At 52.6% G+C, this 281,247-nt stretch overlaps 9 protein-coding genes across 13 annotated transcripts; 4 read left to right on the top strand and 5 right to left on the bottom strand.

Annotated features, from left to right (window-relative positions):
- Nucleotides 1-2,643: 2,643 nt before the first annotated feature.
- On the bottom strand, nucleotides 2,644-5,792 carry LOC310915975 (perilipin-3-like; the record flags this gene model as incomplete). Its single annotated transcript, XM_083873198.1, is given in 8 exon segments — nucleotides 2,644-2,841; nucleotides 2,845-3,102; nucleotides 3,203-3,331; nucleotides 3,434-3,633; nucleotides 4,019-4,262; nucleotides 4,488-4,570; nucleotides 4,851-5,046; nucleotides 5,711-5,792. Coding segments are annotated over 8 exon segments (1,368 nt in total). The 5' UTR covers nucleotides 5,771-5,792.
- Nucleotides 5,793-67,896: 62,104 nt separating this feature from the next.
- On the bottom strand, nucleotides 67,897-89,016 carry CHMP4B (charged multivesicular body protein 4B). The gene is made up of 5 exons (XM_083873163.1): nucleotides 88,726-89,016; nucleotides 72,958-73,135; nucleotides 72,134-72,248; nucleotides 71,475-71,601; nucleotides 67,897-68,724 (listed from the first exon to the last, which is right to left on the bottom strand). The coding sequence occupies exons 1-5, from the start codon at nucleotides 88,919-88,921 to the stop codon at nucleotides 68,657-68,659; spliced, it is 684 nt and encodes a 227-aa protein (XP_083729289.1). The 5' UTR covers nucleotides 88,922-89,016; the 3' UTR covers nucleotides 67,897-68,656.
- A 4,237-nt stretch (nucleotides 89,017-93,253) lies between these two features.
- Nucleotides 93,254-112,697, bottom strand: ZNF341 (zinc finger protein 341). The gene is made up of 15 exons (XM_083873383.1): nucleotides 112,566-112,697; nucleotides 108,700-108,810; nucleotides 107,454-107,641; nucleotides 106,252-106,404; nucleotides 105,132-105,359; nucleotides 103,741-103,933; nucleotides 102,999-103,083; nucleotides 101,813-102,003; nucleotides 100,757-100,944; nucleotides 99,586-99,794; nucleotides 98,233-98,329; nucleotides 97,271-97,403; nucleotides 96,366-96,477; nucleotides 95,535-95,605; nucleotides 93,254-94,341 (listed from the first exon to the last, which is right to left on the bottom strand). The coding sequence occupies exons 1-15, from the start codon at nucleotides 112,594-112,596 to the stop codon at nucleotides 93,830-93,832; spliced, it is 2,502 nt and encodes an 833-aa protein (XP_083729509.1). The 5' UTR covers nucleotides 112,597-112,697; the 3' UTR covers nucleotides 93,254-93,829.
- Nucleotides 112,698-113,050: 353 nt separating this feature from the next.
- On the top strand, nucleotides 113,051-120,208 carry PXMP4 (peroxisomal membrane protein 4; the record flags this gene model as incomplete). The annotated part of the gene is made up of 4 exons (XM_083873314.1): nucleotides 113,051-113,181; nucleotides 113,516-113,578; nucleotides 114,147-114,345; nucleotides 115,252-120,208. The coding sequence occupies 4 exons, from the start codon at nucleotides 113,051-113,053 to the stop codon at nucleotides 115,513-115,515; spliced, it is 657 nt and encodes a 218-aa protein (XP_083729440.1). The 3' UTR covers nucleotides 115,516-120,208.
- A 4,513-nt stretch (nucleotides 120,209-124,721) lies between these two features.
- Nucleotides 124,722-129,006, top strand: E2F1 (E2F transcription factor 1; the record flags this gene model as incomplete). Its single annotated transcript, XM_083873456.1, has 7 exons — nucleotides 124,722-124,916; nucleotides 125,671-125,761; nucleotides 126,330-126,549; nucleotides 126,931-127,083; nucleotides 127,200-127,314; nucleotides 127,408-127,612; nucleotides 127,818-129,006. The coding sequence occupies 7 exons, from the start codon at nucleotides 124,722-124,724 to the stop codon at nucleotides 128,063-128,065; spliced, it is 1,227 nt and encodes a 408-aa protein (XP_083729582.1). The 3' UTR covers nucleotides 128,066-129,006.
- Nucleotides 129,007-134,344: 5,338 nt separating this feature from the next.
- NECAB3 (N-terminal EF-hand calcium binding protein 3) lies at nucleotides 134,345-162,113 on the top strand (the record flags this gene model as incomplete). Its single annotated transcript, XM_083873073.1, has 13 exons — nucleotides 134,345-134,437; nucleotides 139,205-139,229; nucleotides 140,038-140,146; nucleotides 145,627-145,652; nucleotides 145,932-146,029; nucleotides 154,761-154,897; nucleotides 155,053-155,174; nucleotides 155,661-155,740; nucleotides 156,109-156,162; nucleotides 156,624-156,736; nucleotides 158,486-158,563; nucleotides 158,811-158,902; nucleotides 159,699-162,113. The coding sequence occupies 13 exons, from the start codon at nucleotides 134,345-134,347 to the stop codon at nucleotides 159,725-159,727; spliced, it is 1,056 nt and encodes a 351-aa protein (XP_083729199.1). The 3' UTR covers nucleotides 159,728-162,113.
- ACTL10 (actin like 10) lies at nucleotides 151,948-153,030 on the bottom strand (the record flags this gene model as incomplete). The annotated part of the gene is made up of 1 exon (XM_083873072.1): nucleotides 151,948-153,030. One exon carries the CDS (start codon nucleotides 153,028-153,030, stop codon nucleotides 151,948-151,950), a length of 1,083 nt encoding a protein of 360 aa, XP_083729198.1.
- Nucleotides 162,114-162,229: 116 nt separating the features above from the next.
- Nucleotides 162,230-219,601, bottom strand: CBFA2T2 (CBFA2/RUNX1 partner transcriptional co-repressor 2). 5 transcript variants are annotated; one of them, XM_083873069.1, is made up of 12 exons: nucleotides 219,532-219,601; nucleotides 216,518-216,754; nucleotides 177,405-177,548; nucleotides 174,022-174,263; nucleotides 172,307-172,396; nucleotides 171,395-171,576; nucleotides 170,517-170,770; nucleotides 169,766-169,851; nucleotides 168,653-168,848; nucleotides 167,329-167,400; nucleotides 166,814-167,004; nucleotides 162,230-164,478 (listed from the first exon to the last, which is right to left on the bottom strand). In XM_083873069.1, exons 3-12 carry the CDS (start codon nucleotides 177,520-177,522, stop codon nucleotides 164,191-164,193), a joined length of 1,719 nt encoding a protein of 572 aa, XP_083729195.1. In that variant the 5' UTR covers nucleotides 177,523-177,548; nucleotides 216,518-216,754; nucleotides 219,532-219,601; the 3' UTR covers nucleotides 162,230-164,190. The 5 variants fall into 5 exon arrangements, with proteins under 5 accessions (XP_083729195.1, XP_083729193.1, XP_083729194.1 ...); XM_083873067.1 differs by lacking the exon at nucleotides 216,518-216,754 and having other exon boundaries at nucleotides 219,532-219,594; XM_083873068.1 differs by lacking the exon at nucleotides 216,518-216,754 and having other exon boundaries at nucleotides 167,329-167,397; nucleotides 219,532-219,594.
- Nucleotides 219,602-243,515: 23,914 nt separating this feature from the next.
- On the top strand, nucleotides 243,516-256,576 carry SNTA1 (syntrophin alpha 1; the record flags this gene model as incomplete). The annotated part of the gene is made up of 8 exons (XM_083873226.1): nucleotides 243,516-243,780; nucleotides 246,049-246,234; nucleotides 253,170-253,368; nucleotides 253,454-253,661; nucleotides 253,730-253,860; nucleotides 254,872-255,068; nucleotides 255,151-255,338; nucleotides 255,610-256,576. 8 exons carry the CDS (start codon nucleotides 243,516-243,518, stop codon nucleotides 255,700-255,702), a joined length of 1,467 nt encoding a protein of 488 aa, XP_083729352.1. The 3' UTR covers nucleotides 255,703-256,576.
- Nucleotides 256,577-281,247: the final 24,671 nt, after the last annotated feature.

The raw sequence follows: 281,247 nt of genomic DNA, 5'->3' as shown, positions 1-281,247 counted from the left end.
AAGCAACTACAGAGTTTTTGCCTTGAGCACTTGCTGAGAGCTTCACTTTCCCAATCTATTGCCTTAACAAAGCTGCTCAGGAAACTCTCCTAAAGCCATTCCCTCTGCCAGGTAGGAAAACATGGAAACAGGTTGGTTAATGCCTCCTAATTTCATTCATAAGAAGTGTCAGCCTGCTGGAGTGAGGCCCGAGGAGGCACCACCCAACACCAGCACAGTCAGTCCCTGACCTACAGGTCAGGGATTTGAGCAGAGAACAGCAGCACATGAACCTGAGGATAAAATAATTAAAATCAGAAAACTGGCAGAGGAATGTGGCGGCATCCACCAAAAGTGGAACAAGAAGCAAGTGCCCCTGGGAGTGTATTTAAAGTTTAAATTGGCCCAGAAGTGAGCTGGTACAGGGGCTCAGCAGCAGCAGGGGAGGGTGAGACAATCACCAGGGCAATAATTAGCAGAATCAAGGAACACTGCATCATTCCCCAGGGTGCAGAGAGCCAGAGGAGATGCCTCAAGGCACGTCCTCCCTGCCAAGGTGTTTGCTCAGGGTTGTCACATTACCAACACATTTCACATTTCCAGCCAAAACAGTTCAGAATAAGCCTGGATAATCAGACAAGCTTGGAGACAATGAAGAACAACCTGGATACTTTCCCAGAGCTCAGAGGAGCTTCAGCCTTAAACGCTGCAGGAAAGCCAGTCCATTCATCATTCCCAGCTTCTTCCCACCTTTATCTCCTGCTGTTCCTGCAGCATGGATGAGAACAGATCAGACTAAAACTCCAACTATTCCCATGTGCAGCTACTCCAAGTTTTCCCTTCTTGTTTGATGTAAGAAGTCTCCATGGCTTCCTGAGTCTTTGGGTGTTAAACAGTAAAATGGAGAGGTTTCCACTCCTCACACTCTGTTTGAGAAGTCTCCTCTTTTCAAGCAGGGCTTTAGGAGCTGCCACAGGAAGGTCATTTCAGCCTGTGGTAGCTCTTCTGCTGCAGACTCTGCCTTTTTTAGTTTCACAGGTACTGGGCTGTTCATCACCAGCTCCAGCACAGGGAGATTGTGGCCACACACAGCACTGGAGGTCCCAGGGGGTCCCACAAGCTGTGGGCTCAGACAGCCAGGAATGTTCACAGTAAATGGATTTAAAGGCCATGCAAGAACACATCCCACTGATCCATGGGCAGGAGCAGCAGGATTTGCTGGGCTAAGCACTATGTTAACATAGCTCAGATGTGCTGCACTGACAGATCAATACCAAGTGCAGGAATGCCCTGCTATTCCTTAAAATTCACTTTTATAATCAGGCAAGTTTCAATTTCTAGGCATTCCTAGGTGGTAAAGTACAGCTTTGCTATTAGGAAGACAACACAATTCATTTCCCACCAAGCAGCAGGACTGGCTCCAATATCCTCAATTCCCACTGCCCAAGTTCAGCAGGAGTTCCAGGAGGCAGAACTGCTGAGCTTCTTTCCAGAGAAAATTCCCTGTGCAGCTGAGGGCACAGTGCAGGGATGGCCCCTGCAATTTCTCTCTCACATCTCAGCAATGCCTTGGCCTGACAACTTAAACTGCCTGATTATTTTTGCTTTCAATACAAACTGGTTGCTACAGGAACATCCTTGTCTGGTGCATGCTGAGCTCAGGGAATCAGGATTCAAACCTTTTCTCCATGAGAGAGTTGTGTAGCAGGAAGGAATAATTAGTGCCCAGACCCAGAGCCCACACTTTGTGCTGCTGCCTCAGCACAAAGCCTTTACACACAGGGGTGGAGGATGAGGAGGGCTGGTGGGAAAGTGAGAGGGAGGAAGTTCCACCTCTTGAAGCCTGCATTCACCATCCACAAAAAAAGCCCCAGTCCCTGTTTCTGACCCCCATGAAACGATTTTAATTATCTTTAAATAAAAAAAAACTCTGGAAGAAGCAGTACTCACATGGGAGCAGATTCCACCTCTGGTCTTGAAGACAGAAAGGTGAGAAGGCAGGAGCAGAGCTTTTCTCTCAAAGTCCCACAGGCACCTCCTCCATCAGCCAGCCCAGAGCATTTCCTGGGAATTGCTGTGAGAATTGGGCTCCCAGGCCTCTTCGAAAAGGAGCTGGACACAGCCCTGGAAGAGCTCTGAGCTCCCCAGACAGCCTGGTCAGGAGAGGGCAGTGCTGGCAGCAAGTGTCTGTCACCCACACCTTCTACCCCACCAGCCTGAGAGCTGCTCCAGAGAGCAGCAGATAATCACAGGAGACTTTGGCCTTGGAGGAGCAATGCCAAGGGGTGCCAGGGCTCTGCCAGCTCTCCCAAGCACAGGACAGTGCCAGCAGGGCACATATTTGCCTCCAAGGTCAGGAGAGAGACAGAATTACAGCTTCCCAGGACAACAGGGGTGCTTTCCAGCTGTGATCCTTCCTGTGCCACTGCCTGCTCTTCCTGCAGCCCTGAGTGCACAGTGGAATTCCAGCGAGGAAGAGGTGGGGAGAGCCCAGCTCACACCCACTGAGCAACACTCCCAGTCTTTGTCCAAGAGACCACAGACAGGGTTTGTATGCAGCAGTTTTATTTTAAGCAGTAATGACCCAGTAGAAGCAACTTTTAGGAAGACAATTCTTTACACTTACTGAGGGTTTAATGCCAACAGCAATTATTGTTTTATCCTTTACAAATAGGTGCTGAAGGATTCCAGGTGCCCAACTCCTGCTGCCTCTGCCTCCTCCTTCTGGGAGGGTTGGTCTTTACCCTCCTCATCCTGGGAGGATTGATCCTCCTCCTCCTCGTCCACCTGGAAGGATTGTTCCCTGTCCTCCCTGGGGGAGAAGGGTCCCACCAGCCAGGACAGAGGAGTGTTGTTCTTCAGTTACTCCAGCAGCTCCTCCATGTGCTCCTGGATCACAGCCAGCTCCCTCTGGCTCTGGGTCAGGACACTGCTGGACAAATCCTGGAAGGAGCTGGCCACTGAGAAATCAGCATGCAGCTCCTGGATGGCAGTGAGAGCCTGCCTCAGCTTGTCCTGCAGGCTGCAGGGGAGGCCCTGGATGGCAGCCACCACCCCAGAGCAGGTGAGGTGCAGCTGCTGGGTGACCCTGCATGCCATCAGCAGGGTCAGATACTCCATCTCCTGGGGGGAGGCAGGAAGGACACGATCAGGAATGAGTCATATCAAAGATAAAAATCAAGGGGATGCCCAGAGCCCTCCTCCTCCCTCCCCAGGAGGGCACCTCTGGCTCGGCAGGGCTTTCATCTCCACTCTCTTTGAGATACTTCCTACTCCAGTCCAGCCACATCCGGTAGAGTTTCTCCTGCCCCTCCTGAAGCTTTTGATTAAATCCTTGCTTAAACGCCTCAATCTGTGGGGAGGAAGATCAGGACAGGCAGATCAGCTGGGGGACTGCAAAGCTCCTCAGCACAGCAATGAAGCCGAGACAAAACCAAGGCTGGGCTCTACCTACCAGCTCGAGGATGCAGTGGAGCTGTGCCAGGGCCCCCTGCATGCCCTGCCACACCTGCTGGATCCTGGCTGTGGAGTGCAGGTGGGCAAAGAGCCGCAGTTCCTCCGAGAGGGAGCCCAGGCGCACAAAGTACCTCCTGTGCTCCCGCTGCTGCTGCAGGGGCAGCACGTCCGTGCCCTCCTCACACTCTGCCAGCTGGGCTGGGGACACAGCAGGGAGTCAGAGGTGGCACTAAAATACCTCAGGAGATCCTACACCAGCAGCCAGGGACACTCCAGTGTGGCAGAGATTTGAAAATTCTTCCCTGTGAGGGTGGGGGGGCCCTGGCACAGGGTGCCCAGAGAAGCTGTGGCTGCCCCTGGATCCCTGGAAGTGTCCAAAGCCAGGTTGGATACTGGGGCTTGGAGCAGCCTGAGATGGAGGAAGGGGTCCCTGCCCATGGTGAGAAGCCCAAAATGAGCTTTAAGGTGCCTTCCAACCCAAACCATTCTGGGATTCTCTTCTTCCCATTATCCCCATTCCAGAGTAGTGGAAATCCCCAGTCCAACAGTTCCCACTCCCACAGCCACATCCACCTTTCCTTACCTAGCTCCTCATTTCCAATAGGGAGACAGTCACCTTCTGCTCCCTCCAGCACAGCCTCTGCTCCACAGACACCAGTCTGTCCCCCTGCAGGCTCAGGGGCACTGGGCACTGCAGGCCTGGCAGTCCCCACACTGCCCTGCAGAGTGTCCTTGGTGACATCCAGCACCTCCTGCACCCTGCTGCTCACAGCCTCCTTCACCTCAGCCACTCTGTGTGACACCAGCTCCTTTGTGTCAGAGAGAATCTGGGGAACAGGAGGAAGGGCAGATAATAGGGTGGGTTGTGTCTCACCCTGAAATCCTGAACTGCACCAAGAGCACAAACAGCACAGTGTCACTTGCGTGTTTGCTCTGGTAGGAACTTGCATCACACACTCAGATGTGTGAGCCTGCATCACTCCCTAGCTTAGAGATCCCACAAGAACCAGGCCCCTCTGCCTGCCAGGGACAGCCCAGCCTTTAATTCTTACCTGCTCCACGGGCTTTTGAAGAAGTGGCAGCTTCTCCCCCAGTTTATCCAAACCCTTGGAAGCATACTCACTTGCTGCAGCAACTGAAGAGAGAACGAAAAAAAGTGTCAAAACCTGGTTTTTTGCAATTTCACCTCAAGTTCAACCTTACAAAAATCAGTTTTAGGAAAGTCAGCATCAGAGTCAGTCCCTGACTCTCCATCACCCTGCTGGGATCAGGGCCCAGCTTTACCCTTATTTATAAACCAGGGGGTGTCCTTTAACTGTGGCAATGGAGAGGTGCATTTCCTCATGCCAGGACTGCTCCCAGGAGTGGAAGGAGCCAGAGTCCCCCCCAGTCCCTCCCCTTGCCCAGGAATTTACCGTGGGGCTCCAGGGTGGCCAGCACTGGCTGCACACAGCTGGCCGTGGCCTCAGTCACACTCTGCACTCCCTTCTCTGCAGCCTCACACACACATCTCAGGCAGGGGTGGCTCTCCTTGGTGGAGGCATAAGCTGCAGAAACCACATCACAGGCAGAGCCCACCAGGCTCAGGTTGGCCACTTCCTTCACTGCAGCCTAGAACAGCAAAGGAAAGTGCAGCCACGAAGCTCCAAACATGGCCCGGAGCAGTTCTGCCCTGAAATTCCATGTCTGGAAGGAATTGTCACCAAATTGCTGAGGGAGAAACTCCTGCCTTGCTCACACACTGAATTAAATCCATAACTCAGTTGAGGAGCTTTGACATTAATGATGGTGCCCCCCAGGAAAATTTTCCTCCAGCACAAAGAACAACCAAGTTTGGGGGTGACCTCAATTCTTCAGCCACACACCCATCTCCAGCTCACCTGGAAGGGTTACTTGACAAGCCAGTATCCCAAGAAAAGCTCCAGCAGCCAGGACTGAGTTGGTTTTAAGCTGACAGACTTCACCCTTGCCTGCTGGTCACAGGAGCAGAGCAAGAGCAGCAGGTCTCAGGGAGGCTGAAAAATTGGAGCCTTTCCATGGGAGCACTGCTTGCCAAGAGCCAGGATATTGAGTTAGAAAAATGTCTTTCTTAGCCAGGAACCAGCTGATTTTGCTGAGCCTAAGAGGCTACAGGGACTTTAGGCCCACATCTTTGTCTGTGTTGTCACCCAGAAGTTGCAGGGCACAGCCTGAGCAGAGGAAAGTCCCTTTTGGGGGCTCAGATGCCCTCAGCCACACCAAGGTCAGCTCCTCACATCCCCCAGAGAGCACTGACCTCCTGCTCCTGCTCTGGGGAGCTCTGGGCAACCTCCTCATCAGGCACAGCAGAGGCCATGGCAGCTGGAATGCAAGGAACACCAAGGCTTTAGGGAAAGCTCTCCCTCCCAAAGGGAAGTCCCTCTAGGGTCATAAAAGAGAGAAGTTCCTTTACTATCTGGTCAGGGGAAACAGCCTCATAGGAGGGGGTCTGTGCCACTTGCAAATCTACCTGGTTTCAAGTTTAAGTTCCAAGTGGTTTGTGATAATCAAAGGAACAAGGAGAACATTCTTTCCTTACCCTAGAAACCAAATATTATTAAAATATTTACAAGAGGCACAAGGTACTTCCTTCCTCTGATGCCTTAGGATTTCAGCTTTTACATTTTTCATCTATTTGTAATCCTGCAGTTCTTTAGTGTATAACTCTAAACCCCACACACACTGGGAGCTGCTGCTTTCCCATTTTGGTCAGACACAACAATGCCTCTCCAGGCCTGGGAATCAAGGACACCTCACTGCCTCAGGCCCTGAGAAATGTGAACAAAAGTGAGTTGGGGGGAACAAACTTGGGGTAAATGATTCATTACCTGAAGCTGGAATTGGAAGATGAACCCCCAATATGCAAATGGACCAAACCGATAAAAGTGTGCAAACCTGTGACCCGGGGTCCATTTTGGGTGCAGACCCTCGGGGGCTTTGTATGCCCTGGATGTACCTGAAGGCCCTTCAATAAATAAAACTGCTTTTTATTCCCTTAATTTTGCCCAGCCTCTGCTTTTCAGCAGTCCTGGAAAAGGCATCACCCTCTACTAAAGCATCAAGAAATTCTTGACTAAACAAAACAATAACAGCAGAACTGGGGAAAACTGAGTTCAAGGGCCTGCCCTGCTGCTATCACACCCCAATATCTGAATACCCCTCCTGCAAATTCCAGAACAGGACCTTTTCTCACCTGTTAGAGATGAGCAGAGCACCAACAAGGCAGAACCAGACACCCACCATGCTCCAAAAACCCCTCCTGCCTTTTTATAGTGTCAGGGATGGGGCAAGGCAGGGCCCTCAGGGACTGACAGCTCTGGGAAGGAGCCAGGACCTGTCCTGGCCAATTAGGGGGGAACAGGGCTGACATTAACTGGGCTCATTAATTAATCTGGAGTTAGGTGGGCACACCTGGCCCTGTGTAAAGCAGCTTCACCTGGGGGCCTCCAGTTCATCAGCAATGACTGTGGGTATGTGTGACAGCAGTTTCCTATTCCTGCATGAACGATATTTAATGATTGATCACATTCCTAGGTAAGGGATGAGCAATAGGAGTTTGGATTATTGTAGGGGAACCTAATTTCTAAGTTTGTCTGAGGTGCTACAATCCTTTGCCAACCAGGTTCAGTGCTCTCTGACTAGTTGTCTACAGTTCTCCTTTTGGATTCTGAATCTCCCTGGATTATGAGCATTTCAAGTAATTGAGTTTATTTTTTGTTTGTTTATTTAAATGGTTTTTCTGATGGCAGACACTAAGTACCAAAGATCATTGTTTTTACACTAAATATATGTGGCATTATCTGTGCTTTCTCAGGCACATCTAATGGTAAGCTCACTGTTAGAAAAAGGAAAAAAAACTACTTTGGAATGGCCCTGTCTGCACCAAGATCACAGTCCCATGCAATTTTCTGTGTGATAAGCCTGGCTGATGGTGAGGCTGCCAAACAAAGGTGTTTCAATGGCCATGCAGCTGCTGCAGGCTCACTCAGGAAATCTGGGGGTTCTGACACACTGGCTGTTCTCAGAGCTCACTGTGCCCATAACAGAGGCCAAGAGAGTGATCAGTGAAATGTCTCTGTGGGTTCCCTGGGGTCTGTGCTGCAAGAGAGGGAAAAACCCCTCCAAGCCCTCCCTGTGCTCCAGACAAGCCCTGGAGCTGGGCTGAGGTCCTGCAGGAGGATCCATCAGCCCAGGACACCTGGAGGGAGGATCAGGGGTTGAGCTTTGCCCCCAGGTTTGTCTGTCTGCTTTGGGCTGTGACAGCAGTCCTGGAATGTGTCCTCCCACTGCTCAACCTCACTGCTCCTGTAAGGCTGTCACCTCATACAGGGACAGAAAGGTCCTGGGTGGCCTGAGATGTCCAGGCAGTCCCCTCTCTGTTGCTTCGCGTATCTGTCTCTCAGGTCAGCTCAGCGTCAGCTGGGCCGCCCTGCTAGCTGTGATACACCCAACAGTACCTTCGCGTGGGTTTTTGGTTCCGCAGTCCTTTTGCCTTAACTGTCTCGGCCGTGGTTAGAAAGAGGGGACACTCCAGGCTCAGGGAGAAAAGGTTTTATTCGGGTAACTCAGGGGCAGCCCCTGGTTCCAGGCCTGTGCCTCTGGGGAGTGACCCCGGGCCTCGGTTACAGGGGGTTTTTGTTCCCCCAAAATCTCAGGGGTGGATACAGGTTACAAGACCAATCACACAAAGCCAGGTGGGTAAGGTCAAAATGCAATACACAACATTAACAAATCAGGTGGATTTGGGATGTGGCCCTGGGAGACTCACCAATCCCTGTCAGACACCTCTCCTGAAGGTCTGGGGTCTGGGGGATGGTGGACATGTGGGGGAGAAGTACAATGGGATGGGGGAAAACACAATAGGACGATCGAAACCCAGGGCAGAGGATTAGAGTTGTCTTGGCAACTCTTATCAACCTCTGATAAGCACATTCCAAGACAGAAACTTTACCTGGCTAGGGTTAAAGTCCAAATCACATCAAACCTACAACTAAGAAACTTATGATACTATTCCAGCACCCCCACACCTCCCCCTTTTTCTTTTATTTGTGTCACTGGTCTGGAGTGTACATATCTGAGTCACACTCGCTGCTGGAGTCAGAGTCTGGTGGGAATTCGATGGCAGGTGTCACTGAATGCGCTGAGGGGGCAGTAGTGGGGAAAATTGCATTCATGATCAGGCTTTTGACCAAACCAGAAGCAATGGCTACAATTAAGATGATGAACAGAAACAACAGTCCGGTTTTGATCCACGAGCTGGCGATGTTAGAGAGTCCAACACCTTTGAAGAGGTTGTCAAACCAGTCTCCTGTTTCTTGTTTGATGGACTCGACCATTCCTCGCAGCTGCTGGATTGATTTTTTGACGCTTTCAGCCTTAGATGACAGGTTGAAGCAACACAGTCCTTCAAACTCCTCACATGAATGTTGGTTCAGTAGAAGTAAATAATCAATCGCGGCGCGGTTCTGAAGGGTTGCCTGCCTGGTAATCTGTTCGTCTGATAGGAGGTCACTTATAGCTTGAGTTGTTAAATTTGCCTGTTTGGCCACCCAACATTCTAAACGGCCTAATTCTCCCATGGATTTTGCTATCGAGACCCAGGGTAAAAAAACTGTCAGGGCTGTGGCCTTTGCCCTGGACCAGTGGATGATTTCCGAATTACAATCTGGGTCGAGACCTGTTAGGTCTCTTTTCTGGATTGGTACATGGAGAGAGGAATTTTTTCTGTGCCAATTGAGGATTTGAGTCATGTTTGGAGTAAACAGGCTCAGCTTGCCTAAGGTGCATGGGCCTCCGATCAGCCGAGCAGGAATGCCTGTAAAAGCTCTGTCACCACAAATAAGGAAAAGACCTTTGGGTAGGGAACGGGGAAAGGGACTGTGAGCATCAGTGGAAGGAGTGGTAACATGTGCAATTTTTGTGCACCAGTTTTTTGCTATATAAGAATCCTTAATTTGCAACAAATGATAAAATGACCTGGTGTGTTCGTCTTGGGGGGTGTAACGAAAGTGAACACAAAAAGGAGCTTTTGAGGACCCAAGAAGGTCTAATTCTTGGGGCTCTTGGGGGGCACGCGGGAGTGTCTGCAACCACTCTTTCCAAAAAGCAAGGGGATTTATAACAAAGGCAGAAGGGGCATCACCAATTTCTGTAAAGTGGTTAGCTTCAACAGGTTTTCGGTTGTATTTTTGTTGTATCTGGAGGAGTGAGAATGGAAACTCCTTCTCTTTCACAGGGATTCCTACCAGGCAGGATGACATGGGATCTTGGGCTGCTGCTGAGGCTAGGCAGATGTGATCTTGACCTAGACTCTTTGCGAGCGTTTTCCATACATTGGTTTTGGGCTGTGGAACAATCCAGGGGGTGGCTATCGACAGGAAGCTGAGCAGCACTGCAAGGGCACAAACTGCTGTGCTGCGGACCTCCATGCTGATCATCTGGACTGCGGTTCTGTAACTTAGAAGAAAGGGGTCAGTTAAACAACCATCGAAAACACTCCTCTGGGGGAAACAGCTCTTCTGCTTCCACCTCATGACAGAAAACCCAGGAGGGAAGAGTAATTGGGCTGGGAGGACTTGCCTCTGGGCCCGCATCCTCCTCCTCCTTTTTCCTCCTTCTCCAGGAGGCCACAGTGACCTGGGGTACTTTCATTTCCGAAGCCTTTGGAACATAGGGTCTCACATTTCTGGAGGGGATCCACCGCAAACCGGTGGGAGTGGAGACGCAGGCGTATCCACGTCCCCAGGTTACTAAATCATGGGGACCCTGTATTCTCAGAGTTTCTGGATCCTTGACAAGGACCTTTGGCCTTTCCCGGGGCTCCAACTGTGAGCTCCCACGGAAATGCCTTGTCACCGGCGGGTTCATGGTTTCAAAGGAACAGTTAAGAAAATTCAACGTGAACAAGGCACGGGCTAATCTTACAGACGGTGGCTCAATCTTGAGAATCGGTTGCTGTTGGCTGAGGACTCTTTTGAGGTTCTGGTGAGTCCTTTCTACAATCGCCTGACCTGTCGGAGAGTGGGGGATCCCAGTTTTGTGTTCCACTCCCCATTGTTGCAGAAAACTGCAGAATTCTTTGGACCTGTATGCTGGACCATTGTCTGTTTTCAGGGACTTTGGGATGCCCAGGACAGAGAAAGCCTGGATGAGATGCTTGATAGCATCCCCAGCCTTCTCCCCTGTGTGGGCAGAAGCAAAAACAGCTCCTGAGAATGTGTCCACAGAGACGTGCATGTATTTCTGCCTCCCAAAGGGGGCAAAGTGCGTGACGTCTGTCTGCCACACTTCACAACTGGACAAACCACGGGGATTCACGCCTGTGGGCATGGATGGGATGGCATACCTGTGACATTGCGGACAGCCAGTCACAATCGCTTTGGCCTGGTCACGGGTTAAGTTGAACTGCCTGACCAGACCTGGCGCGTTTTGATGGTGAAGCTGATGACTGATTCTGGCTTGCTCAAAACGGTTTGGCAGAGGGGCTACCTCCACAGGGGCAGCGAGAGCATCGGCTCTCCTGTTTCCCTCTGCTATGAAACCTGGGAGCTCTGTGTGCAACCTGGTGTGCATCACATAAAAGGGTTGCTTCCTGTGGGAAATCAGTTTGACCAGCTTGGAAAGCAACTTAAATAGGGTGACATTGGAAACCTCCTGCAGCACAGAATGTTCTGCTCTAGAAACTATCCCTGCAACATAACTTGAATCTGTTACCAAATTGAAAGGTCCAGGGAACGTCTCAAATGCTCTAACGACTGCGGCCAGCTCGGCAACCTGAGGTGATCCTTCCACCTCAACCACCTCTGATTCCCACCTCTGGGTGAGGGGGTCCCGCCAAGTCATAACTGATTTGTGGGACTTTCCGGACGCGTCAGTGAAGACGGTTAGAGCCTTAAGAGGCTCCTTGCTTTGGACACTTTTTAATTCCAATCGAAATTGGGCATCCGAATTGAAAATTTTGTGGGCAGGCCGATGAATAGAAATTTGACCAGGGTAGTTATCTAGGGCAAACTGCAGCGCTTCGTTCTCTTGAAGCAGATGCTCTAGCATAGCTTTTGTAATTTGACCAGATTTCAATTTGATTGGCATGTGAATGCACCCAAAGTCACAACCAGCCAGTTCCCTAAGGCGCATTCTGGCTTTCCTAATCAGGTCAGCCATCAATTCTTGTGGCTTTGTCATTCTTTTGGTCCTGTGGTGGCTCAGAAAGACCCACTCTATAATAGAGAGAGGATCTTCTTTGCCTTGGACCTCCCTTGATTTTTTGAGGGTTTTGTTGTTCCACTGGAAAATCATCCCATGGAGATGTGGCAGCTTTCCTAAGATGATGAAACGAAAAGGCAGGTCAGGTTTGCATCTGTTGGCCTGTCTGGTGGACAATGCATGTTGAATGTTATCCAGTGCAATTTTTGCCTCTGGGGTGAGGGCCCTGGGTGAACTCAGTTCAGCTCCCCCTTTTAACAAATTGAAAAGGGGGGCCAGGTCTTCGGTAGAAAGACCTAGCCAAGGTCTCACCCAATTCAGAGCTCCACACAGCTGATGGACATCTGCAAGGGTCTGAATTTGGGTTTTGATTTCCAATTTTTGAGGAACAATAGTCCTCTTCCCAATTTCCAGCCCTAGGTATTTCCAGGGTGGCATCTTTTGAATTTTGGATTCCTGTAGTTCAAAACCTGCATCAACCAGTGCAGCCACGGTGAGGTCAAGGGCATGTGCCAACAGGTCATCTGTTGGTGTAGAAATCAACACATCGTCGAAATAATGCTGGATTATCACTTGGGGCACCGCTGCACGCACAGGTGCGAGCAGGGAAGCAACATACCTTTGACAGATCACTGGCGAAACTTTTAAACCCTGCGGAAGGACTCTCCACTGATACCTCTTTCGTGGAGCCTCTCGGTTCAAGGTGGGCACCGAGAATGCAAACCTTGGGGCATCATCAGGATGGAGGGGAATGTGAAAGAAACAGTCCTTTATGTCAATTACAGTCAAACTCCAGTTTTCGGGGAGCATGCTTGGGGCAGGCATCCCTGGTTGCAGGGATCCCATGTCCTCAATTACCTCATTAATTTTGCGGAGGTCATGGAGGAGCCTCCACCTGGTCTTATCTGCTTTCTGAATGACAAACACTGGAGAGTTCCACGGTGAAGTGGTCTCTTCAATGTGGCCCTTTTTCAGCTGTTCTTCCACAAGCTCATTGAGCGCCTTTAACTTCTGTTTAGAAAGTGGCCACTGCTCTATCCAGATTGGTTCATCTGACAGCCAATTCAGTTTCTGTATAGGGCGCTCCTCAGTGACCACTGCCTGAAAAACCTTTGGAGGGTCAGGAATGTTAATCGTGACTCCCCATTGGGACATCAAATCTCTTCCCCACAGAGGTTCATCAAAATCCAAGACAAATGGGCGTAGCGTGGCCACTTGCCCGTTTGGCCCTTCAATTGTCACTGCCTTTTTTGACTGCTTGGCTAGTTGCAAGCCTCCAATACCATTTACATGTTTGGCAATGTCCTGCAGTTCCCAATGTGATGGCCACATCCTTTCTGGGACGACCGTCACATCAGCAGCTGTGTCCCAAGCTCCTTTAAGGAGTTTGGATTCCCCACTCATAGAAAGCTTACAGAAATCTTTTGGCCTGTTTGAGCCTATCTTTTTTACCACAGCGACAGTGGTGTCTTTGTCGCTTTCTCCTTTGCCACTCTCTGTGGCACTTTCCTCTGGACTAGTCTTTACTACAAGTCCTTGCACTGCAGGGATGGCCTGGGCAATAATTTGCCCTTTTGGTAGGAAGGTGGGTGGGTTTTCACTGCGGAGCCACACAACAAATCGCTCTGGGTCAGTTGTGATTGTCCCAGGGGCGATCTGTATGTCTGAGGGGGTGAACTTACAGTCCCCAATGACCACAAATTTTGTCTCCACCATGTGCCACGTGCCGGGTTCCTTTGAGACCATGGCTGTTTGCCACTGACTGTCCCGCAGGTGAAGAGGCTCAGCCAACTGGAGCCTAAATGGCTCATACCTGTCCGCTGTTGTCAAGGATCCTGATGGCTCAGGCAATACTATGTGCCTCGGTTTCCTTTGTTTTGTCAGGTCCTGTGAAGAGAGAGACAAATCTGATTTAGGTGACCCTTTTTCTTTTTGGGTTGTTTGGGCTGCCCGATTGGGATCGTCACGCTGGGCAGTTCCGCGCTCTCGAATCAGTTTTTTGACACCCTGGTGTTCTTTTTGTTCTCCCTCCCCTCATGTTCCCTTTCCTGTTTTAAGAAATTGTCAAATTGTCCCTTCAATGGACACTGATTGATCCAGTGACCGCTTTTTCCACACAGAAAACACTGGCTGTTAGCACGTGCAGGAGCGTTCTTCTTGTGTGGTTCTGGTGTTTTAGGTGTTTCCACAGCCGCAGCGGTGATTTTATGGCGCGTTTTCCCCTCTCTAAGGGCTGGTTTCCTGCAGCGTGGGACGACGGCACTGACGGCTTGTAGCATCTCCTTGAGAGGAGGTGTCGAGCCTGGTTCTCTGGGTATCAGATTTATTGCAGCAGTGCACTCCTCGTTCGCATGAGAGAAAGCCAACTGCTGAATCACTTGTTTCTGTGCCTCCTCTCCATTAAATTGCTGTTCCACAGCTGAAGCAAGTCGCTCCACAAATTTGACATAGGGTTCTTGTGGTTCCTGAAAAATGTCTAAGTAATATTGTGAGGGGCCATCGGGCCGCATTTTCAGAAAGGCTTTGCATGCTTGATTAGCTACAAACTCAAGGACATTTTGGGGAATGTTGGTAGCCTGGTCTGAGGCTGCTTTCCAATCCCCTTCCCCTAACAGGTGGTTTAGGGTAATAGGATTGCCTGCATTATCAGTTGCTGTGGTTGGGTCCTCCAGCAAACCTGGCAATGCAGCTTTCAGCAGTTTTCTCCAAGTGACCTCCCATAGCTCAAATTCCATTTTGCTTGAGAGGCACTTGAAAATCTGCTTCAAATCAAAAGGTACAACTGTGATTCCACCAAAAGAAGTAAACAACAAGCCTTCGAAATAAGGGCTATGTCGCCCATATTCCTTTAATGCCTTCATGAGGTCTTTAACAAGCGTCTGTGACAACGCTTTCCAGGTGGCTACCGTGGTTCCCTGCCCCCTGCTCCTTCGGTATGTCACCGGAGTAACTGTGGGTACCCCATCTGTGTTTGCATCCCCGAGCTCCTGCTTCCCTCCCTCTTGGACCCCAGCTGCTGCCTCAGGTTCCCAGTGGTAAGCTGGGGGCTGCTCCCAGCCTGCCTGTGGCACGGGCGGCTGTGGCCGTTGAAAGCTTGGAAAAGCATTTCCCAAAAAAGGTGCAGTCGGGGACACCGTGTTCCCGAGTGGGGGGTAGGGCGGGGGCGGTGCCGGTGGGGCTCCCCCTGTGGGAGGTGGCTGCGGGGGGGCGGGCTGGGGCAGGGGCGGCGCCTCGCTCGCGCCGTGGGGGGGCGGCAGGAACGCGGGCTGGGGCAAGGGCGGCGCCTCGCTCGCGCCGTGGGGGGGAGGGAAGGGGCTCCACGGCGCTGTGGGGTGCTGCTGCGGCGGGGGGAGAAAGGGAGGGGGGGCCACGGAGTCCGGTCTTTTCAGCCACTGTCCCGGGAACCCGGCAAAAGCGGCTGCAGCGCCGGCATTCGGTGGGGGGAGGGGAGCGGGCGGCTGCGGTTCCGGGGGGGGGGAGGCAGCAGCCCAGGCAGTCCCAGCACTGGGCGGTCCCAGCACTGGGGGCGGCGCCGGCAGCCCGGGCAGGGGCGGGGCAGCCGGCAGCCTCGGCAGGGGAGGAGGGGCCGGCAGTGCCGGCGGGGGAGGGGCAGCCGACAGCCCCGGGGGCAGCGGCGAGCCCCACGCTGTTGGGGTTTTGCCCTGATCCCCTCCCGGTCCCAGGAGCAGGGGTGGGGAAGGTGGGGGGTGCGGGGTTTCCCCGGGCCCACATGGCTCGGCAAAGCTCGGATCCGGGAAACTTGGCTGGGGAAAAAGGGGGTGGGGTGGATAAGGAGTCTTCCCGGAGGAAGGAACCGCCCGCTCCGGGGGCGGGGCGGGCAGGGGGAAGGTTCTGGGCGGAGTTGGGGCGGTGCCCTCACAGTAGGAGTTGGGTAAACCCCACCCCTGGCTCTGCGGGGGCGTGGGAAGGGGCGGGGGAAGGGGCGGGGGAAGGGGCGGGGGAAGGCCTTGTGAGGGAAAAGGGGGCGGGTACAGGGAAGGGCCAGTAGGAGGGGGCTGAAAGGCATTCTGGGAACAAGAAGAAGGGGGAAGGGCACAAAGAGGTGATGGCTGCACCTCGTGGCTGCCGCCATTATGGAGGCATTTTCCTTTGTTCTCTGGGGAGGGGGGGGTCTCCGTGTCTCCCTTCGGGGGTTTCTCACAGCCGTTTTCGCTGCCGGACCCACCCGGGCTAGTTGGGGACTGGTGGTCTTCCTCGGCGAATGAGAAACGGACTCTGGGTTTGTTGGCTGGGGAAATCGGGGGGGTAGTGGGGGGGGTTTGGGCGTTCTGGCCAGCCAGACTGCCCCGGGAGCCTCTCGCAACCCGGCCGTGGCTGCGGGGAGCGGGGGACCCAGGAATTCTCAAAATGCTTGGCGAGGGGGAACCGTGGGGGGCCGGAGCATTTTTTAAAATACCTGGGGGGGTTTTGGGGGTTTTAGGGGATTTAGGGGGCTTGGGTGACCTGGAGGAAGGGAAAAGGGGAGACCTGGGGGGTTTGGGAGATTTCGGGGAGGCCGGGGGATGGGACCGGGGGGTTTGGGGGGACTTGGGAGAGGCAGGGGGAGGGGTATGGGGGGAAGGGACTGAGGGACGGCAGTGAGAGAATGCAACTTTGTTATCTTGCATTCCTGTGATCTCTTTTAAGGCAGCTTTTATTTGCCACGGCCAGAATGCAAATTTTGCAGCCAGGACGTCTCCTGACTTCCCTAATTTTTCCAACTTTTTAGAAGCATTTTCCCAGAACCAAATGCTGTTCACTTGGTCCGAATTAACATTCGGAAAATGCAAAAACAAATACCTAATAAACTTTTTCAGTTCCTTTTTTGAGTATTTAACTTTGGCAACAATTAAAACTCCAATTAAACTTTTAAAAACCTCTTTCTGGGTGGTGTTTAGTCCGTTTCCCATTCCGACTAGCTGTTATCCTTTTCCACCACCCCTTCCCAGCAAAACCACCCCCCAAATCCCTGTGGGCGTCCTTTCCTAGGGGTAAGGGCTTCCTTCGGGTGGACCCCCGGTCCCCCCCTGTCCCGTCCCTCCTAGGGTTCCCTGAGGCTTCCCAAGCCTCTGTGGTGAGTATCCTCCCCTCCCTTAGAGGAAATATACTCACCAAGCCCTCGGGACACTGGAGACGTTGCTGGGGCAACCACAAGCCTGAAGGGACTCCTCTGGGCAGGAGCTGTTCCCTTCTTCCACCAGGGGTGCTTTTTAGCAACCCCAGTGGCTCCGTGAAATGCTGAAGACCTCGGGACACGACAAGGCGACGTCCTCTCAGAAGGTCTCTGGGTCACAGGGTCCGAGTCTTCCTCAGGCCTCCGTGTCAGCTCCCACGGCACAGCGGGTCAAAAGGCGTCTGCAGGCCCCACGTTGGGCGCCAATCTGTTGCTTCGCGTATCTGTCTCTCAGGTCAGCTCAGCGTCAGCTGGGCTGCCCTACTAGCTGTGATACACCCAACAGTACCTTCGCGTGGGTTTTTGGTTCTGCAGTCCTTTTGCCTTAACTGTCTCGGCCGTGGTTAGAAAGAGGGGACACTCCAGGCTCAGGGAGAAAAGGTTTTATTCGGGTAACTCAGGGGCAGCCCCTGGTTCCAGGCCTGTGCCTCTGGGGAGTGACCCCGGGCCTCGGTTACAGGGGGTTTTTGTTCCCCCAAAATCTCAGGGGTGGATACAGGTTACAAGACCAATCACACAAAGCCAGGTGGGTAAGGTCAAAATGCAATACACAACATTAACAAATCAGGTGGATTTGGGATGTGGCCCTGGGAGACTCACCAATCCCTGTCAGACACCTCTCCTGAAGGTCTGGGGTCTGGGGGATGGTGGACATGTGGGGGAGAAGTACAATGGGATGGGGGAAAACACAATAGGACGATCGAAACCCAGGGCAGAGGATTAGAGTTGTCTTGGCAACTCTTATCAACCTCTGATAAGCACATTCCAAGACAGAAACTTTACCTGGCTAGGGTTAAAGTCCAAATCACATCAAACCTACAACTAAGAAACTTATGATACTATTCCAGCACCCCCACACCTCTCCCTGCAGCACTAACAGCCTTGAGTTTCATCAGAGGAGGTTTAGGTTGGATATTGGGAAAAATTTCCCCACCCAAAGGGTGGTCAGGCAGTAGAACAGCAGCCCAGGGCACTGGTGGCACCACCATCCCTGGAAGTGTTAAAAAATCCTTTGGGTGTGGGGCCTGGGGACATGGTGTGGTGCCAGAGCTGACGGTGCTGGGGGAATGGCTGGACTTCATGATCTTAAATGCCTTTTCCAACCTTAATAATTCCATGATCCCATGATTCTGATTCCATCTTCTGAAGATGTTTATATGGGAAATTGGATTTTGAACCTGTCGAAGTAGGAGCCACCATATTTCAGAGGATGAGGTTGATCTGGCCCAGCAGCACAGCACCAGCCACGGCCCCGAGGCTGCAGAGCTCCAGGAGTGTTTGGACAGCCCTGCCAGGGATGCACAGGGGTGTGGGCCTGGTATTTCTGGGGCTGAGAGATTTCAGCCTGCTAGCAGCTGCTGACTTTTCCCAAGGAAAAATTTCTCAAGAAAGCTTCTTCTCAAAACAATCTTGGCAAACAACTCTCCTTTCTCAGAACTATCTTTGTCCACCTGGGGTTTGCTGTTTCTCTGGTTTAACCAATGGGATCAGAGAGGTGTCATTCCTATTCACCAACCATGTTAAGTCTGTGTTTGAAATTATAAAAGGTAGTAAAAATTAGACAATAAAGCCTTTTCTCTATGCTTTTTGCCTTCTGAAATATTTGGAGTCTCTCATCTTTCTTTCGTGTCCTACAATGACACGGGGGATTGTTGGGGTGTCTGTGCAGGAGCTGGACTCCATGATCCTTGTGAGTCCCTTCCAGTGGAGGATATTCCACGATCCTATGAAAGAAAAAAGGGCATGGGAAGAGGCCAGAACAGCACTGGCTGCACCTTTTCCCCATAATCCACACAATTTCATCCAAGCTCTCAGCATTACAGGTTGGTTCTCACCTGGGTCTCTCTGCAGCCACAGCCTGCTCAGGGGACGTCTCTGTGTGTGTGCCTGGGGTGTCTCTCTCACTGCTGTTTGGAAGGAAAGACAGCACCCAAGGACACAGAGGTGCTGTGGGGCTGGGAAGGGCACAAAGTGTTTGTAAATCCTGGGCAGAACTGATGGGAGATGACTACAACAGGTCCTGGCAGCTGTTGGTGCTGGAGACATCGGAGACTCCACCAGCTCGGTCAGTCCCAGAGGTGCCAGTTCAGGCTGTGAGTTAATCACCCTTCCTGTGCTGGTGGCTGCACTGGTGTGGGAAGCCCACAGAGCTCCTGTGGAAGAGCAAGAGCACAGCCTGTGGATGCTGTATCCATGACAACAGCTCCTTCCATCCACCCTCAGCCAGCTGCCAGCAGTTAGAAGTGGCCAGCCCAGTGCTGATGATGGCAGTGGCAGGGCTGGAGCACTGGGCTGGGTCTGAGGGCTGTGGGTCTGAGTCTGCAGCCCTGCCAGCTGCCTGTGGGGTGGCTCTGTCTGAGACTGTTGGGTTTTGTGTCTCAGCTTTCCAATGGTGCCCATGATTTAGACCTTTTTCCACAAGAGGCTTTGGGATCTGCTGGTGCAAAGTGCCAGGTGAGGGCTGGGGTTAGTGATAATAAACTCCACAGTCACCACTAGGAAAGCACATCCTGCTCAAGTCCCAGCCCCCTCAGCCATGGAAACAGGAGTTTCCTAGAGCAGATATGGCCAGCACAAGTTGCCAAATCCTTGGATTTGCTCCCCTATGGGAGGAGGAGGCACAGGCGGTCTCTGATGTGGCGGAGTTCTTGTGCAGGATCTCTGCTCAAGGTGAGAGCAGAGCTGGCAGGAGCTCAGGCTGGGCTCTGCTCTTCAGCCCATCCTGCTCCTCCTCCAGATACCTGGAGGAAACACATCCAGCAAGGGCAGGGAACCTTCTAGAGTGGCTCCAGAGCAGGCACTGGGGTGATCAGAGGGATGGAGCAGCTCTGCTGGAAGGAAAGGCTGACAGAGCTGGGGCTGTTCAGCCTGGATAAGAGATGGCTCTGGGGTGACCTGATTGCAGCTCTCCAGCACCTGAAGGAGCCAACAGGAAAGATGGAGAGAAACTATTGACAAGGGCCTGGAGTGCCAGGACAAGGGGGAATGGCTTCAAACTGAAAGGGAGTAGGTTTGGATTGGATATTGGAAGGGAATTGTTCCCTGTGAGGGTGGGGAGGCCCTGGCACAGGGTGCCCAGAGCAGGTATGGCTGCTCCTGGATCCCTGGCAGTGCCCAAGGCCAGGCTGGACAGGGCTTGGAGCAGCCTGGAACAGCAGAAAGGTGTCCCTGCCCATGGCAGGGGTGGGATTGGATCGGCTTTAAGTCCTTCCAAACCATCCTGTAGGTGCCTGTCCCCCAGAAGGTGCCTTCCAGCAGCACCCCATGTGTCTGGACCAGCACTCCCAAGCAGGCTGGACAAGTTCTGGCTGCAGCAGGGAAAGTGGGATACCCATAAGAGACCATCCACAGCCCTCCAAGAGCATCCTTGAGAGTGATACTGGGCTAAGTGCTTGGGTTTGAGGGTTTGCATGGTTCACATCCACAGAGGGAGTCACAAAGCAGAAGAGGAGCTCTGGGTGCCCCTCTGCCCCACAACACACTTGCTTAGAGTGTCCTGGCCTCTTTCAGTCATCTCTATATCATGCCATCAGCAGGTGGCATATATTTGAAGAGGGTGACCAGCAAACTGTCATAAACACCCCTCAGAAATATTATTTGAAGTCCTTTCCATAAAAAGAAACTGGAGTTTGATATATGTGCAGAGCACAAAGAATGGGCTCCAGCAGCACATTTTGAAAATCACTGCTTTAGGCAATCTCCTTAGCAGCTTGTTAGATGTTTTATAAGTGTCCTTCCCAGCTCCAAAAGAAATAATACCACTAATGATTGTGTCAGATACAAAATAATTTCACAGCCTTTTTTTGTCTGCAAGCTTTCCAATTCCAATAAATCATGTGCCCTTCTGTGCAGCTGAAGGAATCCAAATCCCAAGGAGCAGCAGCTTGGCTGGGAAAGAAAATAAAAATAGGAAGGACACAGAGGCCATTTTTTTCCTGTATTTATTCCAGCAGTACTTTGTCTGCCTCAGCAAGCCAGGCCTTGCTGAGCTGAGATTCCTGCTCAGATTAGCAAGGCTGAGCCCTCCTGGGAAGGGCTGGGATTAAACATGAACAGGGATAACGAGGAATCTGCACAGCCCTGCATGTCTCACGGGTCTGCAGAGTGGGCTGGGGACCACCAGAGTGTCCTTGAGGGGGCTGGGGACATCCCAGCTTCCCAGGGAGGTGTGGGAGCCCTGCCCTGACAGATCTCCTGTCACATCCCAGGGCAGGATCTGCACGGCTGAGGAGCTTCCCCCAGGGATCTCTGGGGACCTGTAAACTCCCTGCAAATCCCCCAGTGCCCCAGGGATGGTCCTTGTGGACACAGTCACACCTGAGTGACAGCATCAATCCACCAGGAAAAGCTTTCCTGCCCCACAGCCTTGGGGACAGCAGGGATGAGGCAGGGCAGGAGGGACACCAGTGCCTTTGTGCTTTACCTCTTGGATTTAAAAATGGAATATTGTATAGGGGAAGTCAAAACTCATTTCACACCTCCCTTGAATCATAAAATCTCTGAATGGTTTGAGCTGGAAGGAAACCTTAAAATTCATTCCAGCTTCCCTAAAGGGGCACCTTCCACTGGACCAGGTTGCTCCAGACCCCATCCAGTCTGGCCTTGGACACTTCCAGGGATGGGGCAGTGCTGAGTTTCTTCCTCACAGAATAATTGCAGCTCAGATCAGAGTTATTTTTAATACCCAGAAACAATCACAACAATCACTAGAAATTCATATTTTTGGGAAATGTGCATTTCCAGTCTTTTGAGACTCCCTGTAGGTTTTTCACTGGCAGTTATGGGGGAAAGGGCCTAGAAAACAACTGTTTACAAACATAAATAAACGAGATGCAGTGAAAAGAGCAGAGGATGGTGACTCTCTAGGGCCCAATGCAGTTCCAGAACATGAATAAATAACATGCACTGCTAGACCACCCTTCCTGTGTTGATCGCATGCACCAACTCCTGCTCTGAATAACAGCAAAGATCTCTCCAGGCTCCTGCAGGAGGTGGGTTAAGGCCAGAAGTTCTCTGGCATCAAGGCCTGATGCTCCAGTGCCTGTGGAGCACTTGAGGAGAAGCACAAGTGTCCCTTGGCCCCACGCTGGGGCTGATGGAGCAGGTTTAATCTCATCACTAATTCCAGGTCCTGGCAGAGCTTCCCCTGGGATTTGCACTCTCCACCCAATCCTCTGGTGGCTGCAACATGCCCAGCTCACACAGTGATGTCTCTGTCACTTAGGATGCTTCCCCTGCCTGTCTCTTAGCCAGCTGCCTGTTTTTTAAAAACATTTTGTAAGAATTTAATTACCTTTGAAACCTTTTCCGTGCTCTGTAAGACCTGATTGAAATTTAGCAATGGATGCAGAAAGCACAACTTAAACACCCAGAGGAGACAGTTACTCTGCAATGTGAAATATCATCTGATCCAGCCAAGTTTCATTTATCCACAGCAATTACAGTTTTTTCCTTATTTGCTGACTGACAGAATTTTGAGAAATTTAATCCAGTCCTGTATGGCCCCTCATTTTCCACTGAAGTTCCTGGAGCTCCTGGCACCACCAGGGAGATGATCCCACTCAAGACCTGCAAAGGACTTCTCTCTGGGCAGAGCAAGGACCTCAGCTCATCATCTACAAAATAAAAAATAGAACTCCAATGAGAAGGGAAGATCACAAAGTGTGGATATTTAAGCTTTAAATTGTAAAGGCTGTCCCTGAACTCCTGGGCTTTGCCCCAGAGGTGAGTGGGTAACTCAGGTGTGATGATCTTCATCTCCCAGCCATGATGTTTCCAGTGCCCTGCTCTGCACTGGGGTCTTCTCTTCCTTATTCCCCTGGACAAGTCGTGCTAGACCCCCATAAAATCCCTGTTCCCTTCATCCATGGTCAGTGTCTCAGGGTCCCTCACTGATCCCTCATAGGCCATGGATACTATGGGACGCTTCTTCCAGGCAGAAAAGCCTCCCAGGAAGTGCAGGAGATGGATAACAATGGTTGGGGCATTTGGGTGGTGTTTTTTTGTTTGTTTTTTTTTTTTTTTTTTTTTTTTGTTTTTTTTTTTGATTGCCTGACCATTACAGTCCTTTGAATTGTGCCATTGGCTGATCCCAAAAAGAAGCCTCTTTTCCCCATGGCTTGAGGCTTTTGTGGGAGAATGATGATGAAATGTAGAGCCCTGGTGATGGCTTGGAAGGCTGACCTGGAACAAAAACTGGACAGAGCTGGAGAATAAAGTAAATAATTACTGAAAGGTCTTTAGGATCCACCTTGGGCAGGACAGGGCCTGACCAGGGCTACACCCAGGGTCCACTACCAATAGTCACCAAAATGGCTGACAGGTCACAAGGTCTCACATTTTTATAAGTTTTGGGCCATTTGCATATTGGGGTTTAATTGTCCAATTCCAGCTCCAGGCTGTGAGGTCTCATCCTTCTTGTTCCTCCCTTCAGCCACCCTTGTTTGTGCTGTTGGGCTGAAAGTTGTCCTTGGTGTGCAGCAGGAAAAGGATTTGTTTTGTGTCCCTGCTCTGTGCAGAGCTGAGTGACACTGACTGTGAGCTCAGAACTGCACCCCTGGGCAGTGCAGAACCTGAAAATATGAAAGGTAAAGCTTATGGAATCACTGGAGGTGTGGAAACATCACTCCATAGGGGACAATCTGTGCTGTGTACCTTGGCAGGGACACACAGGATGGAGCCATTATCTGTGTGGGTCCATAAATGTTGTCCAGTGGGATTCTGTTGTGGTGGGCAGTGGTGGTCAGAGTGCCACAACCTGCCTGGAGAAGTGTCCTTAGAAGGACATCCCAGAGGTATAGGTGCTTCTTCTGCTGCTGAGTGATTTCAGCTCTTCAGTGAAATCAGCTCTTCAGGGCAATGCTGAGGGAAGAGACAGAGCCTTTGTGTGGAGTTCCAGGAGGGTTTATTCAGCCTCTTCTTTAGAGGGATCCGGGGACGAAGACCCAGAGTCCCAGGGAACAGGGGTTTATATGGGAAAGGCAGGGGGCGGGGTAGAACATCAGGGCCAATCATCTGAGGGCTCAGGGGTGGAGCAAGGGGGAAGGGCCAATGGGATACAGTTGATTAACATAGGAACAGCAAAGCACACTGGGGGTAACACTTTTGCTCACCATAACTTGGAAACCCTCAGTGAGGGTCACTCCCTCCCGGAGAGGGTGGCATTTTTGAGTCCAGGGGCTGTTCTCTCTACAGGGGGGAGTTGTTAGCTCACAGTTTGGTTTATTGGCAGTCATAGAGTTCCACCTGCCCAACCCCAGCTCTGAAGCTCTAAACCTCCCCAGAACACCTGGAATGTGCTGCCACTATTTGAGTGCAGTTGGAGATTCATTTCTCTGTGGTTCAATTTGCAGTTTAATGGCATTAAGGTCAGGATGGATCACAGCCATTCCATTCCCTCTGCCTTCAGGCTGGAACTCCAGTGCCAGGCTCCTTGCTGGATTCCAGAAGTTGTTGGGAATATCAGAGCTATGGAAGCAGCAGCCTGTGCACCAGCTCAGCTATTTTGCATTTGAATTTCAGACCTGGTGGCCCAAGGGCTAAAACAGTTTTAATGCTTGGTGCTGCAAATAAACATCCAATCTTACACAGCTACACGATGCCAGGCAGCCAAGATAACTTATAAATGTAGGAATATTATGGGATAACCCCAATGCAATCAAAGGTGACTTCCCTGTAACACTCACATATTGCTTTTCCATGTCCCGGCAGCTTTTTCATTGCTTTTTTTAGTGGTTTGGATTTTTGAAGGCAGAAGTTAAAGATGTTACAGCTGACTTTAGAGTGATGCCTTTGGCTCCAAAGAGGGATTTTCTAGCAGCCCCATTTCCAAGCCAGTGTTGCTGTGGCTTCGTGGCCGTGGTGCCCCAGCATCCTGCAGGATGCTCTGGGAGGAGAAGGTGCATTTTCCTTGCTGTAAATCTCCTTTCTGAGTCCCTGGAGGTTCAGAGCTCCTGGCAGTGGTGAGCCATGGCCAGGGTCTCCTCTCCCTGTTCAGTGGGATTGCAGACTTTTCCAGAAATCCCAGTGTTCCAGGGAGCCATGCTGGGGCTCTGCCCACAGCCCACGAGGTGCTGGGGTTTTATCCCAGTGCTGCTCTCAAGGAGCCTTTGTTTGCATTATTATCCCGAGCAGTGGGGTAGGACTGCCCTACTTTGCCTCCCATAAAAATAGCCCTGAAATAAGGTTTGATCTTCTTCCAGCCACAGAAATAATTGTGAGCTGTTTGCTTCCATGCTCTTCCCAGTCAGTTTTTGGAGATATTCTAAAATGATTCTTTTGGTGCCTTTTTTTTCCTGATGGGGTCACTGAGATTGCTGGTAAATCTTGATACACCTGTCAAAACACCTTTTCTTTCCCATTAACAGAGCATTTTGTATTCGTTGTTGCAGCATTAGTGTATTTTAATATGTATCCCTTTCTTTTGCCATTCTCTAAAGTAGTTGGAAGATGCAATTTTCAAATCTTTTATTGTACAGCCTTTTATCAAACTGTCTCTATAGCTGCTGCTTTTTTTTTGAAATCAGATTTCTCTCTGATAGGATCACATCTGAAATCATTTGTTACATTCCGTGCATTTCTCATTTCTAAAGCCAGGCGTTGCTTTTTTACACAGTTTCTGTGGGGCTTTTTGAGCCTTTTGTACTTCTTTTCTCCCCTTTTAATATTGATTCTAATGTTTGTCAGACTATTTTATTTCTGCCTTCTTTGTTCTGTGCTTTTTTGATCTTTCCCATTGGTGCTTCCCTATGAGTTTTATAACTAAATTTCTTTAATTTCCACTTGATGTCCTTTCTTTAAGTACTGTTGAGACAGAAGAAAAGCAGAAGAAGCGTGATAGATTTTCTGCTGGTTTGACAATCTAATAAGAAATTGAACAAACCACAGGCTCCAGTTCCTCATAAATCCTCCTGGTTCCTCTACTGGGAAGAGAATGTGTCTGAAAAATATGAGTGACATCCAAGGACCATCAGCAAGGTGTGGATCCAGTCAAGCCAGATTGGGAACATAAATAAATTGCTTTGCAAAGTGGATCTCTGTTTTAGGAATCATAGGATTCATGGAATTCCCTGAGCTGGAAGGAACCCACAAAAAACTTCCAGTCTAAACCCTGGCCCTGCACAGACACCCCAATAGTCCCACCCTGTGCATCCCTGGGAGTGTGGTCCAAAAGGAGGAGGGTTGGAGTGACTTCCAGCAGGTTCTGATATGTGGAGTGTTTAGGTCTGGGTAGAGATGGATCTCTTCACTCCCTTCCCAGAAGAATTCAGGAAGAGGCATTTGTCACACAGCAGGCTGAAATTCCAGCTCCAATAATAGAGTTGCTGAAGAGTGATGTGAAAAATTAATGAGCAGTTTAGAAAAACTCAGCATCCAGCTGCTGAGGAGAGCTGGGCTGGCTCGGGCTCAGCTGCTGCTGCTTCTATTCCTCCTGCTCTGCTTGTTCCTTCCCCTCCTCACCACTCTCTTTGTTCTGGTTCTTTTATTCATGTTCCCGTGCAGCCCAGCTGGGCTGGGGTGGGCAGAGCCGCCCAGGATCATGGGGGAGCACTCCTAAACCTTTCCTCCTTCACTGCTGGATCCATGAAATCTGTATCTGCAGCACTGGTGTGGAGCTGAGAGTCTGGGCTGTGCTGTGCTCACACACACAAGATGAGGAGATGCAAAAAGTCCCCGGGCAGGGCAGGCAGCAAGCAGAGAAGTGTCAGGAAACCATGAGCTGTTGCTCATGAGTCCTGTGTGTGTGTTCTCAAAGTAGTGCAAATTTATTCTATTTTTTAGCCAATTAGGTACTTACACAAATTCTCTATAGTCTTGCTGGGCAAATCCTAATTTAAGATTGATGTCCAACAATTTCGTAATTATTACACAAAATCTACATATATAACTCTATCTGTTCTACCTAGCAAGGCTACATTATTTTTGTTATGACTAGAGTTTAACTAACTTTGCAAAAGGCAATGTTTCTGAACTATAAACTAGACCTTTGTGCCTCTCTTACTAGCTAATACAAGCACTTAAAATCCTCTATTTATTTAAAACTAAACTTACATTTCTACCTCATGTCCATGTGGATTTATGTATTTTAGTTTTTCTGAAGGTTCTAGTTCAAGGGAGAGGCAGTTCTTGGACATCAGCAGGTGAGGGGTGCAGGGAGAGCTGGCAGAGGAGGTGACAGCCTGGGAATGCCCTGGAAGGACCAGGAGGGCATGTGCACACTCTGGAGTAACAAAGCAAAAAGAGCTGCTCTCCTTGCAGTAATTTCAGCCAGGAAAGGCATGGAATATTCTTCTTTTTTTTCCTCAAAATGCTGAACTTCCCCATCCCTCAGCAGCATCTCCCCAGAGCCCCCTTGGCTCGAGAGCTGCTCATTTTAAACCACACTCTCCTCCGTGTTAAAGGGAAAGTCCCAGGGCTCCCAGAGGAAAAACTGAGTAGCAATAGAAGCTTTTAAAAGGGCTATTTTCTGTGTGAGGAAACCAAGGCAGCCACAGAGAAATTGTTCCCTGAGGAGCAGGAACATCCCGTGGCCTTCCCTCTGTGCTTCCAAGAATCAACCCCTGCTGCTGATCAGGCACAGCCTCCATCCACTCCCTGCTGTCTCATTCAAAAACCTGCTTTAAGAAAGTTATAACTCAGCTGTTGGGGCTGGAAGAAAGGAGGAGAGGACAGGAATGTGTCACACTTGGGAATTCCGCTGGAAGATGCCACTTGCAAACAGACTCTTCTCCCAGCCCTTGGCAAGCCTGGCCTGGCCCTCCCTGAGGACTCCTCTAAAAGCAAGAATAAACACTGCATTCCACAAGCCCAAGGGAGGAGGGGTTTCCTCCACCTTCTCCTGCAACCTCCCCACTCTCTTTAGATGGAGGAAAAAGAATAAAAGGAAAAAAATTGGATTTTATAAGATGATGTAACTTATCTGCATAGGAGAGAATTTTAGATTTGGGTTCTTTAGCACATCTGCTGCCTTTGTTTAATTGCAAATGACAAAATGGGGTTTCCTTTAGGAAGCCTGGAGGTGGCACATGCCCCAGCTGTGCCAAACATCCATAAAATTTGGGTTTTAACAGAGGTTCCAGTGCCCAGACTGATGGGCAGTGATACACACCGAGTCCTGCTAAGTACCCACCTCCACATGGGCCTTTCCATGATCCAGGAGTCCAGGATTTCAGTTTAAATCATTTTAATGCTTTGTGTTCAGCTGAGAGGCTGATGAGCAGCCCCAAGCCAAGCTGCCCACGTTCTCCTTGTCCCAGCCCTGCTGCATCATGCTCAGAGCAATGATTTACTGGAGTGCAGCTGGCATGGGGCCCCAGCCAGCTCTGAGCCCCAGCAGTGCCCAAAAAACAGATCCTGGCAGGAAAATTATCTCCTTGCAGGCAGGAGAAGCTGGCCCAGAAGTTTCTGAGCAGGAGCTGCTCTGTGAGTCAGGAGCCATGGAGATACCCAGCCTGGGGGAATTAATGCAGGTCTTCAGAGCAGGTCTGGTGAAGATAAAACCAAGATAAAGCAGAGCTTTGCTGCTTCTTTCTACCAAACCTCCAGTGTTGGGTGTGTTTGTAAAGCCCCTGCTCTGGTCTGGTGACACATGAGCTTTTTCCCTCTATCAAGAGAGGGAGCACAGGGGAAAGAAGTGCCTGTGTGGCAAATCTTGACATTTCCTGCAAAGCAGCCAATTTCCTGGGTGTCATAATGAAAATGAAAATGAAAATGAAAATGAAAATGAAAAATTAAATAAAAATAAAAATAAAAGTAAAAATGGCAGAGTGGAAGCAAAGGCTTCCTGCTTCTGCAGCACTGAGAGCACAGGTGCCAAAACCTGGCTGGCCACAATCTTCCCTGAACTTAGAGAACTGGTGAGGACTCTGAAAAGCTCCTCCACTCCAGACCCCTGCAGCCAAAACCATCTTTAGATGGTTTTGACAATACAATAAATTTCAAGACAATAAATTTCTCTTTGAAAAGATCAAAGGGCAAAGCCTCACTTAAAAATGCTCAAAGTATTTTTCTTTTAAATCTTTTTTCCCGTTCAAAACCATTCACTGGTCCTCACCCTGGGCTGTTTCACACCCTCAGAAACCTGGTTTTAGGGCAAACACCCCGTTCATGACAATGTTTCACCCAGCTCTTGTTTTATGGCCAACAGAGCATCAAATTTCCAGATGCAGGAGGCAGAAATGTGCTTTATCCCGGTGCCAGGAGCCCTGGGCTCTGCACTCACTGCTGTGAGCACTCCTGAAATTAGTGCAGGTTTCCAAGAACAGCTTGGCAGATGACAGAGCTGTGTCTGTCCGTGCACAATCCCATTTGCTGAATCTCCAGCCCTGAATCTCATCGCTCCGGGAGGTTTCGTTATCCACGTCTTGTCCTGACACTGAAGATCTCCAGGAGAAAAGGGCTCAGATGCTGCTGATGTTGGACACCAGCACCATCTGCTCCCCGTCCTTATTCAGGCTACATTAAAGGCTAGAAAAATCTCATGAAGTCAGAAGGAAGAAAAAAATCCTGGATGTGTCATCTGGGATTCCTGCTGTTTGCTGGTAATTAAGTTTGTCACAATCTTGACAGAGCTGGGAACAATGGAGGGAATCAGAAAGAAAAGGCAGAAGGAGGGAAAATATAATAAGAGTCACTCTGGAGCTTTTTCCTTCTGATTCTATTGCCAAGGAAAATGATTAAAGGAAAGAATGTTATCTCCATGGTGTTTGCTCTCCAGTTCCACTACAGATAGGAATTCAGTCTAACAATTTGTCAATTTTTTCTCAAGCTCAGGTAATGTCATTCCAATATTTACTGAGCTGCACACCGGTTCCTGGGGTTTCTATCTATTCAAGTCTAGACTCTCCCTCTTTGTCACTCCTTCTGTGTTGTTTTGTCTGAGTTTTGCCCTATCTTACTTCAGGAGAGCAAATAAAGCTGAGCCCAGCTCGGCAGCAGTGTCCCAGGGCTGGGCTGAAGGGCACCTCAGCAGAAGGACTTGCTCATCCTCATCTTCCTGCAGGAAAAAGACATCACTGGAGCTCATTTTCATCTCTTGCTGTGCTCACTGAAGCTCATTTGGTGTGGGAAAAGCTCTTAGATCACCAGACAGTGAGCAAGGATGCAGGAGAGGAAGGAGGTGTTGGCAGAGCCTCTTTAGGGTGGTGAGAGCTGCAGGAACCCAAACCCAGGGGCCACAGGCTTTGCCCTGCAGCATCCTCAGAGTGCCAGGAGGGCACTGCTGCTGGGCCTTCTCCAGTGGAGGGGAGTTTCTGGACTGGAAAGACATTTCCAGGGAAAACAGCAGCCTTCGTACCAGGAGCAGAGGACACAGGAATGTGGGGGGGTCACTGCAAACAATTATTGTTGGATTTATATTTCCAAATAACAGGACAGGACTGCCAGGAGGTGTTCTTGAGCTTTATTGCAACATCAGCCTCAGTACAGGGTGAGACAGAAGAGATGGCAACAGCTCATGTCCTGCCAAGAGCAGTCAGAATTAGAATTCTCTGTGTTACAAGGCCTTTTAAAACTTTTCTAACCCATAGGAAATCGTGAAGGGCTTACAGTCATCTGCATAAACCAATCATTAAAACTACACATGTAGATATTGTTATATCTAACAATAGGTGCTTGTTGCATATTTCTGCTACTCAGGATTTTTTTTATATTTTTCTATAAACCAAGCACAGAGCCTCATTATTAAACTTTTCTATTATCTTGCTTAACGTATTTTTCTACTTGCTAAGGCCAAACTCTACACAGCACAAAACCTCAGTTTTATTGTTCCATATCCTCGTTCTAGGCCTATCTCCACACTGCTGTGAGAGTTTTCTGCTTTTTCTGTTTCCCACAGATCACCCCCAGCACTTCTGGAGTTCATCTCACCCCTGCCCTGTCACAGCCCAGCTCTGGGGCTGCTGCTGCCACCTCCCTGTCCATGGGATCACTGGTGAGTCTGGAGGGGCCTGGAGGGGCTGGGTTCATGGATGGATTGGATCTCAGAAGTCTTTTCCATCCTAAAATTTTCTCTTATTCCTGCTTATTTTCCTTATGATTTTCTTCTGATTCCCTATTTTCCTGAATAATAATAATTCGCTCCTTAGTTGAAAAAACGGACCCTACCAAAGTCACTGCAGGAAGTGGAAGTATTCTCAAGGAAAAAGGAGGAGAAATTGAGTCCATCTCACCCGTGTCCTCAAAGCAAAACTCCAGAGGCATTTCCTGTGCATTCCCAACTTCATGGCCAGAGCTGAGGCTGGGTTTGAAAAGTGTGGCCACCACAGTCACATCACATCTGCTGTGATCTGCATCCTGTGCTGCCCCACCTCCTCCCAAACTGCTGCATCTGCAGAGGGTTCTCAGAGTGGACTTTGCAGAGGGCCATGAAAACAGATTTATTTTGGAATATTTTCACTTGCCATTACAATTAATCACCAGAACCCAAGGAAAAGGAGTGCAGTTTATGAAAACATCAAGCAGGGAATGTGCCTGCAGGAACCTGACAAATGGGACAGCCACACAGAGAGATGGTTTTGGATAATCCATTTTCATGCCAGCTCCAGTAAAAAGAACAGGGAAAGACTGAGCAGCATTCTTCCATCTGACAACCTCCAGAGCATAATCGTGGCTCTCATCTGAAACCTTGCAGTGGCTCCTCAGAACAGTTTTGAAAGACAAGGCACTGTATTTTTCAAACTCCATCTCAAGCAGGAAACTCAAAAGAGTTCCCTCTGCTGTGAAAAAATAAATGATCCTCTATAAAAGAAGTAAATCCACATTTCTCAAACCTAGCCTCAACTCTGGCCATGAAGTTGGGAATACACAGAATAATGCCATCTAAAGTTTGGCTCTGAGGCACTGGTGACATGGACTCAGTTTCTCCCCCTTTTCCTTGGGAATGCTTCCACTTCCACCACCTGCCAGGCAGCAACAGGATCCTCTGGGATGTGTCTTGTAGGGTCTCTTATATCATGAGGATGTAAGAGAAGTGGGGAGAGGCCTTTTCTAACTCAGCCTGGGTGTCCCTGCCCCAGTGGAGTGTCCCAATCTCCACACTGATGAGGATGATGAAGAGAACAAGGAGGAAGAGAAGATCCCCTTCCAGTGATCCCCACCTTTGGCTCTGGGCACTCACAGGAGAACAGATGGTTGAGTCCAGCAGGAATTCCTTCAGACTTTTACTGCACACAATAAATGTATTTGTGTCCATCCAAACCTATCTCTTTGTTGCATCCTGGCAGCTGAGCTGTAAAGGCAAAACAAGTGCCCAAAGTGCAGCCCTGCCTTGGGAAATCAGCTCCCAAATGCCCTGAAGGTGTTTGGGGAAGGCTGGGGGAGCCTGAAGTTTGCCTCTGTCTTGGGTTATGTAACAACAACAACAAAAAAGTGTATTCTATTTCATCTGTTGAAAGTAGTTGGGGAGATGTTTTTCTTTATCTCTTGTAACTCCAGGAGGGAGGGAGCAGGTGTCTTCTATTAGTGGGCAGCTGTCAAAACCAGGTAGGGCAGTGTTGTTATCTCCCTTCCATGACCCATCCTCCCTCCATGGGATATCTGCTGTTCATGGGCCATCAAGGCTCACCAATGACATCACACATCAGATCATCCCATCAGGAGATGCTCCACCCAGGGGGAGGAGCCAAACCATTTCCACCTGGATAAAAACTGAGACCAGGAACAGCAGGTGTCCAGTGTTCCCACTGGATTCCCAAAGGGAGACCTGACCCATCTCACCATCACTGGACCCTTTTCCACAGGACCATCTCCACTCCAACAGAACCACATCTGCCCCTCCAGGAGGGCTCGCTCTGGGCTGCTCCCAATGCCCCGAACAACAGGTGTCAGGTTGTGTTTCTGACTCTGTCAGGGTTTCTAGGATTTTCTGTTTGTTTTGTTTGCTTGTTTTTTATACTACTTCATTTGTATTCTTATTATTTCTAGTAAAGAACTGTTATTCCTATTCCCAAATCTTTGCCTGAAAAGCCTTTAACTACAAAATTATAACAATTTAGAAGAGGGGGGTAGTTTACATTCTCCATTCCAAGGGAAAGTCCAGCTTTCCCTGGCAGACACCTGTCTTCCCAAACCAACACAGCCTCCCTGTGGGACAGAGGGATGGAGCTCCCATGCCTGGGAATCCAGGGAAGGATGATCCAGAGCCTCATGGCTCTTGTCCAGTCTCTGTGAGAGGCAGGAGAAGATCAGGCAGAGTTCCTCACTCCTGCCTTCCAGGATGCAGATAGTTTTGTTTTCTCCTACTTCTGCTTCTGTGTGTCTCTTCATCTGCTCCATCACCCTCTGAGTGCACTCACAGCCAGGCCTAAAATAATTAAAAATGTTCTGTGGCTGGTAATTCAAAAACTATGAAAGCTCACAGACATACTCTGTGGGATTGGGGTTGGTTGGAAAGACAGAGTGAGCTTTGGAGGGTCTTTGCTCTTCATCTGCCTCTGGTGACCAACCTGGACAAGTCTTCACACAACAACATTCCCATTTCCCATAACAAGTCCCAGAATGTCCATAACCCTGAAGTGGAGCATTCCTTTCATTCCACAGCAGCTCATGGACCAGGTCCCCATGAGGAAGTTCATAGCCAAATTTCACCATGAGGAGTTCATAACGAGAAAACACCCCCCTGGGACCCCCAAATGAGTTGTGCCTCCTGAAGAGTTCCTGACCCACGGCACAATGCCTTCTGAACATGCTCCTAGCAGGGAGGCTCCCATGCATTTTAAGTGCAAAATCCTCTCCAGGATTCCCCAGCGAGGAAGCCCTCAGCTGGTGTCTCCAGGGGGAGGGAGCTCATTGCTCCAATGGCTGAAATTTAATTTGACCTTAATAATTAAACCTCTAAATAACAGCTTTCACATGCCAGCTGAACCATTAAATTCCAGGAGTGGATGCAAGCTTTTTTGCACTGAGTGGAGTTTACTCATGTGGAAATTCCCTGGTGCTCTACTGGACTTGTTATTGATGTGAATTTTGTGGCACTGATTAAAAACCTTTCTTTTCCCTTTCAGACCACAATAGAATCTGTGAGTTGTTGGGTTGGGTTGATTTGGGTATTTTTAATCCTCTTGGCACAAAGGAATTCCTCACTGTTTGAGCCTTGCACAGGACAGGGATCCTGTGTGATGCACAGGACCTTTTCCAGAGGTGGTGTTGGAGTCATTCACAGTAGCCTCAGCTGGAGCCTCTGGGGCTGCTAAAATTCAACAGTGGTGCCTGCAGAACCCTCTGAGAACCCTCTCCAGGGCCTTGTCCTGAGCCTCATCCTCCAGTTTGCACCAGCCAAGAAATGCAGTGGGACACCATGGCACCAGCACCCCCTGATGGACTCAACCACAGGAAATTAAACCAGAAGGTTTGAAATATCAGATTTTCTCTTGTTCCTTGCTCTGCTCAAATGTCAGTGGTTGTACAACATGGCCAAACACCTGTCCCTGAGTTTGGCTCAGGAATTTTGGCAGCTTTGGAAAAAAAAACTTTGCCCTCACACGTGTAAGGCCAGCAGAATGGCTTCCCTCAAGCAGCTCCTCCTGGATTCCAACCACAGACCTCTTTTTAAATCTAAATAATTTAAAAGGCACAAGCAAGACCTCTCTGGCTGCTCACCTCCCCCCCCCCCCCCCACCAAATCTGAGTATCTTTACTCACCAAAAAAGTGCACTAATGAAATTGTAATGTACGTGTTAATTAATGTACATATTTTCTCAGTAAATTTTGCACAGCTATAAGTGGCCAAATAAATAATGAATGCTGTAGAATAATTTATGTGAGCTCTGTTTCTTACTGTACATGTTTTAATTACCGATATGGACGCGTCTCAATGAATTATTGAAAGTCAAAGAATAAATAATATTAAAATTAAAAAGTACATGAGAAGCAAAGTTCAAATAGATATTTAATTCTACTAACACGTTGTGGCGTAATCCTTGCCCAATAATTGGCAGCAGGAGAGGAAATGTTCCTCCTGGCCAGCTTGAGCTCCATTTCTTCTGGGTTTTTTTGTGCCTTTCAGTGTGGAAATTCATCAGCTAAAGCTACAGAGATGCTTTTCATCATTGGACCTTCAGAAGGAACTATGTTAATTACATTAATTATGTCAGTTCTTCCCTGTGAGGGTGCTGAGGCCCTGGCATAGGTTTCCTGTGGCTGCGCCATCCCTGGCAGTGTCCAAGGCCAGGCTGAACAGGGCTGGGAGCAGCCTGGGACAGGGGAAGGTGTCCAGGCTCCTTTGTGATGCCCCAACAGGAACTTGGAGCATTATCAGCAACTTTTCACACTCCCACAGATCCTTCAGCAGAGAATTCCACACCACTCAGGGGTTAATTAGTGACACTTTAAATTCCCCCGTGGAGCTACAAATCATCATTTGACTTTTACAGCCAAAGGACAGGGATGTTCTGGGCCTCTAAATGCAGTTGTTGCACAGTGGGAGCTGTTTTTGCAGCTGGGACCAGAGGTTAGGAACAACTGGGGGAAATGGCCAGTAATTAATGCTGCTGGTCATTAACATGCTTGATTGCAGTCTGCAGACACCCTGCAGAGTAATCCTGTGCAATTTGCAATAAACTGTGGGTTCCTCAAAGGCTGCTGAGGCCTTTGAAGAGCTGCCCTGGATGCTTTGCCCAGGGAGGTGTCTGCAAAGCTTCAGCAGAATTCTGTGCCCTCAGGCCTCCCTCAGGAGATGTGAGTCTGACACACACTGAGAATGTTTCCTGAGTGGATGGTGCAGCCCCTGCCCCCAGCCCAGCAGGGATCCTCCAGCCAAAACTGCTGCTGGCCTCTTTATCCTGCCCTCACTCAGTGCACCATGAGGGGAACTCCTCATTCCGGCCCCTGCCCTTCCCTCCCCAGCAAACCCATGGGCTGGACTGAGAGTGCTGGTCTCACCCAGCCCCTCGTGAGGGCTCAGGCACTGCCCAGCAGGATCAGGGAGAGAACTGGAGGGGGAAAAGCTGGAAAACTTGTGGGTTGAGGTAAAGACAGTTTAATAGGAGAAGCAAAAGCCACACACACGAGGAAAGGAAAATAAGGAATTGATTCACTGCTTCCCATGGCTGGGCAAGTGTTCAACACCTCCAGCAGGGCAGGGTCCCATCCCACAGTGACTTGGGAAGAGAAAAAACATCACTCCAAATGTCTTTCACTTGCACTTTCCCCACTTTATAACTGAGCATGGTGTCCTAAGGTCTGGAATGTCCCTGGGGTCAGTTGTGATCACCTGTCCTGGCTCAGTCCCCCCCAGGCCCTCCCCAGAGTGGCCAGTGTGAGGGGCAGGAAAGGGCTCTGTGCAATCCCTGCTCAGCAACAGAAACATCTGCATTACCAACCCTGTGTGCAGCACAAATCCAAAACACAGCCCCAAAACAGCCTCTGGGGAGGGAATTAACTCCAGCCCAGCCCAAAGCAGCACTCTGTGGAGTATTAACCTGATGGATTAATCCACCAGATCCATCCTAGGTGGGATGCCCATGGTGGCACTGCCTCCCCCACAGCCCAGCCAGGAGCTGTCCCACTGGACAGGGCAGCCAAGGCTCATTTCCCACCAGGAGCTCCAGTGCCACATCCCACACCCCCCTGAGCACCAGGCTGAGTTTGGGCTGCCCCAGTGCCCAGCTGGCCCAGCCCAGCTCTGCAGAGCAGCTTTTCCTACCAGGAGCTGATCAGGGATTGAATCATTTATTGAATTATCAGTGTGTGTAGAAAAGGGATCAATGAGCAGATCCTGGCTTGGAAATCCCAAATCCTGATCCCTGCTCTGCACTTGTGGCTGTGTCCATGGGGATCAGGAGGAGCTGGGGCACCAAGCCCAGTCTCCAGTGAGGGACAAAAATCCCCTCTCCCTGCTCACAGAGTGATCCCAGCACAGGGTGGGAGGCCCAGCAGACAAACTCCAGGGGAATGAGACAGACTGGAAGTGACATTCCTAAACGGTGTCACTTCCAATTAGTCTTTGTGCCTGCAGAATGAGAAGAACTATTTTTAAGTTATGTTGGGGATTTGTTTTCAAGCTTTTCCAAGGTATATCAAGCATTTTCCTTTCTGAGATGTCACAGCTTGTGCTTTTGATCCTTTTTATGACTTCCCTTTGCTTTTATTCCTTTTTTCTTTCTTCTGTCATATCCCAAACATTCTCCAGTTTTCCCCACAAAGACAGTATCCACTTGTGATTTTTTATAAAAGGGTTTTCTATGGATATTCTCAGTGAACAATTACTTCTTTGGCCAGCTCTACAAATGGAAAATACTTGTTCAAAGAGCAGCAATATGTGGACAACTCCAACACAGACACACAAAATATCCTTAAGACAAATTACTTTTCAAACAAAGAGGCAGAAATAAATTGCAATTTGCAATGAATGTAAAATTCACCCACAGAATGGGTTGGATTGGAAGGGACCTTAAAGCTCATCTCATTTCCACTCCCTGCCATGGGCAGGGACACCTTCCCCTGTCCTAGGGAGCTCCAAGCCCTGTCCAGCCTGGCCTGGGACACTGCCAGGGATCCAGGGGCAGCCACAGCTTCTTTGGGCACCCTGTGGGTCAGGGTCTCACCACCCTCACAGGGAACAACTTCTTGCATATTTCTAACCTAAATTTTCCCTCTTTCAGTTTGATCCCATTCCCCCTTGTCCTGCCACTGCAGTTCCTGAGGAAGAATCACTCTCTCACTTCCCTGTAGCCCCTTCACAGAGGAGAAAAGGTGCTGGGGGGTCTCCTCACAACCTTCTCTTCTCCAGGTTCAACCTTCCCAGCCTGACCCCACAGGGAAGATGCTCCAGTTCCCTTGCCAAGAGCTCCACCTGGTTCCTCACAGGACACTACCCATGGAATTGCTCAAGCTCAGCTCATGGACAAGATGCCAGTGATGCCTTGAGTTTGAGCTTTCATGTATTTCAGGTTCTGTGCTGCCCAGGGGTGCAGTTCTGAGCTCACAGTCAGTGTCACTCAGCTCTGCACAGAGCAGGGACACAAAACAAATCCTTGTCCTGCTGCACACCAAGGACAACTTTCAGCCCAACAGCACAAACAAGGATGGCTGAAGGAACAAGAAGGATGGGACCTCACAGCCTGGAGCTGTAACTGGACAATCAAACCCCAATATGCAAATGGACCAAAACTTATAAAAGTGTGAGACCTTGTGACCAGTCAGCCAATTTGTGACCATTCTCAGTCCACCCTGGGTGTAGCCCTAGTCAGGCTCTTGTCCTGCTCAAGGTGGATCCTGGAGGCCTTTTAATAAATATCTACTTTATTCTCCAGCTCTGTCCAGTCTCTGTTCCAGGTCAGCCTTCCAAGGCATCACCAGCAGCCTGACCAGGACAACCCCAGACACTGCAATTTAGACCCCAAATGCTTGGGATGGTGAGGCTGAACACGAGCCAGCATAGCCCACATCTGTCAATACCCATCAGTTTATTCTGGTTGGATTCTCCACTGCTGGCATCCCCTTTTTCATGTATCCACCTGCAGGATTGAGCACATCCTCCCTCCTGGCTGCACACTGAGCTTTCCTTCACTTCCTCAGAGGGGAAGGAGCTGGAAAACCAAAGCCCTGGAGAAGAGGGAGGTGGGAAACCATCCCCTTTCCACCACCTGGGAGCAACACAAGATTCTGCTGGTCCAAACAACATCTGGGGCTCTGGGCTAGAAAGGAGGAGCAGAACTCAGGGATTGTTGAGCTCCAGACCAAAACTGAAGTCCAAGAAGCAAATCACAGTCCTTGCCAGGCTGTCCCCTGCCCAGCCAGGTGACTGTCACTGAACACTGAACTTGTGTATCTCATGGGAACTGGGCCTCAGAAATGATAAATCAAACAGGTTTTTTAAAGCTCCACCTTATCACAGTCTCTCCTCCAGCACTTCCATGGGAAGGAATAATTATTTTGTGCTCACTGCATGTATAATGAATTTTCAGGCATACTTGTTTGATCTATAGCCTTGAAAATAAAAATCCCATTAGTCTAACAAGCTCACCAATTATTTCCTGGGATCACTGAGCCCATTCCGGCGGAGAAAGTTGCATAAAATTGAAAGTGAACAGGGAACAGTGCAATATGTTGTTTTACAGGGTAAAACATTCTAAAACAGTGTTTCACATCATGTTTAGGGGCAGAGGAACGAGAATTGGAAAGAGCAGAGAGCTTGGGTCTGCCTTAGCTAGGTGGATATACCTGGGCAGGGAAGAAACACATTTAAATTTGCCTGAATTTTGATATTAACTACTCATGTGTCTCTGTCCAAGCAAGCTTTTGGAGGTTCCATGTTTTTAAAAAAATGGCTTTTCCAAGACACACATTCTCACTCATTTCAGGTATTGAAATCCAGGCTGGTGAATGGCACTCCAGAAAAATTTGTTTCTCTCTCTCAGCTCCAAGGGAAGCCTCAGACACTGGAGATGTCTGCACTGAAGATGCACAAAGCTGGATGATGCAGATTTCCCCTCTCCACCCCACCTCCCTCAGTCCCCATGAGCTTCTGGGAGCTGTGGAGACACCCAGAGCCACCAGCCCAGCTCTCTGCAGACACCAACCTCCAACTGAGCCCTGCTGCCCTTTGGGGTCACCACCTCTCTCCACTGCTTTGGCCAAATTAAATAATAATTCAGATTGCTCTCAGGAGCTGCCTCAGCTTCAGCTGGATGTTGGTGGCAAGCTGAATTCAGCACACAAAGGGATTCCTTCACTAAAGGCAGCAAGGGACCAAATCCAAGGCAAAGATTCCTAACTCTGCAGCTTGGAACAAGCTGGGGGTGTGTGTGGCCCTGATATTTCTGGGGCTGAGAGATTTTATCCTGCTAGCGGCTGGGAACTTTTTCCCAAGGAAAAAATTTTCAAGAAAGCTTCTTCCCAAAACAATCTTAGCAAACAACTCTCCTTTCTCAGAACAATCTTTGTCCAGTTGGTGTTTTGCTGTTTCTCCAGTTTAACCCATGGGATCAGAGAGGCGTCGTTCCTATTCACCAACCATGTTCAGTCTGTATGGGAACACCTTATAAAAAGTAGTGAGAATTAGACAATAAAGCCTTTTTTTCTATGCTCTTTGCCTTCTGAAATATTTGGAGTCTCTCATCTTTCTTTTGTGTCCTACAGCCACAGGTGGGTATGAACAGGACACAGCTCCAGTGTGAGCATCTGTGTCAAAGCATCAGTAAAACCCCCAACAAGTGATTTATTGCTGGGGGTTTAAATCAGGATTACACCCAAATCCTGCTCCTGCACACATCTGGTAACTCATGGATCAGTACATTGAGGAAGGCACCAGGAGAGGAGCTGGATTTGGTTGTTCCTCCCTTGGCAGAGGTGGCTCCAGGGCTGTAATCAGCCCTTTCCCTGCCACTCTGAGTGTTGGGAGGAGAACATACTGGAATTCAGAGCACAACTTGATTCTTGTTTGCTCTTTATGGATGTTGGGAGATGTTTTTCTGTGGCACTGGAGGGGCACAGGAGTCTTGCAGCAGCAGCAGCAGGCGGCAGTGATTAGAGAAATGCCTAAAATAGACACATGTAACCCTGGCATTCCTGACTTCCAGCACTCCCCTCTGCACCCAGAGAGGTGGAAATGACTGCTCAAACTCCCATGGAAATTACAAATTAGACAGACCATGGAAACAGAACTGTTTTGTCCTGGGGGACGGGGTCAGCAGCAAAAATGGACCTTCATGGACAGAAAGGATGATGTGACAATCTAACAGGGTAACTGCAGCCCTGAGAGTGTGGGGATTGAGCATGAAGAGTTTTGAGGGTTCCATGGCACCAAACCAAGCCCAAGGTTGTCCCCCAGATTCCAGCCCAGGGCCAGAGGCTGCAGGATCTTGTCAGGGCTCACCCAAACTGGTGCCCTCTGCTTCTACCTCAGCACATCCCCTTTTCCTGTGCCTTGAGCATCCATCCATGTTCCTGCCCCTCACCCTGAGCCTCCCTGCAGGTCACAGCTGCCCTTCTGTTCCTTGCAGCCTCTGCCTCCTCACAGCCCTGACATGGAGACCCAACAGAAGGAGAGGTGTCCCCACCACCCCAGGAGGAACAGGAGGTGCTGAACAGATCCCTCCAGGGATCAGGTGGGTGCAGAGCAGCACCAGCACAGATGGGCTCTCTGGGCCATCCCTGCTCTCATTTTCCCAGGTAAATGACCCCTCTGTTGGAGGGATGCAAATGACCATAGGCAGAGTCAGGCAAGCCTATTTCTATTACAAAAGGATAAAAAACCCACCACCACCAAAAACCACCACGCACATTTTCTCCCTGTTCTTGTCTCTGGAAAAAGATCCACAACTCTAAATAGAACATAGGAGTATTTAAAATAACCAGGAATTATGAGAGAAAGGGCACAAGGGGAGTAATTGAGGCATGAAAATGGAGTTTTAGCTTGTCACATTCAGTACTGCCTAGAGGACTCTCTAGGAATTTCTCTGGTCACTGAATCCCCTGAATCTAAACTTTGGAGACCCATCCCAACAGGGCCATGAGCCACTCCTGGTGAAGCTGAGGTGTATCCAGCCCTCCTCAGGCACACACAGGATGTTAGTTTGGGGTTTGGACAGGGGGCAGCTGCAGATCACATCTGATGGGGGGCAGAGTCCCCCACTGTTCCCAGCTGATTCCCACCCACCAGCAGCACATCCCAAGCTCCCAGCCCTGAGCCACCCTGAGGTGAGCAGGGTTTGCTCTGAGGCTGCAGCAGGGTTGGAGTCTGGCTGCTCCAAGGAAAGGTTTTTCCCAGCTGCAGCCCCAGCCTGTCTGTGTTTCCCACCGCCCCCCCCCCCCCCCGGCTGTGAGTGAAGAGCTTTCCCTGGGGGAGCAGAGCAGTTTGATTCTCCTGCAGCTGCCTTGGCTGTCTCTTACTGACCCCTTCAGCTGCAGGGCTCTTCCTGGAGCACGTTTTGTGCAGCAGAATTGTCTCCCCACACTTCCTGGCCAACACTCCTCAAAGGCTGGGAGCCAGCAGCTCTCCTGTCCTCCCTGTTGGGAAGCTTCCCTGGTGCTGGGGACACTGACAGCTTCACCTGTTCACATGGGATGCTCCAAAGGTGACTTGTCCTGGACTCAAATCAGCCCAGGATTTTGCCCACATGGAAGTTGCAACTCCCTCCTTTCCAAAATAGAAGCACAAACTCTGACACTGCAGAGAAATTTTTGGCAGCCACGCAGGAAGTGGCACTGGAAGATGCTCCCAGTGGGGATGGACACCTCCTTCATCCAGGGGCTTCAGATCAGGGCTCACCCGAGTCCAGAAGGTCACACAAGGACAAAACACAAATCCTGGGCACAGCCGTTCCCTGTGGAACCTGGGGGGTGCTGGCTCAATAAAGCAGAAGGATTTTGGAAAAGTCTGCTACTGCCTCTGAAACCAGGATGAGTGGTAAGGCTGGGAGCAGAGCAGGGTCACCAAGAAAAGGGGGCCGGGATGCTCTGAGGCAGGAAACTCCACAGTGCCCAGTGGAGCTGGGACAGGGAGGTGGGACACAGACAGGCACAGCCATGGAGCTCCTCTGCTCCAGCCATGGGCTGCACAGGGATTTTGGGAATTGCACATCAATACGTGATCCTGCTCTGATGCTCACAGCAGCCTCAGCCTGGGCTCCTAAGGAAAACTGCAGCTCTTCAGGGATACTCAGCAGGGGATGAAGGAGGCTCAGAGAACAGAGGGCAGCTGAGAGGCAGGGCCAGGGCTGAGGCTCAGGGTGTGTCCCCAGAGAAAAGGGAGACAAGATCTTCTCTCAGAGCTCAGAACCACTGGGAGCCTCCAAGGCATCACTTTTTAGGGACATCACACCACAGAGAAGGAAGGGGACAGAGCTCAGGAAATTGGTCCACTTGGTCTCCACTTAAAGAAACAACACTGACAATAACTGGGGCTGAAGAGGAAAAATTATCACAGAAAAGTTTGTGTTGGAAGGGACCTAAATTTCTTATTGTTCCACCCCCTGCCATGGGCAGGGACACCTTCCACTATCCCAGGCTGCTCCAAGCCCCATCCAACCTGGCCTTGGACACTTCTAGGGATCCAGGGGCAGCCACAGCTGCTCTGGGCACCCTGTGCCAGGGCCTCCCCACCCTCCGAGTGAGGATTTTCTTCCCAATCTCCCATCCATCCCTGGCCTCTGGCAGTGGGAGCCATTCCCTGCGTCTTGTCCCTCCATCCCTTGTCCCCAGTCCCTCTCCAGCTCTCCTGGAGCCTTTTTAGGGCCTGGAAGGAGCTCTGAGTTCTCCTTGGAGCCTTCTCTTAATTTCTGCTCCTTAACTTCTAATTTAATTTTCTTAAAAACTACCAGAGTTCCTGCTTGGTCTCCAAGAAATGCAGTCTTTCATCTTTCTTTCCCCTTTAAAAGGCTGTTTATCATTTGCTCTCTGTAAGACTGTCATCCATCATCCAGCTTTATTCCTACCTGTGAGTCCAGCTGGGAATCTCCACATTTCCTCTTGCCCACCCAAGACCAGAACCCCACCAAACTCAGAGAGCCCAGCCCAGGCCCCCCAGGCTCTGCAGCAGACTTGGTTTAAATGCCAAGGTGAGGCTGCTGAATTCTGCCTCAGTTTCAGATCTATTATCCCAAACCCAAAAGGTCTCTTGAATAAAACATGAAAATCCAGAATGCCATCTGTGCGATATCATTGGGCTAATTAAGTTGATATTAAATACCATTTGTTTTACCCAACTCTTACATTTTTAATTTTAAGCGAGTTACAGAATATTCTGGGTGAAATAAGTGTTAGAAAAACTGTTACTGGAAGTTCCAGCAGCTGAACTGGAAACACCTGGGCTGCACATGAGGGGGGAGTCTCAGCAGAAACCTCCTGGAGCTCTTGTTAGCAAAAGAAAAATGACAAATCCCTGGTAAAAGTGACCCTGCCCCATGGGGCTCCGTGTGGGAAAAGCCCTTTGTATCCAAAATAAAATTGTATTTTTCCAGGAGCAGCCCTGGGGTCTGTCTGAGGAAAAGCTGCCTCTCAGCATCCCCACGAGCCTGTCCAGCCTCTGCCACTTTCTTGGATGCAGAAAAAAATCTAAAAACCTTGTAATCCACCCCAGAGACAGAGCAAGCAGCCTCTGGGGAGGTGACCCCAGCAGCTCTGCCCTGGGCCCTGCAAGGCTGGGTGAGGAACATCTCCCTGTGCTGCCCCCAAACCCCAGCTGGCCCAGGGAATTCCCTGCCAGGAGGCACCAAGGGTGGCTGGGGCTGCTGACAGGGGACACCACTGGTGGAACAACAGTTTGTTGATTTAAGGATCCCCACACATACCCAGGGCCATGCAAAGGCAATTCCTACAGCCTGGCCCAGCAGCAGGTCTGAGTGCCCCAGGTCACCTCTCCAAGGCCATCCAATAATGGAATATTGGCAATATCAATAATCCCCTTTCTTCTGAGACAAGGGAAGTGACTTTCCTGCAAAGCACTCACAGGTGAAAGGACTCTGGAAGGAACAGGCTGGAAAATCCTGCTTTTCCAGAGACACCAGCCCACAGGTGAGTGTGAGTAAGGGACATTCCTGCCTGTCCTAGGGGGACTTTGTGATGCTTGTATCCCCAGTCATCAGTTCTGTGTGTGCTGTATGTTGAGTTCTGTGCCTTTAAGACTGGTTCTGAGAGTGAAGCAGGGAAAGAAGTGCAGAGTTTGTTTTGAAAAACAGTGTTCACTCCTCTGCATTTTCTTCTTCCTCAGGATGGTGTTGTTTGTCAGATGCACAGACAGTAGCCAGACAAAGATTTTTTGGTTTTTGTTTTTTGGTTTGGTTTGGTTTTGGGTGTTTGTTTGTTTGTTTTTGCTTGTTTGTTTTCAGTGGGGGTTTTTTTGTTTTGTTTTGTTTTCTTTGTTTGGTTTTGTTTTGGGGTGGTTTTTTTGCCTTTAGTTAGTTTAGCTGGCTGAGGCAGAGACGTTTCCTGGACTGTTCTTTTCCTTTTTCTTAGGGCTGTTTAACCCTGCTCTGGACTGAAACCCCAGAGGAGCACCGAGGGCTGGCACCTGTGGCCCAGCAGGGCCTGGGCCTCCAGAGGGACTGATGAGACTGAAGGAGCCGAGCTACACCCACGGCAGGGACTGTCTCAATTTGCCATCTCACTCCAGAATGAGAGGTTTTATTGTTTCATGTTATTCATTCTTTATGCTTGTGGGCACTTTGTTTGTTGAATAAATAGTTTCTTCCACTTTTCTCTGGGGAAGTTCTTTCCCAGACCAGTTGGAGGGAGAGGCCATTTGGTTTTGCTCTCCAGAGGAATCCATTCAGAAGTTTCTTCCCAAATTTGCTCTAAACCAAGACACTGCCCCTCTCACAGCTCTCTGGGACAGAGATATCTGCACCTCTCCATCAGCAGGGAGCAGCTGCCCCAGCAGCCTTCACTCTCCCATTCCCAGCCTGCATCCATAGGACTGGTTTAAACACTTGCAGGAGATGCAGCAGACAAACACAGAGCAGTGCAACTGCCTGCAGCTTAACTCGAGGTGACCAATGGGGTTTTCATCAAATGTATCCCAGCAAACTCCTGAAACAGGCTGAGACTGCAGGCAGCCTTGAGCAGATGGGGATTTTCCCAGTCCAAAACCTTTCAGTGTCACCTCTGTGTCCCCAGGGCCCAGCAGCCCAAAGAACGAGCTCAGTGCAGGGAATGTCTGCACAATGCAGCTCCCAGGCCAGGAACAACCTCCTGCTAAAATCCAGGACAGCTCTAGGAAATATTGGGCAAGCCAGGGGAGTGCTGTGCTCTCACAACTTCATGAGAGAATGGAATTTTCCATGGTTTTGGACAAACACTGCTGAGAACTCAATATTACCCACCTCAAAAAATACCCAAAAAACCTCCCCCACCAAACTCCAAAACTAACAACAACAAGAAAAAACTCATCTCTGCAGCAGAAGCTGATTTGTTCCACCAGTGGCAATTACTGGGACACATTCCTGTGCACAGGCAGGTTCTGACCAGGGTGAGTTTATCCTGCAGTGCTGCAGGACCTGCAGGAAAAGCCTCGCTGGTTCTGCAGGTCTGGGAGGCATCTCCTCATCTTCTCCTTGTGCTTTGATGGGATTCAGGCTCCCAGCTGCCATCCCAGCCCCAGGTCTGTGTGCTGATCCATCCCAAGGATCCAGCTGGGATGTGATGGAGCCCAGCAGAGCCAGAGGCAGCAGAGCCTCTGGAGGCAGTGCCAGCTGTGTCACCATGCACGTGTCGCCAGCCCCAGGGCACACAGCAGAGCACAGGGGCCACCACACGTCCCTTGGCACTGGTGTCTGCCCTGGGATTGTCACAGGACACAGAAGGACAGCAGGAAGGGTCCCTGCTCCTGGGCCACCACCCCTGCAGTGCTGCAGGCTGGGGCAGAGTGGCTGGGAAGGGACCTGGGCTGGGGGTGACAGCAGCTGGACACGAGGCCAGGTGGGCAAGGAGAGCAATCCTGGCTTGTCTCCAAAACAGAAAGAGCAGGAGCACTGGGACAGGGATTGTCCCTTGTGCTGGCACTGCTGGGACACCTCGAGTGCTGTGCCCAGTTCTGGGCCCCTCACAAGAAAGGCAGAGAGGGGCTGGAGGGTCCAGGGGAGGGAACTGATCTGGGAAAGCACCAGGAGAGGCTGAGGGAGCTGGAAAGGGGCTGAGCCTGGAGAAAAGGAGGCTCAGGGGGGACCTTGTGGCTCTGCACAAGTCCCTGACAGGAGGGGACAGCCGGGGGGGTCGGGCTCTGCTCCCAGGGAACAGGGACAGGAGGAGAGGGAACGGCCTCAGGCTGGGCCAGGGGATGCTCAGGGTGGGTATCTGGAAGGATTTCTTCCTGGAAAGGGTGTTCAGGCACTGGAAGGGGCTGCCCAGGGAGGTTTGGAGTCCTGGTCCCTGGAGGTGTCCAAGGAGGGTCTGGATATGGTACTCAGTGCTCTGGGCTGGGGACAAGGTGGGGATCAGGCACAGGTTGGACTCTGTGACCTTGGAGAGCTTTTCCAACCCAAATGATCCTGGGATTCTGTAAAGGGGTGCTCACATCAGGTACCTCAACCATAACCAGTGCTGGTTTCACCTGTGCTTTCCCTCCCTCCCAGCACAGCTCTGCTCCCTATGGCCTCTGGAGCATAGAGGCTCACGTCCCTAAGAGCAGGGACGTGCCTAAACCTCAGCAAATCCCAGCTGTTAAAAGGATCTGGGGCACCCAACAGGCAGCACAAAGAGAATCCCAAGTGCACTCACAGCCAGGTCTGTCATGACTCCAGCTGCTGAGATGGGCACTCCTGGACACAGCAGCCAGTGGGACACTCCTCACCCCCTCCATCCCACACAAAACTCCAAGTTCTTGCTGTCAAAGAGCTTTTTTTGCCATGGATAGAGGGGGGAAAAGCAGGAGAAAAAGAGAAAATAAAAGCCAAGCTGAGGAAGTCCAAGCAAGAGTTGAGCTCCCTGACTGAGGCTCAGGACACTCTTGTTCCCCGTAATTCCTCCCAAAACATGTTGAGCTTTAAAAAGGACACTGAAATTGGCTGAATTTTGTGCAAAAGTCTCTCAGAGCCTCTCAGGCACCAAATTTTAACGGATCAGCCATCAGGATCCCCATCAGGCTGAGTGAGAGCTCCTCCATTCCCCCCCACCCTGAATTCCAAGGCAAAGCCAAACACAGCAAGCAGAGCAAACCCTTCCCCTTTCCTTCCTCTTCCCACTCCCACCCAGGTGGGCAAGACAAACCATTCCTGCTGAAATAACAGTTCTGGATTGGACAGGGCTCAAAGACTCATGAGTCTCCTGGATGAGAAAGCTGGCAAGAGGGGAAAAATATTATTAAAAATAAACTACATCAATCACTCCACAAATCACACTCCAGTACGTCCTTCAGGCAGGAGGGTCCCCTGCTTGAGGCCATGTTCTCTTTCATTGGGATTCTCTTTCTTTAGGGAGCACACATTGCAGCAGCTGAGTGGATCATTTGAGTGGACCCTGCACATAACAGACACAAAAGGTGTGTGGGGCATTGCTGGGGGGTATTCTGGGAGGGATGGGAGCCACTGGATCATCCCAGAGCATCTCTGGCCTCACCTCTGCAGCCCAACACACTGAGATTAATTAAGAAATTAACACTGAGAACACCAGCATGGGCTGGTGCTGGGGAGCAGTGGGAGAACCCCCGAGCCACTGTCCTTCCTCCTCCCTCCCTGCAGAGGATGTGCTTCCCTCATCCCCCAGTCACAGGACTTTTGTCATTCCTTCTCTTCAGCTGCATCCCAGGGCCTGTGTTTGGATTTGATGCTGGGAATGAAAAAATAAAGCTTTCCTGGTGTTCCAGGAAACAAAGCTGATCCACATGGACCAGCTGGGTCTGGCACAGCCCCCTCGAGTTAAGGATACAAACAAGATCTCTTATCACCTCTGCTTTTCACATCCAGGCAACTTTTCCAGTTCTTCACTATATAAAGGTGAAACTTTCTGTGTTTTGTGTCTGCCTGAAGTGTTTGAGAAGGAAAACGGTTTGAAGAACATGCTGTCTTTTTTTGTGTGTTTTTTTAGGAATTGAAAGATGCCTTGCCCTGTGGTTTAAAGAGAAAATAACCATAGATGCACTTTTCAGAACTGGAATAACACACACACACACACACACACACACAAAAAAAAAAAAAAAAAAAAAAAAAAAAAAAAAAAAAAAGGCACAAAAGCTTGAAACTGCTTCAGTTTCAAGCAAAACACTTGAAAATCAGATTAATAAATCAGGTCACTTCTGAGCAGGAGCAGCTGATCTCTGTCCCTTCAGTCGGCTTCTGTGTGATGGTTTTCTTTGCTTCCTTTTGTAGAGGAGCCAAACTAATTCCTTTCCCCTCCATTCCTCCTCTGGCAGCGGTGGCGAACCTTCCCCCATCCCTGCTGCTGCTGGAGTGTCCTGCAGGAGGCTGCTGGGGCTTGGGCAGGGGCTAAAGCAGCCTGAGGGAGCTGAAAAATGGAGCCTGGGGAGGGAGGGAGGGAGGGAGGGAGGGAGGGAGGAAGGAAGGAAGGAAGGAAGGAAGGAAGGAAGGAAGGAAGGAAGGAAGGAAGGAAGGAAGGAAGGAGTGCAGCCTCAGGCTCCTGTGCTGTGCAAAGCACTGCAAAAAGGGCCCCTAAGACTGGTCATTGCCCTCCCCCCCACAGTTAAACAGCAGATTTCTGTCAGGAATGAGGGCTCTGCCCTCAGCTCAGCACCTGGGGACTCTCCTCACCCATGGAGCCCCTCAGGACATGCAGAGGGCACTGGGGCTCCATGGGATGAGGTTTGTGTGGGTACAGACCCCAGTGTCAACCAGAGCTCCCTTCTTGGGTTCCATAAAGCAGATTTAGCTCCTAACCCATCTCTAAAATGTCTGCTGCTCATAGCCAGATGAATAATGAACAAATATAAATCACAAGGAATTTATCTGATGATGGCAAGGAGAGAAAGGGATGAATAATTTATTTGATGGATATTATTCACCCATCCATGGAGCCAGCCAAGTAATGAAAACATTTATTCACAAATCACTCTGTTGACAATCGAAAACTTTGTACAAGAAGTAATTCATATGTATGATTTGACTCCCTAAAAACCCAAAATAGAGCTGACCTTGCAGAGAAGCAAGAAGTGCTAGAGCTGGGCTTATCTTAGACCCAGCCCATGCTTTCCATCTCTTTCCCATCTCTGGGACTATGGAAAGCAGATTTCCAGCTCTGAACTGTGGAAAACCTGACTTTCACCCACACTCACCACCAAAAATCATTAAAACATGGCACATGAGTTTCCCCTGAAGGCAGAGATGCTCTTCCCACCAACCCAGCTCCACTCCAGAGTGCAGGAGCTCCCTCCATAAATAAACCACTAGAAAGGCCTAAAAATAACAGGTTTTTTCTTCCAGAGGATGTTCAGCTGCTTTCCAAGCCTTGTGCAGTTTATTCCATTGTCAGAACTCCTTCCTCCATCCCGCCTTGGAGCTTCCAGACTGTTTAAATAACCCAAATGTGTCCATATTCCCTCTGAGGAACACGAACAACAGCCAAGCAAGGTTAGAGCTGCCACAGATGAAAATATGCTATTTATGGCCCCCTGAATTGCAGTCACTATTTTATGGCCTCAGCTCCTCTAAAAAGGATCACAAATCTCCACAAAGTCCCCAAGTGCAGCTCTGTGCATTTGGGTCCTCCAGGATATTTAAAATGACACGAAGATGGACTGTTCCCTACTGACCATCCAGACACAGAGGCACAGGAACACACATTATTCCACCATGGCTCTGGAATAAATTGCCGTCTGCTTCCAAGAAAGAGAAGAGGAAGAATTCCTACGGCTACTGCTCTGGAGCTGGTGAGCCAGAAAACTTGTCATGGTTCAATTAATCTCACAAAAAGAATCAAAATCACGGCAGCCTCTCTGAAATGGATGCAAATCTCCATTCCCCCCTGGTGATGAGGCAGGGCTGGCAATCCTGCCCGAGCAGGTTGCTTATGAGATTTTAGAGCTTGTGGGAAGGCACCAGGGCACAATCCTGGGCATATGGCATTTGCTAGGTACTGTCTCCTCCCAGCTGAGCTCCTCAGTGCAGGAGCTGTGGGGAGGAGAATGAACAGGAAAGTTCAGGCTGAGCAGATGGGCTGGGGGCTCTCTGCAACAAAGACCCTGAGGAGGACCCAGGTTTGGGGGGAGGAAGGTGGGAGGGGTTAGAGGAGCCTGGGATGGCTTAGGACATAGGGCTGGGCTTCACAGCCAATTCCCAGCAAACACTCAGTAAAGGCAGATGTGTTCACAGGTGAGAAACGGCTCCTGGAACCCCAGACTGGTTTGGGTTAGAAGGGACCTTAAAGGGATCCAGTGCCACCCCCTGCCCTGGGCAGGGACACCTTCCACTGTCCACTGTCCACTTCCATCCCAGGCTGCTCCAAGCCCTGTCCAGCCTGGCCTTGGGCACTCCCAGGGATCCAGGGGCAGCCACAGCTGCTCTGGGCACCCTGTGCCAGGGCCTGCCCACCCAGAGTAAAAAATTTCTTCCCAATATCCAACCTAAGCTTGTCCTCCTTCAGTTTAAAACCATTCCCCTTGTCCTGTCACTGTCTGCCCACATGAAAATCCCTTCTTCTTCCTCTTTATAAGCCACTTTAGGCATGGGAAGGGGCTCTGAGGACTCCCCAGAACCTTCTCCTCTCCAGGCTGAGCCTCTCCAGCTCTCCAGGTGTGTCTGTACAGGTCAGAGGTGCCCCAGCCCTCCCCATCCCTATCTACAGCTGCAGCAGGACAGGATCTGAGCAGCAGGACCCCAGACAAACCCCCAGCCCAGGCACAGGCACTCAGCTTTTGGCCCAAAGTAAAACCCCCTCTGGCTCCTACTCCCAGCACCCAAAAGAAGATCACCCAGAGGGACCATCCCCAGCCCTGCCCAGAGCCAGCCCAGGGGTGACCCCAAGGAGCAGCTCCCTCCTCTCCCATCCTCAGCCAGGGCATAGTTCCCATGTTTTCATGAAAGTTTTCAGTGGCACACACAAACAGCTGCAAAATTAACAAGGTTTCATGTAAAAAATAACCCAGAGCTGGGCTTGGAGCCTTCCCTGGAAGCAGAGCTTTGGCTGAGACACAATTCCCTGCTCCCCACAGGAATATCTGATCTCTTAGAGAGCAAAATCTGCTTTATCCAGTCCTGCTCTCCTGCTGAGGGGCCATACTGAATTCCAGACACTCCTTAAACCAGAGACATCCCATTCCAGCAGTGATATCTGGGCAGCCTCTGTACAGCCCAGCACCTTCACTGAATACACAATGCCTCCAATTCTAGAGCCCCTCACTGCACTGTACTCACAAGAGCTACAAAAATTATCACAGTCAATATTTTGGAGTCTTAACAGAGGTTTTAGTGCCATTTATAAGTGGAATTTTTAGTAAAACCACTCCTGCCCAGAGAGCGGGATCTCACTGAGAGCCCAAGAACTCCAGAAATATTGAAAAGCTCCACCACAACCATTCACCTGCTGCATTTCCATTCATTCCCCTCTAATTACCAAACCCAGCACTTCCTATTAGCTCCAATTAATCCTCCAGAGGTGTCTCCTACGGCAGATTTAAGGGAAATTTGAACCACAAGAACCTGCCAGCAAGATTTATTTAAAGAAGCAGAGAAATCTGCCCCTCTCAAGTAAATTCCTCCAGACTGAGACAGCAGCAGGTGACCTGAGGGCAAGATCTACCAGCACTTCTCTGTCCTGATCCCTGGCAGGATGCGATGCTCCAGCCTCCAGCATGGGGCTGACCAAAGGGATGGAAGAAGGAAGGAGGAGCTGATATTTCACATTTTTGAGCCTTTTTTTGTTTTTGCAGGCAGCCAGAGCAGCCTGGAGACAACAAACAACATCAGCTAAAGGGATCCTGGGGCTTTGCAGGGACGGGCAGGGTGGTCACTGATGTCCTGGGTCACCGCCAGCAGCTCCCTGTGGGCAGCAGCAGGAGCAGGAGCTGGGCATGAGGAGCTGTCCTGGAGCTCCATCTAGTGCAAGGCACCCGCAGTTTATTCCTGTCTCCACCTTCGGGGAAGCTCCTGGAGTCACAGCATTTCCAGAGCCCTGCACTTCCCATTCCCCCATCAGTAAATGGGTCCATCTGTTGCTGCTGCAGGTGACACCATAAAAACACAGTTCAGGGGCATTTACAACCTGCATTTACACTCCTGCATTTACAGGAGTGGTTTTACTAAAAATTCCATTTATAAACGGTACTAAAGCCTCTGTTAAGACTCTAAAATATCGAGTGTGTTCATTTTTTGTAGCTCTTGTGAGTACAGTGCAGTGAGGGGCTCTAGGAATGGAGGCATTGTGTATTCAGTGAAGGTGCTGGGCTGTACAGAGGCTGCCCAGATATCACTGCTGGAATGGGGTGTGTCTCTGGTTTAAGGAAGGTAGTAAGAGACAAGGATTCTTTATTTCTTTAAATCTTCTGGTCAGTTTTCAATTTGCAAGTTCCTGGGGCTGCAGAAGGTGCTGCTCACAGGCACTGCAACCTCTGAAAGGGCAGAGCAGCACCAGGGTTCGGGTGGCTGAAACACAGCTCTGGTTTTCAGCAGGATTCAGACTTTTCATCTCTTGACAGCTGCTCCGTTGTCTCTGAAAGCCTCCACCACACCAGAAGTGCTCACAGCTCCAGAAAAAGGTGGTTTCCCCTGAAATTCTTGCTGGAAGCTGTCAGTAAACAGGGAACTGCACTGTGAGTGTGAGAGGGTGAGCTCCTGGTTTTGTTTTAAACACCAGTATCAAAAGGGGGGAGGGGGATGAAAAGTAAAGAAGCCTTTTTGGGAAGAAGGCAGTGTTAACTTTCAAAGGAATAAAGGAAAAAGTGGGATGAGATCCTTCTCGTTGCTTTTTCCCCAGATACACTCAGCTGGACACAGAGACCAATGTCTCTCCCCAGTACTCTGTGCAAATCCTTTTGCTAAAGCCCCTCAGCCCTCCATGCCCACCACAACAGCCCCAGAACTCAGTGTTTTTCCCTCCTCCTGCACAGCTGCTTATCAGGGAAGCCAAGACTTTGTTCACATTATTGTATTTTTAACCACACCAAATATTCAGGGAGTTTCAATTCCTGAGCGGGAGGGGAGATTGAAATAAGATGTGTAAATGCCTGGATAAAGACATGAATGGTTAACAGAAATAACTGTTAATAACTGTTAATTGTTTCCATGCCAGTTGCCAAGATGTATTAAAGAGGCTTCAAGGGATTTCCAGCTATTAACAGGTGAGGAGGCAGGGGTGTTAAATGAAGGTCACAGAGTGATTTATACAACGTGCTACAACACTTCTGCTCACTTTTTTATTAAATATCTCTGCAGTGCTATTCCCTGGGAGCTCCTGCTTTACCCACCTTACAGCTGCCCAGATTTCCATGGAATCATGGGAACATTAAGGTTGGAAAAGACCTCCAAGATCATCAAGTCCAACTTTTAACCAAACACCACCATTCCCACTAAACTGTATTGCCAAGTGCCACAAATTCTTGTTTTTGGAGCACTTCCAGAGATGGTGACAACAAAATCTGTGGCAAAAATGTGGGGGCTTGCAGCAAACAGTGGGATATCCCCCAATGCACAGCTCCTGCTGGAGGAATAGCAGGGAAACTCCATGCTGCCAGGCTTGGGAGTTTGAAAACTCTCAAAAACAAAAAAGAAGTCAAAGCACAAACGTGTTCATTCCTTGGAATAAAAAACCTGTGGTTTCCTGTGCTGGCTCCAGGGTTGGGAGTGCCCTGCAGGGTGGGCTCAGCCACACACAGCCCCCAGCCCAGGGAGATGCTCCATTTGTGGGGGCCCATCAGCTCCTGGTTTCATTTGGCCTCGAGTTCCATGTGTCTCACAAAACCCTCTTGAAACAACTTCCAGAAATGCTTTTATTCCGAGGATATTCTGACTTGAATGCACCTGATTCATCCCCTCTCCAAATGACCCTTTTACAGCACAGCCTGTGCAGCTGAAGGGAAACAGAGCTGTTTTCTCCCTGCTATCACAATCAAGTTGTTTGGTATAAAATGTGGCTGAGGAGTGAATCCATAATGTTCCTGGCCATGTAAGGAAACTGCTATTACCAGGAGGAAAATGCAGGTAGTAACTCTGTGGGTTTTTCTCCACTGGAACTGTAATTAATGTGGATGCTGTGCACTAAGTGCAGGGAGAAATACAGACTTCACAGCAGTGAAAATGCATCTCATTAACACCCGAACTACTGTATCGTCCAAATGCATTATGTTCAGCAAGGAAAAGCTGTGTAATTGAATTCCCACCAAAGCACAGTTCATCTGCATCAAACAGCACCGTGCTCATCCTGCAGCTCCTTTGGGCTGCTGCTGGAAATGAGGATTAATTAGGATACCTGCTCGTTGCTCAGGGAGCAGGCAGGATGCTGTGGTCAGTGAGAGGCTCTGCCCAAACCCCAGCCAGGCAGGGCAGGGTGACTCCAAACATTTGGATCTTCTTGCACTAAGGATGCAACAAAGAGTCAAAATTTTTTTGTCCATGCAGAAAATGCTGGTTAAAGAAAAACCCCAACAATTCACAGGAAGGCATCTCTGCTGCATAAATACTTCAGTAATAATTAATAAGTGATTTATGGAATTGGTTGTGAATTATTCTAGGCTGGATTGGCTCGAGTGGCAGGGATGTGTATAAATCATTCTGTGCACAGCACCTCCCAATCCCAACATGCAGCTAATGAACCCTCTGGAGCCAAACATGCTCCTCCTTCAGGAAGAACCCACTGATCTTCAGCATTTCAATGGGTAAATTATTATTCATTTAAATAAATACATTAAAAGCCCCCAAATACAGCAGAGAGGGGAGTTTGAGAAGGGGTGGGAGGCATCCAGACAGGAACAGCAGAGAGGGTTTGGAGGTTTGGAGTTGGCAATCTGAGCTTTCACTGAGTGGTGTTTCAGTCAGATCTGAATCCATCTCTTTGCTACAGAACCTCCCACCCATGAGCCCCAGCTCTGGGGTGCGCAAGGGCAGCAGGAGCTCCTTAAATGCATTTTAGCTCATCCTCATCACCATGAATTCTCCCTGTCCCTCCCCTGTCACCTGTTCAGCAGAGCCCCAGCACAGGCTCTCCAGCATCCCATCAGCACAGCTCCCAGGCTGGGAAACCCCTAAAAGCCAAAGCCCAGAGTTATTCTGGGCTGAGGCATCCTGGGGAAAGCAGCACACAGGGAGGAGCTACCTCATCTCATGTTGGGGCCCTGGTTTGATTTTCCTCCACGTTCACCCCAGACCTTGACTCCCAAAGTCCCCCCCAGTAAGAAGGGATGAGAAGGGATCAGCCCCCTCAGCATCTCCCTCTGGGTGTCATTTTGGGCTGTAGGGGAGGCAGTGGGAGCAGTCCATCACCCTCAACCTTTGGAAAACCAGTGACTGCTGGGATATCATTTTGAGCTGCCATTTGGGTGAATTTTACTCATTGGAGGTGCAAGGGATACTGAGCTCTGTCTCCCTAAACATGTGGGACATGATCCCATCACTCCCAGGACCTCCCTGTGCTCATCAGTGCCTCGGCTCCCATGCAGCCTGGCACACCCTATTACTTCCCTGCTTCAAATCCCATTATTCAGCTCTAACGAGGAAATCATTTTAATTAAGGAAATTAAAAATGTATTTGCATTGGAATTTTAAGTAGGTGTTAATTTGAAGGCATGAAAAGGAGCCCTGCAGCCTGTTTGTGTCAGGAGCAGCAGGGGATGGGGATGGAGGAGGGGAAAGGTCCTCTGCATCCCCTGGGGACTGCTCAGGGTCTCTGGGGAGCAGGGCCAGGGCACAAAGGCAGCACCAGCACAAGGCAGAGTCACCCCAGAGAAGGAGGGCTCCTGCTGGTTCCATTCCTGCAGGAGGATGGAGCCAGGTGGGAGTCAGGATCTTCTCCCAGCAAGGAGAGGACAAAAGACCTCTGGTTGTACCAAGGGGAGGTTTAGGTTGGATGTTAGGGAAAATTTCTTCATGAAGAGAGGCTGTCAAACACTGAACAGCTGCCCAGGGCAGTGGTGGACTCTCCATCCTTGGAGGAATTTAAAACCCCTGTGGATGTAGCACTTGGGGACATGGTTGAGTGGTGGGGCTGGCAGTGCTGGGAGAAGAGCTGCTAGTCAATGACCACAGAGGGCTTTTCCAATCTTAATGATTCTACAGATCCATGAAAAGCAGCAAAAAAGGCATTGGAAAGTCCTTTAGAGAAGCTCTGAAGCTATGAGGCCACAAGGAGGGATGAGAATATTCCCAAGCTGGCCCAGGTCCCCACGGGCTGCAGTGGCCTCTTGTGTCCCCTGTAGGTGCAGCCCCGAGGGCTGAGTCTCACCTGGAGGTGCCAGGTCCTGCTTCCATCCCCTCCTTCACTTGTTGCTGGTCTCCAACAACACAAGACTCCATCAGCAGTGTCCCAGGCTTTCCATAGGTGCCACCAACCCCCTGGGAGCTTAGCAGAGTGACAGTGCCACGGGGAGGTGGCTTTTGGCCATAAGGAAGGAGATGCTTCTCATTTTGCATCCTTGCAGCAGAGACAGCCCAGACAAGGCTGCAATGCAAGGCTCAGCTTAATGCAGCTGGGTAAGAGTCCTATCAAAAACAGCAGCTAATTAGTTAAGTAATACCCAGCGTTATTGATGCTGCAGCTCTGCCATCACCCATGTATTTATAATAATAGTGTTCCCACTGTAATAGCATTAATCATAATGGATTTACTAAGAAATTAAGGGGGAAGGGACATTATCTCCCTCGGGAACAGCACTTGACAGCAGCACTACTTAGTGTGTGTGGATTTGGATTGCTTAATTCTCAGTGTCTCCCTCATTAATCTGCTTTTCCAACGGCCCCTCACAAACACCCCTCTGGGAGAGCAACCACAGGGGGATGGAGGCAGGACAAGCACAGCCAGGGGAGGGGGGTTCAGGCAGAGCAGCCCCAGGGAATCCTGGCAGAGGGTCAGCACAGCCACCAGGGTTTTCTTGTGGGGTCTGAGGGCACAGTCCTCTCCTGCTTGGTGGGGCAGTGTCCACGGCTGGGCATCATCATCCTCCTCTCCAGCCAATCTGCTGTTCTCAGCTCCATGCTGAAAAGACTCTTCCAGCTTTACCTGGGGAACAAGGAATATTCAGCATCTCTTCCCAAAATTTATAATGAGTGCTCAAAGGTTTTATTGAAACTTGTTTTCCCATAAGCCTTTCTCCTCATCAGGCTTCTGGTTCAAGACACTTGGACCAACAGCAGCTTGTCTGGGCCAGGGAATGCAGTGGGACACCCACAGGGCTCAGGCCCACCACCCTCACCAGAACTATCCATGATCAGTGCATTGAGTTCTCACCAGCAGCTCCTGTCTGAGAAAAATGAAAGCTTTGTGTATCTCCTAAAAGTCAGATAATCTGAATGAAATTAAATCCTGATGAAAATCAAAGCTTGAGAAAAATTAAAGCCTGAAAGTGATCCAATGATTTTTACCAGAAGTAGAGCTTTCCTTGGTTAGTCTATGGCTGTGTGTAAAGACAGAGACATTTTATCACAACTCACATTAAACCCCTCTGATGCCTTCCCCGAGAGAGTGGAAATGGCCTGGAATGTTCACCTGCCAGTAGGAAAATAAACTGCAGGAAGAATGCTCCCAAACCTTGGAAAGCCCTGGAGCTCTCAGGACTGCTGTCCCCAGCACAGGCATGTGGCTGTCCCCAGCTTTGGCTCCAAGGTAACATGGGGATTCCACAGCTAATGAGTACCTGGATTTATTGTGCCTGTCCTTTGCATCATACAAAGGACCTGAGGACACCTGGTTCATTTTTTCACCCCAAGTTCTTGATACACAAACACATTTCCCCAATGTTGCAATGCATTTCCCACAGTCAAGCAAATTATTCTATATAAGGAAAAGAGTTTCAGTTTACTCCTGAACTCAAAAGGAAAATGGACTGGAATGTTCTGTGATATTCACACTGCGAGTGGCTCAGTGCCAGGACAGGAACACCTGTTGGAGCAGCTCCTCAGAAATGTAGCTGGTTTCTATTGGGCAGCAAGCCAAATTATCCCTCCTTGATTGTTGTAGTCTCAAGAATGAGCTCAGGGTTCTTTGGTGTTTTTTGAGGTGCCTTAGCAGGTGTCAAAGGGCTTCCTTGCACTGTGCTCAGCTTGTTCTTTTGTTTTGGTATCATTTGTTATTTTCTCATTTGTTAAAACCTTTGCTTTACAGAGCACACCTCAGGAACCCTCTTCTAAGAAGTGCTGGACACCCTCAGAGCTTGGTACATTTTCATGGGGCTCATTACACACTGGCCTCTCATAAGATTGTATCACCCCTTTTTCTTTGCCAATTTAACATTTTTTCTTTCTCTTTTCTACTAAAGGAGAGGGCTGGGCTGAGCTTCATGAGTGCCCAGGGACACCCCCATGCCCAGGCCACAGTGAGGCATCCCCAGGGCCTTCTCTCCTCACAGCTGAACAACCTCAGCACTCTCAGCCTTTCCTCAGAGCAGGGGTGCTCCAGCCCCCACAGCATCTCCAGAGCCTCCTCTGAACTCCCTCCAATGACTCCAGCTGCTTCCCGTGCTCAGGACCCTAGAGCTGGGGCAGGGATGATCCCGGGAGGGGTTGCAGCTTCATGAGCACCAGTGGGGAATTTTGTGTTATCACTGGAGAGGAACTAAACGTGCTCTGGTGCTGAGGGATAAAATGAAAGGAGTGCCCCCAGCAGCCTCCAGACTCCCCAGGAGCAGAACCAGGGCAGGTGTTCCCAGTCAGGCACTGGGATTTCACCTGCAGGGTTTGATGCTGGCCCAGCTCAGCCCATTGGGTGCAGCCTTTGAGTGCAGAGAGATCCCAAGGAAGGACTCAGCCATTCCTGGCACACCCTGAGCTGAAGGGATGAGCAGCAGAGCCTGGATGCTCTTTGCCCTGAGCTTGGCTCGGCAGGAAATGGTGCCAACCATCAGCTTGGTTGGAATGAGATAACCTTTGACCTTTGAGGCCTTTTCCAACCCAAAGCATCCTGTGATCCATGGTTCTGTAAGCACTGAGCATCCATGACATCCACGAGGATCAGCAGAAAAAGAGGAGACCTTCACCCTGCCTAAGCCAAAACCTTTGTCTCCAGTTCAAGGCAACAGATTTGCGCCAGTCCATGCCCACAGTGTCACCAAACCCCAGAGCCCCAGCAGGGACAGCCCCCAGCTCCTCAGTAGCCACACAGAAATGGTGGGAACCCTGTCAATACATGTCCAGCAGAAGCTGCAGTGCTGCCTCAGCCTTTATCCCAACACTCCATCGCTCTCCCTGAGCTGGAATTGCTGTTTGGCAGATTGGTAAAACAAAACCAGCCCAAACTTTCCAAGCAATAACATGAGCCCCGGAGGAGCTGAGGAGCTGAGTCAGGACCTCCTGGTCTTGCTGAGGGATGGTTTGGCAGGGGAGAATAATGTCAGCTGAGGGATGGAAGAGGTGGCTGAGGGAAGATTTGTCACATTCTCTGATAGCAAATATGTCCTGGAGGGGTCTGCAGCTGGACCAGGACAGCCATCCATCCATCCATCCATCCATCCCTCTGTCCATCATCCATGTATGTGAGGCCCTGGAGTGAGTCCCTAGGCACAAGGGGTGCCCCACAGCCCCCCAGCCCTGTCCTGGGCAGACATGTGGGAAGAGCCCCTGGTCCCCAAAAGCCCTCCCAGCAAACCACATCACACACAGCCTCTCTGCCCTTGTCCTTCTGCTCTTCCGATTTAAATCTGTGCTCGTGTCCCTTGGCTCCTGGCCAGGGGATATGGAGGGTACCAAGCTCCCTGCAAACAAATGGAAGTTCTCCAGGACTGTGCTCGTGGGATTATATGAGATTTGTCAATATTTGCTCAGAACTGAGGTGAGACTGAACTGAATGAGGCTGAAGAATGATGTCAGATATTGGACTGGGAAGTGCTGTGACAGCTCATGGAGGTGGCTACTGAGGCATCACCAGCTGTTCAATTAAAAATGCTCTTTTTTTCTCTCCCTTTTGCTCTCTCTTCTTTGTATTTTAACTTTAATTTTGTATTTTAATTTACATGCCAGGCAGAGCTGCCTCTCTCTGTTACAAAAAATAAGGGTGTTTTGCATTTTATCTCTGTGTCATTGCTGGTCAGGTGGAGCTGACACCAAACCATCCCTGGCACGAGAGAGGACAAGAGCCAGGAGAGGCTGTTCCTGACCCCAGGGACTCTGGCACTGGGAATCACAGAATCCCTTAGGCTGGAAAAGACCCCCAAGACCCTGGAGTCCAACCATTAACCGGCACTGCCAAACCCAGCACTGAGCAGAGAGGCCCAGCCGCGATCAGAGTGAGCCGTGCCAGCCCTCAGCATCCCCCAGGACCTGGCCCACCCTGGTCTGGGACACCCCAACCCTGCCGTGACAGTGACAGATCCTGGTGTCCCCCCGGCCCTCCCCGGGCTGGGCAGGTCCCTCTGGCGGGGCTGAGCCTCTCTGAGGCTGCGGTCCCGGGTTCTGTCACCTTCCTCCTCCCGCACTGGAGCTGCTTCACCGCCCTGAATTGCGAAAGGAGGGAAACTCATCCCGGCATTGCCCTCTGCCGGCACATCCCTCTCGCTGTGTTCTTCCAAAATATCCTGGGCACCCAAAAAACCCAACTGAGCTGGCTCTGGGTGCGCACCTGGGCACCCACAGCATCCCCAAAGGAGGATCTTCCCTGGGGCTTGGTCCAGGCTCTGGGTGCCCAGAAAAGCAGCAGAGTGACTGGAAACAGCGACTGGAGCCCTTCAGGGGCTGGGCTTTCCCTTGGGGAAAAGGGAACTGAAAATGAAACTGGGAAAAATGTTTTTATTAAAAGCCGGCAGCCAGTGACGATGTCATAGCAGGGAAACATTGGTGTCGAATTTAAAGTTCCATGGGGCTCAGAGAGAGGCACAGGGGGGATTTGTTGGGAGAAGGTTTTCTGAGAAGTGGGATGCTGGGTGATGGGCCACTGTTATTGAAGGTGTGGGGGACCTTGGCGGGGTGGCCTCAGCAGTGTCACCTGTGCCCCATCACCTTCGGCCCCCCTGGCAGAGCATCCCAGGTCAGCCCTGCATTCAGGACAAGTGGCCTGTGCCCAGGAGCTGGGGTTAGTGACCCCCAATCTCAGGGGAAGAGCCAGGAAGGGCGGGCAGGAGCCTCTGCTGTGCCCCAGCTGTGCCAGCTGTGCCAGCAGTCCCACGGCAGGGAGGCACCCCGCTGTCCCACGTCTGTCTGTCCAGAAAGGCAGCTTTGTGTCTGTCCAGAAAGGCAGTTTTGCCTCCAAGTGTTCGAGTGGGAAATTGCACGGCTTGGAGAGGTATTTGTGTCACTGCCGCGGCTGAGCCGCCACGGGGAGAGGGATATTGGGAAGGAATTGTTCCCTGTGAGGGTGGGCAGGCCCTGGCACAGGGTGCCCAGAGCAGCTGTGGCTGCTCCTGGATCCCTGGCAGTGCCCAAGGCCAGGCTGGATGGGGCTTGGAGCAGCCTGGGACAGTGGAAGGTGTCCCTGCTCATGGCAGGGGTGGGATGGGACAGGATTTAAGGTCCCTTCCCAAACAAATCTGAAGATTCCTCAAGCACAGCAGAGATGAGGGGCCAAGGCAGGGCAGCAGCACAAGCTTTTGGGTTGTGTCTCTGCTGGACAGCCCAGCCTAAACCCCCCTGGTGCCTGGGACATTTGGGATCCTGCAGCCAGGTCCTGCCAAGCCAGCACCACAGAAAGCCCCAGAAGCCTCAGTTCTACCTCATCCCAAAGCCATCTCCTCCCTAATGCCCACAGGTTTTGGAGAACTTACTGTGGATGGGGAAGATCTGCCCAGGCCTTGCACACCAAACCCCTCTGAAACCTCCTCCCATCACACACGGGGAGCTGCTTACAGAGGAGGAGGAGCCAAAGGAAGGGGAACAGTTCAGCAAAGGGCAGGAGGACCCCAAAGATGTCAGGGATACCCCAAGGACAGCAGGAGGGTGACATGGGCAGCCCCAGCCCCAGCTGCATCCAGCCCTCCTTGGCTCCCAAGGGACAGGCAGCGAGGGGAGCTCTCGGCCACAGCTCTCAGGTGACACAGAGGAGGAGATGGATTCCCGCCAGGCTCCCATAGCACAAACAAGGAAAGGGAAACCTCTGATAATGCCATAAAACATGGCCCCAAAATCCTGCCAGCAGAACAGAGTGGGAGATGTCCAGCTGAGCTGGAGGCCTGGAACCAGGGGAGGGAGGGAGGGATGGGGCTGGGCCACTGAGAGCCACAAGATTTGGAAAGCACTACTTTGATTTAATGGACCTTGATGTTTGAAAATTGAGAGCTCTTTTCTTTGCCACAGGGCTGAGCAGAGAGCAGGATTTAGAAGGGCAAGAGCTTTCCAGATGAGCAGTGCAATTTTGTCCTAAGAACCAAAATAATGATAAAAATAATGAGCAGGGCAGGGAGGGAGGGAGTGCTGGACTCAAAGATATTAACCTGAGGGTCCTCTCAGCAGGGCCCTAATAAAGGGATTAACCTGTTCTATCAATTAGTGGTGTTACACCTCTCGAGTGAGAATAAACTCATCCTTACAGACTGTAGAAGCATCCGTGACTTACAGGGACAAGGTATTCTGCAAACCTGAGATACTCTAGAATACGTGGTTTTATTGCAAGGGCCGTGGGTAGAAAGGGCCTTCCCTTCAGCCACCAGCCTCGGCTGAAGGGAAGTCCCAGAGAGAGAACGAGAGAACAAGCAAGAGGGTAAGCTGGCAAGAAGAGGGGAGAGAGCTAGAGAAACGTGGCAGGGGTCAGAGTGCACGGGGAAGAGAGAAGAGCAGAGAGGGGAAAACCAAGAGAGCAGGGACCAGAGCGTGAAGAGAGAGGAGAAGCCAAGAGAGGAGGGAAAAGCCAAGAGAGCGAGGTCCAGGTTACAATACATTATATCTCCTTTTGTGATGAATATTCTAATTTACAGTGACCAACCAATACAAGACACAAAACCCTATAGAATCTACATACAGCCTATAAGAACTACTACATTACCATGTGTTATATTTTAAACTCTAAAAACTACTCTTTAGACTTTTCTGTTTTTCTACACTGACCTTTGGATTCCTTAGCCAGCAGAAAGGCATTGTTCAATCAAAAGGGATTCTCCTTCAGCTGGCTAGGCTATTGTCTTTAGGTTATACAGCAACTAAGACTTGGTATCCTACAACTCAAAGTACGCTTTCATTTCGATTACAGGTTTTATATTTTCAGAATCTTTTGCTAAGCAATCATATTTATAAGGTTTCCCTGATTCATCTTTCCCAACACAGACTAATTCCATAAACATGCTGCATTCAGGACCTTCAGTGAGCAGAGTGCTTTTAATGAAAGGAATGAGATTTCAACATACACCAGCAAAGGGATTACAAAGAGTGCCCACTGGGGTGGGCTGGAGCCACGTTGCCATAATAACCCAACACGCTGGGACATGCTGGGGGCACCCCAGGATGGGGAGTGCATCCCAGGGGAGCTGTGGAGGGATGGAACACCCTGGAGAACCCCCAGCCAGGCAGCCCCAGTGCAGCCAGGGGGGGCCCTATGGGTTTACTCCATACCTCTGAGGGTCCAGCCCGGCAGAGAAATGGCTGAAATCAATTCGTGAGATGGCCCGATTGAGTGTGTCTTGAAGAATCAAAAAGGTTTTAAAAAGGAAAGAAAATAATACAAAAACAAAGGCAAAGCTGAGCACAGTATAGAGACAAGTCTCCTACTTGCTACAACACCTCCAAAAGCCGGGAACTTCTTTGTTCTTTCTCTTTAGTACTTAATAGTTTAGGTGGGCTATTTGGCTCTTGGCCCAATGAAATGAACAACAGGCTTTGAGTTACACTCTCAGAGCCCAATCCATGCTCCTGTGCTGATGCTGAGCCAATTACAATGAGAAAAACAGAGAACTTTCTAGTTAAACTTCCTAAAATGTCTAAAGGTAAACTGAAACTCTTTCCCTATTTGGAAACAGCTGCTGGGGTGTGGGGGGCACTACCACAGGTCCCCAGCCCTCTCTGCTGCTTGGATGCCCTGAACTGTCCAACCCTCACTTGGCACCAGCAACCCAGAGTGACAGAGGTGTCCCCAGCCCCCCGGGATGTGGCACTGGGGCTGTGCCTGGGGAGGGAGCAGCTGCAACATCACTGGAGTGCCCAGGGGGATTCTGTGGTGGGGTTTAGCAGAGGGGCAGGTCCAAGGCAGGGAGAGCAGGAAGAGAGAAGCACAAGGAACTTGGCCCTGGCTGTGACCTCTAGGCCAGCAGTTCTGTCCCTCAGCCTCCCTCCAGAGCAAAGCAGGGGCTCCCTGGGAGGTGGGGCACAGCACATCCCACAGCAGCACCATCAGCCCTGCAGGACAGCCCAGCACTGGGACACCTACAGAACTCCAGAGCCTCTGAGGGTCTAGTTGGAGCTGGGAAAACTGGGAGCAGAGGGAACCAAACAGTAATTTGGGTGGGACAGGGAGCTGGGATGTGCTGTGGGAGAGCTGCAACAGGGCTGGCTTGGCAGTGAAACAAGGCCAGCTGGCCCCAGGGCAGGGCCAGGCCCCAGAGGTGAGATGTCACAGGAAGGGAGAATGTGACAGAGGGGGAAGGCACCTGATTTATGGCACTGACAGCCACGACCTCTCACTCCTAAGGAAATGCCATGTCCTGTGTGCTGCTCCAGGGGACACTTCCCTGCAGGCAGAGCAGACAGGGATCTGATGGCATTTTCTGGAGAAGCTGTGCTTTCCCTGAAAGGCTTTGAGTACCAAATTGTGGATAACAGATTTTAGTGAGGACTTTCCTCTGAGAGCATCCTGAGAGGCTCCCTGGCATGCTCCTGTACCCACCTGCTTCCATGTGAGGCCAAAGGCTCTCCAGAGAGTTCTCAGCACCAAGCACCTCTCCAGAATCCACTACTAACCAACTACTAATCCATTACTAACCTACTGCTAACCCACTAGATCACTACAAACTCACACACACATTAACTTACCAGTGAAGCAACTGAAGAGCAATTTCCCTCCCCAGTGGCTGATGGGGCCCCTCATTCCCTGCCTGTTAAACACTGCACTGAAGTTAAATGTCCATGTCTTAGAACAGCCCCAGAGGAGCATCTCCTGGAGAGAAGAGCAGGAAAGGCTCACAGGAGAGACATTTATGCACCTGGAAAGGTAAAGCTGCAGCTGGAGATCAGCCTGACAGAGGGCAGTACTGGGCGCAGCTATGGATTCCCATTTATTCCCCAGGGAACAGTCCCCCAGCACACCACCAGGGCTCTCCAGCCCCAGGGGTGATGTCTGCTCAGGTTTATCCACCTCACCTCGGCCTCTCTGGCCCAGCTTTTCCAAGTTCTCTGTGAGAGTTCACCCTGTTCCAAAGGACAAGCACAGATCCTCTGTGTCAGTGGACTCTGAGCTTTGAGCAGACATCAAGGAGGGATCTCCTTCCGGATTCCTCTGACCCAAACACTTCCCTGTCCCTCCCAGTGTTGTCCTTCCTTTGGATCCCAGTACAAGTGCCATGCCCTGGCTTCTCCACCTGCACAACAGCCACTCTCTATACTGAAAGTATTCCAAGGGAAAAGCAGGAATGAGACCCTTCAGCACAGTCTGTGTTTTCACAGAATCCCAGAATGGTTTGGGTTGGAAGCCCATCCAGTGTCTCCCCATCATGGGCAGTGACAGCTTCCACTGTCCCAGGCTGCTCCAAACCCATCCAGCCTGGCCTTGGGCACTGCCAGGATCCAGAGGCAGCCACAATTTTCACCCTGCTTTAAATGAATCATTTTCATACACACATACAACAGTGACAATGCTTTCCACCTTCCCCAGAGGAAAAAGCAAGGATTTTTCTATAAACTGAGAATACCTGGATCCCAGATTTCTGCTTGCCTCCTTTAACAGCTCCACAAGAAAACACTGGCACAGCTGCAGCTTGAGTTGTTGAGGTTAATTGAGCTGAGTTTCCCAGCAGGAACTGGAGTGGCTTTACCTGGAAAAGGGATTGAGTGGCAGTACAGGAACTGCTGGAAGACACAGCTCCCTCCTCCACTGCCCCGTGGGGCTCTGGACAGGGAAGTTCTGCCCTCAGAACCACTCTGAGCAAAATGTTCACTGTGAACATTCCAGCTGTTCACTGAGCAATGGATAAGGAATTCAGTGACACCCAAAGCAAAAGGTGATGAATCCTCAGACATTCTGTTAAACTGAAGGATTAAGGAACCATTCCATCACTGATTAGGATTGTAGCATTGTGCTACAGCGTGTCCCTGAGAGAGACCTGCACCTCAGGGTCTCTCTGCTAATGAAGGGCTGAGATAAAGGTGAGGAGATGGGTCCTGTTTGGAAATCTGAGTGATGTTTATTGTCTGCATCATGGGTACAGCCTCCAGTATGTTCCAGGGAGCCAAAATAGGGCCAAGGATGCAGGGTTATATAGCAGATAAAAAGGGTGTTTCTGAGGGTCAGGGTCCAATAGGGGTAGGGAAAAATGGTGCAGAGGGGGGCCAGGAACCAGGGGGACTAATGGGGTTACAGGGGTGTGCTACTGCAGCAAAATTAACCCAATGGGGTTCCAAGGGAAGGAAGAACATTCTGGCATGGGGGAATATATGGTAACAGGGTGATAGAAACTTAGCAAACCAATAGAACAATGAAACTTAAAATATTAACACGTGGCTGCAAAGCCCCATGGAGGGAGGTTTTCCTCACCATGATCTAAAAGGGGATCTTTCCCCATTTGCCTCGGTCCCTCCAGAGGTGAGGCACAGCTGCCTTGGGGATGAGCCCCTGGGCCTCCACAAAGGATGAAGAAAGAAAAGGCTGTAGGGGCTGAGGCTGTCATCACTGATAGTAACCAGGAGGCCCAGCACACAGTCCCTGCTGTGTTTCCCCTGGTGTGCAGGGCAGGATCTGTGTTTGGGTAAAGCTGAGAGAGGTTTACCCTGGCAGCACAGGGGGGCTGCCCCTGCACTCCTACAGCAGGACACTGCACAGCATTCACTGCTGGTGGGGTGGGGTTTTCCCCTCCCAGCTCCACCTGAACGCTCCTGTTGGGACACTTCCCTGCATTTGAGAGGCTTTCCTTAAATTCCCAGAATAAACCAGAGCTGATTTAACAACATCTGTTAGCACAGTGCACAGCAGAGATCATTTCCATGATGGAAAACAAAGCCAAGGGCCCCAGCCCTGTCACTAGACCTCTTGCCTTGAACTTAATTCACCTGATTTCTTCTCAGTGTGGGGATTTTCACATAGAACAAAATCCCAGGATCACTGAGGTTGGAAAAGCTCTCCCAGATCATTGAGTCCAACCTGTGACTGATCCCCACCTTGTCACCAGCCCACAGCACTGAGTGCCACATCCATTTGTTCCATGAATATCTTCCAGAGATGGAGACTCCACCACTTTCCTGGGCAGCCTCTTCCAAAGCCTGACAACCCCTTCCATGAAGAAATTCCTCCTGATGTCCAGCCTGAACCTCCCTCAGCACAGTCTGAGGTTCTCTCTTGTCCTGTCCCTTGTTCCCTGGGAACAGAGCCCAGCCATAACTCAGCAGGCTTCAGAGTGAATGTCCCTCATGTAGAAAGAGGCCAAACTACACCTAAACCACAGCCAGATCACTTAAGCAGGACACAGAACTGACCACAGAAGCCACAGGTGAAAATTAATCGAGATATTTAATACAGTGCAATCCATAGTAGTTTCTTAATTAAAATAATTGTGTGCATGTATCTGAATGGGTTATCAATTATCACAAAAAAGCAATAAACATTGTAGTGCTATGTAGAAAAATGTACAACTGAACTTGAAACCTTCCCTACTTCCAAGAGAGTGTGGATCAACTGCAGATCATTCTCACCAATTGAAATGGGCACAGTGACTACGTTGTTGCGGTGACAGACACAGGGCTGGCCACACAGCAGTCAGGGATATAAATAGATCTGGCAAAGAACTAAAAACCTAAAGCATTCTTGCACCTAAAACACAATAAAGAAGCCGATGGGGGCTTACGACTTTTCCTGGATTTTTAAATGCCTTACAAGACTCCTAGACACACTTAAACTGACTTAAAATTACAGAGTGTTTTTTCAGCTTATTTCAATTCAATATATATGGCCCAAATTGAAGATGAAGATCCAGCAGTGGCAGGAGCACAGTCCCAAAGCTGAGTGTTTGATTTTGCAAATACCTTTTCTACAGAAATTCAACCGTATCGACAGCAGGCAACTCCCCTGCTCCCCCTTCTCTCCTCTGGGCAGACTTTTTTCCATGCTATGCAGAAAACAGCAATGCAGTTCCCACTGCTCTGGGTTAAAATTAAAGATAAAGACATTTTGCTTATGCTTTCTTCTCAACAAAACACATTTGCACCCGGAATAGGTAACCAAAGTCTTTTTTCCAGCCAGGGGCTGCTGTGGTTACATGTTTCCTGCCCAAGCTTCCAGCTCTTTCATGTCATCATCCTCTTCTTCCTCTTTCTTCTTGGCTGCAAAATCACAAAAGAGAACAAGTGAGTGGGAATCCTGACAGAACACAGTGGCCTCTGTGCCACTGACAAACCAGGAAATGAAGCACCTAAGGCCAGCTGTGGACAAAAAATACACCAAACCTTTTTGAACTGAAGTAAAAGGTGCTTTGCTGAAAGAGCCAGCATGGGCTAAACCTCCTGACAGTCCCACTCTGAGTGGAAAAACACAACAGCTCCCACAGGAAGAGGGCAGTGGGCATGAAAGTTAAAGTCTGATATTTTTCCATAATTTCCAAGCCCCTTTCAGAGGGATGCAGCTTCTGACAGAAACTCATCTGATGTCTCCAGTATTAATCTCTTTCCCATCAAAAATAAATTCCTTATTCCATCACTGAGTAGTGCAAATGCAAGAAATGAAGTGTTTGGGTCAGGTACAGAATGTGGAGGGGCTGGAGAGGCCTGGGAACATCCCACTCCCCTTCTCCTGTGCTCCCTGGCAGCTGTGGATGTGCGTTGGAGGGAGCAGCCTGGACACTGCCCTCTCCTCATTCCTGGTTGTTCCAGGGCAGAAAATGCTGCTCTTTGTCATAACCTGACAAGTCCAGTTTCCATTAACTCAGCAAAAAAGGCTTGAACCCACAAACAGCTGCAATAATTCCAGAAAATGTCAAAAAAAAAAAAAAAAAAGAGTGTAACAATTCCAGGTCCAAGTGGTTCATGTCATTCCAAAAGAAACATTGATGTCAGGAAACTGAGTCAGCTCCAAGCTCCAGACCCCTCACTTGTACAAGGCTGGAATTTGGTTTTCTATATTAAGCTCCTCCAGCCTCCATTAAACACATTAAACAAAAACAGCTTTTGCCTGAATTTCTCCTGACACCACAAACAAAATTCCTCTAATTCAGACTAAAAGCCAAAATCCAGACAGCTCCTGAGAACTGGAAAAGCAGGAAAGCTTGTGGTCATCTTCCCTCCAATGGATAAAAAGGGGGTAACAGAGTCAGCTCTACCTCAAAACACACATTATTATTCCCGAGAAGACAATTACACACAAACCTGAACCATTAGGGGCAGTACTCCCTTTGAAGTCTGACCATGGTAATCGCAGGCAAACTTTTAATCCCAGTGTTAAGTCAGTTTTAAGTGAAAAACAATTTAGGTTCAAAAAATAAACCCACACAAAATCCCCACCCAACACCACCCCAGAATCCCAATTTTTCTCAAGTGCCAGCCTTGGAGGCAGCTTTATTAAAGCAAAAAGTGCCACTTAAATACATTAATGGAATTCATGGAATTCTCATTTCCATCCAAAAGCAGCTTAGCATAAATCCTGTGAAACACTGAGCTTTATGCTTGCAGCTTTTACCACTGAAATTGTACACAATTTATATTATTTTAGAGACTTTCCCTATGTTTTATGCTGTGTGGCTCCTTAAATATGTCCACAATTACAACACCCCTTACTTGTGTGCAGTCCCAAAATGCAAAGAGTAGATTTGGGTCCAAGGCATTGTGTTTTAACACAACTTAGAGAACAAACCTCATTAAAGCAGCCAGGCAATAAAAAGGCAATGTACTGGTTCATTTAATCTATTTTTCCTGAATCTGATAAAGTCTCAGATTTCAGATACTCTGACAGAATTCCCTCCCTTCTCACCAGCTCTGGTCAGCAGTTCTGCCTGGCCAAACACAGCCGGGAACACACCAAATCAGTGGTGCCAGAATAAAAGCAGAATAACACAAGGAGCAGGGGCACAAAGCAGAAGCTGCTCTGGCAGTGCTGCTGCTCCCCACACCCTCCATCCATCCTGGAAAGGCAGCAGGATAATTACAGATACACTGACCAATTGGGGTTATTTTCATCCACTGCTTTTTTGGACTTTTTTTACCTTTTCAAGTAAGGACATGGAACAGAGCTGCAAAGTCTACAAGTTATTCATTAGAGTCAGGCAGATTCAGCAAAATGGACTTGTAAAGCTTCATATCCCATTAGTGGTGCCAGAGGTATCCCAACTCAGCTGAATTCCATGGGCAATGTCCATGCAAGAGGGATCAGCTCAGATTTAAGAGCAGCTTTGAACTATCTGTGTAAATACAAACATTTCTTGTCCATCCTCCAGGTAAAATCCTCACACCAGCTAAAATTCCCTGGATGTGTGTGCTCTAGGACTTGGATGACCCTGCTTTAGGGACTGCCTGGCTTGGGTACTGCAGAGGAGCCCACAGGCTCCCCAAAGAGGGGACCCCAAGGAAAGATCTTCCCAAAGGCCAGAAAAGCAGGGATCAAATTAAAACCCAAAGCAGCAGGAAGGAAGCATGGATCCATGGGGGAATCTGAACCTGCCTGGGGCTGGATGATCCTGGAAGTCTTTTCCAACTTCAATGATTTTATGAGTTTATTTACTCTGCCCTCCCTTTTACAACCTCAGGGTGTCTTGTCAAGATTTCTTCCCTGTTGGTCCAGCAGCATCTGGGAAAAGGCTCCCTTCTCCCACACTCCACTGCACCCTGAGCATCATCTGGGCTGCAGAATACCTGGATGAGCTGGAGCAGAAAACAGCTGCTCCTGTGACAGGGAGTGATTTTTGTGCTGCTTCTGACAGGCAGGTGCCCCTCACAGATGAAATGGTGTCATTTGGAAAGCAGGAAGGAAGTCCAAGCAAAATGTCTGTGCTGCCTGCAGCCAGATCTCCCAAATCTAAGGAGCTGGCAGATTAATTAGCACACTTTTAATGATGCAGGATGTTTCAGTAAAGGTAGATCCATACCTGGCTTGGAGGGTATTGATATTGAGGGCACATTTGGTAGTGGTACTGTCTCCGGACCACTGATTTCCAGCAAGTTTTTGTCTAGTTCTTCTTGTTCTAGTTCCTCTAGTTCTGCCATGAGTTCATCCTAGGATGTCAAGGAGAAAAAAGAAGGAATGTTAAGTCATATTTGTTAACAATCAGATATAGCTGATTGTTATTTCTATCATAGAAAATAGCACAAATGCACAGGATCAGAGCAAAGTGAGGAGATGAGGAATCTGATTCTGATGTGATTCCTGTTCTTGATGTCTTGGAGGGTGAGGATGGTGGGGAAATCAGGGGAGAGAAGGAGAAATCCAAGTCCAAATACTCTCTGGTGAGACCATCCAGACCATTCTGAGCATAAAGTCCAAGCCAGAGCCACCAACGATTCCAGGAGAGATTTCACAGCCCAGTCCTGCACCCAGGCACACACAGTGTGCAGATCTCCAGATTTCCTCAGGGAGGTCCAGATCCCAATTCCTGGAGGGATTTCAGAGCCATGCAGATGTGCTGCTCAGGGTTAGTGATGGGGCTGGCAGTGCTGGGGCAGTGCTTGGACTCCCTGATCTCAAGGCTTCCCAACCCAGAAGATTCCATGACTCACTGTGCAAACAGAAGCCAACTGAAAGCCATACCTCATCAAATTCCTCCCCAAATCCTACTGGCTTGGAGATGGCTGTAGAGATCTCATCTGCCAGCTCTTGCTGTTCTGCAATGTCCTGCATTAATTCATCTACTTTATCAATGTCCCTGGAAAAGAAAGGAAAGAATTCAGTATGAACAGGCACCTTCCCAATCAACCCTGCATGTCCTGGCTCCTGCAGGAATGCCACACCACGGTGACATTTCCAAGGCCCTTTTCTAAAACACACTTTGCATGCAAGTCTGGGTTTTATCCCCCAGGTCTCAACACAATTAGAGATGTATTTCTAACTTTTCCCTGCAAGCTTAGCTCCCAGCAGTTATACAGACACCAGGGAGAGGTTCTGTTCTGCACCACTGATATTAATAATAATTTGCTCTCTTCCCTGATTCAGCATTATTACATCCACAAGATTTGCTTGTGGAGCAAGCACAACATTCCCATAACAATTTTACCTTTAATTATTGCTACATACACCAGCTCCACTGCAGAAAAACAAGTTTTAAGACCCCCCCCCCCCGAGGCTTCAAACTCCTGCTGCTACAAGATGGATCTGTAACTGCTGCAGGCTCCCCTTTTCTTTAGACCACACTGGTGCTACCCAGCTTTTGGATGAATGTAGAAAATAGAACAGTAGTAAAATGAGAAAGCATTGATAATTGTGCATTTTGTTCAATTTTAATTGCAGTGAGAGCCTTTTAAAAGAAGGTTTTGCTGCTCCAGCTCCACCTTTGTTTTGAAACACCTGGAATTCAGCAGATCTAACAAATGCCAAACTACAGATCCCGTGGAAAGATGCAGGAGGGAGTAACTTACATGTTGTCATGAGCAGCTTTCATAGCCTTAGCAGCAAAGCCCATGTTCTTAAGCACTTCAGTGTTGGTGTTGGCATTCTCCAGGGCTTCCCTCTGGAATTCAATTGTTGATAACGTGCCATCTATCTGTGCCAGCTGCTTCTCGTACCTCTTCTTGCGCTTCAGGGCCTGCAGGGCAGCTGCACAGCAAAGGACAGGGGGTCTGATGAGATCTGTGCCCAAAACAGCCACTCACACTCGGCACCACAGGCCACTCAGCACAGAGGAGTATTTAGCATCTTCTAGTGTTTGTTGTCTGATCTTCCCAGATAAACTCTGCTGCCCAACCTTTGATTTGTCTCCTTCAATAAAGCTGTTCAGAGGTGTCTGCTGCCTCATGGCCATCACCTGTCCCAGCAGGATGCCAGCACAGACTCTCCTCACACACCACACAGAGACCAGCCTACAACAAACAGAAGGCTCCGATATCCAAGCTCATCCACCAAAAACACCTGTTCACCCTCACCCCATCCCAGGAAGGCAGCACTGCTGGTGCAGCTCCTGCCAGATGAAGTCTTTGTGCTGCTGCAGGTCTCCCCACTCCTGGTGAGCCCCTGGGAGAAGCAGCTTGTTCAAATCCAAGGAGAAATGTTCCCTCAGCTTTGCACTTAAATGTGAAATCCACATTCCAAAAACGTTGGTATTTATGTATGTTTTGTGTTACTCCTCCTAGAAGGTGTCTCAGCCTGAGCTGAGAGAAGCCCTCTCTGAAGGTGGTTTGAGCAATTTGCTGCTTGTGAGCACTGGTACAACGTGGGCTGTGCAGGAGGAGCCCACCCAGGACAGTTCCCACCCCTGGGGATCAGTGTGGGAGGACTGGTCCAACCTGCTCTGCCCACCTCACCCACAGGGGAGCACCCAGCAGCTGCCATCAGCCCACAGCTCTTCCCAAGAAACCTGCACAGAAAACAGGGGCACGGCCATTCCTGGAACTGACAGGGAACATGAGCTACCTTCACCCAGAGCTGTAGCAGACATGCTCAGTGCCACATCCCTGAAGTGTCCGAGGCCAGGCTGGACAGGGCCTGGAGCAACAAACACCTCGTGTCACCTGGAGTAAGACACAAGTGCAGCTGCCCCCTGCTCTGGAGTGAGCTGTGCTCTCTGTGCCAGCCTTGCTCACACAGCACCATGTACCTTAAACCTCACCTCAGCCCCAAGTGCTGCTCCAACAGCCTCACCCTCAGCCACACTGCACTTCTTCAGTGCTCTGATCCCTGAGAGTCTCACAGAAACCACTTAATGTCACACAGGACAAGCTCTGCTAAAAATCAGGCTTGGCCCTCCCAAAAGCTCAGTCACACACCAGGAATGGTGGCAAATAAAACCTTTAAATCTCTGAGAGACATTATTTCCAAGCAGATTTTTTGAGGAGAGCAAGAAACAAGGAGTAGGAAATCCTGACAAGAGACATTTTCCCTTATCTTCCCTTCCAGAGGGCTGGGAACTCGGAGATGTGGTGAATGTGTTTCTGCAGCACACACAAAGTGGCTGCTCTCCTAAAAGCTGATGAAATCTCAGAAAACCTCCAGACATATAAAGAAAACCAGGGAAATAAAGCTGAAAAGAGGTTGGACTATACCCAACAGGCACCCCAGGTGTTTTGGCAGATGCCATCCTGAGATGGTGAAAGTCCTAAATAGAGGCTCAGCTCTGCAACTGGTTATGAATATGCTCTGTTTGGTTCATTTCAAATTAACTAATGTGTGAAAGAACAAAAAAAAAAAAGCTTTTTTATTGATGGGAAGGCCCAGCTAAGGATGCCAAGCACACAAAGTAGCTCAGGATTATTTCGGAGAAGCCAGTACAAACACCTCAACTGTTCCAAGAGAAGCTCAGGACCCAAAACAAGCCTCTGCAGTGACTTTCTCTCCAGTGGCCAGTAAAACTCCCCAGTTTTGGTGCCACTCCAACATCCACATGTTTGACAGGAGTTGAGAACAGGAGCTTTTCAAAGGACATGGTTTGCTCTGCAGAGTGAGGCACAACACAAACATCCCAAACATTCCAGCTTTGTGCCAGATCATAAAGTGATGAGCAACACATTGCTGGGATATTTAGGCTGGTTCATTCTGCACTAATGGTTTAATTATGGATATGTGAAGTTTTCTTATTCAGAAAGATAAAAACTGTTAATAGCTGTGTTTATACAGTGACAGATGCTGGGGAAATGCCCAACAACAAGGGGATGTTCTTTATTGAGAATTTTGCACCTCATGGAGAATTCCTGGCAAAACCAGAGATTTTACATTTATATAACATTACACAAAGCCAAGTAAAGTGCTGTAATTTATGTACAGCTCCCCACTCCAGCTTTCTCTGAGAACAATTACAGTTTGTCTGCTTTTCATGCTCCTGTTTAAAACAAGCTGCTCAGACACCAAACACTGAGAGAATCATCACTGAGATCACAGTTCTTATCAGGACTGTTGGGTAACCCTGTCCCTCCCATCCCCACCCACACCACTTGTGCACCACAACTGCACTGCCCTTACACTTCACATGCATTTGTGGTATTTTCTGCTCCCCATCCCTTCAGATCAAGGAAGATACTTATTTTCTCCTCTCCTTCCTATGGCCAAAGATCAGGAACCCACTGAAGTCTTATGAACTGTCAGAAAAACACATTTTTGTTAAGTTTTTATTAAAGTCAAAGCTATAAAAACCTCATCTGAAGGGAATTACACTGGCTCTTTTTCTCAAAAAAAAAAAAATCTTTTTCCAAAATCAGAAATAAATAAGAACCAGAGACAGTGGGGTCCAGATGTCCTGTGGCACTATGCACATGCAAGAATTGTGTGTGTTTGTAACCAGAGTGGGCCAGGGCCTCTCTCTGCCATTCTCAGAGGCTGCTATCACATCAAACAGCCATGGCAGAGGCTCTCCTCAGCACCCACAGCCTGAATTACGCCTTTACTGCTCCCAAGACAGTAATTACAGAGGCAGAAATGCAATTTATAGCCAGCTTTTATGGCTGTGGAACTGCTCCAGCAGGACCTGTGACCATACACTAAGTTAAAAGCATTTATCCTCTGGCCAGCCAGAGTTCACCATGCCCTAGAACATGTTGTAGAGATCACCCAGCACAATTTTCTAGAAAGAGCTGATCTCAGCTTTCCAGCAGTGGGACAACTCCTTATCTTGGAGCCAAAAGCCACACAAGATTTCCAGATGGCTGGGCCAGCCTCTCACAGCAGCTCCTGCACAGGGCCTGATATGCAGAGGCTCAGCTGGAGACCCGGCTGAGCTCACTCCGGAATATCCCTGTGACATAAAACCAGCTGTACAGGAGTATCCCCGTGACATAAAACCAGCTGTACAGGAGTATCCCTGTGACATAAAACCAGCTGTACAGGAATATCCCTGTGACATAAAACCAGCTGTACAGGAGTATCCCTGTGACATAAAACCAGCTGTACAGGAGTATCCCTGTGACATAAACCCAGCTGTACAGGAGTATCCCCGTGACATAAAACCAGCTGTACAGGAGTATCCCTGTGACATAAAACCAGCTGTACAGGAGTATCCCTGTGACATAAAACCAGCTGTGCCAGGAGCATCCCTGTGACATAAAACCAGCTGTACAGGAGTATCCCTGTGACATAAACCCAGCTGTACAGGAGTATCCGTGTGACATGAAACCAGCTGTACCAGCTCACATCACCAGCTGCTGCAAGAGGGGATTTAACATTTAATACAACCCTCAATGACTGCAAAACTATCTGATCATTCCATGGGCAATTTTCACAAGACAAGAGCTAGAACTTGCCACTAAAGAGCATTTTAGAGAACCTTTACAACCCACACCTTCTCCTTACCAGGCACAGTGGGTGTTTTAACTGGTGAGTCCAATGTGCAGCATGAATTGCAAGCACTTAAAAGATCCTCTAAACAAAACAAACAGCAGATAAGAAACCTTAGCTGCACTTTATCTGAATTGGAATAAAGCTTCCAGGAAATACATATGACTGGGGGAAAAGCAGTTAGATATATTTATATATGATTATTATTACTATTATTATAAAGGTAATGCATTTGAATCTACCTGGGTGACTTCTGCCACCCATCAGGAGACAGTGAGTAGGCTCAGAATGCCCTTCTCCATGTGACATTTTGATATATTAATTATTTTTATTATCAGCTATGATGGGGATGTTGAAGTCAGTTTTTATTAACAAAGATTGCCCCGCAGATCCCTGACCAGGTAAAATGGATATCAATAGTTTATTACCTCTTTTCCATTGGCAAAGGAATGTAAAATTTCTCTGTGTTAATGAGCATCAGACTGTGATCTCTGCAGCTGCTTTTCACAGAGAAATTCTCACAAAGAAAACATCAGATTAAGAGAGGAATAAAACTGCAGTTGAGTCCCCTGAGATCTGGGCTGGCTGCTTCAATTTCTTGAATGTAAAACGTGCCTAAAACTACATTCAAAGAACACTTTTCAAACTTTTTAACACATCAAAAACTATTCCTTCCTCTGCTTTTTGGTTTGAGTTGGGTTTCTGGGGGGATGGTTTTTCAGGTTTTTTTTTTTATTTCCAGCCTTTGACTGAACTACCAAATACTGGTTTAATTGTCTATTTATTTGAATTTCTGTGGTAACCCCCACTGCTAGAAATTCCAGCAGAAGTCCTACACCTCCTGTTTGACCAGGGTGATTCCCAAGAATCCAGGGTTTCACTGGGATGTCACCATGCCAGGAGCCAGCCCTCCAACACAAGTGAGAAGCAGGAACTCGTGTCATGGTTTTCAGCTCCTGACTAATGAACACCCAGAAATGAAAAGAGCAGAGTCATTCAGCCAGACTCTCCTCCTCTGTCAGCAGATCAGTCAGAAAAACATGACTGCTCACCCAGATAATTTCACTTTGTCCTCCAGAAATGGTATCTGTGAGAATTAGATTTATTTTGAATTATTTTAACCTGTGTAAAGGCAAATTATTATTATTAAATGAACTGTTGTAAGTCAAATGATTTTCTTTGCAATATTTACAGCAGTTTGTTAGTCAAATGAGATGAATGTTCACTGTAATAAGCAGCTTGCAGGATAATAAATAAATAATTTTACTACACGGTATTGCATTCAGAGAGGAAAAATTGACTATGAATGTCAGTGGTTTTGTTAAAAATCAACAGCCCTCCTGGAAATAAATATTCCTTATACACTGGCAGGACAGGCAGCATTCCTGGGATACTCATGTACACAGCAATGCTGTGGAATTAATACTTTTAAATATCATTAGGAGAAAAGAATAGAGCAGCAGATAAAATCCTGGAAGAATGAGGCTTTCTCTACGTAACTGAACTTCAAACTTTGCTGGCAAAAAACACATTTCAGCTTGAGAGGAACAAATAGCACTGAAAATAGAATTCGGGAGTTTCACTGAATTCAGAAATACACCTGACCAACGTCAAAGTGTTGATGATGCCACAGGATTTGTCCCCACACAGTGCAGGTGCCTCCTGCCTCTGCAAAACCCTCCCCAAAGTCACCCTGACACCTAAAATGGACAGGTTCCTCCTCCAGGGCTGGAGTTAATAGCTCTGATTACTCCAATTGAGGGGAAAAATAACTTCATCTCACAGCTAATTCTTGCATTCTCCCTGGCAGGAATGGCAGCAGCAGAGATGCCACGGCACAGAGACAGCAGCAACATTAATATGGCAGGAGAAAGTTCCCCAGCAGCCTCAGAAAACAACGTGCACCAGATTTCAGCCATGCCAGAATAATAAAGAGTGCAAGAGCTGCAGAGGAGCTGCCCAAATTGGGTGCCTTGGCCCCTCCAGCTGCAGGCCCAGGCACTAAATAGGATTGAGATAATCAACTTAATAGTGGGAGAGCATTTTGCACATTACCCTGTGCATCCATCTCTAATTTGCTCTGCAGAAAGATGCAGCATTATTTTTGCTGCTTCTGAAAATACCATTGCATCCTCCTGGCATTTGCCTAGGCAGCACATTTAATCAGGAACAACATCCTGGCTGTCCTTGGAACGGGATAAACAAGGGGCACAGGGAGGTGGGAGCAGTAATTGCCTGCCTTGCCTGCAGGGAGGAGCTTTGTCCTGGGCAGAACTGCTCATCTCACACCACTGAGACCCAGCAAACTGCCTAAGAGATCTCCAAATAAACCCTAAAAAGGGAATTTAAAGCCATTAACAAATTGTCCCCCAATGCTATGAGTAGATAAAAAGTCTGGTCACTACAGACTGACCAAGGTGTGAGTTTTGCCTTGAATAAGAACCTTTCTGCAGAGGTTTGATGGCTCCAGGACTTGTTAAACCAGGATTGTGTTGGGTCAATACAAAGGCATCCAGGCCATGCCAAGGAAGGCTCATCCCAGGTGAGTCTCAGAAGACAAAATGTCACAGGTCCAAAATGCCAGGTGTGATTTTAAGGACTGTGGTGCCCAAGTGGTTGGGACACAGAGGTACCAAAGGATGGTTATAAATAAATCCTCATCAGTTCCAGCACTGATCCCGTGCACAGCACCAGCAGTTCCTTTCCTGGGAGGATCACCTCCTGAGAGCTCTGCTGCCTCTGGGATACAGACGGGCCTAAAAGTCAGGATCCACATTTCTCCCTGATGCCAGGGCCTGTCTGCAGCAGCCTCCTGAGCCTTTCTTTTGGGAAATGTGCACTTTGAGCAGGGAATCATGGGCAGAGTTAAGGCTTGGTCCTTCCCTTGTCTTTCTCTGCCTGTTTATTAAATCTCTAATAAAGTCTACAAGCCCTGCCCTCAAAGGAAAGCAACTATTCCCAGCCCACGGTTTGTGACTGATTAAAACTACTTCTTCAATAAAGCCCCCAAACCCCAGCAGAGAACACAAGAAGGTTTCTGCCTAATCTTTTAAAATACAAGATTACAACTTCCTCTTGAGCAAAGCAGTGCCAGAACATTTAGTCTATTGTACAAGAGATGAAACACAACAACAAACACTCCTGCTCTAAAAATCCATAAATCTACAAAAGAAAAAACACAAAGAGATAGAGAAGAAAGCGGCTGTAGAGCAGCAATCAGGACTGTGATACAGCAACACCCAAACCAACACCCAAATAAAAGAGGAAGCAGCACCTTCACACCTCCCTGGGTCTGTCAGAGCATCAGCTCAGCCCCAGACCAGGGACTGCTGATGTTGTGCCACATCCACAGCTCGGGGGGGTTCCTTCAGCCTTGGAGGGTGATTCCTCTGTCCCTTGAGTGTCAAGGCAACACTCTTCAGATCAATAATCCTCTGTAAAATAATTTCCAGGCAACTCTGGGGCAGTTTTGTCAAAGCGTCATCTACAGTGAGCTTTGAAGTTCAAATGAGAAAACCAGGAAGGAGAAATCCCAGTTACAGAGACAGCTTTGTTCCACCCAGGAGCTGGAACGAGTCTAAGAAATGCTGCTTCAGCCAAAACCATCCAGGCCCGAAACTTCAAACCATTCCCTGAAATCTGATCCACCCTCTGGAAGCAAAGTTTACACTGCATTTCCCAATTCTCATTCTCACTCCTCAGGGTCCTGCATGGTTTTGGATGATGGCAGGGGACTGCAAGGCATCTGCAAAGCTGATCTCCCCAAAACACATTTCTTCTTTCCAAATTAAATTAGGTATTTCCTAAGGCTGCCTGAGTAAATTATCCTCTCTTACTCTTTCCAACTGCCACTAACTTTGCCAGTTAAAAATGTGCACCTTCTGTGATACACATGTAAAATTCTGGTGTGAAATGAGATAATTATTCAGTACTCAACCAAAGTTTAGACTTTTAAGATGAGAAATCTATGTTCCCTGAGGTCCCTGAGATTCCCACAGCCTGCAAATACTCTTTATGGGCTTTCTTCTTTATTTTGTGGTTGCTGAAGGTACCTTGTTAAAAAGAATTCCAGTGAAAACTCAGAATCTTCCTTTGAATCCCTGCCAGAAATGCATCAGGTTCAGCTTTGCAAGAATACAAGTAGCTCTTAAGTATCTCAAAATGCTGTTTTCTCACAGGAAAAAAACAACCCAACAACCCAGTTCCCTAAGCTGAATAGTGTTTTTGTTATTAATTCACAAAATTCAGAAGATCCTACCCTGAAGTGGCACACTTCAAGACCTTTTCTTCCTGGGGAATTAAAAGAGTGGCTGCCTGGGAATCCATTTGCCAGCCTTGGACCATTATTATTAGAGAGTTGCCAAGTCTAAGAATTTCATTGATGCTGTCATAATATTTAGCATTTTTCTTAACAACTTCCCCAGATGAGATATTTTGGGACGTGAAAAAGTACTTTTCTCGTGAATGATGAGATTCCAATACTGATGACATGGGGGAAAAGCTGAGAACACAAACCTTTAGAAAGCCAAAAGGCATAAAGCAAGTAAGACAAACCATATTTATTTTTAAAAAGTTTGTACTTCATGACTCAGCCTCCAAACACTCCAGTAGCAACACTGCAGTACTTTTCTGAGGCTGAACTGCAGTTTTCAATGGCAACCCCATGCTCTGAGGTTGGATCAGCTCCAGAACCAGGTGAAGCAATCAACTCTGTTCCTGCTGAGGGGGCTGCCCGGGGAGCACTCACAACAAAGCCTTTTTGCCTCTCACTGCCCTCCCAGGACAGGGCATGGGCAGAGCCCACCATGGAGAGGCTGCCAAGGCATTTTCAGGAGGTGTCACCTTCACTGGAGATGAACTGACTGTGTGCAGTTCCCAGGGAGCCCAGGATGAAGTTTGCTTTCCAGTAATTTGTTTTATTTCATAACCAACCAAAATCACCTCCAAATGTCTGAATACCACTGATGTTCCTGTCGCTCTGACATTTCTCTTTTCAGTTCCACTACATCTGAGCAACCTCTGTGCACTCACCTGAAGCAAACAGAGTCCCTAAATCCAGATGGAATCCTGCCAAGCCATGAGGAGCAGACACAGTGTGGGTGTTTGGTGACACCTACACCCCACCACAGCAGTGATACAGCCCTGGCTTGCTGCACATCCCAGAAAATGCAGGAGAGATGTGATCCTGGTTATTTGGACACCTCCAAGCTTCCATCATTCACTGCCACCAGCTGAGAGCTGAAAGACAACAGCTGCCCACATAATTATCCTATAACTGTGTTAGCTCCTAGAACTGGTAACTGGCAAGGCTTCATCTCAACAGTGAACCCAGGGGAGGCCACAGCAGAGCTTTTCCAACTGGAAGGACATGATGGACAGAACTGTTACTGCCTTTGTCCCAGCCTGGCACTGAGCTTCACATGGGAACTTCTGCCCTTCTGTGTCCCACCAGTGCTGGGTCACTGTGGCCTCTCCACTGCCCTGGGCACTGCCACAAGGAAGGTTCCATGGAACCACAGTGCTTTGGGTTGAGAGAGACCTTAAAGATCACCCAGTGCCACTCCTGCCATGGGGGTGTCACTGTCCCAGGCTGCTCCAAGCCCTGTCCAGCCTGGCCCTGGACATTCCCAGGGATCCAGGGGCAGCCACAGCTGCTCTGGGCACCCTGTGCCAGGGTCTCCCACCCTCACAGGGAACAATTCCTTCCCAGTATTGCACCCTGCCAGTTTGGAACCATTCCTCCTTATCCTGTCCTCCAGGCCCTTGTCCCCAGTCCCTCTCCAGCTCTCCTGGAGCCCCTTTAGGTCCTGGAAGGGTCTCCTCAGAGCCTTCACCTCTCCAGGAGAACACCCCCAGCTCTCCCAGCCTGTCCCAGAGGGGCTCCAGCCTTCCTTCAGGAACTGGGTCCCTGCTCCTGCTCCAAGACACAGGGGATGATTCAGAGCAGAACCAACCTCCATATCAGCAGCTCTGCTGCGGCCTTGGGCTGTCTCGGGAAAGGCAAAAGTCTGACAACATTGATACCTGGCCTGTTTAAGATTCTCCAACTGCATCCTGTTTGTTTCAGACACTTTGTGCCAGGAGTTTGCTGGACATCTGGCTGCAAACTTGATGGAAAGTCAGGGATGAGAGCTGCTCCAGCTTTTAGTTTTGCAAATATCATCCATTTTTAAGTGGTGTGAGTAAATGACAAGATTTTACTTTAAACCTCACTCATGTCCACATTTTGCTGGCTGCAAGAGTCAGGCCAAAACCTGCTGCTCACACCACAGCCCAAAGTCTCCGGGACAAACATCACATACCCAAAAACCAGAAATGCCAATTTAATTTTGGGTGGTTTTTTTTGGAGCAATAAGGGATTGACAGAGAGAACTGCATGATACAAATGCAAGGCCCAACAGCATCTCAGTCCAGATAAACTCTCCACAACTCAGCAGAAATCTAAGTAAAAGAGGGTTAAACCAAATTGATGATTTGCATCACCTGTAAATTATAGTTTTTGAGTTAGCCTAAGAGCCCTGGAGCAGGATTCAGTAATTAGGCCTGGAGTTTAATGAGATACTAGAACCCAACATCTAATACATTTTGAGAGAAAAAGTAATAAACACAAAGTTAGTAGCTGCAAACATGTCAGGGGTCCCTCCTGACAGAGTACAGGAACAGAGGAAGGAAGTATTGCATCAAATACAGTTACCAAATCATATCTGGCAGAATCACAGGGTTTGGGGGTTTTTAATGCCACTTTTTAAGAAGGTGCTTGTGAATCCTGCCACTGCTCCCAAACTGTTTTATACCAGAGAGTCTTGTCTCCAAAAACCTCTGCTAAAGGTAGGTAGGGTAGAATCCAAAGAAGGTTTCCCTTGTTTTTTAAGATCTGTCAGTAGATCAGTCAGAAAAATGACTGCTCACCCAGATAATTTCACTTTGTCCTCCAGAAATGCTATCTGTAAGAATTTGATGTATTTTGAATTATTTTAACCTGTGTATAGGCAAATCACATGTAAGAATTAAGAAGAGCAATTATCCGTCTTCTCCAGCCAGGTAGTCAATGCCCCTCTCATTAACCTCAGGGGAGATGAAGGACTCAGGCCTGCACTGCCATCAATATTCCTGCACTGGAGCCCTGGGTTATGGAGAAGCACCTGGAACTCAAATATCAATTTTGGATTAGACTGTGACTTAAAGCACAGAAGGGCAGGCTGAGGGCCTAAAGATGGGCTGGAAGTGCAGCAGGACTAATGCTTCTCTCCATCAGCACCTGATGATTTATGGAAACAAAACCAGGGTCACACTGGACTCTGGGAGGAGAATCACTTCTCTTGGAAAGCTGGAGCTTTAAAGCACACCCACAAACCACATCTGAGCCTCACACAAACACTCACAGGCCCTCTGAACCTCTGCCCGTGCCCAGAGCTGAGGCTGCAGCTTTCCCCTCCCTCCCTCCCTCCAGATCTGAACCAAACAAACCCATCCCAGCCCTCCTGCAGGCATCACTGCCATGACTTAATTAATGATCCCTGTGTCCCACGTCACCCCTCAGATGTTATCACAGGTAGTGTTCTGAGCAGGGACTGCTGCCACGAGAGACAGAACTGCCCTCCCTCCTCCTTCGAGCAAATTCCTGCCTCCCTCTCCCAGCCAGCTCCAGCAGTTGTGTGGTTAAGTGGAGAAAACAACTTTTTTTTTTTTTTTTTTTTTTTTTTTTTTTTTGGTAGGAGTTGGGTTTTGTCTGGCTCAGCAAGCTAATCCAAGTCATGCCCTGCCCACACAAACATCAACAGAGGAACAGGCAGGACTGATCCTGGAGCAGCCTCACCCAGCCACCCCTGACAGGGACAGCTTGACACCAGAACCCTCCAGCTGCAGGGAAATCAGATCAACACACTGATGGGACAGCTTAAAAAAGGTAAAGGGATATAAGCAGTTAATGTCCATCACCTGAGGAAGCACAGAGAGCCCCAGGTGGGCTTAAAGTCAGGACTTCAGCCTACACTCAACCTCCTGGTTTGTTTGGTTTTAGTGCTGGGTGGAGAATAGGAGTGTTCTCTTCCCAGGAAAAGCCTGAATTATACAGCAGGAATCTAGCAGTGGGTTTGCATCTATTTTGTGTACTCAGTGCTGAGGAAAAAACCCAACACTATATTTATGTGCAGTGAAAAGAGAAACTTGGACATCAGGAAAGAAAAACTGCTCACTAGCAGAAACCAGAGTGGAGGAAAATCCATGAAATGTCACTCTCCTGCTAAAGCCTGAACATATTTTCCACAATATTGGCTTTTCACCCATTCCCCTGTTTGTGGCCCTAGTGTTAACTAACACAAAGGTGACATCAGTGGCAGGCAGGCACGAAACTGCATCTACACACTCCAGATGTGAACCTGAGTGAGCTGCTTTCAACACTGGCACCCCAAGGCAGCACTGAGTTTCTCTCCCTGCTGTAATCTTCACACAGAGACAGAACTTGAGCTTTGGGCTCCAGGAGAAACAGACTGTGAAATTGTTATACCCAAGATAATCAGAGCTCAAGGAATTAACCCCTTGTTCCTCTGTGTGCCTGTGCTGTTCCTCTGGCAGCTCAGCTTTGTGTGACCAGGCACAGCCACAGGAACACCACAGCAGCAGTGATAAGGATCAGTTTATACTGAACACTGAACCCAGAGCTCCAGAACCCTTGCAATAGATGGAGCAGCTGAGTTTGCATCACGAGGTTTGAGCAGTGAGGAAACATCCCAGATGAAACAACCCACGGACAAACTGGAGCGGAATAAAAGGAGGCAGCAGCACCACGGGGCTCCCAGAGCATCAGGCTCACAGCTGCACTCTGCTTTTGTCACAGCAAAGTTGATCTTCAGGGCAGAAGTAAATGCAGTGAGATACTGGCTGATCAGTGCTCAAATTCGTCAGTACTGCTGCTGCTTCTAGAAATTCACTGAGAGGAGTAAATCTACTACTCGTGAGGCAGAGCTGAAGTGTGGGAGGGCTTCTCAAAGGGGTGGGGACAAACCCCAGATCACTGTTTTCACCAGACTGAACATTTCCATGAGAACACAAAACGAAGCACGAGCATAGCCCAAGTTCCTCCCAGAAGAGGGAAGAGTAACTTTAACTTGCCTGTTTTCAAAAAAACCCTCTAGTGATGATTAATCTTGGGAGTTTTTCATCCCATGAACAAAGCATGGCAAGCACATTAAAGCCATCACTGCTGCTCTCCCCAGCACACTCAGAACGTTTCATACAAGCTGAAAACCTCCCATGCAAAGAAACAACACAGAGTGAGGAGATTTATACTATCTATTTATACTATCTATACTATCTATTCTAACCTCAGAGTTTCCTGAGTTGTCTGGTTTCACAGCCTGGGCACCCTAAATGCAGATTACAAAAAATACACACGTAAAATAAGTTCAGAAACAAACAAAACCCTGCATGTGCTTGGGGCAGGCACAGGAACCAGAAGCCTCTCAGTTTCTTCGATTAAACTTTCCTTAGACTCCAGAAGTGCTGCAGGAATGAGTCAATGAGCCTTTGGAAAGTGGCTCACTTGGCACCTGAACAATCACCTAGTGTGCTTGGGAGCAGAGAATGTTTCCTTTTGTTTCCTCGAGTGTGCCAGACACCCGGCTTTCCCCTGGGACAACAAAAATGCCATTCCAGGTTTTCCCAAGGTGGCTTTAAGCTTCCAGGTAAGCTCCCTGCCCCACTGTACCACCCTCTTTTGGCTGTCCCACAGCAACTCCCAGGACCACCAGCAGGACTGCCCAGCTGAGAGCACAAATGTGCACCATCCACAGGAGATCCACAGGGATTCCAGACTGAAGTGATTAAATCTTGGAGAACTAAGCCTAAAAAGTCTTCAAATTTAATTTTTTAAAAGTTGATCCAACATTTAAAATAACCTCTAGCTACTTATCTTTCATTCTCTTTTACTTGAAAGCATTTTAACTATATCAAAGTATTTCCACTAAAATTACAGACTTTCACATATAAAAGTAATATATTTTTATTTTCAGCTGAAATATATATTTAAGTGACTTTGCATCAAAATGACATAGATTATGGATTATAACCTAGCCTGAAGTCAGACAGGGAAAAATGCAATATCCGGATATTAAAAAAATGCAATTTGTAGGAGCTCAGCTGATGACTGACAACTTGAACTCAGGAAGTTCAAGTGAGTGTGCTCTGAGGGGAATTCACTTCCCAGCAAGCCACAGACAACCAGCTGCCTTAACTCACAGCCCAGTAAGAACAGTTGGCCTCTCAGTTCCAGAAATGGAAAAAGAGTGATTTGGTTTTCCAGCAGAAACCCATCCCTTCTCCTATTCACAGCTCTTTAATTACTCCTCAGGCTCCTGTGCTGCTGCAAGCCCTCAATTAGTCTGACCCAGAACCCCGCCGGTGACTGGGCAGGTTTCCCTCCTTCCTCCTCCTCCAAGGAAATTCAATCCCTGCCCTGCCCGAGGATCTGAAGGGCACCAGATACAGGGATGGCTTTACAGCAGAGCGACACAAAGACCTGGAGAGAAAGTTTAGAAGAGGCCCAGTGTGAGCCAGAAGATGAAGAAACTGCAGACAGAAACACATTTTAGTTCTCTTTTTGAGCTTGTTACCGAACTAGGCCAAAAAACACAGCACAGGGTCACTTATTAGAACTGTTGCAATGTGTTTGATTTAGGACTGACTCGGTTAAGCCCGAAGTCAGGCTCTGCTGAGGTCCTCTGACACATCCCTGAGTCGCCGTGCACCGGCTCTATCGTCACCCACACCCAGGGAAGTTCTGGGTCTGGAAAGAGGCGGAAAGTGCTGACTGAAGGAGTGACATGGAACTCCTCAGGGTAATTACTGTCAATTAACCCTTGCCAGAAGTGTGTCTGCAGCTCCCTGTGCCACAGGCAGAGCCACTCCTGATCCTGTTCATCATCCACACAGAAATCAGGACATGCTTGCCTGAAAACTTTTAACGACCAAGCTAAAACAAGCAAGGAGTTTGTTTTCAGAGCAGTGGAATAGGTAATGTGATAACTGCCTTATCTCCAGACACATCGAGCACTGCCTGGGAAACACAGCCAGACCTGCCCGGGAAGCCAAGTTCCACCCGGGAAACACCAATTCCATCCCTAAGCTTTAGGAGTGTGTGTGGAAGAGCCTCCTGGAGGGGGCTGAGGGGTGGGAATAAACCCCAGAACAAACACTGTTTCCAAAAGAATGAATATTTCCATGAGATCACAAAACAAAGCACAAGTATGACCCAAGTCATTCCCAGAAGAGGGAATATTAACTTGCCTGTTTTCCAGAAAGCTTTTTAACGCTGGCCAATTTTCTCCCTGGAAGTTCCTCATCCCACGGACAACAAACAACATTAAAGCTCCAACTCCTGCTCTCCCCAACACGCTCAGAACTTCTGCTAAGTGCTGACTAAAGTAAACACAGATTTAACCAACGCCTTACATTAAGCAGGTTTTGGTAAAGACTTCTGTTGGTTAGAATTAAAAACCACCAGCAGGGCAAACCGAGGCCTGATTCCCCGGCGCTGCCCCGCTTTTCCATCTGCTGGGATATTCCCTGAGCTCTCCCAGAGGGACAGGGGCAGGGGAAGGGAAGGGCAGGGCACGGAGGGGCCGAGCGCTGTCGCGACACGGGAATCGCGGGGGATTCGCTGTGAACCCCCACCGGGACACCCCGGGCAGGGCAGGGCAGGGACGGGTCCGAGCCCTCAGAGAGGAGACCCGGCTGGTGAGGGCGGACGGCCGGGGAGAGGGCGCCGAGGGGTAGAATGACGGCAGCAGGTACAAAATAAAGGCACTAAGGTATAAAAACAAAGGCTGCAGGTATAAAACACGGCAGCGCCGACACGTCCGCGCTGTCCCAGGGCCCTCCCGACCTGTTGCCCGGGTTGGGGCGGCGCGGCCCGGCCCCTCCTCGCTCACCGCGCTTGTTTTTGGTGCCGTGCTTGCGGGCGGCCGCCAGCTCCTGCTCGATCTTCTTTTCCAGGAACTCCTGCTTCTTGCTGAGCATCTCCTCCGTGTCGCGGAGCCGCTGGATCGCCTCCTGCGGGGAAGGGCCTTTCCCGCCGCCCTTCCCGCCGGCGCCCATCCCGAACAGCTTCCCCAGGACCCCCGACATGGCTGCGCGGGGCCGGGCCGAGGCCGTGCAGCTGCGGTGCCCGCTCCCCTCGCTCCGCTCCCCGCACACACCGACCCGAGGCCCGAGGCCGCCGCCGCCGCCCGACTCCGCCCGCCGGCCTCGCCCCGCCGCCCCCGCGCCACCTACAACTCCCGGCGTGCCTTGCGCCGTAGCGCCAAGCGCGCCGGTGGGCTCTGCGCGCGGGGTCTGCTGGGAGATGGAGGCGCGGCCGCAGGGACGCGCGGGGCACGCCGGAAAGGCGGGGTCTCCGAACGGAACCCGCCAGTGGCGGCGGAGCGTGCTGGCGTCACGGGGCTTTGCTGACGTCACGGGGTGGTGTGACGTCACGGGGCGGTGTCGGACCGGGAGGAGCCGGGGGCGGCTGATGCCAGGGCTCGGGCAGGGCCCGGGAGGGGACGGCCCAGGGGCACTGAGAGGTCACTCCGCCCCGAGCGCCACGTCCAGACCTTCCTCGGGCACGTCCAGGGACTCCAAACCTCCCTGGGCAGCCCCTGACAATGCCTGACAACTTTTTCCATCAATAAATTCTTCGTAATATCCAACCTGAGCCTCCCCTGGCCCAGCCTGAGGCCGTTCCCTCTCCTCCTGTCCCTGTTCCCAGAGCCCGACCCCCCCCGGCTGTCCCGTCCTGTCAGGGAGTTGTGCAGAGCCACAAGGTCCCCCCTGAACTCCTTTTCTCCAGGCTCAGCCCCTTTCCCAGCCCCCTCAGGAATCCTCCAGCCCCTTTCCCAGCTCCCTCATCCTCTCCTGGTGCTTCAGCCCTTTCCCAGCTCTGTTCCCTTCCCTGGACACGCACAAAGTGACCAAGAAGTGACCACGGGACCCTGCCCAGGACCGGCCTCCTGTCCCTGCTGGTCCCTCCTCCTCCAGCCCCCGTCCCCACCCTGGGGTGACTCCCCTCTGCCCCTCAAGCCTGCTCCGGGGCTGAGATAACGTGTTGGAGGATTTATTCTTTCAAACTTCCCTTTCTAATGTGCCAACTGTACAAAAGCAGGTCTTTAAACCCACAAGCAGGATTGTTTAATGGGCGGTGACTCACTGTGAGCTCATTTCCTGGACACTTAAGTGACACGCTCTGAGCTGTGGGGGCAGCCAGGACACCATTCCATGACGTAATCCATCATTTCACGGTACCTACGTACAAAATCCCAAGAGGAAGTCGAGTCTCGAGTACCTGGGCCTGGTGCCAACTGGATACTTTTGACTTCTCTTTTTTGTGCCTGGCCTCAACCACCTGTAAAAGTGATAAACCCCCACTTTCAGTCACAGCAGCGTTGTGACAACAGTTAATTAATAACAGACCTAGACAATAATAATGTTTGTCACTTGGAAATCACCCAAGAAAATTAAATCACTGCTTTGGAGCAGGGCTGGGATATCACACACCACATGGAAAAGAGGAAAAATGACCCAAACAAATGCTTGTTGGGTAGGAGAGCTTTTTTGTGCCCTGAGTAAGAGGGAAAAGCACTGCTCTGGGAAACACAAAGAATGTCCTATGTAGCAGGTGGGAATTCAGCAACAGAGCCTCGTAATGGCTCCTGCCCTGTTCCCTCTCCCTAACACTGCAGGTAGGTGGGGAAGGCAAATACACAGGGGGAGGGAGGGCTCTTACCTGCCCTTTTCTTCCTCCCACACAAGTGCCAGCTGTCACTGAGCTCCACAGACCTTTGCCCTGATCCAGCTCTTCCAGGGCATGGCTCTGGTCCTGGGGTTCTCCTGGGAACTTCCAGAAAATGCCAAGCTGCTTCCAGAGTTGGGTTTGTAAAGAAAACAGCAGTGCCCAGGACACAGGATGGAACCCGGGTGCCCTTAGCACCTCCAGTCCACCCCAGCCTGTGGGCAGGGCTCTGCCAGGGAAACAAACAGGGGATTCGGGCAGAAATCTTCCCTGCAGGAAATGGGAAGAGCTTGTAGACAACTGAGTTTGCAAGAGCTGAAGCAGCTGGACAAGAGCAGGGCAGGGAGGACAATCACTCCCAGGTTTACTCTAAGAGGACAGTCACTCTAAGGTTTACTCTAGGAGGACAATCATTTTGCTCAGGGTAAAGCTTGTTCTGGTCCAACACCGCCCCATGTGCAAACACTTATCAAGCATCTAGGGTGGCATCTCTGAGCCCTGGTGTGCCACAGTTATGTCAGGGGAAGTCCCCAGCCCTGTATCCCTCAGCAGTCACACACAGGGCAGCTGTGTGGCTCTGCTCCCATTCCATGAGTTACACCTAGTGCAGCCAGCTGGGTTCCAGCATCCCACTGAGCCGGGGGAAAGCAGGATTTGGGAAGGGCAGGCCAGGTCTCCAGACAGGGCTTCTGAGCTGAAGGAGCTGCACCCACACATCATCACCCCAAAATAGACCAGACTGCACAGACCACATGATGACATCTACAGTGTGTGACAGTGGAGGGAAATAGGAAAAGTATATTTAGCCAACTATTTCCTGATCCTGTTCCCCTCCTGGGAGAGCAGAGCAAAACAACTCCGTGGGTAAATAAACTCTGCCCTTCAAAGCACACAGGAGCTTTCACAGAAGCACAGACACACCTAAGGAGAAAGGACCACCTGGATGTCCCCAGCCCAGTCAGCTCATGCTCTGTGCAAATTGGTGATGAGGTCTCAGGACCTCTCTGCAGCCTCCTTCCTTATACTGAGTCAGAATCACTGAATCACGGAGTGGTTTGGGTTGGAAGGGACCCCAAAAATCATCTTATTTCATCCCCTGCCATGGGCAAGGCCACCTTCCCCTGTCCCAGGCTGCTCCAAGCCCTGTCCAGCCTGGCCTTGGACAATTCCAGGATTCCAGGGGCAGCCACAGCTGCTCTGGGCACCCTGTGCCAGGGCCTCCCCACCCTCACAGGGAAGAATTTCCTCCTAATATCACATTTAAATCTTCCATCAGCTTGAGGCCATTCCCTCTTGTCCTGCCACTCCAGGCCCTTGTGAAAAGTCCCTCTCCAGCCTTCTTGTAAGCCCCTTCAAGTTGCCACGTTTCAACATGTCCCTGTCACCTCTCTTCCCATCCCTGTGCACCTCTGGAGCCTGGCTCCACCTTCTCCACTCACTTCGATGAGGCAGGGCCAAGACTTCTTAACTTCATGTAAACCCTCAACAACCCTTCTCCCAGCCTCCCCTGGGAGCCCTGAGCTCCATTTCCTCCCACCTACCAACTGCTGGAGGTGCACGAACATCATGAAAAAAGTGAAATAAGCAGAAAGTAACTTAGATAGTGAGTGAGCAAAGTGAAGTGGTGGCAGGACCTGTCCAGACTGGAACTGTGTCCCAGTGGTGACAGTGTAACCAATCATTACCCAGCAGACAGGGAGCACAGTGCACCTCTTCAAGCTGCTCTTCCTGAGATTTAAGGAAGGAGACAAGAATACCTTGAGGTCAAACAATGGGCTGGATCAGACCAGTCAGACCAGTAATGCTGGGCTGACTGCTGCAATGGCCAGAACAGCACAGAGACCCAGACACAGCCAGGATTTCTGTACTCAGGACTGACTGAACTCTGCACCACCTCTGGATAAACAGGCTGGGAATGCAGCATTGTGCACTGCCTTAACACACAAACTCACCTGGGAAAGCTCAGCTTGGCTTGCCCTACACTTGGAGCAGGGAGAAAGTGTGAGAGAGCAGAGCATGGGGACACACAGCGCAGGAGGACCTGGAGGCAGCAGGGATATGCAAGTCTGGGTACAGATCCTTCCCCAAAGCCAGTGCATCCTGTGGCAGTGGAAAACAGGAGGCTGAAGGCAGTGCAGGAAGGAAGGAGCCTGGCAGGGCACTGGAGCAAGCAGCAGCACCCCTGCTGCTCCCTGACCTGCCTGGGCTCCAAGACCCAGCCCAGCACCTCCCTCACCAACACTGCACAATGGGAGTTTTCAGTTTCTGGGTTTGGTGCTCCTGTGCTGGCTTTGGGACTCCTGCTTAGGAAATCAGAGAAGCCAAGAGGACAACAAATGTCCCAGTCACACCAGACTTCCTTGCTGCTCAACCACACCAGCTCCCCACTGAGACTACTGACTAGAACCAAGCTGAGAGAATGCAGAGGCTTCTCTGCAGCACCTGGCCCAGAGCTGACACTGGGACATTGGCTCCTGGATGCATCACAGGTTTCCTGTGTGACCCTGGCCAGGTCACCTCCTCCAGCCCTTAGTGCCCTTGCTGAACAGAGGGGTCACTGTTCCCAGGGTCTGCCTCACTGATGTCTAAAGCACTCAGAAATCCCTGGATCTGGGGAAAAAAACATGAACAAACACTGTAGAGAGAACAGCACTCAGACAGAGGAGCCCCCCACACACTGACTCCACACGTGAGGTCCCAGGGTGTTTATAACGTGTAGTACAGACACGGTGATCTTTCTACTGAGACAGACAGAGAGAAGATACCAGACAGAAGTCTATCAGGGTATTTCTGAACAGTGTTCCCAAAGGATCTCAGTATGAACTTGCTTCCACTAGGAAGGATGTTTGCTCTCACAATGGCCACCCAAATACTGGGCAATACAGCTTTTAGGCCAGAAAAACCACAGATGGGACAGGCTGTGATTTGCAAAGCCACCTGATTTCAGCAGCTGTTTGTTGCAAGTTTGTATGGTCCTTCTTGTTACCCTGATTCAGGGATCTTTGTCTTTCTTGCCCTAAGCTGCCCCGTGGTGCAGAGGGACAAGAAATAATGGAGCCACTCTCTTCAGTGCCTTGTGGGTGTCAGTGGTCTCCAAGCAGTCCTCTGCCCAAGGACGGGAAGAACCAATGGAGATGGAAGCCATTCTCTCCCATATCCATCCACTTCCCCAGAAGAGCTTTGGTCTTTTCCACGGGGATAAATTTGAGCACCAAGTCAGACAGTGCCAGCAGCAGCCCCCAGCCACACGGTGGCTCCGGGCATTGTCACTCCGAGGTCTGGATGTACACAGGGACAGCCAGCATGGTGCAGGGCCCGTCCGAGGCCGTCTGCAGTTCTGCCAGGGCCAGATTGGAGGCCATGCTGCTGGGCTGCCCGGGGACCAGCTCCGAGTCAGCAGCTCCCGAGCCGCCAACCACGATGGACAGGACGGCGTCCGACTCCTGGAAGGGCTCTTTGCTGGGGCGGCCCTCGGGGGGACTGTCCCCGGCAGCGCCGTCCTTGAGTTCGGGCAGCCCCAGCACGGCGGGCAGCGCCAGCCCCGCCTTGCGGCCCCGCCCCGCCCGCTTCTTCTGCGCCTTCCGGAGCTGCAGCTCCTTGTCCTTGGGCGAGCCCAGGCGGCACTTGTGGTCCCTCATGTACTTGTGGCGGGTGAAGCCCTTGCTGCACGTGGGGCAGCGGTATTTGTAGTTGCCGGTGTGCGAGCGCTGGTGCTCCACCATGTGGGCGCGGCGGCTGAAGGACTTGTTACAGTACTGGCACTTGTGGATCTTCATCCCTGCAGCAGAGGGAGAGGGGAGTTAGACCCGGCCGGCCCACCAGGGAGAACGGGACAGACTCACCTCCTTCTCCACGGAGGTGCTCCCTGATCAAAGGGAAGAAACTGTGCCACACACGGTAAAGGGTGGGTGGCTACAGCTTCAGTGTCTGTGTCTAACCATTGTTTTAGCCCTTAGTAAAGTCATAAAATATCCTGAGCTGAAGGGACCCACAGGATCACCCAGCCCAGCCCCTGTCCCTGCACAGACATCCCGACAACCCCACCCTGGGCATCCCTGGCAGAGCTGTCCAAAGGCTCCTGGAGCTCTGGCAGCCTCGGGGCTGTGCCCATTCCCTGGAGAGCCTGGGCAGTGCCAGCACCCTCTGGGGGAAGAACCTTTTCCTGATATCCAGCCTGGCCCTCCCTGGCACAGCTCCGTCTGTTCCCTCAGATCCTGTCCCTGGTCAAAGAGAGCAGAGATCTGTGCCTGTCCCTCAGCAGGAAGCTGCAGACTGCAAATAAATATTCTTGCCTCAAGTAAGAATATTAAAATATCACCAAAAAAACATGTCAGGTAATTGGGATGAAAATGTAAAACAATCTTGAAGTATTGTTTTTTTCAAGTGTATTAGTAAATAAAGAATTTTTCACCTTCTTTTTCCCCTCCAAAATATGGGAATATACAGTCTGAAAGAACCCATGACTGCACTATCAGCCCATCCCATCTGATCCCACTCTGCAGGGCTTTGGGCACAAGGAAAGATGTCCAGTTTTACCCCAAGAGATAAAAGTCTGATTGTTCCCTGGGGCATGGCAATAAATAATGGGAATAAATTGTCTTTATTAGAATTGGGAGCATCATTTTTGGAACACAAGAAAGGAATCAAATCCCATGAGATCTTCTTTTGCATGTGAGATGGGACTGGGGAGGAGTGGACAGAGCACTGGATATTCACTTGATAGCAAACAGACCAAATAATCCAGCTCAGCTCCTGAGTATCACCAGCAGGCCCTGTCTACAGATTATATTGTCTTAGAAACCATCCCAAATCTTAGACATAATCCTGAACAGACGCTCACTTAAACAGGCCTGCAGCAAACCAGAGAGATAAAATCTAAAGCTAGTAAATGATTCTTATTTCTCAGGCTTACTGTCACATGCTCCTGCAGCACCACAGGGAATCTCAGTCACTGCATTCCCAACCACTCACCTGAATGGGACAGAATGTGAGCCTTCAGCTTGTCAGGCCTGTTGAACTCTTTATTGCAGCCTGTGTGGCTTCTGCAACAACAAATGCTGGTGAGATGTGGGAATCAGCTGAGGAGCAATGTATAGACAGATCCCAGATCATAAAGAGATGCATGACCCTTTCTCCTTAGCAGCACCCAGCTGTTTCTGTGCAGCCTCAGCAGGAGTTCCACTATTTCAGCTTTTCTGGGGAAGGGCAAGGACTAAACAGGCTGCCACAAGGACATGGGGCTTTTCCTAAACTACACATGGTCTGTGCCTCACTGAATGCTCTAAAATGCAGCAGGCTCAAGATCCCAGCTGGAAATAGAACTATTTTGGAAGGAGGTATGAGGGTGGTTGGAGCAGGGAGAAGCCAGTCAGTCTCGGCTATCTCACCAAGTCCCTGGCTGTGCCATGGATTTGGGACTGCACCTTCCAAAACTCGGCTCCTCTGGCTCCATTAGGTCTAAGGCTGTCACATGCTTTTGGAGACATGGCAGTGAGTGAAAGCCCATCATCCAGGGAACCTCTGTGGTCAAATGATGCTCCTTCTCTTTCTAGAGCTCCCCCAAGCCTCCCATGAAGGCAGGAGTTATTTTACAGGGGTGATGAAGCAATGAGATGTGGCCTTACAGGAAGTCAGTAACAAAGAAGTGGGACTCTTGGGTTCCCAGTTGAACAGCACACAGCATTCCAACCTCCCCACACAGCCTGGCAGATGCCACAGTGTCCTTTAGGACAGGTGCAGGACACATCCCCCCATCCCCACACCCCGCTGAGGTGTGCTGTCATGTGCAGACACATTACATACGAGAAGGGACATTTGTATTTCTTGAAGGGCTCATGGATGAGCATGTGGCGCTTGAGCTTGTCCTTGCGGTTGAAGGCGGCGTCACACACCGAGCACTTGAAGGGCTTCTCACCTGGGGACAGAGACCAGGGCTCAGGGACAGAACAGCCACACAGGCTGCTCTGGCCATGGACACGGCACCAGGCCAGCTGTGCCACTCTATAAACTGCCTTGCCCCAAGGATAAATCACACAGAATTAGGTTGGAAAAAACCTTCAGAATCATTGAGTCCAACCCATAACCTAACATCACCTTGTCAACTATACCATGGCACTGAGCCCCACATCCATTCTTTTCTCAAACACCTCCAGGGAGGTGACTCCACCACTTCCCTGAGCAGCCCATACTAGTGCCAAATCACCCTTTCTGTGAAATTCTTCCTGATGTCCAGCCTAAACTTCCCCTGATTAAGCTGGCACAGCTTAAGGCTGTGTCCTCTTGTCCTGTTGCTGGTTGCCTGTGAGGAAAAAACCCTACCTGGCTACATTCTCCTGTGAGGGTGTTGTAGAGAGTGATAAGTTCTCCCCCGAGCCTCCTTTTCTCCAGCCCAAACAACCCCAACTCCCTCAGCCTCTTCTCAACAAAATAATAAATGGATGGGCACAATCTGTGCTGCACACTGCTCCTGCTCTCCAGGGCTCCTCAGCTCTGCCACCACAGCAAGTGGGGAGGCCACCTGTGTCCCCCATTTCTAAGTGCAGTCTCGGCATGAGGCTGAACCAAACCCATCCATCTGAAACCACATCCCTACCAATGACTGTCATTCCTGCTGCCAGGGCACGGGGCAGGCAGGGCTGTGGCACAGAGGTGACAAGCACAGGCAGGGCTGTGGCACAGAGGTGACAAGCACAGGGAGCACTGTGTACCCGAGTGGATGTGGGCATGCAGCTTGAGGTAGTGCTCTCGCCGGAAGAACTTCTTGCAGATCTGGCACTTGAACTTGCTGCCCCCACCGTGCGTGGGGATGTGACGGCGCAGGTACCGCTCACAGGGGAACACCTGAAACACACACATGGGTCAGAGGGGACAGCTGAAACACACACACACACCTGCAACACACAAACACAGCTCAGAGGGGAAGACCTGCAACACAAACCACAGCTCACAGAGGAACATCTGCAACACAGAAACATCTGCAACACACACACACAGCTGAGAGGGGAACACCTGCAACACACACACACAGAGCTCAGAGCCAGCATCATGCACAGGACATCACGGAACTGGCATGGGGAGTGTAGCCAGGATATGAATCAGTGAGTGGTTCAGGTTGGAAGGGACCTTAAAACATCACCCAGTCCCAACTGGGACTGCTGTGAGCAGGGACACTTTTCACTACCCCAGGTTGCTCCAAGCCCTGTCCAGCCTGGCCTTGGATATTTCCAGGGATCCTGGGACAGCCACGGCTTCTCTGAGCAACCTGAACAAGAAGCTCAGTCACTGTTTTCCCAGGAAGGATGCACTGTGAAAACCTCCAGGACTGTATAAAGTACAGATAGAGCTTTAAAAACAAGCCAACAAAAATTCAAAACAGAAAAAGCACCAACACTTTTTTAAGAGACAAGCTGAAATCTTGCTGTCAATTGTGTAACAGCACATTGCTGAGGACCAGCATCCCACAAGGATACCCAGTCTCCCACCAAAGCCAGCAGCAGGATGGGCTGGGCAAGGATCCCCAGGAGTCCCTACCTTCCCCACAGAGTTAATTTCACTTTCTGCTTCCTCTTAATCTGTTATCCAAGGCTCCTACTCATGGTGCTGAGTGCTCCTGTCCCCCCAGAGCCATGCTAGGTGTCCAGGCCTGGCTCAGGCTGTGGTCAGCACTCACCTTCTGGCAGTGAGGGCAGGGAAAGTTGTGTGTTGCTGTCTGCAGATGGTGCTCCAGGGCTTCTGGGGTGGAGTATTTATTGACACACTTCACACACCTGCATGTGGAGAGAAAGGACAGGGCCTGTGAGCCAGGCTACTGCAGCAAACCCCACACACAGCCAGACCTACCCAGCCCAGAAACCTTCAGGGTGATCTCTGACAGGACTGATACAGGAAATAACCACCCAGGTGCTCTAAAACTTCAGCAACCCACATGACAGCTCACACTCACACTGAGCATCCTTCAGAGAGAGAGATACTGGAAAACTGGGTGGAGAAGCCTTTAAATACCAGTGCACTTGCCACAGGCTGCCATGGGAGCACCCAGACCTGAGCACATATCCCACACTACTTCCTCATGGAGACCAGCCTTAGGTAAGGACTTCAGTTCAAACACCTCTTTCCATCTCCATTGCTGAACGACATCAGCCCCCAGAGAAGGAGCTGAGAGTGGGGACACAGCATGGCAGGGGTCACACATCCTGGCAGTGCTTCTGCCAGAGGGCTCTGCCAAAGCTGACTGACAGTGGGCGCTGGGGACAGACACCATCAGCAGTGAGGACAGAGGCACCCACATCCTGTTCCTGCTGTGAAACCCCTTCTCCCTAGGTCAGACTAAAACCTTCTCAAGCTCAAGCAGGGCCCTGATCTCAGAGATCCCCACAACTGAGCTGTAGAACAAAACTCTGTAGAGCATGGAAAACTAGAAACCACGGTCTAGGCAACAATTAACAGATATTTATTCCATTAAGTCCCTAACTGACTCCAGTGTCTCCTGGGCTTCCTACTCCCCCTGAACATTTCTGTGGGCATTTCAAAAGCTCTGTGGAGCTCTTTGTGGAACTTTTCACACTTTCCCTCCACACTAGTAGAAAAGCTTTCCAAGGAACTGACCCTTTTGCAGCAAAGAAATAGGGATTTTTTTCCTGAGCATTGCTTGTACAACCCACAATCCCTTTGCTGCAGGTGAAGAATCTCAGAGACCAGGCTGGGAAGGGTTTCCCTGGCTCTCTGACCCAGCCCAGGGCAGGTTCAGCTGTGCCCATCTCACTTTTGAGTGGTGATAAGAGGAATTGCAATGATGGGACCTTCCCACATAACCCAGCTTTTCCCTGTCATTCAGAGAGATTCCCTGCATTCCAAGTGCTTGGCCCTTGCAGTCTGGTGGAGGGACCCTCCCCATGTGCCACCTGGACACCCAAAAGCGCCACAGCCACTGGACACAGGGCCCCCTGTCCCCTCTGAGGCCCCACCAACCACACTCTGCACCCACTCACTCCTACAAGCCTTGTGAGCAGCGATTGTACTGTACTTGTACACGGCCATGTCCTTCTTGGGGCTGTGCTGGGGCAGCAGGCTGTGCGAGTACTGGTGCACGCCCAGCTCGTACAGAGAGGGGAAGTCCTTGCTGCACAGGTGGCAGCGATAACTCAGCTCCTCCTGGTGGCTCTTGATGTGCTCAAGGAAGGACTCCAGCTTCTGGAAGGTCTGGGCACAGGTCTTCACCACACATTTGTACACCTGGGAGAAGGGAGAGCAACTGGAGATGCTCACCATGGAAACAGGCAGGGAAAACCCTCTGCCAACAGGCAGAACTGCTGAACTTTCTGGAAAGATGCGCAGACTGTCAGGGCACACCCCTGGGAAAGCAAGGTGGGACAAAGAGGTGTTGATGTGAAGGCCTGAAACCACTTGAGTGGGTGGGACCACAGCACCCCAGAAGTGACTGTCCCAGGACTCGAGAGCTGCCACTTACACTGAAAATTTCAGACTTCACAGAATCATAAAGGTTGGGAAAGACCCCCAAGGTCAGCAAGTCCAATCTTTGACTACCTTGTCAGCTAAACCACAGCACCAAGTGCCAAATGCAGTCAGTTACAGGACACTTCCAGGGAGGAAGACTGCATCACTTCCCTGGACAGCCCAGTCCAATGCCTAACAATCCTCTCAGTAAAGAAATTCCTCCTGATGTCCAACTTGAACCTCCCCTGGAAGAGCTTGAGGCCGTTTCCTCTTGTCCTGTCCCTTGTGGGAACAGAGCCTGACTGCCCCCTGGCTGCACCTTCCTGTCAGGGAGTTGTGCAGAATGAGAAGGTCCCCTATGAACCTCTTTTTCTCCAGGCTGAGCACCCCCAGTCCCTCAGCCACTCCTCTTCTGCCTTACTCTCTAGAACCCTTCCCCAGCTCTGCTGCCCTTCTGTGGACAGGCTCCAGCACCTCCATGTCTTTCTGGAAGTGAAGGGCCCAGAACTGGATGCACTTCACTCTTTGCTTCCTCTCTAGCCACCCAAACCTGTTTGTCTGAATTCTCAGTCAGTTTTCAAAGCAACCCAGACCACACAGCTACAACCCTGAGAGCTGAGCTGCATGTGAAGAACTGGCAGCTCTGCAGAGCAAAAGGCTCAGGACAGACCCCCATAATGGGTGCATTACATGAAGCCAATGCCAATATTGCCACCCACACAGGCACCCTGTGTCCCTACCTGCTCATTCTTGTGCTGTGTCATGTGTGATTTGAGCTGGAAGTAGGTGTTGAACTTGCTGGGGCAGAACTGGCACTGGTAGGAGCTGTCAATGAGCACAACCTGCTTGGCCTCCAGCTTGTCCCCCTCGCCGTCCTCCAAGGGGCTCAGCTCCGGGGGCACCGCGGTCCTGGAGGGCTGGGATACACCTGGGCAAGGGAAAGTCACAGTCTGCATGGGACACTCTGAAAGCTGCTCTGCAAGCACCATGCTGCCAGGACACACCAGCCCAGGCTCTTCCTCTCTTTCAAAGACAGACTCTTTAGATCAGATGAATCTCACTAACAGGGCTGTTGAAAATTTGTGGACAGATTATTAAGGACTCTGACTACTCCATCTTCCCCTCCCAGCCCATTCTCTTTTTCCAGAGATATAACTGTGCTCTGCAGAGCAGGCAGAGAACAGGCCTCCACCAGTGAGCCAGAGCCAGATTTACTCCCACCACTGGCAGGAGACAGGAGGTAAGATCCAGCCAGTGGTTCACAGTCTATGATGCCTACAAAGAGCAGCTCCAGTTGTCCCTTGTCCTAGACATGACATTGTCACTGCATTCCCTCCCCTACCAGCAGAAAGGGGATCCAGACCCCAGAAAGGAGCTCTTCTCTGCCTCAGGTATTTACTGTGGCCAGACTCAGCCTGGGCATGACCTGCACAGTGCAAGGCCAGAGCCCTGGGCTATCCTAAACCAGCAGCTGTCTGTCCCCTAGGCCAGAGCTGTCAGGTGTGCCTTGTGCACTGCCAGGAGTGAGAAGAGGAAGACACCTTGCCCTGTTTATGCACATACTGGGACAGAGTTTGGAGCCACTGTCTCCACCAGCACCTGAACCCACCATGGGGGTATGAAATGATGCAGCTTCAACTGGAGCTGAGCAAATGCCACTCAGTGTGAGATGCTGAACAGTACCATGGAATGCAAACAGCACACACAGCTTCCCTCCCTCCCTGTGTGCAGGTGCAGAGACCTGCAGCCTCCTCACAGCACTGCCCTGCCCCACACACCATCCCCAGGCAGCTCACCTGTGCTCTCCTCGTCCTCAGGCTGGCTGGGGTTGAGGGCCATGACCTGCACAGTGATGGAGTTTCGGGAGATGGTGCAGCCCAGCCCTGGAGGCCACACTTTATGGGTCTGCATGTGCTTCTTCACGTTGGACTTCTGGGCAAAGGCTCGGCCACACACGATGCACTGGAAGGGCTTCTCCCCTGTGTGACTGCAGGAGAAGGCACCAGGTCAGCAGAGGAGGAGAGAGGAGGCAGCCCCAGGCAGGGCCCAAGGGGAGTGGCTGCCAAAGGACAGTGCTGGGCACTCAGCCTGGCAGACCACACCTGGAGCCACCACACAAGGGCTTTGAGATCTGATTCACCAGAGGTGGATTGTGAGAGGCCTGGGGAAACAAGGCTGGTGCACAGACAAAACATCTGTGGTTTGGGAATGACAGGGGATCAAAGGAAGGAGCAGGAGAGGAAAACAGCAACATCAAGGCATTCACTGTCAGGGTCCCTGCACAGACCTTGGGCCTCATCACTTTCTCTAGGGTACAAGCCTTTTCTTCCCTGTCATGCTTCTCTCTCCTGCACACATCTCTTATAGCTTGCAGCCCCCTCATCTGCCTGAATGTGTTCTCCTTTGTCCAGAGCAAAAAGATCTTTCTACTCTGCCCTTCTGCTTCAAGAGCAAGTGAAGAGTCCAGACTGGGAAGAGGTGCAAAACCCACCACTTGTTCCTTCCCATCTCTTCTGAGTCCAACTGACTCCACAGGGGGAAAAAACTGCAGATTTCAGCTTCCTCCTGCCAGGGAAAAGCTCTCTGATTAGAGCTCCCTGTATAGACACTGAGCTTGGCTTACACTTTTCTAACAGCAGCAAACAGGAAGGGAGGGAGAGAAAAGGGAAGGGCAGAGGCAAGCAGTGGGAATGCTGCTACTCCAGTAATCAAGTGATGAGAGGTCTGGCTATTAAGGTCTCATCAACAAGGAAAATGAACCTCCAGTCCCAGCACATAACCAGCATGAAGATTACATCCATGATACAGCCTTCACTCCAGTCACTGGGGAAAGGCTATCCTGGGGTGAGGGGAATGAAGAATCCCTGCCACTGCAGCACAGATTCTGGGACATAACAAACTGGACTGCAGTGACTCCCTCAGCAGAGCTGTGCCCTGCTCCAGCCCAGCCACTCTGCTGTGTGCAGGGCAGGGCACTGTTACCTCCTGATGTGCTGCTGCAGGTCAAAGTTCTTGGTAAAGGCCTTGTCACAGTATGTGCATTTCAGCTTGGGGGACTTGGGTTTGCCTGAAAGGAAGAGCACACACAAGAATGAGATCATGTGGCACAGCCCTGTCCCCACTGCATCACAGGGCCCTCATCCCAAGACATGACTGTTCAGGACCAAGAATAAAGAGCTTATGGAAAGATAAGATCTGCCTGGCCAGACTGGGGAGTGGCTATGGGCACAAACATTCATTAACACAACCTGAGCCAATTCTACAAACCCTGAGCAGTGTAGTCTGATGGGGCAGGGCATCAGACAACAACTACTGCCTTCCAGGGACCTTTCCAGTTACAAAGCACCAACCTTAAAGGTGCTTTGGGCATTGGGGAAAGACACAGCATGAGTGAGACGAAGAGCCTCAGCTCTGTCTGTGCTGTGAGCCCACCAGGTCACTCACCAGTTTCATGTGAGGCCATCATGTTCCCCCTTCAGGGCTGCACAGCCAATGGCGCCCCTCAGAGAGCCCTTGGCTCAGCAGCACAGCTGCGACCAGCCCAGCGACTCTCAGGACAGGGGCTGGAGGGGACTCACCTTCCTGCAGCCCTCTCAGGACCAGCCCAGTGACCCTCAGGACCAGCCCAGTGACCCTCAGGGCAGGGGCTGGAGGGGACTCACCTTCCTGCAGCCCCCTCAGGACCAGCCCAGTGACCCGCAGGGCAGGAGCTGGAGGGACTCACCTTCCTGCAGCCCACTGTCGTTCTTGCAGCGGCGAGTTTTGGCAGCAGCAGGGGAATCAAAGCCAACTACGGAGCCTCCTGCACTGCTCAGGGGGGTGGGAGCACTGGAGCTCTTGGCCTTGAACCCCTGCTTCCCAGGGCTGTACACCGGGGGAGAGGGGTATACGGGGCTTTCCACACACTGGCTTGGTACCTGTGAGAGGGTAATTCATCAATGGAACAGGTTTGCTACAGAGAATTATACCATGCCCTAATTCCCATCTCCACCCACACCAGGCTGCAGTTGGGTTGACTTTTCTTCTGCCAAACTGGATCAAATTTCTGGTTCACCAGTCCAACAATGTCTCTCTAACCAAAACTAACACCCTGCACACTGTGAAACTCTCCTGTTGAACACCAAAAAGCATGCAGAAGTGATTACAGCACGAACAGGGCAGCAAAGAAGCACTCTGAGGAAGCTGTCTTGTCCCTCATCTATGTCTCATGCCTGGAAGAGTTTCTTATCCCTCTGGAGCAGGTTACCAGAAAGATCACTGCTGACACTGTGGGTTCACACCAGTCCTGAAGCAGGGAGCTCCAGGTCCTGCTGCCTGGCCTGGCAAGACTGCAAAGGGAAGGAAGGCACAAGGAAACTCCAGGTGCCAAAGCACTGCTGTTTATGTCAGCATCAAGAGTAGGAAGGAGCACGTAAGAAACAGAGTGATCAGTGTAGGGTGACAGTTTAAGGGCATTTCTGCTGCTCATCCTGATGAGTTAACATCCCCATCCATTCCTGTCCACTGGCACTCCCAGATCAGATGCCAGTTACACAGGTAAGGATGCCAAACCTCAGTCACACCCAGCAGCTCCTGATGTGAAGGGCAGTGCAAACGCAGAGACTGCAAACAGCTGATTCACCAGTAAATTCACCCTGCCTTGCCATTCTTTAGCAAAAGCCACCTTGACAAGCTCATTGAGATTTAGACTGGACTTTTCTCTCCACATAAGCCTGAAGTGTGCAGTGTGGTGCTCTGTGCTTCTACAGAAGGTGAGCCCCTCACCTCTACTCCCTCTCACTCCCAACATATGCAGGTATCCCTTGGCCAGAAATAAATGTTCAAGTCTCCTAATCCTGTGCCAGTCCTATGTCTCTCTTAGCTGTTTCTCCTGTTCTCAGAATCCTCATCATCTTACTGTTGCTACCTTCTCCCAGAGAAAATAACTGTTGTCAAATAATCTAGCCCATCTTCCCACTCTATAATTCCACATTCCCCAAGGCCAGATTGGATGAGGCTTGGAGCAATCTGGTCCAGTGAGAGGTGTCCATCCCAAGGGCAGGGAATGAGCTTTAAGGTCCCTTCCAACCAACCCACTGTGTGATTCCCTGAGGACAGGAGCAGCCCTGGCCTTACCTCCATGGGCGGGTAGGGCTGCATGCCCAGACTCTGGATCTCCACGGTGCTGGCCGCTGCCATGGGAGCAGGGGCACTGTACACCTCCACCACGCCGCTGCCGCCTCCGGGCTGCCCCGGGGCGCCCAGGCTGGGCGGGGCGGGCGGAGGCTGCGGCGGGGGCGGCGCCGGGGGCGGCGGCGGCGGGGGCTGGGACAGGTAGCCGGCCCCGTGCATACTCATGCTGCTCTGCAAACAGAGAGACATGGCACGTTGGAAATGCGGCAGCCAGGAGCTGGAGGGGCTGCTCCCCCACACACGTTCCCCGTCCCAATTCGCCTGCAGGAACAGTGGGGGTGGCTTGGCACAACACAGCACATCCAGCTGGCAGGCTGGACCAGACTGTGCCGGAGGCCTGGGTACCTGTGGGTACACACTGCCTCCTCCAAAACACAAGCCCTCGAGCCCCACTGCTTTTATTGCTTTGTTTTCAAAGCTTTTAATCCTTCTAGTTACAAGGAATATTTTCAGAGCATGTGGAGCATGTACAGCCCAGCCAGCCTGGGGAAAGCCCAAACAACCCTCCCAAGAGGGATCCATGAAGTAAGCTGACAAGGGCCCTGGAAGACAATCATTATATGGAGGCTCAAAAAAAGCTGGAGAGACCACACTACAAAGATCTGAGCATCCAGCAATGAGCAAGTTTGTTAGCAACACCAAGCTGTGTGGGACACTCAAAACACTGGAGGGAAGGAATGGGGCACCCAGAGGGATCTGGACAGACTTGGGAGGTGTGTCTGTGTGAACCTCAGCGAGTCCAACAAGACCAAATGCAGAGTGCTGCACCTGGGTCAGGGCAATCCTAAACATAGATACAGGCTGAGCAGTGAATGGATTGAGGGCAGCCCTGAGGGGAAGGACTTGGCAGTGTTGGTGCATGAGAAGCCCTGAAAGCCAAGCATGTCCTGGGAGGCATCCTCAGCAGTGTGGGCAGTATCCCTGGCAGTGTTCATGGCCAGGCTGGATGGGGCATGTAGCAACGTGGGATATGGAAGGTGTCCCTCCCATGGCCAAGGGGCTGGGACTGGGGGAGCTTTACCCATGTTTATCATGACTCCCTGGACCCCCATATGCCCCTCACCTGCACTGGGGGCTGCACTGCTGGCATGGGCTGGTCCAGGGAGGTGAAGGCAGACATGGCTGACATCAGCACCTCGTCACTGACCAAGATGTTCCCCTGCACCAGGGTCTGAATCAAAGGCGATGGGGGAACCGTGATGTACGTAGAGATTTGCTGAAAGAAAAGAAAGATACACTGTTAACCAGCAGCAGCACAAAACAATACTCAAAAAACAATGACACTGTTTTTTACTGAGCCTCAGAGTCTCTGCTTTCACAGCCTCTGGTCAGCAGTGAGCCACAGAAATTATCTGCAGCTTCCTGCTGAGTCTGTGAGAGCTCAGCTCCATAAACGTTCTTCAGAAAGGAGAAAAAATATATCACAGTGGCTCAGAAAGTGGCCATTGGCTGCAATTCAAATCAGGGGTTATTAAACAAGATCTGCAGGACAAACTGGTCACAGGCAAGTTCAGGCCTCTCTTAGGTGCTTGCCCCAGCAGGGGGAAGTGGAAAACTCAGGGAGGGTGTTCTGGCTCAGATGGTGAATGTCAGGCTCTCTTCAGACTGGACTCAGGTTATAGCAGGGGAAGGAGAATTTTTTTTACTTTTTTGGCAGTAAATAACCTCTGTTTGCAGCCCTGGGAAGAAGCACCATCCACTGGGACTATATTAATTTGCAAAAAGCAGTTGGTTTGAAAGTACTTTGGAAGCCACTTACATGTCATACACCAGGGACTCACACTGGAGGATTCTCTAGGGATGAGAGTTACTCCAGAGGGGATACTCCCCCAGCATTCATCACACCACATTACATGGGCTTATTTGCAAGAAGGAGAGAGCAGGGATGCAGGGATGAATCTGCCCCATTTCTGCCCAGGAGCCAGACCATGGCCCAGGGGACAGCAAGGCCCCCTGAGCACTGTGAGAGTGCAGCCAGGCTTGTGGCCAGGCTCTGACACTGGGGCTCTTCAGTGCAGCCCAGGTCTGGCTGCTGCACAGACAGAACACCAAACCCCTTCTGTCCTGAACAAAGGCAGCCAGACACTCCGGCTGGAGGACACATCACTTTAACCATGAGATGAAAAGCCAACAAAGGGACAAGAGCTGAGCCTCCTAGAAAAGAGCTCAGTCGTGAGGCAGCACTGGATCTAAAAGCACGACCCCAAAGCCCTGAAGGCCCAAATCCCAGAGCAGAACAGCAGAAGCTGTGGCTGCAGTGGGTACCTGGCGGCCAGCACTGGGAGGCGGCTGCCCCGAGGTGATGGACGGGCTGTACACGCTGCTGGTGGCCAGAGACACCGAGGACAGGGACGGGGCACTGCCCTGGCACTGCTCTCTCTTGTGGGTCATGAAGGCAGGCAGGGAGTTGAACTGCTTCTTACACTTCCCACACAGGAACATATCTTCGTCATCTGCAATGAAGGAGAGCAGAGCTTCAGGCTTTCTCCTGCATTCCCCAGCACTCCATGCAGCAGTCACAATGTAGAGGCACCTTTGGGTCTCAGCACCTCGAGGACATCATCATCAGGACAGAGCAGCTGCCAAGGCCAAGCTGTCCCTAAAGCCAAGTGATGTGATGAGCCCATCTTAGCCCTGCTCCCATACACAAACCCCACTGTCTCCCTGGCACACGCTAATCCCACCACTGTCTCTCTTCTCACTCCAAATACAGGAGAAACCAACCTTGCTCCTGTAGCACCCTCTGCTTTCAGTCAAAGCAGCTCCTTCCAAAGTATCAGCATTATGCTGACTGAGGCAGATTTTATTACTCAGGTTGCACAAAGCACAAGTACCTTGGATAAGGACACAGAGTCACTGTCAGCTTGTGTCCTAAAGCCACCCCTCCACAACACTACTGGTTTGGGGCACCTATGCCTGATGTTAGAAGGAGAAAGAAGACAGCCCAGTTACATGTCCCAGCTGAAATGTGCAGTGTTAGCAAACCACACATCATGTGCACTCCCTGCAGGCAGACTCACAAGGCTGTTCCCTGTGTGAGTCACAGCCTGAAGTTGGCCATTTTTGGGGACAGAGACTGTAACTCCTCAGGGGACAACTCCCCATACACCCAGCAAGTTCCAGTCCAGCACTGTGAGGGTCCAAATGCACATGAATGACCAGCTCCCACACTCATTCACAGAGATGCTCCAGGTCTGAAGCACTTGAGAAGGAGTGGATATTAAATAAAAACATGAACAGTAACAGGCACTAGACGTGGGGACAGTGGCTTTTCCCTCCCTTTGTGTCTTTATTGGAAGCTCATGGTCAAGTCTCTTGTCATGACCACCTCCAAAAACATCACTGCTCACTGGGGCACCTGTCCCTTCCTCCTGCTCTTTCTGGTCCTGCTGAGGGCTCACAACACTCACAGCTGCACCCACACACCCAGCTGTTCTGCCAGCTGTGTAGGCTGCAGGGGAGATGTGCAGCCCTGCCGCCCCTGTCCCCTCCCAGGGCCACCAGGACTCACCCATGGGCTGGATGGCGGCGGAGGAGTTGACACTGGGAGCAGAAGGATCCGTGACACCTCCCTGTCCATCCAGCAAGGATTGCACAGCCAGCACTGTCTGATTATCCATCCCTGGAGGGAGACAACAGATGGATGGCAACCTGGACACAGCCACACAGGGAGAGTTTGGGCACTGGGAGCTCACTCCTGAGCCCTCCACAGCACCAACTACCACACAACAGCAACACTCCCACCTGTCTCCAGAACTCCTCTGGCACAAAAGAGAAGGGAAGAGGACAAGGAAAGCCAAAAGAGGGTTTGGTTCCAGGCACTTGCTGCAGAGAGGAAGGATGCTTATAACACTGGGTATGAAAAGAGAATGTGACGGGGAGTGTGGGGATGTCACAGGGCAGAGGCCGGGGTGGAACTGCCCGGGGATGCAGCACAGACACTGAGCTCGGGGCAGACAAATCCTTGTGTGCAGCAGCTCTCCCAGCAGCAAGGTCACAAATGCCTCCCTGTTTCCAAGGCCAGCACTCCCAGACCTGATCAGACACAGGGCACACACACCCAGTCAGATTTGTTGTTACAATCAATGTACTTGCTTCGGCACAAACATTTTTCACGACAGCTAAAACATTTTAAAATATTCCAGATAAAACCAGAGGATTGGGAGTGCTCATCTTGGGAGACAACCTGGCCAGCAGCATGGGACTGTAGATTAAGCATGATACACTCTCTTTTTAGAACTGAATGTGAAGACACAAAGGACAATCTGATTTTGGAAGAATAAAGGTGATTTTTATGCACCACACATTCCTATGACTCTTTTATGACACAGAACTCACAAAGGAATCAAATGGCACAGCAAGGTTGTATGGTATATCTTGTGGAGAGAAGAAAGCGGGGGAGTTCTTAAGTGCTTTTTCACTTCCAGATCTTTGCTAAACAAAACTGCAAAGCACTGAACGCAGAATTACATGGCACAGGAAAGGAAAATCAATTGGTGTGATCACTCCTAAGCAGTGAGGTGAGGAGAGGTGGCTCAGCAGACAGCAGCAGGAAAGACAGTGAAGCACCACAGCAGATCACAGCATAAGGGACCAGCACAGCAGGAGCATCCACCACCCCAAGTTCCTCTCATAAAATTTCTCCTTAACAACTGGAATGTTACCTTCTTGATGGGGAATACCCATATAATCTACAGCCTTTTAAATTTAACCTAAATACTCATTTCTCTTGCATTTCCAGTGTGAAGGATGTCACATTAAGATTCTGTGAACACCTTTCCCATCCTTTCAGTGAGGAGATGCTGCAAACCCTGCTCGTGTCCCTGGGAGAGCAGAGCACCATCCTCCAAGGGCACAAGGAGCTGGAAAGGCAGCAGATCCCACTACATTACACACTCCCATCAAATTCCCACCATGCCTAGGAAGCCTTTCCCACAGATCGCAGAGGCACAGCAAAGCTGCAGGTCCAGTTCTGCAAGCCTTGGCTTGCAAGGAGAGCTGGAGGCAGCCCTGCAGCCCAGCCCCGCTGGCACAACAGGGCTGGAACAGTCTGGGAGGGTCTCCTCACCCCAGCCAGAGCCCTGCTCTGAACACACCTCCTCCTGCACAAACCACCTCTGGACAACTGCAAAGGGAGCACTGCAGGCTTCTGATAGCACAGCCAAAGCACAGAGGGGCATGGAGCAGCACTTCTCCAGCAAAAATAAGCTAGAAGGAAAAGAAGGATCAAAAATTCAGGTGAATTATAGCATGGGGATAATTAGGATTGCACAAACAGAGCCTCTCTTGATGTGCCTGGCACTGGACAACTGGGCTTCCTTCTGGCACAGAATCAGATCTTCCAAGGAAAAAAGCCAAACAATTGCCTTGACCCCACCAGGAGGAAGAAGCTTGAGGAGAGGCCAAGACCTGAGCACAGTGATGCAGCAACATTGTCAGTGCTACATTCAGCCTCTTGATGGAGAAAAATGGCCCAGGACAACAGAAATATTTATTTGGCAATTAGGAGCCCCTGCATTTCACTGAGTAACTGCACACCACCACCCTTCCCAGGGGAAACCCCTGAGGACATGGCTAGCAACCCAGGAAGACAAGCTGGCAGTTACTTGGTTACATGGATACCAGTCACAGCCATCCACAGGCTCCAGGAGAAAGCTCTGGATCCATCCTGCCCTGCCCACAGCCAGCACCAGCCTGCAGGATGCTCTTCAGTCATGGAACTTAAACACCCAGCTCCCTTTCTCCTGGCAGCAGCAGGAGCCTGACAAAACCAAGGTGATTTGGGGAAGCCAAGATAAAGGCACAGGATTACTGATCTGTGCCTTTTTCCTTCCCTTTCAAATTTCTCTCAGCTGGAGATGAAACAAGCCTGTCCATGTCCCCCAGGTGCTAATTTGCCCTCCTGATAAAGCCTTTTGTTCTGACAGGAGCACCAGGTGCTCCAGTGACAGGTGAAGATGCACCTGTGCCCTGCAGCACCCTGAGACCAGGCTGCTCCAGGAATGCCAAGTCACCATCGACTTGTAATCCAATCAACAAGACAAAACAAACAAGCTCAGGCACTAAAAGCTGCCAATTGCTGCGGGCTTAAAAAAGCCCCACTCTTTTTCAGTTTGCTAAAGAGCTTTGGTGTCCTGAATGCTGCAGGGAGACTAACACAATGAGGAGCTGATTGCAGAGAGGAAATAGGGACATGATAGGGACAAAGGGTGCTGGCAAACGCACCAAGTAATCTGACAAAATAGAGAAAAATATTTGTTTTCTGCTCCTCTCTCTGCTGCTGTGGTCACAGGTGATACTCAAAAGCAGAGGTGACAATCACAATGCCACACCTTCCAGGCAGTGGTGTCTCCCCATGTAAAAGAAAATGCATCTGTAATCCAATTTAGGGAATCAATGCCTATGAAATAGTTTCTCTCCACAGAGGCTGAGCCCGAGCCCAGTGTCAGACTGCCACAGCTTGGCACATCCTCCCCGGAGGGCACCTGGCTGTAACAGGGTCCCAATGCTAAAGTGAGATGTATTAGAGCACAACCCGCTCACCCACACAACAGGCACTGCCTGGGCTGGGCCAAAGAGCAGTCACTCCTCAAAATACAGATGCAGGGGTCAGCACCCAGCCAGGCACCATCCCGGGGCTGGCACAGGGCACGGCACAGCAGTGGGACCGGCAGTGTCAGCCCTGGGCCCTGCAGGGGGTGAGGGACCCCAGCTACAGGACACGGGGGGCACGGCGGTGCTGAGAGTGCCCTGGGGATTGGCGGTGCTGTGTCCTGGGAACAGAGACAGGTGATGGGAATGCCCCCAGGGACAGGGAACAGGGCACGGAGGGGATGGAGTGTCCAGGAGCACCAGGGGCAGGATGAGGATGGAGTGTCCAGGAACAGGATGAGGATGGAATGTCCAGGAGCAGGACAGGGATGAGGTGCCCTAGAGCAGCAGTCACAGGGCACGGAGAGTACGGGATGCCTCGGGGCGCCGGGCAGTGGCTCAGGGCAGGGACGCGGTGCGCCGAGCACGGTCCTGCGGTCAATGAGGCTCCCCGGGGACGCGGCGGCGCGCAGGCAGGAGTGGCACAGGGCCAGGGGACCGGAGGTGACAGCGGTGCCGCAGGGAGCCGCGGAGGGCGTGCCGAGCCCCGGGCTGCGGCGGGGGCTGCGGCGCGGGCAGCGGAGGAGCAGCGGGAGACAGCCCGGGGCTACCGGGAGCGCCACACGCCGCGCCGGGCAGGGCCTCACGGGGCGGCCCCGCGGCGGCCCTTCGTCCCGCTCGGCGGCGGCGCTGGACAGGGGGAGCTCGGAGCAGCGGAGGTCGCGCCCCCCTGGCTGTGGCCGCGGCCCGGGAGGTCCCGGCGCGGCCCCGGCGTGGCCCCGTTACCTTCCAGCGCCTCGAAGATCGCCTGCGCCATCTTGGAGCGGCGGCAGCAGCGGAGCCGCCAGGGGGCGCCCGCCGCCCGCCAGGGGCCCACAGCGCGGGAGACGCGGGAGAGGCCCCGGCCCGGGGGGGATACTGTTCAACTCGGGGCGCGGCACAGCGGTACTGCCACAGACCGCACAGATCAGGCGGGGACCGCCCCGCGGCCGCCCCTGCCCTGTTCGGGCTTCCGGTGCGGCCGCGGCGGCCACGGCCCCCGGCCCATGACCAGCTGTGCCGGGCCGGGCTCACCGCGCCGCCCGCCGCCCTCACCGAGCGGGTGGGCGGGACGCCTCGCTCGGCCCCCATTTGCTGCAGGACAGGATCTTCGAACCAATGAGAGAGAGGTCGTTCCTCTTATTGGTCGAGAGCCGTGATTGACAGAAGTGAGAGCCTATAGAGGCGGCAGGCGGGGCCCCGCCCCCGGAAGCGGCGTGCGGCGGGGTGCCATGGCCGGCGGGGCCATGGCGGGCGGCGGGGATTCGTTTCGCGCTCTGCTCCGCGCCGCCAACGCGCTCCTGCAGCAGCGCCGCTACCACGCCGCGCTCGCCGTCATCAAGGGCTTCCGCAACGGCGCCGTGTGAGTGCCGGGCCCGGGCGGCGGGGTCTCGATCCCCCGGGCGGTGGGGAGGCCGGGGATGCCGTGCGGGGGGTGCGGGAGAGGCGATTCCGCCTCCCTCACCTGCGGTCGGGGTGGGCTGAGCTGGGGTTAGGGTCCCCTTTGGGCCTGTCTCGCTGAGGTGTGTGTGCTCTTCTCCCTGGGGCTGGGCTCCTCCGGGTTTGCTGTGCTGCTGGGCTGGCTTCAAAGTAGCAGATATTTGGCTAAATAGCATTTTCCGGCTGTTAGTAGAATAGAAATACAATCGTTTCATGGTACAAAACAAACTCTATGAAATACCTGTCCACCTTTACAGTTATGGAGCCAAAATCCGTGCCCCACATGCCCTGGTGATGACTTTCCTGTTCAAGAGTGGGAGGTATGAGCCTTAATTCTGCGTTTCTGTGTTGCTGCTTAGAATGTTTTCATCTCAGCTGTCCAGTTTTTATGTTTGCAGAGGGTTTAAAAAGCAGAGTGTGAGCGTTGTCCTGGTAGTGAAGCAGACTCAAATGTATATAATTGAGGGAGTTCATCACTCGTGGAATGGTTGATGAGAACCAGAGGATGGGGGGGGATCAGCAGATACCAACAACAGTGTTCTGTTCTGTTGAAATATGGGAGCCCAGGCTACAGCAGTGCACTTTGTGCCTTCCCCTGCGTGCCAGAGCTTTGCATTTAGCCAAAAAAAAAAAAAAAAAAAAAAAAAAAAAAAAAAAAAAAAGTTTTAAATGGCTTTTTGAGCAATGAGAAAATGAAACACAGTCCCCAGTCTGGGTAGGGCTGTGCTGTGATCAGTGAGCCAGAGCTGAGAGGATTTCTCCTCCTTCCCAGGACACTCCAGGGATGCCCAGGCCATCAGTGTGGGTCAGGGGTGCACTGACCAGGCTGGGTGAGTGCAGGGTCCTGTTTTTCCCTCTCCTGACTGTGTGTTTGTTTCCTTCCCTCAGTTTAAGGGAGAAGCTGAGGTCCATTGCCCAGGCCACGTACGCCCACTCCCGGAACCTGGCCTATTTTGTGTTCACCTACAAGGGGCTCCTGGCAGCCCAGTCCCGCCTGCAGGGGAAAAGAATCCCTTTTCATTCTTTCCTTGCAGCCTGCATTGGGGGCTGGCTGGTGTTTGGTGACAACAATCCCATCAACAGCCAGGTAAAAGTTTCTGAAAGTTTCTTTGGCCAGGAAAAACAACAGGAGTGCCAAGAAGTGATTGGTGGCAGCTGTTTCTGGTGGTGCTGACCACAGAGCATTGCTCTTTTATCATATTCTCTGCACAAATTGCTGTTTTGAGAGCTCTGCACTCATGTCCCTGGTGTGGCTGTGTGTCTCCATCAGTGGCGTGGGCAGCTGGAGTGCTGGAAGCCCAGGTTTGCCTCCAGAGCTGCTCTGAGTTCACAGGAAGGCAGTTGGGTGACCCAAAGCTGTGGGTTTATCCCACCTGTCACCTGAGCTGTGGTCACCACCTGTGTGCTACTGCTCTGGCCACTGCAGGGTTAAACTCTTTACCTGAAGTGTTGTGAGTGCAGACCTCAATCAGTTAGAGCTGCACTCAACTCAGCTGGTTAAACTGGCAACTAGACTGGTTAAAGTGATGAAAGCTGCACAGGGGCTGTTTGATTTAAAGCTGGTTGTTAACACACAGTCACAAATCAAGGAGTAAAACACAGAGCTGCAGCTTAATCCAAAGTGCTCCACTTAAACCAGGTCTTGAGGCTGGTGTTAAACTCTGTCCAGACTCCTGAGCTCACACCTGCTGGGCAGGACTCCTCTGGGTCTGTCCCATCAGCACCACCTGAGGTGGCATGAACTGGGCAGGCAGAAGTTGTGCAACTGCACAGAAGTGTTGTATGAGGTGCAGCCTGGTGGTTGCTAAATCAGAGCAGCAGGACTTGGAGGAGACACAAATCCCTGTGGCTTTGCTGATAGGTGAAATTACAGCCTGTGTGCTTTGAAGTGGGGGAATTGTCCTCGTCCCTCCTGGCTGGGTTGTCACCCCTGCATCCCTGGAGCTGGCTGTGCTCAGGGCTCACCCCCTGCTCTCTGGGTTTCTCTCCTCAGATCATCATGTACCTGCTGTCCCGGATCCTGTTCGGCTTGTCCCGGCTGGCCGTGGAGAAGGGCTACATCCCCCAGCCCAGGCAGGACCCCTTCCCTCTGCTGGCTGCCCTGGTGTGGGGGACAGTGCTGTGGCTCTTTGAATACCACAGGGGGACCCTGCAGCCCTCCCTGCAGGCCTCCATGACATACCTGTACGAGGACAGCGAGGTGTGGCACGACCTGTCTGACTTCCTCGTCTACAACAAAAGGACAGACAGCAAGTAGGGGCTTCACTCTAAAACACCTCAGAATGGGATGGGACCACCCAGCAGCTGAGGGAAAAGGTAATTCTGTTGCTCTTATCTGTGATTTTTTTAAAAATTACCATCTGTCAAGCAGAATTTGTTCTTGTCTCCAGGCCAGATTGTTCTGATCAGTCTTTTGGCTCCTTTTAGAGCAAAGCACACACCCCACAGAAACTTGTTGCAGTCTTTTTTAAGAGGCCTTATTTTCCCAAGTGTGTATTGTGTGGTATTGGGGTTTGTTCTTTAAAAACTAAATAGGTTTATAAAATGACAGCCTGACACTAAGCGGAGAGTATGAAAACATGTTCTAGGGCTCATCTGGATGTTTACAAGTGGTTTTTCCTGTGCTGCTGTGTTCACTGGTGTGATCAAGGGTGAAGGGAGTGGGGGACCTGCTGAGCTCTGAAAGCAGGGCCATCACTTCTTCATTGCTGTGGATGGCTGGAAATCCTGTTTCAGCTATTACAAGGACTGCTGTGTGCTCCTTGAGAGAGTTCCTCTGCAGTTTTCCCTCAGGGAGTCAAGAAAATGTGTGAGAATAGACCTGTTAGGATTGTCTTGTACAAGCCTGGTAAATCAGGCTTGGAAAGATTATTTTTGCTTGGTTTCTTTCCTGCACTTGGGCTGAATCTGTGCCTCTGCAAAGTGCACTAATGAATACCCTGTAATTGTTTTAAATTTGTTTGTAAAGCTTTTAAAAGCTGCTTGAACTAAATACCAAAAACAGTTACACAACTTGGGCTCCTGTACACCAGGCCTCGGATCTCAGGCTGGGGACTTTGTGTGTCCAAGGGAGCGACATTTACCAAGCACTTTTATTTTGGTGGGGCATGACAAGGATTCCTCTGGGGTCCAGAACCTGCCCTCCACAGCAGTGGCACGTGTTGGCTGTAATCAGATTTGAATCTGATTTTGTACCTGTAGTTTGTGCAGGCTCATTGCTGAGCCAGGCTGAGGCCATGAATTAATTTATTAATTATCCTTCTCTCAAAAACACTCTACTGAGCCCCAGGACAGGGCAGCACGCCCTGGGCTGGGGCAGAAGATTGACTAGGTAGCTGAGAAAGCACAAAAACTGGTTTAACTAATCAATTAATAAATTCAAACTCCTGATAGTGCAAGGCACTGACCTGCCATATAACACTACACAGTTCACTTAATGATGTGCATTGAAATAATTCTTGCCACGCTGGTTTGATGTGGTGATATTTCCAAGAGAATTATCAGGTTCCCTTTTGGCTCAGTTGGGACTATTTGATTCACTCTCTCTGTATCCACCTGCTTTTCCCTGACCTGCCCATGTCATTTCCTAATCCTGCTGATGTTCTCTTCATCATCTGTTGAACTCTTTACCCTCCAGGCTCTGGCAATTTCTCCTATTCAATGGTACAGCTGAAACAGCACATTTAACTTCAGGGAGCTTCTGAGTAGGGAAAAAAAAAATTCTCAATTTCTTCTTAAGTAATTTTTCCTTGTCCTTCTGCATGCCTTTATTGGTGTTGCTCATATTCAGAGTCCTGGTTTGCTCTTCATTTTTGCACTTTTCTTTGTCCATGCAAATCCACGATGTACATGGTGCCCAAACACCAAGATACTTCTTTGTCATTATCACTGTCTATGATCCCTTTAATTTCTAATTTCATTGCTGACTTCTAATTAACTGCTGTAACACTCTGGACTGAATAATTGAATTAGAACATCCATCAGACCCCATGAAAGCTGTAAAATTAGGAATTTGGTTTGATTCTTTTGGTTAAATATTTTTCTCTGTATAGAGAAACCTAAATATTCAATACAGAAAAACTGCTGAAGCTACAGGTGAGGTCTGATTCCTTTATAAACATCTTTATTTCCACCACTGCTGGATATTTGAAGCATTGCAATTTTTCTGTCAGAAGCCTCAATATTGTTCCAAATAAGAGCATTGGTATCCTGCTAAAATTGCTGAATTTCTGCAAGCTTTGATGGGATTTCAGAAAGCTGACAGCTGTGCCTTGGGAATTGCTCCTTAAAACTATTAAACTCACAAATGCTTGACCAGGTGTAATTATTGCAGCGAAAGAAGCTGTGGGCTGGTTCTGTGAGCTGGGTGTCTCTGAGAAGGTTTTGATCTGTTAAATTTGTAGCTGGTATTTCTTTCTCTGAGAAAGGCTTGTGCTTCCCTTAGAGGTGGAATAATTTTCCTCTGCTGGGAGTTGTAGCCCTGTGGCTGCTGGTGAAGTACTTCAGTGTCCATGAGAAGGACAAGTGGCCTTTCCTGACCTCACACTGCTCTCTGTCCTCTCTAGAAAATAAATCCCAGCCAAAAACCAGTGCCTGGAATCAGCCTGGCAGCAGTGACCATGACTTCTCCTTGGTTTTAAACGCCCCTTTACTCTTGGGAATCTCTCCCTTTCTAAGGAAACTGTGCCTGAGCCTCCAGCCATCTGCAGGGGAGCTGCAGGAGGCAGCTGCCCTCCCTGGAAGGGCAGGGGAGCACAGCCCCTGGGGCTTTGCTGACCGTTGGTTTTCCCGCTGTTGAGCTGCAAGTCACTGCTTTCCCCAGGGAAGGAACTGGGACATCAGCCTCCAGTGCTGGTCCTGGGACACAGAGCTGGGGATGAGCCCCTTCTGCTGCCAAGGTGTTGGAACAATGCAGGCGTGTAGTGGGGAAGTGAACTAGAAATAATTTGTCTGAGTCAGACTTTTGGGATATGAAAGTGACACTCCCTGCCCTCCCCCAGGGCATTGTGTGGGGAATGGAGTGCCCTGTTTGGGTTCCCTTTTTATTAGCATTAAAAGCAAAAGAAATAAAGAGACAGTTGGGAAGCCACCTGCCCATGGCCAAGTGCTTAAGGATCACAAAGAAGGGCCATTTTCTCCCCCCATCCCCAACTGGTTCTGAATTTTAAGATGAGCACGGGGCTATTTGTCTACAGCAACTTTATCTTCCCTTGTTATTTCCTCCTTGACACCTGACTGATGCTGAGTGTCTCTAAGGAGGAGCAGAGTGTCTCAATCTTAGCTCAGTTGGTCAAAAGTGAGGAACAGTGGATAAAATTGAAGTATTTAAAATGATTCTTCTCCCTTAGACTTTAAGCCTCTCTTAGAGGCAGTTTTAAAGGTTAATGAATCAAACTGATCAAAAGTTTTCAGCAGTCCTGAGCTTTGCAAGCAGACTGACTATCCTGGGCTATTAATCATTTATTTTATGAAGGAACAAAGCAGGCTCAGGGTTATTTTCTGCCGCTGCCTGCTGCCCTGGCATACCCACTGTGCTTCCCTTCCCTTTGGAGGACAGCTTGTGTGCTGGGGCTGGCTCTGGGGATGGCTGGAGAACCCTTTCCGGGACAATTGCATTATTTAACAAAGGTGAAAATGAGACAGCTGCCTGACATTTTGGTTAGGGAAGGTTGTCTGGGCTGTATTTGATGCTGGCAGTGAAGGAGAGGATATTTCTGAAAGCAAAACCTGTGTTTGGCCATTGAGTGCTGGAGGAGGCTGGGGCTGCTGGAAGGTGTCACCCTGTGTCTGTAATGAGGCAGTGGGATTTGTCCTGGCCACCATCCCTGTGTCTGTGCAATAACCACCGAACTGGGCCTGTTCAGGGCATTTATCATGGAACTGTGGCATGGTTTAGGTTGGATGGGGCCTTAAAAACCATCCCACTCCCTGCCATGGGCAGGGACACCTTCCACTGTCCCAGGCTGCTCCAAGCCCCATCCAGCCTGGCTTTGGACATTTCCAGGGATCCAGGGGCAGCCACAGCTTCTCTGGGCACCCTGTGCCAGAGTGGAGGGGGTGCAGAGAACCTTTGATACTGATGCTATGAGACTTCCCTGCTAGAGTAGGTCAGGCTCTGCTTTACACCGAGCTGGGTGTGGGTGGAAGGGCAGAGATGAGCCCTGGCTGCTGACAGAGACCCAAAGCAGGGTCCCCTTGTGCAGAGTGAGCTCTGCAGCCAGCTGGGACCTGCCATGGCTGGAGCCACCAGAACCCTGAGCAGATCCTCACCCAGGAGAGTCTGCTGGGACTCCAGCTCGTTTTCCCTGCATCAGCACAAAGGTGACCTTTGGATAATACCCCGAGCCGTGCCCTGCTCCCTGTTTGTCAGGTTGTGTTTGTGTCCCTGGCTCGTGCCAGCCTGAAGCAGAATTTGTTTTCTGATGCTGCTTTTGAAACCCAACAGATAAGGGAGGAGTGGAAATAAGGCGTCATGTCTGTCTGCCACTGTTAATATTTTTGGGGTGTTAATCTTGAGTTTTCAACCTGTATGTTCCTACCAGATTGGTGGAGGAGGTAACTTTTTTCTTTACTTAGAAGAATTTTCATGTCTCTGGTGATGAGAAGGGAGAAAAACAAACTAAAAGCTCTATAATACAGGTATTATTACCTCTGCTTTTGATATGTATTTTGTATTCATAATTGCTGTGTAATCCAGGCCCTGATTTTCTGACAGCATAGAATAAAGTAAAGAACATAAACTCAGGTAACTTATGTGACACTGACCAGAATGCTTGTAGAAATATCTTGGGGTTTGGGTTTAAAACAATAAAAAAGGGGCAGTGGGTTGTTCATGAGGCTCTGTCCACAATGAATTGCCTTCTTGTGGTTGTTATTTCTTTATAATCACTCTTTGAATATTACAATACTGTGCTTTCTCTAAAAATAAAAATCCTAATTTTTTGTCTGTTTTTTACTGTCATCATTTTTAAGCTAAAATCTATGAAGCAATGCTTGATTATTGCATGTGTGTAGTCCTGGATGTAGAGAAGCCATGCACAAAGTGCAGTTTTGGCATGGCTTGGGCTCTGGTGTTACCAGTGTGGAAACAACCAGTGCTGCTTTGACCCCAGCATCAGATGTAATTCCTGCAGGGGTAAGGATGCCAGCTGCAGAAACAAATTGGCATGGCTGACATTCCTTTTTTTATATATATATGAGAAATAGAGAAAATAAAGATGTGTATGGATGGTTTTGCTGCCTCTTCCAAACTAAAAGTTCAGAGGGAAGGTACTGTAGAGGTGACTGCTGTGGTAGTGGGGATGAAGCAATCACTGGGTGTCTGTGAGGCCAAACTTCCAGTTTTGTACCCCTTGGAATGCTGGAGTGACCACCTGGGCCCATGAGAAGCCAAATTAACACCTCCAAACTGATGCCAGTCCTACCTTCAAGTGTTTTTTTTTCCTCCTCACAGAGCATCACACTCTGTCTGAGCCCTTGTTCTGCTCCAAGTGAAGGTCTGGATGACCTGTAGGTTTTGTTTTGGGTTCTCAGTGCCAGTGACCATGCTCTGAGTACTGGGAAGTGAACTTGGACTGGTTGGAGACACTAAGGAGAGGTAGAAGCTTGAGCCTGGCATATTCCCAAATCACTCCTTGATCACCCCCAGGCTCCCCAGAAACACTTCAGCTTCTCCATGGGGTTTGAGTGAAGGAAATGGAAGAGCCCTGTGGACTGGAGTGGCTTTGTGTTTGTGCTGCTTTGGCTCAGAGGATGGGACAAGGCTGCCCTGGCTGGGTGTGAAGAGCAGAGCAGGAGGATGTAAAAAACTCTGGATGATGAGAGACACGATGAGCTGTAAAAACAGATGCCAGCACAGGAGAGGAGGAGATGGCACTGCTGATTCTGTTGTGCCCAGCATCCAAAAGAGGAGCTGACCTGGTGTTCTGTAAGAAGCAGGGCTGTGTCATCTTCTGTAAAAGATGCAAGGGACCAGGCACTGCCTGGCTTTTGGGACTGGGATCTGAGAGGAGACACCTAAACCAGGGCTGCTCCCTTCTGCCACAAGCCAGTGTTAGACACTCAGTTTGTGCTTCCAGAAGATTGCTTTGGTTTGCACAGAACAACAGTGATGGCTCAGGTGGCAGAGGTGAGGGACTGTAGAGTCAGCAGGACTGGGGGCTCTGGGCTCTCCCCAGCTCCAGGAGGATTGTGCCACACTGCCAGCTCACCATCCTGTGAACAAAGCAGTGAACTGAGAAGGGGGGCATTGGCAGGAGAGCCCAGGGAAGTCCTGCTCCCCTTCCTGCCCTGTGCACACTCCGTGTGGAAACTGCTGGGGGCAGACTGCCATGGCAGGGACAGTAAATGTGCTCCTGGGACACCCACACGCACAGGGGTGCAGGTTTGCATCCTGCCAGCTCTCCTCCCACTGCCAGGTGTTTTTCCAGCGCAGGTACCAGCTCTGGCTCCACCTGCAGACTCTTCCCAGCACACACCCCTTGCCCTGAGCCTATCCCCCAGTGCTAAACCCACCCAAACTCATCCACTGCCGCGGGCTAAATCCTGTTGGGGCACAAAGGCTCCGAACAGCCTCCTGATCCTGTCCAGGGCCGAGCGGGGCCGTGCAGACAGGACTTTATCTGGGAGCGGCACCTGCCACACAGCTAATCTTGGGAGCACGTCTGCACTCCTTAGCGGGGCTGGCGGGGCCGGGGGGAGGCTGCAGCTGTGCAGGAGACGGGATTCATCTGCTTCCCCTCATCCCCATGCAAGGAAAGCCCCTGCCCGCCTTTCTCCCACCAGCATTTGCCTCTATTTGTCTCCACAGCCGCCCCTTTTCGCGCCGCCGGCGCTGAAAGCCTTGGAGAAGTGGCAGCGCAGCCTCCGGAGAGGGGCAGAGCCTGCTCCCCCCGAAAAGCCCCTGCATGAATTAAGGGGGAGCGAAGCCAGCCTTTGTGAGCCGAGCGGGAGCAGCTGGTGCAGCAGCTGTGTCCCAAACCCTGCCTGAGCCCAGGAAGCGCCGGGCTGGGGCTCCCCGGGGGTGGGGAGAGCAGGGCCAGCCATGCGCTCCCGCCCGGCTGCTGCGGCTGCCTTTTCCCCTTCCCCAGATGGAAGAAGCATTAACGGTGTGCAAACATCTGGTCTAACTGTTGCTTGTGCTTCGCAGTAATGATGATATTGCAGCGGAAGGGCTCTGGAGAGAGGGGCCTAGAATATTAGAAGGGCCAAGTGTTAATTAACTGTATTAATTTCCTTTAAGCAAGGCGGCGTTTCTGTTTGCTCTCTGCCGATGAAGAAATGAGGCGCGGCGAGTTGATTTGATTGGTCACGGACACGCACCATGTTACTGCTGTATTTAAGGACGGAGGGATCCAGGGAAATCACGGCCCTGCTCTGCCTTGGCTGTCCCCAGGGGAATTGCAGCCACTGCCAAAGTATCCGGCAGAAAATCCTTTAAAGCCAGAAACCTGTTAGGCCAGCACAGGGGCACTGCATGTCAGGATCTGCTCCGCAGCAGAGAGTTAACTCATCCCTGCAGGAGCCTCCTGCATCCCACGCACCGCTGGGAACAACAGCCCATCTCCTGCATCCCGGGCAGGTCAGGGGTGGCCGCGGGGCCGGGGCAGGAGCCAGGGCTGGCTCCCAGCTCTGCCTGGCAGCAGCAGGGGCTGGGGACCACTGTCCTCATCCAGGACCCCCGGGGACATGTGGGGCAGCTCATGGGGGGCACAGAGGGGTGAAACCCTGGGCTTGGCTCAGCGGGGTTTGGGTGCCTGGATCAGACCCCGCTCCACACTTTCCTCATGAGCTTCCCCACGTCTGGGCCCTGCAAAAGGCCTAATCTTTAAATGCTTTTTTTTTTTTTTTTTAATTTTTTTTTTTTTTTTTAATTAGCAGGATGTATTTTTTTTCTTTTTAATTTTGCTTCCTCATGCAGTAGGAGGTTATCAGTGCCCTGCAGGCAGGAGATACTGGTGCTGGGAGCCGCACCAGCGTCTCGTGGGTGGATTCCCATCTCTCTCAGCATATGGGGCCACTCCAGGCTCCGTCTGCCGTCCCTGTGTCGCTGCCTCTCCCCAGGCACACGGTCCCACGGCCGGAGATAGCGCCTGGCACGGCCAAGTGCAGGTTGTGCTCCCGGCAGGGCTTTTCCTCTGCCCTCTAAGGGGTTATCAGCCGGCCCTGAAGGAGCTGCCGAGATCCGCAGCTGTTTGGTGTTTGGAAGCACAGAACGCCGTGAATCATTCGCACTCGGATGGAGCAGATTGCAGCATCCCCGTCCTCCCGTGCCCGCCGGACTCCTGCAGCAGCGTCTGAGCCTGACGCCGCCAGACCAGCCCGACAGCCTCATCCATGGGCCGGGGGTGCTTTGAACAAGGGAGATGGACAGCCCTGAACTGATCCCTTCATGGCTCCAACCCTTTCAGACAGAAATCTTGCAGGCAGCTTGCCCGGCACTACAGGGGAGCCCCTGCCCCCGCACGGCTGAGCACCCCTGGTGTCCCCCAAAGCGAGGCTTTGCTGCGGGGGGTGACACGGGCTGGGCCAGGCTGGGCTGGCTGTCACCCCGGGCAAGGGGAACACACGTGGGGCAGCCTGGGACAACCCGCAGAGCCCAAAGCCACCTCTTCCCCATCAGTGACAGCCGTGGGCGGGCGGAGTCCGCAGGGCAGGGGAGCGATATGAACTTTGCTCGTGGGTGCGGGCCGCTGTCCTCCCGGGCCATCCGGAGCGGGGAGCGCCGCGCCCGCAGCCGGAAGCCCATCACCCCGGCGGGGCTGAGCCGGGCCGAGACCGGCTCTGCCCGAGGCTAAAAATCCCCAAGGGTGGGCAAAGCGGGAACCGCGGCCGGCGCGGAGCGAGGAATCCGCGGTACACACAGGAGGGGACACCCCCAGGGGGACACAACCAGGGACAGGGGAGGGGACACCCCTATGGGAGACACAAACAGGGACAGGGGAAGGGACACCCCCGCGGGGGACACAAACAGGGACAGGGGAGGGGACACCCCCAGGGGGACACAAACAGGGACAGGGGAGGGGACACAGGCAGCGCCCGCCGCACCCACGCGGCGCCCCCGCCGCGTCCCCGAGCCGCGCTCCCATTGGCCGCCGCCCCGGCTCGGCGCCGCTGATTGGCCGCCTGTCAGCGCGGCCCCCGCCCGCCAATGGCCGCGCGGCACCGCCCGCCGCCCCGCGCGCCGCGGCCAATGGCAGTGCGTCCTCGCCTCCCCGCCGCGGCGGGCGCAGCCAATGGGCGGGCGGCGGGGCGGCTCGCGCCGCTTTTCGCGGCAAAAAGGATTTGGCGCGCAAAGGCGCGCGGGCCGGCGCGCCGAACAATCCGGCGGCGGGCGCGCAGCGGAGCCGAGCGGAGCCGGAGCTGGAGCGCAGCGGCCCCGCGCCCGCCATGGGCCGCGCCCCTGTCCGCGCCCTGCCCGCCGCGCCGCCCGCCGCACCGGCGGCACCGGCTGCCATGTGAGCCATGGCGGCGGCGGGCGGCGCGGCGGGGCTGGCGGCGCTGCTTGGCAGCGCCTCCCCGCACCTCCTGATCGTCTCCGCCGCCGCCGAGGAGCCCGCGGGCGGCGGCCACCCCGATACCGACCTCCTGCTCTTCGCCACGCCGCAGCCCGCCCGCCCCGGCGCCGCGCCCAGACGGCCCGCGCTGGGCCGCCCGCCGGTAACCCCCGCGGTGGGATGGGGAGGGGCGGGGGCCGGGCGGGGGCTCCGGGGCCGGCGGGGCCGGGGCGTGTTCCAGGCTGGGCACTGTTGGGCCTCGTCGAACCGGCCGTGTACCGACGGGGCCGTATACCCCGCTGGGGTACAGCGAGCCGGCCTATACAATGGGCCCGGCTGGAGACCGGGCCGTGCTGCGCAGCGAGCCGTGCCATGCCGAGCCGGGCTGTGCAGCGAGCCGTGCCGTGTACCGGACAGGGCTGTGCAGCGAGCCGTGCCATACCAAGCCGTGCCGTGTACCGGACAGGGCTGGACACCGGGCAGGGCTCGGTACCGGGCCGGCCCGTCCTGCTCCCTGCCGTGCCCCGGGCTGTGCCATATGCTGTGCCGTGTCAGCCCGTGCCCGGTGCTCCCGGCTGTGCCGGGCTGTCCGGCCGGGCCGTGCCACGCAGCACCTGCCGGGCCGGCCCTGCCCCGCCGCCGCTCCGGAAGCCGCAGGCCCGGGCGCCGGGCCGTGCTCTGCCTCCCTACCCACGGCCCACGCCGCCTTTGGGGCGCTCCCCGCAGCGCGGCGGGGCCCCCGGGGATGGGACAACCCCCCCATCCATTGCCGGTGTGTGTGACAGCTGCTGTCAACCCCTTCCTGCCGGGATCTGGGGCGTCTGTGCCCCGCGGGGCTGGGGGGGCTCCTCACAAACCCTCCACCAGCAGCAGAGCCGGGGGAGTGGCTGTCCCTGTGCTGAGCCCATCTCTTGCAGGTGAAGAGGAAGCTGAACTTGGAGACGGATCACCAGTACATAGCGGAGAGTTTGCCAGTGGGCCGGGGCAAGGCCAGGAACCCTGCTAAAGGTATCAGCTCCACTCCCCCTGGCCCCCCTTGCCAGCCCAGCTCACAGCAGAGCTCCAGCAGCCCCACTCTGCTCCCACAGGCTCATCCCTGGGGGTTCTCCCAGTCCCTTTGTGTGGGTTTGGATGGGCTGTCCCTCGGGCTGGCCTGCTTCTGTCCACTCTCCACACTGCCCTGTGCTGGTGCCATGGTCGTCCTGCCCATCTGGGCACCACACTGGCTCTGTCCCTCCCTGTGGCATGGAGCTGTAGGTGCCAGCATGGTGTCAGTGCAGTGGCCCAGGTGGACCTGCTGTTATCTTCCCCCGAGCCCTGCGGGGCACTCGGTGTCTCAGTCACAGTTGTGGTCACAACGGAGCACAGGTGTCACAGCCTGTGTCAGGTGCTGCAACATCCTTCCTACAGGGGATTTGGGCAGCTCACCCCATTGCCCTGAGAAAACAGATTGGGTTTGGGGTGCCAGTCCTGGTCGCTTGTCCACCTGTAAGCAAAGCAGGAGTTTTGTGACCTTTCAGTTTCAGCCCTGGGCTTCCCTTGTGTTTAAATGACGTTTGTCCTCCACGTCTGGCAGGGGCAAAGTCTCCTGGAGAGAAGTCCCGCTATGAAACCTCCCTGAACCTCACCACCAAGCGCTTCCTGGAGCTGCTGAGCCAGTCCCCAGATGGTGTGGTGGATCTCAACTGGGCGGCCGAGGTCCTGAAGGTGCAGAAGAGGCGCATCTACGACATCACCAATGTCCTGGAGGGCATACAGCTCATCACCAAGAAGTCCAAGAACCACATCCAGTGGCTGTATGTCCCCTGGCTCCCGGGGCTGTGCCTGGCTGTTCCCTGGGATGGGGGAGGGTCTGGGCCAGACTCTGGTCCTTCCTTGGGTGAAGAATTTCAGGGCAGGGTCACCAGAGCTTCTGCTGCAGGCCAAGTGGTGGCCCTGTGTGGGGAGGGCTGTGCTCAGTGCAGGAAGCTCCCGAGCAGTGTTGGTATCACCTGCGAGTCCCCCTGGGGCTCCCCAAGTCACCCATGGGAGTGGGGGGCTGCATCCAGCCTTGGGGAGTGGTTTGCTGCAAAATCCCTGCCGGGCTGGTTCTCTGGGGTGGGCTGGGATGTGGCCTGGCCCTGGTGGGGCAGAGGGAGCCGTGGGGGTTGGCTGCTGATGGCCACGGGTGTCCCCAGGGGCAGCCAGGCTGCTGTGGGAGCGCCGGGCCGGCACCGGCTGCTGGAGAAGGAGCTGCGGGAGCTGCAGGCGGCCGAGCGGCAGCTGGATGACCTCATCCAGATGTGCACGCTGCAGCTGCGCCTGCTCACCGAGGACCCCGCCAACCAGCAATATCCTTTGCTTCTGGGGTGGGGCTGGCTGGGTGGCGGCTGTGGTTGAGCCCCGGTGTCACAGGCGGGTGTTCCTCCACCCACATCCCCCGTGTCCCTTCCTTGACCTGCCCCACCGCAGCCTATGTGACCTGCCAGGATCTCCGCAGCATCGTGGACCCCGCGGAGCAAATGGTGATGGTTATCAAAGCCCCCCCAGAGACCCAGCTGCAGGTCTCAGACCCATCGGAGGTGAGTTGGGGTCACGCTCTGCTCCTGCCCTGAACAGCCCAGTGCTCCCTGGGCATCCCTGTGACACCTTGCGTCGCTCCTGTCCCCTTGCAGGCGTTCCAGGTCTCCGTGAGAAGCACTCAGGGCCCCATCGATGTGTTCCTCTGCCCCGAGGACAGCTCAGGGGTCTGCAGCCCTGTCAAGAGCCCCTTCAAAGCCCCTGCAGAAGACTCTTCTCCCAGCCCTTCACAGCCCAGAGCCTCCCTGTTCCTGCATCCTGCCCAGGATGTGAACATGCCACTGCTGCCTGGAGAGCAAGGTGGGGCTGGGGACATGGCTGGGAACATGAGGGAGCTGGTGGGATGTCACAGTGACTTTTATCAGCCCCTCTGCTGTTGGCACAAGCAAAGAGCTGGCATGATGTTTGGGGAAGTGGGAAGGCAGGATCTCCATTGTCAAAAAGGCTTTTTTGGGGTTTGTTTGGAGAGTATTGTGGGATTTAGAGCTGCTTTTCACCCCCACAGAAGCACTGCTGCCAGGGCCAAGCACACTGCCCAGCAAGAGCCCGGAGGAGGAGGTGAGCCTGTCCCCACTGGCCTCCATGGACATGCTGCTGGAGCAGAGGGAGGACTTGGCAGGATTCCTGGGTGATGAGTTCATCAACCTGTCGCCACCGCAGGCACAGGACTATCACTTTGGGCTGGAGGAGGGCGAGGGCATCAGCGAGCTCTTTGACTGCAACTTTGGGGACTTCACCCCCCTGGACTTCTGAGGCTGTGCCTGCCTGGGTGCTTGGGGGAGCTGCCAGGGAAGGGGCAGCCCTGGCAGGACAGGGCAGGGCAGGGCAGCCCCTCTGGCTCCAGTGCCCGCTGTTCCTCCCTCATCCCTTTTTGCAATATTTTCTCCTTATCCCTCCAGCCCCCCCAGCCCGGCGGGGGCCAGTGGCATCCCCAGCTCCGGCCCCACAAGGAGGATGCCAGGGTGGAGTTCCCAACAGAGGGACTCCCCCACAGGGCCCTGATCAGGGGGAACTGCCCAGGGCAGAGCCACTGCCCCTCAGGAGCCCTTTCCAGAGCTTTAAGCAGTCTTGTGTATAGATTTGATTTAATTTATTTTTGTCCCCTGGGGACAGCGTTTCATTTCCATGGGAGTTTGGGAGGCTGTACAGCAGAGTGGGGGTGCTGAGGGTTTTTGTTGTGCTGGGAGGGGGTGGTGGAGATGTGGGGGGTGCTGGGCCAGGGCTGTCCCCCTGCCTGGGGGCTGCCCACAGCTTGGCTGAGCGTGGGGTATTTATTTATTATTTATGGCGTGTGGAGCTCTCCCAGGACATGGAGGGGGCAGGAGGACAGTGCTGGTGCTGGTGGGACACAGAGGGTGCCACCAGAGTCTCACCAGCACATCCTGGCTTTGCTTGTGTCCCAAAGGGGGCTGGCAAGGCACAGCTGTGGCAGGTGGCTGTGGGAGCAGGGATGGGGCTGGTGGCCCTGGGACCACGTGTGTGTCCCCTCGGGTGACACAGAGGTGGCCAGGGGAGCGTCTGCAGGTGAGCACCCAACGCTGTCTCCAGGCTTTCCTTCCTCTCCCTGTGCAGCCATTCAGCCTTTTGGCTCTGGCTCCCCATCCCAGGCCACTGGGGCTGGGGGAGGAGGGGAGGGGGGTCCTGGGGTCCCCCTGGGCCGAGCTGGAGGCGCACTTTCACTTTTACTGCCATTTAACAAGCTTGTGTTCCTCTGAGCTTTGTGTTTAATAAAGGTTTCTAATGACTTTGCCCTTTGGCTGTGCTCAGGTGTCTGGGGGTGTGAGGGTGGTGGGGACCTCAGCTGAGACACCAAGAAGTTTGGGGTTATTTTGTGGTCCGTTTTCCACTTTGAACTTGAAATATGTGACCAGGTATGTCTGTACCTGGGGCTGAAAGAGGTGCTTCGGTCCTTGGTCCCACAGAAGGTAGGATCTGGGGTTGATCCTGCCCTCCCTGCTCCTTCAAAGAGGCTGTGCTGCAGGAGGATGGGGTGATGGGTCTGGATGGGGTTTGCTTTCCTTTCAGCAGCTCCTGTCCCCACTTGGCTCCTCTGCTGCCTGGTCCCCTCCCTGCCTTCCCCCTGGTTTTGGGGCACCATTTTCCTGGCTATGGCTGCAGCGTGGGGCCAATGTGAAGCCACTCCATCCACTGAGTTCCCAGCTCTCCCCGTTCACCCCAGCTCTTGGTGCTGCCTCAAGGCACCTGGCACCAGTTTCAGCCCAAAGTTCGAGGTCCTTGTGTCCTTGCTCACTGGGGCCATGCTGCTGTCTGCCAGCAGCAGCCCTGAGTGCCCTGATTCCCCCTGCAGCACACCAGGACTGAGGGACATGGGGACCTGCTTGGAGTTTCCAGGGATTCCCTGGCAGCCAGGATGGGGCTGAGCAGGGCCATGGCCACTGCCCCAGTGGCAGCCAGGGGTGTGCTACTTCCTGCCCGTGTTTGTGCACGTTCTCCCCTCCTCCTGCCCAGCCTCCTGCCTGGTTTTCCTTTAAACAGCCTGATAAATATTTCACCCTGACCATGTTGAGTAAACTCACCCTGCTCCTGCACGGCAGGGAATGGGATCCCAGGCTCAGGACAGGCTGCTGGTGGGTGTTGGGTGGCACAGAGAGCCCATCATCCCTGCCTGGGCTCCTGCATCCTTGTGCCTCTATTCCCACCCCTGGCTGGCTGTGCTGCCCCTGGGTTGTTCTCACAGCTGGGTATGTGTGGATGGCAGTGTGCAGGTGTGGGATGCCAAACCCCATGGCTCAGCTCCATACACCCACCATTCCCTCTCCCAGCTTTCCCAGCCCTCCAAAGCACAACAGCAGTCAGGGCCCTGCCACCCCCCTACAGTGCCCAGCAGGGCAGTGTCACACAGGGCAGTGTCACACACAGGGTGACCCCTGTGGCTGACTGGGAAGAGCTGGTGCTTCTCATGCTGTCACCCCTTCTATGGTTTTTTTTTCAGACAATGGCACTGGAACAGTATTCCTGCTGCTCCAATCCATGGGGCTCTGGCCCCACAGAGCCAGGGCAGGGGGACAGAGACCAGGTGGGAGGGCACAGACCTGGGTCCCTGCCTGCTGTGTCCTTCCTCCATTGCAGGGTCAGTGTTTGTCACCTGGGGTGGCAGGTGCTGGGGGTTTTATGAGTTACTGCAGGGTGCCCAGCCCAGCCATATGCCAACTCCTCCTCCTCCATCTCTCCTCCTCTCCTCTGCTTAGTTCTGTGGTGACGGAGGGTGATGGTGACCTGCAGTGCTGCCAAAGGGGAGAGACCCCAGCACAGGAGATGGTTTTTGTGGGAGCCAGGAGGCACAGGGAGAGGGGAGAGGACTTACACTGACACCCTGAGCTCCACAGGGCTGTTCCCACAGCCAGCCATCCCCCAGCCAGCAGCACAGCTCTGCCTCTTTCCCCTGAGCCAAGGCAAACCTCTCTGATGGCATCACCATCCCACTGCCCTCACAGGAAACCTCCAGGGACACAGAACCCTTGGGACTCCCAATGCCCATGGAAGCAGGGACAGGGCTGTATCCCATTGCAGCAGCACAGCCCATCCCTGGGGGCTGCACTGGCAGCTCCACGTGAGCCACAGCACCATAAAAATAACCACTCTGCCTCCCAGGATGATTCATGATGCAGCTGAAGGGCTTCCCTCCTGCTATTTCGGATCGCTGGAGAGGGAGCTGATGGCAGCTGCTTTGGAAGAGCACATGGCAGTGTTGGGAAATGGCCCCAGGAACTGCCTGGTTTTATTTATCTACTCCAAAGATGCTTTTCTCTGTCAGGTGAAGGCAGCAGGGTCAGGAGATGGGCACCTTGCACACGTCCTGCTGCTCCAAGGACTCTCAGCTCATTCCCAGGCACTGTGACCTCCACAGGGACCGTGTCCATCCAGCCCTGGGGTCTGGCAGGCTGCAGTGGTGACTCCACTGGCACTGGAAAATGCTGAGCAGGATCTGGCCACGGTGCTGAGCCCAGGCAGCCCCGGGGTCTCCTGTCCCTGTGCTGTAGGGTTGGGATCTGGGGGAGTCAGGAGAGCTCCACAGTGGGATGAGCTCTGGGACAGGCTGGCAGTGGCATTAGGTGTCCCTCATAAGGGGTTTGTACCTTTAACCTAATCCCCCTCAGAGGGTCCTATAGGGTTTGGGGTCTCTGTAAGCAGGGGTGTCCTGCCCCACCTCTGCATCCCACCCCACACTTCCCTATTTCCACTCCCAAAAATCTCCCATTTTCTCCATGATGAAGGCACTTAGGGAGGAGAGGAGCAGCATGGTTTATTTCTGGGGTGGTCTTGAGTGGGTGTTTCCTGTAATTCCATCCACTGAGGTGCTGGGGAGCAGAGCAGAGCCCTGGTGTCCCCCACAGCCAGGGCCATGTCCCCTGCCCTGCCATGGCTCTCTGGAAGCACCTGTGGAAGTTGGGAGCACCTCCTACCTCCTGCCATCAGCAGTTTTTTGCCCTGAACTTCATCCTCACTCCCAGGCTGCTCCTTCCTGCATGGAAACTCATGCTGACTCCAAGGGATGTCATTGGGCACCAAGCATGGATTTCTGGAGCAGATGGGAGTGTGGGAAGCCCTTCCAAGGAGGGGATTTTGATCCATAGCAGAGCCTCACCATCACCCAAGCCCCTTCCCTGCTCCCTGGCAAGGTGATTCCCCTGTCCCTGCTGCATCCCTTGCCTGTGCTTTGTTCCTGCTCCCATTTCAGTTGTGTTTGATGATGGCCACACTCAACAGCTCCAGCCCTTGGACAGTCCCGTGCCAAGGGCAGTGAGCGCACGTGCACCCTGGAGCCCTTGGATGCCCCTGCCAGGGCCCAGGTGCACTTTTTCCACCTCTTTTGTCTTGCACACACCTGGAACAGCTGGGAGATGGTAAAAATAGCTGTGATGCCGTGGGCTCAGCTTGGAGCACATTATCCCAGGGGAGCAGGAGGTGAGTGAGCTCCACGTGCCACAGCTCGGTCACGTTGGGGTGGGGAAGGAGCTTGGATCACAGGCCTGGCTTAGGCAGAGCTAGCTCAGCAATCAGGTGTCCTGGAGAGCTCCATGAGAAAGTAGAGTTAGTGCTGAGGGAGGCAAAGCCCTGAGTTTTGCAAAAAAACTCCCTGACTTTTGCAAAATCCAAGCAAAACTGGTCCATGGCCCTTTCTCAGTAAGTGGAATCCTGGAATGCAGGCACAAGCCCCTAAGGGCCTGTGCCAGGCAAGGGATGGGGACAGCCCCTCCTGATCTCCCCCAGCCTGCTGGGGCAGAGGGTGTTTCATGATGCTTCAGAGGGAGCAAAGGCTGCCTGGCACTGTGGGCATGGAGGAGCTGGCACCACCAGGAACTCACTTGGAACCACCCGGGGTGTCAGGGAACCACTCCAGGGCCACCAAAAACACAGTGGGGCCACCTGTAACCAAACTGGGACCAACCCAAGGCCAGCTGAGCTAAGCAGGACTTTCCCAGTGCCAACAGTCCATGTTGGGACCACCTGTGGTCAAACTGGGACCAACTGGGACAATCAGGGCTATCCCAAAGCCAACAGTGGTTGCACTGGGACCACCTGTGGTCAAACTGGGACCACTTGGGGCCTCACTTAGGGCACTCAGGGCCACGGTGGGGTCAGGGCCACCAGCTGGGGCCACAGTGGGGGCAACCAGGGCCGTGCTAGGCCCAGCCATGACCACACTGGGACCCCCCATGGTTCAACTGGGACCAACTGGGGCCTCACTTAGGGCACCCAGGGCTACGGTGGGGTCAACAATGACCCCACTGGGACCCTCCATCAGCAGACCGGAGCCACCCCAGGGCCAGCTGAGGCACCCAGCGCTACTGTGGGGCCGACAGAGACCACACTGACACTGCCCGGGGCCACACTGGGATCAACTGGGGCAGCCAGGGCTGCTGTGGAGCCAACCCTGAGACCTGTGTTCCCACGGGGACGCTGAGGGAGGGTCACACAACCCGTGACTGGCACCGCACCGGGCTGGGCCGGGCCGGGCTGGGCCGGGCTGGGGCTGGGCTGGGCTGGGCCGGGCCGGGCCGGGCCGGGCCGGGCCGGGCTGGGCTGGGCTGGGCTGGGCTGGGCTGGGGCTGGGGCCGGGCTGGGCCGGGCTGGGCCGGGCTGGGCCGGGCTGGGCTGGGGCCGGGCCGGGCTGGGCTGGGCCGGGCTGGCTCCACCTGGGGCCGCCCCAGCGGCGACCGGCACGGGGACCCCGCGCGGCCCCGCCCCTGCCCCCGCCAAGCGTATTGGTGAGTCCTGGTGCCAATCACGGTCCGCGACCAATCGGATGGCGGCGGGGGCGGGTCCTTCGCGGAGCCAAACTTGGCTGGGGCGGCGGAGCCGCTGGGGCTGAGTCGGGACCAGCGGGCGCGACCTGAGCACGGGCCGGGCCGGGCCGAACCGAACCGGGCAGAGCTGAGCCGAGCTGGGAGGAGCCGGGCAGAGCCGAACCGGGCAGAGCTGAGCCGAACCACCCTGCTGAGCTGAGCCGAGTCGAACCACCTTGCCGAGCCGAGCCGAGTCGAACCACCTTGCCGAGCCGAGCCGAGCCCATCCTTACAGCACCGAACGGAGCCGAGCCCATCCCTCCGGCACCGCTCCGAGCTGATCCATCCCCACGGCGCCGAGCCACCCCCATCCGCACCGCACCGAGGCCATTTCTGCCGCACCCAGCCCATCTCTCCGGCACCGCACCGAGCTGTGCCCTAAGGCACCGCACCGCCGGGACCGCCCCGAACCAGCCCTGCAGCACCGCACCGCCCCGCGGGACCGCCCGCTGCGCTCCCCGCTCCCCGGCCCCGGCCGTGCCCGGAGCACCGCACCGTATCCCGGGCACCGCACCCCGGGCACCGCACCCCGGGCACCGCATCCCGGGCACCGCACCGCACCCCGGGCACCGCACCGCATCCCGGGCACCGCACCGCACCCCGGGCACCGCACCCCGGGCACCGCATCCCGGGCACCGCATCCCGGGCACCGCATCCCGGGGCACCGCACCGTCCGGCACCGCTCCCCGCGGCCCGTGCCCGCAGCCCCGCGCCCGGCCGGGCCATGATGTCGTGTGCCGAGCTGCTGGCCGTGTGCCTGCTCTCGGCCGACCGCGGCCCCAGGCCCCACCGCCAGCCGCTGCCCATCTTCCACGACGTGAGTACCGCGCACTCCTGCCCGGCCCCGGGGCCGCCGTGCCCCCCTGGGCAGCTTTAGCGCGGGTGGGGAGAGCTCCTTCCCGGAGGAACCGGCCCCAGGGTGCGCCGGAGGCTCTGCGTCCCTGCCAGCCCCGAGCTGGGCATGGCCGTGATGAGTTAAATAACGGTGTCGTGTCCTTCTGCTGAGTGCCGGGCCCCTGGGTGGCTGGAGACAGCCCCCGCCTCATCCAGAGCCGCTGTCGTGACTCCCGGAGCGGGAGCTGTGTCTGGCAGGAGCGCTGCGGAGGCTTCCCCGGGGCTGTTCACAGCCATGGGATCCAACAGAGCGTTCCCTGCTGCAGCCCCGGTGCAGCCCTGTCCCCGCCCGCTCCCGGGATGGTGGAGGAGGATGCTCCTGCGGGCTGGAGGTCGCCCAGGCATCCTGTGGGCGGCACGGGGGAGTTGGAAATGCAGGTGGTGGCTGCCTTTGGGCTCAGGGATGCTGGCACGGTTCCTGCTGTCACATCGCGTCCCCTCCAGGCTGGGAGAGAGGCCGGGGCTCTGGGGAGGCAGGGTGACACAGGGCCAGTGACACAGCCCGGGCCGGAGCCACCGCTGGGCACCTCCTCCTGCTCCTCCTGTGCTCCCTGAGCCGGGTCGGGTGCACGGCCCCAAACCTCCCTGGTGAGCGAGCCCTGGCACTGCCATGGCACCGCTGAGCTCCAGTCCCCCTGTGTGCCAAGGAGAGGTGGGGACAGTGCTGCCCCTGCCCTGCCGCAGGGCTGAGGAGCAGAAAGCAGTGAGGGTTTAGGGTGAGGGCCGGTGTGCCCGGGCACCGGCACAGCCCAGCTGTCACCTCCCAGCTGTCACCTCCGTCTTGTCCCGATCCAGGCTCACCCCCGTGTCCCAGTCCATCCCAGAGAAGGGGACCAGCACATCTCGGGCGGCACTTTGGGAAAGTGAATGCCGCGTCTGGGCCGGTCCGACACCTCCTGGCCCGCCCAGGGAGGCGCTGGGAGCGCGGCTCTCTCGGCGGTGATGCTGCTCGCAGCTGCCAGCTGGGGGTCAGGGGCTCTCTGCTGCCGGGGGCTGGGGCTGCCAGCCTTCCAGCCAGCATCATTAACCGCACTAATTACTTGGCTGAGGGAAGGTTGGGCAGGAGAGGGCGGGTGGTGACAGCTGTGTTCAGCTCAGCCCCTCAGGGCACTCGTTGAGTCGCACATCCATCCCTCAGGGTGTCATTAAAGCAATTAAAATGGGAAATGTTAACAACGCTAGCAGCTGCTTTCCGGGTCCTGACGGCTTCTCTTCCTCTGCACTGAGACTGCTTTGCTCCCACCTTTGCTCCAGAGCTGGGCAGGGTGAGTTTAATCTCTGCACCTTTGGCTGTGGGCAGGTGCCCAGCCGCCCCCCGGGCTGCTCGGGGTGAGCATCCCCCGGCAGCAGGGCCGGAGCCCCGCCTGCCTCCCCGGAGCGCTGCCCACACCGATCCCGGTGACTGCTGCTTCCCTGGGACCTGCCTGCGCATCTCCTGCCTTTGGGAGAAGTGAGGAGGAGTAGGAGGAGGCTTTGCCCGAGACGCTTCGCTGCAGGCGCGGTACCAACCGCAGTGCTGCCATCGCCCTGTGCAGCATCTCGAGCCTCGGGGACATTTGTCCCTCAGGCTGGTGCCCAGGGCTTGCTCGCTGCCCTCCCGGGATACGGGAGCTCCGGGAAGGACGGCATTCTAGTGCCTGGCCGCAGCCTGCCTGAGCCTGCCGTGGGTGGATGAGAGCATTGTCCCCAGGGCAGCTGTCCCCTCCCTACAGCCGCCTGTCCCTGTCCCTGGCTGCCTGTCCTACAGCCCCGGCTGCTTCCAGACCTGCAGGCGGGGAGAAATCCTATAATGTCCTTCCTTCCCTCCCTCCCTCCCTCCTTCCTTCCCTCCCTCCCTCCTTCCTTCCTTCCCTCCCTCCTTCCTTCCTTCCCTCCCTCCCTCCTTCCCTCCCTCCCTCCCTCCCTCCTTCCTTCCCTCCCTCCCTCCCTCCTTCCTTCCTTCCTTCCTTCCTTCCTTCCTTCCTTCCTTCCTTCCTTCCTTCCTTCCTTCCTTCCTTCCTTCCTTCCTTCCTTCCTTCCTTCCTTCCTTCCTCCCTCCCTCCCTCCCTCCCTCCCTCCCTCCCTCCTTCCTTCCCTCCCTCCCTCCCTCCCTCCTTCCTTCCTTCCCTCCCTCCCTCCTTCCTTCCCTCCCTCCCTCCTTCCTTCCTTCCCTCCCTCCTTCCTTCCTTCCCTCCCTCCTTCCTTCCCTCCCTCCCTTCCTTCCTCCCTTCCTTCCTTCCTTCCTCCCTTCCTTCCTTCCTTCCTTCCTTCCTTCCTTCCTTCCTTCCTTCCTTCCTTCCTTCCTTCCTTCCTTCCTTCCTTCCTTCCTTCCTTCCTTCCTTCCTTCCTTCCTTCCTTCCTTCCTTCCTTCCTTCCTTCCTTCCTTCCTTCCTTCCCTCCCTCCCTCCCTCCCTCCCTCCCTCCGTGTGGGGCTCATCCCACAAACAAATGCTGTTTCAGCACCTCTTCCCTCAGTCCCGGTGAGGCTGCGGCTGCCCAAGGGCTGAGGGGAACATCCCGAGCTCCAGGCAGTGCCCCTGTGCCTGTGAGGCAAGAAAGGGATTGTTTGTAGGGCCCTCCAGCAGCCCACACAGACCTAATCCCACTCCCAGCCATTTCCCTGGCTCTGTCCCAGGGCTGCTGTCCTCACTGGGGACACCTGCCATGGCTGAGCGTGTGCCTGTGCCCGGGGAGGGGACAGATTGCCCTGTGCAGCATGGAAATGGCTCTGTGCTGGTTGTGCCGGGCTCACAGGGCTGGGCTGGCTGCAGGCAGTGCAGAGCTCTGCCATTCCAGGGGCTCTGGAGCAGACGTGGCCCTGCCTCGGGGGCACTCACAGCTCCCGGACTGTGCCACGATTATTTAGAGCTCCAGGCAGTGTCGTGTGTGCACTGGCTCACACTCACTGAGCCTTGTGTGTGAGGGAGAGGCATCATCCACTCTGTTTGCTGAGGCTCCTCCTGAGCCCAGGATGGGCTCACCCCGGGTTAGAGACCTCCTCAGCCCAGGGGATCTTCCCTGGAATTGTGTTTTCCCTCTGAGCCCACAGATAAACCCTGCTGAGCTAGGCCAGCCTCTGGATGGGGAATGTCTCCCTAATCTGCACTCAGTGCCCGGGTGACACTTGACTGTCTCTGGGATGAGCTAGGTGGCCTCTGTGACACCTGGAGCCACAGAGGTGTCATTACACGAGCCATGTGTCCCTCTGATGGCACAGAGCTCTGCAATGGAGCTTCTCCCTTGATGGAGGGTCCATGGCAGGGTGACACGGACATGTGGGTGCCTCTGTAGCCGTGAGACCCCACGAACAACCCGCTAGCCTGGAGAAAGCTTTGCTTTAAAATCCAGAGAAATCGCTGCTGTTGGGAGCTGCAGGTTCCCATCTCAGCCCTAAAGTGCCTCCAGCAGGTCCCTGGGGTGCTCAGGGGTGCCCTCCCCGCCCTCCTGCCCGGCAGGCCGCAATCCCAGCGGGATGGTGACACCTCACACCGCTCACACCTCCTCCTGCGGCAGCCTGGGGCAGGGGGGGCTCCCTTTGTTCAGAGGGGCATCCTCCAAGGAGCATCCTCCAAGAGCTGTCCCTGCTCCTGCTTTCGGTCCCGGAGAAGGACCCGGGGAGCTCCGGCACTAAAGAAGCCTCTGCCCGGCTGCACGCCAGAGGTTCAGGGGTTTCCCTGGGCAGGTCTCACTTTACCCCCGGGCAGTTTCTCGGGGAGGTGTCAGGGCTGGTCTCGGCGCGGGGCGGGAGGAGCCGGGGCAGCGCTGCCTCTGCCCGCACCCCCAGCGGGGCTGCTCCGGGGGCGGCCTGCGGGCAACAATAGACGACTTATGTCTCCTTCCCCGGCCCCTTTTCTTTCCTGATCTTTCTTCAGACCTGCAGATTTCTTCATCACCCAGGATGATATAAGGGACAGTTGCCACATAGGCAATTTTCTGTCGTTGGCTCCATTAGGATGTGCCAGACAAAACCTCGTATGTTTTGGTCTGGGAAAACATTTCCAGGCCTCGGAAGTGATGCTGTTCCTCACTGGCGTCAGCCCCAGACCTTCCAATAATTCCTGGTGAAACAGATCCCGGCGGGGCTGAGCAGCCCCAGCTTTCTCCTGGGTCATGGGCAGAGGCCTCGTGGTTGGGAATCCATTGAGACCCTGAGCTGGAGCAGCTCTCCAGCTGTGCCCTGTGGCAGAAGAGGTTACGGATTAATTAACTCATTAATAATTAATCCCAGTGTGTGTGCACGCCGAGGCGTTGCAGGAAGGGCTGTGCTGAGGGTGCTCACTTTGCTCAGGGCAGGGGCTGCTCCTCGGTGCAGGGGCTTCAGTGTTGGTGATGCACAAAGTGCTTCCTTACCGAGTGGGCTTATACCTAATGTTCTTTGGTTTAAATGGACTGAAAAATTAAACAGTTGCCATCACAAGGATGTAGCAAAGCCCTTTCTGCCTGGCCTCTGTGTTCTCTAAAAGGTGCTCGCTGTGAGTGCCGGGCTCGCTCGGCCAAGGGCTCAGTGCACTGGAGGTAAGAAATGGGTTTAATCATTGGCAAAGGGGAATTCCCTGCAGCAGCCTGTGCAGTGCCAACAGCTAGGGCTTCTCCACGGCTCCCTGAGCTCCTGGGGGTGATTTTCCGTGGTGCTGGGTGCTGCCTGGCTCACTGTTCAGCTGCCCTTGTGTCTCTGTCGCCACACTGAGCCCTGTTGTGTTTTGTCTTGCAGATTTTCCGGCGAGCCGACAAGAACGGTGAGTGCTTTGTTCCTGCTGCTGCCTCCCCCTCCCTGCCCGCCTCTGGCTGAAGCAGCGCGGCTCGTTCCCACTGGGAGGTTTGGCTGAAAGAGGGAGGGTGGGAAATGCTTTTCTGCTTCACCTGGATCCCAGAGCCTGGTCAGGGGGTGGGGAATGGGCTCCCCCAATTCCCCATCCATGCTCCAGGACACAGCCCCTTGCCAGCCCTCCCTGCCCAGGGGCTGTCAGGCTTCTGCTCAGCCCCTCACAGGGTTGGTTCTGTCTCCGTGCTCAGTCCGGGGTTTTACAGGTGCTCCCTGTTGGGTGATCCCGTTTCTGGGTGCCCTGGAGCCCCTGGAGCCCCTGGCATTTGGGAGTTAGGCTCTGCTACCCAGTTTTTAATCCAGTACCCATAAACAAAATCACAAGTGGTTTCCCTGAGCCTTCCCACACTCTGTTGGGCTCTTTTCCTTCACGGTAGCTTAGGAGATGCTTTTATTGCAGATCACAACACAGCCCAGGAGCTGAATCCTCCACAGAGAGGAAGGAAATAGCTCTTGAGTCAATGGAGAGCACTTTGATTCCATGAAAACCTGCTGCTGCCCTCACTGTGCTGTTCTTGGGCTGTCTGCATTTCTGAGAACACCGCAGTGGGGCCTTTTGGAGAGGGCTGGAATCCCAGTTTTTGCAGGGTTTTGGAGGGCTGCTCTCGGGGAGATGTGCAGTGATTGTCATGCAGAGCACGCCCCGCCGGCCCACGCCGCAGCCGGGCCGGGATGCTGCTTTCCGCAGATCTGTAATTATTCTTCCCTCTTATTCAACGCAGATGATGGGAAACTGTCATTCGAGGAGTTCAAGAACTATTTCTCCGATGGCATCCTGAGCTCGGAGGAGCTGTGGGAGTTGTTCAGCGGCATTGACAGGCGTCACTCAGAGTGAGTCCCGGGGGCTCGGGGGACGCGCGAGGAGCTGCCGGGAGAGGAGGATGCTCGGGGGCGGGTGTGATCAATAGTCGGGGTGAGACAAACCCACCCCTTGCCACACGCAGGTGTTCAAACCCATGGCACGCCAGCCCTGGTGCTGAGAGCACTCAGGCACTTGGAGAGCAGCCACGGGATTTACTGCAGCTCCAGAGGGAGAGAGAGAGCACTGCAAATGCCATTCTTGTGGTCTGGAAAATGTACTCCAGGAACACCCGGCCCGTGGAGCAGGCTGTGTGTGTCTGCAGGAGCCTGTGCTGGTGTGGGGACAGGGCACAGATGGTGCAAAGGCACAGACTTGGCCACTGCTGACTCAGGGAACTGCTTTTCACTTACATAAGAGCTGCTTTCCACCACGAGTAGGCCTGGTGTGTGTGCTGGGGAATTTAGGCCAGCTACATGTTAAAAAAAGAAAGCCCCAAAGAGCAGGAGCAGGAATTGGGTTTAGCTCTGGTCTCCTCATGAGAGGTGTTATCCAGAGGAGTCTGTTTGGCTCGGCTGGGATTCTCATCCCAGTTTTTTGAGTGTTTTTGGCCTCTCTGAAGTCTCTGTGCCCAGCTGGTTGCTGTGGGTGAGTCTGTCCTGGCCCTGGGAGGAACTGAGTGCTGCTGAGTTGCATGGCTGGGCTCTGTCCAAACATTGGGGTGCTGCTGGAGGACAAGGGGCTGCAGCTTCTTCCCAGTCTGGGGGGCAGGTTTGGCTTCCCCAGCATCTCCTGCACCTCTGACACCCTTGATCAGGGTGCACGTCCCTGCCAGGGTGAGGATATTTGGGGCAGCCTGAGCTGCAGATGCTGGTCCCAGGGCTTTGCAGGGAGCCAGGGCAGTGGCACAGATGCCCCTGGTCACACTGAGATGCCAACAGCCACCAAACGCCATCAGCAGCAGATGCCCAGTGTCTTCACCCACTCAGGACTGGGGCAGGGGAATGATGGACTCCCAGTGCTGCTGGAGCTGGGTTTAGTTCCCACTGCAGAGAAATGGGCAGGGCAGCCTTGTGCTGCTTTCCCTAGAGCCTGCCAGTTGGGCTTGTGGATGTGGGCAGCAGGAGGTGTCTCCTGAAAACACCTCTGTCTCTTGGGCTGTGATCCCAGGGAGCTGCCACTGAGTGTTCCCTTCCTTCTGGAAATGCTCCTTTCCTCTTGCTCCATTTTGGGGTGATCCTGGAGTCACAACACCCCTGCAAAACACAGGGTGCAGCAGAGCTGGGAGCTTTAACCCAGCTCAAGACTGACCAGGGAGAGTCTCTTGCCCTCAGGTGGGGCTTGTTCCATGGTCTGGAGCAGCTGAGGAGGCCTGACTGGGCTGTGCTGCCCCCACAGCTCATTAGCTAAGGAGGGTGCTGTGGCTGTGACAACGTGGCAATGGCAGCAGCCAGCTGGTGACATCTGTCAGCAGGGCATGAGTACTGGGTCTTTGTTCTCTTCCTGCTGGTTCCAAATTCCTGCCCTCAGTGGTTTCAGCAAATGTAGGGAACATGGGGTTTGGGGTGTGCAGGATTTGGTGTCGTATGAGGTCTGTGCTGGTGTCCTGCTGTCCCAAAATTTGCTGGCCAAAATTTGCTGCCAGATTGAAGAGTATTACCAAGCTGGAAAGCAGCTCCAAGCTCTCCAGGCAGATCTGGTGTGCTGCTTTTGTGTCTCCAAGCTTTTGTGATGATGGGAAGGTGTCACCCTTAGTCCAGCAGGGGGTTTGGGACTGTGCTGGCCGTGTCTAGGCTGGAATTTGTGTTTCCTGATCCCTGCCAGCCTGACCCGAGGAGGGGCAGTGGCAGAGACCCCCATGCCCAGGCCCCCTCTGTGTCCAGCACTGCCCAGAGCCATCCTGACCCTCACCCAGCCCTGAACCTGCAGCTTCTTCCCTGGGCCCCAGAGCTGCCAGCTGGGAACATGAATATTTCAGAGGTCTCCCACAGTTCTTGTTCTCCTTCCAGAGAGCCCCATGCTCTCCTCTCACCCCCTCACCCCTCTGGCTCTCAGGGGAAACCCTGGGCTGTGCCTCACACCCCTCTGCTGGGGTCACTTCAGATCCTGCATCTCCACATGGGGCTGGTTTTGTTCTGCATTTCAGAAAATGGTTCCCTTTTGGCATAAAGTGTCCCCTCACTTTAGGTCTGTGACATTTAGAAGTTTATGTTGAAAGCAAATTCAGCTCTGGATGGCAGCTGGTACAACAGCAGGTCCATGGGTTTTTTTGGATGGTCCAGAGCTCCACACCAGCTCCAGTAAGGTTCATCTTCCTGGAAAAAAGAGCATTTTCATCCTCTGAAATGTCTGGGTGAGAAGAGGCTGATGTTTTTGGAGGTATGAGAGCTCCACAGCTGTATCCAGAATTGCAGGGGTTTAATGCCTGCACAGGGAAGTGCTATTTGAATTTTACTTGGCCTGTCCTGCACCTGTTGGGGAAATTTAGAAAAGCTAATGTCTGGAAAATCCATCTTTTCATGAGAGTGTTCAGGAATTGGGTGCAGGTTGCTCAGAGCCTTTGACCTGGAGCCACAAGGGGTGGAAATTCTGAACTGGTGCCTCTTAAAGTCTCTCAAATAAATAACCTCAAGCCTGTGATTGTCTGGAAGAAGGGATTTGAGTGAATTCCCTCCCTTCTCTTTACTCAGAGACTCAGAGCTGCAGCATCTGCCAGTCCCTGATGATGGAGAGTGACTGAAACACTCTGTCACATGGAAAAGGTTTGGAAACCAGATCTGTGATGGCAGTGGAGGTTCCCATCATGATAAATGATGGGGACACATCTCCTTTTCTGCAGCTGATTGCTGTTTTCTTGCATAAATTCCAGGCACATTCTGACAAAATCCCAACAACATAATGATGACAAGATCCTCCATCATCAGTTCAGGCTTAATTACAGTTAATCAGTGGTTTGAGCACAGTCAAAATACAGCTCTGGGAAATGTGGAGAGTCTCAGGAGGAGTGCTTTGGAGCAGAGGATGGCTCTTCTCTTGGAGTGGGACTGGCAGAGGGGAGCAGAGGAAAGCCTGCTGCCCCTGGCAGCCCTGTGGGATGGTCAGGGTTTGGTGTGCACATTCTGCCTGGGAGCTCCACCCGTTTTTTTGGTGTGAATTACTTCTGGTAGGATGAGAATGGCCCCAGCAGCCCTGGGGTTTGCCTGCTGTGCTCTGTCCTGCCCCTGCCTGTGCCCCGGGGCTGCTGCAGGCTCTGGGGCATGGGGAGAGGTTCCATCAGGGCTGCTGATGGAGCAGGATCAGGGAGGGAAGGGAGCAGATCTTCCCCTAGACACTTCCCAGAGGGATGACTTTTGCCACAAGGTATCATTGACTGGTTCAGTGTTCAGTGGTTTAGTGATTGATTAGCTAACATTTCTCTTTCAGCAGCAAACAGCTGAGCTACAAAGAGTTATCAATAACCTTAGAAGCCACATGGTGGGAGTTGATGGCAGCTCTTTGTCACACCTTGCTGGAGCCGAGCTGGGAACTGGCAGTGGGGTTGAGCTGGTGGCTCCTGCTGAAACCAGTCTCAGCCCCAGGTGCTCACTGGGACCAGTGCAAAGCCTGGGTAATGTGTGCATGAGGTGTCCACATCCCCTCTTTGGTGACTTTTACCCTTCTCTGAGCTGGGAGCCAGTGTTTCCCTGCAGTGCCAGCTCTGGGGCAGCTCTGACAGGCTGTGCTGGGGATGCTGCAGTGCCAGGGCTCTTGCAGCACTGCAGCAGCTCTGCAGGCTCCAGGCAGCTGCCAGAAATAAAGAGGAAAAGTTCTCCTTTTTCCAATGTCCCCTGGTGCTCCAAAGCTCAGGGTCCCTGTCCAGCAGAGCTGCCCAGAGCTGGGATCAGCAAAGTTGGAGGGAGTGGAGCTGGCAGAGAGAGGGGCTGTGGCTTTGCAGGTTTATCTGTATTGAGTCTCGAGGGAAACAGGATATTTTATCCACTTCAGAAGGTGCCTGCAGTGCCAAGTCAGTGCGCAGAGCCCTGCCCAAATCAGCTCCTGTGTGTTTAAAATAGTTGAGCTGAATCCCAGCCTGTCTGCTGCCTGCAGAGCCCCAGATGCACCTACAGAACAGAGTCTGCAGTCCCCCTGCCCTGCCCCTGCCAGCCCTCACACCAAAATATTCCCATGCTTTGAACCTCTGCCTGCTGCTAAAGTGCTCTCAGTGGAAGCCCAGAAGGAAGTGAGAGACAGAAACCAGCCTTTGATGTCTCGGGAAAAGCTGTAGGATGATTTTGCCTTAATTATTTCACCCTAAATGGCATTTTGGACACTTCACACACTGCCCTCTAATTTTACATGGGGGTGTTTTTGTCCCTTTGCCCTGTGAGCAGTGTCAGAGCGGGGGACAGGCTGATGTGGCCATGGTTTGCCACCCCCTGGGCAGCAGCATTGCAGCATTCCTTGTGCTTGGAGCCTGGTAAACTCCAGGTACTGGCAATCCCTCCATGTGCGACAGCACTTAAACACTTAAAAAACACTTTAAAAGCTCTCTTCGGGGCTCTCTTCCACTTTCCCAGTCAGGATTAAAAATAGTTGTAATCATCTGGGGGATTTTGAGGCAGCAGAATGCCTTGAGCATTCATTGATTTGAATAAATGACATCCTGGGGTCTGTCCCTGCAGGCTCTGTGTGATGCTGGGCATTGAGCAGCTCTGCCTCCATGCCTTTGGCTGCCTGGGCAGATCCAACAGCACCATGCAGACCCATCCCAAAAGCTGGGGCTGGTTTTGAACATTTCTTTCTCCCTGTCCACCCCAGCAGCACCTTCAGCAGCCACAGGAGGGACCTGCAAGGGATGCCAGGGTGGATCCTGCAGTGCAGTGCTCTCGGTAGTGACAAGGGTGAGGGTCTGGCCCCTGCCACCAGGTTTTTGGAGCCAGATCCCTGCTTTAGTGGCCTTCAGGGCAGCTCTGGAATGCTGTGGTGTCATCCAGCCCCCTGGGAGCCTGCAGACACCCCCACATCTCCCGGGCTCCGAGGGAGGGAAGAGGAGGAGCTGGAGGGGGCAGAGGGGAGAGCAGGGGTCTGGTGCCACGGGGAGCACTGGGCTGAGGTCAGGGATGAACAAGAAGGGAGCCCTGGCTGGATGTTTCCCACCCTTGGGGGAAGAGGTTGGGTTGAAGAAGCAGCTGCAGGGCTCAGAAATGGGGCTGCCAACCCAGCTGGCCAGTGTGGGCTGTGGGCCACCTCCATCCCAACCCCACCCTGTTGTCACAGATGCTCTCCCAGCACACTCCAGCTCCAGGAGGTGTTGGTGGAGCAGATTTTCCTACTCCTTCAGTCCTGGGTGCTGCAGGGGCTGGGAATGGCTCCTGAGCTGTGCAGCTCCTCATTTTTCTAATGCAGCTTCTGAAAACACACGAACAAGCAGTAAATCCACCGGGACTCAAGGCCAGCCCCAAACCCCTGCTCAGCACCACTGTGCCCCCACCAGCCCCACTGTCTAACCAGAGCTTTTTGGTGTTTCTTGCAGCAACGTGGACACAGAGAAGCTGTGTGGTAAGTCAGGGATGTTCCTGCCCTGGAGAATTCCCCTCCCCGGTGTGTGTGGTGGGGTTTGTGTGTGACCTGGGCAGGGCTGGGGGACATCCAGGGTCCCTGTGGCTACATCCCAGCACAGAGGTGCTTTTCCCAGGGGGAGAGGGAAGCACTTTTCATCTCAGTCCAAGTGGGAGAATGATTCTGGAAAGCAGCTCTGGGTTTTGTGGGGAGCAGGAGCAGGGCAGGCAGGGATGGAGGTGCTCAGGAGCCTGACCACGGTGTTCTGTCCCGCTCCAGATTATTTCTCGGCGTACCTGGGGGAATACAGGAATGTGCTCTCCGCCCTGGAAACCCTCAACGCCGCGGTGCTGGCAGCCATGGACAAAACCAAGCTGGTAAGGACAGCACCAGGGGAGGGCTGCAGGGCGCCTGGGTGGGAAATTGGAGCCGTGCTGAGCTCAGCTGCTGGTGGTGTGAAATTTGGGGCTGGGAGGCAGCAAACCCATCAAATCAAGGGCGTGCTTGTGTTGTCTGCATGTACAGGCAGTGCTGCAGCCACACAGCCGGGAGGGTGGGGAGCCAAGCCCGGGGAGGGGAAGGGCAAATCCAAAGCTTTTGTGCTCTGGAGACATCATCTCCCCCTGGCAGGGCTCTGGCAGCGGCTGTTCCAGCAGCTCCCTGCAGGGTCCTGCCCACGGACACTTTGGGAGCATCACTGAGAGCCCGTGTTGAGTTCCGGGCCAAACCCAGGTGTTTCCAGCCGGCAGGGTGGCTCACAGTGAGCCCGGCAGGGCCGGTGCTGCTCCGGACAGAGCCCAGCACGGGCTGTGTGTGCTCACAGTGCTGGCTGCAGAACGGGGCAGGAGCTACTCTGGGGCTGCTGCTGCAATTCCTGCCCTTCCAGCCTGCTGCACAGCTCATTCCTGCCCCACTGCTCTCCCACAGCCTGTGCTGATTTTGGAGCAGTTTGGAGGCTGCAGATCAGGGCAAGCTCCAAGCCCCAGCTGTGCTGGGCATAAAGCCCGTCTTTATCCCGTCGGGAGAAAGGGAAAGGCAGAGCTGGAAGGGCCCTGCTCAGGGACCAGTGGCCCCTTTTGCACCTGAGAAGGATCAAAGGGCTCAGCTGTGTGCTCGGGCTGGTGCTGAGCCAGGGGAAGACCTTTCTTTGCCTTGGATGCTTTGGTGGAAACAGATGAGGGGCATCATCCCTGTGAACACTCCTCTGACCTCTTGGTGAGACAGAGAAGAGAAGGGGGACCAGTCCCACACTCATCAGAGAGGGGTTTGTGCCTCTGTAGGGTCAGCCCCTCTCTGAGTTTTCCTTTAGCCAGAGCCAGCCACAGCAGTGTCTCCCTGTACATGTGGAAATTTCATGCCAGGAGAGGGAATCTCCTAAAAATGCATTTTCTCATTGGTTCAGGTCCCTGGCCCCACTCACAGTTATTAAATACAAGTCCAGAGGGAGAGGAGGAATCCTCTCCAGAGAGTTGTGCTTTATTTCAGTTCCTTTCTGTTCTGTTTTTTGGGTAATGGATGTGTGTAGTCATGTATTTCTCCAAAGGGCAGCACAGTCACTATCTGCTCCAGTGTAAGGATTTCACTCCCTCCACAGCTTCTGCTGCCACTAGTGTTCTCTGGAAAAGAGGAGCAGGTTTTTCCTGTTGAAGCAAATTTTGATGGACTCATTTCTCCACCTGTTTGGATCTGCCCAGAGCCAGGGCAGTGCAGTGTTCCCAGCACTGCTCTCACCCAGGAGGGCTCTGTGCTGCTCAGGGGCTCTGGTCCCAGCCCTGATGTGCCCCAGTGCAGATATTGATCCTCCTGGGAATGTTTTCCCTGCACTTCTTTGTTGTGCTGGGCTCTGATCTGGGACAAGGCAGGGGTGGGCAGGGCTCCTGCAGAGCTGTGGGATTCCTGTCACTGCTGCAGGCTGCCAGAGATGATGGATGCTGCATTCCTACCTGCTGGGACCTGAATGTGTTCCCACACTTGTATTTCCGGAGTGGGACTCGAGCTTGAGTTATGATGGGATTGGTGGGCTGGATTTTAGCCAAAGCTCACACCTCTGTGAGCCTCTGAGATGTCCCACATTACACCTGCCCCTCAATTCTTTTGGTTCAGACACCTATCTGAGGTCTGAGAGCCCCACTGCGGCAGAGAGAGCACCCTCATGGGAGAACCAGATGAATTTTCATCCCGGGGATCTGGTAAAAAAACTGGAAGAGCCCTGCTGGAGGATCTGCAGGCCCCGCCTGTTCTTGCCAGGCTGTATTTACAAGGACTTTGCCTGACTCTGGTCCAGGCTGGCAGGAGGAAGGAGAAGGAGGAGATCTCTGCCTTGAGCTGTGTCCCAGCACAGCATCTCTCGGTTAGGGCATGATCCATCTCCAGTAGTTCCTCACTGCTGCAGCCCCAGGGCTGCTCAGCCCTGCATCCCCCAGGGAGCACAGCTGGAAGTGTGGGAATGAGCAGGAGAACAGACACAGAGCCTGGGCAGCTTGTAGGGAACTGCTCAGACCACACCAGGGAGCCACAGCCAGGAGAGAAAAAAGGAAATCAAGGCTCAGAGGGAATGTGCTGTGGGTGTATTTGGGAGCTGTGGTTTGAGGCAGTGCTGCCAAAAGCCTTTTTGGGATGGGATATTCCCAGCTGTGTGCATGTCACTGCGGGCCAGAATACCTGGCAGGGATCACTGGGCTGTGTCCCAGCTGTCTCCTGGCTGGCAGCTCCTCCATCTGCTCCCATGCTCCCTGTCAGGAGAAACCCTGGCATAAAGTGTGGGAAGAGCAAGCTGGCTGTGTCCTGTGTGCCTGCAGGTACTGCAGGGAGCTCTGTGTGTGTGAGCAGCCAACCTGTCAGGGTTGTTTTTATGGATCTACAGGTCAGCAGGAGGAAACCAAACCATTAGGGGTTCCCATGCCTCCATCCTTCCTCACTGGACTGCTAGGAACATGCTGAAGAAAATATGCTTTGTAAAGAGGAGAGGGTTTTCCCACCACATTCTGTCATTCCCACTTATTTGTAAAATATAACTTGATAGCTGTGCTGTAGTGTGCTAATTACACCTTATTTTGTGGCTGAACTTCGTGTTTGCAATATAATTGCATCAGAGTGGGAAGTGAACAGTGGAAACGCCTCAGAAAACAGCCTGATGTTTCTCACAGGGGGTCTGTAGGCTAAAATCTTTCCATTCTCCAGTGTGCAAACACTGCAAACCCTCACATAAATACCTCTCCAAGCCTGGCAGCCTTATTTATCCTTTGACAGGAATTGTGTGGCCACCCATTCCATTCTGTCCTGGGGTTAACTATCATCATAAGAAACCCATAAAACCCCTCAAAGGCAGAATTACAGCAGCTCTTGGCAACTTGGTGATTTTCATCTGGGTAAACCGAGCTGAAAATACCAGTGCATGACCAAAATTCCTTGTCTTGTGCTTGCTGAGTTATTTCCTTTGTGACTCCCAGCCAAGGGGCTTTGCCATGAGTAGAAAATGCTGTGCTTGGTGAGTTTATTGAACCTCTGCTAACAGAGCGTTTGACATCTGTGCAACATCTGATGAGAAGATTTTGAGGTTTTGCCCCAAAAGGAGGAGTTCTTTCTCTCCCCTGGCATGAAATTTTCCAAATTGATGCTGAAAAGTGAGGCAGTGTTTGGAGCTCTCCTGAGGGATGGTTATTTCCATCCCTGTCTCCAGCACATTCCCCTGGGTGCTGTGTTTGATGAGGCAGGAGGCAGCTGGCAGTGCTGCCGTGTCCTCAGGGGACCCTCAGGAGCTCAGTCCCCTCCAGCACAGCATGTCCTGGGCTGGCACTGGGGTTTTGGGGGCTGCCAGCCCACACTGCTGCCTGTGCCTGTGTGTTTGGGGTGTAGGGACTGCCCTGGGGGAGCTGTGGGGCTCAGGACAGGCTGAATGGGGTTGGTGAGAGCAGCTCTGCTCCTGCCATAAAACTCCATCCATGGGGGACGTGAGGCTTGGGCCAGTCAGGATGGAAGCTGAGAGGATGGGGAGTGCTGGGAGGCAGGGCTGGGGCTTCTCCCAGAAGGTGGCCCTGGGAAGGGGAGTGATGTGCCTGGGGAGAGGCCTCCAAGCCCCAGGCAAGCGGAAGTGTCCTTGTGCCCAGGCTGTGGCAGGGCTGGAGGACACCTCAGGGATGGGAGCACAGCTCCTGTGCCTGCCTGCTGGAGGAAGGGCCCTCGGTGGTGCCAGAGGGGTGACAGTGTTTGGATTTGGATTTTGGGCAGTGAAAGGTGAAAGGGACTGTGCAGGGCTGTGTGTGGGTGAATAATGTCCCTGCTGTGCCCCCCTGGGGACTCACTCACTGCAGTGTGTCCTGGGGACACAGTTGGGGTGTCTCCTGTTCCCCCTCACCCAGGGAAGGAGTCCAGGCTGGCAGGAGCTGGGCAGGCACAGAGAGGCAGTGCTGGCAGGGATTTCAGTGCCTGCACAGCCTGGGATGAGGAGGGGAAGGGTGGGCAGGGATCCCCAGCCCTGAGCTCTCCTGTTCTGGGGCTGTGGGCAAGGAAGGCTTTGTGGGACGCTTGGCTGGGAGAGGCTGGAGATGCAGAGCTGGAACTCAGTTTGCTGTGACTGCATCTTGTCAGTTTTGCTGCCATCCTCTTCCTGAGGCAGGAAAATTAGGTTCTTTTTCCAGCAGGGATGAAAGCCCCCATCCCCCTCACCCCTGGTGCTGGGGAGGGCTGTGACCATCTTTTGCTGACTCCAGCATGAGCCCAGAGCCTGGGGGATGAGCATCCTTCCCTTCCCTTCCCTTCCCTTCCCTTCCCTTCCCTTCCCTTCCCTTCCCTTCCCTTCCCTTCCCTTCCCTTCCCTTCCCTTCCCTTCCCTTCCCTTCCCTTCCCTTCCCTTCCCTTCCCTTCCCTTCCCTTCCCTTCCCTTCCCTTCCCTTCCCTTCCCTTCCCTTCCCTTCCCTTCCCTTCCCTTCCCTTCCCTTCCCTTCCCTTCCCTTCCCTTCCCTTCCCTTCCCTTCCCATCAGACCCAGCTCCTGGGCTGGTGTCATGCAGCAACCACAAAACCATGAGTGGCTCAGGACTGTCCCCACTGTTCCCTTTGTCTGATACCAGCAGTGGAAGGGTTACAACACAGTCCTTCTGTGCAGAGCTTCTGGAATTCCAGATCCTCAGCGTGCTGGAGAGAAACGCAGCAGGAATTGGAAATATTTGACCCCAGTAATGGGGTGGCATTGCTGGCCATTGTTTGGGACATGGTTCATGGAGCCTGGGGGGTGAGGGCAGCCCGGCCCGGGGTGCTCAGCCCTGGGTCACACGAGGACACCGCGGGGAGGGCAGGGATGCTGCTCCAGCCTGTCTCCCTGTCTTGTCGAGGAAAGGGACAGCCCTCTCCTGGTGGATGCTCCTGGGGAGCGACCAGCCCTCCTGCATCATGTAGAGAGTCTCCTTCCTCGACCTCCCCCTGCAGGTCCTGTCTGTCAGCGCTCACGGGGACATGCTGTGGTTTCTGTGTCCCTGGAGGAGCTGGCACGGGGCTGGCCATGGGGACAGGCGTGTGCTGTGACAGCTGGGCTGTGCTCCCCAGCTGCTGCCTTCACAACCTCTGATCCCTTTCTGATCATCTGTCGAGCCGAGGCAGTTCAGCGAGGCAGCAGCAGGGGAGAAAATACCTGTTCAGGGAGCTGGATCTGCTCCCTGAAGCACCAAACGACTTTTAGACCACAATTACAAGGAGTGAATGCAGTTCCCTCCTTTTCAGCTCATCTTCCTCCTCCAGTGCTGACCGGTTCCAGTGGCAGGATGAGGAATCACTTCCTGCAGTAAGTGCCTGCAGCCCAGGTGCTGCACGGACCTTCCCTTGCTCAGCTCCTTCCTCCCACACTTGTGGCTCCCCTTGGGAATCCTGCAGTGCTGACAGCTGGAGAAGGTCCCTTCCTCACCCTGGAAGCTGTATTCCCAGTTGGAAAATGCAGCCTGGAGCATTAGGATTGACTGAATGGACCCAGAGCAGACAGTCAGCATGGCCTGGATCCCCAGCATGAGCCCCAATTGTTTTCCAGCCTGATGGGACACACCCTTGTCAGGGTAGGAAATAACCTGGAGTGTCAGTGAGAAGCACTTTGTTTCTTCTGGGGCACTTTAATTGGCTTTGCACCCCTTCAGCAGCAGCAGCAGCAGCACAGGAGCCACTCTGTCAGTGCTGCTGCAGCTGTGCCCGGAGCAAGGCCGTGTTCAGTCACTGCTCCTGCAGAGTGACACAGTGGGATGGATGGATGGATGGATGGATGGATGGATGGATGGATGGATGGATGGATGGATGGATGGATGGTTGCCACCTCTCTACTGGAACTTGGTGTGCACATACTGTGGCCCGTGCTCCTGGTACTCATCCCGTGTCATCCAGGCGTGCCGGAAGGAAGTGAGGGAGGCTGCCATGGAGCCCCCGGCCCAGGCTGCCGTGCCCCTCTTGGGGTTGGCCAGGACCTCGATGTGCACACCCGCCCCCTGGAACAGGGCGTTCAGCTCCAAGCACATCCTCTCGGGAAAGCCGGGGAACATGGAGGAGCCTCCTGAGAGCACGATGTTGCCCAGCATGTTCCTCCTGAGGGGCTCGGGCAGCGTGTGCAGGCTCTGCCCGGCCAGCTGGTGCAGGCCGGGGCAGCTGTGCTGCAGCAGCTCGGGCCGGAACAGCGGCTCGGGGCAGCAGAACCGCTCCTTGCCCAGGGTGATCCAGCGCCCGTCGGGGGTCTGGAACCGGGCCGGCTGCTGGGAGCCCTTCTCCCGGAGGTCCCCCTCGTAGTCCAAGGACACGTAGCAGTATTGCTCCTTCAGCTGCGTCAGCACCCTCTTGGTGAGGGCCTGCGGCAGCCAGGGCTCGGCGGGCCCGTCCCGCAGCAGGCGCTGCAGGTGGCGGGACAGGTGGTCCCCGGCCAGCCCCAGGCAGCGGGTGCCCCGCCTCAGGCTCTGCCCCTCACGGACCGGCGTGACGTGCGACATGGCGGCGCCGGCCTCCACCGCCAGCCCGGTCACCCGGCCGTGCGCGCACAGCGACAGGAACCCGCTGTTGGCCACATGCAGCGCCGGCACCCTGAAGCTCTCGAACAGCACCTCGGCCGCCTTCTCCCGGCCGCTGGCGGGGCAGGACGGGGACTCGGCCAGCAGCACCGGGTGCTCCTCGGGGACCACGCGGAGGCAGCAGCACAGCAGGTGGCTCCACAGCACCTTCATGGCGTCCCAGTCCTCCACCACGCCGTACCTGAGCGGGTAGGAGCGGGGGGCCGCGCCCGGGCCGCCCGAGGCCGGGGAGTGGTGCCAGGAGTGCACCAGCACCGTCCTCAGCACGCACTGCGGCTGCTCCTGCCCCGCCAGCCCGCCCCGCGTGAAGCGGCTGCCGCTGTCAATGACCACGGCGGGTTTCAGCATGGCTGGCGCCCCGCAGCGACACCGGGCACCCAGGAACAGCCTGCGGGAACGGGGGCGGTTCTGTGAGGGCACACCGGGCCCGGACTCCTGCTCAGCCCCCCTGGGGACAGCAGGGGCTGCTCTGCAGGTGTCCGGGTGTGTCACACCTGCTGGCTCCTCGCTCCCTGTCCCACTGTCCGTCCCGCCTTGGGTACCCTGTCTCCATCCCCTGGAGGGTTTCCAACCGTGCAAAAATAGAACTTCAGGTGGTTTTGAGAAAGCAAGTGAAAACTGGACAGGAAAGTTGAGTGGTTGGACCAAATCTTGGGCTGTGTCTGAAGGAGAGGGGCCAGAAAGTCAAAGGAGGTGACTGTCCTCCTCTGCTCTGCCCTTCTGAGACCCCGTTTGGAACATTGTGCACAGTTCTGGTGTCCCCAGCCTAAAAGGGGCCTGGAACTGTTGGAGCAAGTCTAGAGGAGGCCACAGAGGTGCCAAGGGCACTGGAGCACCCTCCCTCTGGAAACAGGCTGAGAAAATTTGGGCTCTTGAGGCTGGAGAAGAAAAGGTTGTGTGGAGACCTCCCAGCACCCTTCCAGTGTGTGAAGGGGCTACAGGGGAGCAGGAGAGGAACCTTCCTCAGGAATTGCAGTGACAGGACAAGGGGGAATGGGATCAAACTGAAAGGGAAATTTATGTTGGATATTAACAAGAAGGTCTTTACTGTAAGGGTGGGGAGCTCTGGCTGCCCCTGGATCCCTGGCAGTGTCCAAGGCCAGGTTGGACACTGGGGCTTGGAGCAGCCTGGGACAGTGGAAGGTGTCCCTGCCCATGGCAAGGGGGGGATTGGAACTGGATGATCTCCAAGGTCCATTCCAATCCCTTAACATCCCAGGATTCTCTGAGTGCTGCTGAGCCTCTAGGACACGGAGAGGAGCTGAGAGGATCTGTGATCCCAGCTGACAGAGAAAGGAAGGAGTTTGGGCTGCCTCTCTCTGTGTCCAGGCACTTCCCTGGCTCTCTGTGCCCCCCAGACCTCCTCCTGTGGCATGGTGTGTCTCTTACCCATTCTTTGGGCACCCTCCAGGCCAGGTGACTCTTTTGTTCTCCTCAAAGCTTCTCACATGCCCCTCTGGATGTGTTTTTACCCTCAGTGTAGGCACACATCAGAAATTCATCAGGGAATCTCCCGTGGAAGCAGACAGGCCTTGCACTGGGCACAGAGGACACAAAGCCCCTGGCCTGGGCCTGCCAGTGGTACAGGGGACCCTGGAAGGAGCTGCCAGCACCCAGGGGCCACCACAGGCTCCCAGCCTTGTCTGCAAACCCTGGTGTGAGCAGAGCAGTGTGTGAGGTGGGGACTCAAGGGATGATGTGCCAGCCCTGGAGCCCTCCCTGGAGCTAGGAGCTGTCCCTGAGAGTGACCTTTACCTTGTGGCTTGTGTCCATCTGCCCTCCTGCACGGCTCCTGGCACTGACAGTGCTGGGGCCAGGGCTGGCACTGCTGGGCCCAGGGTGCCCATGGAACCATGGCTGCATTCCCTGCTGTGATCTCACAGGCACTGCACCCCGGGGGTTCTTCTGCCCCACAGCGTCACTTCTGCCCTAAAGCATCACTTTGGGTGATAATTAAAATTGGATTGAAATCCATCCTATTTGGTTTTATTTAAGGGACAGCTTCTTCCTTCCAGGTGTGGTTGTGCTGCCTCTGCACACAGAGCCAGACCTGACAGGTGCTCTCCCCTCTCCCTCAGAGGTACGAGACCTCCTCCAAGATGGAGCAGTTCCTGACGCGGTTCCTGCTGCGGGAAACCATGCACCAGCTGCAGTCCCTGCAGGCGTCCCTCGAGTGCGCCGTGGACACGGTGGAGGAGCAGGCGGGACGGGAGAGGTACGGGCTGGGATGTGCTGCTCCCCTGTCCCCAGCCCCGCCCCTCACTGGGAGGGACAGCCGGGAGTGAAACCGGCCCTTTCCCAGCCCAGTGTGGAGCTGACACCTCTAGGAATGACTTCAACCCCTCCTTGTGCTTTGTTTTTTTATTCCAGAAAGGAGATCAAGAAACCGGAGACTTCTGTTGGGCTGAGGTCAGGGAGGAGGTGTGGGCGCAGGGGACAGAAGAACGTCTGCCTGTACCCAACAGACCCCTACTCTGGGATGCTGACAACAGGTACTTGCTGCTCCTCGGGTTGGTTGTGTCCTGCTGGAGCCTGGAGGGGGGTGGGACCAGCACAGCATCACGCAATCAGTAAAGTGGGAAAAGGTTTTTCAAAATTGAGTCCAATCCATTCCCCCACCACTACCATGTCCCCAAGTGCCACATCTCCAGCAGCACTGGGCTGAATGTGGTGCTGGTGAGAGCAGCTCTGCTCCTGCCATAAACTCACATCCAAGGATGTGAGGCTTAGGCCATTCAGGTGGAAGCTGTGGGCAGTCAGAGCTTCTCCAGGATGGAGCCTGGAGCATCTCACCCAGATTCCAGCTGGAGCCTCTGTGGGATGTTGTATTTCTCAGGCAGTAGAAAAAAAAAGATCAATTTTTTTTTTATTAAATCAGAGGTTTAGAAGATTTTGTGGGTTTTGGGTCTTGAGCAAGCTTTGGCCATGACAAAACTGAGCTGGTTTTGGGTGACACCTCTGTGCTCTTTGCCCTGCAGGTGTTTGTGTGGAGGACAACAGCCAGTGGATGGCTCAGATCAACAGGCTCCAGCAGCTGATTGAGAAGCTGGAGTACAAGGTGTGTGCTCAGGGGGGTGCTGGGGCTGCCCCACTCCTGGGCACAGCCAGATCAGTGCTGGGACCCCCAACCCCAAGCCAGCAGCCCCCCTCTTCAGCCCTGGCATTGTCACAGAGCTGCACCCATGCCCTGGCCCCAGCCCTGTGTCTGCAGAGCTCTGCTGGCCCTCTCCTGCCCTCCCTGGGCTGCTGACCAGTCATTCTGGCCCCACTGACCCCACAGATGAGCAGAGCACAGCCCTGCCCTCCCCCAGGCACCACAGGGATGTCCCTGGAGCAGTGCCCAGCTGTCCCCTGGGGCCGTGCCTCTCCTGTTGCAGAGCTGTCCCAGTAACGCTGGTTTTTGGTTTTTCCCCGGTGGTACCACAGAGCCCTCGCCTGGAGCCGCTCAAGGAGGAAGCCATGTGCAAAGGACAGGATGCAGTAAGTCCCTGTCCCTGTCCCTGTGGTTGCAGGTGGCCCCTGTCACACGCTGCCCCTGTGATTGTGCCCTGCTGATGGAGCAGGGTGGGGTTCAGGGCTGTGGGACCATTCTCAGGACAAGTGCAGCTCCCTCCTGTCCCTCCAGCCCCGGGCAGTGCCCACAGCCAGCCCGGAGGAAGGCAGCCCTCTGCTTGTGAGAGCCCCAATCATCCAGGAGGGCTCTGAGTGCCCCCAGGCCCAGCTGGAGGGGTCCCCAAGCCCCTTTCTGCTAGGGGAACTGCAAAAAACCCAAAGTAAGACCTCCCATTGTGGGATGGAGCAGCTCCTGTTGGTGTGGTCCTGGTAAAGACAGCCTGTCCGGGGGGGAAGAAGCCGCTGGGTGTCCCCGTTGTCCCCAGCACGGCAGGGGGAGCAGGGAGGGCAGGAGGGGACATCCCTGACGCCTTGCTGTCCCTCGGCAGCACATCCTGGTGGCCAAGAGGCAGATCTCGGTGGCCACGAGCAGCATCGAGGAGTTCCGGCAGGCGTTCCGCTCCTACACCGAGGGCACGGCCGGGCACAGCAGCTGCCTGCAGTAAGTGGGGAGCCCTGGGGCTGCTTTGAGGGGTGGCTCCCCGTAAACGGGGGTTTAACACTCTTGGGGGACACAAGGGTTTGTGTGGGGTGTTCTGTGCACTGGCCAGGGCTGGGGTGGGCTCTGGCAGGCAGGATGAGTGTCAGGGCTGCGGCGGTGTGCCCGCAGGGGATGTCCCCGTCCCACCTGCTGCAGGTGTTCCCGGGATGAAGCAGTGCCTGGGGAGGGTTTGGCAGCAGGAGTGGCTGTGGCGTGTTCCTGCAAGCGAATGCACGAGCTCCTCCAGCACTGAAGGGCTCGAGAGAATGGAAAGGTCAAGGGCAGAGCTCCTGCCGAGCACTGATTTATGGAGAGCCTGTGGGAAGCTTCCCCCGGGTGAGGCCAAGGCTGCCCCAGAGCCCTGCTGTGCCTGCAGGGACATGGCAGTGCCAGCCCGGCCCCGATGGCACAGCTGCTCCCCTCCCGTCTCCCACGGGACACTCCAGGCCACTTCCAGCAGGGAATGTTCGTGCTGTTCCCGTTTCAAGTGTCCTTTTCCAGCTCTTCACTTTCAACAGCACAAATTGGCGTTTTCAGACCAAACAAAAGGAAGATGCTCGCTGTGACATGTGCGGTGGAGAGAACGGGAGGCTTTTTCTTTGGAATCGATGGGTTTTTAGTCATCGGGGCTATTTGTGGAGAGAGCGGGGTGGAGTTGCCGGGCTGGCTCTCCATGTGAGCGGGGAGCTGGAGCCGAGCCCGGGGACACTCCTAGGCCTGGGGCCCTCCAGGGAACCGCAGAGCCCCGTGTGGGAGTGGGGACACAGCTCAGAGCTGCTGGGTGACACACTGTGCTGTCCCCCGGGGCTTGGCCCCCTCCTGCAGCAGCTGCAGGAAAGGCTGGTGCTCAGCTGGAAGTGCTGCTGCTGCAGCCCTGCACAGCTGCTCCCCTGGCCCTGCACCCCGGGCACTGCACTGTCACCCTGCTGCCTCCCCACGGCCCGGGCAGCCCCTGCCTTTCCTGGGCAGGAGGGAGTGTGGGAAGCATCACTTTGGGGGCAGAGAGCTGTGGGATTGTGTTGTGAGCTCAGCTGCTGCCCCTGTGCCCCAGTGTCCCCTCGTGTGAAGGGTGACAGTGACACACCTGCTCCAGGGGGCTGGCAGGATGAGCTGTGTCAGTGCCATGGAGGGGTAAGAAATAATAAAACACAGAATGTGCTCCTGGGGAGCAGCAAAGAGCAGTGAAAGAGCTGAAAAGCTCCTCTGCCACCCAGACACAGGAGCTGTGGCAGGGTTTGGGATCCTCTGGAGCTGTGAGACATTTGAGTTCAGGATTCTGTGGAGCTGTGAGGCAGGATTTGGGTTTGGGATCCCCTGGAGCTGTGAGGCAGGATTTGGGTTCCGGATCCTGTGGAGCTGTGAGGCAGGATTTGGGTTCAGGATCCTGTGGACCTGTGAGGCAGGATTTGGGTTCAGGATCCTCTGGAGCTGTGAGGCAGGATTTGGGTTCAGGATCCTCTGGAGCTGTGAGGCAGGATTTGGGTTCAGGATCCTCTGGAGTTGTGAGGCAGGATTTGGGTTCAGGATCCTCTGGAGTTGTGAAGCAGGATTTGGGTTCAGGATCCTCTGGAGCTGTTCACACACCGTGAATGCACCCAGGCTGTGCTTTGGGATCCTGTGGTGAGGCTGATGTGCACAGCAGGGCCCTGCTGTCCCAGGCTGCTGGGCACACGTGGCCAGGCCCTGCTCAGGGTCCCTCTGTCCCCACAGTGTGTCTGCCTGCAAGCTGACGGACGAGGCCTGCTTCATCCTGTACGAGTTCTGGCAGGACGTGACCTCGTGGAGAAGGTGGGCAGTGTCCATGTGTGGGGCTGGGGGCTCAGAGGGGCTGCCCACTGCTCCCTGTCCTTGCCCAGCCTGTCCCACTGCTCTGCCCTGTGTGCCCGGGGCCATTTGCAGCTCTCAGGGGTGAACACCCTGATAAAGGATTTGGGGAGCAGGGGCTGGTGCTGAGGGTGCAGAGGCTGCCCTGTCCCTGTGTGTGGGCAGGGGGTCCTGGCACCACATCCCCCTGAGCCTACATCCTGTTTTACAGCCACTTGCAGTCCAGCTGCAGCAAGACTTTCCAGCAGTCCATCCTCAGCCTGCTGGAGTCCCCGGAGCTGCTGACCACCATGCTCTTCCCAGGTGAGGGGAGCCTCAGGCCTGCTCTGGGTGTGCTGGAGCAGGGCAGGAACAGGCACTGCAGCTCCCTGCAGAGCAGAAGATTGGTTTGGGGTGACCTAAATGGGGTTTTTCAAGGCAGGATGAGACCTGTTGTCCCCAGCAGGTTTGGCTGTGTAAGCTGGGGCCTGTCTCCTGCCCAAGGGTGCTCTCCAGTGGGGACAGCCAAGAGCAGGGACACTGCCTGGGTAGCAGATAAGCTGAGTTCTGTCCCAGATACACCTGGTGCCTCGTTTTGTTTTCCACCTGAGCCCTGACCCTGCTCTGCAGAGCCCTGACCCTGCTCTGCAAAGCCCTAGTGCTCCAGGGTCAGTGCCAGGGGCTGCAGGCAGGGTCACAGCCCAGTGCTGGGCAGGGGGAGGCCAGCACAGGGAACGTGCACATCCCCACAGTGCCAAGAGCAATGGGACCAGCTGTGGGAACTGGGAACCCAGTTAAACCCAGTTTGCTTTCAGGGATCACTTCAGAGTCTTGTTAAATATTAGTCCATAAAACAGGCATTAATTTGGACTGAACCCTGTGCTGCTGGTGCTGCTCCCAACTTATTAGCCCCACTGCCCACATTCCCAGTGCTCTCCTGCAGAAGCTGCCTCAGGTCCAGGGGATCAGCTCTCTCCAGACCATGCCATGGCCACACTCCCTGCCCAGGGTGGGGCTGAGTGCTTTAGAGGCAGGGGTCCAGTCCCCCATCTCTGCCACCCCAAATCCACATTCCCAGTTTCACAGTGCCCTCACCCCCCTGCTTTCCCTCTCTTCCCAGCTTCCTGGTGGATCATGAACAACAACTGACCCGGGGCAGCCGTCTCCAGGACACCATCAGCATGCGGGAGGATGTGGAGCCCTGGGCACAGCCACCACCTTTGTCACCTCCCTGTCCCTCCATTCCCTCCTGTGGCCAGCGGGGGCTGCCTGCCCTCGGCCCTGCCAGTGTTTTGCTCCTTTGCTCTTTTCATGTTAATTTATTTATTTATCCTGCTCCTAAGAGAGTGTCTGAGCTGCCTGGGGGAGCCGTATGTGGGGGTGGCAGCCTGGGGGAACACTGGGCTGGTGCTGCCAGGAGCCCTCAGCTCCTCTTCCTCCTGGAGGAAGGGATGGGCAGGGGGACATGGCCCTGGCCAGCTGTGACATCCTGCCCAGGGAGCCAGGTGGCCTGAAATGGATTGTGAGGAGTGTTTTATAGGGAAAAAAAATGTTTCATTAAGTACTTCTGGCAAGGTGCACCTGATCACACCCTGCCACGCTGGCAGCAAGTGCTGTGGCTTTGAGCCTGGCTTTGTGCCCCACCAGCTGTGCCCATGGCTGAGCCTGGCCCCAGCACATCTCACTCCCAGGAAGGCCACAGTGGCTCCAATCTCTGGCACATCCTGCTCCCAGGAAAGCCCACAGTGGCTCTAGTCCCTACTGCTTCCCCAGTTCCCATAAACCAGCACTGGGCAGTGGTGCCAGAGGCTGGAGCTGAGTTAATGGGGACGGGTCTGGGCTGGGGGGCACTAAATGAGAGGGGAAGGCTGGAGCAGATTCCACCTGCTCCAGGGGTGGCACTGGAGGCTTCCTTGGTGCTGCAGCAACAGATCCTCTGTTGAGCTGGGAAAAACTGCATTGTCACAGCCAGTGTGGAGGGAGTAGGAAGGGACAGGGGGCAGGAGGGACACCAGCCACCCTCCTGGCACAAAAAAACATCAGCCTTGTGCCCCTGCCTGTCCTCAACAGGGGTGTGGCACTGTGGGTGCCTGCTCCCCCAATCCTCACTCACCCAGGACCTGCTAACACCCCCAACCTCTTCTCCCACTCCCTGTGGATGCTGCTCCAGCAGACCTTAATTTGAGTGTTTTGCCCCCAGTCCCTGGATGCAGTCAGTAAATCTCTGCCTGAAGGGGCAGTGGGTGCAGCTCCATCCTGGGGACCCCTCACACACTCTGTGCTGGATGAGTCTGACACAGTGTCACCCCTGCCCCAGGGGGTGACAGCCCAGGAGGGGTCACTGGGGTTTAGGGCTCTTGTTTTGCTCCAGCAGAAGCTGCCTGGGTTTGGGGTGACCTGGCTGAAGCAGCCTGCAGAGATGGGATCAGGGAAGCTCCTGGTTGGAGGAACAGCAGCAGCTGCTGCCAGCCCAGCTGGGCCCTGTCAGAGCCCAGGGCAGGCTCAGGACCCAAACCCCAATGCCCCTCCCAGGGATGGGGTGGCAGAGCCTGTTCCTGTTCCCATGAGGACCCATCCTCCAAGCACCAAGTTGTTTACTTGATGACCAACAGCTGCTGCTTTCCCTGGCCACAGGCAGGATGTGCTGTGATCATGGGGCAGCAGAAGAGGCTCAGCCCCGTGCACGGGCAGCTGCTGGGCCCAGAGCCACATTCCTGCCCCTGGCAGTAACAAACAGGGGATCCAGGGATGTGCTGCAGCCACAGCAGCACCGTGGCCATCAGGAAGGGATGAGCTATGCCAGGGCAAAGCCAGGGTGGGTTAGAGAGGGGCACCCAGGGCAGCCACAGAGGCAGAGCTGCAGCAGGAACTGGTTTGGGATTCCTGAGCTGCCTCCCCAGCCCCATGTGGGGTTTACCCCTCAGTTTTGGGTTTCTTCATCACTGGATTAATGTTTGCAGCAGCCTGGAGACCAAAATCCTCAGCTTAAGCCAAGGTGTGGGCAGGGGGCAGCCCTGGGGGACAGAGGACTGGTAGTGGCAGCCAGCTGTGATAGCACCCTGCAGGCTGCTCTGTGCTCACATAAAAAAAAGATCAGCTAAAAAAAGCTCAGAGAACAACACAGTGAACTATAAACTCAAAGAAATCACTGAGGATAGGGCTGAACTTCAGCTCTGCCTGCACTTGCTCCCAGGCTTTGCCCACAGCATCACCATCACAGGGGAGGCAATTTTTGTCCCTAGAAGTCCCATGGCCAAGGCCAAGTTGTGACAGCATTCCCCAAAAACCCCAAGAGCTTCCTGAGCACTGCTGAAAACCTCTGCCCCTTCCCAGAGAGAAGGGGGAGCTGGAGGATGAATATAGTCTTTTTATTGACTACTTTTGAGTAGAACAAACTAAATACATCTGTAACAGTTTGGGTTCCTTTATACAGGACATTAAATAAGTTATGCACAGGAATGAAGTAACAAATTTCTATTACAGAATTAAATGTCAAAAAAAAAAAAAATAGAAACCTCAACCCAATGTCTCCCCACACCCCAAGTTCACATTTATCATTTCAACTTTTAAAAAACAAACCCAACGAAAAAGAAAGAAGCAATCATTCTAATAATGACTGTTAGTATTTCATTCATTTACACTGGGGTTAATTTTAATACACAGCCATCGATGTTGCATGAGAATTATGGAAGACAATCTATTTACAACATTTCCTCCCAGCCCTGCCCTGCCCTGCTGTCCCTCCCCTCCCCACCCTGGCACTGTCACCACAGAGCCACAGCAATGGGGCTGGGGCTGCAGGGGAGGAGGGGACACCACAACCATGTGGGATTGACCTGAGGCTGTTCCAAATGTGTCCCTGTCCCCTCAGGGCAGGAGATCCCTTTTTGTCTGCCCTGGGGTGAACACCCCTGGGATGGGCTGTGCAGGTCAAGGGGGCTCCAGTGCCACCCCACTGGGAGCTGCCTCCTGCCAGTGCCTGTGCTGGGCTCCAGCACCAACTCCTGGGGACACAGGGGGGACATCCCCAGGGCCACTGGAGCTGTCTTCAACACCAGGAGACCTCGTGGCTTTTTCATAAACCCTTGCAGACAGGGAATCACCAACTCTACCCCACAACAGCAGCTTCCCAAGGAGTTTTCCTGAGCAGCCAGGGCTGGAGCAGCAGGTCCCCACTCACCCCTGGCAGTGCTGTGACCACTCACTGCAGCTCCATCATTCTCCTCCAATTGAAAAAGTGATTGAAAATAATTTGGGAATTACTTGCCTCATTGGGCTCCAGCCCAGCAGCAGCACACACACAGTCGGGACACACAGCTCTGCTGAGATGGATTTCTAGAGCCCCTGTGTGTGCCTGTGGGATTTGGGAGCACATTTGGGATTTGGGATTCCTGGAGGGCACATCCCCTCCCTGCCACGGGCTGTGCCACTGCCACCCTCTGTGCCACTCCTGGGACAGCCCTGCTGTGGGGCTGTGCTGTCACAGCCTGCCCTGCCCTCAGTCCTGCAATGCCTCCTCACACCACAGCAGGGACTCTGCCATGGACAGGTCCCCAGGCTGGCCCCATCCCCACAGACCTTGCCCTGAGCCCCTGCTTTTGGGACCATCTCCAAAGGTGGATGCACATCCCTGGGCATCTCCATAAGCACTGCAGGAACCCCCTGGAGCTGGGACACAGGACACGCAGTCCTGCCTTTCTTTTACCACTGTGGCTGATGTGTGTGGAGAGCGCAGACTGTAAACAACCCCTGGCCCCAGTGAGGATCCCTGGGCTCAAAAACAACAGCAGGAACTCACAAACAGCAGCTTCCAGGCAGTGAAAAACCAAAACAACGGCCCCCAGGTGGAAAGGGCACCTGCAGCCAGCCCAGATCTGCTCTGCACGTGTTCCCCAGCACAGGCCCCACTCAGGAAACACCCAACTGTCTGTCTCACCACAGACCGGGATGGAATCCAGGCCATCCAGCACTACCTCCCTGCCACTGCCACTTGTTTTAGAGCAGACAAATCCTCTCCTGCCTCTCTGCAACCCTCAGCTGCCAGCCTGGAGGCAGGAGAAGTGGGCTCGGGTTTTGCCATTGCACAGAGGACGAGATGCTCCCGCTGGGGAATTGGCTCTGGTCTCTTCACAGCAACTACCAGCCAGCACGGCCACCTGGGGCACAGCTGTCTGGGAGCAGGGAAAACCAGTGGATATTATGGAGGAAAGGTGGCAGGAAGAGGCAGTGGTGGCTCTGACACCTTGGGAAGTGAGCTGAGCATGCCACAAGGACAGGGCTCCCTGCTTGGGCACCACACTCTCAGCATCTCCAGTGTGTGCCAGTGCTCTCTGCCGAGTCCAGGTCCCCCGAGCAGGTGCCCAGTGTCCCCCAGGTCCTGACAGTGCTCTGGTGTCCCCCTGAGAGGAGCAGAGAGATGCTGCAGGCGAGGCTCACCCCGTTCACCAGCCCCAAAGGAAAAGGCAGGATGAGAGGGCAAAGCCAGAGTGTCGGCGCTCAGAGGAGGCGGCGCCATGTGTCAAACGTGTCAAGTGGTAACAGTTGCTGCGGGGGTTTTTCAGCTTAAAAACACCCAGGGAACTCCTCCAATGGGGTGAAGCAAAGCCTCCCTCCTAGAGCCCGTTCGTGTCTATGGCTGTCACGGAGGCCGGCGTGGAGGAGCGCGAGGTGGTGGCCGAGGTCTTCTCCAGGGCTGGGCTGGGGATGCCATCGAGGCTCTTGGCTGCTGCTGCCACCCTGCCCGTGGGCAAGGCCAGGGGCTTGCTCTGGCCGTGCAGGCTTTGCCCACAGATGCGGTGGTGCCTCTCCCAGTCCTTGTGCTGGCAGAAGGAGCCGCAGTACCGGGCGATGTTGCAGCCGCTGCACGTCTCGCTGGCCTTGCGGCCGCAGTTCCAGCAGCTCTGCAAGACCAAAGACACTCTGCTTGAAAGGGGTTTAGTTTCCCTAAGGGCTGCAGGACAGTGCTGACTCAGCTCTGGAGGGGAGTGCTCATCCTCCTGGCCTAGATTTGGGAATATTAAAATGAGCAACCCATTAATTCCTGCTATTTCCCAGCTCTTTGCTAAACGGTTCTAACCCCCACTGCTCTTTGCCACAGCTGCTGTGACACTGCTCCAGGCACATCCTCTCCCCTAGACCCACCCAAATGCAGAGAGGAAACAGCAAGCATGGACTGAAAAACACGCTGCAGATGCTGCTGTTGGGCTTTTTTATTTCCTGTTTTAAGCAACTCTGTCTTGCTCTCGCTCCCAGCCGAGCGCTCTCCCCAGGGATCACGGCGCTGCACAGGCACCATTTGCTTCGCACCCTGCCTTGCTGCACAAGAGGTTGGAGCGGGCCAATTTGGAAAAGCAAACGCTCATTTGAAAGCCTCCCAGCCAGGTGGAAGCACTGCCAGAGCCCGAGCTTCAATCTGGAAGTGGAGCAAAGCCCCTCTGGCCGGCGGGAGAGGAGTCAGCTGGTGGCTCCCGGCGTGGCACCGCTTCCCCGGGAGCGCGGGGCCAGCGGCCAGCGCCGGCTGCAGCTGCTCCGGGAGGGAGGGGAGGAGCAGCTTCCCTGCAGCTGGGCCAGGGCGTAGCAAACACACACTGGGGAGGGCGAGCTCAGCTGTGGGAACGCAGCCTGTGCCAGAGCTGGCCTTTGTGGGGACACTGCTGCTGTGACCACCGTCCAAGAGCTGTGGGAGAGGGGAGCTGGGAGATGCTGGGCTGTACCAGGCAGTCCTGCTCTGGGGAAGGGCTGTGAGATTCCACTGCCAGGCTCAGCACTGGAGCCACCAGCTCACAGTGATGGTTTATGGGCTGGCAGTGAAGCACCTGACCGGTTCACTTTGGAGTGAGCTGCTCCAGAGCCTGTGTGCCCCCAAGGGTCCTCCATCTTCCAGGAGAAGCAGGACTTGTGACCAAAAAGCCCCTACCAAAGGCTGTGGTAGCTTTTGGAAAACTGGGTCACTGCTTCACAGCTGTTTACACTTCAAGTGTTTTTCAACTGTGCTGCAAAGGTTACAAGATGTGCCAGAACACAGGACAGCTTTTAGACAAGGGCTCTGGGGCTTGCACAGGGGGGCTCAGCAGCTCTCGAGGTCCCAGAGTGCTCCTCAGCACAGCTGGAGGAGGAGCACACTCCTCTGCTATTCCCCTATGGAGAAATCACTACTTGCCTCATTCCTTCCTGAGCAGTTCCACCCACTCCCATCGTGTGACTGATGTGTTCAACCCTCAGCAATTTCATTGGGAATTGCAGTATGGACATCATTCTCTGGAATGACACCTAATAATTCCATGGCCTGGCCATGCTTCCTGAGCCCCAGCTGAGCTGAAACCGATCAGGAGGGGATGGACCTGCTGCCCCCACATCCCAGCAGACATGAACAGTCCCATCAGATTTCTGCTCAGCAGACACAAACCCTCTTCTCTTGCACGTGTAGAGAAATTAAAACACAGAGCAAAGCTCACATGGATGGGATGAGGTAGTACAGGAATGAGCCATGTGATTCCCTTTGCCCAAAATCTCAAAAGCTCTACCAAGTGAACTTCCTGTTAAGCAACAGGAAGGGTAGTTGATGACTGAAAAGTAGAAATAGATTCTCTCAGGCACCCATTCAGTACATGGCACTGGCTGTGACAAACCAAGAGCCATCCCTTCTTTTCCAACATGCAAGTGTGGTACAGACCACCAGGAATGTGCAAGAGCTTTTCCTCCAGCCCAGCTTCTGCCCTGCCCTATTTTCAAGCCACCAAACAGTAATTTCTTTTCTGCAAAGAGTAAGTACCCCACCAGAATTTCTGAGCTAAACTGCTGCATGCACCAGCATCCTTTTCTCTTTGCTTCTACACCTCTTTCAATCTCCCCAAATCCATGTTCATTACACTGAGTCCAGCTCAGGTTGCCCAGTGGTTGCACACGCATGTGTCCACAGACATTGCCCAGCCTGATTCCCTGCCAGTAAAACCTAAAAAGGATTTTTGATGATATTGATGCATTGCTTTAGTTATTGACTGGAGAGAGACTTCTAAAAGGAAAAGGTGTTGAAGATTGGATGGAGTTTGGAGCACCCTGGCCTAGTGGAAAGTTTCCCTGCCTATGGCAGGGGCTTGGAATGAGATGATCTCTAACGTCTCTTCCAATCCCCCCCCCCACTGTGATCTATGACTCTGTGAAAAGGGGTGGGGAACCTGCAGGCTTGACCTGGATACTCTGCAGCCCTGGCAAGCCCTTCCCAGGCTGTCCCCTCACCTCGGTGGACTCCTCCTGCTCGTTGATGACAAGGAAGGCGTCCTCAGTGGCCTGGCGCTTGGCGTCGGCGATGGTCTGCTCCATGCGCGCGCGCTCCGACGCGATCATCTCAAACGCCTTCTGCTCTGCCTCGGCCACCGCCTTCTGCACCTCCGACATGGCCTGCCGCTTCACCTCGTTCACAGCTTCTTCTGGAAGGAAAGAGCAGCCTCATCCACCCGCCCTGGCAGTGAGGGCAGCCTCCCAGAGAAACAATTCCAGCAGTGTGTTCCCAGCACCAGCATCCCGACAGCTCCCGGGAGCGGCAAGGCTGGGGGCTCAGTCCCACAGGATCCCTGTGGCATCACAAAGGAGCAAAGCCCTTTGGGAAAGCCACGGTGGGGATGTTGGCAGCCAGATGTGCACATCCTGGGGCATTCCTGCAGCTGGGCTCCGGCTCTTTCTGCCCAGCAAATCTGCAGCATCTGTGTTTACCCTGAGCAGGATCCCCGGCCGGGGTCACCAAAAACACTCACCGGCTTTTTTCCAAATCTCCTCGGTGACGTAGCCCGTTCCCGACCTGCTGCTGAACTCCCGCAGGGAATCTGCTGGAGGAAGGGACACAGGAAAGGTTGGCAAAGCCTCATCCCACCCAGCTGCCACTCCTGTGCCCAGTGGTACCTCAGGACATCACGGGGCAGGGAAGGATTGACCAGCTAAAACTCAAAGCAGAGGATTCCTATGGTTAAAGGCATTCCTCACACATTCAGATAATAAATTACAACATTTAATTAGCCCTTTGCATAATTTATGACACCGTATAACCTATCTCCTGGTACTCTAAAACAACAGGCAATGCTTATAAATGTATGTTGTCCAACTTCTGCTGTCCAGAGGCTGTGAGCATCAATCTGTAGACCAGCAGTTTACATTAAGCACAGCACTTCCCAATCCCAGGGCAATTCAAAGGTTTGAACTGATGGACAAACAGTCCTCCAAGACACCTGGAGATGCTACTTGATGCTTAACTGCCCCTTCTCACAAGAGCAATGGAGCTTGAAAATTATCCTTAGGTCCCACAAGGGGAGAAGGCAACAGCGTTCCAAATCAGTATTAAAATTTTGAAGTATATCACCTTTAACAACATGGGGCTGGAAGTGTATTAGTCATGGTATCCTTAAATATAGAAGGGCTAAAAGCTGGCTGTGCCCCCCAGGCTGTCACACACAGCCACTGCTGCTCAGGCTTTGTGGCAACTGTAGCCAGGGGCACTTGGATTTCTTGTGAGAGGATTCACTCTGTATTTTGTATACAAACAAGTAGAATATACATCAAATTGAGATTTATTCTTGCTAGAAGAAATCCATTTTTATTTCTGAATAATCAGAGGGTTTTCCCCAGAACCTGATTTGCAGTGGGTTTGTTTGGATGGAAATCAGAATTACACTGAAATAAATTAGCATTTTAGGCTTGTTTTGTGTATAGGGTCAAACCCCTGCATACTGAAGGGGGAAACTAGTCAGCTTTGATAAAGTTGACTCACGATACAAAAATAGAATTAGTAACACAGGTAGCTATTACACTTACAAAAGCCTTTGGTATTTTTAGAATAAATAGACCTTGACATTTAAAATCCCTCAGGCAAGAGGGACTGGAAGGGGGAGAGTGCTGGAGAGTAACACTTCTCTCCTGCCAGGGTTGATCAGCTTCGGACCAACTTTGGCCAGCAGCGACATGGGAGAGGCTCGACGCCAAGAGCTGCCTCCTGTGCTCCCTCCCTTTAAATCCTCGAGAAGAACACCTGAGGAGTGCTAACCCGACTCGTCCCGCGGGTGGCACAGAAAACCACCCCCTGCTCACCGCTGCCCACGGAGTCAGCACTGGCAGGGCTGTGCTGGCGGCTCAGCAGCTCGGTGCCCGCCTTGCGCGGCTCGGCCGTCTCGGAGCAGCGCCGCTTCCAGTAGTTGAGCTCCTCCCTGTCGGCCTCCTGGCAGCGCCGCAGCACTGCCATGGAGCGCCGCGTCTTCTCCACCATCTCCATGATGCAGTTCAGGGCCTGCCGGAGGGGAGGGATTCCTGGTCATCACGGGTTTGACCCTGGAGGGACCACCTCAGGGGAGCGAGGTGGTTTCCTGGGGTTTGTGACAGTGCCATACCCAAGGATACAGCCACCACCAGAGGTGCTCAGCACCTCCAGCCCATGGTCCTAGAAGTGGAGAAGCAAACCCCACCACACGTTCCTATGGGATTAGGGTTGGTTATGATCCTGGTGCCAGTGCCCTACAGTCACAGCCCAACTCCAAATGTTCAGCTGTGGAGCCTCTGCTCCACCCCAATGCCATCTCCTCAAAAAAACCCATTAGCTTTAGACCATGAGGTCTCTCTCTGCATTTATGATCAAAGCTGAATTTTAATCCCATCTCTTTGAGGAAAATAGCAGTGAAGTGCCTGGAGGAGCTGCCTTGCTCAGAAGGAAAAAGCTCAGCATAAAATCTGCTAGAAGCACCAGGTCTTGCTGTTGGTGCCTTTTTTGGTCCATAAAAGGTTGGCACCTCAGGGAAAAAAAGTCTTAAAATACCATAATGATAGATCGGCTCATTTTGCAAGTCCATATCCTGATTGCACTTAGCACATCTGTGCACTTGTGCTGGCCAGAGCAGAAAAGATCCCAGTGGGGATAAGGCTGGGTTTGGTTGCTCAGCCAGCCGTGGCAGCACCTGGCCATTCTCTGCAGAAGCTCCCCAGCTCCCATCCACACCCATTTCAGTTTCCCCTGACCATGGGCAGAGGAAACTTGCCAGGAAAGTGCCACAGCTCCTCTCAGCCCTCCCCACCATCCACCTGCTTGTGGTGGCTTGTTCCTCCACCAGCCACCTGGATATGGTATCAACAAGGAAATCTCCAACCAGAGCAGGTAGAACACTGGGTTTGCTGCTTCCCACAGAGCTTCCCACAGCCCCTGCCATTCCTTACATGATCGAGATGCTTCCACTCATCCGCCCACTCCCTCTCTGTCAGGCGGTGATCCACCAGCTCGTCCTGGTAGCCTCCGTTCAATCCTGCAACGAGTCACAGCCAAGAGGGGTTAGATGGACCAGTGGAGAGAGAAGTGGCCCCAAATCAAGAATAAAGAGCTCTATTTCCAGCTCCACATAGCTGGGATTTTAAAACACATCTCCAGGTAGCAGCTCTACAGGGGTAATTCCACGCTGGTGGTTTTTTATCCCTGTCTGCTTCACTGTCTGGGAAGTGCTACAATCCACTTGTGGCTCCAGCTCTGACCTGCTTGTGGAGCTGGTTCTCCTATTATAAACTCACAGCAGCTCAGAGCCTGTGATTCAGGCTGTTGTGCTGGAAACACATCATGAACCTCCCACACATCCCTTGGAGAAACAGGGCAGGGGGTCAATCTCTGCTCTCCTGCTTTGGAGATCTTGGAAAAGTTAATCTCTATTTTCCTGCCCTCTCTTCCTGCCTGCTAGGCTGGCTACACTCAACTCACACACCAAATCCTTCCTCCTCACCCTCAGTGACTCCAGCCTTCATACAGGGAAATACAAACTCTCAATCTTCCTGTTTGTAACTTCCCATGGGGAGCTGTTTCCTCTGAACTCCCTGCAAAGACTCAGCTGTGAGGACATGCCCAGCACCACACATCTTTGGGTACGAGTGGCCAAGCAGAGACCAACACCAAAGCTCCATGAGGAGCCCTCCAGGCTCTCACCAAGCCCGCCGTGCCTGTCCCGGATCTCTCTGTGCTCCAACATCTTGCTGGGGTCCCTGTAGAGGTGGGAGGTGGCAATATCTTCCAAGGTGTAGTGCTGAAGGGGTGGTGGGGTGGGGTGGAACTGCCCGCTGGGGTTCATCAGGGGGATGGTGAGGGCAGGGCTGTGCCGGGGCGCAGGGCTGATGGTGCAAACCCTCTTGGCCGGAGGCTCTGTCGGCAGTGGCTCCCTCTCAAAGCTGCTGTCTTCCCTCCTGCAATCACACCAGCAGAGACAGGCGTGCCTTAGCATCCCATAAATGTACTCAGAAAGATGCAGATTTGGAATCAGCAGGGTTTGGGCAGCAATGATTTTACCACGGGCTAAATGCAGAGAGCTCAAACAAATGCGCTTGATTTGTGAGGCGATGCACAAAGTGACCCTGTCAAAGAAAAGGGTTCAGGATGCCTGACTGTTGTGATTCATCTCTCTGAGCATGACCAAATTAAAATTTCACAGTTTTTATAAATTTGAGGCATGCTTCACATAATTGCATAACAACTTTTATCTTGGAATAAAACGTGGTGAAAATGAAGCGCATCCTTCCCAGCCCTGCCAATGCCTCCCTTCATTGCCTTGGGGGTGGGAAACTGCTCAGCTCTCTGGCTGGGGATTTTCAGTGCTACCCAAGAGTCCCTCTGGGACAAAACCTGCCTGAATGAAAAACCCAACCTGAATTCACAGTGCAGTAGGAGCAGTCATTGGAGCCTTAAAACAGCCAGAATAGTTGTTGGGAGCGATAAGATCCTGGATGCTGCTTAAAGCTTTGTCAGCAGCAAAGATAAAACAAAAGTCATGACTTCAGCAACTGAGCAGAGTGACAAAAGCTGTTTTTCACCTGTCTGGACTGTGCCTCTTGCCATTGCCATTGACCTCGATGAGCAGCTCAGAGGAGTCAGTGGGGGACGTGGTGTTGGTGTTGAGCAGGATGTGCTCGTGCTGTGCCAGGTACTGGGAGGGCGTTTGCTTGGCAGCACGGGCACAGTGCAGCAGCTCCCGCTGCAGCAGGGGGAGGTTGGCCTGGAGAACAAGCACAGGGCTGGATTACAGCAGGGCAGGGGTTTCCAGCTGTTCCAAAAGGTTTGGTCTTCATTAATACCTCAGAGCAGTAACACCTGTGACCCATGACCCACCCCTCCACTCAGGATCCTCCTGGTGTCTCACTGTCAGATTTACCTGTGTTTTCCCAGGAGCCTGATACAGGTGGACCCAAAACCCAAGTGTTACAGGCAGCACTGTGTGCTATACCCACTGTCTCTGTACCCAGAGATGTTGTGGAATCCCCATCCCTGGAAATGCTCAAGGCCAGGTTGGATAGGGCTTGGAGTAACCTGGTCTAGTGGAAGGTGTCCCTGCTCATGGCAGGGGGCTGGAACGAGATGGGCTTTAAGGTCTCTTCCAACCCAAACTATTCTGCCATTCTGTGATTTAACCATCCCAGACAGACTCCCTGTGCCAGCACTTCAAACGTTCTAGATCTGAACATTTGCAAATAAGATTATAGGCTCAGAAGCTGCCACATGGAGCTTGGTTTGCCTCCTTTATCTCCAGCACACAAGCAGACATATGTGGCACACGGCACAACGTCAGCCAGTCCCACACGGCCAGCGCTACGCTCTCTGCAGTCTGTCTTGGACTCCAGCAGAATTGCTGTGGTGCTTGCAAGGAGAGCTTTCCCAGCAATGTCACACTGCCAAGAGGCACAGGCAGGCACAGGGAGTGTCAGCACGCCCCAGCAGCTCCCTGTCACCTTCAGGAAGGGGATCACAAACGGCCGCAGGGGGAAGTTGGTCGCCTCTTGCAGCTTGCAGTGAAATTCCTCGATTGTCACCGTCGAGTTCTGAGAAAAGGAATTAAGAAATGAAATGGCAATTTGCTCTTATTTTTAGACATGTGGGAAATGGCTCCAAATGAACAGAACTGGGAGGGAGACAGCATCTGCCGCTCCAGGACTGACAGTGTTTGCATTGGATCCTGCTGGATGCAGCCAGCAAGGCTCAGGCCAGCGGAGCAGGAATGCTGCACTAGGAGAGGGGAGGGAACTGCCTGGCTCAGCACCCTCCCAGCTCCAGGGTGGGAGGCAGAGGATGACTCCAGGGCAGCAGGACCCAGCTGGCATCTACTGCATGCTGGGGCAGGCTGTGGAGAGTCAGTCTTCGATTCCAGCTGCTCAGAACTGCACACCTTCCTCCCCTTCCTCCCTTTCAGTTCTCCTCATCTAACCTATCCACGGAGTCTCATCAGCCTTCTGTTCACCATGGTCCTCTCCTGGTCCAGCCCTGCCTCCCCCAGGGCTGCTCAGGCTGGGGAAGCCCTGGGACAGCAGCATTTGATAATCTGCATATACAAAACCCACCCCTGCAGCAATCAGCACAATCTGGGGTGAGAACAACAGCCAAAGGGACCTGGACAGCTTCTCCGTCTCTCCCCAGAAGGGCAGGCTAAGGTACTACCCTAATCCATAGAATTAAATATGCTATATAAATGCAGCAGCAGCATTTTACATCCAGTGCTTATGTTGCTTTTATCTTTACCCAAAATTCCAACATGCTTAAGCCCTGGGAGTGACCCTCAGGACATGGACAGACTCAGGTTTGCTGCCAGCCTTGGAAGCAGAAATGCTCCAGGCTGCTGCAGTGTAGCTCCCTTCATTGCCTGCTGAGCATCAAAAGAAAATGCGCTCCGAAGCAGAGATCAGTGCAGGAGCCCCACTGGGTGCCCCAAGGGACCACAGCTGCCCAGGGCTCCAGGGCCTCAGGCCAAGGTCACAGAATGGTTTAAGTTGGAAGCATCCTTAAAGGCCATCTCATTCCCACCCTTGCCATGGGCAGGGACACCTTCCACTGTCCCAGGCTGCTCTAAGCCCCAATGTCCAACCTGGCCTTGGACACTTCCAGGGATCCAGGGGCAGCCACAGCTTCTCTGGGCACCCTGTTCCAGGGCCTGTCTACCCTCACAGGGAAGAATTTCTTCCTAATACGCAATCCAAACCTCCTCTTTTTCAGTTTAAAGCCATTCCCTCTTATCCTGTCACTCCATGCCTTTGTAAAGCATGTGGAGTATCACGTCTAATGCACTGGACAGCATTTCTCCAAGTTATTCTGTATAAATGCAAACACTGGATACAATTCTGCAGCAAGACCTGTTGGTTTGGGTTTGAAAGGTATTCTCATGGCAGGAGTTGGGAATGAGATATCTTTAAGGTCCCAAATCAAACCATTCTGTGGTTCCACAATTTACAGAAAAGCTTTGTCCAATTCCTTCCAGGTTTCCTTAAGTTTAACTGCACACAAGCTTGTGCCTAAGCCACTGGACCAACAGCTTTTTGCAACATAGCAAAGGCAAGAAAAAATAAATCACTGAGTTTCTCAGGAAGCACAAACATAAGAGTCTTGCTCAGCAAAGATGCAAGCAGACAACACTGTGGATCTGGGAAAAGCCAGGCAAGGATGGTGCAGGACTTACCACGAGAGCCAGAACCAGAGTCCGGACCTTCTCCCCGATCTCTGGTGAAATGTCATTCCCAAACTGCTGCAGGGTGGTGAGGAAACGCTTCAGCTTGCTGAGCTGCCGGGCCCCACACGTGGCTGGGAGCTGCTGGTTGGTCAGCGAGGAGGAGGAGGATGAGGAAGGGCCGTTGCTGAACCTCTGGGGTGGGGATGGGGCCCCGTTCAGTGTTGGGGGGGAATGGTTTATTCCGTTGGGCACTGCAAAGGGGAGACAGAAGCCATGCTGAGCACCAGATGGGCACATCTCTGTGTTCTGCTGCTTCAGTGGATCCATCCTCCAGCCAGGAGGCTGCTGCTGCTGCTGCTGCTGCTGAGGGGCAGCTCAGGTGGCTCCACCTCACCTGAGGAGGGCTGACAGATCCTGCCCTGTGCCTGCCATCCCTCCCTGGGGATTTACAGGGAGTTTCGCAAACACGGTTGTTTTTTCCAACCTGGTCCCATCTGCAGCTTTGCCTCCTGTAAATGGTGAGCATGTCGAAACAGACTGAAGGGCTGGAAGTTTAGGAACTCAGCAAGGGATTAGGATAAATTGTTGACATCCCCACACTGTGGTTGCACAATGTCAAGCCCTGTCTGATGAGCAGCTGTGCACTGGGGCCCCAACTCTGTATAAACCCTGAATTTCAGACTGAAAAGCACATCACTGGAAATAGAGTCATAGCTGATGCACTGGGTTTATCCTTAAAACCCAGCCCTGAATCCTTTATGGATTTAAGTGCTGACAAGGGGACCACAAGGTATAAAAACCATTTAAAGTGGTTCAGAGAAGCCCTGAAACCACCTGGCAGAGCTGCCCCTTGCCTGTGGGAGGAGCAGAGACTTGCAAGAAAAGATGCCAAAATTTCTGCTGCAGCTTCACAAGGATCATATCAAATCCTGATGAACCCAGTGAGAGGTTTTTCAGAGAAGACAGGAGGTACTTGAGCAGTTAAACCACTCTGGGGCATGCCAGGGTTGGAGGCTGGAAAGGCTCCACACACCTGGACCTTCGTGGTGAGCACAGGAGGGAAACTTCACCAGAGTCAGTTAAGATGCAAGGAAAGATAAGGCTACAGAGACCAAGGTTGTTCCTGCTAACCAAGGGGTGACAGCTCTCACAACAGATGATGAGATGAAGGTGAAGGCCAGCACTGAGAGGATGGAGGTACAAAGGCAATGTGAGCTCGTGCCTTTTGTTATGGAGCAAAGCAACCTGAAAAACTCCTCTTCACACTCACAAAGCAGCAAAGCAACAGGGTTGTCAGGATGTACCCACGGGTACAGATCCACAGAGCACACCAGAGCTGTGTGAAAGGCAAGGCCTTTCTGGTAATTACTCATAAAGGCCTTTATTTCACTATAAAAGGGTTATAAATAGGGTGAAGCTGCCAAGAGAAGCTCCTCTCAAACAGCAAAGGCTGTGCAGCCCCGTGCTCTCCGGCGGCCACAACTGAGGCGCTTTCCCTCTTCTCTATTTCACTTCCTCTTACTCTTTCAGATGAAAGTCTGGGGAGTGCAACGGGCTCTATTTATACCTCAGGAGAAAGAGGGGCTGTGAGACACCCTTGGGGCTGCAGGGGACCCTCGGGAGAGGCTGCCAAGGAGGGAGCAGAGGATGGATGGGGGATGCCCCGGGAGCGGTGTGGGGTCGGGGCTGCCGTTACACGGCCCCGTGAGTGCGCGCTGCGATTTTGGGCTCACTCCTCCTGACCCCCACCAACGGCCCCACCGCAGGGCAGCTGGCAGTTATCTGATCCTGCACATAACCAGGGCTGCTCCACCACAGACCACACAGCAGGGCTGGCACCTCCACTTCCAGGTGAGAGCACAGTGCTGGCAGTGTACCAAGGCCAGTGGGATTGCTGGTTTGGGGACAGCAGGATGATAAAATTCCTGTGAATGAAGTCCTCATCTAAAGCTACTCTCAAATTCTGCTTTAGGTCCTACACAGTCAAAGGTTTTGCTGCTTCCCCAACCCTGTGTTAGTGATCCATAGGCAGGCATGGCCTTGTTCCAACTGCTCCTGCTCACCTGCCCAAGCCACGGGTTTGACAGGGCAGGTCACACCCCCACGGAGTGACCAAGACCCTCTGGTGCAACTGAGAAATGGAAAAGCAAGAACAAACCTCACCACAGGTCGCATCTCTCATCTGTCTTGGAAAGAGGCAATTAAGTCATCTGCAATCAGCAGATTCAGGCTTCTTGGCCCTTAACAGCATGCCAAGCATCCTCATTGGAAAAATTAATTTCTGTCACTTTGCTAATGGTCTTTTTCTGCCTGAGCAAAAGGAGAGCCATTAAAAACGCCTGAGCACATAAAGATGGGGACAATGTGTCTGGCGGGATAACCCGGTGATTAGTGCTGCTGCCAGCACCACACAGCGCATCACAGAGTGTCCTCCAGGAGGCTGGCCTGGAAATCTCCAAATCCCACTGCCAGCATGGAACTCTGAGATAGCCCAGACACCATCATGGACAGCACAGCAAGGCACAGTCAGCTAGAGAACACTCTGTGCAGGGTAAAGGGGTGAGGAGAGCATGGAAAATATGTACATGCCATATGTGGGGGTCAGATAACTCCATGCCCAACAAAGTAAAGCAGCTTTGCTACTGGAACAATGCTTTTAAAAAGACATTATATGGCTTAAATGTTGGCTAAAGAAGGAAAAAAAAAGACCCTTTCTAGGCTGTAAGAAAAGGCTGAAGGTCCTTTCCATCCATGGAGTCACCTCTGAGCAATGCTTAGTTAGAAGAAGTGGGTGCAAGGCTGTGCTACAGCTGGGCAGGATCAGGACTGACTGTAGCTTAATAGGAAAGATTATAAAGAGAAGATGGAGAAAAGAGAACCTGGATGGACAGCAAGAAATTTTCACGGCTGGGAAATTAAAAAAGAGAAAAACTTTCTAATCTCAGCTGCAGGAATGCTGCCTGCAAAGTGAGATACAGCAGAGTGGGAATTAACTCCTCCAAAAGATAAAGAGGAAAGCCCAGCTCTTGGCTTGCTTGAAGCTGACCTGATAAAAGATTCAATTTCTTAAGGAGTTTATGGTGGAAATCAAGGCTGCACCTGCCAAGAGAAAGACTCAAGGCAGCACCAGGAGCAAAGCAGGAACAGGCAGGGGGATTACACACTCTGTTTTATGTCCCTCATGCACTACAGAACTGCAGGAAAGCCCCGGTCCCCCCTCCCTCCCAGGCAGGCAGCATCACCCTCCGTGCCCTGGCTGAATGGCTGAGACGTCCCAGGGAGCTCTATGGGCAGAGCCTTCCCTGCTGGCCAGAGCTGTTCCCAGGACAAGCACAAGCAGGGAGCCAGGTGAGCCAGAGCTGCTCCCAGGACAGGCAGCACTGGGGTCTTACGTGCAGTCGGAGTGAAGGACACGGGCCGGGGCCCACCGGGGTTGACGGGGGGTAGTGGCGGCATGTTGGGAGGAGAGGACCTGGACTGGATCTTCACTTCCACGGGCGATCCGGGCATCACTGGCACCCTCTTCTCACCAGCAACTGTACCAAGAGAAGGTGGCAAGGCTTAGTGACACTCCCTGACACGCATTTCCCCGCCCAGCACGCCAAGAACAGTTGCACGGGTGAAGATAAGAGCTGGGGGAAGTCACGCAAGGCTCCCACGCTGCCCTGGAGGGTCCCGAGCTGGGGACAGGCACCCAGGGACATGCCCATGGTGTCTGTGCTCACCATCCCACTCTCCTGACTCCATCTGCTTACCCCTCATGCCCAAAGATGCTGTTCAAAGTGTTGTTTTGCCCCTATTAAAGATACTCCCCAGAGTGCCCACACACACCTCTCTGAGCCTTTCCAGAGGAATCACAACCTCTGGGAGCCATGCAACAAGTAATGTGGACTTGGGCTGTGCCAGAAGTGACTGGAATGAGCCTGGGGTTGTAGGTGAACTGATATCAGCTACTCACAGCCCCTCTCCTGTGTGCAGTCTCTAATCTATCACCAGCTCAAACTGCAGCTTCCTTTGCAGCCTTGAGGGATGTCCCAGCTCAGGGGAACAGTGTGACCACACTCCCAGCTCCAGGGGCTGGGATCAGCTTCACAAGGCAAAAAGGAAGAAGCATCCTAATGTAATAGCGGGATGCTTTTTTTTTTAGGGCAGTGTTTTGGGGTAATTTTGCCTTTAAAAACGCAGACAACTCAGCAGACAAAGCCTAAGGATCTCCAAAGCACAGCTCCTGTGGGAGCCAGTCCCATTCCAGGGGTGCTCTGCATTGCACTGCCAGTGTCTCCAGTGGCCATGACCCCAAAGAAATCACCCCTCTGATGGAGATGATGGGCCCCACTCCCTGCTCTTCAAGCTGCCCCTCTCCTCGCTCAATTAACTCACTAACAAGATGTGAGCAGCTTGTCCCACCCAGGAACACGGCCGGGTCCCCAGCACGTCCAGCTGCACCCCAGCTCAGGCTGTGAGGGAGCTCAACTCAACTTCCACCTCCCCAGTGATGCAAGCTGGCCTTGGGACCATTACCATCTAATTTGTTATCCACAGTTCTTACCAGTATCTGTCAGCTGCAAGGCACTCAGCTTTTGAGCCCAGGCAAAGCGATTAAATGCTGCATTCCCATAGAGCACTGAATAGGTGGCAAAATTCTGCACTGAAATACAACCCAAACCTGCTACTTCTCAACTCCCAACAACAAAAAAGCTGTTTTGGAGAGCAGAGAAAACACAAACTGGCACCTGAGCCCTCGTGTTGCTGCCTGGGATCTGCTCTGTCAGCCCCAGCACCTGCTCTGCCACCGAGCTGCCTCATTTATTTTCCTTATGGCAAGTCATGGGGAATGCCAGCGAGGTAACAAATGAACTTTGTTATTCCCAGCATTTCTTTCTGCTGTTTGCAGGAAGGGGAAGCAGGGAGGATACACACTGAAAATCCATGTTTTCCTGCCCTGTCAGTACAGGTGGAATAACTTGGGTTGGAATCGCTACAAAACCCACGTCCCTGAACATTTGTGTCTTCATTTATCTAAGCCTGCTTTCAAGAAAAGGAAAAAATTCTAGGCTTTGCTTTCATGAAGTGGGGGAGATACTGAAGCCATGGGAAACTACCATTAATTTTAACATACAGTAACTACATTTATCCCATATTGTCAACTACTGTACATGTGGTCCAGCTTCCATACAATTGAACCCTGATGTGCAGACTCTCCCTGTCATTACCATGCAGGAATATGATATTCAGATGAATAACCATGCACTGATTAGCAACAGGATATCACTGACACATGTAGGCACCTATCCCAGCAGGTGAGTTAATCAGCAAGAGCAGGGAAACCCCTCTGACTTTCTTTCCTCTCTAAACAAATGCAGCAAACCAGTGAGATTTTGTACACAAAGTTAGGGGTATTTCTACCACAAAAAGTCTGAGTTCCTTCACCCAGGCAAGGAAGGGACGCATTGCTTAATGACCCAATTTTTTCCATCAAAACAGCACTAATTGTGCCTCTCCAGCACTTGGTGTCAGTTCCCTGATGACCATCCAGGGACCCACTGTCACCCACCTGCCTCCTCTCCCTCTTCCATGAAACCCCCTTTCCAGGTGTACATGGCCAACCTGATACTGCCATACTCCGGAGAGTGTGAAATCCTTAAGTTTTCTCCTATTCCTTCCTAAACTGTTCCTAGGGCACATTAAGAAAGCAGAACTAATTTGGTTAATTTACAGGGAAGGAGATAAATTTTGCATAGAATTTAGAACCCCAAAATAAAACCAGCTACTGTGTGAGACACCAAAACTGAAGCCCACAAGAAGCCAACACCTTCCTTTCCAAGCCCACTCCAACAGACAAGAAGCAAACAAGATTGTTAAATTTAAATGCTTCCTGCTAATGACCTGGGGCATCTATAAATGCAGATAAAAACCATCTTTCTGAAGCTCTTTTTTAGCCTAAACATGTCCATTTAATGAGAATCATCTGAGCAAACCAGGCTGTGACCAAGGGCTTGAGTCAGCCTTGAGTTGACCTGGGGCTAAAACTGAGCCAGTGAGCTGCTCCCTGGAGAAGGGCTGCCTTCCTGGTCTCATTCTTTCACTTCTACCACTCAGAAATATTTAGTGGCTCACCAAGAGCAGCTTTTCAGTGCCTCCAGATGCACAGGGAGGATGCAGAGATACTCCTCAAAACATGTGCAGGTCACTCAGCTGTGTCACTCACCTAAAGAGTCAAATGCCATCATAGATTTTAGATGATACTCTAACAAGAATAATTGTCAATGACTGAATGTTCCAAGCACCAGACCAAGATACCTGCCCAAACTGGGAACATTGCACTCTTTTCCTTCAAAAACTCCTCCTTCCAACCCTTACCTAGATTAGAAACATAAATGCTGTTGTTACTTCTCAAGCAGTGCCTGCAGGAGCAGGCCAGACACGTTTATGGCACAACACTTTGGCTGCCAAGCTGCCAAATGTCCAAACTTTGCAGTGATACATGTCACTGTGTCACTGTACAGCTCAGCTGTGCACCAGGACCTGCCCAGGGTGACCAGGGAAAGAGGTGGCAGCCACGGGGACACCTGTGTGGGAGAGCTGCCTTCCTGGCCTCAGACACACTGGAATTCCCCATGGGAAGAGGACTCAGAGAGAACAAAACCCGAGGAGATGCTGTTTTAGCCTTGGCTCCATGGCAGAGTCCCATCTCCCCCCAGCAGTTTTCACAGATTTGGCAGCGCTGTTTCAGCTCCCAGCCACTCGCTGGGCATGGGCAGCTGCAGCTGCAGCCACAGCCCAGCCTGTGCTCCTGCCCCAGATATTCCTGTGTCCCATTTAAGGAGTCCAGGTGTGCAAGAGCCCAGAAAGTGCCAGAGCTGTGAGTACACCTGGAGCCCTCCCTCCCTCCCCAACACACTGCCAGCCCTGGGTTCGCCTGCCCCCGCTCTGGCTGTCGGTGTGCACCAGATTTCCTTCACTGCTCCAGTTCCCATCCTGGCGTAACAAATTAAAAAGGAACATATGTCAAGATTAAGTGCAGCTGATGATTTTCCTTTCTGGAGAGGAGAAAGAGCAAAGTGAGACAACGGGACGAGATGCCAAGAGAAAATCTGGGGTCTCAACTGATCCTCAGAGAGGTCCCACTGCTGCATTCCCAGGTCTCCAACACCACAGCACATTTCAGAGGGGGCAGTTTCAACACCAGCTCCAGACAGATCTTGTCCTATTCATTTACTTTAAAGAAGTCTTCCACCTCTGGTGTTTAGTACAAAGAGAGTGTTGCTGTGACAGGTAACTTCAGCATTTACTTGCACTAAAAACTGTACAAAGAAGCTGCTTTATTAATCTCTTCATGCCTGTGGGCTTGAGAAAATGGAAAAGGCAGAAGAACAAAAAACCAGCAACAAGTTAGGGAGCATCTCAAGTACACTGGAATTTAAATTAATCCTTAAATTCCTCTGGCAATTAGAGAATAAACTAAGTGATGAAAAAGAAGCAAAAACAGTGCATGAGGAGAACTGGATGTTACCTTCCCCAAAAAAGCCAGATTAGGAGCTAGAGAAGAGTGACAGTGAGGCAGACAAACACAAATGGTCTCCTCTTCATCCTCTTCCCAAAATTCAAGATATAATTCAAGTATCAGGAGGTGCTCCACTCTGCTCAAGAGAATGCCTTATCCAGATTCCCTGGCAGAGCCATGGATTTGCTGAGACCAAGGGAAGAGAGGAAGAGCCACTGCTACAGAGCAGAAAATGGGGATGCTTTATATGAATTTACACTGTAGTGTCTGCACAGGCACAATTTAACACAGTCACCTCCCTGAGTGATGTCTTCAGGCCATCCCTGATGCATGGGCAGGACTCCCCTTGATTCCATGGCACAAGAGCTAAGGAGGAAGGATGAACCTGCCTGCCCTGGGAGTGACTTTGGAGCTCTCATTTGTTAATAAGCTGCAGAGTCAGAACTGTGCCTCACCAACCCATGTGCCAGACTTGAGCTCTCCAGCTTTCTGTAGAAGTCAAACCATGAAATATCTTGGAAGAAATAAGAGAAAACCACACGGAACATGAGACAGCCCTGCAGCACCAGCAGCTATGCCCAGGTAAGGGTTTGCTTTCCCCTTTGGCAGTTTGCTGGACAGAGAACAGGCACAAAATCAGACCTTGTCAACAAAGCTTTTACCACTAAGTGGGTACATTGCAAACCTGTAAAATAACAAAGGTATTTTTTTGAGTAAAAGGCTGTGTACAAGGGTTTGCCCGGTGATTCAGTCTCAAGAGGGAAAGCCTGTAATGATTTCAGACAGAAAGGTTTAATCAAAGCAGGTGTTTTCAACTTTCATCTGGAACAGGCAGAACATATTCATAACCTAAAAAGCCTCTCCTTACCCCAAAAAGTTGAAAGCCCCAAATTCATACCTTCCCCTTGAGAGCAAGGGACTGGAGAACTGACCCAGTAACAACAGCCAAGGTTGGGTCCAGCAGGACAAATTCTTTGGTCCTCCACGAGCCAGGTCTGAGCTTATTCCAAAGCCAGTGGACAAACAGACACCCCAAAGGTGATCCAGCCCATCCCAAAACATCCCTCAAGGCAAAGGAGATCAGCCACTCTGCAGCCACATCTCTCTTCCCACTGGCCCTGACACCTCAAGTGAGCACTTGGGCTAGAGACATAAATTATAGATCACCTACAAGTCAGCAAAATGATCCCTTCCTACAAACAGTCCTTGGAACTTATTTCCCCACCATTTACACAGATCAGAGTCCCTGGTTCCAGATCAAGCAATGCTAAACTTGGCTAAATGGACAGAGAGGCCACTGGAGAGGAGGAGATGAAGGAGGGACAGACCTTTAAGAGCCCCCTCTGACCCAAACTGTTCTGTAGTTCTGCAAGTAGCTGCATGTCTCATGCTGCAGGGCAGGCCAGGCAATGCCCCAGCCCAGCCCTGACGTCCCCAGCGAGGAGGATGTGCTGCAGTTGGCTCCTCACAGGGTCCCTGTTGATCGTCTGAATACAGACGAGAGGCAGCATCAGTGTAACCTGACCTGATAATGTAAATAGGGTGAAATGAAATATGGTTCGCCACCTCCCCAGCTTTGGCGAATGTTTATTTTGAATAACATGCTTATCTGCTCCAACTGCTCACCATCTGTTTTCAGTCTCCACCAAGCTAATATTTTTCACATTTAGGAACTGAGAAATGGGAAGAATTACATTTAAATTTTATTAACATCTTTCCTCCGCTCCAAGGTTGCCTTTCCCTCCCCTTGATGGCTCTAAGCCATCTGTAGAGCACCTTTGCAGTTCTCCAAGGCATGCAGATGAGAGGTGATCTACATGCAAAGCAAGAGTATCATTACTCGGGCTTCCAGAAGATGCCATTTACTGCTTCTCCACCACAATTCCCCCCCTCACCTGCTTCCAGACAGCTTCCCCCAAGCTCAAACTCAAATCACATTGGCAAGGGAAAAAGTAATATTTTATCTTTTTGCAGCATTGCTGCATCAAAAAGCGATGGAGGGGGAAGACTGAAGATAAGCATCAGGCACAAGGCAGCCAATACAGCAGCTTTCAGAAAAAAAGGATGGTTGGGTCTGTCCCAGTTTGGAGGAGAGTGAAGCACTGGGAGGTCTGTATTCAAGATGACTTCTCTCTACAAATATTGACATTTATTTGCTTGTGGGGTGGTTTCTAGAGGCCTTTCTCTGCTGAAGTCAACAAAAGGTGATTTACAACCAGCACTAGGGGACAGGAGTGTGTGGCATAAGCAGGTCACCAGCAAGGGCTGGTCACACGAGGTCCCTCTCCATTCTCCTCCCTCCATGCCATGGAGCTGGCCAAGATGCTACTACAGCATCAGTGGGTAACTCATGTCACTGCACAGATATTTCCTCCACTCCATGTGATCAGCCTATTTTTACCCCGTTTAGCTCAGTTTTGTGGCACATCCAGGCTCCTGAGCTGTAAGATGCTGTGGGAGTGGAGAGGGCTCGGCACCTCTCAGGAGAGCCTTGCATCACACAGGAGGGAGCTGCTGAGCCTGGGATAGGCATTTTATAAATCAAAAATAAACGCGTGTATCTCCATTGCCATCTAGTCCTCTCCCACACACAGCTGTTTCACTTTAAATCTCAATTCAATGCGAAACTCAGATAGAAGAACTTGAAAGAGCAAAGTATGTTATCGTTCACAAGCAGTCCAGAAAGCAGTTAATAAGGGAAATAAGATTAATAATTTATTCCTGAAGGCAGACTGCAGATCTTTATCCATCTTGCCCTTCAGTGATTTTTATAAAATCCTATTAATGTGCCTGGCTCTAGGAACTCAGCGGTAGCACAGGTTGGATTTCGGGGCAGTTCCCAGCCAGACAAGGCGGCTGCAGCTCCAGCTCTGCCCGTGCCATGGCCATGTCAGAGCCAGCAGCACAAACCTGCCTGCATGGCATCTCTGCCTCTTGAGCTCTGCTTCCCTCTGGGGCCATGGACCCAAGCCAGGACCAAAACCTGGCTGTGGGATTCACCCCACAAATGATCACATCCAACACTCCTCGGAGCTGTTGTACATCAAACCCCCAAATTCTGGTCATCTCACTTCTACAAGAATAGAAACCACTGTTGTGGTGAACCCCATTCTCCTGTTCTCTTTCCCATGAAGGAGGCAGGCAACAATGACCCTGACAGCCATTTCCACCCAGAAGCTATCGCTGCTTTAGCCACCACACCACAGCCATTCCCTTCCCACACCACTAGGATCCCTATAAATAAATTTTAGGGACCGAAGTTCATCCCTTGGTGTCCCTGGCAGCAGCTTTTGCTCATCACTGTCTCAAAAGGATGCTGAGAGCTCTGCCAGGGAACCTGTGGTGCCCTGGGGCACGGAACCCTCCTCATCCTCACCTGGCATTCTCCTGGAATATAGCCCAGGAGAATACTTTCCTGGAAACCAAGGCCTGCACTGCAGTTTTAGGATAGGAAGCACTTTGGGGATTGAGGGGAGTGATCCCCAAACCATCCCTTTGGCTGGGTTATAACCTGGGACAGGGCACTCATTCAGCAAAGCCAGAGTTGCTCACTAATTCATTTGCTTAGTTACTGCTAACTATTTTGGTAATTTTTCATTAATTCCTTGTTCCATTTAAGATTACAGAATCAAGACTATTTTTTTTTTATCACCCACTCCCATAACAATATTAAGAAATATTTCCTCCTCCACACTATTTACTCCTTGGGCTAAAGCACTCGGAATGAAAAATGAAAGCAGTTACAGATATCAAACGGGCAATTATCACAATCATGGTAAAAAAAATTAGTTCTTAAAAGTCTCAGCCTGCTGCACACTGCTCTCCAAAGCCTCTGACTCGGAGCAGAACAACGGTGGCGGGAGCAAAGTTTCCAGATGGGAACATCTGTGTCTCATTTGCCTCAGGGAAGAAAACACCAGGAAGATTAACGGCTCCCGAGGCTGGTGGAGCCCAGACACAACACGTACAGAAGGGATACCATGGAGAAAGGCTTGGAGCAACAGCCTGCTAGCAAAGTTTGGGGGTTTTCATTTAATGATGATTTTTTGCGGTTCTTCTACATGTGGGGAAATGAGATGTCGGGGCAAAAGAGAGCTTGGGTTTTATTTATTGGAAATGCTGTGTAGAGTGAAAGCAAGAATTGAGTTAATTATGCTTGTATTAAAAAAAAATGAAATAAAAGCAGCACTTTTACCATCTCAGCTACTTTTTAGATAGAAAAAATAATTTTAAGAATTGGCTTTAAGAGGTTACACTCCCAAGAGGTCTGAAATTGCTCCCTGCCCAGAGCATCAAAGTCCATGGATTTGCCCCTCCAGGGTCCAGTGAACACCAAGTTTAAATCACAGAGTAAGAAGTGATCCAACAAGTGGGAAACTCATGGTTGAATGACCAAGCCTCCCCTGGCAATGGCAGCAAAAGCCTGTTTTTCCCTTGGGAGCATTCCTTAAGTTCTGCCACAGTTTAGGGACCACATTACCGAAGGTGGGCAGGCGTATAATCCACAGGTTATACAGAGGAACTACTGAGCACTGTAATTTTGAGAATGCAAATCTGTTTCTCATTCTGCTTAGGCTAAACACCATGGAGTAAATAAAGCTGGAACTTTTGTACCTGTAAAATTTTGGGAGGTCCAGAAGAGGGGAAACACAGTGAAACAAGCTCCAAGTTTAGAAAGCATTTTCCACCTTAACAGAGGCTTTGAGACAGCCTTTAGGACATGATTTTATCTAGCCCTCATAAATCCTTTTAAAACATGGATTGCTGGCCATTTAACAAGCAGCTCCACCCTTCTCCTGCTCTCCAGATGAAACACATTCGCACTGGGCTCCATTTTGTTCCCTCCTTCCCTGACCCAGCAGTACCAGCAAAGCAGCAGAGCCTGGGGAGCCGTGGTTAATTGGCATCCTCTAATTACTAATTAGCTCCAAGGGGCTCTCTGCAGCTCTGAACAGTCAATAGGAATGCATCCACTGATTTAAACAGGCTTGGGAAAAGCAGAGCTGCTGGAGCAGGCTCCTAGGAGTGACCCAAGAAACTGCACAGGGAACCCACAGCTCCCCATGGATGATCCAGCATGGGGCCACCACCACTGCAACCCTTGCTGGGCTTCTCAGGAACAGCTTTGGAGGAGCCTCAGAGAGGGTTATGGGGTTCTCTCATCCAAGGGGAGCATTCGTAGGGGGTTCTGGCTGCTCTGCAGCTTCTCCTGCACAAGAGCCTCTCACACAGATGCTGCAATTAGAGGTGTCTGAGCAGCATTTGTGGTTTAAAAATCCATCATAAGAGATTTAAGCCACAAATTCATCCCTTGACCTCTCCACAAACTCCATTTAGGACCTTGAGCCTCCTCACTGCCTGACTTTATCCTTTACCCAAAGAGCTGAGGAAAGGGCAACGTGCACAGAGCAGATCCCAGCAGAGCCAACAGCCACCAGTGCAGCGCCCACAGTGAGGCCACAGCTCCCACTCTGCAGCACTGCCCTTCTCTCCCTGCTGAGCTGCTTCAGGAAAACCAGGTGAGCACTGCAGCTCTGGCACTCCCATGGCTTCCCCAGGAGAACCCCCTTCCCAGGGGAATCCTGCAGCTTCTGCACTGCGAGTCTGATTCATCCCAAAAGTGATGGTCACCAGGTCAGCGAGCCTCAGTTTTCACTGCCTGGTGTTTTATGTCCCAGCTCTCAGTTTCAGTAGGAAAAGCTGTGGAAAAGGAGGACATTTCCCAGGCAATTCCACAGGAGATTTAGGAGGTGCTGAGAAGGGGGCTGTTTCTGGGTCAGCACAGTGAGCCCCTTTGCTGAAGGCTTCCCACCAGTGGCTCTTCTCACTGCAGGATGCACCCCTGCCTCTCCAAGGACAATCATTTGGGGAGTTTCTTCTGCCACTGCACTGCTTGGTGTATTTTTAACCCCAAGCAGCTGACGGATGGTGTGATACCCCTTATCCCAGTGCCAGCTGAGCTCAGATCCCAATCCCACAGCCCCTGACACTTCAGATCCTGTCCATCCCTGTGCCTCTTCTCCTAGTCAGCTGCTGGGAATGAGTTTGGCCACATGCAGGACAAAGTTCCTACAGGGATCTGCATGGTCTGTACAAAAGTTTCCACAGATTGTGATGAGGACAGCAAGGTTTACTCCAGTTTTTTGTCATCAGAGAATCCAGAAATCCTTCAGCCACAGCAGCTCCTTTGGGACAGCCTTGTCTGTGCAAATGAGTCCTTTACCCCACGCATCCCTGAGATGGGACTGGAGCTCCACAGTGAACCTGCCTCACTAGGTACAACAAACACAGGCATTGTCCATGACCTGGACAGGTCCCCATCCCACACTGCCCCATCCCAGGGATCCACACAGCAGGGCAGAGGCAGCCTGGAGCACCTTGGAAGTTCAAGCAATACAACAAAAAAGGGGAACAGCCTGAAAAATCATTAAATCTTTCAAAATAAAAGGATGAATTCAAACCCACCTTAAAATCACCCAGTGACTGAAGATTTGGGAGCTTTAAACCTGATTACTAAAGACATATAAGAGGAGTTTAAAGTCCAGCTTTAAAACCATTTAAGAAAACTCTCTTGCTGTCCTACATCTTCCAAATCCTGCTGCTTGATGGTTTGGTCCCCAACACTATCAATCAGCACTGACCTCAGAAAACAATCAGTACTGAGCAAATCTGGATTTCTTAGAGCATCAGGAATAATATCACTGAGCACACAGGGATCTGGACAAATGAGAACAGGAACAGCAGCTCTGGGGTTTAAGGGTAGGGGTATCCAGTGAGTAGAGAGTACTCCAAATGAGTGAAACACAAACTGGGATAAAAAAGTCTCTGCATACCAGGCAGACACAAAGCAGCACTGCCAGCAGCTCAAGCACCACTACCAATAATTGTAAATAACAAGCAATTAAAAAAAGCAAGGTCACTTCTAAAAGAAATGAGATCTCAAGGCAGAAAACCACATTTAATCCATAACAACCAATGTGACCACAGAGAGGCACAAATAATACCAAGGACACCCAAAGCTATTACAAAAGCCTATATTAAACTAGAAAAAAACCCCAAAACTAACAACCAACCTGTTTGTTAAGCATGGAGCAGGTACAAATCCTGACCATCTGGAGAAAGAAGCAATCCAGAAGGTCCTAGTCAAAGGGGCCAGTTTAGATGAAAACAATGGTCGTTTTAGCAAAAACAAAACAAACCAATTCCAGTGCAAAACAAACCACGAACCAAGTTCTACCACAAACCCAAAATGAAGCAATCAAGGAAGGATACAGAAAAACATCCCCCTTGGGTCCCTGAAGTCATACCATTTCCAAATATAAAACAGAGTCTAACACAGTCTCTCTTCTCCAGATGGAGGATGAAGAGCAGGAGCTCACCACTGCCAGCCAGCTCCAGGGCTAAAGCTCCAACAGGCTTAATCCAAAACTGGGCAAGTTGTCCAAGAGATCAAGGAGGAACTTGGGAAAGATTAGGGAGATCTTTCATCCTCATTATTTACAACTTCCTACAAGTGCCAGAGGAGACTCCATCCCTCTGTCACTGTCTGCAGGGAAGGGTCAGGGCAGGGACCAGAGGAACTGGCAGGAACTGATGCCCACATTCACCTGAACATGAAAAACTTCTTCACTATGTGGAATTGCCGAGGGAGGGCAAATATCTCCCTCACTGGAGCTATTCCAGAACTGTCTGGACACAACCCTGTGCCATGTGCTCTGGGATGACCCAGCTGGAGCAGGGATGTGGAACCAGAGGCCCCACTGAGGTCCCTTCCTATCTGACCCACCTGAGGTTGTGTGAGCAGGAGTGTCCCTGGCCCCAGAGCCAGGGTGGCTTTCCCAGGCAGCCCTGGCACAGTGCTGGCAGTGCTGCCCACACCAACACCCTGCCCTGCTGATACTGCTGAGGTAGCCAAGCCTCACTAATGACTCCCAGCTCACTTCATTCACTTGGGTGCTAAGTGCATTCAGTGCTGCCCAGCTAATAGTCCCTGCCATCAATGGCACACACAGGAGCCCTGCCAAGATGACAATTCTGCCTCTTAAAAACACTCCTCACACCACCACACAAATGGCTTTTCCTCTGTGTCCCAAGTCTGAGCAGCCTGTGGGAAATTTCCACCATCCCCCAGAGCAAGAAGCACAGGAGGAACACATTTAGGGGTGTGGGGCCCCTACACACCTGGAGCCCCATGAGCCAGCATCTCCTGCAGAGTCCAGGCACAGAGAGATTGGGACGGACAGGAGAACCATCAAAGTTCACTATTTAGAATCATGGAATGGTTTAGGTTGGAAGGGACCTTAAAAATCTCTCCGTTCCAAAGCCCCTAACACCTTCCACCAGACCAGGGTACTCCAAGCCCTGTCCAGCTGGAACATGAACACTGTCAGGGATGGGTGATCCACAACTTCTTGGTCTGCTCCCAGCAGAGATGGATGCACAGCAGTGACTGGTTCTGCTGTGGGCAGCAGAGGTGGACAATTTCCATGGATAACCTCTGGAGAGTCAGTGGTGCGCAGGGACTGGAGAGTGAAGGCTGGCTCAGCTGCTGCTGCACTTGCTCTCAACCCATTACACAGCAACACAGCACAGACAAGACTTTCCAATTCATCATTCTTAGGATTGTCCTCAATTAGTTACCAGTAACCTGCATTAATCTGCTCCTCATCAACTAGAGCACAGGGGAAAGACATAAACCCAAAAAGCTCAATTGCAAAAATTGTGAGACCAGGGCACAAAACAACCCAAAAAAACCCCCAAGTTTGTTCTGAACTGTCATTATCCTCCCCTGGTCACAGCAAAGCTTGTAACACAGTCCCTATAAATTTCCTCTAATGATGCAGCAGCGAGGCAGAGCCCCATCTGCGCCTGGGCACAGGTGAGACTTTTCACTATCGTGTAAGTGCAGGCTGCCTTTCAATTACACTCACCAGCCCATTAGGCAAATTAGATTTGCATATGAGAGGATAACTAGAAAGTCAAAAAATAGGCCCTGAAGGAAAATCCATTCTAGAAGCTACACGTCCCTGGGAAGATGTGGACAGGGAGTTTGCTGTTCAACCCTTTAGGGCTACTTTAGGTTTTCGTGGTATTCAGGTTTCTCTCAGAGCTGGCGTGGGTTTGAGGACAGCCTCTCCACCAGGCAGAATTGAAGCCAGACAAAGACATCTGCGTTCCCTGCATCCCCACCTCCCTAAAAAGATGCCCATTTCTGCAGGGCTTTGCATCATTTGCAGGTTCTGCCTTGCAGTATGCTGGAAGATTAAAATATTACTGGTGTGAGAGAATTTCAATTGATTCCACCTGGGTTTCAATAATAGATCACTGAACTACAGAATTATTCCCAGCACCCTAAGAAGGTCCAGAGGGACATGATACCCAGTGGTATGGCATTACACAGGTGTCCCATGTCACTGAGGACACTCATGGGGACTAAACAGTTCTGCTCAGGTGATTCTGAAGAATTCATCCGCCTGCACACACTTTTTTTTTTTTTCCTGGTGAGTGCATGCAAAACAGAGACAACCTAGCTCATCTCCCAGAATCCAGATGGCACTTGCAAACCTTGTCTGTGTATCAAATGTTGTTTTTTAGATCAAGTGTCCCTGGTTGACAACACAGAACTTCAAGATGCTATCTTTAGAGAGGCTTCTCTGCAAAGAAACACCCTTGGAGCATACGTTGCAGGAATATGCTAATGTGGCAGGGTGTTTTCAGCGGCCACAAATGGATCTGTTCCTGGGAGCTCAGACACCCCACAACAAGCTGAGCCTGGCTGGAGATAAAGGGTCACCCACCCCTAGGAAAAAGATGCACCAACAAAGTAAAAATCACAGAGAAAGGTTGAGATACACCACTGGAGAGATGCAGGATGAGCCCACAGCAAGCGTACTCACACACAAATGATAATTACCAAAAAACCCTAAATGAGTGAGGGCAGCTCAAAACAGACAGCAAAATCCAAGACTTTCCATTCCTTGACTTCTACAAGTTTAGAGATTCTTACCCTATTTCTTCTTAAGCTAAGTGCAAGGATCTTATAAAAACCCAATGATTTCTCTTCCTCAAGGTCTTCACTTCCTCCTCCTCCACATTTCATGCAAAGATAAAAGCAGCACAGGCAAAGTAAGTTCTTTAAAACCAGCCCATCAATAAAGAACAAAACTCTACAAAACTTGCAGTTTCACATATTCCTGAGATAGTCATATTAACTTCAATGAAAAAAAAAAAAAAAAAAAAGGTAGCAGTTGTTAAAAGGAAACACCAGCACCCCCCCAAAAACCCACCCTGAATTGTTTTCTATTCTCCTCAGCTCCAGGAACAAGAATCGTCACCTGCGTGTGAAAAAGCATGAAAAAAGCCCTGACTTATACATGCTCCCCACTAAGCACCAAAATGGCCTAACAAAAACCAAGCAAAAACAAAGCAAGCTGCAGAAACAGGTTATGCCCTGGGATCAGAAGGTGACACCAACAGCACTGAGGTGGCAGAAATAACCCCTCGCGCCTGCTGCTGAAAAGAACATTTCAGAACAGTGACATCAGGTAAAGCAGCAGCTTTTGAAAAAAGAAAGTGATCCAGGAGGTAGCTCCTTCCATATTGCAGGCGCTCACAGTAAACACCATATGGCCTGTTAATTTAATTAGGGAGAAGAAACCCCCTAAGTTTGAGATTTGACTTTGAAGGGTTTAAAACAAGTCTGAGGAAAATCGCTTGAGATATTCCACGAGGTTGTTTTGCCTCCTTCATTCACCTTCTGACCTGCTGGACCCGGTGGCTCTCCCCAGGCTGCACAGCACCCCTAAGAGCTGGAATTGTTTTAGAAGCCCACTCCCTTCCCCACCACTGCACCTGCAGGGATGCTTCCCTGGGAGATCTGGGTGGTCTATGCCAGGCAGGCAAGCCAGGAGAGTCTGCATCAGGAAGGAGGGACTTGGAGTAAATAAACCAAGTACTTCAGCTGAACACACCTTCTCAGACAGCAACCAGAATTTTTATTTTAAATCCTCACAATCTACACTGGGAGGTCCCACCTGTCAAAAGGAGGATGGAACTCATGGTGAAGGTCAACATGACAAATGGTGGAGCACCAATGCTGAGACATTAAGCCTCAGGGCAAGTCCACTCCCCATCCATAACTAAGTTTGCATCTGTAATCCTGAGATCAACCAACCAAGCTCCAGCTGTCCCTAAAGACTTTTGTATCTGAGCAAAGTTTCAGTGCAGTGCCTAATTCCAGACTAGCCAGGAGACTCTGCTGAATCAAATGTCATTCTCCATTATGAATATATCTTCCATGTCTCTTTGTGAGCAGAGAAAGGCATTTCTAGGATCATTTCCAGCTGGAGGTTTGCTTTCCTGCATCTGTGTGCATCCTGCACCACGATGGGACACTGCAGCACCTCTGCTGCCCTGCCAAGTCTGTGCACCAACTGCTCAGTGCATCACCAGCAGGAACAAGAGAGATCCCATGGAAATGGCTGCTGGGGCACCACCACGAATGCACAGACACAAAAGATGATGGTTCCCTGAGGAATGGCCTCCCAGGCTGTGCCAGCTGAGGCCCACAAGGCTCTGGTGGGCTCTCACCTCCAACAGCCCCTCAAGGCCAGGCAGCAGCAGGAACATCTCCATGGTGCTCCAAGGACCATCATCCCCACCCCTGCTGCTCTGCCAGGAGCCTCCAGCACAAACCTCACCAGCACAGCCTTTAGGGGTCTCAGCTGGGTAAGGGAACCCCAACACTTCTCCAGAGAGGTGTGACTGACCCACCTCAGTCGTGGGCCAGGGCTTGGGCACCCAGGCTGCTCAGGCAGGGGCACGGGGGGCAGCTCTGCCTGATGCCTCCAGCACAGCACCAGCTGCCAGGCCCCTCTGCTCCTGCCTGCACAAAGTAGGTCAGGGCTGCGTGGGCTGATCCCACAGGATGTGACCCACCGGGGCTGATCCCACAGGACGTGACCCACCTGGGCTCCCCACTTGAGATGCTCAGTGCTTCTGAAGAGCAGGTGCATTTCCCAGGCCCAGGTAGGGCACCAAGGGATGCTCCCTCCCTCCTCTTCCCAGCTGCAGCCCATCTTGTCTCGAGGAGAACCCAGGATGCTCCATGCCAGCACTACCCCAAGGGGGTATTTTGGGAGGTATGGACTTTCACAGGAACAATCACATTGTTCCTAGAAATTTGTAACTTCATTTGGCATGGAGTTTCTCCTTGGCTCCTCTCAACAGCTGACTACACTCACAAATTAACATCCCACTTGTTTAATTATGTTTTCCTTTTCCTTACCCAGACCCAGGCTGGGATCTGTATGTCCCTTTAATAGGTGTGTCACAGCAGTACGCCAGAGTTTCCCATTTTTTGGTTAAAAAAAAAAAAGCCAAAAAACAAGCCCAAACCCAAATAACAAAACATCTAAAGCCCAGCAGACTTCTTCCTGCTAGCAAGGAAACCTCCTCTCAGGACACTGCAAAGATTTAATTTACTACCAATTGCCCTCTGGTTATTTTACATTTATGGGGTGGGGGCTGAAGAAAGGAAGAAAGCAGAGAGGGTGTAATTAGCTGTGCTTGTAAAATGTTCATCCCAGTTGTAACAGCAACTGGAGCCTATTGGGGGCTTAATAGATTTCAGGGTTTTGTTGAAGCTGAAGGGTCTGTGTAGGGGTGGGAATAAAAAAAGAGGAAAAAAATATTAAAAAAAAAAATCAATAAGTGGATCCTACATCTTGCCACAGCCCCATATGGAAGTAATCAAGCACAAGGGTGGCAGCTGGGGCCAATAACAGTCACCTGCAGCCGAGGGACGTGGGGGTTTGGGATGGGTTTTTAATGCTAATTTCCTGGAGGAACAATGCGGGAGCGGCAGCCGAGGGCGGCTGAATGGGGAGCAGCGGAACAATGGCTGCACCTGGCGCTGCGGGCAGCCCGAGCCGCACGGCCGCAGCGCCCCGCACATCTGTTCGCACAATGCCCGCTCCCCGGCCCGCAACAGGTCCGGGCTCTGCCTCCTCATCCTCATCCTCCCCTCTGCTGTGGTCACAGACACTTCTGTGCCTTTCCAGGGTTTTTTTGTTTTTTTTTTTTTGGTTTTTTACACCGCATCCCACCGGCATCCCGCCGCCACAGACAAGGCGAGGAAGGAAAACTGACTCTTGGCTTTGAAGATCTGCAGGTGTTGGTTCTTCTCAATGGTGTTCTGGCCACCTGTGACTGTCCTCCTTCAATACCCCCCCACAGATCCTGCTGCAGGCACCAGAGATGGGAACGGGAATCCCGCGGCCGGGAGCACGCCGAGGAAATTCAATACGGATTATTCTAAAGCCTTAAGCTTAGCTTATAAAAATGCCACTGCCCAGCGCAATAAAAGGCATGATAGTTACACTTTAAAATGCTTTGAAACCTCTGAAATCGCTATTGTCCTGTCGGACATAAGCTGCTGACACACAAAGCCGTGCTGAGGTCAAGGTCCTGCCTCAGAAAATTGCTTGCAGACCCAGGAACTGAACCCAAGCCTCTCCGTGCTGCACTTCAACTGTGGGATCACTGCTCACCATTTCTTCCTGGCTGCTGCTCCCACTCTAAACAAAGGTTTTTCCAGCCGTTCCCTGAACGCTGCATGAATTGAGGCAGTCTCCATCATAAAAATAAAAGTTGAACAGACTCCCAGAGACCTGCAGTGATGCTGCCCCCAGGGACTGCTCTGGAGTGTCTGTCGAAACACATTTCATACCTTGCTCCCAACAAGCAATCAGATATGGAAATAGTCACTAGACAAAGGCGAGCTTACAATCCAGCCCAGAACAAGTATGGATAAACCAGCTCTTATAATGGGAAAAAACCCAACAGGCAACAGATTATGAGCATCTCCTCCTCAGATTTAAAAACTAGCCAGCATTGACTTAAATCTGCCTCGTGTGCCCAAGTCCTCAAATGACTGTGTTCAGCTCTCCAGCTATACTATAAACATCACACATGCACGTCAAACAAATCTCGTTTTTTGTCCAAACTTTAAAAAAACAGATCTGGAAAAAACAAGAGGCCACCTGGCTCCCCCATCCCATCCCAAAACCGTGGGAGAGCGCTGCCTCCTGCTAAATGCTGCTGGTGGTTACTGCATTTATGGGTCAATTTGGGGACTGGAGGGCTGGTCGACTTGAAAACTCAGCTCCTGCAGTCAAACCACACAAACCTGTCAAACCAGTGATAACCTCTCCAAGCCAAAATCCACCGTGGGAGACGCAAGACAAAGCTCTGTAAAGCAGCAGTAAAATCATTTGGGACTCACACTCGGCGCGACAGGCGAGGCAGCATTAAGTGAAACCCTGCTCTCTGGGGGACACTGGTCCTCTAAGACTGAGAGGAATAAGCCAGAAAAAACCCAAACCCAACAGCCTGACCCAGTGTTCATGTGAGCAAAGCTCCCTCTGCTTTGGCGGGTTTAAACAAGCCTCTGCAACACCAGCAGATGCAAGTTGCAAAAATAGCAGCATCTTGGAAGTAAGCAGGGGCTGTGGCTCCAGTCCCTGGGCAGAGCAGAGCCTGGCTTGGCAGCACTGGTTTGGCCTTTTCACTATTAAATGGAGTTTCTGCTCTGTTCCTCGGGGCATTCCCTGTGTAATAGAGTTCTCAGATTAACGATTCACTCTCCTTGCCTTTAGCAATTCTGCTCTTTCCTCAAACCCTTCAAATCCTTCCCTTGGCTTAGCTGCACTTTCCTGTTGGCAGTCTTTGCTCAAACTGCCTTTGGTTCACTCCTTTTTCCTTGTTTCCCATACAGGAGTCTCTGAGTTTTGCATTATTTGTGTGTTTCTCCAGCTGCTGGATGTGCTGGGCTACCTGGTTGTGAAGGGCACACAGTCATTTAGGTGAAGCCCAGGCAGTTCCAAAAATCAGACTAAACATCTTTTCCATACTAATAGTGAAAATCACGTTATCCAGCAGACAATAGTGGAGGGGAAAAAACTGTATTTAGTTGAATGTCCTGCACCACTTCTACAAAATTATTAGGAACTGGTGACAAAGTTTCAAGCCACCCTCTTCTCCAAAATACAACCACCTCTCTCATCAACGCACTCGGCTCATCAGGCACCCTAAATCCTTTTTACAGATAAAGGAGCCTAATGGAAAAAAAAGAAAGTTTCCTGCAGGGCTTGAGCAGGACTCTACCAAAGGAGTTATTTAATGGCCAAATTGTGCTGCCCTGATGCCGGCAGAACTTCCGTTTGCTTCATCAGGGCTCCTCTTGCAAGGAGACCACAGAGCAGCTGCTCCAGCACCCTGCACTGCCTGCTCACATTCGGGAAGTCTGCAGGAGGGCAGCAGCACAGGAGCACGGCTCTTTGCTCTGAGATATCATCACACTCTGTGTGGCTTTGCTGGGCATTTTTGGGGTTTCAAACTCCTTTGTGCTGGTGCACTTTGGGATGTTGAAGTGCACACACTCCTTCTGCCTCCTCTCCAGGGACACACAGGAGGTGTTTGGTGGGTCTCTAGAAGCAGACTTATAATAACATATAGTATTTTTAAAAGCCTCTACTCAAATGCTTGCATGCTGCAAAAGACACAAAACCTTAAGGTGGCCCATGGAGTAGCCAAACTGACCAAGCACAGAGCTGCAGCCCAAGCACAATGCCAGGGAGCCCAGCCAGGCTCTCCCTCAGGAAACCCCATCATCTGGCATGGTTAAAGCTAACCTGGACAAAGCAACAGCAAAGGGAATCATCCTGCACCAGGCAGCCCAGCAAATAGTCCTCTCTCTTCTTCCAGCCTGACAGCAAGTGATGCTCAGCCACATTGCAGCTCCCCAAACTTTGAGTGCTGATTTTGGTGCATCTCCTGTGGCTGGGCAGGATTTCTCCAGCACATAAAATGGACTGAGTATCATTGCACAGGAGCTGAGTGGTGTAGGGGACAGAAAAAGCTGGGAGTATTTGGGGAAGGATCTTTACAACAAGCTACACCAGAGGGTCAGAGGACTAATTTCAACTGCTGAACCTTCCCAAAAGACAAGGAGGGGGGAAAAGGGCAGGTTTAAACAAAATACACAAGATGCGGGGATTACAATAGAAAAAGAGAAAATACAGCCTGTCTACAGCCCGACAGTAAAAATACATAGGGGAGGTGAGTTCTGGTATCCGAAGACTGATCTGGGAGATTTAGATGCTGGGAGCATCAGTTGCTGCTCAAGGAGTGCAAAGACAAAAAGGGAGCAGCCTCTGCCACAATGCAGAGAAGCCCTGAAAACACGGGGAAAATTAAGGAAATTTGGGAGCCAATGGAAGAAATCCACCTCTGCAGTTTACCCCCCTCCTCCCAGCTTCAACACCAGCATGCAGAAACCAGAGTAAGCCTAGGCACAGCAGAAAACCACGTTCTGCTAAAACACACAAAACCCTTCCTGCCTTGCCATTTCCCCAGAAAACGCCAAATCCCAGCCCCCTGCTCGTGGAGGGGGGGTGGGTGGGGGGAAGAGAAAAAAAAAAAAAAAAAAAAAATAACCATTCCATAGCAACCCAGAACGAGCTGTACCGCAGCTCTCCTCAGAGAGAGAGTTTAGTGTTTTTTCAGCTGCAGAATCCTCGCAAGCAGCCGGCTGGGCTATTGAAGTTTTCCCCGGCACTGCAGAGGACCGAGGCAAGGCTGGCAAAGCGCTGCGGCCGCCGCCGCTCCCGCCCTCTGCCCGTACCTGCCCCCGGAGCTGGGGGCTCTCCCCAGCCCGCCTGCAGAACCCGAGGAGCTCCCCAAACCTTGCCCAGGGCTGAGCATCCCCCCGAGCATCCCCCGCGGCTCCGGGTACGCCGAGCGCCTGCTTAAAAATAATCCCGCTCCTTGCTTACCCTACCCAGCGAGGTTGCGAGGATCCAGCTGCCGTGCAATACACCTCGCTTCTTTCAAATAGAAAGAAAAGCGCTCTTCCTCCTCCTCCTCCTCCGCCCGTGATCTTCGAGCGCAGCCGGAGCCCAGCCTGCCTTCTCCTTTCATTAGCTGGACATGTGTCAGGTCCCGCACATCTGCGATTTCTCACTGCCTGGAGCCGCCTGTCCGATTCCAGGGAAACACAGATGGATCCCAGATGGGAAGGTCCTGCCAAACAGACCAGCTCTCCACCTTGCCAGAATACCCAGCTTAGAGGCACACACCCTGGGCTCCCTGCCTGCTCCCTGCCTGCGCCGCGCTGCTGCCAGGCTGCTCGCCAGCTGATGTCACCAGGCACACACCTACCAGCGCCTCGCCGCCCGCCTGACATTAACTTGTTAAATACACGGAATTTGTTTATGGCCGCAGGAACAGCGAGGCAGCGGCAGGAGCTGAAGGAGCTGCCACCCTCCCCAGAGCAGCCGTGCCTTGTGCGGCACCGGGGGCTCAGCAGCCTCAGCCTCGCGCTGGGTTTTGAAATCGGGACGAGCTGTTGGGCAAACCGGCGGATTAATTTTCCGAAGGTTTCCCCCACGCACGTAAATCTTCGCTGCGAGCTCCCTCCAAGCAAGCCTAGCGCCAGAGTTTGCGGCGCTGGAAAGATGGCATGTGTTAGCAATTAGAAGCAACAACAAGATAACAAGATACTGATGTTGCAAGGGTACCAAACGCGGACTGGAAAATTCAAAGGAAGGGCAATTAAATGTGTAACATACTACCCGGCTCGAAGAGGAAGTGTTAAAGGAAAATGTAAATCCGAAATGTTTTATACCGGGAGTAAACTCCACCGGAGATCAGAGCAGGAACCCACCGGGCACGACCACACTTGGCCATTTCCCCCTCCCATTAATGCACAGACGCGGCTGTGCCACCTACAAACCCCCGGGTAATCCCGACCGGCTGCTCCCCGAGGTGCGGCGTGAACAACACGCATTAACTGGAGGCCCCTGACTAATCCCATCAGGCCGGCACCATTCACCGCCAGCCGGGCGCTGGGCAAACACGGATTTACACAACAGCATTGCCGGCTGCCGGGCTCCTGCCCCAGCAGGGGCAACCACCCCTCCGGACAGCCCAAACTGTCCTGCTCCTCGCCATCCCACCGCCAGCTCCCGACAAACCAGCCGGCAGGAGAGGCAATGAATGTTTGCATTCTGCCCTCAGACCGTGCTCAGGCACATTTTAAGACCTCAGCAGTGATTCGCTGCTCCAGTCCGTACAGCTGAGCAGGCTCAGGTCTTGATCCTTTCCAAATCTCTGCAGTCAACACCTTCTTTGCAGGCAACACCACCTTTCTCTCCAGCTACTTTTTTTGAGAACCAGGGACCTCAGTACTTTCCTAGCTCAGCAAATTAAGAGCCTGCCACTGCCCAAGCTGGGGGATGCTGCTTTTTTACAAGTCCAAAAATCAAGCATGCCAAATTCTCCACAGCTGGTGTAGGCATGACGGGATAGTTACTTGTTCACAGGCAGCAAAATGCTCCTTTTTATGAAATTCCCAGTGCTCTGGCAGGCTACTGCTAACTGCTATGTCCATAAACCTCCTGGAGGTACTGCCCCCGGCAACTCACCTAACCCTTCACCCTGGCTTCCCTGCTGCTTAGTCCTAATTAGTTTAAGGTACCTCTGCTTCCCTTTGGGAGGGGAAGAGGCTGTAAAGGGAGAAAACTGCTTTAAAGGAAGTATTAAAAAGCATTCTGCAAGCAGGCACGGCATGAGTTCATGAACACAGGGGCCACAAACTCCTCCTGCAGAGGACAGGCCTCCCAATACAGGCAGGATGCTCTATGATAATGAGGGGGCAATTTGGACAGGAGACTTTGGGCTGCTGTAGGAGCACACAAAGCTGCTGCTTCCCTGGCTGGGCAAACATCACTCTGAGAACAGCAGCCTGACTGCAGGCAGAGGAGGAACAGGTTTACAGCAGCTTTCCCTCCTCCAAACCTCATCCGAGAGCCACAATTCCACATGCTTCAGTTGGGAAAAAAGAAGTGAATCGCATTCAAATATCAGCACACAAACACCTGGAGCATCCCATGAGATGATGCTCAGGCAGCAAAACAGGTTGGGAACAGGCTGAGCCAACAGAGCCTCCCAGCACCCCCTGCTTCCAGCAGCCCAGTCTCCACTGGAGGGGCTGCTGGCAAGGCACATCAATAAAACATTCAAGTTCAGAAAGTTCAGCTCGCTGGGGCTTCTGACACTTCTGATGGAGGTTGCGCAAAATACTGAAGCTCTCAATATTTCATAAGCTGAGATGGAAAAACCATCTCTAAATTACACAGACAATGAAGGGAGGCACAACCCAAGCAGCTCCACCAACACCAGAACTAATAAAGTTATTTTCCTATGGACTTGCATGTCATGGTGTGCTCCTTGGCACCTCACGCTATGAGGTCCCCAACAGGAGCTGTCCCCGGCCGGGTCGTGGTGACAGTGGTGGCTCTCATGTGGATTCTCTGATGTCTTCTAAGAAGCAAGCTCATGTTGCAGCTCTGTCCTCAGTGGAGATGGTACCAGGCTGATGGATGCAGCCCTGTGCTCCCAGCATTAAGAATCCAGCATCAGGCACTGCCGCTCCCTGTCCAGCCCTGTCCCAACATCCCCAGACCAGCCTGAAGCTGGTCAGTGAACTCAAAAGCTGACTTTGGTCTGAGTGTGCCACAGGGGGGGATGCTGTATGATGAACAGCAGATGCTCAAGAGATGCTGCCTGGGATCTGTCAGGTCTTTGGGTCAAAGCCATAAGAGAAGTACCCTCAGAAGGCACAGGGGACATCCTGGGGTTGGGGGGCTTTATGTGGAACAGATAACCAGCATGAGGTGTTCCCTCACCTGCTTTTTTAATCCTGTTTCAGCTTAAGGACCTGAACAGTTTGTAACACTTCACACAAAAGCTGTCCACAACAGTGACAACTGGGTTCTAACTAGCCTTTGTCAACCTATGGCCAATGTTTTTATAACCTAAGGCACTTTGAAATGTCAAGAACTCAGGTCACTGCAAGTATTTTAAGTATAGTTACAAGGACTTCATAAACCTTCATGCAAAGGCACACAACTCTTTGTCACAGTGTCCACAGCCCAGTGTCTACCAAAACCTCACCATCCCCAGGGAATACATCTCCACTTCTTGCTAGGGAGGCAGGACTATGCCAGACCTCATGGCTCACCACTAGAGTGAGAAAGATGGATGTGTGCTTTTGGGCTCTCCAGGTATAAAAACTATGGACACCAGGGTGCTGTGAGAAGTCATTGTCAAAACTCCTTTGAAAGGCTCATGGATTGTCTCTTACACATGATCCATGCGCCTCAGCTCACCCAAACCACGACCTATCCGTAAGCTCACCACTGGCAGAGGCAGATCTGTGAAGTATAGAATCACAACATCCCAGAGTGGTTTGGGCTGGAAGGGACCTTAAAGCTCATTTCATTCCACCCCTTGCCATGGGCAGGGACACCTTCCACTGTCCCTGGGTGCTCCAAGTCCTGTCCAGCCTGGCCTTGGACACTTCCAGGGATCCAGGGGCAGCCACAGCTTCTCTGGGCACCCTGTGCCAGGGCTTCATTTTGCTCCAATCTCCATTCAATCTGAGATGGAGAGTTGATCCTCATGTCATCTACTGACCCCTGTCACTGTTCCCAAGAGGCTTGTCTGCTCCTAAACATGCATTAAGCAGATTTTGTAGCCCAGACACCAGCAGCACAGTGGAAGGAAGCAGAAGTGCAGGCAGCATGGGGAGAATTGGTTTCCCCAGCTCACCATGTTAATCTGCTCCTGCTTTCTTCTCCTGGGAATGTTCCATGGAAAGAACGATGCAAGCAAAGTTTGAACACTGGGAGCTATTGATACCTGCTGCTCAGTGTGGTTTCTGAGGAAAGTGAGGAAATCTGAAGAATTTTTCCAGTTTGCAGTGGAATTTTTATGCTTATCACAGCCCATTGCCACAGCGAGCACAAGAGGCCTGAACTGCTTCTGGTTTCTCTGCTGTTCCACAGATATTTCGTGATGTGTCTCGGCTTTATTTTTTGCCTGCTGTGTTCTTACCTCAGAAAGAAGCTTCACTTGAATTCAAGGCAACCCTGGAAAGCCTTTGCCTTTTTAAGCTGACCACTTTCCATTGCACAGAAAAATAAATCCAAATGCACTAAGGCAGCCAAAGCCATTTATCAGGCTAAGTAGAAACTGTAAATTCATGCTAACTGGAATCTGATGGAAACCAATTGGGATCCTCCTCCTCCTCCAGGCTCAGGTCTGGCAGGAAAGTCAAACATTTTATTGCCTTTTTTATGCCTTACAAGACAGTGGAGCCAAGAAGGGACTGCTCCCTTTGAAGTGATGCTGGTGGGGTTGCAAGGGACACTCAGTGACTTGAGTTCAAGCTCAACCCCCCAAAACAGAGATTAGACCTCTCCATCCCTGGCAAATTTATCACATTTAACAAACATCCTCTTTTCAATACATCCATTATTAGAATTAGCACATGGCAGATTATGTTAACAAGCTTAATTTGTCACAGAATCGTGGAGAAAGGTTCGGGTTGGAAGGGACCTTAAAGCTCATCTCGATCCACCCCCTGCCAGGGACACCTTCCACTATCCCAGGTTGTTTCAAGCCCATCCAGCCTGGCCTTGGACATTCCAAGGATCCAGGGGCAGCCACAGCTTCTCTGGGCACCCTGTGCCAGAGCCTCAGCACCTCACAGGGAACAATTCCATCCTAATATCCTGTCTAACCCTGGCAAGGCACACCCTCATCACTTGCAGACCTGTGTCCGAAGTCCCTCTCCAGCTCTCTTGGAGCCCTGTTAGGCACTGGAGAGGGCTCTAAGGTCTCCCTAGAACTTTCTCTTCTCCAGGCTGGACATCCTCAGCATTCCCAGCTTCTTCCCAGAGCAGAAGAGCTCCAGCCCTCAACAAAATCCAAATCCAACCACATTGCCTCCTTCAGGAGTGAACATGAGCAGTGTTTGGTTTTTGTGCCATTTCAATCCTGCCCAGAGAGGGGGAAAACCACATTAAAAGTTGGCCTTAACTGAGCTGGAAGAATTTTACACCCGGAGCATCCGCAATCAGACATTGCCAAAAAATCCCCAAAACAGTCAGGGGGAGCAAAGATGCATCAAGGAGTTAAACACAACCTCAGGAAGTTATTGAAGCTACTCCTGGATACCCATTAAGGGAGGGGACACACATCACTCAGGCACATGATGCTTTATTCCTGTGGCCACATATGTAAAGAAAAAAAACATGCAGGAACTGATGTCCTATGCAAAAATATCCCCTCCAAAACAACAAACCAATTCCTAAATCTAACACCCTTGCTCTGATTAGAAATCCAAGCTTCTGTAGCTGTCACGGGTATTTAAACTAAACACAGAAATATGGAAAAAATGAGTAATCCTATTTGGAGAGAGTAAAATCCAGCCTGCAGAGGATTAATTCTAGTCCAACAGCCCTGCAGCTTGACAGTATTTTCCAGATCAATAGCAGTGCCATTTGATTACAGAGATTTGTTCAAATACATACATCCACTCCCCTCCAGTTGTCATTTTGGTGATTCTCAACTTTAGTTGCCCAACACCCAGAGCAGGAGCACTCCTGGCACTGGAAGCTGTGTGGATGGAGCTCTGCTGCAGCTCTCAGTCACCTCTCCATTGCTTTAGAAAACCCAATTCCCTGCCTACATCTGACAGTTCTGCCCCACTCCTTGCAGGACCATCCTCTTTAACACCTGTTTATGGTGCAGACAAACTCTGGAAGCCAAAATCCTCCCTTTTCCAGGTGGGGTGGTGGCTTTGAGAGCTGTGTCCTGGATCAGGCACCTACTCTGGGCTCCTGGTGCTCCTCACTCATGCTCACAGATGTGGAAGACCATTTACAGTTAAGAAAGCACAGGTTAAAGCCTAACAAAGGAGCAGAATTTGGGGTTTTTGCCTCATCCCAGGGGCCACTGTGAGCAATAAAATGCATCTGATGGATCCCAAGCCCCTTCCCCACAGCAGGCTCACTACATCCCAGTTTGCTTCCAGCACCACCCTCCACTGGTGCCTTTCCTGCCACAAGCTCTGGCTCTTTCCCTGAGAATGGCTTTTCCTTCTTTATCTCAGGCCCTTTTAACAGAAGCTTTTTTTTCCCAATTTCACCCTGAGCTTCCCTCTGCCCCAGGCCCTGGGACTGCACATCTGTGAGGGCTGCTGGGGCTCTGCTCCTCTCCCAGTGCTTCAGAGGAGGAAAATGGTACCTCCCCACCACACAGCCACCCAAGGAGGGTTCTTTTTCATTTATTAGTTGTCACTAACCAAGTAACCTTGATTAAAAATATCACAATTCCAGTCTCCCTTTAAAATATAAAAAAACTCAACAAATCCCAAGTTGTTTTGTTCATTACACTCAGCAAAACCAGCAGCTGAGGATTTTAAGCAAGGTTTCCCAGCAGCATCCCAGTTTGGTGGCTTTGCAGGTTTAGCACCGAGCAGGGTTCCCTTCCTTCCAGCCTCAACCAATCACAAAAAAACCCCACATTTCAAACGTGGTTTTTGCTAGTTTTCCCTACATTTATTTTTTACCCATTTTTCCTTGCCAGCTCCCTTCTCCTGCTTTCCGCTGACCCTTTAGCCCAAACAAATGCTGGCTTTGGGGAGAGAAAAAAAGAAGAAAGAGCCCAGCGTAGCCCTTTGCGCCTGGCCCGGCATTCCAGCGCTGCGCTGCCGGCTCCACAAAGTCTGATTTAGGAGCACTGCTGGGAGCGATTAGTTTACGAAAGGCCCAGCACGCCCACCCAGGCGCAGGGAGGGCAGAGGCTCCCCTTTCACCGCTGCCATCGGTGGAGCGGAGCGGAGCGCTGGGCTGGGGCGGGCGGCCAGGGCAAGGGCAGCCCGGACAGACGGCGGGCAGAGGTCAGCGGGACGGCTGGACATCGTCCACAGCCCCGTGCTGCCGCAGGAGAGGAGATTAATTAATGGCATGCTTATTAAGAGAGCTCAGCCTCCGTCCAGACTCTCCTTTTATCCTGCCCGTCGCTCCTTGTTGCCGTGTCCTGTAACCACTTCTTCCTTTTTTTTGGTATCCTTTTTCCGTTTCCACTGCCGAGCTTTTAATCTCTTCTTTTAATCTGCTTCTTGCCTTATTTCTGCTTCCACAGTCTCCAGGCTCCTGGTCTGCCTCCATCCCTTCCTGGACAGCACAGAGAATCCCCAGCAGCTCATCCTGAGAATCATCACTGTCCTCCCAACCACTGGAGGCCCACGGAATCTGCTCAGCAAGCTCAGCCCCTGCCCAGATGTTTATTACCTGACCCTGTTACCTTCACAGAATTAAAGCATGCAACAAAAATGTGTGCCATGGGGAACTTGATGGCATGCTCTGCCAATAGCTGCCAGACTTTGGGCAGCTCAGTATCCCAAAAAGCCTGATGTGGATGTAAGACAGAGTTAACTCCCCAAAACTGAAGATCAGCTCAGTGGTGGGAGAGGCAGTGAGAAAGGAATGAAGCATCATTTTGGAGTCATCAGGGTTTTGACATTCTCCAACTGGCTTTTATTAGCATTGCATCTGTGTTTGGGTGCCTGAAGGAAGAAAAAAAAAAAAAAAATAAAAGGAAAGACTCATTTCCAGAGGTACAAAAGCAATCAGCAGGTTCTCTGTGCTTCCACAGCCTCTGGAGTGCTTGGATGCAGCTCAAGGAGGACCAGGCACAGTGAACAAGGACCTGAAATTTTATTACCTTCCCCTCCTGCCGGAAGCAGAGCCCATTTGCAGATTTACAGCTCGTGTCAACAGGAAGTTCGTGTTTACAAGTTTCCTGGAAAAAAAGCCAGCATTCCTGTCCTCCACCACAGCCTGGTGGGAATGCTGCCTCATGGGAGTGCTCAGATGGGTATGGGAGACAAGAATGAGTTTTAGCCATGTAAAACACACAGACAAATAGATAAAGCTATGGAAAAAATAAAAAAAAAAAAACTGAAGGCCAGAAGGAGAACAGTAATTCAGCAATTTGGTGGAAAATGCACAGCAAGACAGCACAGCCGTGTCTGGAAAAATACTTTTGTAGCATCTGGGATTCACACTTCAAAGAAGCAGAAGAATTTTAAGAGGATGAAAAGCTATATTCAGGCTAACATGAATTTTTCTCCTTCTGGTCCAACTCTCCTGTCATTTCCATTACACTGTTCCTCCAAGAGTCACAGCCAAGCTCAGCTGGTCACACTGGGGTGGGCCCTCCTCTCCCAGTAAAGGCATGAATGGGATCACAGTGTGTCTGGTGGGGCTGCTGGATCCACCAGGATCCATCCATCCCCAAGCCCAGCCCCAGATGGAGCTGAGGACATTGTTACTGCCTTCACAAACTGGAGCCCTGGGCCCAAACAGCCCTATCTTGTGAAACCTGGATGTAAAAATCTTCCCCTTTTATAAGGTTATTAAAAAAATAAAACTGAAACCAAACCAAAAAAAAAACAACCAAAAAAAACACCCAAAAACAACAACAACAAAAAAAAAAAAAAAAAAAAAAAAAAAAAAAAAAAAAAAAACCACAAAAAAACCCCCAAAAAAACCCCAAAAACAACAAAAACCAAAAAAACACCCAATATTTGTTCCAAAATTACACAAAACAAGAGGACACGAGGACAGCCAAAGGTCAAGTAGCCAGAGCTCTACCAGGATGCCAAAGACTCAAACCAGTAAATATTTATTTAGGCCATGCTGTACAGTTTAGTAAAGACAGATATGGAGTGCTTAAGGAGGTATCTGATCTCCTGAGAACATACTGCTCCCAAGGAAAGTTTCTGTCTTGACAGATGGACATTTTCCAACAGGAGGATGATCCAATCACAGGATCCCTCTGAAACAAGCTCATTCAACAACACACAACAGGTACAGAATACCAAGTCTCAAAAAGCCACACTCAGCTTCTCCCTAAAGAAAGAGCTGGAGAAAACCAAGCTGACAAAGTACTCAACCCACCCAGCCTTACCAAATTCCAGGATTTCACAGGCAGAAGCCTGAAACAACTGAGCTGAAGAGGAAACTCAGAATGGGTGCAGGCATCAGGTCCTTCCAACCCCACCACAGCTGTCCCCAACCCTTGCTGTCCCCAGCACAAACTCAGGGTGACCCCCCTCACCTAGAGCTGCACATCTCCACTCATTCCCTGGGTATTTGAATTCTTTCCACATCAACCAGCAGTGCTAAGGACAAAATTCCCAGTAGAATCAGAGAGATGAGAAAGAGACAGTCACACAAAGGTCCCAAAAGTTATTTTTCCATGCTAAGTCCTTAACAGGAAACCATTACTGAGGAGCTGCCTGCCCTGGATCTCAGCATTTCACATCCAGGTGTCACCATCCCTGTGCAGGAGGATGGAAGTTCAAAGGGAAGATTTTGCAACAGGCTGAAAGGAGCATTTGCTGAAAGCTTCCCATCAAAGGAGGCAGGTGTCTTCTACCCCACACAGTGGACACATGTGTTCAGACAACTTCAAGAGCCAGAAGAACCTAAACATCTGTATGCAAATTTACATGCAAAGAGAGGGAAAAGCAAGAAAATAATTACCTTCAATCTAAACCTCAGACTTACTAAACTTGAAACTTCAAAAGTCATCAAAATCTTAATTTTCTACGCCATGAGTTACATTAAAAAAACCCAAACAAAACCTCAGGGAGAAGAATGAAGCATCTTAACTTAAAAAGCAACAATAAAAACCTGGAGCAGGAGATAAAAAAACCAGATATTCATCAGCAAAACTCCTCTAAAGTGGGGTTGGAGTTGAAGGCAGAGGCAGTTAAACTGCAGCATTCTGCAAAGAGCTAATTTGATTTGGCTGTCACTACTGGGGGGAAAAACAGAACTAAAGCAGCTCAAACATTTACTTCCTCTTCATTTCATTAATCCTACCCGGGGCTGTGGCCCAGGTGAAGCTGAGTTTATTGCCCCCAGCCTGCTGTGGGGTGTGCTCTGCCCAGGTGAGCCAGCACCTCCCCGGGCTGCTCTGAACTTCTCCCAGCTGTGTTTTCCCCAAGTCCCAAACGTCCCCACCTGGTTCTGCAGATGGAGCAGCTGCAGTTGAAGGCAAACACCTGGTGAGCCACAGCCCTGCCCTGCATTGCAGAGGGAGAGCAGAGTTACAGCAGCTCCTGTCCTATTTAAGCTCGTGTCAGAGCAGTAAGGGCTGGTTTTGAAGTTAACAATCTGCCTCCTTTGAGCCCAGGGAACCTGAAAAGCTCAGCTGGGCAGTTTTGCACTGACCAGCCACCAAAAACCTCCTGAAGATGTGGAAAGGAGTGCTAAATCCAGCACAGGTCCTACCCAGAATAGACCACCATGGGATGCCCCAATGACTGTACCTCTACAGCAGCTGCATTTCTCACACACCAGCTTTGGGCAGCACCAACCCCACCAGCACAGAGCTGCAGGTGTGTCCAGGCCCCCTGATGGGCTCCAGGCTGCCAAGAGACTCCCTTGGGACAGAGGAAGGAAGACCCTGGTCCTGCTCACTGCTGATGTCTGACCTGGTGAATACTTGGAAATTCACTTCTCTAGAAAACCATCTGACAAATACTCATCCTCTAGGGAAAGTCATGATGAGCAGAGCAAGAGAAGTACTAGGACTGCTTTTTAAGGGATTTTTACAGCAGTCATGTCAAGTAACACCTCTCTTCAAGTCAATACTGCAGTCTGAGCAGGCTTTTAGTCCAACAGTTCATTCTTCTTGGAGACTCCTTACAACTAAGCAGCAGTGTCATACAACCACCTGGTTAGTAGTGCTGCTTCAGCATTTCTTTGCACCATTTTCCTCCAAGTTCTTGGTCAGTGATGGCAATATTTATACTAAGAACACAAGGATATATAACTATAAGAGTACAAACAGGAGAGGCAGACAGTGCATTAAAAAAAACCCAAATCCCCAGGCTACAGACATTGATAGTCACCAAAACACAGGGAAAAGAAGCTGTTTGTTACTTGGCAGCAATTTTCAAGTGACTTGAGCTGAATTCAGTATTGTAGTCACACAGGGAAAAAAATCCATGAGAAATGCTCAAGGCCAGGTTGGAATGGGCTCTCAGCAACCTGGGATAGGGGAAGGTGTCGCTGCCCACAGCAGGGGTTTGGAACAGGATGATCTTTAAGGTCTCTTCCAACCCAACCATCCTGCGAGTCTATGTAATAAAATGTTGGGGGGAAGGGAGATAACTTAAGAGTTAAATTAAATCTTTCAAGGCCAAACTGACAGGAATAAGTTCCAGAAAGCCTGCAGGGTCAACTTGTATTGACTATAGAAGATCCTTGTGCAAATTAAAAGGTTTCCCTGCCTGTTTGTTTCAGCATATGGAAAAGCTGCATATTCACTCCCTGAGGTTCCCACCAAGGCTGTTAAATGCCAGGACGAGTCTCAGGACTGGGATGTTTGGATGGTAAGGAGTGCTGGAGGTGCAGCCTGCTGCCATTCTCCCACGTGCTCAGGAGTCAAGTCAAATCAAGGCGACATTTGTACAAGCCCCTCTCGGGCCCCGTTTCCAAACACCTGCATCTCTGTGTCTCCTGGCTCTCCTGTTCTCAGTGCATCTCTGCAGGCAGGAGCAGCTCACTATGAAAGTGCACAGTGCCTGTCTTCCTCACCCATGCAGAACAGCTAATCCCAGCAGGATAATCCTGCTTTAATGAGAAAACTATAGGACCTTTGATAAAGCATATAAATCTTATAAAAGCCCTGCTATGACATTCTTTAGTCTCTGGGACTGGATGACCGACCTCTAAAATGAATTTTGCATGTGGCTGTCTCAAGCTGTGGAAGGTAACACGTGGCAGGGAGAGCAAACTGCTCCCTCTTGTTTTGCAAGACACCATAAAATCTTTAACAGTGCTGGAGGCAAATTTCCCGTGCCTCTTGACATGTGTGCCTCTCCATCAACAAAATACCTCATCCTCTGCCTGCCACAGGGGCCAGAGGACACCGTCATCTCCCACTCCTGTTCTCCAGCTCGCAGCACACTTCCCCAAATGGGAATGGCCATGGTAGAGCTGACCTGCCCCAGGTCAGTGCCTCCAAAGGTCCAGTAGTTTCCTACAGCCCAATAAAGAGCCGGGAGATGGCGGGAACTGCGTCAGAGCCAACCTGGGCTGCAGCACAGCTGCTGAGCTCCAAGATAAACTTTGGAGCTTCTGCCAAACTGGGAATCTGTGTCAGGTTTTGTATGACAACAACAACAAAAAAAAGATTTGAGAACAATTCCTCATTACAACTTAGGTGTAGAAATCCACAGCCACTTCTTTCTGACCTCACAAGACCTTGCTCCAGCACTGGAGAAGAACCCAATGAATTGACATTTCAACACTTTCTTTTCCCCTCAAGTACAAACACACAACTGCTGAGAAAAAGCAGTGATGCTCTGACCTGACACGACCAGTCGTACTGAGAGATAATTCCTGTGCTGTATCAGTGACTGGAATTACCAGGGCTTTGCCAATAGTTTAATGAGATGGAAACTCACGCTCCCACTGCCAGAATTTGTTTGTCGGGCCATAAACTATTTAGATGCCCTGAATATTTTGCTCCTGTGTTATAAAACAGGTGTGAGAGGTGCATCTCCATTCACGGAGCTGCTGCTTGGAGCAGCACAGCCTTTAAGACAGATCTAAATTCCTGGTGTGCTGTTGTCCATTGGCTTGTCCTTCACCAAAAGGGGCTCTCAGAGCCTGGACGGGGACTGGGTCACACCTGCCCAGAGTCCCTGAAGCTGGAGCAGCTCCAAGTGGTGCTGCCAGGTTCTCCAGGGCTTCCCAGGACACCTTAGACCAACAGGAGCAGCAGCAGGACAGGAACAGTGCAGTGCTGGTGGGAACTGAGGCAATCCTGACACATGCACAAGGGAAAAAGGGAGATTCTGTGCCAACCAAACTATCTTGTTTGGTACCTGTGAGACTGAAGGCAAGAATTCCTGCATGGATCAGATCCTGGTCTTTGGTGCTCAAGTGTCCTTATACCAGCAGGATAATCCTCAGCACTGATGGAGGATCAAGATGCGGTAAACAATGTCCAGGAGCAGTGACTGAACCTACAAGTGTTTTTTTCTGAGCATATTTTACCATAAAAACAAATGAATTTCATTCCATTAATTTTATCTCAAACTTAGCTTTCTTAATTAGAGATACAGGGCTTGAGGGAAACTGCTGTAATTATTAAATGGGAAATAAAACCTGATGAACACACTAACTGCAGTGACTGAAAACTTAAATAAAAATGGTAGACGACAAATCAAAAAAGATCTAAAAATCACCTGCTCAACAGTTTGTGTGTTCTGATAGTTATTTACCTATTCATAGGCACAGAGGTTTTATTCTCCCTCTTGCTAAATACTACACAAGGAAAAAAAGGGTTGTTCAACAAGACAAATATATTCAAGAAGAAAGCAGTCAGACAAGCACCTGGGAATGTTTTTGGAGTACTCCAGGGCAAAATCAAGACTCTCCTGCAGAAGATTCCATCAAATTAACTTCTAGGTGCTCAGAATGCCTAGATAAAGAGGGAAAACCAAACCTTCACAGAAAAAATCATCCCCTGGGGGGATAAAAGGACACCAGCAGTGTATTCTGGAATGTGGAAACTCAGGTGGGCCAGGGGCAGTAACCTGAAGTCAGGTGTTTTGCAGCAGAGGGTGAATGAACACCAGTAAATGGATGAGGGTGATATCCACAATGCCAGTTTTGCAGTGGCTGACATGGGAGTCAGGAGAACAAGCCCCTGGTTGTGTGACACAGCTCCTGACCTGTGCTGGCTCGGGAGAACATTCCTGAGGATGACACAGTTTCCCAGCACCACGTAAAGTACAGCATGTCTCCTTACTCACCACGGAAGGTGATCCATCAGCATCTGTAGTGTGAAGAGGGAAGCAAACAGCAGAAGGAAAGCAAAGTGCTAGAAAGAATTCCTGGCCAGAAATTGCTGCTTTAAATCTCCCCGTGAACATGGGCTGTGAGCTGCAGAATGACACACTCACAACGGGAAAGCAAAATGGGTACAAGGCTCCCATCCAACTCGGATTTAATGACAGAGAAGATAGATCTGCTCTTTGAGAAAAATCCCAATTGTTGATTTCTATTTTGTCTGGCGATGGAGCACAGTATTCCTCCTTCCTTCCTGCCAAAAGTGGTGGAAGTACGATGTGCTTTAAAGTAATTACAGCAGCTCATCCCAGAAGTGGCTGCATTTCAAACGAGGCAGGAGATGCACAAGTGGGGAGTGGCTGCTCCCAGCTGAATGTTGAACCTGCCTTCAGACCTGGGGATGAAAAGGTTCTCTCCAAAACAAACTACAACCTTTGCTTCCAATAATATCCAATTTGTCCCCTTGTGGTCTGCCTCACCCTGCTGCACCTCCATGGATAGCTGGAAAACCCAGGCAATATGGCACAATGTGGCACCCATGGGCAGGACATGCCTTCCCTACAGGGACTTTTAGCTTGATCCAAGTTTTTTTGAACTGTTATCTCTCTGACTCCTCAGCAAAACTGGTAAACATTTGGCTGCACCAAGGCTGTACCCCTCTAAACACTGCAGTATTTTGAAGTGTGCAGTACTTTCATTATTGGTAGAACAGCCATAATTATCCAAATAAAACTATTACTATACTGGGCCTTTGATCATAAATAGAACTTAATGGATTTTATTACATCCCAGGAAGCAAGAGCTACAGAAGGAAAAGCTTTTCTACTACCTATCAATTTCTCCTAAACACTCAGCACTTAAGAAATACCCAAAGAAACACACTGCTCTCACTGCATAACCATTGCAAGTTCCCCTCTGAGCTCTTCCCCTTCAGCCAGCTCGTAGGGGACATATAAGCAGCTGAAAATTAAGGGGTCACAATATTGAGCCTTCAGGTATCAAGTTCACAATGGAAATAGCAGCTGACACAGAAAGGGCTCCGCTGAGCACGGCGGTGATAATTCTGTTGCCTCAGAGCTGGAAGCAGCTCACTTACACAAAGTTTGTTATTTAACTCAGCGAGGAACGAAATAAAGTGCCACAGCCATGGCTTTATTCCTTACATAGCCTCTTTCAAATCATACTCCACACTGAAGACATGCTAGCAGTGAGTCTTTAACTCTGGCTGCAGTATCCTCTTAAATCCAAATAATTCCCTGTCAAATGCTGGGGAAGGCAGCGATGGCCTCAGGAAGGGCTGCTTGTCCTGCAAACTCTTCTGCTGGAGCCCATCTCCCAGGAAACTTCACAGGAGCCAAACACCACAAGATACCACAGGACCATGAGGAAGTGACAACAAATCCAGGATGTCCAACAGCCACCAGTGCAAGTGGCCTCATGGAGAGGGCAGGAACAAGGAGGACTTCAGTGGGGCAGCCAGACATGCCAGCTCCCCACTTGCCCCTGCTGACACAATGCAGGAAAAGCCATCCTGCCAGCCCCGGGGACTCCCCACCTGGCCCCGCTCCGCGGTGACAGCCCAGGCCTGCTGCTATCTCCCAAACAGATGCATTGATTCTCCTGAGAGCCTCCCACGTCTTATCTAGCTGGCAGTTCCCAAACGTCGAGCGCCAAGTCCAGCTAAAACCACTTTAAGCTCTTTTAGGCAACAATTCCTGAAAGCGTTTTGGCAGGGGAGCCAGGGAGGCGGGACGGCGGCCGCGTCCCCCCGCACTGTCCTGGGCACGGAGAACAACCCCTGCATCCCACTTGGAGATGCTGTAAACACGACCTGGCACAGGAATGGATGTATAGTTTACAGAGATGCCTTGCTTCGAGCGAATTCGCCTCTCAACACATGGCCAAACTCTCACGCAATAAATTAACTATTTGGCAGCCACCGAACTAGCGCTGGAGCCAAACCAATTAGGGTTTAATGTGATCCCAATTTCCTTTTTCTGAGACGGGGGTCGGGGAGGCGGGGGGGAGAAGGGGGAAGAGGAGGGAGGGAGAGCAAAGTAAATCCCCTCCTGGTTTATAAATCCTTGCCAATCATCCCAGATAAACCTGTCACCCGCAGCTCTAAATCTGTATTTGCACTCGCGTGCTCCGAGGGACGCGGTGGGAAAAGGCACATCGGATGCAGCCAGCCTGACTCCTGACATGTGTTTTCCATACTTGGGAAATTCAATCATTTAAAAAATATTTACCAAGCTTTGTCTTTAATTAGAAAAACATGACGACGGATAAGGCGAGTTATTGTTTCTAAGCTAGAAATGTCAGAGATCCTCATGATGTCAGAAGATAAACCCCATCAGCGACCCGCGGACCCGCTGCCAGGGCCACAAATGTTTCGAGGGATTTTTTTCATCTCCCCTCAAAGTTCAGCACTTTCCAGACTCAAGTCATCGGTGGCTTCTTGGCCCCCAACAAAGCTAATCATGAAAGAGGAGGAGGAGGAGATGGAGGGAAGGCTCCTGCAGCAGATCTGCCAGACGGGTGTTTTAATGCAAACGAGCTCGCACAACGGGGGAGGAACAGAGGAACATTTGACTTCTTTGTGTTTTAACATCCTGCCTCTGGTACCTCCCCTGCACAAGTAATTACCTGCCCTCAACCAAGATAAGCAAATTAATCTCATCTGCACCTGGAAATGCCGCAGGCTGAGCTGTCCCCACACTTTGAAAAAGTGTGAAATTAAGTTTCTGCTTATCCAAGACCCGGGGAAACGCTCACTCTCGGGAATACAGCCACAAAATATTGCAGCCCACAATAGCCACCTAAGAAAAGAGGCTGCCTGTGCTCCAAGCAGACAGGCAGGAGTTCTGCCTGCCCAGGACCATGTGTGACCCACACTACAGCCCCTGTTCCACCTCTGTTTGATCCAACACCTGCGGCCAGATCCGGAGAGGCTCCGCAGGCAGGATGCACGACTTTAAAGTATAAAGCAAATATTTGTTGGCCAACAAACAGAAGATAGCCAGGATGTGATGAGCTGTCAGGCCCGTTTGTGTGCTCACCACTCCTGTTAAGGTGACTGAAGAGGCTTTGCTGAGCAGGTGGGGGTCGGGAAGGGTCCCTGGACTGGCTCAGGGCGCTGCCAGGCTGTTGTGTGCCACCAGTGCCAGTAACTGCTCGACCCAACCACCCCTCACTCCCACACAGCCCAAACACTGCAGCCTCCCTGTTCTATCTCTAGGGCTTTATCCCTCCTCCTCCTGCTCCTGTTGCCTGTTGGCAGAAAAGGCGAGATCAAACACACACAAAGGCCAGGTGGGAGGTGTCAGGTGACATTCTGGAGGAACTTCCTGCTGCACCAGCCAGGTGCACTGCTGGGGACTGAAAGCCAACTCCCCAGAGATCCTGAGGATTATATAGTACGGATAAGCAGGGAGAAGCTGGTATTGATGCAAACAAACTAGTGTGTCTATCGAGTCCAATCTTATAGCAGTAAGTCTGCAAGCACTCACTGTTTGTCTGATTATTTTATATCCACAGGCAGAAAAAAAGGCTAATCCTGCATTTTCCATTCAAAACCGTACCTGTAAATGAGAGAATTCTCTAATATTTTTCAAATATTTTTTAGCGAGCTTTGAAATGTCACCTATAGCCCCAAAGCCAAGCCAAGAGCATGCCACATATCTTGTGAAAATACCCTTGCAACCCAAGGCTGAGGGCTATTAGCAATGACTACCTTAAATACCAACATAAATCTACAGTGGAGAAAATACCTGCCTGAACAGTCTCCTCCTTTAAATTATCCCCAGTGTGCAAAGCACACTTTGGATGTCACTGACCTCGAAGTCCAAGTGCCAGAAAAGCTGCTACCTGTAGAAGTTAGTGCTGCTCTCTCATGAAATGGAATAAAGGACATTTTAATTGACTTCCAAAGTCAGGGTTGATTAACCTGCAGTGGACAAATACAGCCAAAATGATGCCCAGGATAACTCTGTAGCTGAAGCAAACAAGGGTGTGTGCACACTCAGGATGTGGCACAAAGAGATGGGAAGGTGACAGTGACACAGGAGAAGTTTTAAGCCCCAGACACTGGCTGGACAAAAGCCCTCAGGAAGGTGGTTTTCTGGAAGAGTTCCAGGTAAATCACCAGTCTGGGTGGGAACTCTTCCCCTGTCACTTTTTACATCACGGGGGAGGTGGGTTCACTTCTCACCTTTTTCAGTCTTACAGCCACCTCCTTCTTCTGAAGGAGAAGAGTTCACTTCTGCTTCTTGCCAGCAAGAGGGAAACCTGAGCAGCTCCCCCACCTCCAGTGGCTCATGGCAGCCTCTCGAGGTGCCTGTGACTCCTTGGCAGCTCAGGACGATGGAAAGCACTCAGCTCACTATTCCACTGCAGTCCTGCTTCCAACAGAGTCGACTCCACAAGCTCTTTTCGATCCTCAGAGCGTCTGCAAATCAAAAAACTCTTTTTCTTTTCTCTGACTGCTTTAAAATGCTGATTTATTTCACTTTCCTGAACACTGGCACAAAGCAAGAGGAACACCTAAAGTCTGTCATTTTACAGTATATGAAAACAAGACTAAGTCCCTGAATTATCCATTTCAATTTCTGGCCATTGGAAATATTCACATAAGAAGAGCATATTCATGAGAGCCAGTATGTGCCTGAAACGAACATGGAACATCCCAAAGTTTCAAAGCAGTCCCACATTTCTTCTTTCTTTCCCCATTGTTAGTTTTACACTGAGCTCTGATCCATTTCTCTCTAACACACACCCAAAGAAATCAAGCAACCTCCTGACACTGCCAGGATCTGTAACATACAGCAGAATCAGGCTATGCAGATAATTAGATTTATAAAAATTATGAGTCTACAGCTGATTGTTCACTTTCTTGAGACCGAAGACAAACCCCAACAGTGTTCTTGGGCTGACACTGGGCCCAAGAACTGAGTGATGTCTCGTGCAAGTGTTCACACTGTTCAATAGCTGGCACTAACAGGGCATCCTTACCTGATCTATCTACAAAGGTCCTGATAACCACAGCACATATCTATGTGCTTATCTTTATAAAGCAGCTGCATGGCTCACCAGGCTTATCCTCAGCATTCCTCAATGGATGCTGAGCCACAAACACATTAAACTGAATAAAAAATAACACTTTAGCTCCCACTGAGTCGCTCCAAGCATTCCAGGTGCCCTCACCCTCTCCTGCTAGGGGCTACGGCCTTGCTGTCCCTGCTGCCATAGGGTCAGGGATTGCTTGCTCAGTTCAGTCAGCAGGGCCCAGATGAAAAGCCCTAAACACAGAATAACAGACTGGTTTGGGCTGTGAGGAACCTGAAAGATAACTTTGTTCCACCCCCTGCCATGGGCAGGGACACCTTTCTCTGTCCCAGGCTGCTCCAAACCCCAATGTCCAACCTGGCCTTGGACACTTCCAGGGATCCAGGGGCAGCCACAGCTTCTCTGGGAACCCTGTGAAGTACCAGAGAATTCTACACTCACAGGGAGGAATTTCTTCCTAATTTCAGACATGGTTTTATAATGCAAAACTCAACAGCCACAAACACATCCATACGTTCCTGCCATGATCCAATAAAACATTCAAACAACTTGTCCCATGTTGCAGAAAGTGTCACAGCTGAGAGGAACCGGTTTCCACACCCACCCTGAAGCTATGAGGGAGGCACAAGATCCCTGTCTCCCTTAGCTTCAAATACTTTTAGCAATATTTCAAAGGTCTGGCTCTCCTCTTTGTGCTCAGTCTGAGGGAAGCAGGGGATCAGACCAGGCTCTGCACACACCACTGAGCTGCACCACGAGCAGACACACTGGGTGGGATTTGTTTCATCCAGCTCCCCACTGCCAAAGCCTAAGCCAGCTCTCCTGGACTCCCCTTGCAGTCAGTGAAAAACCCCAGGCACCTCCAGCGTGGAATTTGTCTCATTCAGAGAGAGGTGTCCAAGACTGGAGACACAAATCCCCCTCAGCAGCGCCTGCCTCTCGATGTGACTTCACAGGGAGCCTGGGGAGAGGAGCCTGGGCACAGACTTTGGACAGCAGGGTAAAAGCACATGATCTCAGTGAGCTCCTCCTGTGGGGCCTGTTCCTCAGGGCTGACAGAATGCAGGTCAGTCAGGAGCCAGGTGCCAGGACTCTCCACAGCACGTGGATGTGGCCACGGCTCTCCCAGCACAGTGATCTCCAGGCACCTGGGCACGGGCTGGGTAAAATCCACACGCCCCGACAGACTCACGTATTTCTAACTGCCTGAAGGGGTGACAGCCTCACCCCAACATTCTGCCCTAAGCAGCACAGTAAAGTATAAAACCACCCTCTGCAACTTCTGTCACTTGGCAATTCCTTCTCCATATCGGGAATGCAGCTTTCAGAGTGGTTTCCACATTAGCATCAGCATCTATCTTTACACTGCTTCCCTACGAGCAATCACACTTCATTTTAAAATTTCTGAATTTCCTGAGCCTCAGGATGTGCTTTTAACTGCTTTTCTCCCTTTCCTGAGCAATGACTTCTCCCCAGAGTCACCTTGAGGCCAGGATCCAGCCCTGTGTGATGGCCATGGCTACACACAGACACCCCGGCTCCTCTCTCCTCATCCCGGGATGGCTCAGTGTCCATTCCCAACTGTGGGCAAACAGCACAGGCCACAGAAACGCTCAGGGGACTCAAATAAGTGAGAGGCACCCCGTGCTCTCCTGCCAACCTCATGGTATTCGGAGGGCACAACACTCCTGGCACCAAACCCGGGATTTTGGGGAAATCAGCCAAATGGAGCTGAAGTTGTGCACGTCCCCGGGCGAGGCAGGGTTTCCGTGCTCGGGACTCACACAGGTGCCGGGTCCCTGGGGTTTGCAGGAGGGGAACACCCGTGCCCGGCCCTGGCGGGGGTGTTTCTCTGTCCGGCCCTCCCCAGGACACTTTACAGAGGTGTTTTGGCGCTGGGACTGTGGGGAGTGCCGGCAGGGTGCAGACCCGCCGCGGTGCACACCCTGGGCGGGCACAGCCGGCCCAGCCCCTGCTCTCCCCGTTCCGCAGCCGCTCCAGCCGCATACCCCACACAGCCCGAGCCGGGCCGGGGTCCCCAGGCCCACCCTCCGCCGGCTGAGAACGCACGCGAGCCACAGGCGGGATTACAGACCGCCACACAAAGCGGTGCCCGCTCCCTCCCCGCTCCCCCCCGGCCCGGCCCGGCCCGGCTCTTACAGTGGCAGCTGCCCGGGATCCCCACCATGGCCCGGCTCGGCGCCTCCCGCCCGGCCCGGCCCGGCCCGGCCCCGCCGTGACGAGCGCGGGGCGCGGCCTCCCCCGGCCCGCCCCGAGCCGGGCAGGGCCTGCGGGCCGGGCGGGCTGCGCTGGGCCGGGCTGAGGGGAGTTACAGCCTGGGCCGGGCTGGGCTGGGCTGAGGGGAGTTACAGCCTGGGCCGGGCTGGGCTGGGGTAAGGGGAGTTACAGCCTGGGCCGGGCTGAGGGGAGTTACAGCCTGGGCCGGGCTGGGCTGAGGGGAGTTACAGCCTGGGCCGGGCTGGGCTGGGCTGAGGGGAGTTACAGCCTGGGCCGGGCTGGGCCGGGCTGAGGGGAGTTACAGCCTGGGCCGGGCTGAGGGGAGTTACAGCCTGGCTGTGGGGTGTGTCCTTCACTGACACCGCGGGCCGCGCCGCCCCGGGGCCTCCGCCTGCCCGCGGGGTGATACAGCACCTGTGCACCCCAAAAGGTGTCACAGTACCTGTACATGCACACCCAAATGTGTTACAGCACCTGTACACCCCAAAAAAGTGTTACAGTACCTGTATACACACACCCAAAGGTGTTACAATACTGTACACGCCCAAAAGGTGTTACAGTATCTGTACAAACACACCCCAAGGGTATTACAATACCTGCACACACACACTCCCAAATGTGTTACAACACCCGTACACACCCACCCAAAGGTGTTGCAATACCAGTACACCCCCAAAAGGTGTTACAATACCTGTACAACCCCAAATGGTGTCAAAATACCTTTACACCCCAAAAGATGTTACAATACCTGTACACACACACTCAAAAGGTGCTACAATATCTGTACACAACCCCAAATATGTTACAATACCTGTACACCCCCAAAAGATTTAACAAACCTGAAAATACACACCCAAAATATGTTACAATACCTGTACACCCATCCTTAAATGTGTTACAATACCTGTACACACATCCCCAAAGGGTGCTACAATACCTGTATGCCTGAAATGTGTTTAAATGCCTGTATACAACCCCCCCAAAATGTTATAACACCTGTCCTCAACCCCAAGGGTGTTACAATACGTGTACTCCTAAAAGATGTTAAAATACCTGGACACAGCCCCTAAAGGTTTTACAATAGCTGTACTCCCCCCAAAGTGCTGCAATACCTGAGGACAGACAGGTTTGTCCCCAGCCCTGCCCCAGTGACTCAGGTGCTGTAACCAAAGTGCTTTTGCTCCTCCTGGCACTTCCCCACGTTCCAAGCCCACCTGGGCATCCCTGGCAGAGCTGTCCAAAGGCTCCTGGAGCTCTGGCAGCCTCGGGGCCGTGCCCATTCCCTGGGGAGCCTGGGCAGTGCCAGAACCCTCTGGGGGAAGAGCCTTTTCTTTATACCAGAATCCACTCAGCATCTGAAAATGAAGCACAGCTTTGCCCCCATCCTGGAGGGATTTGCCAGTTTAGGTGTTTTCTGGGAAGCTGAAAAAAAGCAAGCTAGGTGAAGAATGTCCTAAAAGACTTGGGACTGGCTGCAGGAGGAAGATACATGCCTGCAAATTTGGTTATAGCTGGGGTTTCTTTTCCCAGCAATAAAATATATATGTGGTCCTGGAAGCAGGGCCAGGACCCAGTCCCCTGCCCTAGGGAGATGTCCTCACCAGTTACCAAGCCCTGCTGGTACCAGTGTGTCTATGGATGCCCTGCTTCAGCTAGTAAGAGCTCACTCCAGTGGAAGAGAGCTCTTGGGGTGTGGCAGGAGATCCAAACTGGCTTTCCTAAGGCACTGTCCATGCCCTCAGGTCACTGCCCGTATAATCAAGGCAGTGAGATCTGTGAGTCCTCCTCGGGGAAAAAAGGGCACACAGGTCAGGGCTGCTGTTTCTAGTAGGACCCTGCTCCCAGCAAACTGGGTTTGACCTGCCCCAGCTCTGGGCTGGTGGTTGCTGGCAGCAGCCCCTGGCCAGCCCAGCCCTGCAGTGTTTCTCTCCTGATGCTCACTGAACCACAGGCTCCATTGGAGTTTGCTGGCCAGGAGCGGGCATCTCTTGGGCCCAGATGTCCTGGGATGGAGCAGATCCAAATTTGCACTAAAACGGCAGGACCATTGTCTTGGTTTTAACTCTGTGGCTTTGCCTTCCCCCCAGCCCCTCTCTGCCAGAGCCCACATCCCCCACACTGCTCTTATCTCCTGCCTCACTGGCTGCAGCTTGGCTCTGGCCTGTGTTTGCCACCACTTCATTTCTGTGTCATCTACAGCTTCACTGGACCCAGCTTGACACCAATGGAGCAGAAAGGGCCATTGTGTGGGGTGCTGATAAGGGCTTTGTTTTTATTTAGCTGGTCCCTAAAGCCTGTGAAGCTCCTTGGAGAGTGGCAGGCTGGGCTCCATCAAAGCCCACCACCATGGGAGCAGCTTCCCAAGACACCTGAATGTGCCAGTCACAGCCTGACAGCTCCCTGAGGCTCACCCAGGCTGGAGCCCTCTTTGTGCTGAGGGCACAGGAGATGGAACTGCTGTGGTGACAGTGTGGGGCTGTTGCTGCCCTCCAGAGCACCACAACCTTGAGGGATGAGCCCTGGCATGAAGTGTCACTCCTCAGATTGAGGAGAGAGTGGTGAAGACTGGGAGAGCACAGCAGAGCACTGGGATGTGCTGGGGAAAGCTTTGAAGGAGCAATTTTTCATCTTCCTTTCTCTTCCAGAGCTTTTATTGTGCCCAAGGTGAAGCCATGGGCACAGGGTCTGCATTGCTGCTTGGTTTCTAAAGATGGAACAGCTGCTTTGGAGAGCCCAAAGAGAAGAGGACTGTCTAAGTAATACCCCTGGAATCTCAGGAAAAGGTACACACTAAGCTTGGTCTGGCAGGTCTCAATGCTGATGAAGGGTGTAGCTGTTCATGACAGCAGTTTTGGGGACATTTTCATAGATTTATGTGACTTCCCCACAAAGGCAGCATCATGTTTGAAATGTGGGCATCCTGCTGCTCCTCCAGCAAGTGTCTTCTAGGGAGAGGAAATGGTGTGAGCAGGGAATGGGATCTCTGTGCTCTCTCTCAGATGTGAGATGAGTGGTGTCAGGGTCATGGGTGAGATGTGGGCATGGCCTTGTAGGGAGGATGAGCTCCAGACCCTGATGTTCTGTGAGCAAGGGGGGCCTGTCACACGGAGATACCCTCTGCCACAGCCTGCCCCACAGGAGCCCTCATTCCTCACCTCCACTCCCCCAGATTTTAAACCACGCAGTGAGCCGAGCTTGTCTCATGCTCTGTGGAATAACAACCATCAAATGAAGGTGTCAGATGAAATTTTTCCTCTGCTGGTACACTGATAGACAGAGCAGGATTTATTTGCTCCAAGAGAAAAAACCCACCCAGCCTTTATGAGTCTGGATTTCTGTGCTGCATCCAACTGAGCAACACCTGTTCACTCAGCTGATGCTGCTGCATGTCCTTGAAATGGGCTGGTGGATGAGAGAGGAGGCTCTTCAGGCATGTGGACTTCATTTGGAACCCTTTTCTTTCTATCACTTGAACACATCATGTATTTGGGACAAGAAAAAGGCTTCTCAGCCCAGTGCAGTGTGTGGAGACACACATGCATCTCATACATCTCAGTATTTATATACACCTATCACACCCGAGTGAGCACCCACAGTTTTGCAAACAGCATTCTTAGGACTATAAATACACAGCCACTACACAGGGTGTGTATCTATGGCCAGTAAACCACCAAAATATTCATACATGCCCTCCAAAAGTCAAGAGATGCTCCCAGCATCTTTAGAACATTTAATTGGATATCAGGCAGTCAGGTCACAGACACTTTTTCCGTGGTGAATTCTCTATCAGGTGCACAGGGAATGGTGCTTGCTGTCTGAGCAGGTACTTGGCCTCTGCTCTGGTTATTTGCTGCCATCCCACATCTCAGCTCGTGCCATGCTGAGCGAACTGTGCTCTGAAGATGTTTATATTCTTTTTGCTGTCCTGTCACATCCTTACTGAGCACTGATGTGAAGCACCATTCTGGGTTTGGTTCCCTCCTGAAGGAACGGTGCTCCTTCAGCTCATGCAAAACTTCTACCAAAGGGAACAGGATGGACAGGAGGGACATGGAGCTGTTGGAGCCAGAGGAGGCCAGCAAGGTGATCAGAGGGATGGAGCAGCTCTGCTATGAGGAAAGGCTCAGAGCATTGTTCAGCCTGGAGAAAAGAGGCTTCAGAGTGAGCTAATTGTGTCCTTTCAGTAGCTGCAGGGAGCCTGCAAGAAAGATGAAGAGAGTCTGTTTTCAAGGGCTTGGAGGGACAGGACAATGAGGAATGGCTTCAAACTGAAAGAATGAAAGAGAATAGGTTTGGATTGGGATATTAGGATATATTGGGGTATCCCTTTCTTCTGCCCTGTGAGGGTGGGCAGGCCCTGGCACAAGGTGCCCAGAGCAGCTGTGACTGCCCCTGGATCCCTGGAAGGGTCCCTGGCCAGGTTGGACAGGGCTTGGAGCAGCCTGGGAAGGTGTTCCCACCCATGATAAGGACGAGATGATCTTTGGGGTCCCTCAAACCCAAACCTTCTTTGATTCTGTCATTCTAAGAGACCTCATAGCCTGGAGTCCTCCTCTGAATAAAACCAACATGACAGAGCTGACTGCAGGCTGCTGAGCTAGAGTGAGGGAAGGACTCAGCTGAGGACTGTGGCCCTGGGTAGAACAAGTGCTCTCAGGCAAAGATGTATGGCCAGCCTTGCTCCCCACAGCCTTGTCCTGCCTCTTCCTCACCCCTTTGCTGCCTCCTCCCAGTTCCCACACCAGCTCAGTCCTTCCATTTCCTCTACAGTGAGGGCAGATCTGGTGGCAAAGATTAATGGCTTTGATCAAAGAACAACAAACACAAAAGCAAGAGGGAATGTTGTTTGGAAATCTCTCATCTCACAGGTATTTGCAGCTCTAAAAGTGCTGAATGAAAGACATTACTGTCATAGAAATGAGTGAGAAATGAGATAAAGGATTTCTCTCACAAGGCAGGCCACAGTACCCTGCCTGCTTCCTTCAGTGGGAACTGGTTTTCTAAGCAAGGAAAATAGAAAGTTTAGTACAGGGTGAGAACTGAGTGAAAGGAGAGTGAGGCAGATGGTGCCAGAAGGGAGGTCTGGAGGTTAGTGGAGTTTCCCAAGGTCAGTCCTGGTGTCCAGTCAGTGTTTCTTCTGGCACAGTGTGAGTGGTCAGCATTGCCTGGAGAGGCAGGCAGTGTGTCCTGGGGGAGGGGATGGGATCTCATCGAGCAAAATCTTCCGGAGGAGGGGATGGGTGGGATGAGACCTGTTCAGCAGGTGGGAGGCAGAGCACTCAGCGCCTGTCGAGCCCAAACAAGCAATAACTCTGTGATAAAATCTTGGGACATTATTTACCATGCAGGTCCCTTTCTTCAAACACAAATGTTTGAGCATGAGGGTGTCCAGCCCAGCTTAAAAGCTGTTTTCCTGTCTCTGAAATAATCTCAGATCTTCCTCGTTTGTATATTCAAGCTGATGGTGCCTGCTGCAGCCATAAAGAGGCTGATACTGTTTTGAATATCTTATTTGTTTTCCAGAGGCCATCTGGCTGCATTTCTTCATTGTTTGAGAAAGCAGTGACACTGTCAGTGCTGCATTACCCAAAAAATGCCCTGTGCTGGGAGAGTGAGTGACTGCAGAGGCAGAAAAGAGACGTGTGAGTGCTCAGCAGTTGGAGCTGCACATCAGGGCTGTGAGATCACTGTATGAGATCTCTCACAACTCACTGAGAGGAACAAACTCACTGTTCAGGACCCTGGGAGCCAGTGAGCAGCTCCTGTGCCATGTCATCAACTCCTGTGCCATGTCATCAACTCCTGTGCCATGTCATCAACTCCTGTGCCTTGTCACCAGCTCCTCTGCGATGTCATCAGCTTGTCCCCATCACCTGCTGCCCAGGCACCCCCCGGCTTGTGCAGCTCAGGGTTCCAGCTCTGGGTGTCCCACCCAGTGCATGCAGACTGGGATGGCTGCTAGGGAGCAGTGAGAGAAATCAGTGCTGGGCAGGATCAGGCCAAGGTGATCAGACTCCAGTGCCTGGCGAGGGCTGAGGAAAGCCCAGCCCTCACACTGGTTTGGACTCGTCAGAGGATGATTCCCTGCTTGCCTTGCTTCTGGTGTCTGGGGGCAGGAACACCACCCAGCCTTGGGGACACAAACCCACGGTGTGCTTCCGTGTCACTAAGGAACCTGCAGCCACAAAACTCAAACTTGTAACTTTGCAGCCTGAGCCAAGCCCCTTGACACGCTGAGAGCAGCCCCGAGCTGAGGCTGCCTGGCCGTGCAGGCTGCCTGCCATCTGGCACAAGCAGGGCCAAGGAGAGTTAAATAAATGTTAAATACACACTAATGCCATGTGACACCAGCAAAAGGCAGTGAGTTCAAGCTCCAAGAGTCTGCTTATGTAAACAGCATCCTGAAATTAATATTTACCTTTTAAAACAAACAGATATTTGGGGTGTTTCACAGCCTTTCTGCCTAGCAGATGCCAAGAACAACAGCTTGGTACTGCAGGGAATTGGCTTGACAGCTCAGGGGACAGAAAACTCCCCACCAGTCTCCAGACTGCGAGGTCAGAGCCAGTCCCTCTCTTTTCAAGCAGATAAATTCGCACAAGTGCCAGATTAATCTTTGCTCAGGGGCTGCGACCTCTAATGAGGAGCGGGAGCCACCCCGACGTCGCAGGCGGGGAGCGGGATTGGAGCGGCAGATGGGCGGGGGAGGAAGGTTTGGGGATGCTCGGAGCGCTCCCTTGTCCAGAGGGGCCCTGGGGAGGCAGAAGGGCTGTCCCGTGGTGGCTCCTTGGGTGGCAGCACCGCCACCAGCCTGGCTGCTGTGCTCCCCTTCCAGCCAGGCCTGCACCTGTGGGGTAAATCCCATCATTTCCCTACGGAGTGGTCGTTTTGCAAATCACCAGCACAGCCCCTGTCAGAGCACAGCCAGGCTTGGGGATGTTGCTCACACGCCCCGGCTTCTGCTGCTCCTCCATGAAGACATCATGCCCATCCCCATCCTCATGTGAGCACCCAGCACTTTTTGGGGTTTGTTATGTTATTTTAAAACATATTTTATCATTTTCCAGCAATGGGATGTGAATGGGCACAGACACAAAGCAAAAGGCAGCTGCCACCGTGGAGGTGTTTGGCAGTTAACAGTGAATGAGCAGAGGCTGGGGTAGGACCCTGATTTTGGGTTTAACGGGATATTTTTTGCAGCTGTCTGAAGCAGAAGGAATTTTTGGTGTGTTTTGCAGCTCACAACTTCTACCATCACCCCTTGTTGGATTTGATTTCAGCCTTCTGCTGAAATACACCTGCATCCCTGGCACTGTGCTTCTTCCATCCTCGCCCTCCCAGCTTGGGATGACTCTTCCCTCTTGGCTGTGGTGCTGATCCCCTCACCATCCTGTCTCTGGCTCTGGGTGCACTTTTCCCAGAGGATTTTGGGGTGGTGTGGCTGTGCAGGGTCCATGCCCACAGCCACCATGTGCCTGTCCTGGTGCCCAGCCGGCTCCTGCTTTGGATTTTCAACTCCCTCAAGCAGATTCTCGGTGATTTTTCAACCTCCCACTGAAGGGGAGAAAGGAGACATAGGATGCTGATGGGCCAGGGATGCACCAGGGCTGGGAGCAGAGCTGGGAATCCCTAATCCCTCCCTCCAGGAGCACACAGATCCCACAGACATTGCCCCCTGCGTGGGATGACAAAGTGACAGCACTTTTGGGGGCCGTTACCTGCCAGGAGGGCAAAGCAAACCCATTAACAGTGTGTGGTGGCAGTGCGTGGGAGGGAGCCGGGCTGGGTGGGAGGATGTGGGCAGGCTCTGCTACCCCCGTAAAATAAAACCCAACAACGACACCAGCCTGGCTGCGATGGGGCCCCGCCTCGGGCGCGGGGGTGATGGGCACTGATCAAACAGATGACACCCCAAAAGGGACGGCAAGGCAAGATGAGCTCACCAAACCACAGCAGGTACAGGATGCTCGGAGGGCTGCACCCAGCCTGAGGCGTTCAGCCTTTCTAGAGCGCCTGTACCAGAAAAACGGAAAAACAAATGTGTTTGTGTACAAAAACGAGTGTGTTTGTGTACAAAAACGAGTGTGTTTGTGTACGGGTTCGTGTGGAATACCTCTTTCTTTTGAAATCTAATCCTCTTTGCGTTGAAACTGCTGACAGCGCTTGTCAGGGCTTGCAGTGGCGGTGATTTAAAAGGTGATAGCGAGCGGTAAGGAATCCATCTGCCCCGCCGGAGTCACACTGCGGCTCAGCGCTGGGGAGCGGGGCTGGGGATGCCACCAACACGCTGTGACAGCCGCCACCCCTGCAGGAAGGGCCGCTGGGCTGTCCCCCGACTTCCCTCCCTACAATTAGTTCAGTTTGCTGACGAGGTCAGCCAAAGTTGAGCTGGAGAAAGAGGGGGAGTTTTTCTGCTGGGTGACAACTTCAGGCTAGAACTGGGAGGATGTGATGGGGTCGCTGGCAGGTCTGTGGGGACACGGGGACAGGACACCACGCGTGGCTCTGGGGAATCCATCACCCCTCCTGCTTCCCAGGTCCAGCTCCAGAGAGGGTGTGCAAAACACTCTTGTGTCTGCACCACAGCTCAGCACCCTTTTATAAGTAAATTAAAACTTAATTATGATGTTTGGTACATGGTAACGGGTGCCGATTTTCCCTAAGTAGTGGCTGATATATATAAAACAGGCCTGTAATCTCTGCTATTAAAATGAATGGGTAAGTTGCATTTTATATGAAAGCCTAAAAATCAAGGCTGCAAATAGGCAGATTCAAATAATCCTCTCTGAACTGGAAAAAAGAAATACTGGAGTTTTGAGGAAGAGCCATGCCCCATATAAACAGGCATGTTTTCAGAACTGGCAGGGAGTAGGACTCCATATCTCTTCAGGGAATTAACCACGGACCTTGGTTAGGGGTGATGGATTAGAGGGAGGTTTTCTGCCTGCTGATTTCCACCATAGACTTCAGTCACTTTGCCCTGCCCGTGTCTCGCTTCACCAAGGGTTTTCTGTGAGGATTTGTGCACCCTGGGGTTTCCAGGGAATATTTTTATACTACAGAAGAATAGCATAAAAGCAATCTTTATATATAAGAATATAAAACATTTAAATATGAATATATAATTTATGTAGAATACATATATATATGAGAGATTTAATTTCTTATCCAAACCAAACCAGAGAGCAGCAATTCTGTCACAGGCAGTGAGGGCTGAAGATGATGGAACTGAGAGAGGGGTTTTGCTGAGGGTGATGAGTTGGACATGATCCCCCCCAGGCCATTCCCTTGCACTTCCAGCACCTCTGCCCACCCTCCCCTGTGGCCTGGACACAGGAGGGCACGGGGCAGCTGCAGTCCTGGCTGGGGCTCCCAGAGCAGCCGCAGTAGCCACAGTCTGTCCATGCAGGCAGAAGGAGCACTGGGAGCGTTTCCAGGCTGTGGAGATGCCCTGCAGAGGGGCATGGCAGCTCGTGGATGCTCTGCCTGGCACTTGGCAAGTCCCATGGCCACAGCTCCAGGCCTGGCCTCTTTCCCACGGCCATGGCTTTCCTAGAAAGCTCTGCCTGCTGCTGGCTGGCCACTCCTGGAGCACCCGCCGCGCCCTGGGCCCCTCAGCAGAGATGCCATCAGCGCAGGGAGGAGGCCCAGCAGTGCCTTCCTCCCTGCCCAGGACTGAAAGGACTCCATCCATCCCTGCCCAAGGGCTGATGATCCCAAAATAAGACCTGCTGGAGCTGTAGCACCCAGCTGTGTTTGGGTTTGAGTGTGAAAGGACACGCAGGTGTGCCTGTCCTGCTCTGCAACATCACCTGGCACTCCAAAGGGCTTCAGGTGATGAGGGAATATGCACAATGCAGTTTGGTTATCACTTCTTTTTTTAATAGCTTTTAGGGAAAAAATAATCCAGGACCACTAAGGAATTAACAATAGTGGTAATAGCTGAACCTTGAAGGCAGCCTGCTCTCCCAGCCTTCTCCTGCCCTGAGTCCTCTGGGCTGGGGCTCACTCATTCTGGCCATGTGGCACAGGGTGGCTTCAGCTGGAGCAAGGGGACATTCCAGCTGGGCAATGCCCTGTGTTAATTTGGATAGAAGCTCATTTTGGAAAAGAGGAGTGAACAAGTGTGTGACATTTTCGTTCCAAGCTCGGGCTTTGCTTTATATGCTAAACCACGGAGTTGGAGATCAGCAGAAATTGAAATAATGAATTTCACTGTTACTGACTTAAAAAAAAAAAATCCATTAACTGGCAAATTCTGAAATGCCATGATTTTTCCGTCTGTTCAGCACAAAAACCAATCTGGAAGTGTCAGTACCCAAGCCTCCAGGAGCCCTGTGACCCTGACTGGCTCCAGAGGCTCCAGTGGATCCCAGGTCCTGTTTGCTTTGGCCTCCTCAGGGCGGCCCCTTCGCTGCACCCCACATCTTTTACAGAAGGACATCAGCCTCACTGCCATCTCCCAGTGGCATCTGTGGCTCTGCCCATAGCACCAGGAGGGTGAGGGTTTTTTTTTGGAAGTTCTCCTGGCTGGGCCACCCTCCCGGACCAGTGGTGCAGTACCTGCCCCGGGATCCCTCCTCTCCTGGCCGGAGCCGGGCCCAAGGGCAGAGCAGGGTGCCCTGGGAGCAGCCAGCTCCACCCGGGAGTGGTGGGGAGCACAAAGCCCATATCAGCAATGATTTCCTGACAAACAGTGCGGCTCATTGTCTGTTCTCATTTATAAACTGCTCCACACCAGCCATCTGATATCCATTATTACAATTACAAACAACCCACAGTAACTCTCCAGCTGGTCAGCTCCATCCTAACAGCACTGCAGCCATTCAAGGATGCCATATGGTACCAGAGTTTCCAAAGCAGCATTGTCAATCAGCCTTATTAATTTCTGAGTTCATTTCTTTTCCTTTTAGGGATATATTTTTTCCTTTCTTTCTATATAAGACAGAGACACTTCTCTGGCCTCAATTTGGAATATGCAGCTTGACAGAATAATTGAAACATCTACATCTCTGAGGCAGCTGGCAGGGAAAGGAAGAGCCTGAACTCTGTGAGCAGCCCCCCGAGTACTGGTGCTCATGCAAGACCTCCAAGTGTCTCTTCCCATCTATACCCCAGTGCGTGCCACAAGAATATTAAAAACCCATTAGATCCGGAGTGCCGGACATGGCTGGCTCTTTACTGCAGATGGAGGGTTGCTAATGGCCATTTCCCTTCGATCTCTGAGTCTCCTTTGAGCTATATTTATTTTTTCCCCAACATTTTGGAGCCATGGGGTGGTGTCATTGGAGTCGGTTGGAGATGCTGAGATGCTGCTGGCTCTGCTCATGCCCATCCTCTGGTGAGCAGGAGCTTGGGAGAATCCCAAGGTGATTCCCAACTGGATGGACTCTTCCTTTGGGGTGATTTCTGGGTGATTTCTGGGTGATTTTGTGCCTGGCCAGTTCTGTGTGGCACCACTGTATGGTGTATCTGTCGCAGCATCACTATGGATGGCGCTGAGGGAAAGGGCTGTGCTGGGTATGCCATTCCCAGCCCTGCAAACACATCCAGGCACTGCACCACAGCCACTGGCTGCAGGGACTGCTGGGCCTTCATTTTTGCTTGGCTTTTGTATTTTTAAGCAAAATCAGCAATCACTCAGAGATGGTTTCTTTCCTTGCTTGAGGCAACAAGATTTTGTGGCTCTACAATGCTCAGCTCCAGCTAAAGTTCAGCACCTGAGCTCCAGCAGGGTTTTCTTTCCCTGGGGGTGGGATAGAGGCGATGGGGAATGGAGGTGGAGGCCTTTCAGGATGAGCCATTGGCACCCTCAAAGTGTCCCCGTCAAAATGTCTCCACACACTTCCATGTCTTTTCTCTCCCCAGCTGACTGTGTGGTGCTCACAGCTGGAGCAAAAGCTTCCTGTGGGGCTGTGGGTGCCTCCAGCAGCACCCAAACATGCTGGGCTGTGGGTGCCCACACCTGGGGGCCTGGCAGAGCTGCTCAACACAGGATTTCACTGCTGGCAGTGATACATCACCAGGGAAGAGGAATCAGGCTGAGGAGAGAGAGGAACATCCAGTGGCTCCTTGCCCTGTGGTGGGTGAGAGCAGCAGGTTTTGGGGCTGTGCATTATGCAGATCATGTAGGATTGTGTAAAATCTCTTTGTTCGTCCTCCCTGTCAAGGGCAAAGAGCTCTGCGGGGCCAGGACAGTTTTGGGGGGGGGAAATCTGCAGCTGCACAGATGGTGACACTGGGGCTCCAGCCACTGGAGGAGGATGTCCCCTGACTCCCTGTCCCACAGTCCCTACAGGCATTTCCTCATTGCTTTTAGCTCTGGGGAGCCCAGCAAGGATCCAGCAGCAGGCCAAAGCTTAGCCCACCTCTGCTAGGGGCTTTGCTCCTTCCCAGAGCTGTGGGCAGTGCCCACCTGTGGAGGGAGGAGCTGGGAATGTGTCAGGCCTCTGGAGCAGCATCCCTTCAATGACAGCTGTCACTGTGCAGTGTCACCACTGCAGTGCCCTCACCCACGGGAAGGGCAGGTGATGATGCTGTGCCTGTGCCTTGTACAGGTGCTGTGTACCTGTGCTTGCCCTTGCTGTGGGCTGTGAGCCCCTTTGACACAGCTGCTCCTTACTGCCATCACTCTTGTCTGGTGCAGTGCACACACTGGGTACACTGAAGAGAGTGGATTGTTTGATTTATCTGTGATAACAGAATAACGTTTTTTTGTTGCCTTTCCCACTTGTTTGGATCCCAGCACAGAGTCCCTGTTCCCACCTGTGTCTCTTCAGCCATGGTTTGGTGCCCAGCTCGCAGTCTCATGGGGACACTGCCAGGCATGAGGTGCTGTCCCAGAGGGCAGGGGAGGTTGTGTCTCCATGGATATATTCCCATCCCCAGCTGTGCCCTGGTCTCACCTGATGTGGCTCCTGGTGGTGCTGTGATGGGGCAGAAGCCTGAGGCCCTGCTGGTGCCTGTGGGCACCACCACATGGGCTGGGTTTATGTTGAGTTTCCATCTGGCTTTTCCCTACCCTCTGGCTCTCTCCAGTGTGCAGGGGAAGGTTTCACAGCCCTGTTTACATGGACACCCAGTCAAAGTTCACTCTGCTGCCGTTTTCTCTGCTGCTTGGAGTTTGGCTCTGTCGTTTCCCTGCATTTTTACCAGGACCATATATCCCAGCCTTTGATCCCAGCTGCCCTCCCTGGCCAGGTGTCTGGGCCTTTCCAGGAGGGCTGGAAGGCTGGGGTTGGTTTTGATCCCCAGCAGCGATGGGCAGGACGCCTCCCCAAGCCCATCATCCAGCACTGTCCCCCCTGAGCTTCATAGGACACACAGACCTCCTTTTCCTTTGAGCTTCTGAATTTGTGACATTTTGCTTGATTTTCCCCCTCTTTCTCCTCTGGCTCTCAGTGAACCAGCCATGCCTTCTGCAGAAGGCTCCTCACTTGCTCTGCATCTCGCTTGCCATGGCCGTGGGGATGTTGGAGCCTCCTGGCTCAGCCCCTGCCCTGTCCCTCCTGCTGAAGTGGCACAGATGATTCTGTCCCTCACGAAGTGACCGTGCGTGAGCCAGGCACTCACAGAGCCTGGCCTTGGGCAGATCTATTGTTTCCCCAGATTCTCTGTGACACTTGTCCAGAGGAGTCTTCATGCCTGTGACACTTCCCACAGGATGGAATGCATTGGGAGAGCCTCTGGGATCTCCTGTGTGTCCCTCCAGCCCACTGCTCTGGGGCCATGTGGTGCTATGGGATTGTCCCACAGCAGAGAGTCATGACCCAGGGTTGGTTTTCCTTTTCCCCCATCCCTGATGCAATCCTGCACTTATCCCTCTGCTCCCTGAAGTATGTCCAGTTGCTGAACCCTTCTGTTTCATGACTCTGCCCAGCACCAAGGCTCTGGGATCCACACTTGCTTTAGCTTGAAGGTTGTTTGGGATATTTTTCCCCCCACAATTTTTTTTCTGTGGGATTTTGCTGTTTTCTCAGCATTCTCCAGTTATGATTTCACATACCTTCAGGAGCTGACTCACTGCTGACACCATCTTTTCTGAGGATCCGAGGGAAAGCCAAGCCAATGTGACATTTTGGTCTCATTCTTTGGTTCCTTGTTCTGCTCTAGCCCTTCCTGACAGGCATAGTTCCCTGTGTGCCAGTGTTTCCTTGGGAACACCTCACCACAGCACGGAGCACACCTTGGTTCATGCACCACATGGCCGTGGTGGTCTGGGCCAGTCGTGGCATCACCTGGATCCATCTTTCCAAAGATGTGCTCGGAGCACAGACTGGGCAGGGGAAGCTCCACACTATCCCCCTCCTGACTGTGATTGCAATTTATGCTCAGATCAACAGAGAAGAGAATATTTCCTTTTTTTTTTTTTCCCAAGCTCTTGAGGGTGTTAGAGGAAAAAGTCTGCTCTTCCAGCTGCTCTGCCTGGAGCTTCCTGCACCAGGGATGGGGAGACAAGTGGGCAAGGGCATGATGCCAAGGTCAGTGTTTGCTCCAGTGCCTGCCCCACACCAGCTTTCCAAGAAAGTCTGCAGCAGGAAAGAAAAAAAAGAAAAACAAAACCCACAATCTAATTTTTTCATTTGCAGCTGGAGTGAGGCCAGATTTTGCAGCAGAACATTTTTTGGTGAAAATGGAGCTGTTGTCTTCTGGCCAGCACTTGTTGAATGGCCCCTGCCCGGACACCAGTGGGGAATGGCAGGGCCAGGGCTGGGACATTGAGCTGAGGATCAGCAGCCACTGCCTGCTGGTTTTGGGGCCGAGCCTGGACCCCAGAGGGTGCCCTGTGAGGTGCCACCAGGGGGGACCGGCCGCTCCTGCTGCGGGCTGCGATCACAACTCCGCTTTGAAAACTCTCCAGCGCTTTGTTCTCCCCTTGATACAATCCATTTGGAGCAAATGCAGTCTCGGAGCATCTTGCCAAGCCCGCAAGCTTTGGGGAGGGAGGCTGCTGTGAAGCATTAGCGGCAGATAAGGCCTCCTCGGGGATGGCTGCCTGGGGAGGGAGGGGAGGTGGGGGAGTCTCGCCTTGTCCTGGCCCGGGGACTTCCCTGACAGGGAATGCCAGCCTCTGCCTCGGCTCCTTCACCGGATTCATCCTGTCACTCTCCTGTTCCTTCACCTGTTGTGCTCCAGGGCCTGACCCTGCTGCTCCTCACATCCCATCCCTGATGTTCCCCTGCTTGCCGGGCACCCCCGGGTGCCGCAGCATCCCCCCTTCCCATGGGAGCTCAGTGCTGGAGCAAACAAGGGGCAGGGATGTGGTTCAGGGGCAGGGGTTGGGATGGAGCCCCTGTGATGGCCCTGAGCCCCAGGGCTGGGCTCACCCCACCTGCAGTCACAGGTGTGCGGGAATTCTTTAAGCCCCTGGAGGCAGATTCCTGGTCCTGCCTTGTCCTGCCCGATCCGATCCGTGCAGACGGAGGAGGCTGGAGGTGCAGGAAGGGATGCCCGGGATGCCCTCGGGCAGGGTCAGAGGTGCACCAGGGATCCCCGGTCCCGCTGAGGTGCCAGGGGTGGGTGAGGGATGTGCTGAGTCGCTGTGGGATGCAGTCTGTCCCCAGCCGGGGGACCCGGGGCACTCGGTGACAGTTGAGGGGGTGGGAGCGGGGCAGGGCGGGGTTAATGCCGTTATCAGCCGGGGCAGAGGGTCTCCAACAGACGAGGCCTCGCCGGCCAGATGGGAAGACTCGTCTGCCGCTCGCCGGGGCCACAAAGGAGGGTCCCCTGGCAGCAGCTGGTCCCAAGGAAGAGGTTAAGGTGACACGTGTCAGGGCAAAGCCCAAGGGTGGCAGACGCGGCCCGGGCCTTTGTGGGGTCACCGCCCATCTGACGGGAGCAGGTGGGGCGGGAGCCGGGGCCGGAGGGGCGGCGGGACGGCCGGGCAGGGGCATCCCCTGCGACAGCCATTCGCCGTCTGCCTTGGTGCCTCTGCACATAATGAACCTTCCCCTCCTTCTTTTCTCCCAGAAAGAATGGCAATGGCCCCGTGGCAGGAGATGCTGATGGGGTTAGTGTGTGCCCTGGCCTGGAGCTGGGGACAAGACAGGGGATAACAACCGGGTCACTGTCTGAGAGCCGGGGCAGGGGCTGGCCGGGCACCCTCACAGTGACAGACACCGGGATGGGCGTCCATCCTGCTGCCCAGTTCTGTACAATTGGACAGAGCACAGGCAATGCCTCATGCCCGTGGGCACTGCTGGCCCCAGGAGGACTCTGCAGGGCAGGATCCAGCCAGGGGTCAGGGCTCACCCCCTGCCACAGCTCACTCCTCACCCAGCTCAGCCCCCCGGCCCCTTGGCTCCCCCTCACTGAGGGGCTAATTTCAATTATCTTCTCCAGGCCATATGAATTCTATTAATATCAAAGTAATGAGGTAGTTACTGCGATTCGGAGGAACGGCTGGGGAATTGCTCGGGATAGGGTTTCGCCAGCCAAGAGGGTAAATTAAAACCTCCCTTTGGAGAGGAGCGAAGGGCTGAAGCAGAGGTGAGCGGGGGCCAGCCTGGGCCTGGGGGGATGGTCACGGGTGTCCTTCCCTTGGGGGGCCACTGCTGCCATCCCACTCGTGCTGGGGGCTTTGTTGGAGATGCCATGAGCTGGATGGGGAGCTCACACCAGAGATGGTGCCCACCATTCCCTTTCTGCAGCTCCTCCAGCCCCTGCAAAAGCCCCCTAAGGACTGTGCCTGGAGCATCAACCCGGGAATACAGAGGGATGGATCCCCCTGCTCAGCCTTCCTGGAGCCTTGGGTGTTCAAGTGCCCTGGTGTTTGGTTTAGGGTGCCCCTCAAAGCAGCACTGAAATGGCAGTGTGTGTCCTGTGGGCAGCAGCACCCCAGGGCTTGGGACAGTGCAGTGCTCAAGGCACATGGGGTGCAGCAGCCTGGGATAGGATGGGGAGTGATCACAGACCCTTCCTGGCACCCAAAACAATGAACTGAGGCTTTTCCAGGACCAGCACCCTTCTCTGACCATCAAAAAGACCTGGCAAAGCTGCCAGCACTGCTCCCCTGGGCAGCCCTGAGCTCACTTGAGAGACCTGAGAAGACCATGAGGAAGGGGAAAATAGCGAGGAGGGAGGGGGAAATACCAGGAACCATATATATATGTGTACATCCTCCTATAAAACCAGTTCCAGCTACTTGTCGGGTTGGAAAAAGAGCTTTTTATGGGGCAGTGGATGGGCTCCTCCTGCATCCCCTCTGGCTGCAGGGTGCTTGGGGACACAAGCAGAGCCTGATCCCAGCTGCAGCGGGGACCCAGCCAGGAGCTGGGGACACGGGGAGTGCACGAGGCTGAGACGGGGGAAGCATGAATATTTTAAGGGTAAAAATAGCTCTTGTTGTGGAGCAGGGGTGTCACACACGCCTGCCAAGCTGGGAGGGAGCAGGAGTCCTTAGGAGAGGAATTGGGTGAGGAAAGGGAGGGTGGTTAAGAGGAGGGTGGGGTTTGTGCCCTGGGTGCTGAGCCGAAAATCAGGGCATGTGGGAGGATCCTGTTGGCCACCGCCCCCCCAAAACCGGTGCTGAGGCCACTGCAGAGCCCAGAATAACTGAGCAGTGAGAAGAGGTGAGGATTCCTCCCCAGTGCCCTCTTAGCCCAGATAAAGAGGGAGTATTTTTACAATGGCAGTGGTGAGACACAGGACAAGGTTTCCCAGAGAAGATATGGATGCCCCAGAGCTGGGACATCAAGGCCAGGTTGGATGGGGCTTCCAGCAACCTGGTTTAGCAGAGGTGTCCCCCAGGGAGGCTGGATTTAGGTGGTTTTTAAGGTCCCTTCCAACCCAAACCACTATGTGGCTCTCACAAGCAGCAGGCTGAATGGGCAGCGTGTCCCCTGCCCGCTGTGTGGCACTAAGTCTTGCGTGGTGACATGAGCCAGAGGGTGATCCCGTCCCCTTCCTCGGGCTGGTGCCACCAGTCCTGCAGCAGCCGCGGGTGCTGCAATTCGTGAGCTGAGCGTGGGGGTTCTCAGCAGGTGGCAAAGCCCCCTCGGACCCCCGCAAGGCTTTGTCCCTCAGCAGGCAGCGCCCGGGACGGTGGGTTAGGGTGGGGTGGGGGCAGGAGGCGCCCCGGTGCCCAGGTTTGGGGTCCGCGGCCACCCCCAGCCCGCGGCAGCGCCGGTGGCTGCAGAGCGGCTCTTTGCTGGCATCTGCTGACAGCGGGAGATGCTGCAGCTCTTCCCAGGGAGCGGCACCGACACTCGGCCCGGAGATGGCCCTGGCCCCGCTCCTGGGATGGGAGCAGGGCCCTGGCGTGGGTCTGTCAGCCAAGGAGCGCCCCGCAGGGATGTGGCTCTTGCAGGGAGGGTGAAGCCCCACAGAAGGGTGCACTTAACTCAAACCCCTCATGCTGATGGTGGCTTTCTAGCGAGAAGTGGGGAAACATCCCTCAGGCTTCAAACGCAGCCTTTTCCTGGGATACAAGGCTCTTCCATCCCTCCCGTGCCTCTGTTATGGGCTTAGCACAGGAAGCTCTTCCTGCAATGTCCCCTGAGTCAGGGAATGAAATCACATCCATCAAGGTCTCCTTGTGCTCCAGACAACCTCTTAGAATCATAAATCATAGAATGGTTTGGGTTGGAAGGTACCTTAAAATTCACCCAGTTCCAACCCCCTGCCATGAGCAGGGACACCTTCCACCAGACCAGGTTGCTCCAAGCCCCATCCAAGCTGGCCTTGCACACTCCTGGGGATGGGTTGTCCACAACCTTGGTGGTGTCATGTTTACAGGCCACCCGAGAGAGGTGACAGCAGCGGAGAGAAGTGACATTTATCAAAGCTCTACCTGTTGAGTTATAAAAGCCCCAGGAGAGCTGCAGAGTCCAGAATCGTGGGCAGTGTGTCCCACCAACTCTGCAATCCAAGAGATGCTTCTTCTCAGTGCCAAGCAGGAAGGAAACAGCATTTTCATTTGCAAGCTGCAAATTAACCAAAAAACGGCCCAGTCAAACTGCAAACATGATTGCGGATTTTACAATCTGCAGCTCATGTGCTGATTTTATTCATTTATGTCCATTATCTGATTGACACCCCTGCTACTGATACCACTTGGTCTTAGAGCATCAGAGGGCCAAAGCTGCAGGAGGTAGTGACTGGGCTTTAATGTGCAACAACTTTTGCCTTTCCAAAATTATTTTAGCTCTGGGTGCTGCTTTTTTCCATCCAGTCACTTGTTCCTTGATTAAATGATCCTGCCCTGATAACATATGAACAGCCATGCAGTGGCATAAGCATTTTCCCACTGTGAAAGCCCAGCTGACTGTGGTTATCTTACAGGGATCCGTAAGGGAAGAGCCTGCATGGGATGGAAGAAACTTTGTAGGGTCTAATTATGTCCCAAAGCAGATAGAAACACTCAAAAGGATTTGGACATTCCAGTGATTCCAAAGTCAGATACACTCTTTTGCTGTGTTTCCTGCATGATGAAGGATGAATCCATCTGTTAAGTACATATGACATATCTAAATCTGTTAATATCAAGACTAAAATCTACCTCGATAATAAAAGCTATTTCCCTTCCATCCCTTGCAGGGTTTCACGAGTCTCAGTCCTGCAGGGCAGGGTTGGTGTCATCCCCTTCCATCAGTTCCTGGGAACACTGAGCAGAGCAGCCCTTCCCTGGTGCTGAGGGCTAAAGATTATCAGGGCATCCAGCAGCCTGGGATGCTGCTTGGATCCCCATAGTTTGGGAATGTTGTCCCAGGCACTGAACTTGAGCTCTTCAAGTCTTTTCTTTCTTCAGAAGGGATTAATTCAATTAACACAAGTAACAAAACAGCTCACAGCATTCTATAAATAGACTGGTGGGCTCTGACACAGCTCCTGGCTATGCCAAGAAATGGGACTAATAATAGCTGCTTAACGACAGGGTTCAGGGGGCTGGAGAGAATAGGCAGAGAAAATGCCAGGAGGGCTTAAACCTGCCATGAAAATCAGCTGGGGAAGTGTGGAATCCCAGAATCCCAGAATGGTCTGGATTGGAAGGAACCTTAAAGTTCAGCTCATCCCATGGGCAGGGACACCTTCCACTGTCCCAGGCTGCTCCAAGCCCCATTCAATCTGGCCTGGGACACTTCCAGGGATCCAGGGGCAGCCACAGCTTCTCTGGGCACCCTGTGCCAGGGGCTCAGTGCTCTGCAGTATCCCAACAGCCACAGAGGAAGCTCTGCTGGAGGGGATGGCTCAGAGTGGGGGGCACGGAGCCCATCACTGCCACACTGCAGGGTCCTGCTCCTGGGGACCGTTTGGAGGATGATGGAGCCAAGAGATGCTTTTTCCAGCTAAAAAGCAGCAATTTCCCTCAGGGCCGAGGTCAGGGCCCTGGCAGCATCCCAACTCCTGCACCTCAGCCTCCTGCACTCCCCAGCCCCTTTCCCCTCCCACTGCTCCTGCTGCCAGGAGAAATTCCCAGCTGGGCTTTTGTCACCGACGCACGCGTGTTTCTGCGGGAAGTTTCTATTTCTGTGAATAGCAATTTTTCAAGCAGCTCCTCCCCCGCCTGCTCGCTTTCACAGGAGCCCTGACGAACGCCGCTGGCATGCCTGGAAGCTGCGGCTCCCTCCTGCTGCCAGCCCCGGCCGGAGCCTCCGCCCGCCCGGCCCAGCGCCGGCCCTACAGCTCTGCGGGACGGGACTTGTGCTCATGGTGCCTTGTGAGGGTCAAATCGAGCCGGGACCACTCCGTGCGCGGGGCTCCCGGTGCTCACCGTGCGCCCTGAGAAGGGAAAGGGCTAAAAAGAAGTGGGGAAGCCTGGGGGAGCCAAGCCTGAGGGAAAACCCCAAAACAGCACCACCTCTGCTTGGCCGGGCACTGAGACCTCCAAGAACATCCTGGCATGGCCCAATTTCTCAGGCCACAGCTCTTGCCAGGCCCAGCCGTGCAGAGGGGACAGCAAATGATTTCTGTCTTTGATTAAACCTGGAGCCAAGCCCCCAGTACTTCACCAGTCTGTCAGCCCTATTTGTCCCCTCCTGATGGGCCCCCTGCTCAGGGTGAGCCTCCCAGTTTGGGACCAGGGTCTTAAGGGCACTTCGGATTCCCTGTTTCCATTAGAAGACACTGCTGCAGTATTTGCCTGGGGTCTCTATCCCAGATAAGTTGTTATAGGAATATTAATTGCTGAAGCAGGGGGTCCCACAGCTAGGCAATAGTGGTGCCTGTGGGATGTGCTCTCTGCTTGGGGTCACTGAGCATCAGCCTCGCTGCACTCGCCAGGTGAGGCTGTTTCCCCAAAGGAGGTGAAGTCAGAGTGCTGTGACCTGGATCCAAGGACCATGGTGCTTTCTCCATCCCAGCAGCAGGACAGGGAAAGGCACTGGAACCATCTGGATGGCTTCCATGCATCCAGGCCATGCTTATCAGCATCCAAGCCTCGGGGCACAGAGCTGAGAAATGAAAAGGAACAACCCAAACGGTGCCGTTCTGCTGCACTGAGAGCAGTGTTTAGTGATCCCACTGCTGGCTCAGATGGGAATGGGCCCTTAGAGGCTGGAATTATCAAAAGCAGCTCTTGGGAATGAAAAAAAAGCTGGACAAATTGCTGATTGCAGCTGCCTGGCTGGAAAATAGAGTGAGTGCTCCTGGGGCATGTGGCACAGAGGGAATGAGCTCTGTGTCCACTTAAGGACCAAATCCCCCTTTGCTGTTCCCAAAGAGAGAGGCACTGGCAGCCAGAGTGGGGCTGTACAGGGAACGGGATCAGAGGGGGATGTCCTTGGGGTGGTGTAGAAGTGCTTGCTGCAGTGAGCAGCACCGTACTGCAAATGCAAACTGTCACTTAAACCTCGGACATTTTAGCAAAGAGAAAATCAGGAACATGTAAAGCGTCTATTTTGTAAAGAAATAACCTTCAGGGTTTCCTCTGCTGCAACCTCAAGAAATTCCACAGCTGCTACTGCGTGGGAGGGAGCCCGGGGAGCATTTTTCTGCCCTGCATGAGGCTGATGCTCACGGCTGGCTGCAGCCCCTGGCTGTGCTGAGCAGGACATGCTGCAGCCCCCCTGCCTCAGGTGCCCAGAGCCACTTTCCATCCCCTTCCCAGCCAGCCATAAATGTTACAGAATTCTTATAAATCCTTGTGCTTTCCAGAGGGGCTTAGACCTCAGTAGTCCTGTCCCAGAGGCTCCTGGAGCTGCTTGAAGCACTCGGCAAGGGGCAGAGGAGATGTGCCAAGAGTGATTTGCTACTCCTGGAGGTATTTTCTACTCCTAATTAATGCAGTAAAAATGAGTGCCTGCCAAGGAAGTAAAAATATTCTCGTTTTCAAGATCCAGGGCTAGTAAGGAAAAAGCAATGCAGACTCTTCTGAACGCCTGCAGACACCGTCTCCCCCTGTCCGGCTCCTGTTGAACACCCATTGGGACTGTGGGGAGGTTCCTGCCCTGGCTGTGCCTGCTGGGATGAGCCAGAGCTCAGTGCCCAGCTCCCACTGCTCCTCCTGTGACAGCTCAGCACAGGGACACCCAGAATGTCTGAGGCCAAGCCTGGGACAAGCAACAGAGTACTGGGGGCCTGGGTCCCTTCCCATGCTGGTCCCAGGATGGAGTGGGAGCACTGGGAAGCAGCAGGTCCTCCTGGTGCCCTGTGTCAGGGTGGACAAGGAGCACTGGGGAGCTGTGTCCCTGCTGGTGCTCCATCCTAGGATGGAGAGGGGAGAACCGGGCTCTTCCAGAGTCCCATCCCAGGATGGAGCGGTGGGGCCCTGGTGTCCTGGGCTCTCCCCATGTTCCATCCAGGCCAGAGCCATGTCTCTCCTGTTGCCCCATCCCAGGCTGGAATGGCGAGAGCTCAGGAGCACTGGGCCCTCCAGGTGCCTGTCCTAGGATACACTGGGGAGCCGTGGCCCATCCCAGGATGGACAGGAGAGCTGTGTCTCTCGCGGGCAGGCACCGGAGAGCACCGTGTCCCTCTGGTGCCCCTCCATCCAGGCTGGAGAAGGGGGAACTGGGGAGCATCGTGTCCTCCCGGTGCCTGTCCCAGGATGGAGTGGGGAGCACCAGGGACTCGTGCTTTTCCCTGTGCCCCATTCCATGATGGGGAGCACCGTGGAGCCGTGTCCCTTCCCGGTGTCTCATCCAGGGTTGGTGCCTTGCATCCGGTGCCCCGTCCCGGGAGGGAATGGGCTGGGGCCGTGGTCCCGGTGTCTCCCAGGGCTCCGTCCCGATCCGGCGGGGCGGTACGGGGCGCTGAGAAGCTGCGCCGGGTGTGGAGAGGTGGTGCGGGGCAGTGGGAGGAGCGGTGCGGAGCGGTGAGGGACAGGCGGTGCGAGGCGGCGAGGGGCGGTGCGGAGCGGTGCGGGACGCTGAGGGGTGGTGCAGGGCAGTGTGGGACAGGGCAGTGTGGGACAGGCGGTGGAGGGCGGTGAGGGGCGGTGTGGGACAGGCAGTGTGGGACGGGTGCTGAGGGGCGGCGCGGTGTGGAACAGGAGGTGCGGGGCGGTGTGGAACAGGCGGTGAGGGACGGGCTGTGTGGGACAGGAGGTGCGGGGCGCTGAGGGGCGCTGAGGGGCGGCGCGGTGTGGGACAGGCGGTGTAAGACGGGCGGTGCGGGGCGGTGCGGGGCGGTGTGGGACAGGCGGTGAGGGGCGGTGAGGGGCGGTGTGGGACAGGCAGGGCGCTGAGGGGCGGTGAGGGGCGGCGTGGGACAGGCGGTGAGGGGCGGTGCGGGGCGGTGTGGGACAGGCAGGGCGCTGAGGGGCGGTGCGGGGCGGTGTGGGACAGGCAGGGCGCTGAGGGGCGGTGAGGGGCGGTGTGGGACAGGCAGGGCGCTGAGGGGCGGTGCGGGGCGGTGTGGGACAGGCAGGGCGCTGAGGGGCGGTGTGGGACAGGCAGGGCGCTGAGGGGCGGTGAGGGGCGGACGGTGAGGGGCGGCGCGGGGCCGTGTGGGACGCGGAGCGCGCGAAGATGGCGGCGGGCAGGCGCGCCCCGCGCACCGGGCTGCTGGAGCTGCGCGGCCCCGGCGGGCAGTGGCTCCGCGTCCTGCTCACCCTGGCCGAGGACGTGCTGGGGGTCAGCCCGGCAGACGGCCCCGGGCCCGGCCCCGAGGCCCCGGCGGCGCAGCTGAACGGCGGCGAGCCGGGCTCCGCCGCGCCCGAGGCGCTCGCCAACATCAGGCGCACCGTGCGCGTCGTCAAGCAGGACGTGGGGGGGCTCGGCATCAGCATCAAAGGTGAGGCCGGGCCCGGGGGGTCCCGGGGCGGCGGGGGGAGAGGGGCTCCGGGCCCGGGACCTGTTGCTGCTGCCGTCCCGCGGCTCGCTCGGAGCGAACCCCGCGGGGAGCGGGGCTGGGGTCGGGGTCCTCACATCCCCCAGCCCCAGCTCAGGGCGGGGAGGGGACACGTGGCAGTGACGGGACCCGGACCATTCCCAGCTTACGGAAAGAGCGATGATTTGGAGTGACCGGCCAGTGCCTGCCCGCCGTGCCCCGGCCGGGGTGAGGGACCTCAGGGTTTGTGGGCCGGAGAGGGCTCCCATGCCCCCCGCACCCACGGGCAGAGCGCTGTCTCACGGGCCAGGTGGGGTGCAGGGGGACACCCCGTTACACGAAAGTTGCCCTTTTGCAGCCAAAGGGAGGGCTGGGCCGGCGTGTCCTTGTCCCACCGTCTTCCTGAGTTGGGAAATGCCCCTTTAAAACTGTCAGCCAAACGAAGGGAGCGATGTAAAGGCCCTGGAGATGTGCCGGCGCTGGGTGGGTGTTAAAGCAGCGCACTCGGGCGGTGATGTGTGCTCCCGGGAAGCGGGGCAGCGGGAAGCCTCCCTGTTTAGTGTCTGTTTTCCCTCCCGAGCTGTCCCGCTCCTTGGTGACTCGCTGAACTTCAGGCTGGAAACTTCTTAGGGCAGGGGTGGTGTTCCTGCCTTTCTGCCTGCCTTTGGTTTTCACGCAGCTCCGAGCGTGTTGGAATCTGTGACAGCAGGATGGAAAGGGCAGCGGGGAGACAGGGACAGGGCTGTCACGGAGCGCGGCTGTGAAAGGCAGCGGGCTCGGCAGCCCCGGGGGCACTGACAGGGCAGCTCTCGCCTCCTGACGTGGCTTCTCCTCCCAGCTCAGAGGGGGTATAGCCGCAGCCTCCGGCTCTCTCTGGAAGTGGGGAGGTTTTGCAGTGTGGATGTGTGGGTGCTGGAACTGGATCGACACTGCTGGCCCTGTCTGCAGGGCGCCCCAGCCTGCCAGCCCTTTTTTTGGGAAGCACAAAACCCCCTTTCGTAACCACCCCTTGGCTGCCAAATTATTGCTTGCCGTGTGGCTTTCCTAGGAAAGGAGAAACTTCCCTTGGTTCAGTGACGTATTTGGAAAAGAAGAAGTTGCCATCAAAACTGGACAGTGGAAGCTGTTGTGAAGGGTGGGGCAACCTTGGCAGGGCAGGACATCACTCCTCAGCGGGTGCTGGCACGTCACTGTTCGTGTGCCAGCCGTGTTTCACGGAGGGACACTGGGTGTCACCCGGGGGTGAATGTCCTGCCGCGGGACGTGGCTTGGGGCTGGCAGCAGAGCGGGGAACCGAGCGAGAGCCGGGCTGGCGGAGGTTCTGAGCCCTGGCAGGGCTCTCGGCGCTGGCAGCCGGGCGAGGAGCCGCTGCCGCAGGGACGGAGCAGCCCCCGCCGGGGCCTCTGACAGCTGATAACCGGAGCCCTCGCAGGGCTTGGCAGGCGGCTGAGCGAGGAAATGCCTGTGGCACTGGCCAGGAGCAGCCCGGGGCGGGCAGTGACAGCGGGCTGGCCTCAGCATCTCCCTCTGGGATGAGGATCATCTCTGGGAGACTCCTCGGGACAGGCTGTCCCGGGGCGCAGGGCACTTCGGGCACTGCTGATCCCTGGCCGCCACGGGCAGGCTGCTGCATCCCTGAGCCATGGCACGGAGGCAGCTCGGATCTCCCTGCGGGTTCAAAAGTCAACGTGCAAATTGATCTCCTGAAGCCGCCGGGAGTTTGAATAGCATTCCTTTAGTTGGGATAGAGATGAGCAGCCGGTAAATAGGGCTGCTGTGTGGACAGGAACACACAGCCAGATTGGTTCATCTCTCCCTGGCTCCGTGGCCTCTCCAAAAACATTTAGCTGTCTTATCTGTTGAGATCATTAAGTCCTCAGAGCCAGGATAGTTGCTCAGCTCACATGATTAATAATGCAAATAAAGATACGCTTTCCTGCCAAAACCGATGGGGAGATGGCCAGGTTACATGTTCGCTCTGTGAATAATCTGTGACCAGTCTGAGTGGTTTTGGAGCTGTAAAGTCTCACGGTACTTTGGCTGCTGTGGTTGGTACAGGTGTCCTGTGGGTATCTGGGGGAGTGGGCAGTGGGCTGACCTGGCACAGTGCACTGAGTGCCAGCAGAAAGGCTCAGCCTTGCTGGGACCATCTGGTACCAGAGCATCCCCCTCCCGCCCACTCCTGCGAGCATTCCTGCAGCCACAACCGCTCCCTGTCTCTTGTGTTTCAAGGTGGCCGAGAGAATAAAATGCCCATCTTGATCTCCAAGATCTTTAAGGGGCTGGCGGCGGATCAGACTGAGGCGCTCTACGTGGGGGACGCCATCCTCGCCGTCAACGGCACCGACCTGTCCGAGGCCACGCACGATGAGGCTGTGCAGGCCCTCAAGAAGACGGGCAAGGAAGTGATCCTGGAAGGTAGGAGACAAGGATGTGAGGGGGGCAGAAGGGTCCTCCTCTGCTGGGATGGCATAGGGAGGACATATCATCTGCAGCTGCATTTGCATACTCTTTCAAATGGAAAACAACATATGCAGAGTAATTTGCCTGCTCATCCGGAGAGCTGGAGGTAACTGCAGGGATCTCCCTGTCTCCTTCCGGAGAGGGAGGGATGCGTGTGCCAGTGCTCCATGCCCAGAGGCACTGTCTCCCTGCTGTGGGACCTCGGGCAGGCAGCAGTGGGAGGTGTGGGAAAAGTTTCTGGGATATGGGATTCTTTCATTGCACAGCATCACCCCCACGTCTGCAGTTCCTGGGGCAAGAGAAAATATTTTCTGCTTTTCCCATGGTTTTAATTTAAACCCACATTCCTGGCTGCTGTAGGTTTATGCCAATGGGGAGAGGGTGCACTGGCCCCCCACTCCTGCTGAGCACCTTGGGGTTTGCTGGGTGGGTTTTGGGCTGGTGGGGGTTGAGGCAGGGCCTGCTCAGGAACTACCCATCCAGAGGATGCTGCCTGCCCAGGGGATCCCTGGAAGCTAAGGCTACAAACCTCCCAGGGATGCAGCCTTTGCCACCCTGGAGCAGGCTGTTCCCTGGGAACAAGCTCCCCCTTGGAAACAGGCAGATGATCCCTGGTGTCTCCCAGCCCTGAGGGGAGCCCTTCTCAGGGACTGTGTGAGGGTTGATGGGATGGGACCATGAGAGTCCTGAGGGAGAGACCCCATTCTTCTCTGGTTACCCTTCACATCACATCTGTCCATGTTTGCCCACCCTCTGCCAGCCTGGCCAGGCTGGGATGAGCATCCCAGATCTGTCCCTCAGGAAAGGAGCCTTCCCCTCCCTTCACTTCCAACCACTCCCTGAGGTCACCTGGTTTAACGGGGGGGGGTCTTGGCACTAGAGACCTTTCCCAGGTGCCAGAGGGAGGTTTGGTTTGAGGACAGTGCTCCGGGCTATCCCTGGACAAAGCAGTTCTGTGTGCTGTGCTGCCAGCAACCACTGTGGCTTCAGCTTTCCTGTGCCTTCCTCAGATTGTCTCAGCTCCAGATTTTCATTTTTAGCTTCGCTCAGCCCTTTCTGCTGTGGGTTCCTCCTCTCCTGGGAGCCTCAGGACCACGGTTCAGCTGGAGGAATGTGCTGCTCTGCACAGCTGCTGGGAGCAGATAGGGTTGTTGGTGGGGTGGTTTTGTTGTTTTTTTTTCTGACCAAAGAGAAATACAAGAGCTTCTTTCTTTGTGAGTCTGCAAAATTCCTGCCTGGAGCCGTTGCTCTCAGACCACCCTCCCTCTGTTATTTTCTGTTCATCCTTTGGCGTGGGTTTCCTTTCTGCCAGAGCTCCTGCCAGAGGTGGAGAGGAGCTGCCCTTTCTGGAGAGAGCAATTTCTCTCCCTGGACCCTTCCCTCTCCTCCATCCCCTGGGATCCAGCCCCGGCCCCCCCCCGCAGGAGGCAGCTGCAGGCAGGGCCTTTGCTGTAGCTTGCTGAGCTCAGGTATGACCTACTGGGCTTCTTAATTAATTTAAACTCCCAGCAGGTCCCCTTGGGAGGAGACTGGGGCTGTGCTGGCTTCCACTACAGCAGTCTGGAGCTCTGGTATGAGTTTGTATCTGATGTTGCTGGGGTCCAGCCAGAGCAGGGAAGGAATATCTGCTTCTCATCTGCTCACTGATGTCACAGATAAATGTGATGCCTCTCCATCCCCTCCCTGTTTTTGGGTTTGCTGGCACAGTGCAGCTCTGCCATGGGGGTGGTGGGGCTGGCACTGTGCCATGGTCAGGCTGTCACTGCCCTGTGGAGGTGCTGGCCCTGCCTTGTGGCTCTCCAGGAGCTGGCTGGTCAAACACCCTGCCCCAGGGAGAGGTGGCAGGGGGTGGCCTTAAAGTGTCTGAAGGGTGTTAAACTGGGGGGGATCCCTGTTGCTTTCTCCTGCTTGGAGAAGGCAGAGCTTAAAAAAGAGCACCTTAACATTGCTTAGACACTTTCTGGTCCCTGCATGGTGCCAGGTGTGGCTCCAGCTTTCCTTATGGTGCTCTGAGTGCTAAACCAGAGTGTTTGGCACAGCCAGTGTTGGTTCATTCCTTGCTGCTCCTGGCTGCAGTCATTCCTGGAATTTGGAATTTTTAGGGTGGTTTGCAGGTGGCATTGCAGCAGGTAACAAAACTGGGAGAGCTGGCACCTCCTCATAGGGCAGTGAGCTGGGCTGAGCCTCTCCAGAGTGGCAGAGCTGGGGGTGATATGTTTTAATGTGAATTTCAGCAGTGGCTCCACGTGCAGATTTCACCCTGGGCTGCTCAGCTTGGCCTCAGGCTCCTGGGTGTCATTGCTGCCCAGGCGTGAGGACATGCAGATACCTCTCCCTGTGTCCTGCCAAGATTTTTTTTGGATGTGCCAAGCTACTCTCTTGGTATTTGCAGGAGGAATTGGACTGTATTTATATTACATTGTTATTTCGGGGAAAGTTGCTCTCACTTGCCTTATTTTCCCCTTGTTTTTTTTCCTTATTTTCATTGCTTGGAATCCAGAGACTCTCCGTGGCAGGGGGAAAGCTGATAAACATCCTTCCAGCTTCCCTGGGAAGGGTTCTGGGGACAGGAATGGTTTTCCTGGTGAGGCCCCTGTGCTGGATTGTCATGGGGGGAAAATGGGGAGGAGGAGTTGGGGTAGCTGTGGGCATCTCACATCCATGAATTATTTGCCATAGGGGTGCTCCTGGGGCTGTTGCTGCTCTTTAGGATTTGCTTGGCCAAGTAATTGCATGGAAGTTTGAAATTCAGAAAAATGGGTGCTGGGAGAGAGTGGGGCTGGGGATTCTCTGGAGTGCTGCTTGCCATAACTGTGGGAAGGAAGGCTTTGGGTCTGCCCCGGGGATGATGCCAAGAGGAGATGGGGCACATCTGCCACCTCCACACCTCGCTGCTCTGAAGCTTTGCTTTCCCTAGGGAGTTTCCTGGGTTTATTTCTCCTCCCTGGAAACACAGAGGGCTGTCCCATGATCTGCCTGCTGACAGTGCAGCTCACAGGAATGTTTAGCAGAGAGCTGGGGCATGGAATGTGGCACTGAGTGCTGGGACGGGATCCTGGGGCAGGAGGGACAGCAGTGGTGCCTCACCCTGCAGCATCCCATGGCAATTTCCTCCTGGGGTGGAAGGACTTGGGCTGAGGCAGCTGGGACAGGAGCTGCTGTTGTGTTCCTGCCTGGAGCCAGGGGCAGGGCCTGGGTGGGGTGCTGGGGACTGTGTTGACCGTTTTGGAAGCACATCAGGGTTGGAGCTGGCAGGTCCTTTCAGGGTGTCTCTTTCGGATGTGTGTTTGCTCAGCCCCCAGTTTAACATGCCAATTTGTGTCATTAATCCTGAGGCAGGGAGGGACCAGCCAGAGGTGGAATTAGCATCTCTGTAGGGCCAGCACTCGATCTCCAGGAGCTCTCTGGAAGATTTCCTGATGTGGTGGCCTTGCTGAGCTGTGTAAATGCTGCTGGGAAGATTTTGGCAAGAGAAACAGCAGCACCATCCTACTCCTGACCAGAAATGGAGTCTGGAACCTCTTCTTCGAATCCACACTGTGATGTGCAGGTTGGAGCAGAGTGTGCTGGTGACCCAAGGAATGGGAGGGTGTTCTTGAACCTGCTCTGGGTGTCCATGTCTGTTTTCCTGTCTGGAGGAAGCATTGTGGCTCCTCAGTGAAGCTCTGCAGGTCAGGCTTGGCTCTGAGCAGTGCTGAGCCATGGGGATGTGTGGGGCAGGTTGTGCTGACTCAGGATCCAGGGTGCCAGGAGTGGTTGGGTTGTGATTGTCCATGTGAGTGATGGAGAGGGAGAATTTCTATCCAAGTAAAACCAAGGAATTTTGATGGTTCTGCCCCTTTCTGGCATGCTGGGGAGAAAAAAAAAAAAAACAACCCACAAACAGTTGCAACACAGAGGCAGATCCAGGGCCTTTGGTTAAACATGTCCCTGGTGCAGCTCTCCAGGGTTCAGGAGACATGGGATGCTCCAGTGACTGGGAACCCCTGGTCCCTTGCAGAGACACTGTCCTGGCATGGGATGGGTGGCCGCACACCCAGAGACTTCTGCTGTTCCCCAGTTAGTGCAAAGCCCTGAGCAGTTAAAGGTCCTATTTGTCCCCTGTCCTCTGTTCTGGGGAGGATCAGTGGGACGGGCTCTTTCCCTGGAGAGCCCATGTGGCTTTGGAGGCCATGTGGATCAGCCCAGCAGGCACGGAGGGCTGTGTGCCTGCTGCAGGTGGCTTTAAGCCAACAGTATCCAGGCAGCATTGCTGCCCAGTGGTTTTTGGAGGGTGCAGGCTGCCAGGGAGCAGGCAGGAGCCCCAGCTCTGCAAGGTGCTAATTAGAAAAAAAAGTTAGAGAATTACAGTTACCACTAGCAGAGGTGATGTGTGATAGGGTCTGAGTTGTCTGCTTTAATGATATGGAGGTAATTAATCAATTCATTACCAATTGCAGTGAAGGGACTGGCAGAAGTGTAAGTTAACCCACTGCGAAGCCAGTGCTGGGGTCACTGGAGGGGACAGCAGCTCCCAGGGGATGGTGACATGGCCTTGGCCGGGGAGCACCGCAGCTCCCCATGCTGGCTCTGGACCCCCCGTGCTTCCCGACCAGCCTGAAACGCTCCTTAAAGCCGCGTACCCGGGACACACACGCCGCCTGTTGCCTCACTCTCCGTGCCCTTTCCCGGAGTGGGCACCGCTCCTGTGCTCTGCGGCTCCCTCGGGACGTGACCCCGCCACCGCCCAGCTAATGCCGGTGACGTCCCCGCGTGCCCGGGGAGCCAGGGGCTGGCGCAGGGACACCGCTCGGGTTTCAGCGGCTCAATGGCATCTTTCTGAACTCCAATTAGTTCCCAGGCACCGGGATAATGGCAGGTCCCCGCTGCCAAGATGAATGGCTCGGATGCCTGCGGGAACGTGGCTATTTTTGTAGCGGGAGGCGCAGGGCACGAGGCCGGTGTCCCCCCGCCGCCGCCTTGGCCCCGGGGCCGCCGCGGGGTGACCCGGCCCACGTGGCACAGCCCAGTGCCCATTTATAGCCGTGTCCCGCAGAGCACCGCGGGGCTCGGCTCCCGCAGCTCCTGCTGGGCTGTCAGCATTTGGGGTTTTAGGGAGCTCACTGGGACAGGAATGAAAGGGGAGAGCACAGAATAGGCTGAGTTGGAAGGGACCCACGAGGATGATCCTGTCCAACCCCTGGTCCTGCACAGACACCCCAACAATCCCACTCTGTGCATCCCTAAGAGCCTTGTTCAAACACTCCTGGAGCTCTGGCAGCCTTGGGGCAGTCACCTCCGGGGAAGATGGGTGGTGGTGGCCAGGGGAAGTTTGGGAGTGGGTGGCTCTACGTGCAGACTCAATTGTGGTGGGAAAAGGGCTCCTTTCTGGCAGCACACCAGGCTGCTGTGGCCTGGCTGCAGCGATGGAGCTGGGCCCATCCAGCCACCTACAAGTGTTGGTTGTATAGCCGAGCTCGTGTCCCCCATCCTGCCACTCACTCTGCTGGCTTGGACCTGGAGTGGAACAGCCAGGATGGCTGGGGACGTGGCTGCAGGCATGTGTGTGTCTTGTGGTGTTTTCCTAAGGGCCTCCAAAGGGAAACCCTTCCCTGGAGTCAGTAGCTGGTCCCTCACTGCCCCAGAGCACGACCAGGACTGGCATCCTGCCTGCTCAGCCAGAGTTTTTCAGCCAGCATTGCCAAACTCATTTTCAGGATGTGGCTGTGGGGCCCCATCAATTTGTGGTGCCTTTCATCTCCTCCTTCCCCCAAACCTCTGGAGCCAGCTGCTATCCCAGCGTGGCTCTGAGGCCTCTGGCTCTGGAGCCAGGCTGAGGGGGACTGATTTCTTGTCCCTGGTTTGAGGCTCACAGGGCAGGGCTGTGCAAGAGGAGAGCACGCTCTCCAAGGCTTTTCCTGGGGCCAAGCCAGGGTATTTGAGGGCTGTTCCTCAGCTGGCAGCAGGACTGGCTGTACCAGCACAGTTTGGACTGTGTAATTTTGGCCTGGGACTCTTTCCCATTCCCCACCCCTGGCTATGTGTGCTGCCCCAGGGAACTGCTCAGGCCTGGCTCTGTGAACTGATCTGGATTAAAAGGAAGGAAAAAGGGGGAAAAGGCCATTTTTATCGCTCTTGCAGAGCTCCCCAGGCTGGGATGGTGGGGCTGAGGTACTGGGAGGGTTCACAGTGTTATGTTAGGGTGGGCAGGCCCTGGCACAGGGTGCCCAGAGAAGCTGTGGCTGCCCCTGGATCCCTGCAAGTGTCCAAGGCCAGGTTAGATGGAGCTTGGAGTAACCTGGGACAGTAGAAGGTGTCCCTGCCCATGGCAGGGGCTGGATTGAGATGGGCTTTAAGGTTCCTTCCGACCCAGACAATTCTGTGATTCTGTGATAAGCAAAGATCTTATGTTCCTAAAGCAATTGCTCTTATCACTGAGGGCACAGCCTCCCATAATTGTCTCTACCAGCAGGACCTTTACCATTCCTGGGGTTAGTGTACAAACCCTCAATCCTCCCCAGAGCCACAGAGTGCTCCATCCCCCTGCCCCATGCAGGAAACCCCACTGACATCTGCACAGATCTTCCCCTTATCCTCTACAGGCTCTGGCATGAATGTGCCAGCATGAAGGTCCTTTAATGCTGCTTGAATTCCCCAATAAATGGAATGAAGGGGTTGGAATGGGATGATCTTTAAGGTCCCTTCCAACCCAAACCGTTCGGTGATTCTATGTCACTCCCTGTGTGACCTCACCCTCCAGTGCCACCCCTGCACCTGCAGCAGCCAGGGGTGGCAGCTCTGGGGAGCTAATGGAGGGTCACCAGGTGATGCAGACGGAGCGCAGGGCTTTCAGCAGGGTAGGATGAGGCTGGCCTGTGCCATGTCCTCAGCGGGTGCTGCCTCTCTTCCAGTAAAGTACATGAAGGAGATCTCGCCCTACTTCAAGAACTCCTCGGCGGGGGCGACGGTCAGCTGGGACCCGTCTCCTGCTGCCCAGCAGAAGCGATCATCCCCGCTGCTGCCCCCTCGGGAGCTCCGGGAGAGCCGGAGCGTCCCTCTGAAGATGTGCTACGTGTCCCGCAAGTGCCTCCCCACCGACCCGGAGCACAGGTCAGCGTGTGGCGCCGGGGGTGGCCCCGCGGTGCCCCGGGGAGCCGGGGGCGGGCAGGGACTCATGGGGGCCGTGTCCCTGCAGGTACCTGGAGGTGTGCTCGGCAGACGGGCGCGTTGCCCTCTTCCTGCGGGCGAAGGACGAGGCCACGGCGCAGTCGTGGCTCGGCGCCATCCAGGCCAACGCGGCCGCGCTGCTGCCGCGGGTGAAGGAGGAGTTGCGGGCACAGCTGGCCGGGGCTGGCACGGTGGCCGGACGGGACGTCAAGCACGTGGGCTGGCTGACGGAGCAGGTAGCCCCCGGTCCCTCGCCACCTCGTGTCACCGTGCTGCCCGGGGCCCTGACCCAGTCCCTTTGCAGCTCCCTAGCGCCGGCACCAGGAACCTGCTGGCCGTGCTCACAGAGAAGGAGCTGCTGCTGTACGGGAGCCTCCCACAGAGCCGGGACGCCCTGGGCAAGCCCACACACAGCTACCCCCTCATCGCCACCAGGTAGGGGCCACCTGCTCAGTGCCTTCCTGCCCCGCCCAAGGATAGGGTGGTGGCAGTCCCTGGGGGCAGTGGGAGGGTCTGCGAGTCAGGGCAGAACCCAGGGCTGGTGTCAGACCCCCAGAACAGTGACAGTGACCAGGGATGGTGTCAGGGGCGGAGGGTCAGGACAGAACTCCAGGGCGGTGGCAGGGGCTGGTGATGGTCGAGTCCAGGGGTGGTGGCAGAGCAGTGGGGATGGTGACAGTGTCCAAGGGTTGTCGGCACAGTCTCGGGCATAGTGCGGGGGCTTAGGGCGCGGTGACAGTGTCCCGGGGAGGGGTGGTGACAGGGCAGTGCGCACAGCGGCGCTGAGTCGCGGGGATGGGCCGGGGGTTTGGGCGGGTGTTGAGGGAGGGATTCGGGGCGGGGTTCGGGCAGGGCTGGGGCGGGGCTTCAGCGTGTGGGGCGTGGCCTCGGGCGTGGTCTCGGGCGTGGTCTCGGGGCGGGGTTTGGGCGGGGGCGGGTCCGGCGCGGGCGCTGCGGGGCCTCATTCGCGGGGCTGCAGCGCCCCCTGGCGGCCCCGCCGTGCCTCCACCGCGGAGCGCAGCGGGATGAGGCAACGGGGCCGTGCGGGCTGCGGGGATGCGGGGCTGGGCTGGGGCTGTGCTGGGACTGTGCTAGAGCTCTGCGGGATGTGGGGCAATGCTGCGGCTCTGCCGGAGCCGTGCAGGAGGCGGGGCTGTGCGGGATACGGGGCAGTGCTGAGGCTGTGTGGGATGCGGGATGCAGGGTGCGGAGAAGTGCTGGGGCTGTGCGGGATGCAGGATGCAGGGCTGTGCTGGGGCTGTGCAGCGGAGCTTGAGCTGTGTGAGGAGCGCTGCTGAGGTGCGGTGCTGATGGGCAGTGCGCGGTGCTGGGATGTTGCGGTGCAGGGGTGCAGCACTGGGGTGGTGCAGGGTGCGGTGCAGGGACGGTGCCGCGGCGGGGCCGGGGCCGTGCGGGGCGCGGTGCTGAACGCCGGCCGTGCCGCAGGCTGGTGCACTCGGGGCCGGCCAAGGGCTCGGCGCTGTACGAGGCCGAACGCTCCTTCGCGCTGCGCGCCGGCGGCCGCCTGGGTGTGCAGACCCATCTCTTCAGCCTGGAGAGCCCCCGAGAGCTCACCCTGTGGACGCGCCTGCTGGTTGACGGCACCCACGGCGCCGCCGAGCTGGCCCAGGAGGTCTCGGCAGGTCAGCGGGGGCCAGGAGGGCCTGGGGAAGCTGGGGGGGCAGCGGGACCGCCGGCTCACTCCTGTCCCGTCCCTGTCCTCAGCCTGCACGTGGAAGGGGCAGGACTGCACTCTGACCGTCCACATCGACAAGGGCTTCACCATCTCCACCAGTGAGCCCGGGCTCAGCAGGACCATCCTGCTCCAGCAGCCCTTCGAGAAGCTGCAGATGTCCTCGGATGACGGCACCAAGATGCTCTACCTGGATTTTGGTGGGCCGGAGGGAGAGATTGTGAGTTGGCTTTGCCTTCAGCATCCCCACCCGCACTCCTGGGGGCAGAGGGGGAGCAGAGCACCTACTCTGCTCACTGCACCCATCCTGCCTGGCACGGGGGTGACACATGGCCCTGTCTGCCCGCCCCAGCCAGGGTGCACAGCCCTTCCCAGGGCCCCAGTAAAGCTGTGGTGGGTTTGGGGAGCTCTGGGTGGTCCCTGGCTGGAAGCTGGCTGCTACAGGAACAGCTCTCCCCATTGCAAACATACCTCCTTTCCTTTTTTTGCAGCAATTGGACCTTCACTCCTGCCCCAAGACCATTGTCTTCATCATCCACTCCTTCCTGTCGGCCAAGGTGACCCGGCTGGGGCTGCTGGCGTGACGAGGGAGCCCAGCACTGGCCGGAGCAGCCTAAGCCCTGGCCCATCTATGCACCTCCCTCCTGGCCAAACCCAGCCCCGAGCCATCCCAGGGAGACTGCAGCCCCTGTGGTGTCACCCTCACCAAGGAGAAGCACCATCAGCCAGGAGAAACCCCTCTGGGGTGTTTGGGACAGCAGTGGGGTTAAACCCCTCTTGGATGGCAGCACCAGGACTTCTCTGGTGCCTCCTTCCTGTCCTTCCTCGGTGGCTGGAGAAGCCTGTTGGGAGCCCACGAGTGGACATGTGGCCATCACCCCAAGTGCCTTGAGAGATGATATTTTCTGTGCAAAGAACCCATTTGTATCCATGTTTTATATTTATATTGCCCACTTCCAAACACTGATGTGGCAGCTTTCTGCACCTGGTTTGGACCCCTTGGAGAGTCCCCAGGCCCTGCAGCACGAGGACCTGTGTCTGTTTTCCTGACAGGCAACCCAAGGGTTGGAGGCCAAACCAGCTCTAAAGTGCTTAAGGGACAGGAACTGCAAGGTCAGCTGTATTTGCCAAATGTTTCCATATTGTATGGAATGATAGGAACCACTTTTCTCTGTTGGAGTTGGATGGTTCGTTTGGTTTTGTGCACTCTGGGGTCACTTTATTTCTCGGTTTGGGGGGGAGGGTTGTCAGGTGGCTGCTGCGGAATGACTTCTTTTATGAACCAAAAGATTCTGCATGAAAATGCCTTTTTGGGGGGGTTAAATAAACTTTGCATTGAAGATCACAACCAGCAGGAGCCAAGATCTCTCTCCTGGTTTCACTTGGAGAAGTTGAAAATCAGTTTGTGGGTGGTGCCTGAGCTGAGCCTTGGGGTGTTTTCCACCAGGAGAAAGAAGGGATTTGCCTGGAGGCTACTGTGAGCTGGTGGTGCTGGGGACACTGTGAGGGCTTCAGGTGGGGACAGAAAGTCCTAGAGGTGCCCAACACTGCTGGGGGTGGCGGAGAGGGCCAAGCCGATACCAGCACCAGATTTGGTGATATCAGATGGGTTTGGATTCCCTGCACTTCAGGATGCTCAGAGGAGGGTGGGTATCATTTCCAAACTCAAGAAAGTTGTGTTTTGGTTTTTATATTTTTTCCAGTAAAAGCAAATCCCTGGCTGAGCAGCAGCAGAGGCTTGGAAAGTTGTCGGGACAACAGGAAAGGGCTTCATTTGCATCACTGCAGTGCCAAGTTCTGGGTTAACCTCCTTTTGGACTGGCCTGTCTATGGAGGCACCTGCAGTCTCCCAGGAAAGCCATTAGCCAGGGACAAAACACTAAGGCCACAGGCAGAGGAACAACAACTGATCAGCAGCAAAATAATACCAGAGAAGCTGTGGCTGCCCCATCCCTGGAAGTGTCTGAGGCAAGGTTGGATGGGGCTTGGAGCAGCCTGGGATAGTGGAAAGTGTCCCTGCCCATGGTAGGGGGTGGAATGAGCTGGGCTTTAATGTCCCTTTCCAACCCAGACTTCTCTGATTCTGTGGTTTTTAATGATGTCAGGTATTCTGCTGCCCTGTGAAGGGAGAGCCTTGAGGGAGGTACTGGGGTGACACACGTGCTTTTGCCATGTGCTGAACTGGTCCCCAGGACAGGGATCCTGATGCTGTGGCAGCCTTGGGGTGCAGGGGGAGAAATTGCAAAAAGAGGAAGGAAAGCCATAGAAATTGTGACAAGGGCAGTGAGGTATGTGTGATGTGGGCAGGGAGGAACTGTAGAACCACACGTTTGGGTTGAAAGGGACCTTACAGCTCATCTCATTCCATGGGCAGGGACACCTTCCATTGTCCCAGGCTGCTCCAAGCCCTGCCCAACCTGGCCTTGGGCACTGCCAGGGATCCAGGGGCAGCCACAGCTTCTCTGGGCATCCTGTGCCAGGGCCTCCCACCCTTCCAGGGGAGAAGCAGCACAGTAAGGGTTTATTTGGTGTAAGAAGTTGTTCCTATGTGGTACATCAGCACTCAGCTGCACAGCTCCTGGCAGGACAGGGTGGTGGAGAGGAAGGGGATGTCCCATTCCTCCCAGCACAGCCCCATGGCTAGCAGGAGGAATCTTTTATGATGAACAAGCCCTTACTTTTTATTGCACATAACTGTCAGATTTCCAGGAGACCTTGCAAAATGGATTTGCAAAAGAAAAAAAAGAGATCCCATCCGCCCCCATTCCTAACTGTTAAATCAATACAACAAGTAATTTAGAAACAGATGGTGTATTTTTCTATGATCAAAAGCATGTCAGTACAAGGAAACACATTATTACTGCAATTTACCTTCCTCCTCTTGCCCTGCAGCCATTACTCTTTGGGGTTCATTGCAATAGAAGAGGGAATCACTCCCAATCCAGAGCAGATTTCCTATTAATCTTATGGACCACAAACTGCTTTGACTTTCCCAGCACTGCTGCTCTGTGCCTGAGCTGGGGAGGAAATAGCTCAGTTTGGAGTTGGATATTTCTTTTCTTGGCTTTTTTTGTGTTTGGTGATAGTATGTGGATTTTTTTTCCCCTTCTACCTTTTATGGTGGTTTCTCAGCCTCTTCACCCTTCTGGCACGATCTGTCACTTAACAGGATCCTTTCCCCAGGGATTCTCCTGGAAAAGGGCCTGTGAATAAGATGATTCCCTCCTAAAATGAGGGTCTGGAGCACCAGGAGGGGCTGAGGGAGCTGGGGGGGCTCAGCCTGGAGCAAAGGATGCTCAGGTAGCTGGAGATTCCCCCCAAAGCCCAGCAGGCATTTGGATTCCTGGGAAGATGTTTGGGGAGGTGCTGTGAGCTCCCTGGGGACCCTGGCTATTTTCCAGGCTGGTACCATAAAATCAAGGCTAGTGCTCCTCACAGACCCCAGAGCTTTGGAGGAAAAACCATTGCAATTATTCCCTAACACTCCTGTTTTCCTAAAATTTCTAGTGCTCATTGATGTAAATGTCCTAAAATATTCAGACATCTGGAATCACTGAATTTCTCTGCCCAGGGGAGATTTTGGGGTTGGCAGCAGGGACTGGATCCCAGTGCAGGATGGCATCTGTATGGAGTGATGAACATTCCTGCTTGGGACCACCACCCTGTTGCCTGGAGAGGAGTAGAAGCTCCTTGGGGTTTTATTCTGCCAGGCAGATGGACTAATATTTTTAAAAGCAGCTTTAAAATAAATATAATGAACTCTGCTTTCAGAGCTGGAATGATGGGAATGGGCTCAGGTTAAAGCAGGTTTCCTCAGCTTAGTGACTTTGAGGCAGCTGGAGTTTTATTTGGTCACCACAACTGGAACAGCTCAGGGCAAGGGGAATTCAAAGGAGTGTGAGTGGTGGAAAGAAGGAAGGGAGGAGGGAAAATATCCTTGTTCTGCTCTACATGGAGCTCTTGGGGTTGGGCAGAGCAGGGCCAAAATGGGGAATGGAAGTGGAGGCACAGAGTCTTTGGGCATCAAAGCCCAAGCCAGGCATGGAGAGGTGGGTGATCAGTGGGGGTGACAGCAGCTCAGTTCTGGTGCAGTCCCTTCCCCTTTGGGACAAAATCCAGCCAGGCCATGGCCAGGTGAACGCTGTTCTTCCACAGGGAAGCCCAGCACTGGGCATCCCCAGCAGCAGCGTCACGAGCAGGAATTCTCCCCAGAAATGCCTTTTCCAGGTTGTAAGACCTGAAAACCAGCCCTGACTGAAGGAGCTGGAGAGGGAAGAGAGAGATGCAGCAGGAAGAGTGATTAGGTTGTCCCCAGGTGTTTGCTCACCCCGGGCAGAACACAGTTTCCCTCCCGACACCGCTTGTACTTCCATTAGTCAGCTCTGACCTTTCCGTGCCATAATCAAACAAGACAACCCAACACTTAAATCTGAGTGTTTAGTGCTGACATTTACAATTGGTTCTCGACTTGGGGAGACCAAATGAAAATTTCCTGGCAGACAGCTTGCTGCAGGGCAAGGGAATAAAATCATTCCTCTGCTGGTATGCCAGCCCCCTTTGGCTGCCCAGTGCAGTGGGTGGTGTTTGGGCTAGAACAGTGTCCTTGAAAAGTCAATACTCACCTGGAGTTTGTGTGATCCCACCCACATTGCCCTGTCAGGGCACGAGGAAACTGGATTTGGCATTTGATGGATGTAAACAGGAGAGATCTTCCCCGGGAGGGAGCCCTGGGGGCGTGGGGAGGCTGTGTTAAATGTTAGGGATCCGAGGCTGTAATGAGGCTGTTTTCTCTCATTCAGCCTCAGCTGAATCCTTGCCTGGAAAGTGAGCACTTGGTGCATCCCATAGCATATCCCATGGCACATTCCTCAGTGCATCCTGTGGAACATCCCTGGCTCCACAAGTGCCCCATGGTGGCAGTTTGGCTGTGCCATCCTCCTGCACATCCCTGGACAGTGATGGGCTTTTCCAGACCTTTCTCCAGGGGAACCACGCCTAATGTTTGCCTGGTGAGGATAAAAGCCTATGGGACATCGGGGTGTTCTGAGAGTCCCCAGGTCCTACATCCATCCTCCTTGTCCTCATGCAGTGCTTTCTCCCATGGGATAGCTTCCCACTTGATGAAGTTAAATCCATTAAGGAAGTGTTTGGACAAGGTTTCCCACACTGCTGCTCATGATGTTCAGTGCTCCTCCTGCCTCCTCCAAACAGAGCAGTCAGGCTGCAAGCCAGGACAGCACAGCTCCCTCTCTGCTGCCTGGAAACAGAAATAGCCTTAATCAGTCTAAAATGCTCTGAAGCTTTTCTTCCTTTGCTAATACAATACTTGAATAAATTAATATATGTGATTTAATTACAGAACTTGAGCTATCCAAACCATTCTTGCTCTATTTTCCCAGTGTTGCTCCATGTGCTGCTTTCCTGAAAGGGACATCCCATCAGGATTTGACATGAGAACTGGGATGACCATTTGTGTCTACAACTACAACTCCTGTGCAGGGCTGGGAGTTGGACTTGATGATCCTTGTGGGTCCCTTCCAACTCAGCATATTCCATGAATCTATGAAAAGCAATGTTCTTTTTTTTAAGGCTTATTTCTCACCTTTATCAAATTGCACCTAAAAATTGAACTTTAAATGTGATCAGCTCTCAAATGTGGGCTGGTGCTTGGGGCACCCAAACACCCCATCCTGCTCCATGGGTGCTGCTGGAAGCCAGGAATAGGAGGCAGGACCTGATAATTTATAATTTCCCTTGTGTCCACTGGGCTGCTGCTTTCTCCCATGTTCCTTCACTTCTCATTCCTTCTGGAAAATGCTTGTTCCTCCTTTTCTGCCTCCCCAGTGCTGGGTGTGGTGCTAGGTGCTGGGTCCCTTCCAGGTGGCTCGTGTGACATCTCCATGGGAACAGGACATGATGTGGAATCTCATGGATGGCAGGAGAAATGAGTCATGGATAACCCTTTTCTCCTGTTGGAATTAAAGGTAAATCAAACTGGGAGAAGGTGTTTGAACATTCTCAGGGAGACTCCAAAATAACAGGGCAGCTGCTAGGGGGCAGTTTTCAGCTGTGTCTTTGGGTGGGAATCTCCTTACTGGGGGGGACACAGAGCAGGTTGGGGTGGGCAGCAGTTCCCAGGTGAGAGCTCAGTCTCTTTGAGCAGCCCTGGCACGTCCCTTTGCCTCTCCCTGCCTCTGTCCCTGGCACAGCTGGCATCTCCACAAGGCTGAGGTGGGACTTTTACCTCATTTCCAGGTGAGGACATTCCCATTTCCTCCTGGGCTGGGCCCTGTTTCCCTTCCTTGCCATCACACACTCCCCTGCCAGGGCCCTCCTGTGTGCTCCAGCTAAATCCACTCAGCACCTCCCTTCATCTGCTTCCTTTTAAGGCTTCAGTAAGAAACCTTTTGCCTTACTGTAGGCAAATCTTCAAGTTTCTGGACTATTTGCTCTCTCTGGAGCTTCTATGTGGCCTTAGTCTGCTTTCACTCATTTCTACTATTTTTAGTTAAAAAATAAAATAACAATAAAAGCCGAGGGTACAGAGGGAGGAACTAAATGGGTCTCATGCAGCATCCCTGGCCCTGGAAACAGGGAAAAGAACCCACAGGTGACACCTGGATCGTCCTCCTCACCGGGAAACAATGAGGCAGTGGTTTAGAGGCTGGTACTAAAAACACTGGGGAAAAATTCAGCAGAAATCCAGATGTTTTCATCCCAACTCTGCTGCTCATCTTCTTTGCAAGCAGGGATGGGTTGGCTTTGTGCCTCAGTTTCCCTTTCTGTATAATGGGCACATCCCTGCTCCCTCCCAGTGTGTGTTAACAGCAGAAGAAGAGCACAGTCCTGCACCATGAAATATCCCCAGGAATGAAAATCTTTGGAAAAGTTCCTGTAATGTTCTTGTCCATGTATGATCTCTTTCCAAAGGTAAATGTTGTGGCAGTTGTCTGTAAGGAAATGCTGGAGTAAAAACCTGAATTGTTATCTATCTATCTATCTATCTATCTATCTATCTATCTATCTATCTATCTATCTATCCATCTGTATCTCAATTTAATACATCCATTTAATTTCCCTCCGTGTATTCTCAAACAGATGAGGTTTCAAGAGGCTCAATTGACAAGCAGAAGATGAAGGTTTGTTTTACAGCAATGGGATGAAAAGCACAGAAAATTTAACTTGGTTTTGTAACACTTATTCAGGAGTTCAGAAATGGGATTTAATGTTTGATGTGGTGAGATACAGATGAGACCTATTCAGAGTTCCTGTGTTTTTGTTATATTATATATTATCAGTGCTGCATGGGAGATTTTTTGCTCCCCAAAATAATTCCTTCTGAAAGCAGAAGGTTGTTTCTGAAGGCTTTGCTGTACTGGTGACACATCCATATGCAATATAAATGACCTGTTGTTTCAGCAGATGATAATGGGAATAAATATCAAATTAAAATAAAATAAAATCAAACCATGTAGATCAGGAAAAATTGCAGAATTTCCAATACCCAGAAAAGCTCCTGCTCCAGCAAAGGGCATGTAGCCATGGCAACAGGAGCCCTCACTGTCACGATAATAAAAAAATATATTATTCTAGGAGAGCTCTTAAAAGGGAAATATACATTTCATTGAGGTGGGTGATGAAATATTGTGCAGCAAAGTGAAGAACGAGGCAGAGGAGAAAGTGACACCAGCAGTTCTGGCACCTGCCACAGGTGGGGATGGGGACACAGCCCTGGCAGGAGGAAGGGGAGGCAGCCCATGGCCACATCCAGGAGCTGGGCTTTGCTGACCCTTGGGGGTCCTTCCAGCCCAGGATGTTCTGTGACCCAGGACTGCCTCCACCTCCTCCACACTCCTGGGAGAGCCCCGTGGGTGAGCTGAGCCCTGCTGTGCTCCTGGAGTGATGCACATCCCCTGGAAAAGGCTGGAGCTGGTGCAGGGCAGGGGGGGCTGCAGGGGAGCCCTGGGACCCTGCTGGGGCCAAAGCTCCAGTGTCAGTAGGGACATCCCCACAGCCTCACACCCCCCTGCACTGCAGGAACATGTGCAGTCCTGGGAGCTGCAGCAGCTTGTGGGGAAGGCTTTGAGATTTTGGCAAAGAGAAAGTCATGGAGAACAAGCACGTTGGCAGAACTTTTCCTGGGTTTGGATCTTGTAAATGGGCTAAAAAACAGTGCTGGCAAGTCAGCATTTCCCTAGTGGTGAAAAAGAGATGTGTTTGCAGAAAACTTGGGGGAAAGGGAGAGAAGAAAAAAGCTGTATTTTCCCCTCCAAGACACCCAGAGTTTTCTACCCAGCAAGAGGCCAGAGGTGACCTCCTTGGTGGAAAACTCCAGGTATCTGAACTCACCTGGGGTGGGAGGCAGGGCTGGAATACTCTGGGAAAACCACCTTGCTCCAGGTGGGGAGCACCTGGCTGGACCTCTGTGTCCCCATGGCCATGCCCTGGCATCCCCAGACAAGGGACAGCCTGTCCTGGTGGCTGCAGGAGTGCCCCTGGAGGAGCAGGTCTGGAGCACAGGGCAGGGAGGGAAATCCTGGCAGCCACAAGACCCTGTGAGTGCTCTGGGGCTGTTTCTGTGCTCTGAGTTCTGGGGTCAGTCTGAGGCATCTCAGGGTGACAGTGCTGAGGTGTGGGGTAAAAACACCCTCTTGGGGTATCCCAGACTGAATCCTACTTGTGGGTTCTCTCTGCCATGTGGAAGGGAACCTGACCCCAAACCACGGGCTGTATTCTCCCTGCTGTGACCTCTCTGCTGCTGAGAGGCCTTAAAGTGTCCCATGGTGGGATTCTTGGAGTTGTTTTGTGCTGGACTTCCAGAATCCTGGTGGGTCCCTTCACCTCAGGATAGTCTGTGGTTCTATGAACCTGTGAAATGTTCTTTCCCCCTCCCTCCTGCAGCTGCACACTGCCCGTGGTGACCCTGCCACGCTCACACCTACCCAGGGCAGACTGCTCAGGAAACCTCTCCTGGCAAAACACCTGGAAATATTTCTGGATTCACCTGAGTGCTGAGGGAAGGGAGGTGGCATCCCTGGATGCTGCTGGCACTCTGTGCCCCTGGGGCTGCACACACCTGGGGCTGAAACAATCTGCTGCCCAGAGAAAACCCTCCGGGGGCATCCTTGCAGCAGGGAGAAGTCATCCCGTGGATATCTTGGAGGAAAATATCCTGGGTTTCTTGATTCCTGGATTTCTGGAGAGCCAGAGATGACACAGGACTTGGGCACTGCAGCTTGGCTCCACTCCCCCACAGCACATCCCCATGCCAGGGATGTTATCCCAGCTCAGGGCAGTGAGAGTGGAGGGGATGGTAATTCCCAGAACTTTTATGTTTAGAGGGAACCAAGAGAAGCACAAATTGCCTGCAGAGCACCTGGCAATGCCACTGCAGCCAGCGGCATGTCCAGCATCCCCTGTGCTGCTGTGGCTTTGCTCATATCCCACCAAAACGCCGGGATCAAGGAGCTGAGGAATCCCAGCCCTGTAAGCTGGGCCTGAGCCCCACCTCCAGATCCTGCAGCCAAGGGGGGATTTCCTCTGGACAGGATTTCCAGTCTCCTCAGCCTCCCCTTTTCCCTTGTGGGGTGGCACTGAGAGCCGTGTCATTTTAGCCTAGAGCAGGAATTGAGCCTCTTGCCTCCAGGGCGGTGTTAATGCCCAGCACAGCCCAGCAGAGCTAGAAATATATAAATACATAAATAGCTCCCTTCTCCTTTAGAGAGCAAATCCAAAATTGCATCCAAAGCCACCAGCACAGGGCCAGAACGAAGCTCTCAAGCCAAAATTATCCCAGGGCTCTGGAAATTTCAGAAACGTCTGTTTCAGGCATCCCAAAATATCAGTGGGTGTTTTTCCTTCCATTAGATCTATCGATACAGAGTGCAAAATAAGTACAGTTTGCAAAAAATTTCCTGCACTTGGGCAGAGCAGACAGGAGGGAGCTGGAGGCTGGAGCAGAGGGGGTGTCGGGGCTGGGTCTGTCCCCCTGTCACCCTCACTGAGGGGACACCCCCGGCAGAGCCCGCAGCTCTGCCCGCTGCTCTCCTTTGGGTGCTGCCAAAAAACGGGCACGGGAAACGGGATAAAGAGGGAAAGGAGAGATCAGAGACTCTCAGAGCATCTTCTGCCGCCGCGGGGGTCACCCGTGCTCCGGCACGGCACCTGCCCATGGCCAGGGGGAGTGTTTTGGGGTGGTTTTGGGTCGAGTTGGCGGCTTTGCGGGCGCAGCCGCTGTGCCCCGGGCGCTGCAGGGGGAGCTCGTGGAGTGCGGCAGCTCCATCTCCATCCCTCCATCCTTCCCTCCATCCCTCCGCATCCCGCCGGGATTCCGCCTCCTGCTCCCGGAAAATCGTCTCCGCTCTGTCCCCGAGTCCCGTATCCTGCAGCTGAGGAGGAATTGGGGTGATGACATCTCGCTGCCAATGAGCCCGCCTGGGTCAGCAGCTGGTGGAGCTGGGAAAGCCTGGAGGAGAGCAGGCTCGGGGGAGAGCTCAGAGCCCCTGCCAGGGGCTAAAGGGGCTCCAGGAGAGCTGGAGAGGGACTGGGGACAAGGGATGGAGGGACAGGACACAGGGAATGGGTTCCCACTGCCAGAGGGCAGGGATAGATGGGATATTGGTCAGGAATTGTTCCCTGTGAGGGTGGGGAGGCCCTGGCACAGGGTGCCCAGAGCAGCTGTGGCTGCCCCTGGATCCCTGAAGTGTCCAAGGCCAGGCTGGACAGGGCTTGGAGCAGCCTGGGATAGTGGAAGGTGTCCCTGCCCATGGAAGAGGTGGGATGGGATGATCTTTAAGGTCTCTTCTCAAACCATTCTGGGATGATTCTGAGATAAATGCAGAGCTTCCGCCTGGCTGGGACACTGCTAAATCCTGAAATGAGCCAGAACGAGCTGCAGTTTTTAGGCACACGATACTCAGGCATCATCTGAGCTGATCCCTCTGGTTTTCTGGGTTCTTGTGCCCATTTCCAGAAGAAGCATTTGGCCCTTTGAGTGTTTGCTGACACTCACAAAACACCCCAGACCCTGCACGGCCCTTTATGGGAGGAGCTTTCTTTCTCGCTCCGCTAAAAAACAAAACAAAACCAAAGCAAAACAACACAAACAACAAACCCCCCCTCCCCTTTCCTCTTTGCTCCAGACAAACAAATGGACAAACAAAGAAACAAACAAACAAACAAACAAATGACTCTCTGTTTCCTCCTTGCTCCAGTAAAAATTCCCCAGGAGATGGGCAGAGGGGGGAGGGGGCAGCAGAGACTGTGGTGACCCCAAAATTCGCTCTGGGAGAAATCCTGGGTGTCAGGGTACCGCTGAGAATCTCACCATTTGTAACAAGGAGGGAGAATTTTCTCCTCTGCTTTCCTTTCCTTCAGCCAGGGAAGGCTGAGCATTAACTCTGTGCAGGGGGAAGGGGAAGGTGCTGCAGTTGGGTTGGACCAATGGGACACCCAGGGACCCCCAGCCCTTTGCACAAGCTGAGAGCTGTGCCCATCCCACCCTCCTGAGCCTAAGGAAAATTCAGCTCAAGGAGAATTCAGCTCAAGGACCACTCAGCTCAAGATCTCCCTGGGATGTTTTAATTCCTCTTAGCCTTTACCTTATTTGAGGTAACCTTATTTTCCTGCTCCTAATTCCAAGGTTTGCTTTGTGTTTTAATTCTTCTCAGTCTTCCCCTTGCTTGGTGCATCCTTATTTTCCAGCTCCAAATTCCAAGGTTTGCTCTGGCTCAGGACCAAAGCACCAGCCCCTGGGATAGCCACAGACTCCTCTTGGCATCAGTGCAGGTATCTTGGATACAAACCCCACGAAAACTGGCTGAACAAGGAGGTTAAATAAACATGTGCAGACTTATTTATGTATCTTCCTCTGCTTGCTCTGGGGAACAAGCAGAAAGAAATTAAAGAATTAGGAGTGACTTATCCACCAGGAAGGCTCTTTAGTCTTTTATCTGTATTCCTCATAGGTGCTGTTTTCATATTAATATGAAGACTGTATGTACATAGGAACTTAAAGCACATAGGAGATAGAAAGGGCATTGGATAAATTGGAGATAATTTAGCTTTTATATGTACACAAATATAGATACACACATCATTACCATTTGATTTATGCGGGTGTGTTTACACATACAGATCTTATATTTACATATTTATAGAAATGCTGGATGTATTGGGTCCTGTCAGAGACAGCTTCCAGATAAAAGAAACCCGGGGAGTGAAATGGATGTAAAAAAGGAGCAAACAAATAGAAAATAATTATAAATCAATAGCCTCACCTTTCTCTTCTGTTACTAAAAGTAAATTACATTGCTGAACAAATACACTTTTTACCCCACAGGCTACTGTAGAGGGTGGTCACAGACAGCCTCCCCTCTTCATCAGCCTGATGAGTTTCTATTTTTCAAACAAAAAAAATCACAACTTTCCTTGCAAACCAAGCCACAGCTATCACTTTGCCCCCAAATCCACTTTTCCAGCTCATTATCCCCCTTGGAGCTGTGGTTTGATGCCTTGGAGACAGAGCCCAGTGCTTGCCTTGGCACAGTGGGGCTGTGATGGGAATTGGAGAGGAGATTTTGTGGGATTGCGACTGGCATCAGAGCAGCTTTCACCAAATCTTGCTTCCCAGTAGAATAGATAGTTTTGCCCAGGAAAGTACACCCAGGTCAGACATCACACACTGCCCTTCCCTCAGTGTGCTCATGGAAGAGGCTGGAGAACTGGAAAGAGGAATTTTTAGCACTGAAGTGGAATTTCACACCTTTTCTGAGATGATATTTCAGTTCTTGCTTTTTTTCCCTCCCTTTTTCCTGCTAATGGTTCTTGGTGTTTCTGGACTGAGTCAAACATGAGCTTTGAACCCTGGACTGTCTCCTGAAGGGCAGGGGCTGGCCTGGACCCTCACCCTGAGGATTCAGCAAAATAAATGTGAAATCACTTAGTCTGTGCAGGTGAGACTCTCCCAAGTGCTGTGCAGACACTGCCTGTTTGGAGTGGCTTCTCTTCTCCAGACAAGACAATGTGAGATGGTGTTTGGAGACAAAAATATCATGAGAAGAGCAAAGCCCAGCCCTTGTTGGGGCTGCTTGTGCCCTCTCTGCAGCAGATGGTGCCTCTCGGCTCCCTTTGAATTGCTCTCAGTGCATTACTTGGTTTTCAATTTCATTCCCTTTCTTAGGAGCAAGCTCAGCTTTATGTTTCCCTTTTAAGCTGATTGAAGTAAAGTATTTGAACAAATGTCATGGGCACTTAGAAATCTCTCCTCTGTTTACTCTCCTTTGCTTTCATTCTGTCCACCCTCTGCAGCACTGGCTCTTAAAGCCTTGAGTGCTGTCTGTCGAAATTAATGTCTCTTGCAGCCAGAACACTGGACAAATTCATTAATTTTTTTGTACACTGGAAATGTGCCTTTATGAAGTCTCTGCTCATGTTTTCCTGGTGGTTGAATAGCTGAGCTTTATGAGCTATCAGCAAAGAGATGGTGGCTCCTTGAGAGCCATTAGGTCCATACCTCCGGGAGCGTGGTCTTCATCCAACAAACACTCAGAGTCAGGCTGGAAAACAGGCCCCAAAAAGGAAGTTTTGTGTTGTTCCCAACTCCTTTTAAACATCCATCATTGCCTGTATAACTCTTGGAGTTCCAGATGGGCAAATCCAGGGATGATTTTCACTTCAGGGTGGTGTTTCTGCTGTTCCAGCTCCCCTGGAGGCTGCACGGTGTCTGGGCAGCCCCATCCCTGGAGCTGGAGCACCTTCTTTTGAGCCATGCTGTCACCATAACCACCCTTCCTTCCTTCCTTCCTTCCTTCCTTCCTTCCTTCCTTCCTTCCTTCCTTCCTTCCTTCCTTCCTTCCTTCCTTCCTTCCTTCCTTCCTTCCTTCCTTCCTTCCTTCCTTCCTTCCTTCCTTCCTTCCTTCCTTCCTTCCTTCCTTCCTTCCTTCCTTCCTTCCTTCCTTCCTTCCTTCCCCCTCAGGAGATGCCTGCTCCTGGGGCACAGAGCACTTACAGAGCTTTGCACTGTGGCATGGTGTTGTCACCCATGGAGAAAGTGTCATCATGTTTCTCCAAGCAGAAAAGTCCATCAGCCCTTGGTTGAAACCTTTGGTTGATTCTCCAGGGCAATGGGAGAAGTTCCAGGCATTATCCCCTTCCAAGAGACCTGTCAGAGCTCTGAGGTCACTCATAAGCTCTGTCCAGCCTGGCCTTGGACACTTCCAGGGATCCAGGGGCAGCCACAGCTTCTCTAGGCCCCCTGTGCCAGGGCCTCCCCACCCTCTGTGTAATGAATTTCTCCCTAACATCTGAGCTCACCCCACTGTTAGTGTGAGGCCATTCCCCTTTGTCCTGTCACTGCAGCCCTTGTCAAGAGCCTCTCTCCTCTTTCTTGCAGGCTCCCCTCAGGCACAGGAAGGCCACAATTAGGTTACCCCAAAATCTTCTCTTCCAGGCTGAACAACTTCAATTCTCTCCGCCTTTCTCCACAGCAATCCCTCTAATCAACTTTGTGGCCTCCTCTGGACCTGCTCCAACTCTTCCATGTCCTTCTCACTTTGGGACCCCAGAGCAGGAGGCAGCTCTGCAGGTGAGGCCTCACCAGAGTGAATCCCATCCCTGGAGGTGATCAGGATTATCACTCCCTCTGGGTGTGAAATCCTCAAGCCCCTCAACAGCTCTGCTCCTGGACTCTGCAAACCCCCCTGGTTCCCCCCAGGAGTCGCCCACTCTGTTTCCAGGTCTCTGAGCACAGATGTGTTTATTTAACTGATTTTCATAGGTTCCTTCCAGTGATGCAGAGAGAGCTGTGTACATTAAATGAAGGCAGTGTAAAAAAATCAATTTAACTCCCATCTGAGCTGCACAGAGAAGGGAATAAATTGGAAATTATTTTTAAAATGACAATTTAGATTGTTCCCACTGCCAGCTGGACCAGTTCCTTCTGCTGTGTGAACTGCAGCCCTGGATGGAAGTGCTGGAGGCTCGAGCAGCTTCAGAGAACACAAAGACCAGCAAAAACAGTTGGAAAGTGCACCCAGGAATGCTGGTTTGAGGCAGGAAGGAGGAGCACTGGCTGTCCAAGCCCTTGGCTTGCAGGATGTAGCTACACATCAAATCCTCACCTTTGGAGTCCTTGGGATGGGCCCAGGAGGGGAGGTTGTGTTCAGCTGATGCCACTTTCCAGTCCCTCATCTGTTTGTTGCTTTAATATGAACTTTCTTGCTTTCAAAAGCTCTTGAATGTGCTTTTTTATTTCTCCCTCTTCTGCTGAAAAGTTCAATGAAAACACCACTTTTCCATTTGAAAGAAACGGTTCATTTTAACAAAAGGTTTTGAATTCTTTTCTTTGCAATTTCTTGCAAAATGCCACGTGTGATAATTTGTAAGGGAAACAGGTGAGTGGCCAAAATAGATGCAGGGCTCAGACTCTGGATGTGGCACTCTGGATGTGGCACCTGGATGTGGCACCTGGTCAGATTTGTGCTCTTGGGCTTCCAGGGGTGTCAGAGAAGTGACCTTGTCACTGTGGGGTCTCCTGGAGCAGCTGCTCACCAGGGGCATGTGAAAAGTGGGTGAAGGGTTCTTCTTATGGAAATCTGGGACTGAATAAGAGAACCTGGGCATTGTCCAAGGGCCAAAGGAGGTGAAAAGGTTGAGATAGAACATGGGGAAAGGGCGACAGCAGCAGCTGGTATTGGGGAAGGTGACCCTGTGCTGTGGAGTAGGACAGAGGTCCAACAGGACAGTGGGGCAGGGAGGGCAGATGTTGGCTGTGATGTGCACCCTGGAGCCCATGCTGCCCAGTGCAGCCCCAGTGCAGCCCCAGTGCATCCTGCAGTCATGCAGCCACCCAGGGGGGAAAACCCTCCAAGATCATCCAGCCCAACCACAGCAGGACTGTGCTCACCACTCACCCATGTCCCCATCCACACATCTCCTGGACACCTCCAGGGACGGGGACTCCACCACTGCCCTGGGCAGCTGTTCCACTGCCTGATAACCCTTTTCATGAAGAAATTTCCCCCAGTATCCTCCCTGAGCCTCCCCTGGCCCAGCCTGAGGCCGTTCCCTCTCCTCCTGTCCCTGTTCCCTGTTCCCAGAGCCCAACCCCCCTGGCTGTCCCCTCCTGCCAGGGAGTTGTGCAGAGCCACAAGGTCCCCCCTGAGCTCCTTTTCTCCAGGCTCAGCCCCTTTCCAGCTCCCTCAGCCTCTCCTGGTGCTCCAGTCCCTTCCCTGGACACACTCCTGCCCCTCAGTTCCTTCCTGTAGCCAAGGGAGGCCCTACTGCACCCAGGTCAGCCCCGGAGCATTGGGCATATCCCTGGGCCCAGTTTCTCACTGCCCAATGACCCTGCAGGCCCTGAACCAGCAGTTTTAGGCAGAGCTTGGTACCCTGGAGTTGATGAATGTTCAGAAATCCTCATTTGTGACACCCATTGTGTGAATGGCTGGAAAAGCCTCTATTTGCAGTCACACATCTTGAGACCTGGGGGGTTGGTTTTGTGTTCTGAGTATGCAGCATTTCCATTTTCAGCCTTCTCTTTAAAAGCAAAGGCTTGTTTTTTGCCTCACATAAATAAGTGGCCACTGGCCAGAGGAATGGAAAAAGAGAGTGGTGAGCCCTGCAAGGCAGAAGGAGCAGCAGCTCGTGCAGGGATGGCTTCAGCCTTTGCAGATGGACTGGGGCAGGCCCAGCTCAGCCCTTTCCCCTTGCAGAGCTCAGCTCTGCAGCCTCTGGGAACCTTTTTGCCCCTGGTGCTGATTTTGGGGTACCAGCTGCTCCTGGGGCTGCTTCCCCAGCTGTGCCACGATCCCTGTGCCAGGGGGCTGCAGTGGGATGGGGGTGACATCCCTGGGGTGATGCCAGAGTCTGGACTTCCCTCCAGACCTGGGATGCTCTTAGGACAGGAGATGTTTTAGTGCAGAACGTTTCAGCCCCAAGCTGAGGGTTAACTCCCTGCTGGTTGGGAGGGGGGAAAGGTTAAGCTTTCAAAACCAGAATTTCTTTTTTTATTTTTGCAAGCAAAAATTCACACTCTCCACCCAAACCAACATTAAAGACCAGGGTATATTTGAGCCTGTCAGCTCTGCTTTGCTCTCTGTTGTTAAAAAACCCCACTGCTCCCCGCCTGAAAAAATGTCAGAGGGAAATTGAAAAATAACATTTTCCCCTTTTCCCGCTGCCACACCTGGTTGCCTTCCACAGCAAGTGGCATTGCTCCAGCGTTTGGACAATGTCTGAGCCAGTGGGTGCTGCTGGAGCCGGGTCCCAGGGTTGGGTGGGATCCTGGATGCTCCTGGGTGCTGCATCTCCCCAGGGACCCCAGTGCTGGGAGTTCTTCCTCTGTAAAGGGAGGGGAGAAGGAAGAGGAAGGGAACAGTGCAGTTCAGGTGTTATAGAGGTTGGAACACTCGGATGAGAGCCACAAGTGCCCCAAAAGCACTGGAATGTCATCCCTGTGACACCGAGAGCAGCAGCACAGAGGTGCAGTGGCAATTGCAGGGGCTTCACCTACTCAGCAGCTTAAAAACCTGGAAAGTTCAAAGCTGAGTCACCCGCACCTTTTATCACCTCGTTATCAGCTGGGAAATTAGGGACACACAACACCCCTGAACGAGCCCAGGGATGGAGGTGGGGAGAGGCTTGGCCAGCCTGAGCACCCAAACCGTGCTGGGCTCAGCCCACCCTCCTGGCCTCTGCTATCTCCTCACAGCCAGAACAGCCCAGAACCAAGGGATGGGTGGGTTGGGAGGGACCTTAAAGCTCAGCTCATTCCAACCCTCAGTTCCACCTTCCACTGTCCCAGGCTGCTCCAAGCCCTGTCCAGCCTGGCCTTGGACACTTCCAGGGATCCAGGGGCAGCCACAGCTGCCCAGAGCAAACAGCATCCAGGCTGGAGCCCCTCTGGGGCATTTTGTTGCTGCTTGTGGCCCATGTGTTCCCCCCAGCCCTGTTCCCTTTCCTGTGGGCACCAGCCCCAGGCCCAGCCAAAGCTCCTCCTCACATCCTGGGGCTGAGCTCAGCCAAGCAGGACCAAGGAAGGGCTTTGCCAGCCCAGGGATACAAAACCACCTCGACAGCAGGGAAAGAGAAGGTGTCTTGGCAATTACCTCAGCACTGAGCCTGCAAGTCTGCTGGTTTTGTTCGTGCTCATCTGAAAGCCTTTGACACATCCGAGCTGCATGTTTCTTTTATGAATATGCAAATCAAAGCAGTGAAATTACAGATAATGATATGTAGTCAAAACTTTTCAGAAGTTAATGCATATTCCTTATTTTGCAGATTTCTATCACATTTGTATTTGCAAAATAGATGAGATAAGGCCGCTCAAGAGAACAGCTTTCCTGTCACTGAGGCAGAAATTCACCTTTCAGATCCCACTCTGGATTGCTGCCAGCTCCTTCCCAGCACCCCGGGATGCTGAGGCAGAGCTGAGCTGCCCCCTTGTTCATGTTGGAGTCTGGAACATCCCCTTAGATGACCTGGGACTCGGGAAAGGGAATTTGAGCCCTGGACAGGGGGGTGTGGAGCCGGTCCAGGGAGTTTGGAGACCTTGGCACAGCCCAGGAAGACACTGAGTTTGATCTTAGCCCATGGGAGAAACTTCCGACACAAGGAGAGGAATTGCAAATCACCAGGAAGTGAAAATAGTAGTTTAGCACAGTAGAACATGCAAAATTCAGTAGTTTTAGGGTTTTTAGAATAGAAGTAAATGGGGGGCAAGATGGTGGAATTTGGGTGGTACCTCGTGTCCCTCTCCTTCCTCGTCCTCCATCTTCTGGGGTGGTGATGATATAAGGTAGTTAGAGCGGATTGGGTCAAAGCAGAAGTGACCCTTTTAGTGTGAGCACTAGGCATTGGTATAAAATGGTAAATAACCTACACATAGTTATCTGTATAAATGTGAGGTGACCCCCATCAATGGTCAGTCCCCTCATGTCCCAGCTCTGTCCAGACCTTGGCTGGGAGTGGAGAAAAACTCTGAGATATCAAATAATAAACAACATGAGAAACCTGAAAACAGAACCTTGAGGACTCCGCTTTTTTATACCAACGTGACTCGGGGCTTTTAGAGGGCCAAGGACTTTTAAACAACTTAAATCTCGGGTGAAGAAAACCAACCCGAGAGTTCCAAGGGCTGAGTGTTGGCCCCGGGCACTGCAGGTATCCCCTGGCTCTGCTCTGGTGCTCTCATCCTGCTGTAGGGCTGGGAGAAAACCCCAGAAAACCATATTGGGTTCAGCTTTCCCAGGCAGGGGGGCACAGGGAATGCCTGCACGGTGTGCCTGGCACTTTGGAGATCAGCCACAGTGCCCTGTGCAGTCCAGAAGGGTTTCCATGGAAAAAAAAAAACCACTTACTCATTTGCTCATTTGTTGCTGTCTTGCTACAAGCCCAACTTTAGATATGACAGTAACATAATGGCAATGCCATAAAATACTTTTTAAATGAGGGTATCTTTCCACAAAGCACTTCAGTACTTTTCCAAAGTGAAGTTTTCAAAATAACGCTGGTCTGGTGTGGTTTCTTGTTGTACACAAAATACACAGCCCCAAATATTTGGCTTTTTTCTTGTTGTGGTTTAAGCCCAGCTGGTAGCTCAGCACCACACAGCTGCTGGCTTATCCCCCCACACCCATGGGGAGGGGAACCAGAAAAATAAAACGCTCAAGGGTCAAGATAAAAAGAGTTTAATAATTTAAATACAGTAAAATAGTAATATAATAACAACAGAAAAATTTAAAGGGAAATAGCACAGAGACAAGAATAAACCCTAAGAAAGACAAGTGATGCCCACTACAGTCACTCACCATGCACTGACCAATGCCCAGCCCATTCCCCATTCCCCAGCAGTGACTGCCCCTCTTGGCCAGTCCCTGCCCAGTTCCTGTGCTGGCCAGGATGGTCTGTGCTATGGAATATCCTTCTGGGATCAGCTGTACTGGCCATGCTCCCTCCTGGTCTCTCCTGAGACACTGCAAAGTCCTTGATTTAGGGTAAGCTCTCCTTAGCAACAACTACAACATCAGCGTGTTATCAGCACTATCTTCACACTGAGCCCAAAACACTGCACTGACCAGCTACTGGGAAGAAGATTAACTCCATCCCAGCTGGAAGCAGGACAGTTCTGCTGTAGGAGGAGTGTCAGAGCTCCTCAGTGTATGGGAATTACAGGGTTTGGGCAGAATGCTCCTGGTTCAGACACATTTGCTGCTGTTCCTGTGAGAGGCATTGCTCACATCTGTCTCCTCCTTCTGGAGTGCCCAGTGCGGGGCAGACACATTTCCCCGGGCCCTGTGTGAGCTGCCTGAGCCAGGTCCATCCCTTTGCCATCAAATACTCCCTGGCAGTTCCATGGGGGCTGCCCTGCAGGAGGTGAGCTGCTGTCAGCTCCTCCCCAGGCTCTCTGCACACTGCTGGGCTCCTACAGCCCTTGGGCTGTGGGCTGGGGGCTGCCTGCACCTCCTCCTGTCCCCGGCTGTTTAACTGGAGCCACAGAGCCATCCCACCCTCAGTGTCATCCCGTCTGCGGCATTCCCAGCTCATCCCACCGCCAGAGGCACCGGGGTTACCATGAGGACACCCACCAGCCGTGGCTGAGGATGCTCAGGAGCACCTCTGCCCCTCCCAGCTCAGCCCTGGTGGGAACCTGACCCTTCTCTGCTCTTTGCGCCCCCAGTTAATGTCACCGCCTTTGGGAGGTGTGTGGGTGAGCACAGCCCCAGCACACGGAGCAGCCCGGCCGGGGCTGTGCAGCCTCCCTTCCCCCCCCCCCCCCCCCCCCCCCCCCCCGCTCTTTCTTCTTGCAAACACCTACATCCTTCCTGTATTGTCTCAAACCGCAAGATAATGAACTGAGCAGCAGAGCTGGCAGTGCAAAGGTCTGCGGGGGGAGGTGGACCCTGCGCCTCGGGCACTGAAATATCACCGGAAACCTCCTCAGGGCCGGGGAGGGGCTGCTCACAGCCAAGGCAGCGCTGGCCTGAGCCCTGACCCTGCCCAGCCCTCCCTGGTCATCGTGCCCTTTGCTGTGGGACCCTCTGGTGGTGTGGGGCTCCTCTGCCCCTGGGAGCTCCTCCCTGGGTTCTCACCCGGGCACTTATTTTAGCAAAGAGCTTTTTTTCCCCAAGTTTCTGAGTCTGTCTCTCCCCCAGCTGTTGTTGGGCCACCTGTGATCCAGCTCTGGAATGGTTTGGATGGAAAGGAACATTAAAGCTGAGCTCATTCCTCCCCCTTCCACAAGACCAGGTTGTTCCAAGGCCTGTCCAACCTGGCCTTGGACACCTTCATGGATAGGACATTTACAGTTTTCATATGTGTCCTACCATAGCATTTTATATCTGTGTTCCTCTGGTCCCTCTCCATCCTGTGTGGAAGGAAGAGCATTAACAGGAGCCTCACAACCTCCTCAGGGTTTTCACAGAGTCAAGGCCAAACAAAAGAGCTCAATGCCTCTCCCAGGCTTTGCCCTGACATTGCTGCAGCTGTGCTTTGCACAGATGTGGGTCAGCACAGCTGCTTGTGCTCTGCTCCCCCTGCCCAAAACACACTGTAGCCTGGACAGCCACCAACAGGGATGGTCACTCCTGTGCTTGGAGCAGCCTGGGACAGTGGAAGGTGTCCCTGCCCATGGCAGGGGTGGGATGAGCTGACCTTTAAGGTCCCCTCCAACCCAAACCCTTCTGTGACTCTGTGACATGGTTCTATAACACAACAAACCCTGCTGTGGTCACACCAGGTGCTCTGAGGTGTCTCCACGTGCTCTGCTGGGGCTGGGGAATGGACCTGTGCCCCTCCATGGCACTGCTGGGGCTGGGGAATGTACCTGTGCCCCACCATGGCACTGCTGGGGATGGGGAATGGACCTGTGCCCCACCATGGCACTGCTGGGGATGGGGAATGGACCTGTGCCCCACCATGGCACTGCTGGGGCTGGGGAATGTACCTGTGCCCCTCCATGGCACTGCTGGGGATGGGGAATTCACTTCTGTCCCACCATGAGCAAGGAAGAGACGTGGGGATAGAACATCTGGTGGCCATGTGGGCTGTGTTACCCAAAGCTCCTGTGACAGTACTGTCCCACATGTCCCCCAGCCCTGTCCTGCTGAATCTGCTCTGCATTCTGTGTCATGCTGGCAGGGGATGATACTCACTGCTGCTCCAAACCCCAGAGCAGATTTCATGCCTAAAACATCATAATTAGGAGGAATGGTGAAAAGCTGCGGGAACAGAAGGCTCTCGTGGCTCTCCAGGAACTGCCAGCTGAGCTTTGCATGGCTCAGCTTCGAGGAAAACCTTCACTCATGTTGGTTTTTCACAGCCAAACTCTTCCCTTGCACCTGGCAAAGTCAAGCCAGTTCCCAGACAGGCAGCTCTTAATGGGATTTGGTTCTTGGAGGTTATCCCAGGGCAAACACTTTAGTCCTGATAGGACAAGGCAGGGCTCCCAAGGAGCCTGGAGTGCCCCTGGAGCTCCTGCAGCTGATGCAAGGCCAGGGCCATGGGCTGTGTCTTCAGCTGGGTGATGGTGTTTTGGGACAGCCTGGCTGTGGGCCTGGCTGGATCCTGCAGTGCACTCCCCATGCACCCACCAGCACTGCTGGGCATGGGTGTGGGAATGCCTCTGCTCCCCTCAGCCTGGATTATGATAAGTCCATGAATGCCTTTAAGCCACTTTTAACCCTGATATCATACATATCATAATCATATATCACCACACCAGACCCCTCCTGGGGACACAGAATTCAAAGGGAGCTGTCACTCTGTACAGCTTCCTGAAAGGTGGCTGTGCTCAGGTGGGGGTTGGTCTCTTTCTCCAGGCACCAACTGACAGAGGACATGGTCTCAGGCTGCACCAAGGGAAATATAGGTGGGATATTAGGAAAAAGTTTTTTACAGAAAGGGTAATAAAATATTGAAGTGGTCTGCCCAGGGAGGTGGTGGAGTCACCATCCCTGGATGTGTTTAAACAAGACTGGTTGTGGCACTCAGTGCCAGGGTTTAGTTGAGGTGTCAGGGCTGGGTTGGACTTGATGATCCTGGAGGTCTCTTCCAACCTAATGATTCTGATTCTGTCAGGCCAGCTGCCAGTTTGACAAGGCAAACTCCTTCTGTTCTCAAACAAACTGCTTCTCCTCAAGTGTTGTGCAGAAATGCCAAGGGGAGCTGCAGAACTCAGCTGTGGGCATCGAGGCCAAACAGCATCCCATGCCATGTGTGCCCTGTGTGCTGGGATGAGCTGATGCTGAGCAGTGCTCAGCTCCAGGAGCCAGAACTGCCATGAAACCAAGCCCAGACATCCTCAAACACCAGTGTGCTTTGGTGGTTGAGTGTGGGTTGATCATGGGTTGACCTACTCCGTGACAAGGGGAATCAACCTGCCTGGTGGTTTAAAAAACAGAGTTAAAATCCACCTTATTATGCTACAATGTAAAGCTGGCTTGATCTAAGCCCTCCAAAAGCATTAAGGATCAGCTGTTCCTTCTGGGGCACTTTGATAAAACCCTCACTTGCTTGTATTGATGGTCCTACAAAGGCTGAGAGAGCTGGAGCTGCTCAGCATGGAGTAGAGAGGACTCTGGGGAGTGCTGCCTTGAAGAGGGCTTGTGGAAAAGAGGGAGAGCATCTCTTTACACCAGCAGTGACAGCACAAAGGAGAACAATTTTAAACTAAAAGAAGGGAGATTTAGGTTAGGAATTAGGAGGAAATTCTTTACTCAGAGGCTGTTCACTGGTACTGATACCTTGGGAAGGCTGACCTGAAACAGAGACTGGACAGAGCTGGAGAATAAAGTAGATATTTATTGAAAGGCCTTTAGGATCCACCTTGGGCAGGACAGGGCTACATACTCACGGTGGACTGAGAATGGCCCCTAAATGGCTGACTGGTCACCAGGTCTCACACTTTTATAAGTTTTGGTCCATTTGCATATTGGGGTTTAATTGTCCAATTCCAGCTCCAGGCTGTAAGGTCCCATCCTTCTTGTTCCTCCCTCCAGCCACCCTTGTGTGTTTTTTTGGGGCTGAAAGTAGTCCTTGGTCTCCAGCAGGAAAAGGATTTGTTTTGTGTCCCTGCTCTGTGCAGAGCTGAGTGACACTGACTGTGAGCTCAGAGCTGCACCCCTGGGCAGTGCAGAACCTGAAATACATGAAAGCTCAAACTCAAGGCATCAGTACAGGATGGTGTCCCCGTCCCTGGGAGTGCCCCAGGCCAGGCTGGATGGGGCTTGGAACACCCTGGGATAGTGGAAGGTGTCCCTGCCCATGGCAGGGGCTGGAATGAGCTGAGCTTTAAGGACCCTCCCAGCCCAACCCATTCTCTGTGCTAAACCCTTCAGGAACACATCCTTCTTCTCTGACATGCAGCAGAATCTGGCATTTCCACCTCCAAAAGGAAGCACTCCACATTTCATCCAATGCAGCAAAGTGTCCCTGAGGAGAACATCCAAGCCTGGAATAAATGACCCATTTTGTGCTCTCTCCACCTCCCAGAGCTGGACTGACTATTTGCATAGCTGCCCTACCTGGAATGTCCGGCAAAGTCCAGATCTCCAGGGTGCTGATGTCTCTGCAAATCCAGAGACACCCCCAAAGGGTTTTGGTCACTTCCCTGGGAATCTCAACATTCCCCTGCCTTCTTGCCAGGGATCTGTGTGTCAGAGGAGCTGAAAAAAAGGCTGCAGTGGAGGTGTGTTATTATCTTTTCATGGGAAATTCCTAGATGAAAGAAAGAAATTTAAAGTTTATGTCTCATTCTGTATTCCTTTCATTTTGGGTTTTGAGAAAGAAGAAATTATTCATGTCTCCAGTTCCTGCCTTTGCTCTCTCTCGTTTCTCTCTTTCTCTTCCTCTGTGCCAAAAAATGAGAATACAAAGGGATGGATGGCAAATGTTTATAGGGAAGAGGAGATGTTCTCTCTCCAGGTTTTTGAGTTTTTTCAACTCTATAGCTCTAAATAATGCCTGAAACTGTGTAAAAGTGGCAACTTGAAAGGGAAAAAGTGAAGTGTTGAGACATTTCAGTGAAGAGGAAAGAAAAGAAATCAATTCTTGGGCATTTCTTACTTTAATGCATTCAGAGTTATGAAGGGGTCAAAGAAAAAAAATCCAACATGAAACTTTTGATGGAGAGTTCGAATTGCTGGGGGTGGGGTGTGTCAAGAAATCAAATTTTTCTAATCTGCAAAATGGGAACCGTGCAATTGTTTTGCAACATGACTTTAGATTGGTTTTCAATTATTCAAAATAAGATCTTTAACTGCTTTTTTTTCCCCTTGATATTTGGAGCCCAAACCTGGTGTAGATTTTGTGAATATTTCCAGTGGAATTATGGAGTACTTAGAAAGTGTTGTTTGGGCAGAAATACCCTCAAAAATTTATTTTTTTTCTTTTTGTGGCTGGATTTTATTTCCCTCTGATTTGCAGGGAATGGGACAGTCCCTGTGAGCACTGCTACAGCTCCAGGAGGGAAGGTGGGACTTGCTCACCTGGGTGACAACAGTGAGGGGGACAATCCTTGGGCTGACACTAATTTTGCCCATTGTCAGGACAATTAGTGTGACCTGCTTAATGAATCCATCCTCACTGTGCTGACTCTCCCTGGAGATGGCAGCCAAGCCATGGTCCTTCACAGGGCTCAGTGAGAGATGATACCAGCAGCTCCCAGGAGATGAGATTTAAGGGTGGAAAAGGCTTTCAGATCCATCCTGCCCCACCTTTTTCCTTGGATAATTTTAGAAGCTTGAAGAGCCTCCCCATGGGCCATTTCCAGAGTGTTGGTAGGAAAACTGGGGGAGTGCCTGTGGCCTTTTTCCCTCTGTATCCCACATTCACTGAGGTGAGTGGGGGACAGGATGAGCTTCCTAAAGGGTAGGACTACTCAAAAGACCAGCCACAATTAAAGCACTCAAATAAAGCTCTAATTATAAAAACTCCCCTGCATAACTACAGAAATATTTTGTGTAAATTACTTGAGAAAAAATTTAGTATAAACTGTGCTCCAAGCCAATAAATCTCCTTGCAGTGTAGTGCTTCTGGAGATGGTATCTTGTGTTCTGACAGTCTGTGCACTCCAGAAAGAGAAAAAAATAAAAGGTTCAATATGTTCTGAAATGCCTTTATCCTGTTCCTCT

Source organism: Zosterops lateralis (genome assembly GCF_965231275.1).
Source record: "Zosterops lateralis genome assembly, chromosome: 16".
In the NCBI taxonomy this organism is placed as follows: domain Eukaryota; kingdom Metazoa; phylum Chordata; class Aves; order Passeriformes; family Zosteropidae; genus Zosterops; species Zosterops lateralis.
This window is presented reverse-complemented; position numbering and strand designations above follow the sequence as displayed.

Coding starts and splice junctions, on each gene's coding strand:
- ZNF341 (XM_083873383.1), bottom strand. CDS start 112,596: ATGGCGCAGGCGATCTTCGAGGCGCTGGAAG. Junction 103,084..103,740: donor CGACAGTGGGCTGCAGGAAG/GTGAGTCCCTCC, acceptor TCTTCCTTTCAG/GCAAACCCAAGTCCCCCAAG. Junction 97,404..98,232: donor CCTGCCCTCACTGCCAGAAG/GTGAGTGCTGAC, acceptor TGTGTGTTTCAG/GTGTTCCCCTGTGAGCGGTA.
- CHMP4B (XM_083873163.1), bottom strand. CDS start 88,921: ATGTCGGGGGTCCTGGGGAAGCTGTTCGGGATGGGCGCCGGCGGGAAG. Junction 72,249..72,957: donor AAAGCTGCTCATGACAACAT/GTAAGTTACTCC, acceptor TTTCTTTTCCAG/GGACATTGATAAAGTAGATG. Junction 71,602..72,133: donor TTGGGGAGGAATTTGATGAG/GTATGGCTTTCA, acceptor TTGACATCCTAG/GATGAACTCATGGCAGAACT.
- CBFA2T2 (XM_083873067.1), bottom strand. CDS start 219,559: ATGGTGGGGATCCCGGGCAGCTGCCACT. Junction 169,852..170,516: donor GGACAGGCACGGCGGGCTTG/GTGAGAGCCTGG, acceptor GACTCGTTGCAG/GATTGAACGGAGGCTACCAG. Junction 167,401..168,652: donor TGCTGACTCCGTGGGCAGCG/GTGAGCAGGGGG, acceptor CCCTTCCTCCAG/CAGATTCCCTGCGGGAGTTC.